General features: G+C 33.7%; 2 protein-coding genes and 1 long non-coding RNA gene across 4 annotated transcripts; 1 reads left to right on the top strand and 2 right to left on the bottom strand.

Moving 5' to 3' along the window:
- Window positions 1–9047: 9047 nt before the first annotated feature.
- LOC146997080 (uncharacterized) lies at window positions 9048–32695 on the bottom strand. Its single transcript, XR_015041102.1, has 5 exons — window positions 32546–32695; window positions 25535–25632; window positions 10308–10352; window positions 9883–9921; window positions 9048–9198 (listed from the first exon to the last, which is right to left on the bottom strand). It is a non-coding gene; the product is annotated as an uncharacterized LOC146997080 (long non-coding RNA).
- A 27562-nt stretch (window positions 32696–60257) lies between these two features.
- Window positions 60258–187868, bottom strand: LOC118182583 (uncharacterized). Of its 2 annotated transcripts, XM_035351959.2 has the most exons (3): window positions 187619–187868; window positions 117130–117185; window positions 60258–63650 (listed from the first exon to the last, which is right to left on the bottom strand). In XM_035351959.2, exons 2-3 carry the CDS (start codon window positions 117164–117166, stop codon window positions 62575–62577), a joined length of 1113 nt encoding a protein of 370 aa, XP_035207850.1. In that variant the 5' UTR covers window positions 117167–117185; window positions 187619–187868; the 3' UTR covers window positions 60258–62574. The 2 variants fall into 2 exon arrangements, with proteins under 2 accessions (XP_035207850.1, XP_035207849.1); XM_035351958.2 differs by lacking the exons at window positions 117130–117185; window positions 187619–187868 and adding an exon at window positions 96065–96275.
- Window positions 187869–266803: 78935 nt separating this feature from the next.
- Window positions 266804–278750, top strand: LOC146997079 (uncharacterized). The gene is made up of 5 exons (XM_085816589.1): window positions 266804–266947; window positions 271307–271359; window positions 271466–271510; window positions 275428–275472; window positions 278556–278750. Exons 1-5 carry the CDS (start codon window positions 266884–266886, stop codon window positions 278622–278624), a joined length of 276 nt encoding a protein of 91 aa, XP_085672715.1. The 5' UTR covers window positions 266804–266883; the 3' UTR covers window positions 278625–278750.
- Window positions 278751–288358: the final 9608 nt, after the last annotated feature.

The raw sequence follows: 288358 nt of genomic DNA, 5'->3' as shown, positions 1-288358 counted from the left end.
GATAGGGTACCGGTGTTCGAATACTTTTGTGACCGACTGTAGCGCTGGCTGTTTAAAGTACCTCTTGCCGGTACTTTAAACAGCCAGCGCTACATCTCCGAGGTGTTGGAGCCAGTTGTCCTTCCTTACCTGCAGGGCTTGCCGACAGCCATATTTCAACAGGATAATGCGCGACCACACGTGGCACGCATTGCCCTTCATCAATCGCCAGATTGAATTGTTTCCCTGGCCGGCTCGCTCTCCGGATCTTTTGCCGATGGAAAACATGTGGTCCATGGTTGCTGAACGATTGAATAAGATTACATCCCAAGCTGCCACACCAGGTCAACTTTGGCAACGCGTGGAAGCTGCTTGGTCTGCTGTACCCAAAGAACACATCCAAAGTCTCTTTGAATCAATGCCGAGGCGTGTGGCAGCGGTGATCTCCAACAATGGCGGCTACTCTGGTTACTGATTCTGGAAGGAACTACACTTCACAAAAGTCTATAAATTTAATCATTTGATACTTGGTCAATATGTTATCTACTAAATAAATCTTGTTGTGATATCTCTTGTCTTTATTGGTGTTGCAATTTGGGTGGCCAGCAGTGTATTTTTGGATTGTGACTCTGTAACTCGATTATGTTAAATTAATGCCTGTCTGATCTGCCTTGGCCAACTGAGGCTGTGGCGGAGCTTGTAGTAGACTTCCATTGATCAGGCACTATTCTGCTTGGTAATCTTTTAGATAATCTTAGGTCGGAAGCCTGCTCAGTGGTGCTATATGCTATATATGAAGGAACTGACAGTTACAACTATGCCTTCTCCGAGATTCAAACCCGGGTCCTTTAGTATCGCAGTTGGCTACCCTAACCAGTATACCGTCTGGGCGGCGTGTATGTAAAATCCACACAATGTTTAAAGGAGTGAACAGTCTGTAGGATGACTGCTAAACGCTGCCTCTCGAGATGATTAAAATTTTGAGTTACCTTCAAACTTTTTGGTACTTGATAGTTGTACCTAATTGAAAAGATAAATTTTTCTTCTTAATTGATTCAGTGTTCTTAATTATTGTTTTCATCTTAATTAAACTATGTTCCCTTTAACATTTTGGCTCTCCTTTCAAAGCTATCGTCTTAAAAAGAATCTCTTCCCCATTGCTTGCACGTGATCCCCTCAAACAATCAACTTATATCTGGAATACCAGACTCCAGTTTCGTCAAAGGATTTGAATTCCTTCGCGTTCTTTGCTTTCATCTCCCGCTCCTCACCAGCGGCCGAGTGGTAAAATCGCTGAACACCGAGTTTAAACGGCCAAGTTTAAATATGAGTTCTATTCCAGATGAATGGACCGGCTGCATAGGCGTTTTCTGGGTTTTTCCCATGTGTGACGTGTGTTACAAGCCAATTTCTCTCAGCAAGTCTGCCGTATTTTCCTCTTCAGATTGCATCTCCATGCTAACGAAATCTATGTAATATCGCTCTTGATCTAGCCGTTGCTCTTGAAGCTTCTCTTTTCCACGAGATCTCTTTGGCTACACGAATGCTATCGTAATTGAATATTGCTACTTCTACTCTGACTGCTCAAGTATTTGAATTTGGATCCAAACTGTGCTTCGCGGATTTCCAAGTGGTTGGTGGCCACTCCATGAAAACAGGGTAAATAAAAATTTAAAAAAAAAGAAAAGAAAAAGAAAGAAAGAAAGAAGAAACAAAAAATTGAATCAACTTAAAAGAAAACTAGAAGTTGCATTGTGAACAAAAATTTGCTAAGTTCAATTTCGTATATCGTTTAGCAGACAACGTATCGTTAGCTAGAGGGCGCATATATAATAACGTTTTTTAGAACACAACTTGTATGAAAACTAATATTTTTGTTCCCATAACACGTTATCCTTCCCCACTCCTTAGGAAGGGCCAGTAATGTTATTGTTGCCTGTTACTGCTGCATTGTTTGGTATAAGGGTTAATGATGCTGGTTTCCATATTATTGGATTTGGCTTTGAATCCGAGAGACAATGTTTGTAAGCATATAGTGTCTGTGCGACTTGTGGGCGTTTAAAATATGAGTGAGCCGAAAGTGCTTTCGGGCGATATGGGATAGGAAGAGAAGGGTGAGAAACGTTTGAACCCGTCTTCCGGTGTGCTGTCCATCAGTATTGAGGTGTAACTGCACAGCTAATGCAGTGGGATTATACATGCACGACAAATGGTGAAATTCTGGTGTTCCACCCACTTGCGTTGGACGAAAATTTTAAACTTTCATAGGATGATATTTGATTTGATTTATAATTCTCTTATTTTGATGTATTTGACTGTTCCACATAGATCGTACGGAATATATGTTTTAATATATAGATATTAACATTTTGTACACAGTAACAAAACTTTTGAAACATAATGGTGAAAATTTCTAGTTTTAAATTTTTCTTCATAAGTAATGTGAACAAAGAAAAAAGAAATTTTTTAGTTTAGTCTCTAGGTCAGATCGCGCATGATGATAATAAATATTTATCACAGAAATGGGATGTTTTAATTTTTTCGTCATACTGCTCAACGTTTTATTATTGTGCAAGAAAGTGTCGTAACTTCTCTTAGCCAAGAACAATTGGAAAAGCATTTTTAAGTACAAAGGGAGGGTTCGATGTCTCTTGAGGAGCTATAAGATATCTATTGTACCTCCTCGTTTAGTGTGAGGCCGTGATAGCAGTAATTGTAATATAATTTGGTACAAGGGACTGTTGGTTTTTAATAATAGAATTCTGTGGAATTTCTGCGAAAGGAAAATATAGAATAAGTAAAGAAAGAAACATCTGCGTAACAGTACTTTACAATGGCAGATCTGCTTTCATATCGCGCATGGGTGGTTGAGTTATATATTCTCATTCATTCATCTATACTAGGTTTTTCAAGCACTTCAATGTATGCTAATACAGTACAAAAACCTATGTTACGATATTTCACTCTTACTAAAAAATCATCAGTTAAAATGTTCCGCAAACGGTAAAAATTTTCAAGGAATTGAAAGGTAAAAAGTTTGAATATTTAAAATAATGTAAAGTTCTCTCTGCTATGCCTAATAGGAAAGTACGCTACAAAGGGCGTAATTGAGATAATATAATTGCATTACGAAACAAAATTAATTACGAGGAAGCGAACTTCAGAGTAACATTTCCAGAATTACGTCTAAATTCCCTTGTGAAATTTAGAGAAGCGTCATCATTATCTTAGAAAAATTATCTTTAATTAATGTAGTTTAATCCTCGTAACATACTATCCGTTTTAATTTGATTTCTCTTAAAGTTGATTAAAAGTTAGTAGATTTTATTTAGAATTCTTCTATTTAAAGCGGTGATTCAACTTGAATTTCAAATTATGATTTTAATTATTACATATATTAAATATTATTAATTAATCCTAAGAAGCATTTTATGATTGCAATTGCTCTTTTGTTCATATTTATTTCTGTGCATTGTTTTATGGAGGCTGCATAAAAATTTTAAATTGTAAATATAAAATTATGTAAATGATATTAAAATTATTTAACAAAAATACATTTTAGTGATTTTAGTGAGCATTTTCGACAGAGTTTCAGGAAATTTATAGCTACTCCAAAGTATAATTTAAATTTCCTTTTATTTAGAAGAGGTTTCAAAAATTTTGCTTATTAAAAGGGAACGCGAAAATTAAAGAAATTGCTTTATTTCATTCGACTGAAGTTAAATTTGTGCAGACTTAGGCAGTAAAGTGTTTAGAATGGAGCTATTTGATACAGATGAATCGCAAGCTGCATTTTTTTTTTTTTTTTTTTTTTTTTTTTTTTTAAGTATTCCGGGTAATTCAAAATTCCTTACACAAATTGTTAAGGCGAATAAGGCATACACTCGAAATCATATTTACACAGAAACATTTGTCTGAAAATTCCACCTGAAAATGAATGATAAAGGGCTCTGCTCAACAAAAGTTCTTTGGACAGTTCGAACCACTGGATGTGAACTTGACTGGATCCTCTCCCTGGGATCCTGGATCCTCAAGGATCTCCGTTAGTCGCGAACTGAAATTTATCTTTTCACTGCAACTTATGCAAGCTCAATCTTCAATTAATATTATTCCTAATTGCTATCCTCAACATCTACAACTACAAGTAATTGCTAATTTCAAATAATTTAAAGTATTACCACTGATTCTTCATGAATGCTTCGCATTTAAAATTTTCTCGCTGTAGACTATGCTAGCACACAAAAAGATATGCTTAAAAATATTTCACTTCAGCTATACAGAAGGTAGGGCGACGTTCAGGAACTTGATACTGTTACTTCGTCACCTGATCTAACCTCACGGACATCACGGCAAATTCCTGTTAAAACTGATGCTGATTTCTTCATTAACAGTCGTTAAAACAATGAAATGTGTCCGCAACATGCCTGGCCTTGTTCACATATTCTCCAACATGATAGAGATGCCATGAAACTGCTAGTGTAAGAAGCTTTGAACATCTCCTTTGAACTTGTAAGTGTACCTTTATTATCATATGATAAACAAATAACTAGTAAATGTATTACACCCTCTTTAACTTCTGACTCAACTCTGGTGTTTCTATGTTTACCTTCTTGTACGTATATTCGTGTATGCAGGACCTACTTTTAAGGTTCGCATAGGGACTTTTGAATCTCTGTGCATCAATGTAGCACACATTTAAAACAAAAATTACATACTTCAATATTATTTTGAGTTGAGTCTATCTTTGTAGGTATTAAACATATTGATGTGTTCAGAAATTGTGATAAGTAAACTTAGATGAGATTTAAGCTAACTGAGTACTTTGCTTTACCTATTCGAACCTGTAAGAATTTTTATCGGTGTAATGAAATGTGGGAAAAATAGCTTACACATTACCTCGGAAAATTTATCTAAATGTACTCCAACGAACCACTTGACAATTGCAGGTACATGTTTTATTTTCCATATGAATTATTTTCTCAAGACCATATTATGAAAGGTGCAGCCTATTCAACAATACTTTCTGGCCGATAATGATTTCTCAATAATCTCTGGAATACTGTTGTTACTTAAAATATAAATTACGCTGAGTTGGTTGCAAATATTGACTGCTCAAGAACAGATACAGCTGGCCCTAGGTTTTTATATGCCATTCAAAAATAAAGCCTTTGAGAAATTTTTAATTTTCCCTTTCTTTTTACTTCTAGATTTTGGGGAATAAGGCAATAAAATTATATTTAAAAGCAAACTCTTATTAAAATTGGGGGGGGGGGATTTTTTCTTTTGAATATCTGATTTGGTATATGTGTATTATCATTGTTAAACGAAAGACTTGTAAGCGTTTTTGGTGATATCGTCATTAGTGTAAGTTAATCGTTATTTTAGCCGCCCAGCTGGTATAGTGGTTAGCGTAACTGACAGTCGTGCCGAAAATCCCGTGTTCGAATTCTGGAGAAGGCATGGATATTTGTAAATGTATAGTGTCGGCGTGGCATGGCGGCACATGCAGCGAGCCGAAAGTCCTCTCGTGTGGTTTGGTGGAAGAGAAGAGGGTTGGGAGAGACTCGGACCCATATCCCCCTGGGGTTTCATAGGGAGCAGCCCTATCAAAATTGGTGGCGGAACTGAACCAAATCGCACTATCACCTATTCGACAAAGAATCTCTAAGGAAGACATTCTTTGTATTCCTTAGTATTTCCTTAGAGATTCTTTGTATTCGGTGCTCAAGGTTGCTGCCAGGCACGACAACGATAGGTGTAATATCCTGGGGTAGGGCTGACTAAGTCTCACAAATGAGCATAAAAACAACAATTGTTGTTATTAGGTTTGGTTTGATACTTTGGTTACAGTAACAAAAGATGAATCGAAAAATATTCTAAAGAAAGAAGTTAAAAATTATTTAATTATTAGATAAGTAAAATAAACTATAGTGTCTTATTTATCCTTCCTGTAAGTACTTCTTTAAACACTTGTATCAATGTAGACTTTAGTACCATGCATTTCTCTTTTTTTTACCATTTTTAAATGCTTCTAAAATCTTAAAAATATTTTATTAAATTTTCATCTTTAGTTTTTTGACAATATACAGACATTATGAATGTCCACTTTTTTGTTACGCCTGAATTTCAGTTTAGTGCATGAAATAGCCAAAAGGATATAAAATACGTTAATTCTAAATTTATCCATGGTGGTAATTCGTTATTATGTTTTCATTGAGATTGTCAAGTCTTACGTCGTCTCCGAATTTCAAATGCAGACTTAAATTTTGGTTCTTCATCTGTTATCATCATTAATTTTTTCCTCTCACTTTCAAGCACGTTTTGTAGCATGAATCTGTTTTCTATTCTAATAAAATGCTTTCAATTAATTATAAAATTAGTTTAATATTAATACTTTTTTGGAGTTATTTGCTGACGATATTTATAATGATAAGAATATGAGTAAAATTATAAGATATGTCAAAAAGTTCTATTTTAATGCAAATATTCTGATCCTTGTGTTGCACTTTTTAATTAAAATTGTCCTAATTCACAATTTTATACAACACGTTATCTGCTACATGAGAAATTTATAGATGATATGATAAGGCCTTGAACTCCTTCAGTCCTGCGAGGTTCTTCTCTCTCAGATGAAGAGAAGGGTTTTCTTTAACTTTCGAAATTATAAGCCTGCAAATTTGCTCACGTTATGCCGATTTCTGTTGTGTATTCTTATACTATTTATTATACTATTAAGAAGTACAAAAAGCACATTTCATTTCCATTTTATATACACGTTCATTTGTAAAGAAAAAAAGGCCGTTCAGGTGATATAGTGGTTAGTGACTCTGACTGCCATAAATATGGGTCGACTTCGAATCCTGGAGAAGGCATGAATGTTTCTATGTGTATAGCGTCTGTGCGGCACGGGGGGTCGAGAGTCCTCTCGATAGATTGATGGTGGGGGAATGTGGGAGACCGTCGCATTGAAACCCGGGGTATTCTCTTTCAAAAATGCAAGGAACTAAACTGTCCAGCTGCATTAACTGGGCGCAGTTAATGCAGCGAGAATGCGGGTACGACCAATGGTGAACTTCTGGTGTCCCGCCCATCTCTACATCTACCGTGTCTGTAAAGTAGAGGCTCCCCAGCAGGCGTGCTCGAGTATTCTAGGGGGTGAGATAATAATTTCATTTTCTGCTTAAAATAAATTAAATAATTGTTTAAAAATTACACGCATGACATTGTGAATATGCAAAACATATCATTCCTGCTTCTGCATTGATAGTAAATTTATCGCGCATATTGTTAACATCAATGGCATTTTCCAACGCAATGCACGCTAGTTAATTCTGAGCGCGTTCTGTAGTGATTTCTGTGTTCGTGTCTTGTTCATTTCTCTTTTTGCCTCTAATAATTAGTGCGTTTACTTATGCTATATTACTTACCTATAGTTATTTTTCCTCTAATCAATTTGATCTATATTTTTAATCTATAATTTTATTTAATTAATAATATTTTTATCTCTTAAATTATTATTAACTTCCATGATGTCAAAGAAAAGAATATAGAGTAATGTGAAGTTTTGTTTCACTTGCACTGGAAAAACTGCTAATGTGCGAAAACCCCAGTGCATACTCTGTAAGCGCTATCTTTTCAAATGCAAATATGAAGCCGTCTAAATTACTGGAACATTTAAACAATCGAGATGGTGGTGCAGATTTTGCAGGCTATTGTTGAATCATTGAAAGCTAAAAGAGTCTGATTTGACTGTCTAGCAACTGCCATGACATGTTAACCACGCACGCGCAGTTTAGCCGAACGGCCTGCAACTCCTTTCTCTCACGTGATTTAAGTTAGAGAAGAGAAGAGACTGATAGTAGCGAAGTAACGAAGGGAACCCGCTGTATGCCAGCGTAATGATAAACGTGGTTTCTAATTTTGTGTTAACTATTTGTTCTTGTTTTGTTCGTGTGTCAACAAAGTATTCGTCTGTTAAACGTCTGTTTTATGCAATGCCCGCATTGCGAGCACGTCTACGTTAAGAAGTAAATATTGTTACGAAATGTACAGGCGCGGTGAAATGGCTTCCCCACAAAGCAGTTTTAGGGTTGCCCCATTTGGCGACGTTTGGCGACAAAATTGGCGATATAACATGGACGGTTGGAGAAAATTCTGGAACGAATTCTTACCGGTTTACCCCTGAATGTTCCCGAACACAAGCCAAAAGCTATATAAACCCTGCTGGTCCGCAGTCAGTGAGTGTGTGTCTCTCATCGAGTGTGTGTACCTCGTAGAGTGTCTCATCTAGTGAGTCCGTGCGGAGACGATCGAGTTGACAGCCGGCCAGCGAGTACCGAGTGGGTTGTCGAGTGCTCCGAAGGAGTCTGTTAGTGTATCGCGGTTAGTGCATCGTCGAAAGAGCGTGTTGAGCTCCGGGAACGACTGAACCGAAGAGTCGGGAGCTGTGCTCGTGTGTCGTCGAGTGCATCGCGAGTTGTAGCGTGGAGAGTCTGAAGAGTACGTGGAGTTCCGAGAACGACCAAGCAGAGTCGGGAGCTGTACTCCGGAAAGCAGAGGCGGGTGCTTTGCAGGAAGCTGTCTCCACTGTGATAGCCTGATAACCTGAGGGCTGTGTCGCTGATTGTTCCAGTATGTTTATAGTAGATCTTCGACGACTGTAAAAAGTGTTATTGGAGCTGTCCTGATTAATATTGGCTAAATAAAGTGTGTTTCGATACTTCATCAAGTGTCGTCGTTATTCACTCCAAATCTACAAACCCCGTACGAACATGAAGGAAGAAAATAACGCAACAACTGGTGTCAGAAGAAAAGAAAAACGGTAACAATATATATCCAGAACCCACACGCCCACGCAGAAGAACATATGACAGCAACCGTTACGAGAGAACGAAACATTAAAACATTTTAGGTGTGCGGAATATAAAAAAGGTTGAGAACCAGTACTGTAAGGAATAAAACCTAAATTTAAAAATTCTTTAATTGCTACAAAATAAGCAAATAACTGTTTGTTTTTGAAAATTTTAGACCCATCCTATTTTTTTTTTTTTAATTAAAAGAGAGAACAGTTTAGGTTTTCATCTTTTATTAACGTTTCTTACAAATGCAACATTTTCTAATAGAAAATTATTGTTTTCATTGCAGATATATCCTCAGTTCGATTGTTTATAGAGCTGGTATATCCTCGTGATGCTGGTGGCCGTTCACATTGTGGTAGCACTGAAAAAGAGTAAATAATTTTAGAAAATCAAACAAATTTCGTGCAAAGCTGACAAAATTTTTCTTTTGAACCTTTCTTTACATTTGTAATTATGGATTGATATATTCCAAAATTTTGTTTTAACAAGTTATTTATTACTCATGTGTAAATTTTTAGTCTCTCTCCCCTTACGCTTTGTTCTAAAAACAATGTTGTCTTACTTAACATTAAAGTTAAAAATCAAAAAATGAAAATGCGACTAAAATGACATTTATTACTTCACTCTGAGTTATCATTTTTAATCAGAGTGGCAATGAAGAGCTTTCTTCAGTTAAGCAACGTAAGCAGAAATGAGGAATTATTTCATGAAACAGAATTGAAGTATTTGAGGTTCATAATTACATCACGCTCCCATCATTTAATGCGTTAATTAATTTTTCTATACTTTCTTTACTTTTCTTTATTTAGAAGGATAAATAATACTCAGTTTATTCAGTTGGTAGCTCAGACAGCTTCAGTTTTATGACTTTCTACCTGAATCAGCGTTCTTTAAAATAAAATTAGAATGTTCTCCTGCTCGCACTGAGATATGAATGTATTTCGATGAAATACTTCTCATTTCAAAAAGCAAGTATCAATTTGTGAATCTAATAAAGACAAATTTAGTTAGAGAGCTGATTAAGAAATGAGAATTTGTTTCTTACCTCACACATTACATCAATGGCTGCATGCTGTAACTCTTCCTATAAAAAATACATACAATTAAAATAAAATAAATCTTAATTTTAATATTCGTTTTATAGATATTGATTGCTCCAAACTTTAACGCGGAGCGAATAAACTTGGGTGAAATTTACTTAGCCTAAATTTTAATCTGCACTTTCAGTTACAACAGTGAAGATCTTTAAATACGGAAAGAACTTCATAAAAAATCTAGTCTTTATGTAAATATACCATTTGGCGTCAATATTTTTAGTACTATATTAAAGTTAAATATACAAGTGAAACATAAAGTTACTAACAAGTGAAAAAACACTTAACATTCAGTTTGACCACTATGCATAAACAAGAGAAATCAATGAAAAAGTTACTAAGAATAAAAATATTTTATGCCCTTTTCTTAACTTACATCATTGCCGGCCGCTTGGAAATCGATGTGGTAGTTATGTTGACACTGAAATGAAGAAAAAATTTAGCATTAGTAAAATCTAATAATTTATCTCTTCCGTCAACACAGTGATGCCACTAAATAAATGCCATTTTATAAATAATTTACGTAAGTGCTAAATAACATCAATCGCAAAAGATGACAGATAAATGTTTTTAAGCAGAATTGCAAATTTTATCTTAAAATGCAAAAGTAGGATATTTTAGTCAGGAAAAAAAAACACTCTTTTTCAAAAAAAATCGAAGCACCAAGAAAGACTTTTGCGATCATGTCCAAATTTGGTATGCAAAAACATCTTGATCTAATATGCAAGTGATCAAAGTTTCAAGGCAAATGAACAGGAATTGCGATCATAGCGCGCATTTCTAGTGCGCAATTCGCAAAGTATAAAACCAGTAACGGGGGGGGAATTTTTTTTTTTTTTTTTTTTTTTTTTTTTTTTTTTTTTTTTGCTGCCATTGTAATTCCGTAAAGAAGCAAACTAAAGATGCCATTACAACGATGTCGAAGACCTTAAGGGCCGTTCTCACTGGGGTTTATCTGAGCTAACGAACACAACTGACGTAGCCCACCCAGCTCCAAAACCAGTTTTTTCTCATAGGGCAGCAAGTTGAAAATCTGAACTGAATCTGAAATAAACCCCAGTGGGAACGGCCCTTTAAGTCCCAATCACATTATGTTTCGGCTACGCGGGACTTGACGTCGAAAGGGACAATTCTTAGAACCCGCACAATTCCAGGAAACACTCGTAGCTAGGTTACCATTCTCACTTACTACAAAGACTTGAACGCCAAATAGTAATCGATTATCGCTCAAATTGGGATCACGTGATCCTTCAGAAGCAGAACTTTCGTCTGATTGGTTAGCTCTACCCGGGACCCGAGAAATTTTCGGTTAGGTTTAAGAGAATCCCTCGTAGCCGCAACACAGCTTCCGTAGCTAGGCGGGACTTCGCTTCAGGCACGGTTCTTTTTTCTAGGAATCCTCCCGGTTAAATCAGTGCCTCCAGAATCTCGTTTCTCAGAAAAATCCCGTCTAGCCGGAACTGTAACCAAGTGTGATAAGGGTTTTACAAACAACTAAACGACTTCGAAGGTGGTCGCATTGTAGGGTTGCGTGAAGCTGGGTGGTCATATCGAGCAATAGGGAGCCACCTGCAGCGTACAGACACTACTATGCAAGGAAGTTGGCAGCAATGGTTGCTACAAAGGAATTGCCGACGAAATGAAGGCTCTGGAACGCCAAGGATCACAAATGCCAGGCAAGATAGGATGATTGTTCGCTAGGCCTGAACATCCCCAACTGTATCATTGTCGACTATTCAACGCACTACAGCCACGCCTATATCTCCCATGGTACCGTCCACCACCTCACGGCTCTTGTCTGAAGCGGAGTTACGCTCACAGAGGCCTTTAAGACGTTTGCCTTTGACCCCACAACATCGGCGGAGTCGTCTGGAGTGATGTCGCAGCCAATCATCATGGCTGCCATCGTATAGTGTTCACCCATGAATCGCGCTTCGCTCTTGAAGCAGATGACCACCGTGTTCGTGTGTGGAGAGGACGGAGCCAGCGGTCCCAATCAGTATTTGTTTTACAAAGGCATACAGCCATAACCCCTGGTGTGATAGTCTGGGGCGCTATTTCTTATGACAGCAGATTATCTTTAGTCATCCTCCGTACATTTTTAACAGCTCAACGATATGTTGATACCATCCTGCGGCCGGTTTCATTACCCTTCATGGCACGTCATACTGGGGCCATTTCCTTACAAGATAATGCCAGGCCACATACCGCTCGCATATCTCTGGACTGTCTCCGTGCGGTTGATACTCTTCTATAGCCAGCAAGTTCACTAGACCTTTCACCAATCGAGCATGTCTGGGACATAGTAGGCTGCCAGATTCGGGCACCATAAAATATCGCAGATCTGGAGCGACAACTGATGAACGCCTGGCAGAATGTGTCACAGGATGGCATTAGGAACCTCTTGCCTCGATGAATTCAAGCATGGCAGTTAGACCAACTACTAATTTGAACATTTAATGGGTGAACAGGTACTATGACCTTGATTTTTTAATCATTTTATTATATGTGTATGAGCTAGCATATTTCAATTTCATCAAAAACAACCACTTCCTTTATGGTGCTTCGATTTTTTTTTTTTTTTTTTCTTTTTTTTTTGCAAAAGAGTGTATTTCAAGCATTGTTCTATAACTTTGATACTAACATGTCAAAATGTCCATTATCTATTTTTGCTTATGTAATTTATACATATAAGATTGTTCGAAAATTCACGAAGATATGAAACATCTGTAATATCCCATTTACTAGCGGCAGATTAAACAGACCTCGTTTCAGATAAACCAGACCTTGTTTTAAAAAAAGTTGAATTTATGCGTTGCGGAAGGACAGAAAAATTACTATCACAAAACACTGTTATGTAACGAAAAGAAAACCCACCGGCGATGGAAGCTAAAACCGCTGAACTCTGGTGGTTCGAATATAGTTCGAATACGGGAGTTTTTGCAGTGTTGTTTAGGCTTCCCAACAGCGGCCGAGCTGTGAAGTCGCTAAACACTGGTAGTTAGACAGGGGTTCGAGTCCCAGCGAAAGTGCTGATTGCATGGACGTTTTTCCCATGTGTAACGTGGCTACCAGTCAATTTTTCTTAGGAAGTCCTGCATTGAAGCATCCCTCCTCTTAGACAGAAAACCCTCTTGTGGTTTGCGATATTTAAATAAGCCAAACTTTATAAAGTTGTCTACGAAGACATCCCTTTCCTTACACAAATAGCCATTTTTCCCTTTGCCATAATTTAAATAATACAATCCAGTCCTTAACAAATGAATGGACGAAGGCCAATCGCCAACTCCTGGTGGTGACGAAATATCCTCCTAGTTCGGGAGCCACTTGAAGAGTCATTAGGCTTCTTGATGCACGAAACATGAAAAATGTGCAATGCCCTCACCGGGATTCGAATTCCGGACCTCCCGATCACGCGTCGGATGCTTCCAGTTACACTATAAAGGCATTCGGAAAGGAGTGATAAAATACCTTACAAGTTGTTTCAATCTTTTATTAAAGCATATTATTAAAGCATGTTTATCTTATTAAATCAGCGTTTCTCAAGCTGTGGCCAGCAGACCACAAGTGTCCGTAGAAGTTTGCCACTGTGATCCTTCTAGAATTGCAAAAGTATCCTGTTATTTGCAAACGAAATTAACAAGGTTTTTGGATCATTACTAGCTGATATGTAGCTAAGTACACCTGGCATGTCTATCAGTTGTGTTCTCAAAACAAGATAAACTAAGTCTGTTTACAACCTAATTCTTTGATTTTTCTCATTGCCCATGAGAAAGTAAAACAGTTTGACAGGAAACTTGGTTTTGATTATTTCTGTAAAATAGAAAAATATTTAATTATTTCTAACTTTAGAATCTTTTTAACAGATAATTATACCGAATAAATAATATATAATGTAATGACATAACTTCCCATCTCGAAACTCTCAATTTGGAACTCATTTTTCAAGTAAGCCTAACTACTTTTGACTGGTTCTTGTTTGAAAATAACAACTGCCATTGAATAAAAAAAAATTAATTAACCTGCCTAATGATACTGGACCTCAAATGAAACTCCAGGCAGAGGGTACGGTTAATTTCTGAACCTCATAATCAGTGAAAAACGGAATATTATGAACTTGTAAACTTTATCCTAAATTTTTAACAGTTAAGTTAAAGCTACTTTCCTGTACATTCTATTTTCAGCTTACAATTTCCTACCAGAATGTGCTTTTAGAATCGCGTTTAATGCAAATGAGTAAGAGCAGTAATTTAAGGCGCAGTTAGCCAGAGAGCCTCAGAGTTTCTTGACTAGGGCGCCTTTGCCTTTTGGCTACGACTCTCTAAGCTGTTACTACGCTCGGCCGTATTACAGGCTCTTTGATAGCTTCGCTAGCTCGTTCGATGTTTAGGGACCAACTACTTGGAATTTTGATAGCTTCGGCTATATCTCTTTAGTTAAGTCTTATTTCTTATTATTTTGAGTTCAAGCCCAAATGGAGGCTTTGCTGTACGCCGTTAGAAAGGGGCCAACTGTTCACTCTTATTTTGAACAATAAAGGGTAATTAACCCTTCTCAGGTTTACGTCTCTGTTCCTGAACTAAAGCGATTATTGTCTTAGCTGTTCATTAGGTTTCTCCGCATTTAATTGTTAGATAAAAGCGTGGAACCCCACAAACTATACACTGACACTTTATAATTCAATTTTCTTCTGTGTACCTGTATAAGAAAGGATTCTCATCAAACAGAGGAAAGAAATAGAACTGAGATATATGCCGATCTCAGATTTAAGCTTGTCAGCATATATCCAAACACAAAAACAGCTGTGCAAGAATCGGCAGGCTCATTCATGTCATTAATGAGAGCGCAAACAGTTACTGGATTTTCAGTTAATAAGATAATAATTATCCAAATTCAAACAGCCTTGAATTATTAAAAGCAAACATAACTTTTCTTCTATTAATTTAATTTATTAATCTCTACATATAATGAAAGAAAAGAGTCTGTCTGTGTGTTTCGTTCGCGCTGTGCGTAAGCTAATAGACCCACGGCTGTGAAATTTGGTACATAGGTGCATCTAGGCAAGAGCCAGTGCACCTCGAAGCGATTTTTTCATTCGAATTCGAATTTTTTTTAATTTTATATTTTGTGACGAAATCGCGTCATTTTGAGACATAATGGGCTATAGGAAAGCGAGATTTTACTCTACACCCTCCATTTTCACATCGTCATGAAACGTAGGCACTTAGCTATTTTACGAACTTAAAATAAATTTCGTGCTTCAATAAATCGATTCAATACCAATTTATGTAACAAAGGGAGTTTAACACCTTTCAATGGGATTTTTCAATGGGATCAAATGGATTCAAGTTTATTTTTAAAAATGTACAGTTTATTTTTCTTTGATTTTTGGACACGTTAAACTTTTATCCTTGCGACTGCTTTTACAAAAAGAATTTTGGAAAAATGATGCTATTTTGTATTTTTTTAAGTTTTTTTAAATGATGCTTCCGAGTACACTTCTTACATCTCACATCTTTAAAAATGTTATTTTGGCAACAATTTTCCTGTCTTATTGTTGTTGATAGGTTTTTGATGAAATCCCATCATTTTGAATAGTTTCATTCTTTTAGAAATATGGGTTTGGCAACAATTTTCCATCGTATTTCTTATGTCACTGTTTTTAAGAGATTGGCATATTTCATTGTCATTTTTATATATATAAAATACATTTTTTTTTTTTTTTTTTTTTTTTTTTTTTTTTTGATAAAGTTGTTCTGTAGAGTAAAATTCTGCGCGGAATTTTATGTTTTTTGATACTTTTTGCTTTCATGTTGTAAGGATCTTAAGTTTTACTAACGTTTATTTTATTTTAAATCTTTACTATCACTTCTTATTTTCTACTTCCGGCCAGAATTAAAAGCTTTAACTTATTTATGCAAATTTGTTGGCGAAGGCCAAGTACTTAAGTTGTGGCTTTTTGCCAAGCAAGAGAGAGGAAGGAGTTAGTAGAAGCAGGCCGCTTGCCTTAGCAGTTTTACTCGGTTGCTGGTTGCCTTCCAGGCCAGAGGTTTAATCCTCTTGATAATTTTAAACGTATCGTAGTGTTAACAGTTCTCTGTACTACATACGGCCTTTCTGTTAATATACGGCCAATCTTCACGTAGGCCTTTGTTTATTATTCCAAAGTTAAGTTAGAGTTTAGTTAATATTTTTATATTCTTACGTTCAGACCACAAGTGGTTGGTCTCTGTATTCCGAAGTTCGGAAATTATTGTAAAGAGTGAAAAATAAAGGGTTTCGTATACCCTTCCTGTGTATCTTGTCTACTTCCCACATTTATTGAACATAGCTTTAGTAAGCTCCCTGTTCCGAGTCAGGCCTTTGCATGTTCCCAAAGCAAGTAAGGCGGAACGCTGAACCTGATAGTGGCGCCCGACGAAGAAGAATAACCATGGCCGAGTTTCAAGAAGAACCTGTGCTGCCTGCAGGAGCGGCTCAGAATCCAGAAGTGCCAGCTGCCGCCCTGGAAGGATTTGGTTACATCGTCCAGACCATGCGCGCATCGATGAAACCAGAAGCAACATTTAATGGAAACTCACTGGTAATCAGTTTTTTGGAAAAACTAGATGACCACTTCATGCTCTATCCCGTGCATGAGTTCCAGAAAGTCACCTTAGCTACCAGCGCTTTGAGGGGCCAAGCGCTTAATTGGTTCAAATGCATAGGCAGAAGTCTCTTGGGTCAAGCGGGAAGTCCCACCTATACTTACGAAAATTTCAAGACTGCCTTAGTAAAAGCCTTCCCTGTCGTAAAGGATCGTGCGAAATTAGAAACGGAACTTTTCAGCATATATCAGCAACGAATCGAAAATCTTTCCACCTTTATTTTAAGAAAAATTCACGTCTTCAATCTCTTGTATGGAAACCGTCCGGATCCTGAGATAATTCAAGTGATTTTGCCGAGGTTACTTCCCCAAGTACAAGACTTTATTGAATTAAGGAATCCGACTACACTGGAAAGGTTATTTGAGCTAGCAATCCAGTTTGAAAGTAGAAGAACGGCGGACATTGAAAGAAGACGCCAGTATGAAAAACGAAACCAATTTGGTGCGCCAAGACCACAGCAAAGTCAAGAACACGGCTACGGAAGCAAAGCGAATCAGTGGAAAAGGAAACCCGAGAATCAAAAAACAACCGGCGAACGTCGACAGTTCAATAGTAATCCAGGAAAAAAGTCTGAAGGCCAGTGGAAAAAGAAAGAAAGCACGGAAAGGAAAAAACAAGATTTAAACTAAAACGGATTTCTGCTGACGGGAGGGTGCGGAAATCCGAAGGCCAAGAAAACCCTCTTCCTTCAAGTTAAATACAGTGATGGTGAAAAATTTGACTCTTCCAAAGATTGAAGTGTTGGTGAATAACATCCCAGCCACCGCACTCCTGGATACAGGCGCGCAGTGTTCCTGTGTGGCAGAAGATTTTTTTAGGAAGTATTTTCGTAAATATCGCATATATAATTCGGATAATACGACAGTGTTAGCTGCGCAAGGAGAAAGATGCAAGTGCATAGGTAAATTACCGCTATACGTCCGTATCAAGGACGAACAAGTTAATGTTATGTTTTTTATAGTAAAGAATCTGCAAGCACATATTATCTTAGGGATAGATTTTCTTTCAGAGGCAGAAGCAACGTTGGATTTTAACGAAGCGTCCCTTAAGCTGACGATGAAACCAGTTCGAGAAGAGAAACCAGAACCGCCAATGTTAAACCTTGACCACCTGCCTGAGGAAGCGCAACGAAAAATTCGACAAGTGGTAAGTGAATTTGCTTCGTTATTTAGTGATATTCCAGGATTTACTCAAGTTACTAACCACAGTATCGACACCGGAGATTCACTGCCAGTTCGCCACAAAGCATACCGGTATGATAAGAATAAAGAAAAAAATTATAGAATGGCACATTAGCGATATGTTACGTAAAAAGAACATAACGCCCATCTCAAGTAGTTATGCTAGCCCGGTGGTTTTATGTAAGAAAAACAATGACTATCCAGTAACACATCCAAAACCAAAAAGGTGGCGTTTCGCGATTGACTATCGTAAATTAAACTCCATGACTAAATATCCGGTATATCCGTTACCTATTATTGAAGAAATTCTAAGGAACATAACCTCTACCAAATACATGACGACTTTAGACTTAACGACTGGTTATTTTCAAATAGGGGTTAGACCGGAGGACGTGCCTAAGACTGCTTTTATAACCAAGTCTGGCACTTATGCATTCCTGCGTATGCCGTTTGGCCTTTCAGGGGCACCGGCAACATTTCAGCGATATATGGACATTGTGCTAAGGCCTGTTCTTGGAAAGTCCACATTTATCTACTTAGACGATATCATTATTACTAGTGATAATCTGGACCAACATGTACAGGATTTAAGACAGGTGTTTTCATTATTAAATGAGGCCGGTCTAAAAGTTAATGTCGAAAAGTGCACATTTACAGCCCCTGAATTAAAATACTTAGGTTACAAAATATCTCAGAAAGGAATCGAGACAGACGAATCAAAAATAATCGCTGTGCAAAAGTATCCGCCGCCAAATACGGTGAAGTAGCTCTCTTCTTTTCTAGGACTTTGTTCATATTATAGGTCCTTTATAAAAGATTTTGCAGCTATTGCTGAACCATTGTTAAAATTAAAAAGGAAAAAGGCAGGATTCTCGTGGACGGCCGAAGCCAATAGTGCTTTCGAAAAATTAAAGCAAGCATTAACGCAAGCCCCTGTGTTGAAATTTCCTGAAAAGGATGAGAATTTAGAAATTTCAGCGGTTGCTTCGGATTATGCGGTAGGAGCGGTACTTTCGCAAAATCAGCAGCCCGTGGCATTTTTTAGTCGAACTTTAAATCAAACACAAAGAAATTATTCCGCGACCGAGAGAGAGGCACTTGCAGTTCTGTTAGCAGTGCAAAAGTTCCGAGTCTATTTTGGAAGGGCGCCAATAACAGTGTATTCTGATCATGCGGCGGTAACTAGATTGTACTCAGGGAAAAACTTATCCCCAAGGTTAATAAGATGGGCACTCAAGCTACAAGAATATAATCTGGTAATCAAGCACACCCCCGGAAAGGAAAATATCGTAGCAGATGCCCTATTCAGAATAAAAATAGATGAAGAAGGTAATACTGTAAAGGTGGCAATGCTCACAGCATGTACAATAAATTCCCGAGAAACTGTAATAACCGAACTGGGTAAGGATCCTGAATTTAGAAACATTTATGAAAATTTAAAGGATCCTGAAAATTTTAGCCACCAAGATATTGTGGCGATAAGAAATAGGGCGGCCCATTACGAACTAATAGATGGTCTATTAATTTATACAAAAACTACGAATTCCAACAACGAATTTCGACCTGTTATCCCAGCTAGTCTTAGATTAAATATCCTGTAGGAGCTCCATGACAGCCCTTTAGCTTCTCATGCTGGTATTCGAAAACCTATCCAACGCGTACGCGAGGCAGTCTATTTTCCTGAACTGCAAAAGTTAACAAGGGCGTATGTCCAGTCCTGCCCAACATGTCAAGCAGTTAATTATATTAATTTCCGCCCGGCCGGGTTTCTAAATAGTATTAAATCCGATTTTCCAAATGAAATAATTGGCATCGATTTATTGGGCCCTTTCCCAAAAAGTCAGTTAAATAAAAGTCGGTATCTCCTTGTTATGGTTGATCATTTTAGTAAGTGGACCGAAATTGTTCCCTTAAAACGAGCCTCCGCGAAATTAGTTACTGATTCTATTTTAAATAAATATATTTTAAAATACGGGGATATATCTAAAAGTTATATCGGATAATGGTCCTCAATTTGTAAGTAATATATTTGAAGACATGTGCCAAAAACTGGGCATACGTCATTTAAAAATGGTCCCGTATCGGCCGCAATCAAATGTAGCGGAACGGGTCAATAGAAATATAGTGAAAATTATCCGTAGTTATGTTAAAAAGTTTCATAAAAGCTGGAATAACTATGTCAATGAATTAGCTTTCGCCCTTAGGATCGCAAAACATGATAGAACGGGCAAAACTCCTGCTGAGTTATTTTTAGGCAGAAAGATTATAACGCCGTTAGATAAATTATTTTATGTTCAACAAAAAGCCCCAGAATTTAAAATGGGTGATATAGAAAAATTAATTAAAGAAGCAAAAAAGAACACTGAAGTAGCACAGAGAAAACAGAAACTTTATTACGATATGAAACGACGGGGAGTAACTTATAAAGTAGGAGATGAAGTATTAAAAATTAAGCATTCACTTTCTTCAGCACCAGAAGATAAAACCGTCAAATTTTTTCCACGATTTGAAGGACCGTATGTCATAGAAAAAATAACTCAGGCTGTAGTGGTGTTAAAAGCCAGGAATGGTGAAACATGCTCCGCAAACATTGACCAGATAAAACCATACTATGACCGTAATAAAATGCAAATATTTAAAGATTTTTTGCAGGATCCGGCACGGCAGGCACAAGCTCCAGAGGTGGAACAACGACAAGCACAAGGGCAAGCCATTAGGAGGCAGGAGCAATTGAAAAGAAAGTTTCCCCGTTGGAAAATTGAAGGTAACAAGAAAAAGAAGCCGTTCCACCGACCAGAAAAGAGAGCGCACGACCACCCCCAGAATGAAAAAGGGAGAAGTACGACGAATGCAAAGAGAGCCAGGAGAAATAACGGCAACTATAACCCGGCTCCCAAACGGAAGATCTACTCATCGGACAGGACTCTACGTAGCAAATGTCGACGATTTGTTGAAGGAACACCAGCGGCGGAGGGGAAGATACAAGGAAAATTTGAACGGCCAGCAACGAGATCCAAGCAGGAACGAGAGAGAAGTGTCCCCGTTCCGCCAAGACCAGCTGCCATCAAACGCCCAAGACCACAGGCAGAGGCGAAAAACAAGGTCTTCAAGCGTGACCGAACTGGAAGGAAAAGAAAGCTCATAGAGGAAGGAACTGAAGGGCGAGCCCGCACAAGAAGGAAGATAAATCAAACGCGAATCTTCGCTACCTTCCAGGACTGGGCAGAAAAAAGAATGTCCGAATATCACAAAGATAAGTAAAACTTTATGTTACTTTGCAAACTTAAGTTAATCTTTCATTCTTACTGCAAGTGGCAGATTTCAAGACGTTTTACCTTATGTGAGGTCTACCTTTATCGCCAAAAAGGCGAGAAATGAGTTGTTACCTATTTTGGTATTATGTTTTTCAATTACTCGCGAGTAAAACTAAAAATTAATGTATAATAGGATTGTGTAAATACTTGAATATTGTAAAAGTTATTGTATAAATTTTATTTAAAACATTCTAGCAAGAAAGAAGTTTTAGTCTGAAAGACTTTTGAAATGTAGTATTTCAATGTAGAAGAATTGGCACTTGCTTGGAAAAGAATAGAAGTTAACAATGTACTACTAATGTATGTTTTAAAATGCGTAAAATTAACGGCATGTTAATATGTTCTTATATACAATGTGAACTGTTATTTTAAGCATTAAGAAATACTGTGATATGTTAAAAGTGAAAGTAATGCCAGAAAATTTTAACTTATTTGTGTGACTGTAAAAAGAGAAAATTATTGTGAATATGTGTTAAAGGTTGAATGAATGTAGTTAGGCTCTCTGACGCTACACTTCAGAGTTAGCCACTTTCAGAATAGTACCTCAGGGTTTAGAGATGAAGATAAGGTGTGTTATGAGGTCTTGTAATGTTGAATTTTAACACGTTAGTGTTTTGATTGCAGGCGGTAGTGTTGAACACTTGTACATAAACACATTCGTGTTTGGTGTTTTCTTTTACAACACATGTCAGAGAGCACGGGGAGAGATAATTAAATAAAGTCATGAATGAAATAAGAATATTAGGAGAAATATAAATATTCATGTTACTTGCCATTTAATTGTGTAACATTTCATTAAACTAGTTTTCCTTCCAGATCTCTGGAAGGAACCAGATTTCAACTAGAAACTCCTGTTTAGATGCAGTACAGATGAAAAGTAATTGTCCATGGAATTGATAATGTAAAAACAAATTTTTTTTAATTTCTAGTTTCTAGTGAGAAATGTTTGTAAAAGATTGGCCTCGCGTTAGATTCTAGAGCTAAAAGTTTTCAACAAGGTCGTTTTAGACCTCAGTTTCAAACTAATTAACTCTGGCGGGAAGTATTTAAGGATCTTAAGTTTTACTAACGCTTATTTTATTTTAAATCTTTACTATCACTTCTTATTTTCTACTTCCGGCCAGAATTATAAGCGTGAAGGTTTTTATGCAAAGTTTGTCTGGCGAACGCCAAGTACTTAAGTTGTGGCTTTTTGCCAAGCAAGAGAGAGGAAGGTGGTGGTGGTGTGGTGTATTTAATTATGGCAAAGCACACTAGGGCTATCTGCCTAAGAGGAGGGATGCCTTTCGTGGAGGACTTTCTAAGGGAAACTGGCTCGTATACACGTTACACATGGGGAAAACCACGAAAACACCCATGCAGCCAGCCCGTTCGCAGGATTCGAACCTCGGACCGATCTACCAGTGTTCAGCGACTTTACCGCTCGGCCGCTGGTGGGCCAGAGAGAGGAAGGAGTTAGTAGAAGCAGGCCGCTTGCCTTAGCAGTTTTACTCGGTTGCTGGTTGCCTTCCAGGCCAGAGGTTTAATCCTCTTGATAATTTTAAACGTATCGTAGTGTTAACAGATCTCTGTACTACATACGGCCTTTCTGTTAATATACGGCCAATCTTCACGTAGGCCCTTGTTTATTATTCCAAAGTTAAGTTAGAGTTTAGTTAATATTTTTATATTCTTACGTTCAGACCACAAGTGGTTGGTCTCTGTATTCCGAAGTCCGGAAATCATCGTAAAGAGTGAAAAATAAAGGGTTTCGTATACCCTTCCTGTGTATCTTGTCTACTTCCCACATTTATTGAACATAGCTTTAGTAAGCTCCCTGTTCCGAGTCAGGTTATTGAATGTTCCCAAAGCAAGTAAGGCGGAACGCTGAACCTGATAATGTTATTTTTTGCTTATTTCACTGTTTCTAAGATATTGAAAAGTTTTGCATGATTTTTTTTCTTCAACGGAAAGTTGGTTAATTTTTTTTAGGATAATTAATATTTGTATTAAAGGATATAGCTTATTTCATTGTAATTTTTTTCTCTTGAAAATATTAGATAAAATATCATTAATTATACTTTTCTTTTCAGAATTTTTTGTTTTTTGTATTCTTTTATATTATTTATTGCTCATTTCACTGTTTTTAAGATACTGAAAAGTTTTGAGTGATTTTTTTAGAAAACAAAGTTCTTAACCTCCTTTATACCATTTGAGTTCTTAAGATTTTGCAAAGAGAAGTTGGTTAGTTTATTTATTAGGATAATTAATATTTGTATTAAGGGATATTGCTTATTTCATTGTAATTTTGTTATACGTAATAACTTTTTTTATGAAGTTCTTCTGCAGAGTAAAATTCTACGCAGTTTTTAAATTTAACGTTTGGTGTTTGCTTCAGCCATTTTTCCGGTACATTTAAAAGCCAGACTAAGGCGCTGCTAGTGCCAATATAAAAGTGAATGAATTTTTTAATTAGCTGTATTTTAGAAATAAGTGTATAACGTCTAGTACTCTTTGGTAACATAAACTGTACGAAACGTCTTAAGCTTTAGAAGTGAATTATCACTATGTCTTGTAAATCACCACAGCGACAGGGAAAAGGTATAAAGGCATTTTTATTTAACGCAAATAAAAATTAACAGAAGGCAACTCTCGAGCTTACAGAAGCCAGAATTTATGGCTTAAATCAAAGATAATGAATTAATTAAGTAAATTAGCCTAACGGATGCACAAATACAGTAACCTCGCAAGTTGACCTAAAGTCAGCGTGACAAGCTTAATGACGAGAATAACGCAAAGTCGCAAAATACTAATCCCTAGAAAATCAAATTAGCAGCATAACCTTCAGCAGGCAGAACTCGTTCTGATTCCAACCTCTAAAACCTTTCTTTAAATACTGATTCGTTTCTGCCTCATTTAAATACACGCGAGCTACAAGTTTACATTCTGGCAAGAAAATAGGAAACGGGGTTGACAGGATGGCAGTTTAACATAAAATAGCTGATTAATAGACTAAACGAGACTTTGCATGTGAACTAGTAAAGCTTCAGCAATTCCCGCTGAGCTACCCTCATCTATACTGATGGGAGTCTCGCTCCGGTAGTGGTGTTGTCATTAAATGCACAAATGGAAATATTGTTAAAATAAAGAAAAGAAATTCTGACTTCAGTTCGGTTTTTAAGAGTGAGCTTATAGCCATGGAAGAGGGACTAAATGCTGTCTTGTACTTTACAGATCTTAAGGCAGTATGGATTTTATCTGACAGTTGTAGCGCTATCAAATATCTTTCAAACTGGCAAAGAGTTGGTGATAGGGCCGGGGCCGCAATTCTTAGCCAACTTAGGCAGGTTTCGTCACTCTGTGAAGTGCATCTTCAGTGGATTCCTTCCCATGTTGATATATGGGGGAATAAAATGGCAGACATTCTGGCGAAGGAGGCTTCTGAAGAACCTTTGCCAATTATCAATTCACTGACATATCTTGAACTGCATTCCATTAGAAGACATGCTGACAGGCAAATTTGGCTCGTTCCCCCGAGTCATCCCTGGTATCAAGCTGATTGTCCTGGAAGATCCCTTACTATGCATTGCGTGTTCAGACAACACTTTCCCCATTCTTCAGTGGGCACCTGAGGGGACTTACTTTTGAGAGTGGTATCAAGATACACCCAATTTGTTCTAAGTATCACAATGCACCCGCATCACCGGCACATATCCTTGAGTGCCTGGAGTTGTCTCTTGTGGACCTTTACAGGTCTCCTAGGCTTTTTTTCGATTTTTTAAAGGTGAATGGACTCGTGGACCTCGTCTAGTATATTCCTAGGCATGGAGATTAGTAACAACAACAACACTAGTAAAAGCATATGCTAAAATATTGCTTTCGATGGGGAGATAATATAGAAAGTGATCGGCAAAACATTTTAATTTATGAACGTGGTCCCTACTTAAAAAAGTTTCAGAAACGCTCTCTTAAAAGATTTTAGTTGTACTATTTTGCCTTGCTGGTAAGGGGTATAAGATTATCGTTCAAATTGCCAATGTGTAAATACGCTTTTTCCTCTTTAAATCCAATATAGAATCATCACTTAAAACGTGTCTGAGTTAAAAATTACATTGCTGGCCTTCCTTCTGACTTGATTCAGATATCGACCAAGTGAAACTTCTGTAATACCTAAACAGCTCGCATTGCGAACTCTGGAAACGTCTGTTACATGGGAAAGTTCCCCTACACATGGCTTCTGTTCTATGATTCTTTTTGATATGAAGAAACTTCGATTTCAATGCGCTTATATTAATTTTCCAGCTTTAACTCCAGGTTTCATTCCTGTGGATTTTTCCTGCAGAATCTTTTGTGACATGACTGATTCTTTGGGATTTGAGTACAAGAACTGAATCATCAGAATAACAAACAAATATACATTCGGTACCCTCACTGAAATTATACATTGTTTTTGCATTTAATTTCGAAAATAAATTAACTTACGCAATGGTGGCAATGTTTCATATCACTACCACACATTCGAGGATCACATCTTTCCTTCATGATGCCGCTGTCATCCGGTCCTTCGGCAGCTAGAGCAACTGGATAAAAAGAGCAGAAAGTAACTTATACTAAAAGAGATAAATATACATAAAGGTTTAAAAAATGTTCTGCAAATCATAAAAAGTTTTAAAATTACTACGCATTTTCAATACGCAGCCTATTGCTAAAATAACAGATAATAAGCAATAGGAATCAGAGCAACAGGAGTAAATTTGAAGAACTGGTAGTTTACCGAGGTTATGCAGAATTTTCTTCCTCAACTGTGGGAGCGAAAATGACAAAATGAAACATGTGCCTGCGGGAGAGTAACAAAGAAATTTCGAAACTATTCTATATAAATTACAGATAACGAAGCTACTAATACCTTGTATTGAATAAAAGGTGTAGAGTCATTAGGTTTTTTTTATGCTGAGAGACGTGAAAAATATACAATGCCCTCGCCGAAACTCGAGTTGTGGACCTCTCGAATATGCATCGAGATGCTTCCAGTTACACCTCGAAGGCATGCGGAAAGAAGGAAGAAGATATCTTATGTGCTCCATGGGTGCCCCTTTAAGATCATAAGATCACTTCGTGATCAGGTGGGTGGGGAGCACTCCAGCAATCTTATCTTACGTACTCCCCCTTTCAAAGGGATACTGAGGATGAGGGGACACAATCATCAAATCCTGCTGGTGACGAAACATTGTCCACCATCTTCTTATTTCGGACCTCATTTGTATACATTGAGATTTTTGAAGCAGGAAACTTGAAAAATAAGCAATGCCCTCACGGAGACTCGAACCTTTTGAACCAGCGTCGAATATGCTTCTAATTACACCACGAAGGCATGTGGAACAAAGGGGAAAATACCTTAAAAAGATAAAAGAAAAGCAAGGAAAAAAGTAAGTTTTCGAAAAGTCAGCAGTAAATAGTAATCAGAATTAGAGTTATTGGTCAGAATTGAAATACTTTATTAAATGTGAAATGTCTCCAACGATAAAGTTGCCCGTGTATTAAATAAGTTTAAATTTCGCATCCTCTCCCTCTTCTTACTAGCAAAATTCGCAATTCAACACTTAAAAACCCATTCCAGATATGAATTTTGTTGCCATTTGTTGAATTTTAGCAGTGTGCGTTTACAATATACTTTAATATACTTCGTTCAAACAATGAGAAGCTCCAAATTTTGTATAAAAGAGCATGAGATTTATAATCGGAAAAGAAATTAATAAATTCTTTTCTTTCATTACAGTTGATTAAAAGAATAGATCCTTCACAGTCGAAATTACTCGGAAAGCATCTTCCGATGAAGTAAGATAAGATTGCTGGAGATTGCTGGCGTTTTATTAACCATAAACTTTCTTTCAGTTCTGGTTAATGATCTCAGCTCTAATCTTTCTTTAGCGTCAGCTTTTAAGGAATTGCTTGTTAACTGCATTTCATTCACCTTTCAGGTTGTAGAGACATTAGGGGACCTCTGAAATACCGGCCCAGCGTGCAGAACCACTACACCATGAAGGCATGCTAGAAAGGTGGGAGAAATACCTTACAAGGTAGCTGACACCACTATAGGTTTGTTTTACTAAACTTTACCTAGAATATATCGAAATTTTTCCTGTTATTCTCCCATACACCCATTTCATATTCGTCATTTACATTCCCATATCTGAGGAGGAATGATCTGTTTAAGCTTCAAAAATAGGACAATGCAAATTTATTCATGTTACATCGATTCGTGTTGCTTTAGCATTTGTTCTTCGGTGAATTCTATTATTATATGCAGAGCATAATATTTCCATTTTCAAAGAAGAATTCATTAAAGCATACAGAGTGTTGTAATTATTTATGACATTTTATAGTAATACAACTCAGTTCTATAACATCTAAATAACCACAATATTTCCCGACTTATCGTATACACTGGCTACACAACTAGTCAGAAGGAATTTCACAGATTATTTCAGAGGTTACAAACTTTATTTAAAAAGTGAAACTTTTATGAGCAGATAATTGTTTAATATGATGCTATAAAAACAAAATAGGTCGGGAAAAAATAGGATCGTCAAGCAACTGGTCCAATAAATTAAGTTAATCTGATGTCGACACTAAATGACTTCATTGTACGCATGTTAAATTATGCACATGTTTTTTGCTGCAGGTCATTTAAAACATATTTCCTCGAATTATTTTTACTTAATTAACCGATCCCTCGAAGTTAGTTGAAATGACATCAAAAATTGCAAATTTTGAAATTAAGTATCTCAGTCAATTTTCGTCATGCGGTAGTCAAGGCTTATAATTTTATTTTGTCATAAAGAGTATAAAATTTTCCCAGACGTAAGTATAGGAATCGTGAGAAGAAGGAAAAGTTAGATTTCGTTATTTGTCCCGAATTGCTATTTTTTTTAGCTTTACATACATATATTTACATTATATCTTGTGTTTTTCACTTCTACTTTTGTGGTTAATTTTAATTTTAAAGCTTACATTATCGTTCTGATTACTTTAATATTCTCTCACTAAAAGTTTAAATTCATTTTTTTTAACTTTTAAATTTTTAGCAACTGTATTTTTTACCCTACGCCTTTTCCTCAGATAGGATAATCAGGATTTCTTTTACCCAATCTACTCTAACTATATATATATGTAATAATAAAATTCCATAGTCAAGAATACACTTAAATTTCTAACTGCATGTTCTTTTCATTTTTAATGGCGACGTTCTCTTATTTGAAAGTACGTGGAATTAAATCCACAGCCCCGTAGTCAAGTTGTTTTTCCCGCCTTTTCTACACGTACAGTTTTAGAATGTTCTGGAAATATTTCAAGCGAACTGGATTGGCTGACGAGGCTGACGTCATTTCTCGGAAGCTCCGCCTTTCCAGAGGTTATAAAAAGACTCGCAAAAGGAATATCGGGGCTTTTTTCTTAAATGCCACGATGCAGTAAACTTCATACAAAAAGTTATTAGTAATTCTTTTTATTTACTCAGGATATCTGATTTTTGTAACTGATATTTCTCCTGAATAATAATAAATGGATCCTGTTTTTTAAACTTATCGTCTGATTATTTAAGCTACGACTACATTTATGATTCTTCAACAATCTATTTATTCCTGACAAAAGCTGGTACATCACATATATCTATACACTTTAGTACTGCTGATTTCAATAGAAAAAAGAGGTGCACAACTAGGCGTTTTAGCAGTCCCATATACAAAATATCAATGTTCTACAGATAATCGTTTTGAGTTATGCGAGATACATATGTACATTACGTACAGACGTCACAAAAAAGTCCATTTTAAATTCGTTTTGGATTAAAGACTACTTTATTCTGTCCGTAAGTACAGACGTCAAAGAAAAAAATAGCCAAAATAGACTCGGGAAAGGTCATAACGGATATTTCCTTTGAAGTCTGAAATCCAAACTTTTTCGCAATTACAGTCTTTTTTTTACTTCTTACAAAGAAGTAAAAATCGTCATAGATCCGAAATAAACTATTGCAGTATTAGGAAACATGTGAATTATTTACTCGCTTTACATTCCCTTGATGGATTGTATAATATCCATAAATTCACTAACAAAATCTATAGAGTTATCGTAAAGATTTTACTTTAAATGCATTGCAGAAATTATAAGATGACTTGCGGAAATTATAAGATGTTTTGCAGAAATTTGAAGAACCTAATAAGAAAATGCATATTATTTTATCATTTTCAATGCATGTTACATAATAATAAATTTTTAATGTGGGTTATATAATAACGCGATATTCCCCATCTATATTATACATGGGACACCGGAATTGCCGAATGCCCAGTTAGAGAAACGTAATTAACGTAGAAATTTACTACCTTTATCTAAAATTGAAAACATTTGTCAAAAGAATACTTCGAAAATGAAATAAAGGAGGATTATTAAAAATACTGATATGTCGTTCACAAACTCAGAATGCAAACAATAAACTAATAATCGGACTTAGACTATAAATTATTATATCTAAAGTGATAAGACCTATCCTTTTATCTTTTCTACCTTTAAAGAAAGAGATAATATTATCTTTAAGATCAAACAAAAAACATTTTTTATAAAGAAAAACAGAATTTTGATAACGAAAATAAATATTTTGCAAATGTCACTGTAACAAATTTGCAGATTTTCTGACTGAATTTAAACAAACCTTACTCTAGTGAATAAATGTTTGTGTTAATAACATATTTTCTGCTCATATATCATTATTTTAAAACTTCAGCTGGAAAAACCTGTGCTAAACTATTCCTGTGCTATTTTTAAAAATTATTTATAACTGTTAACAAATTTTCTGCACAAGTTTTCTTCGGGTAAAATGCTTAATAGAATTCGTTCTAAAATTTTGTTGCAACATTTATAATAAAACATTACTTTGATAAATTTTCTAGGATAAGATAATAAAACGAGGCATTGCATTTGAAATGTATTGACGGAAGGGAAGTTATAGTTAGAAGGAAACAAACTAACAATGAATTTAGGCAAAATAGACTTCATAATTTTATCTAAAAGTTGCCTGTAGGGAGAATAATTTTGCTCCTTGAAGAAGAATGACCTATTGAGGTTGTATAGGTTGTAAGGATTATGTTAATTTTATTAACAGTTAAATTTTAAGTTCCTTTCCTGTCAAATTCTTAACTTCAACTTACTACTTCCGGCCAGAACGTAGTTTTGGAATCTTGCTGAATATTTAATGAGGAGGAGCGGTATTTAAACCCCGAAGTTACTTACGAAGGCAGAGAGAATCAGAGTTTCTGATTTACGCGCGTCTGCCTTTTTGGCCACTCTCTCTCTCTCAAAGCTGTTATTACGCTCGGCCGTACTCAGACCCTTGCTAAGCTTCGTAGTCAAATAAGTTAAGGGGCCGACTCAAATTGAACCTTGATAGCTTCGGCTATACTTCTTTAGTTAATCTTAGTTTCAGTTTAATTCTTAGTCTTATAAGTTCAAGTCCAAGTGCGGGCTTTGCTTATACACTCCCAGGCTGAGTTTTGTTAAATCTTATTGGAATAATAAAGGGTCAGTTACCCTTCTATCTTGTTGTTTCTTGTCACCGAACTAAAGCTATTATTCGCTTATCAAGTCTTAGATTCTTCACTTCCAACATTAACTTAGAATTCCAAAGTGAGGAACTCTACAAGGTTATTTTAAATTTATGGAATATGAAATGTGAAAAGTCAACTGCTCCATCGCCAGGATTCGAACCTCAACTTTTCCACTTGCCAGAAAGATATGCTAACACTTATATAGTAAGGAACACATGGAGACATGCGATAATTCCAGCAAGATTACTCGAGATACATGGTACTGTAGATAAAACTAATTTCAAACTACCAATGAAATTACTTTTTGCTAATTTAAATATACTTTAGACAAAACAAAACAAAATCTGAAAGCCTTCAGATTTTATATTACGCCCAAAGGGGCGTTTTTTAACGTTTTGTGGGTTACCTTTATTTGTTAAGTATCATGCTCATCGCACTTAAACCATAAAATTCAATTCAACAACAATATCGCAAAATAATTTGAAAAGCACATATCTTTAGAATTTCCGATACACAGTCACGCACGGTGGAGATGAATTTTTAGTCCAAAGGGACTTTGTACCTGAAGCACTATTGTTTTCGTTTTGCGATTTAGCGTTGAATCACTATAAATGTCCGTTTCACTTTTCAAACTGTTGCCACCAAATGTCCTGCATTATCTTTGAAGAAATTAAATAATGAAAAATCTGCATAAATGTATGTATATTTCTCGCATTGTGTTAAAACAACGGTACATAGAGCCATCGAATTTTCAATGAGGTAATCCTCCTACGAATATGGGCATGCGGAAAACCAAATTTCAAATTTGGAATTTGTTTTATTATCGATTTCCTATTTTGTAAAACTTTAACGAATTTTTGATTAAAAAACTCGAGGATTTCAAAGCGAGCAATGGCAACGTTGTACAGGAAAAAAAATTTTATCTCCAGCGCGTGAGTCTCTGTATAGGAAATTCTAAAGGCAGGAAATCTGTTTTGCGATATTGCTGTTGAACTGAATTTTATGGTTTAAATGCGAAGAACGTGATATTTAATAAATAAATGTAACACACAAAATGCTTAAAAAACGCCCCTTTGGACGTAATTTAAAATCTGAAGCATTTCATATTTAAAAATTTTTTTCCTTGTGATTTCTTGAGTTTCTTAATCAAAAACTCATAAATGTTTTACAAAATATGTAATAGATAAAAAAAAACAAATTTAAAATTTGGACTTCCGGATGCCCAAGAGGAGACGTATTCTTGGGTATCTAAACGTTGTACTATTAAAATTTGATGGCTCTAGGTACCGTTGTTTTATAACAATGCGAGAAACATACATACATTTATGGAGATACGTCATTATTTAATTTCTTTAAATATAACACAGGGAAATTGGTTGAAACAATTTGAAAAGGGCTAAAAACCTCTGATGGAACATTATTGTAGCTACATTGTAGCTTTATTTCTGACGTTTCACTGTAATACAGGTCACCTCTAGAGCATCTAAGATAACCATCCTCCTTTCACGGCTCATCGTGTAAAATTGGCTACCCAACTCGTTAAAATTATTCCATACCTGCTAGGAATGTTACAGATTATGAAAACAACGGCTTTGCTATAAATCATTCTTCGCTGAATAAGATGGACAACATTGTTTAAAGAATTCATATTTTTGCGAAATCTAATAAATAAATAAAATAAAAACTGCTTAGTATTAAATATATATTACAATGCAATACCCATTTTGTTTGCAACTAAGATAATACGGTTTGAGGCAGTTGTGTGGATCGTTTTACAGATCCTTACAACAGATTTGCATTTTTTAGTTCTGCAGCAAAATTGCCTTTTTCGGTCATTGCAATAGATAAGAAATCTATTCCAAGCTTCATCACTGTGCAAGTTGAGTAAACTTACCTTCTGCTGCAACCACCAAAAGAGCAAAGAACAGGATAACGCAAATTTTGTGCATCTTGATGAGTATACGGAACTGACCGTTATGGCAGAGTTTAAATCCTTTTAGAACATGTGCAGCTTAAGGTGAAGACTCAAGCTGTAATCCATCGAATACAATGGTACACCCACTGAGAATTTCGATTACAGAAAAATGGCGCTTTGTTTGCGTGTCAGAGGAAGAGTGATAGGAAAAAAAAGGTGTTTGCACCTGCAATTTCGTTTCCAAATAAGAGTCTGTCAATTATTATTCCCCAATGAAAAATAACATCTGTTTCAGTATTTTTCAAATAAAAGTAAGAGTAATATTTGATTTTGCATTTGAAGAACTTTGGTGGTAATCTTTCTTGCCAAAGTGCTTTGAAGAAATATTAGTGAACTGCTTATTTTGCATAATAGAAAAACCGGCCCTGCTATCGTGAAATTAAATTTGTTTTACTGTAATTATTCGCGTAATAAGAATTTGTGTTAAATTAAGAGATTTAATGCATTAAGAGATTTAATGCAAGTCAGTTTGCACTTAACATAGAAGTATTTTCGCTGTCAAATAACGATTCAGTTGTTCGTTGAATGCTGTCTACAGCAGGCTAGAAAATTATTGCATTAAATTTCCTCTGAGGCAATTGAATTTGGCAATATTATAAAGAATTTATATCTAGAATTCTGAAATTTAATAGAGGTACATTAAGTCAGAGTTTAATAAAATGGTGGCCATATAATCCACCAAATCGTAAAGTTCAATCGTGCTGGCAGTAATGAAGACCTTCTTTAAAAAGCATTATTAAATGCATTAGATCTAAAATATGCGACGAAGAACATTCTTTTTGTTTCTTTTCTCAGGTATGACAATAGGCAGTCTATATAATAAAACATTATACAGTAGATGACCAACAATAAATGTTCTTTAACTTAATATGTCTCACAAACACTAATCAATCAACAAATGGACTGTATTCCTTCACTTTTATTTCATTACACTAATTATAAATAAAATGTCAGCGATGCGAAATAATTGATACAAAATAAGCGAGCCATTCTACATGGCTGTCACAAACACAATTCTATCAATCAATTATCTTGTTGCCACACATAAAGTTCAAAACTAAAGGAAGAAAAAACAAAAGAAATTTACGCTGTTTGCAACAATAAAATGAAGCAAACGATACTCACATAAACAGTAGATAATTTTATATTTTTGAGATATAGGCTTGAATTTGATAATTGAAAAAGATGGAAGGAAAAGTGTCATAAACACACAATAGGGAGCAGGGAACAGTTGTTAAAGGTCTTAATTCAAAACCTTTTAGGGTTTGAAATGTGTAGATTAGGAATAAAAAACGAAGAATTTTTCTCCGTAAAATTATAAGAAGTGACACAATGGGTATAAAACTCTTTCAAAGACAACCATACTAAGAATACAAATGTACCTGATGAAAATGCATTTGCTAAGCCATGGCTACTTCGGTTATAGTTTACAACGAAACAAAATTATTGCAACTGTTAAAAGAAATGCTCGTTTACAAAGGAGCTTCCCACGTTTTCATTTTTTGGAATTTCTTAGTGTATTGATACTAAACTAACGTTACGAGCAAATTCATTTAATGTAAGTAACGTCTATTTGTGGCATGACAGTATGTTTTAGAAATATAACAAGATGTCCTTACTCTATTAAGAACACAGGATTTTGCACATTTAGATACTGAACATTTTTCTTACTATTAATACCTCTACAAATACTTTCAATTATTACCTATGTATTAAGCCTCAAAAATACCTATAATTATAGCCTCTGCATTGAGCAATAAGGTAATAACTGTAAGAAAGACAATAACTAGTATTAAAGTAATGTAATTTCAACGAAGAACTTAGGGTAATAATAGAACATTGTAAGTATTGTACTAAGCACTAAGGATGTTATGCATTAAAATAATTACAGCTTACTAAATTTTCAATAACATTCATATTGTGAATGTTATTGAACAAAGTGAAATTATATAACAAAGTGAAATTTTTTCATAAAATGCTCAACAAAATAGCCTAGCAGTAAAGAAAAATTACATTTGAGAAATTTTGATTCATAACTCAAGTGAATGAAATTTTTCATTTAAAATAATTACAGTTTGATTAAGTATGAGGATAATAAGCTAACTAGCACAATCTATTAAAAGAAGCTCTGACAAAGGTACACTGACTACCAATAAGTATTTGGACACCCATGCGAATGACGATATCTGCGGTCCTAAGGTATGTCACGGACTCCGCCGGTATATATCGTGTAGGAAACAGCATCGGCTTTAGTCGCATGCAAGATGCCTCGCAGTTCGGAGCTCTCTGATTTCGAGAAAGGTATAATTATCGGGTATCACAAATGTGGCCGATCCTTAAGGGACATATCTAGTCGTCTGAAGTACCCAAAATCGACAGTGGCCTATGTGATTAAGAAGTGGAAGGTGAGCGGTGATTGTCGGAATGTGGTAGAAGTCGGTAGACCAACGAAACTGGGAGATAGAGGCCGACGAGTGCTGTCTAGAGAAATTCGGAAGAACCACACCCAACCGATGGCCCTCATCCGCGAGGAGTTTCAACAGGCATCCGGGAGTATTGTTTCAATGAATACCATTCGTAAGGAAGCACATCTGCTTGGTTTTCATGGTCGTGCTGCTGCCCATAAGCCTTTGATCACAAAGTCCAACCGCGCTGCTCGGTTAATGTGGTGCAAAGCACATCGAAATTGGACCGTAGATCAGTGGAAACGGGTTCTTTGGAGTGACGAATCAAAGTTCACCCTTTACTGTTCGGATGGCAGGGTCTGGGTCTGGCGTCTACCTGGAGAACGTCTCCTGCCAGAATGCATTGTGCCAACAGTCAAGTTCGGCGGAGGTGGAATTATGATCTGGGGGTGTTTCTCCTGGTATGGGATGGGACCCTTGGTCCCCATTCATGGTAAGCTCAACTCCGATGCCTACTGCACTATTTTGGATGACAATGTGCTTCCTACATTGTGGCAGTTTTACGGGTTGGACCCCTGTTACTTTCAGGACGAAAATGCCAATTGTCATGTTTGGACGTTAACCAAGGCTTGGTATGGTGCCAATGGAGTTCATCGAATGGACTGGCCTGCCCAGAGTCCAGACCTTAACCCTATCGGGAACCTCTGGGACGAGTTGCATCGCCGAGTTCAGGGGTGCACTACCCGTGCAAAATCGGTGAAGGAACTTCTATGTCTTCTCCAAGCCGAGTGGAAGAAAATACCACTAGCTGTCATACGAAGACTTGTGGAAAGTATGCCCCGGAGGGTCTACCCTGTAATTACCTCTCGTGGAGGCTCTACCAACTATTGATTTTGAATAAAGTTAGTTTTTCTTTTCGATCACAGGTGTACAAATACTTATTGGTAGTCAGTGTATTTTCTAGATAAATTCAAGGTAGTCGAAATTTGAGAGCCAAAGTGCCACCTGTGGGATTATTTCACTTTTACGAGTAGCTTTGACATGACGTCATTTCAAATAATTGGGAAAAATGAATAATCGGAAAATTCAGTAATTTTTACAGTGCTTCTTTTATTGAGAAAGTGGCTTTTTTGGGGAGGAAAGGAAATTAATATGGATTATTACAATTTGGCAGCTGCCGGATGGCGAACAGTCGAAATTAAATTCGTTTAAGAAGAAGGACCATCGATACTGAGAGACTTCGATAAATCATAAAAATGAATTAAAATGCATTTTACTTACGCCTAGGTACAGAAATGGCGATGCAATAAAAGATCTGTGTTAAAAAACAAAAAACGTTTTCAGAGCGGAAGCTGGTTTTTAATTTCGCGTATTATTTTTTCCTGACATCTGTTCGGTTTATTTACTTTTGGTGCAAAGAGCTTGCGTCATAGCATTCTTTCAAGTGTTATATTTACAAATTTTAGTCCTCGTCTCTTTTTAGTGCAAAGGGGCAATTTGCTCTGAAGGACTATTATTTTCGTTTTGGTATTTTGCGTCGGTACACTATAAATGTCTGATTCACTTTCAAATTGTTGCCACCAAATATTATCGCCCTGTATTACATTTAAAGAAATTAAATAATAAAGAATCTGCATGAATGTATGCATGTTTCTCGCATTGTGATAAAACAACGGTACCTAGAGTCATCCAATTTTGAATAACGTACGTTTCCACCCGAATATGGGCATGTGGAAGCCCAAATTTGAAATTTGGAATTTGTTTGTTAAAAGTTTACAATTGGGTGCCCTTTGTTTATTGGCGATTCTTTTTCGACGCCAAGATCGGCGCCAGGAAGGCACAATTTCAAAATGGCCGCTACGCAAAACCAAAATAAGAAGTCAAAGAATTGCACAAAATCTGTGTCCATGTACACATCGATCTGTTTTTACTTAAAAAAACATCCTAGAATTGCACAAACTAGGCATTGCGCACTGCTTTAAATATGTACATGTACACATCAATCTATTTTCATTTAAATAAAATCAGGAAGCTAAAACAAAGTTAAAACTATCAAGGAAACCAGAAGTGAGGTCTCATCGCCAAAATTTAAAAAAAAAAAAAAAAAAAAAAATTGTCGCCAATCGAAGGGGCACTCAATTCTACACTAGAGCCGTTTGTTTTATTATCTATTTCATGTTTTCTAAAATTTTAACGAATTTTTCATTAACAAACTCAACGATTTAAAAGCGAGCAATGGCAACACTGTACGGGAAAAAAAAAAAACTTTTTATCTCCAGCGCAAGGAACTGTGTATCGGAAATTCTAAAGATAGGCTCATTTTAAAACTATTTTGCGATATTGCTTTTGAACCGAATTTTATGATTTAAGTGCGAAGAACGTGATATTTAATTAATAAAGGTAACACACAAACTTTAAAAAAACGCCCCTTTGGACGTAATTTAAAATCTAAAACCTTTCAGATTTTTTTATTTGTTTTTAGTAAAATATTTTCCATGATGTTGTATATATCGTTTAAGTATTTTATTATTTGTCAAGCAAAAAAGATGGCTGCACCAGCTGGAAATGGAATGTGGAACAATTTGAAACCGAAGATGAGCTCTGTTAATCGCGGAGCTTCAGCTGTAAGGAACATCTGTAACCTAATCCCATTCTCAGGCTGTTTTTTAGAGAAACCTAGTGCTTATCTGAAATAGCTGATAGAGATCAGTGCTTAACGGAGAAAACACACTTACAGGAAACGACAACCAACATAGAGATCAGTGCTTAACGGAGAAAACACATATACAGGAAACGACAACCAACATAGAGATCAGTGCTTAATGGAGAAAACACATATACAGGAAACGACAACCAACATAGAGATCAGTGCTTAACGGAAAAAGCACACTTACAGGAAACAACAACCAACATAGAGATCAATGCTTAACGGAGAAAACACATTTACAGGAAACAACCAAAATATGTCACCTATAAGAAAGTGTTATTTAGTACTTATATATTACTAAGTATAGAGAATAGTGTATAGTGTGTCCATAAAAGTTCTTCCATGGCCCTTAATTTACGCACCTGTTAGTTATAGACATATGCTTCCAGTTACAAAAATATTTTGAATGACGCAAGTACTCATGTTTTGACATTTTAAAATTTTAAAAATCAATTTTGTAAAAATTACAAAAATCTAGCATTTTGCATTCTTCAGTACCTCTAATTTTCTGTATTGTAGCTCTCTAGTCTGTCTAGTCTCCTTTTTAGTAAAAGTTTACATTTCTTATAAAAAATGAAACACAGAAAGTTTCATTCTCATACAATGAAACTTGATAAAGGCTAATATAAACATTTGGTATTTAATGGTATCATTTACCGGCTTACTTGAATGATCGGTTAAAATATAAATTAAAATAATTTTCATTTTTTTTTTTCACCTTTAATGTGGTTCAGGGATATTCTTTTAGGATTTACTGGTCTGTAACATTCTTTGAGAATTTCGTTACATTATGGCATTAATTAGCCCAAAAGAACTACAGTGGTGGCCAAAATTGTGAACACTTTTAGAAATTTTTATGTTTTTGAACTTTGTATGCTTATAGAAAACGTTTTTCACAAAATGCAAACTTGTATATATAATTTTAAACAGAATTCATTACTGAATTCAATACAAAACACAAAATTCAATTACTTGCAATACAAAAAAAGTTAAACGATAAGAGTTATCGATATACATTAGATAGTGATGATTGCAAGGAGTTATCAGAACTTAGTAGGGTACCCTTTATTTTTGATTACAGCTTCACATCGACGTTTCATTGAGCTGACAAGAGTGTTAAGCTCTTCTTTCGTTATTAAATGATGCCAGGAAACAATTATAGCCTCAATTAGTTCCCTTTTATTTGATGGGCGCCTCATTCGGACAAGAGTTTTCAAACGGTGCCACAAATTTTCGATAGGATTGAGGTCAGGACTGTTTCCTGGCCATGCTCTTTTTTGTTTATTTTTAACAATTTAATGCTCTTTGTACGAAACCATTCTTTCGATATTTTGGCCGTGTGGCAAGGAGCAAAATCCTGCTGAAAAATAAACGAAGCATTGTTGGGAAAGAGATCTCTGATGGAAGGTAGAAGTTTTGGTTCTAGAATAGTGTCAATGTATTTTCTGGCATTCAGTGCCCCATCGATAACATGAAGGCGGCCAATACCATCTGCTGACATGCATGACCAAATCATAACACTAACTGGGTTCTTCGCAGTTGCTTGAATGCAGTCGGGATGTAGCTCTTCTCCTATTCTACGTCTTACATATTTTCGCCCATCACTACCCAATAACGATATCTTAGTTTCATCACTCCATGTAACTTGTGACCACTGATCATCTGTCCAATTAATGGGTTCCTTTGCCCACTGTAGTCTTTTTTTCATTGCTGAAAATTAAGATAAGGCTTTTTTCGTGGAATTCTACCTCTCAGTCCAACATCTGTTAATCTTCTCCTGATTGTTCTTGAACTGACAGAAACACCAGCATCATTCAGATCACTTCTGATGGCCGCTGATGACATTTTTCTATCTTAGAGACATAGTCTTTTTATTCTTCTGTCATCAATAGATGTGGTGCACCTTTTTTGGCCTTTTCCTTCCTTGTTTATTATTGAATTTGTCTCCTGATATCGTAAGCAAAACTTTCGGACTCCAGATGTAGTCACTGAACCACCCACCTGTCTTGCAATTTCAGCATAGGAAAGACCACTTTCTCGTAACACAATAATATTACATCTCTTTCTAGTGTCCAATCTACTCTTTTATTTGATGTCATTGCTTCTTGACTAAATATTAAAAATTTTTACAAAAATTCCTACTTGTAATTGCAGTGTATAAGAAACAGGTCCTCCTTCTACAGAACAAAGCAAAATAATGAATTGTTTCAAGTGTAAACATGATGTCAGCTTCTACTGGCAGTTACTAACATTTGATTGGTTCTCAGAACAAGAACAGTGATTGGCCAGGAAAGCTAGACATTACAAACCACTTCATAACTGTGTTTTTTATTTATATTAAAGTACATATAACTTTTTTTCTATTGCAAATAATTGAATTTGTGTTTTGTATTGAATTCAGTAATAAATTCTCTTTAAAATGATATATACAAGTTTGCATTTTGTGAAACGCAACATTTTCTATAAGGATACAAAGTTCAAAAACATAAAAATTTCCAAAAGTGTCCACAATTTTGGCCACCACTGTATAAGTCTCGAAACATGGTTTTGTACTGTTTCACTTTAATGCGCCGTTTCATTTTTCATTTGAGTTTGTTGCCATTCGGCAAAATGTAAGATATTTATCTTTCAAACTGGAGCGGTCCGTTATGGATTAAGCTATTTAAAAGCAAATGACGTCGTTCTTAAGAACGATAATGTATCAAGCTATTTAAAAGCAAAATGACGCCCTTTATAAGAATATCTTTACCCCAAAAGGAGTTATTAGTACCCAAACAGGATTTTGCTTTGGTTCACTATAAATAGCGTATCATTTTTCAAACTGCTGCCACCAAATATTTTCACCCTGTATTGTATTTAAATAAATTAAATAACAAAGAATCTGCATGTATGTGTATATGTTCCTCGCATTGTGAAAAACACGACAGCAGCTAAAGTCGTCAGATTATGAATAACATAGGCCTCCAACCGAATTTATGCACATGGAAGACCGAATTTTGAATTTATTTTATTTTTTAATTCATATTTTGTAAAACTTTAACGAATTTTTGATTAACAAACTCAACGATTTCAAAGTGAACAATGGCAACACTGCACCGGGGGGGGAGAATTTATCTCCAACGCGCGAGACTATCTTTTGAAAATTCTAAAGATGGCTTTTTAAATACTTAGATACTTAGCTTTTAAATAGCCCAGAGGGCATTAGCTCAAACGGTCTCGAAATGTGTATGTGTGTGTAAATGTGCGCTATGTAAAATCTGAAAGGTTTCCGATTTTTTTTATTTTATTAACTTTTAATTGATGTTTTGTAAAACTTTAATAAAATTTTGATTAACAAACTCACCGATTTGAAATCGAGCAGTTGCAACACCGTTGAAAATAAAATATTTTTATCTCCAGGGCGCGAGACTGTTGCTATTTGGAAAACTGTAAGATATTTATCTTTCAATTTTAATTAACAAGCACGGCTCTATGAAAGCAATGTGTTGCCGTGGCTGGATATAAAATGCTTTTATCTCCCATGGTTCCAGCGTGTTACTATTCAGTAAAGCCTAATATACTTTGTAAGAACCATTTGCTTATCTTACAGGAGAACGGTTAAAAGTACCCTTTACTAAACTGTTTAAAATTCGCAATGCGTCAACTTGACGCTAACATACTACGCCTCACTTGGACAATAGCTAAAATAACAAGAACTAAACTAAAAATTCGAAGATATTAACTAGTAGAAATTCTCTGCAGAGTTCAGAAAACTCCGGTTACTTAAATCCGCGTCGAAAACTAGTGGCAGCAAAGTAAAAGCTGTTATGCCACATAAACCAGCAATAAATGCAGAGCTTAAGCTCACGGTACAGAGATGACGGCGAATGCCCAAAACTCTTTCATTTCCCTTGTAGAACTCAGTATTTAAACTTTTTCTTCTCAAGGTAGAATTTGCATTACGTCACGCGAGCTACCAAATTTAAATATTCTGGTAAATTAAATTGGTTATTTTAAATAAATATAAATCCCTACAATTTTCAGATTTAAATTGGAAATTTACTGAGTAATAAGCTAAGCGATTTAAAAGCAATAAACAGAGTTCTTAAGAAAATATTTTTCTACTTTTTAATGTTATTTATTTAAATAGAAATGTGCATTGATTGAAACAAAGGAAACATTTGACTGAAATTGAACTAGTTAAATTAAAAGGACTCTAGACAGGTGTTACAACAAATGTTGCGTATATGGCAGCCGACAGAATTTTCACACAATTAATATGTAAAATTTTCAAATGCTAAAAATATGTTACTAATATACTGGTGTGCAAAAATTAAGGACGAGATGGTTTTTTCAATATAACTTTGTACAAAAGCTTTCCAAATCAACACATTTAATACCGTAAGATCCCCAAAACGTAAGGACATGAGTAATGTAAGCAACACTTACTAAAAGAGAAATCAGAGGGATAAAAAGAAGCTTTATTGAAAAAGTAGCATGGTGCGCAATGCGACTGAAGGCCGAAACATCCCAGTGATGGGTGTCCAGCAAGAAACATCCGGTCTTTAATAGGGGATATGATCTCCCCTGACTGCTAGGCAGGTTTCACAGCGTCTGCCCATGCTGAGAATGAGGGTGTCAATGAGTTGTTGAGGCACTGCTGCCCATTCGTCTTGCAGCGCCAATCGAAGATCCGGAATCGTTACTGGTGGTAAGGTACGAGCTGCCAAGCGTCTGCCTAGAAAATCCCATACATGCTCGATGGGATTGAGATCCGGAGATCGTGCCGGCCAATCCATACGTTCAATATCCTCCCTCTCTAAGAGCTGTTCGGCAGCTACTATGCGATGACATGGTGAATTGTCGTCCATGAAAAGGAACTGCGAACCCATAGCGCCTCTAAAAAGACGCACACATGGAAGAAGAATCTCGTTGCAATAACGGGTCCCGTTGACTGAACCTGCGTCGAAAATGTGAAGGTCTGTACGACTACCAAGCATGATGCCTCCCCAAACGAGAACACCGCCACCTCCATACCTGTCCCTTTCAATGATGTTCGAGGGATAATTGCGGCTTCCCCGCTCTCTCCAGATCAGTATGCGATGAGACTCGCTACTCAGACTGAATCTGCTCTCATCTGTAAAGAGTACTCGTCCCCATTCATTGTCTCTACAATTCCGGTGTTCCCGGCACCACAGAGAACGCTTTCTCCGATGGGCAGGCGTTAGAGGTACACACCGTACAGGGCGTCGTGCAAACAGACCACCACCGTGCAGTCTTCTGACCACGGTAAAACGCGATATCGGTCGTCTAGTCGCCTGTGTCGTGTGTCTAGCGATTTCTCCCGCTGTCTGCCGCCTGTTTCTTCTGGCCTGTAAGGCAATATACCAGTCATCTGCGGGTGTGGTTCCTCGTGGACGACCACTCTAAACCCCCGGATAGCTGTTCCTGTAGTTTGAAATTGTCTCCAAAGTCGTGAAACGATGCTGTGAGCAATTCCGAACTCTGCAGCCACACTTGTCACATTGCGGCCTTCCTCCAACTTCCCAATGATTCGACCTCGGGTAAAAGCATCCAGATGTCGTCTAACAGATTGATTATTCGCCATTTCTCGCTGAGGCAGCAACTCGGTGTGATTTTAACTGCTATACGGCGTGCAATCGCTTTGCCAGAAATACTGATCTTACACCGACAACATGCTTTATACTACTCAGACCCTCCCCCATTACGTCTACCTGCATATCTGCGCATGTGCTACCGTACATCACCTTACTTAATCTCCTGATTGGTCTTTCTGTCCGCGCTGCCTCTTCGTTCAGCTGATATGCTAATTTTTCGACTTCGTCCTTAATTTTTACACACCAGTGTATTTTTGTGAAGTTTATTACTTTGGAACCGTAATTTAATAATCATACAAAAAATTCAATGCATTAAAAATATTATTTTATATTATTAATTTATGCAAATAATGTTACTAGTTGGTTATGCGCCAGTACTGATGTCTACTATTGTTTTCTAGAGTACGAATTCTATAAGATTGTGTGAATAAGATCTTTTTTTAAAAAAAAATATTTTATTGAACAGTACTTTTCAGGGCAATCTGGATAGTAATGCTGGTCACTTATTCCATTAACATCAGAAAATTTCCCCTAAACTAGTATCTCATTTTTAGTCACGCTTTTCCATTTCTACATGATCCTTTAATATATTACGAATTTTAAAATTGAATATGTTGCTGTTTTCGTCAGTTTTCATCATACGGAAGTTAAACATTTTGATTTGAAAAGGATTTCATCCTTTCGACCAACTTAAAACAGTCGCTTATCCCATCTGTTGCGCATTGTGCCAGATTATATGCTCTTCTCAAAATTCATAAAAGTGGTGGTATTCTTTTCGTCTTACTGTATCAAATTTAAGCACCGCCTCGTACCTGTTACCTTAATATTTAGTTCCTAGATTTTTCAACTCAAACTAGACAATAATATTTACACTATAAGAAATTCACTAGAGTTTGTAAAAAAAGTTAAAAGCATTTCTCCTAGAAGTTATCTCATGGTTTCTTTTGATGTAAAATCATTTTTCACCAGTGTTCCAGTGGAGGGTGCATTAAGATATCTAGAAACCAGACTTCGTGAATTTCATTTCTTCTGCGTCGAAATTGATGAGCTAATTTCCCATACCCAACTCTGTTTCAAACAAACGCATTCTGTTTCCTAAAATAAGTATTAAAAGCAAACTGAGGGATTAGCCATGGGAAGCCCTCTTAGTCCTATCCTGGCTGATATCTACGTACATGCATTATTTATTATGAATCAAAATTATTTGAAACTTCAGTACTACTGTTTACCGTAAACCTTCATCGGTTTTCCTTCCACCACGCTTCACATCATGTCATCCGACTAAACGAAAGTTAGCTTTATTTTATTCTTTGTTTTCTATGCACTTCAAGTTTGCTCCTCCAAATTGGTTCTTGATCAAGAACTAAATTATTTCAAAACAGTAGCTATTCAGAAGGGCTTTTCACTCAACATTATTAACTAAGCAATTAAAAAAATTCTCATCTCAACACACCAAAAGGCACACTCTTGCTTTAGGAGATTATAAGAATTCTGTTGTCATTCCTTTCTTTCCACCAATTAGCTATAAATAAAATTGCCCGTATTTTACAGAAATTTGACTTTCCGGTTGTTTATTTTCCTGTTAATAAAATTCCGAGTTCCATACTCAAAGATCTCATTCCAGATATGAATTCCTGGAGTATTTACAGGACTTCTTGCCAGTGTGGTTTAATTTATACTAATCAAACAGCCTCAAAATTTCACGTTAAAGAACGTGAGGCATATGTTAGGAAAAAGTAAAAACAGAAGCCCTCTGTTGTTCAGCATTGTTGGTCCGAAAATCACACTTTCCATCTTTCTGAAGCCAAAATTATTCAAAAAGCCATTGGTGAATTAGATTTTCTAGAGGCGTTTCACATTCAAAAAAATCTTTCTGTTCTAGTTGACGATCATAATTTCAATCCATCTTTACATTCAGCCTTTAAGGAAATTATGTTTTAGTTTTCTTGTTCCATCAATAGATGGCGCCAGTAGCATAACTCCTGTTCAGCCATTCTTTTTTAATTTTTTTCACTATATCTTAACTCGTTCATTGACACTTCTTTTTTTTTTTTTTTTTTTTTTTTTTTTTTATTTGCAGCTGAGGGTGATAGTTCGGTAAAACCATTGAAACTAGTCCTGTGAAAATTTGCAAATATAACGCTGATTTTTGTCGTTTGACTTCTAAATTAATATGACTTATCATGTAACTTGTGGAACTTTAGCTTAACGTAATTTGTCGTGTCAGTGTGGTTTGATATATCTAGACCAGTCTGAAAGAGCGTTGAAACTTTTTGTCAGGAACATGAATATGTAAGTAAAGGAGAAATAAACAAAATTCTGTTAGCTAATCACAATTGGACGCTTAATCATGATTTTGACTTTCGATCTACAAAAATTATCCGTAATACTTCTTCAGTTAGTAAATTAGATTTATTTGAACCTTTCGACTTAACGAAAATTTTTCTTTTTTAGTTATTGACATTAAATTTTCAGTGTTTTCGAATTTCTAATATCTTAGTTTTTCACGTTCCGTTACTATTTTCTCTCGTCAGATGGGAAAGCCGCCCAGATGGTAAAATGGTTGAAAACTGAGAAACATTTAGCCTCTATGGTTGATTGCAAATTTCCCTGCACATCTTAGGTGGACTACTTCATTACTACCTCAACAATATTACTAAATTTGTCGCATACTGTATTGCTCATTTTTGCTGCAGACTGGTATCTTACAGAAGTGTGAACTTATTTTTCTGCTTTTGTATAAGGTATTTGTATTAGAAATTTGTAGAAGCAGTGTTTATGTATTTGTGTATCTTGAATATTTTTATATACCTATTTAGTATTTGTATTCCATAGTAACCTATGCATATTCTGCTTAACCTATACATCCTGCATTTATATTTAGTATTCGCACGTTTCATCATGATCATTTACGTTTTATTCAGGTTTTAATCTGAGTATATGTAATCTGTGTATATGGTTTAATTTGTGTTTATTTTATTTAATAAATGTCGCCTGAGCTGTCAGCCTGGTCTCGTGGCTGTGGCTTGGCAGATAGTGGTTTATATCCGCTGGTAACCAGTTCCACACGGTTATAGGAAATACACCTGGGTCGAGAGACATCTCAAATGTGACAAGGAAGGGAACACCTGGTGACCGATAGAGGTACAAAGATATTTGTTCCGTGCCCTCCTTTTATCTAGAGGCATAAACTCCCTGGAACCGAGGAAGACTGCCACAGGAGTTAATTGCAAACCAATTCGAATTAGTGCATTCTGAGTCATTTAATAAACCTATGTTATAGTACAAAAATATGACACAAAATTCTTACTATAAGTATACTACATAGGAATATTGCGCCATCGAAGAACAATTTCACTGAGATAAATTTACATAGATATCCGCTATATGACACAAAATTCTAGGTAGATTATTATTGCTACGAAATGCACAGCCGCGGATAGACAGCTTCCCCGCAAAGCGGTTTTAGGGTTGCCAGAAATTAGCAATGGAAGGCATGATTGCCATGTTTGGCGCTAAATCTCCTACTTGGCGATATTTGGCGATAAAATTGGTGATATGGCCATAGACGGATGGAGAACCTTATGGAACGAATTCTTACCGGTTTGGCCCAGAATGTTCTCGAACGTAGCCCAAAAGCTATATAAAACTCTGCCTGCAGGCGGAGTAGCAGTCAGTCAGTCAGTGCATAGTCTAGCGAATTCATCGTCAGTCTAGTGTGTCTCGTCAGAGTCCCTTAGTCGATCGCGAGTCTGTCGAGTGTCTCGTTGTTTATCCAGTTTTATTGTCAGTCTGTTATCGAGTTGGTGCATCGAGAAGTGTGCATCTTTGAGGCTATCGTCGAATGCATCGCCGGTTGTAGCGTGGAGTCTCGAGAGTATGTTGAGTTCCGAGAATGACCGAACCGAGTCGGAAGCTGTACTCTGATGCTTTGTAGTGATGAGTCGGTACTACCGAACCGGGTATTTTGTAACGGGTACTGAAAATTGGTACATCCATGTACCCGTTACTTCAGTACCGAAATCGATACTTTTCGGTATTCGTTACTTCTGTACCGAAACGGGTACTTTTCGGTATTCGTTACTTCTGTACCGAAACAGGTACTTTTCGGTATTCGTTTCTTCTGTACCGAAACGGGTACTTTTCGGTATTCGCTACTTTGTAACGAAAATATGCGTCTCTTCTCGGTATTTCGGTATTCGTTACTGGAGGATCGATGACGGTTCAGCTCACTTCGGTTTTGGTACGAGGGCAGTAGTATCTGGTTGTATTTGCAAAATGGTGGTATGCGCTCCTTGTGTCCATGAATGACCTTGAAATAGGGCATGGAATGGCAAACGTGATAGGGGGAACTTCCTTTCCGTTCGTCACGGAGACTAGTAGTATAATTAATTGCCTTTGTGTGCGCGGGAGGACGAGTGTGAAATAGTGGAAATTTTTCGAAAGGCCGTTCGTTGTGTGTGTGTGGGGGGAGAATAGTAGCAGTTGGAGTCACTGTCGCCGGCATTGCTCGCTTGTAATTGGAGTCGGTATAGTCAGGAGGGAAAGGGAGGGGAGCGCTAGATGATTTGCAATCGGAATTGTGCATGTTTTGATTTTTCATCGTTTGTTGGAGAAAAACTGCGTGGATCTGAAATGATTGATTTGGTAAGTTGCTATTGTTGGTTGGTGAATGGAATCAACTACCAACTAGATTACTTCTTTTTCCTCAACATATTTTTAGCATAAATCATGAAAAATATTTTTCGTTTGCTTGCTTAATAGGGCAACGTAAATCATATGATCCTTTTTAAATAAATATGATCCTTTTTTATCCCGCTGTACCTACTTCAGAAAATGTCACAGCATCTAGTGGATCACTAAGCCAATCAACATAAAATACAGATGCAATTTTAAACTTTTCTAATGAAAGAACAAAGATAACTGACCCACTTATGATAATTCTCCCCCTTCCAAAAACAGATTTTCATCTCTCCAAAAGCTAAACCCAGGTCACGTGCCTAACGCAGGATTGTCAACGCCTGCTTTACCCCCCAGGACGTGACCACGCTCCTCCAATAGGAAGAGAGGTGAACTTTAACCTGGCAGTCCGAATCTTTTTTTTTTTTTTTTTTTACTCCCTCTGGAGCTTATTTGAGGGGGGGAAAACTATCGAATGGAAACCCGGAAATTATCGGGACATGTTTATGTAAACATACATGTCCCTCCCTTTTTTTCCTTTGCATTTTTTGCTCTTTCATGCCTGATTAATAGAACCATTAGGCGATTTTGCGCTTAGTTCCTTCAGTGCGCAAAATCGTTAGCTGCGTATTTCGGTACTCCAAATCGTTACTAGGGTACTTCAGTACTCCAAATCGTTACTAGGGTACTCCGGTACAGCAAACCGTTACTCCGGTATTTCGTTACTTCGGTACTCCAAATCGTTACTTGGGTACTCGGTACTTGAAATCAATTTTCGGTACTTTTCAAAGTAACGGTTACTTGAGTAACGGGTATTTTGAACCGGGAACTTTTCTGTACCCGTTACTCTCGTACCGAGTACAAGAAAGTAACGAAGTTGCCCATCACTAGTGCTTTGTCGTGAAGCTATCTTCACCGTTATAGCCCGATGCCTGTGTTGCTGATTATTTCAGCGTGTTTGTCGTAGTTTTCGACAACTCTAAACTGTTTTTGGAGGTCTCTTGAGTAATACCGGCTACTAAATTGTCTTCATTTTTCATCAAGTGTTGTCGTGAATCACTCCAAATCCACGAACCCGTAAGTAAGAGAAACGTAACATTATACTATGTAGATATGTGATACATGCTTTCCTTAATACACTAAATATGAACGTTGTACTAAATAAAATTCGCAATGCAGAAACACAATATTAAATTATGATGCACGTAAAAGTCTATGTGCAAACTACATAATGCACATGCTACGAAATAGGTGCAATTATATATCATAGAACTATCTATATAAAAGATAGTTCTATGATATATAATTGTACCGATATACTATACTATATCATAGAACTATCTATATAAAATACATTAAAGAGGCATTAAACTAGTTTAAATGCACAATGCTTCTTAGGTAAAGTATTTCTGTAGGGGGCACATAAGCGGCCGAGCGGTAAAGTCGCTGAACACTGGTAGTTCGGTCCAAGATTCGAATCCCGCGAACGGGCTGGCTGCATGGGTGTTTTCGTGGTTTTCCCCATGTGTAACGTGTATACGAGCCAGTTTTCCTTAGAAGGTCCTCCACGAAGGCATCCCTTCCCTTATGCAGATAGCGCTCGAGCCTTTGCCGTAATCACACACACACAATTCCTGTAGGTTTATTTTACGTCCCCAACGTGCTCCTTTCAGTTGTCTCATCTTATCTATTAGACGGGTACGTTTTCTGGGATCTGAGCGAAAATGTACTGACAAATGATCGACATAATCAAGATTCTGTTGACTATAAAATATTTATTAAGAAATTAATTGTTAATTGATCAAAGTTTATATCATAAGGAGAAAATCGAATAAAATAAATATAAGGAAAAAATACCCTAACGTTATTTGTATAATTTAAAATCTATAATACTTTTCAAAAAAATATATAAATTTTTTATGCAATAAGTGCAATGCAGAAAGGTAAAATGCATAGAACCACTGAGTTGCGATATTATGCTGCAAGAAAAATTGATTGCATTGGAGGAGAATGTTTACGAATAATGTATTATTCAAAACATATGTGTGACTAAATTTTGAAATTTAAGAGTCATCTGAAAGAAAACAAAAGTTGTTACTAAATCAAAATTACTGAATTTTCTCTCTTCTTACATAATGGAGGTAAGTTTTAATGAAATCAATAATTTATTGCGGACAACAAAGAACAGGTTAAATATTTTTTAACAAAGGGATTTTAGAATTAAATTAATAAATTTTATGGCAAATATATTTTTAAAAATGTGTCTGCACACACACACACACACACACACAAACAAACAAACACACACACACACACACACACACAAAACAAAACAACAAAAAGAGAAAGACAAAAAAAAAAAAAAAGAGAGAGAGAGAGACCAAAAAAAAAAGAGACCCCCCCCCAAAAAAAGAAACAAAAAAAAAAAAAAAAAAAAACCCACGACTGTCATATTAATTAAAATCAAACTTTTGTGCAATTAGAATCTGTGATTTTGTTTCTTAAAACATGTTTATATTTGTAAAGTTATTAATACAAAAATTAATTAAATCTAATAAACTGTTTTTTCCAAAACTTTTGTCCATATTCTTAGTCTAATTGTTATCTTTCAGTTATTTATGTTTAGGTACTTGTATTATGATTACGTTGTGGTGGAAACCCCTGCTTTAAAGCGAAGCTTTGAACAGAACTGAAAATTAAACTCTGATAAAAATTTAATTAATGAATAATTTCCTTTTCTTATTTCGTTACAAAATTTCAAGAAATACTGCGACGAGTCAAGATATCACAAAATTTCAAGGAAATATAAGTAGTAACTTTATTTGCCTTTCTCATTCTGCTTATATTAATGCACAGTTTTAAAAGGCGTTAAAGAATGTTTAGAAGTAATTAATTTCTTTTAACACATTATTACAAATATTGGAGCAAGAATAAATTATTTTGGTATTTTTTATTTCACTTATTCACGTATAGATGGCAGCACGACAAAAGTAACTAAGTGAAATGAGAAATTTAAATCCTAGGAAAGCAAGCAAAGAACTAAAAATGCCATAATTTGAAAATTCGTATAATCTAAATACAGACTAACACCGCAAAGTAGAAATTCATCATTTAATTTGAGAAATATAATGCATAAAACATTATTAATCATTATTATCCCAAAAGGGAATTAGCCCGAATAGGCTATTAGTTTCGAAACGGGATTTGGCGACGTATTACTCTAAATGTCTGAATCACTTTTCAAATCGTTGCCATGAAATATTATCGCTCTGTATTACGTTCAAAGAAATTAAATAATGAAGAATCTGCATGAATGTATGTATGTTTCTCGCACTGCGAAAAAACAACGGTACCTAGGGCATTCAAATTTTCAATAATGTACTCCAACCGAACATGTGCATCCTGAGGCCTGAATATTGAACTTCGAATTTTATATTTCATAATTTGTAAAACTTTAATGCATTTACAAACTCGACGATTTGAAAGTGAGCAGTGGCAACATTATACAGATTAAAACATTGGTATCTCTAGCGCGCGAGACAGCATATCGAAAATTCTAAAGATATGCTGTTTTTAAATATTTTGTACTTTTGTTATTCAACTGAATTTTATGTGACGTAAGAACATGATATTTAATTAATAAATTTAACGCATAAAAGTTAATAATAAAAGGGGAAAAAAGTTTTGCAAGCCATTTCACTAAAAAAACTGTTCATTGACATGATAAATTTAAACACAGAAAAGACAATAAAATAGAAAAATGTATACCAACACTTAACACCTCACTGGGTATTCTAAACACATGCAGCTTTTAAAATTTTTGTAATTTTGCTTTTGAATAGTATATGGCGTAAGTGCGAAGAAAAGTGATGCATAGTAAAGCTAAAAAGACAAAAAGAAATGGAGTGAGTGCAACAGCAGACTGGTAGATTCCGAATTCCGAGCTCAGCGAGAGCGTGGAAAAACCTTAAGAAACCCTTTTGGGCGACCGTTAAAATCTGAAATCTTTCACTTTTTTTTTTTTTTTTTTTAAGATATTAAGTCTCAAAACAGGATTTTGCTTTGAAACTATAAAAGTACACATGTATGTTCTTCGCATTATGAAAAAACAACGGTACCTAGAGCCATCAATTTCTGAATAACATAGCCCTCCACTCGAATATGAGCACCTGGAAGGCAGAATTTTGAATTTGTTTTATTGTCGATTTCATATTTTGTGAAACTTTAAAGACTTTTTGATTAAAAAACTCAAAGATTTCAAAGCGAGCACTGGCAATATTGTAGGGAATAAAATAATTTTATCTCCATCGTGCGAGACTGTCCTTCTTAATGCATAATTTGAAGCATAAAAACGAATTTTGAAAAAAAAATTCAGCAATTTATTTAAGAAAAGGTTCGATTTTGTATCAAAATACATATGCTAGAAACAATTTTATATACTATAAATCCAATATATGTCGTAAATCGCGCTTTCGAGACAAAAAAAAAAAAAAAAAAAGAGAGAGAGAGAGAGAGAAAGAAAAAATAAATAAAAAAATAAATAAAATAAAATAAAAAAATAAATAAATAAATAAATAAAGACCCCCCCCCCAAAAAAAAAAAAAAAACCTGAAATTTTTCAGATTTTATGTTACACCCAAAGGGGCGTTTTTTTAACATTTTGTGTGTTACCTTTATTTATTAAATATCATGCTCATCGCACTTGAACCATAAAATTCAATTCAACAGCAATATCGCAAAATAATTTTAAAAACGCTGTTCAAAAGTTCTCACCAAATTTGTTACCTCAAGAACTATTTATTACTCGGAAATAACTATCTATATTTCTTTAGTTATTTATGACTCTACAATAATTAAATAATTTCTTTACTCATACTCTCAAATGAGGAAAACAAAAGTTAATTACACTAAGTCTCTAAAAAGAACAACATCATAGCGTGTTGCCATTCTCTGAAACATAAACTGTTACAAAACATAGATAATAATAATATGAATAGATAATGAATTAAAAAAAAAACCTATAGAGTAAAGAAAACGATTACATCTTCTTGAAGCTCGTGCAATATTACTCAGAAGCTGCAGTTAGAAAAAAATATAAACAAAAATATTAGAGTCAAAATATTGTTCAAACGCATATCTTTACAATTTCCGATATACAGTCACTCGCGCTAGAGATAAAAAGTTTTTTTTTTTTTTTTTTTTTTTTTTTTTTCCCCCCGTACAGTGTTGCCGTTTCTCGCTTTGAAATCGTTGAGTTCCTTAATCAAAAACTCATAAATGCTTTACAAAATATGAAATAGATAATAAAACAAATTCCAAATGCCCATATTTCGGGTGGAGATGTACGTTATTCAAACTTTGATGGCTCTAGGTACCGTTGTTTCATCACAGTGCGAGAAACATGCATACTTATACGCAGATTCTTTATTATTTAATTTCTTTAAATATAATACAGGGCGATAATGTTTGGTGGCAACAATTTGAATAGTGAAATGCCACAAAATGCCAAAATGAAATTAACCCTTCTGAGCTAACACCCTTTGTGCTGGGGGAGCGGGAAATCAGAAAGGTTTCAGATTTTAAATTACGTCCAAAGGGGCGTTTTTTAACATTTTGTGTGTTACCTTTATTTATTAAATATCATGTTCTTCGCACTTAAATCATAAAATTCAGTTCAAGAGCAATACCACAAAATAATTTTAAAATGGGCATATCGTTAGAATTTCCGATACACAGTTTCGCGCGCTGGAGATAAAAATGGTTTTTCTGTACAACGTTGCCATTGCTCGTTTTGAAATCCTTGAGTTTGTTAATCAAAAATTAGTTAAAGTTTTACAAAATATGAAATTGATAATAAAACAAATTCCAAATTTCAAATTCGGATTCCCAGATGCCTATAGTCACAGGAGTATTACGTTATTCAAAATTGGATGGCTCTAGGTACCGTTGTTTTATCACAGTGCGAGAAACATACATACATTTATGCAGTTTTTCATTATTTAATTTCTTTAAATATAATACAGAGCTCTAATATTTGGTGGCAACAACTTGAAAAGTGAAACGACGCTTGTAGTGAATCAACGCAAAATGCCAAAACGAAATTAATAGTCCTTCTGAGCGAAAAAAGAAAAAAGTTGAATTTCGTCAATCGGCCAAATAGAACGGGAGAAAGCGAACTGTGTCTCCCTGTTTCTGATTCACAGTAGATTGTTGTTTGCATCCAGAATAAAACTTAATGATTATGATGAAATTCTACAGTGACATATAGAGTATAAGTTTCCCTCAGCATATTTCTAGTTTAATATTGTTTAAATGAGAATATACTTTTTTAATATTTTGATATTTTTTGTTTATGTTATTTTACAGACAAATAGTATTAAATTAGTTTCAAGAGTTGGCATGCTTATTCAAGAAGGGGATATTTTTATTGTTGTTCTTGCATTTTACATATTTTAAAAATTTTCAGCTTTATAGACTATCCGAGTTTTATTCATTCGTTTAGTTAACATACTTATTCAATTACCCTTTCTCCCTCCTCCTTGAAACGATAAAAATTTTGCGTATTTTTTTACATATTTATTCTACGTATTTTCGAAAGGTTCTAATGCGCGTTAACGGGCGTACACCGTTTGCAGTAAAGAACATGTGGGAATGTCAGTAAAGCTACCTAATTACTACAAACGTCACACGCTATGATGAACAAGCTGCAGACGATCGAGTGAACGAAAACAGGAAGGCAGCTGCGCCCTCCCGTACAGATAGATAGATAGATGCAAGCAAAAGCTTCTAAACGCCTATTGCCACATTCTTAGTAAGGTACGGATGTCGAAATTATGTTTTACGAAGCAGAAGATCACTACCACAACATCTGAAGTTAATTTTCTTCAGGGGAAAAAATGCATTCGATATCACCTGCAATGTACGAAACGCCGGAATTCTATAGAATATCTAGATATTTTATAGAATGCCTGGCGTTTTTAGGCAAAGTATGAAATATGAGAATTATTATATACTTTACCTAGGCATTAGGCATTGTATATAATATCTAGGCATTTTATAGAATTACAAATGCGCTTTAGTCAAAGTATGAAAAAATGTCATGATATGCTATTATTTAAAAGACGTTCATTCCTAAAAAATACAAATGTTATTTTGAAAAAATAATGAAAGACTGCTATTAAAAAACTTTTATTCTAAATGCGTAATAAAAATTAGTGAGATGATCTTGGTACACTATAATAAATTTGTATTCTTTATATGACTGGAAATCAATAAGTTCTACCTGACAATGGGAATTAAATTCAGAAAAATCATAGGTTTCATAATGCCCTTTTTAATATTTGTTGTTTTTATCTGGCGGGGCTCACAAAGGTGGATGTACAGTTGAATATCATTCCCTGGTATTTGGTTCAAAGTTCCTTCAATAATGTGTCCTGTCCTCCGTGCCCAATAGCCAAATGAATTTCAGTAAGTACGTAAAATAACTGAATAACAGAATAAATGAGTTCACTTTTGTTTTCCACAAATATCACATCATAGCGATTCAGCAACCAATAGCCCCATGGTTCCTTCTTAGCAGTTATTTTATCGTTTTTTACATCCTTTCGTAACTTCTGGTAAGTAGTTTCGGTTATTCGAAGAGTCGCAGATGTATTTAATACTTTGGCGGTTTATCATTTGGTGTTCTACAAAATGCCTAGGCAATGTGTGAAATGTTTATTCATTTCATACATTCCCGGCCAGTTTTCGGCTTTGTATAGGTTATAGAATGCTGGTTATACTAGAATAGATTATAAAATGCCGGCGGCTATAGAATGCCGGATTTCATACTTTGCCAGTAAGAGATATATAATTTTGGTAGAGCGAATTTTATTCTTTTAGAAGTGTTATTATATGCCTTCCGCAAGGGAAAAAAAAATCAAATTATGCTTTTCGTTCTCGAAAATAAAATATCTTGAGAAAGCATCAGCTTCGGTTAAAAAATGACATAGATACCCTATGAAATGACTTTTAATCGAAATAATAATAATAATTACATATGTATAAAATAAACTTTTGTGATTAAATCGAAAATTAAATGCAAAGAAAAATATTTTATTTACTACCGTATTACTTCTACTCACATAAAATTCTGTTGCATCATGTTATAACGCTATGCGATCAGGACTGCCTGTATTGAAGATATGCAATAGTGTGTGGTCGTCAAACAAGATGCTTCTTCGCACAAGGATTTCAATTCTACAAACAGGTCGGTTTTCCTTATACTGGAAAGACGAAAAGTCTCCAACAAAATCGGAGCCTCCAACTTATGTTCCATCTGGAGAGTCTACAGACTCTCTCCAGATGCATACTCATTCAGAATCATCCTATGTACTGAATCTCAATTCATCAAATAAGAGAAAACGGCTCCAAGCTCGTTGCGCCCAAGAATGTATCCTCCAGGAAAAAAAGGACTCTCTTCCACGATCGTTTGAAAGGCATACATGCCACTGATTGCTGGTGTAAAGGGCTTTTCTGCAAGGCATCTGTATACACTTTTCCCAGAAATTTTTGTTCTAGATGCGTGAACGAGGTATTGAGAGAACTCTTTAGCCCTCTCTGCATGATGTCGTGCTTTTAATGACATGTATTCATTTTCCGCGAATGTCATATACTTGGGCAGCCTTCGCTGGACCTCTTGATGATGGTACTTCTGGCTTGGAATTGGTGCCATAACTTGGGTATCATCTTTTAAAAAACGCATAACCATTGAGCGACTTCCGCTTGCTATGCTCCAGCCTCTAGACTACAGACGTTTCTCAATCTCGATCCACCGTCTGAATGATTGCGAGAAATCATTTTAACTGAAATGAATGAGGATTATGATTTTTTTTCTGAATCCCAGTTATGTTTTTGTCGATGAAACACAGTTCTATAGACGAACTTCAAGGATTCGGAAACTAGTCACTTTCATGTTTTCTTTAAAAAATATAACCTTTTAATCTTTTGACAATTAAATGCTTATATGATATTTACCATTTACCATTCCTCGAATTATATGACATCAATATTTTAAGATTATTAATGCGATCTATACTGAATTGCTGTAAAAAATGTGTCTGTAGTTTTGAACACTAGTGTATGAGTAATTCAGATATTTTCAGAATTAAAAAAGTGATGCAATATTGTTTGTTGTCGAGTCCACATTTCATTGAAGATTGTTTGCCAGACATCAAGGAGGTTTGACTTCTATTTCCACACCAATTTTAAAGGACCCGGCTACTACCAAACCACCCGAAAGGATTTTCGACTCGTCCTATATTTAGAGTGCTCCCGTGCCGCACAGACACTATACATTTACAAGCATCCATGCCATCTCCGGGATTCGAGCCTCCGCCCTTCGGATACAGTATCAGAGTTCATTAACCATTGTCACGTCTGGGCGGCAGTGATGTATTATTTAACGAATTAAATGTGTTCGAATATGTTTCACTTTTTTAATGATGCACTTAATTTGATATAAATTCAAAACACTTTTAATTTATAATCATTTGCAACTTTATATTCATTAAAAAATGGTGTTTCTAACGTCATAAGTTATATAACTAGAATACAATCATATATTTTCTTAGTTTTTATATTTTCTTGATTTCTAATTTTTAATTGTCAACTTATCTTTCTGTTTGACTGTAACGTTAAATTTTTAAACTACAATTTTCTAATAAACATTCTTTAAAATACATATCAGAATGATTTTTCCACAACTGAATTTGGTCTCGAACATATGGTCGACAGGTAAGACGACAAAATAAATATTTTCTTAACTGCCCTTTCAGTAGAGAATTTTGTTTTCTTAAAATGTTTATGAAATTAAAATTGTTTTACGTACACAACCTGACATTTAAAAAGTAAGTAAAGATAATTTATCATTTACTGTGCACAAATGTGTCACATAGTATTCGTATCTTCTCAAAAATTCTTTCTCAAGAAAAATCAAAATACTTCTTGATTGCATCATACTTATTTTAAATGCTATTCATATTTCAATATAATTAGCATTTTTTTAAAACATAATTCGATGCCTCAAACATCTTTTTCACAGGTGTGCAAAAATTTGGAGTGGCTCACCATTAACAGTAAAAGCGTTTAACTGGATATTTACTGTACTTGACCAAAATATACAGTTAACAGGAGGAAAATATTCAAATTTTTAGGTGCGTAAAAACTTTCTTTCACTATATTCGATGACTTCTGAAAGAAATGCAAAATTTAGCACCGATAAGTTTAATTGAAGTTTTATTTAGAAATGTCAGACATATTTTGAAATATTAGATGCTATGAGTTTCAGCATATATAAACACTCTCAGGAGACTCTCTCTTCCACAGAAGATCAGTCATATGAAACCGTTTGAATAGTTTTAGAGAGGGTTCATTATGAATGCCACAGAGATTCGGCCACATGACTCGCAGTGTGACAGACCGACAATTTCTGCACAAGACCGAAATCAGTTGGAAGTGGTCATCTTAAAGAAAGTCGACTATACTTGATGGCTTGGGTTATTTGATCATGCAAAGCACTCGAGGGCTTTCTGCCTAAAAGGTGAATTGCTTTCGGGATGACTTTCTAAGGGAAACTGGCTTGTATACACGTTACACATGAAAAAAAAAAAAAAAAAAATACATGAAAAAGCTCATACAGCCACACCTTTTGCTCGGATTCGAACTCCGCACCGAACTACCAGTATTTAGCAGCTTTGCCGCTCACCAGCTACTGGGCCCTATACTTAACGGAGTGTTTGGTATTCTGTGACACTGTAAATGAGAACTAATGTTTGAACAATATCATAACCAACTAGTACCTCAGAGACCTCAAGGCCCGTAGAATGGCAAATGTCTATGATGACCACCTTCTGTGAGGTACTAGATACCTCAAGGCCCGTAGAATGGCAAGTGTCTATGATGACCACCTTCACACCTTCTGTGAGGTACTAGAGACCGTGGTCACACCTTCTGTGAAGGTGGTCATCATAGACACTTGCTATTCTATGGGCCTTGAGGTCTCTGAGGTACTAGTTGGTTATGATATTGTCAAACATTAGTTCTCATTTTCAGTGTCACAGAATGTGTGAAATTTGCGATATGATAACTGAATAAGACGACCACCTCCACAGAAGGTGTGATCAGTGTGTGCAGTAAAAAGCTCTCATTACCTGATCAGTATCACCAAAATCTCATGACTCGTTGTGTGACAAGTTTTAGATTCATCTCTCAGGATTATGATCAATGTCTCAGCACTCATACTGTGATCAGTGCTACAAAGATTTCGGATGCTGTGACTGATGTCGTACCATATTGTATTCCTGGTACACTGTCAGTTAATTTATTACGTTACGGAGGAGAAATAAACTATACTTGTAACAAAATATTTTTATAAAAGTTACTAGCGATGACGATGGAAGGTTGTTAAGGAAGAATTGTGTATTTGTCATATAAGATTTGAACAGCGGCGTGTTAAGGGGACTCATACACCTTAAAATCCATAAGATGTTCGAATAGGTGACTGTTGCAAGAATTCGGATAACTTATTTATTTTAAAAGCAATTACTACCAACTTTTTACAGATGACTATATAATACAACTGCTTTCTGAAACAGTAATCAGAACGTTTGTGTTGCCAAATGTTTCCAACTTGCGCGCACAGTTTAAAACATTCTGTTTCATCATTTAATTCTATATTTAATATATAGCTTTTATAATATCTGGAAACTACTGTGAACCTAAAATTCTAAAAATTTCATGTTAAATTTTTATTTTATTTTGTGATGAGTTTATAAAATGTATTTTATTAAAAAAATGTGTAATATTTTCGTCCATAAAATTTTTTAAAATTAAAATATTCATCAGATTGCTGGTACAGTTAGAAAATAGTGCCCATATAAAGAATTCCATCCAATTTCAAGTATGTACCATTAGCCATTTTTAAAATATCACGCGCGCAAGGTGGAAATATGGCGAAATATTTTGCCACAAAGAGGATTAAATTACAAAACTATTTGTGGCAACACAAACTTTCTGGTTACTAGTTTCCAAAGCAGCTATATCATGAAGTAATTGCTTTTAAAATAAATAAAATATCCCAATTCTTGCAATAGTCACATATTCGAAGATCATGAGGGGTTTAAGGTGTATGAGTCCCCTTAAGGAAGATTCTACCGCATAAACAGTAAGAAAGACTACGAAGAAAAAAGAAAAGAAAAATCATATTTTTGTATAATACCTTTTATTTAACAGTAAATAATGTATTTCAATACAGAAGGAGCTCATCTAAGAGAGCACTATGATACAAGGCCGCAATTGGTCCGTCTCTATGCATACAAGAATAGAAGACATCTGTACATTTTGTTTTAGTTATCCTTACTATCTGTACAAAACAACCCTTAAATGAGCAAAATTCGCCGAAACCAACAGTATTTATTGCATTTATATTTGGTATTATTTTCATATGCAATTATAATTACATCCATAACAAATTACGGTACGCTGTACACCTACGGATAATACGAAAAAGAGGAAAATAGTTAAGCGATATAAGTAGATATTTATTTTAAGTATGAAAATAATACTAATGTATAGGTAACTGCTATTAAACGTGCAAAAGATATCTATTTTTAGGTTAATGTCCAGAATAATAGAAAAATTGCTGATTTTTTAAATAATTAATAGTCTCTGAATAACTCGTTTTATAAAATTATATTCCTATGGTATTAAAAAAGAACTGTACTTAAAACTTCATTTAGAATGAAGACTTTACTTGTGCTAGTTTGCAGTCAATAGCATGCTTACCTTCCTTCCTTAAGCATGAAACTCATGTTTAAAGAAGCTCATTTTCAAACAAAAACATATTTAAGAATCATTTGAAAAAATTATAAATTATAACTTATATTTTTAGGAAATTCTCAAATATTCAACACTGTCACATACACTTTTCTTTTTGTTAAATCCATATTAACTGATCAATTTAATACAGAATTACTTATAGTAACTCGTCAAAAAATATTTCTTCTATGCTGAAACAGCTAAGTACCTACAACTTACAGAGAAGGAACGTGGTATACTAGTTCTTGCGAAATAATACACAATATAAAAATTTAATCTGCTGGTTTCTAATTTCTTATCCGATATAAACTTCAATATTTCTTTAAAAAATATCTTTAAGAATCATTCAAAATAGAGAAAGTAACTTATTGCACAAACAGAAGAGTTCAACTGAATACAGTACAGACAGCGAGAAGTTAAGACACTGATGCACTTAATTCAACTCAATGCAACAGTCTGAGATGACACCCACAGAAGATGCAACAGTCTTAGATGACGCCTACAGAATTTAAAACACACTTTCAATGAAAACAGCACTAGTCCACGAATCCTCCAGCTAACAAGAAGAGGCAAAAACGGGCTTATTCTGTGATGAAGATACTCAAGTATGAAAGTCCCTTGATAAAAAACAAGTTCATCTGTAGGAAATAAAATCTGTAACGGGATACAACGGCGAAAATACACATTTTAAAATCTTTTCCAGGCACTTCTTGGTTATAAGGATTCTGGATCGATTCTTTTGAGCAGAGATGATACGAGGCCTCTCGTACTTTGAGGTAGATGACGTCATCCAGGCTCAGCCACTCACAGTCCAGTCAGGCTCAACCCAAAAAGTGATGAAATCATCCTAAGCGCTGGATGCACCAATTATTTTCGAAAATACATGTTGAATATATCGGGCCAAAATAACTATAATACAAAAACATACTTAGCTAATAAATGTCATCATTCTTTAGAATAAACAGAATACAGAAAAGTTCATTCACAGAAATCACCTGGCATGATAAGGATGATTCTTACGTTCGAAGCTCTGAGAAATTCTACTGACATTCGACTAGCATTAGAACAAACTACTGAAGGTAAGTTTTTGTGTTCAATCTGTTGATTTCTGCGCAGCTTTTGGTCTCTACAGGTCAAGCAATGGTAAACGTAAAATGTTCCGATTCCATTTCTAGACGTTTTATCACAGAGCAGAATTTCTTGAATTATGTTTTCAAAACTGAAGCATTGTCCATATAACTAATTTCACTAAATTCATCATAAATTTACATTTGGGTTACACTAAAGTTCAATTTTTATGCATTCAATTTATTTTCAATTAAAACATAGATATTTTTCCAAACAAATGAATATTTCAGTTGCTTCGAACTGAGATTGATTGTCCATGTAGAATAGGATAAATTTTGAGGATAAATGGACAGTTCTGATCAAACTAATTGCCGCCTTAGAAAACATCACATGCAGTTGAAATAGCTATTCGATAGCCTCTACTGTACTTGTAGATTAATCTGTTAGCTACCTACTGAGAAAGAGGCTCGGAGATCAGTTTTCAGAAACATCTTGAGGGCACTTGAGAGACAGGAAGAAACAGCATCCAAACGAGTTCTCTTTGAAGATGCTGGAACAAGAGTCGAGTAACAGGTTAAGCGAGTGTGCCAATAACCACATCATACACTATTATGAAAGCATAAGGACTTGTAAATCTCACTGAAGCACTGGGATGGATTTTGCAGGTGAAAGCAGCAGTTGTGGATCGAAAGGTGAATACGGATGTCCCAGGAATGGACTGAGCGGAGGAAAGGAGGCCAGGCCCACATGTGTGCTAGGGAATTGGAAATGAGTGCCGCCACTACCAGAAGTGGAGTAGCCCCTAGGGCTAGGAAGAGCGAATGGGCTCCAAAAAGGTAAAGTCACCAGTGGAGTTTTACTCTGAGGCAAGAAGGGGCTAGCGAATGTTACAATGGGTGTCTGCAGTGAACCCAAAGCAGCGGCAGCTGATGTTGATATGGGACCTATCGGCGGAGGCTTTGGCTTTGGTCTTGGTATTGATACTACCGTGCCGGAACCTGTGCTTCCACCTCCTAGGGAAGGAGCTGGACTTCCGCTACCAGATGAGCCTGAAGGCGAATGACAAGAATCACTTGTTTCAGGTTCAGACTTGATGCGTTTGGATGATCCAGTGGTTGATAGGTCTCGAGGAAGTTCACACGAACCATCGTCATGGTCCTGTGAGGGAGCGATGTCATCGTCGTCATCGCTGAATGATCTTTTGCTTTCTCTCCTCAAATCAGATGGTACATGACGAGGTGACAACAACCAAAGCCCGTTGGGTCGTCCTTCGTACAGTTCTTGATGTCTCTTCGGAGAAAGCGGTTCAGGTTTAGGCAAGCCATAAGGTGGACTCTTATGAGCATGTTGAGGAGAAGGTGATGATTGTCTGAAAGGCTGCTGAGCTTTATTGATTGTCTCCATTTTGACATGGAAAGGTATCTTGTTCTCCGTTTTGACAATTTCTGGGAACGAGACGAAGCGATACACAAATTTCTGACCAAGAACTTTTCTAATGATATTCTTGTCATAGTAATACCGCAACGCTCGAGATAGTTTGTCATAGTTCATATTGTGCTTATTCTTGCGCAGGCCCCATAGTCGAGCTACTTCTTCAGCGTTCAGCAATTTGAACTCACCATCGTTATTGGTCCAAGTAATGATGTGCGTATACTGGTTGCTAAGTAGCAACTCTAACAGGAATTGCCACAGTGTGATATTTGTCTCCATGCCTGAAAATGAGAAAAAGAAATAAATTAGAAAAGCTATTAAAAAAAGAAAAGTTGACAGAAAATGTAACAGAATTTAAAACCATTCGATCAACAGTCATTTGTAGGAAGAAATCTGTAAGTATATTTATTCAACCTAATTATATAACAAAAGTTACACCAAAACGATTGATGCAATTTATAGGGCAAATGAACAGATGTTTGAATTCAGTTCAGATAACTTAAAAAGGATTGGATCACATTATAATTCTTTGAGAGTTCATGATTTTGTGGAATCAAACTGAGTTGATTAGAGACCATGTATATTCGTGAGCTACAAAAATCACACAAACCTCCTTTTCACCAAAGGCGCAATGTGAAGGAAGAAGAAGTCGTAGGATAGTGGGGATGGGCTGACGAATAAAAAATTCGGGGAAGTTTCTGTTTATTATCCCTCAACAGAAGCCATGAAGTTTCTGTTTATTATCTCTCATCAGCTGAACGAGAGAACTGTGCGCATTTGCGGTCGAAGCCCATTTTTCCGAACTATGTGGCGGTGCAACGTGCATACAGTATTTCGGAATCATCCGGTTCTCAACCGAAAATCAGTTGTTTTGTAGGTAAAGATTTTCAGGACAACTGCAATGAAAGGGAATGTAACGAAAAAATTCCGAGAATAACGATGGACCGTTATGATGACAAGAAAATGTGAAAGCAATTTGACAGTCGATTTCAAGATCTCGAAGACGCTCCACTCGCAAACATACAGTCGCCTTAGGAATATCCAATCTTCAACGCGTCAAATTCTTCACGAACATTTTCCTTCCGATCCCTACAAAATGTTTGTTGCGCAAGAATTATCACTGCGTGATTTACACAGCTGAATAACAGCGGGCGAAACTATTTCTTGACGCAGTTGCTTTCTTTTCAGGGGCATTTTCATCTATCGGTTGTGTCAACAAGCCGAATATACACTAGCGGAGTGGTAGCAATCTTAGAGAGCTCCATGATAGCTACTTAACTGTAATGAATGTAGAGTGCTAATTCAAAAGTTGGAATTATTGTATCTTATGTATACTATACTTGTCATATTCCTTCTTGTAAAGGATATGAGAAGTTTTCACTTATTACCATTCTATCTCTATACCCCGTACTAAATTTTAATCAACAATTCGATGTAGTGCACGTGAAATAAGCATTTAAAAATTTCAATGCTTTTTATTCAGCGTCTCCAGATTACATTTAAAGAATATCTACTATATCATTGTTAAAAGAGCAGAGGAGGCGATAAACAAATATGAAAAAGCGGCCGAGCAAAATAATTATCGAAACAGAGGTGGCAACCCCCGCCCCCCCCCCAAAAATGGGGAAGTATGTTTTAAGCAATGACAGCTTATAATGTTATTTATAAAACATCACAACTAAAGAATTCATTTGAATTTCTTCTAGACTACTCAATGAATTCAAAACACCCTCCATAAAAGCTATTTCACATATCATTACTTTAGTAGCTTCTATTCTTCCTTTTCCTTTCACAAAGTGGGCCTACATCGGACCTAAGGAGAAGTATGGGATGGTGCCGAGAGCCTTCTCCCGTCCCACGACTAACGACAATAACCTCGCAGGCGATGACGTGTCACTATGTTTTTGAAATAGTGCCGTTAATACAGGCAAAGTGCAGCAGTTCCTCTAGGGTTAAAGCTGTAAAAATCAGGGCCGCCGGTGACAAGAGGAAGCGACAGAGTTGGTAATGAAATGCGTTTCCTGGAGCCAGAGGAAATTCGGACGGGAAAGGAAGAGACCTATTACCAGCTGGGGATGCGGGCAATTGGAGCATCCTTCCACCACCACCGCCGAGTCGGAGCTGACAATTACAAATCCAGTCGCATTTACGACATACATATACAGCCGTGACATGTGATTTTTTGGCGAATGAGCAGGACCCTGCAGATTATGTAATCTTTTGCAAATGGGGATGATGCGATTAAGCATGGACAAACTTCCTTCTTAGGAAAGAAGCGCAGGAAGCGACGCAGGGGTGACCCACGTGGCCTAGCAGATTTGCGCCACTTCCCTCCACCCTTCCAATCTCCAATTAAATCATTTCGTACTTTCGACAACAATGATGAATAAGACATGCAGCTAAGCGGGAAATATCATGATGAACGTTAACTTCCGAAGCAGTTATCGACGAAGACTACAGAAGGATGTCATAATAAATCATACGTCGCTGCCATGTTACGGAACCTTCGCAGCAGGATATTTTAACTATAGTCTGTTTTTCAGCGCTGAAAATAGCAGAACACTGCAGCTAATTTCTTTCCCTGTTCCATATGTAAATGAAAAATTACTAATTGTCGCGTATTACATTCTACAGCTATATAAATATGGTTATAAAACTCGAAGATATGCACCTATGGCTAGAAAACTTGAGAATATGTACTCCTCTAGTGTCTAAAGGACCATATCCTCCAAGTATATAAAAGTTTCTATCTTCTAGGAGGACAGCATATCTTCCAGTAATATAAATGGAAGATTTCATTACATCCAAAGAAATAACCAATGACCTATAATTAAAGGAAATTTTACAAATGGTTATTTATATGCAAAGGACGCGAGGAATTTGCCTTACTTGTCAGAAAGAAATTAACTAATCTTCATATCACGCACTAAAAGAATCTTTCAAGGTATTAAACAGAGCCGTGCCTAAATTATTTTTTCACTTGAGGTAAATGCGCGGTAGTATATACAATCAAATTAAATGTATCTATATACGTACATATTCAACAAGGGTAATTACATAAACCCTTTAACTCTTATAATAGTTTAATCATAATTTTATCCATTCAAAAAATTAGTATATATAATAATTTAGTATTTAAAAAAACCGTTAAAAGTGTATTTTTGATAAAAAGAAAGTAGCACTGAAAAAATATGAATAGTATAGCAATTAACATAAAAATTATTTCTTTAATATTCAAGCATTTTTAAAATTTTTCTTGCTCTTGATGAAATAAAATCAAAAAAAAAATTTTTTTTTTCAGAATCTACTTGATCATTTAATTTATATTCTATATACAAAATAATATGATATTTAAAAGTTATTTTGACTCAAAACACGATTTTGTATAATTTATTTATTAATACTTTATTTACTTTTTTATTTATTATTATTTTATTTTTATTTATTTATTTGTTTGTTTGTGTTACTTTTTTAAGCTTTTTTTCACCCTAATATAGTAACTGGCAACATTCAAAATTTTCCAAATTGAGATGCGATCGAATAATATTCCATTCCCGAAAGATCTGATTTTGTTTAGCACCAGAATTATTGGCTTAGCGTGGTTTTAATACTAGATATTCCTGGAAGAATATCCGAAGCATATACTATACCATTTGGATATTTAAGTGTTACGCAAAAGTTGCTCCTTTTTAAAATATTTAAATCCAGTGACATTAATTTTTCATCAAATTAGAAACAGGTAATCGGAAAAAGGTTATCAATTTCAATCCAATACAATCACTCTTTGTTTGATGTTTTATATTTTTTTAACTTTGAATAAATTTAAAGTAATAATAACGAAATGAAAATAATATAAAATACATGGTAATGGTTTTTGTGCCCTATTTTAAATATTTAATCATTAACAGTTAATTAAATTCTTGATTTGTTGTTGTAAAAAAATTCTTTTTATTACTTTTTTTAACTGCGCAGAAATATCAACACGTTTTAACATTCTAGTCAATAACTATAATAACAGGGGAGGAACATTTGGTTCAAATATTCCTGACTGTGGTAGTGCTGCCATCTGTTGGATCATGTTTGAAACAATTTTCTCCAAAAAAAAGGTAATTCTTTCTTACGCATAATTAAGGTAAATTTCATACTGATACATTACTCCTATCATATAGATAAAATTATATCAGAATTATTCAGAATGAATATGCATAGACTTGAATATTTTTACCATTCGGAAACGGCTTTAATTCGGAAATATGGCACGATTTTTATCCACACGTAAAGTACCTTATCGATGACGTGCAATTGTATACACTGGGGACAAGTTTTATGAAAAACAAAAAAACAGCAAAGTGAGTTAATTTTTCTCCCATACATTTTTTTCCCGCTCTTCATCCTTCCGGTGTAGGCTGGAATAATTTCCGGAGAGCACATTACGAAAAAAAAAAAGACAGTCGTGGATTACGTAACGGCAATCGCATCAACAAACGTATCCCATTGTTCTGCGTTCCGGATGTAGCGGTGTTTTGAAATTATGGCATAAAATCAAATTGTGTGGGAAAATTCATGCATTCAGTTTCACAAATATATTCAATATCGAAATCCATATCAAACATCAGAAATACAGATGCTGGAATCCGTACGAGTTTTACTTCCACAAAATTTATATTTTGATACAATATTTCAGACCAGCCAAAAATTCTTAAGACCTGTTTATCTGTTAGTAGTTTTTTTTTTTTTTTTTTTTTTTTTTTTTTTTTTTTTTCCCTCTCCCCGCTGCTCGCTTTGAAATCGTTGTGTTTTTTAATCAAAAATTCGTTAAAATTTTACAAAATAAGAAATAGGCAAAAAATAAAATTTAAAAAAATAAAAATTCCAAATACTGGTTTCCAGGTGCTCATATTCGGATGGACGGCTACGTTATTCAAAATTTGATGGCTCTAGATGACGTTGTTCTTTTCACTATGCGAGAAACATACATACGTTCGTTCATGCAGATTCTTTATTATTTAATTTCTTTAAATTTAATATAATACAGAACAATAATGTTTGGTGGCAACGATTTGAAAAGTGATGCACTTCATGATGCAGAATCCTGTTTTGAGACTAACAGCCCTTCTTGGCTAACGTCATTTCATAATAAAAGTGCATAATATAAATAAACTTAAATATTCTGCATAAATTGATTGTTAATCAGTTGCTACTAAATCTTAATCAATTGCTACACTTAATCGCTAATCTTTTTTAAAAGAGATATTTAATATATCCTTAAATATATTCTTTAAATATCTTTTAAAAAATTTTTCTTTGAATTAGAGAATGCTGTTATACTGATATTTATATACTTTACTGTTGAATCAAGCCGGTAATACAAGAAGCTTTTTGATCTCCTTTTTAAAAAATTCTTTAATTTTTATTCAGTATGTTATTTTTCTTGTTTAAATCACACACCATTCTACTCGAATTACTGTAAAAAAAAAACCCAAAAATTACGCTATCAAATTTGTACTCGGGGTCGATAGTCAGTATGGCCAGTTATGGGTTAAGCCAGTTAGCCTCGAGAAAGAAAACAGAAGAAAAGGCTGACTTACTTTCTTAAGATTAAGATGCTGTCTCCCTTCATTTTAGAAAAAAAAAGTGATTTTAAAAATTAGTATAAAACACTTTTGCCCAAAGCAAAAACTAGCAATCCTGAAAACTGAAAAGTAACCTCTATAGCCTCTCTAATAAAAACCAAGGTTATTAAACTGTGTACCATAAAAATTTTGATGTCTCAAATAAAGCAATCTCGCAGCTTAAATCTTTATTTAGAAAGTTATTTTGCAGTTGGTTATAAAACTATAATATTTACTATTTGTTTTTAAAAATTGAATAATTTTGTAATTAACATATTTTCGCTGTTCACCTCTTAAAAAATAACCTACCGCTCCTTCAAAAAATAACCTGCGTGACATAAGATTTTGAGTAAAATTCTATCAATTTCGAGGGTGACTATACACAGTTCCCTCTCCTTCAGGAGCAAAAGTAAGTATAAACCTTCCTAAAATATTTTAATAATTAATAGTTTCATCGAAATTAATAGTTTTAATCATAATCTATGACAGCCTTTGCTTTCATTTTTTATAGCTTTAAATTTTACATTGGTGCTTTCTCAACCAGTCTAAAAGCATATGATCTTTATCTTTCAAATTTAATCAACTGTTAATTGATCGTTAATCAGTTGTTACTAAATCGCTGAATCTGTTTAAGAATGCGCGATTTAAAAGCAATAAGCGCACTTCGAGAAATATGTTATAATTTTTAATCGTTATATTGATTTGTTAATAATGCAACCAGTTCATCAAAATTATACTTTAATTAAAAATATATCTAATTGATACATTTTGTTAACATTAGCAGAAAAATTGCATTTAATGAAAAATGCTTCAAATGCTGTTTATCATGTACCTAAACACAGTTTTGTTTGTTTGTTTGTTTGTTTAAATAAAATAATGCAACATAATCAGCTGATATGTGGACCAGCAGCATAATTTTCAAAAATCATTTGGAGTATTTCAACGGAAATTGTCTAAAAAGTGTAACTAAATGGAATACTTTACACTAAAAATTCATTCGATTGCTGATTAAGCACGAATTAGCGGCATCAGAGCAGTATTGAAATGGTTTATGCGCAATAGTGACAGCTTTGCCATAGAAACGATCACAAACGTCCGGCAAAATGAGATCTCACACAATCGAACGCTGCACCGAAGGCGCTAGTGAGAGGCCTTCCAACCATCCTGGGCAAGGTCACGCGCCCCAGGACTCCTCAGCGAGTTCCGGCTCCGAGCCCAGGACAAGAAGTAATGGGGGGGGGTGTGAGCACAGCGTGAGCTTCTTCGCATCGCCTGCCGATTCCTCGCAGAAGATGGAACGGAATCCCGGGGCCCGACCCATAAAAGCACAATAAGACGTGATTGGGACGCACTGCACCTTCGAATCGAATGCAGTTCAGCACGCTTTTATATTCATAATCTATAAATCTTCTGCTCGCTGAAAAAAGAAAACGGCGCCACGATGTGCAAAAAATGATGAATCTTGGCAAAGATAAATTTGTCACGTGATATAATCGCAAATAACGGTCGCTAAATTAACACGTTGTCTATCGTGTGAACACTGCCCGACTACTGCATTTTACGAAAGTTGCCTACACTAAAGCTTTTGAAACTGAAGTGCCCACAAAGAGTTAAAGGAATTTAAATAATGTTTGTTTCATGTAATTTACACAAAATGGAAGAAAGAAAGTAAAAGGTGTTCATACAGTTTAGTTTTGTATATGTTATACGAAATACAAATAATGATTATCTGAAAATAGACCTTTTTTCATTTTATTTAGCCTGCACGTGGTGCAATTCACCAACGCTCTTTGCACAAAGTTTTATATTTTCATTTAGGACACATGTCACATATGCATTTACATTCTTTTTTTTATGTGAAACATTTTGTGTTCCTTCCACTGCTGTCGTGAAATAAATAAATAGCACTGTATTTTATTCCAGTCAGCGCATCGTTACGCTAAGTGTTGCGTTAATTGGTTAGTTATTTGACTGCTTGGTTGGTTAATTGTTATCTTTTCCATTATAGGAAAAACGCGTCGAATAATTTTCTACAGAATATTAGATACTCAACATTGTCTTTTATAATAATGTTCTTATTTTCAAAATAAGTATATTCAATAAAAAGTTTTCAGTGTAAGTCACTTTATTCCATTTTTTATTTATTAAAATAACTAATCTATTTTTATGTTTAGGATCCGCCAATTGATTAGGTAAAACACATTACCCGATTAGGTAAAACACGCGAAGTGATGTCTTCATGAAACATCTTATGAGAGAAACTGCGCCGTATCTACGTTATTCTACTCTTAAAAAAAAAAAAAAAAAAAAAAAAAAAAAAAAAAAGGTAGAAGCACCAAGGCAGGCAGCCCATCCGCCATTGATTCGAATGGGTTCGAACTACCAGTGTTCGGTACTCTTATCCACTTAATAACTGATGAGCATTATTAATCGTTAAATCTTCATAATTAAACATAATCGAAAAACTAAACTAAATTAACAAATGATTTTTCAGAATTTTTGCATTGAAAATTCAGAATTTTATTTCAACCCCTGAAACAATTTTAAGCTAAATAATTACGCTAGTTCTACTAATTAAAAACTTTAATGCAGACTTTTGCACTTCTAAAATTAATGTAAAAAATCATAATTAAAAGAAAAGATTTCCTTTTAATGAAAAGAAATTTAATTAAGAAGAAAATATTTAAGGAGCAGCTCTTTACTTTGTTACCGAATCGTCTGCGCACCAAGTTTGCATCAATTACTTCCCGCAGTTGCAGTGGCAAAAATTTATGTTTTGCCAAGACAGAAAATCCAAGCTTTGAAAACATTAATATCTGAATTTAGTGCTAAAAATTAAGTTTATAAGGTCTCTGTACATTTTCCATATTCCTAGCGAAAATGGCACTTTCCACACGTAATTTTGAATAAAATATTAGTGAAATAAAGACGTTTCAACAGAAGTATTTAAATAGAAGACTTCAGTTTCAAGATGATACAAATGAAAGCTAAATAAAGGATAAAAGTAAAACCGAACTGACCCCGTTCCAATTTTGCCTTAGTGATTTCTAGCATCATCATCATCTTAAATTTACGTAATTTTGTTATTTTCAGGAAAACTTTAATATAATTACTTGTTGTTCATTTTCAGAAAAATGATATAATAGTTCGAGTCCCGATTAACCACGCCGTATTTAATTATATATAAAAAAGTTTCTCATTAGCGGAACAATAGAAAAATAATTATCGAAAACATTCAATAACACTGTTCAAGATCTCTCGTAAATATTGTTCTTTAATATTATTCATAACTTGATTTTTTCATTTTTAATGATGTTTATCTTCTGTTCATTCACAGTGTGTTTGTTCTCTTTGCCTCAATGCTGATTTAATTTATGTTAATAAATGCATATATGCTCCAGCTTTGTAAAATATAAATAAATTAAGAGCATTTTTGTGTTTATTATAAAATGGATTATTTTTATTGGCTGTGTTCTTTTAACTAAATTTGGATTAATCATGGTTATTATTCTAATCCTTTTCAAAAAAGGCATTTATTTTATTTGAAACATCTTTCGAACTCCATTTAGCTCAAAGAGCGTAAACAAAGATAAGAATTTGGAAAACAAAAACTTTGCGAGACGCATTTAATTTTAATGCGTGCTCGTATTTCTTTCGGGCTTCGCAGGCATTCCCAGAACGCAGGCGCACAAAATAAACATTTGCACAATTAACGGGATCTGTTTGCACAGACGCCATATTCGCGAAGACAGAAGTGTAGGCTAAAAAATCTTTACGTATAATACCTAGATTTCGCAAATATGCGTCTGAAAAACTTCGAGCATGCAAACTTGAGTCACGTCCCTATCAAAGACGAGTTGAAATGAAATGGCGATGCGTCGCCAAGATTGGCAAGCCCCACGGCGGTGCTGCCCGGACGAACCGGAACCAGGCCTTTTCCCCCTCGCAACTATTTCCGTTACTTCCGCCTCTTTGGCCACCACAATTACAGCCTCCAGCCATCAACATGCTCATTTCATTAGCGATAAGGCCGCGGTTGCGACTGTGATGAGCTTTGAAAGCTAGCTCCCTGCGCTGCACCTGAAAAAGGAGCTAATTTGAGTCTGCTGAGATGCGGATAAGCACTGCAACATTTCATAACTTCTCTCTCTTCTTTTTAATCTCAGACTTGAAATAAAATAACTTCTTAGAGGTACAAAAAAGTACTTTACGAGGCTTTGCACTATATAACAAATTAACTAATAATTAGTAAATTATTAGCTGTATGATGCTATATTCTTTTGAATAACAGTCTTCCATCTTCCATGAATCTCCCAATCAGAGGCATGATTTTCTATATGTGTATGTTCATAAATATCTAAAATTTACAGTGAATTAAGAGAGTTAAAAGTTAAAAGAGAGATAATTAAGAGAGTACACGATGTAATTAATAATAAAAATTAACTAATTTTGGTTGTTAATGAAATATTACGTAAATACTTCCGAACACTCGTTAAATTCAGTTAATAAACGTACCAGTTTTTTTAAACAAAACATTCAGCTTTTCAGTGCGTTTAAAAGCATTTTAGAACCAACAAGTACGCGTTCGAATAATCATTTAAAAGGACAATTAGCATCCCTTTCCTATATTCGGTCTTTTACCTAAAATATTTTTTTAGCTCACTACCTACAGACAGTAGATTTTTCAGAGCAGAAGATCTTGAAAAATCAATTGGAACCCGTAATAGCCAGATACGCTGATTTTTACGCAACAGCACAAGGTAAGAATGCATGTAATTCCTTACAACAATACAAATATTACAAACGCAGATTTACAATATTATGCTTGAAGAATAGTGGCTTGCATTTTTAGATAAAGCGTTAACAAGTAAATGTCTTGTGTAAAGCATTAACAAAGTGTCTAATATGTATTAGCCGGTACTTTTCCGTTTTGCCGGCGCAAGCGATAAAGTCGCCAATAATGGTACAATCGATGCCAAACGGAATATTCTCGCTGGTAACCTTTTACGCCTCATTTTCAAAACAAGTCGCAGCTTTTTTTTTTTTTATCAGATTGATTGTTTCTTTCAATACTGGCATATAATTACATAAAATTTTTATCAGATAGTACAGTTTTATGTCTAAGGCCATTTTCGGTAATTAAGTCAATTAGGATGCAATCACAGCGCTTACCCTAAGCCGAAAATATAGAAAAGGTAAAGTCAAGGGTTAAATTCATCAATTCTAATGAGAATGCATTAGCAACATAAAGCACTGCAGTTTTACATAATTTGAGTAAGCTATTTGTACGAATTGAAATATTTCTTGCATTTAAACTTGTGTTCCAAATTAAGATTTCACTTGAAATTAATGTAGATAATTACTGAGAGCATTAGATTTTTGTAGAGTAGTTTATGTGAGATGAGATCGCTTGAAGTCACGTGATATGAACCGGCGAATCAGGATGTTGAACCATTAAAGCATAGTAAACTCTTAATGTCTTTTTACAAATTTATTTTCTTTATTTATTGGCTTTTTATAAAATTTTAAGCGATATTAAAATGTTTATGCCTTCAAAATAAAAAATTCTTAGAACTAACATTTTTTAAATATTTTTTATGTGTATACTGTATGTTGTCGCCAATAAAGTCTGCTTGGCGAGATTTGCGCCGGCGACACGGAAAAGCACCTATTAGCCTATAATACTGCTAGTCAATTATTTTATAATACTGTCCCCATTGAGATCATTTATTAGGTTCCCTACGATCTGTATTTAGAGGATTTCGAATCTACATGGTTGGGACTGACAGCGATACTTTCCTCTTTATCTGTGTTAATTACGTTGAACCAATTTTTGTTTACTCGAAATAATATTCATGGCTCAAGGAACTATTAGATAAAGCTTATCCTAATCACTATATCTGCAATGTAATTCAACCCTGCCCTAACCGATTTCTCGCGCAATTGTAGAGCAAAATGCTTGAATATATACTATGGAACTTTCGAAGTAATATCCATGCTTCCAGGAACTTTAAGATTAAATTTATGCAATTGTAATTAGCTAATAAACGTCCCAATTTATTAGCAAATTCATTACTAGTTTCTGCAGAGTCTTTAATTATTTTTTGCAGACTATCACGCTTCTTGGGACATTAGTTCAGAATCGCTGTTTGGACGATACTAAGATAGCAGAGAAGCAAGATAACAAAAGCTTTTTTTTTTTCTTACAAAGTAATGAGGTAATTAAATTTTTAGATATTAAAATGTTTAAAAGCTGCATGGTTGAAGTTAGAAAATTCTCTCGATATGTTGAATACCGCGTTCTAATACAATAATACTAAAGATAGAAGACATAAATACGGAATCGTGAGAATTCCATGCATCACTCGAATATTGGGTTTGTAGGTAAGGACAATGAAATTTGGAAGCTCGAGCCAAATTCGAGAGTTCTAAGGTAAAACATGATAGCTGTCCTGTACCGCAATTATAAAAAACTAAACATTCCAGAAATAAATCCTCTTCTGCACCATTTGATATCACTTTAAAACGGCACAGTTAAAACTACAAAATAAACCTACTGCATTCTAATGAATTATAAAATACAGATTTTCTTTAATTAGAATTCCAAGAATTTTCGGTTATCGAACATTGTCACATTAAATGGGTGAAAGTTTTTTACCTGTACTTTTTGTTTAAGGTGAGATTTCAGTTACCTGAATTAGTGTCGATCCACATGTTTCCATTCATAGTATCAACAACGCATAGAATCGACAATGCACAAGACCATAACACCGCGTTCTATCGACAAAGTGTAAAACTGACACCGGCACAAGCTCCGCACAGCAAAGGTGTATGATCAACACAATAAATGAAATTTTGATAGTATAACAGTAAGTAAGACGACCGATGCACATCTGACACGTACAACAAATTATCACAGACATGGTTCGACATCTGCATTAAAATCAACTCCTACATAGCATAAAAATCGGTTTTTGAAGTTACGACGATCGTGTCGATCATTTGCGGTAGAATAGCTATCGATCGTATGCAGCACCGATTCTATACCGCATATACGAGCCATAACACCTTAGACATTTAACAGCTCAGAATGTTTCCTTATATGTTTGTGAAACTTTGATGACACATTTAGTTCTGGGTGATTCTTAGGAAAAATGGGGCAAATATGTCAGGGTTGAATGAATTTCACTACATCTCTAGAATTATTTCCCTTTCTTAATTTTTTTTTTTTATTTAAGACAAGATACATAAGTTGAATATAGAGATTAAGCTCATTCTAAGCAATAATTAAATTGAATGATTTACTGAAAAAACTGAAATTGAAATTTCAGGGCATATACTAGCTAACCCTGCTTTAATACATTTTACAACTGCAAAGAAATAATACAGCTAATAATCTGTAGAATCATAAGTTAACATACAAAACATCAATTGTGATTTAAAAACTGCTCTTCGCAGACAAGAGAAAAATTACAGAAATCAATACTTGTCATATTTCTTTGTTCTGTTTAACTATTTGGTGCAGTTTATCTTCCTTTCCCGCCCCCACACACACATACTAAAAATACTTAAAACTGACTTTCATTTTATATTCTGCAATGTTGATGAAAAACAATATACATTATTTGAATTATCATCAGTGTTTAATATAGTGATAAGAGTATTAAAATTAAAGACCTTGATTTAGCGATTTCTCAAAAATTATTCAAATATAATATATATTTCATTCACATTAAAAATTATCAATAAAAATATAATTTTTGAGAATCCGTTAGATAGACATCTTAATAGTTGTACAAAATTTCATGATAATATGCCATATAAAGGCTCCTCATAATATATCACTTATTTCTCAAAATTAAAATTTTAATTCATAGAAAATAATAAAATAATGACGAATACTTCTAATCGAATAATGAAGCAAAATATTAACACAGATGTTACTGTTTCCTGCCGAACTACTGCAAAAACTTTGGCAATACCTGACTGCAGATCTGTATCTAACTGACTTTATTATTAATTAGTATTATTAAATTACAGAGAAATATAAATTGTTCAATGTTATGCCCAAGATTTGAAGTTTCATTAAAACTATTTTTCAGATTAAGTGTACTTCAGTTTGCATAAACATATTAAAATAAATATGTACGGTTTAGTTGATATTTTTTCCCCCTTAACCTTGAATTTCTTCTAAATATTTTTTTATCGAATTGCTCATTTATCTGCATTTAATCTGCAAGGTCATTAAAAAGGGAACCATTTTGTTCAAGCTTGATATTTTTCTAAGAAAACAGCTGATTGCCGCTTAGAAAAATTAAGTGTTTTTTGCTAACGCTACTACAGAATGTAAATGGTACTTTGGAAGTGTTTACACATTATTGCTACACATTTTTAATTCCTGTCCTTATAAAGTATTGAAATTTGGAAATATCACAAAAAGTAGAAAACATTTGAAAATATATGTCACTTCAATTTTTAAATTTAAGTTCGTCTTTTTTTAACTTAAAAATAAAAATTAATTTTCTGGAAATTTTTTTAAAATACTTTCCCCAAAACGTTTTGCGCTTGGAATATAAACTTATAAGCTAATAAATATAAAAAAATGAATTAAAATAATGTCTAAACAATCGTTTAGTATCAAAAATTAAACTGGAATCATATGAATTTCAGTTTAACTTTATCCCACCCACCTCCTTTAAAATCAGAAATAAAAAGTCAATTTTATAACGAAATATAAAATATTTTTATTATAATTTCTTAGAATAAAAAATTTAAATGAAATTTAAATTTAAAAAACAATAATAAATAAAAGATAAAAAAATAAAATAAAAATTTTGCAACTTGCCATCTTAAACGATAACCTATTTGTACATTTAAACGAATAAAAACTACTTTTCCTTTAAACGGACAAGTTACTCGGCCACGGTATTCCACAACAGAAGACGCCAGCCACTATTCTATGTCACGTTAATAAGCAACCAATGAATTCCAGTAAAACGACCACATTCTCTTTTTCTCTTCTCACGAAGTTTACGACACTGAGGTGCCTCCGCTGCCACACAGGAAAAAAAAAAAAAAAAAAAAAAAAAAAAAAAAAACTGTGCAACAGTCTTTTGAAAGCGCAGTTTCATGAAGCGGCCAATAATTCCAAATCGCCCCGGATTGTCGGCAGGAAGGTAAGGAAAAAAAGAACGCTACTTCATCCTTCACAGCAACTGTCACACGCGTGCTTCCACAGCGTCCGGGAGCACTTGAAGCCAGAGCACCCACAAAGAACTATTCACGAATCAACGAATGCATTCATTGTTCATGAGCCTCAAAATTAAATAATACTAAAAACATCAAAATCCTTCAACCTCAACAATAACTATCTTAAAACTTTTCGCCACTCGATTAACAGGAGCATGCCCCCCAAAAAATGCATTTAGAACTTTACACACACATTTAAACGAACGAGCCAAAATAAACAAATGGTTGATTATGTGGTTTCTTAGAAGAGATACCGATCCTCCATACCAAAAATGTAATAGTCTGATCACCCACGCCTGTGTGATTTATTTGAGATAAACGTCAAGCCAACAAGTTTCTAACATCGCCAATCTCTCTTATGTATGAAATCATCGCTGCCTTTGCTTTTTCTACAAAGATATTCCATTATCATCGTGAAAGTATACGAAATTATTTCCCATCGATGTACTTACCAATGCAAGCAGAATTTCACGCACAAGACGCCATAATGCGAAATTGAATTTTCCGCCCATTCATAACCAAAATGCAAGTAATAAATCAATTAATAAATCAAAATGCAAGTAAGAGTTTCCCACGAAGCCTCGCCACGAATGCAAGTTCAATTTCCACAATTTTATACAGTGCAGTGCAAGTATGCAAGTACTATTTTCATTTGCTTTGCCATTTAATTCATTTGCCACTAATGCAAAGTATTACTTTCATTTGCATTGCTAATCAAGAGAAGCAAGCTGAAATCCTACTTATGACTAATTAAGGGTACCAGCACCTTTACGAGGATTGTTTTTTACAAATTACAAACTATTCATCACAAGGGGGTTGTTTTTTTACAAATTACAAACTATTCATCACAAGGGGGTTGTTTTTTGTTTTTTACAAATTACAAACTATTCATCACAAGGGGGGTTGTTTTTTACAAATTACAAACTATTCATCACAAGGGGGGTTGTTTTTTACAAATTACAAACTATTCATCACAAGGGGGGTTGTTTTTTACAAATTACAAACTATTCATCACAAGGGGGTTGTTTTTTACAAATTACAAACTATTCATCACAAGGGGTTGTTTTTTACAAATTACAAACTATTCATCACAAGGGGGTTGTTTTTTACAAATTACAAACTATACATCACAAGAGGGTACAGACACCTTTACGTTGAAGCACTCTTATGAAATTTCCTGCCTTTCCGAACATTAGCGGACTTGGATAAATGTGCCAGCACCCTAATAACGAAGTACCATAAAGCAGTTCCTTTTCACTTTCCGTATTTGTGGAAGCGATGTAAATAAAATGAAAGCGGCATGTTTCACAACATCCTTTGCAGCACACAAATCATTAATAACTCATTGTAAAGTAATGATGTCATGACTTTCAATTACAATCTAGTGACAATAAAACCTCTTTCAACAGTTTTTTTTTATGATAAAATGATTTCAGATTTTGAATTAAGCCTTGATATTGACTGTAGTTCAGTGACGGTTATTGGCGGTAAACGTTCAGGACAGATAGCGCTCAGTTTGAAAAGTTTACTGTGACTTTGTCAGGAACTACCGTATACCCTCGTGCGTGATACGTTGGTATAAATGTTTAGCATATCCAATTAGCAAGTGGAAGATCCGTGGTTTCAGTTTAGGCAAAAGCACAATCGATTTTCACATTTCTTGGATCCTGAAAATCTAATTACCTATAGAATGGTATTCGAAGTGGGTCGACTGGATCTCGTGACTGTAACTGTTTATATAAGGGATAATGCAAGGAATTAGCGCATTTCTCTGAGCATGCTCTCACAGTGTTAACAGGTAGCACGTCCAGTTAGCAGCTAGTAGATACGCGGTTCAAGTCCTGTGAAGGCACAGTTGACTTTCCATGTTTCCTGCTTCGGAAAAACTAATGGTCTCCAGTAAAGGTGACACCAAAAAAAATTTTTGGTAAAATGTTGTGACATGCAAAACACGCAAATCTTTTTTAAATGAGTTACAAAGGTTTATTGATTTAAAAAGCGTTTAAATCAATGCACTTCATTTGTACAAGTCTACGTTTATTTTGTGTCCAATTAAACGTACAGTCAAGGTCGGTGGTCCATGCATCTTCGCTGGGGGTTCCGTAAGTGTAAATTTAAATTCGAAAGAATTTCAATATTATGTGGGCCACAAAGCTAAACATCTAAAATAATTATTTAAATATATTAGCATTTCTATGGTATTAGTAAAATTACTAATCAACTTATTTATATACCTACACTTATGAAACTTGAGTTAAGATTGACCTGTAAAATATCATTATGAAATACCAATGCCGTCCCCCCCCCATTTTCCATATGAAGTGTACGCAACATTGATATAATTTTAATGCCTTTTTAACGCTTACTTTATAAGGTATTTTCGCCCACATTTCCGCATTCCTTTTATGGTGTAACTGGAATGGGGAAGCCTGCAGTTCCCGACGAGGCACTGCATATTTTGCGGATTAACCAGACTCTGTCTAAAAGTTACTCCTGTTTATTGTATAATGATGGAAAAATTATCATCACAAATCATTAGCATAAAACAAAAACAGTCTACGAAAAGAAAACTGCGTGGGAAAATGGTGGCAGTGATAACAGATGATCCCATTGTACTTTGGAATCGTTTTTATTCAAAATAGTCTATAACCCGAAATGTACAAACACTGCGTAACAGAAAATAGATAATTCTAACCGACTCGAACTCAGACGCATTTTTGAAGTTCTCTATTAAATATTGTTGTTTGATGTCATATCATAATAACTTCACTTCTAATGATCTTTCTTCTCCGTTAATTATAAATGTGTTCGTTTAGTTCTGAATACTGATTTAATTTACCGAATCAAATAAACTTGCTCTCTGGGTTAAAGTGCTTGAAAATACATTTAAATGGCAATTACTACTTTATTGTTAATTATAATACGAGTTAACACCTCTTTCCTACATCGTTAACCTTGAACGCACTATTATTCCGTAAATTGGGTTTAGTCTGGTTTATTTGATAGTTGCACAGCCCTGTGCTATCTGCCTAAGCGGAGGGATGTCTTCGTGGAGAACTTTCTAAGGAAACTGGCTTGTATACACGTTACACTCGGGGAAAAACACCACAACGCCCATACAACCATCATGTTCGCCACGGTTCGAATCCCGGACCGAACTACCAGTATTCAGTGACTTTATTGATCGGCCGCTGGTGGGCCCGGTTAATGGGAGTTCACTGTATTTTTTTTAGACGCTTCTGCCCTCAGTTTTCAAGCCTGTTAATCGATATTACCAATTCGTTTTCAGACAATTATCTTCTAATTGAAATGACTAAAGATCTTAAAAATGCGTATAATTAAATTTCCCTTTCCTTAAATTTTCTTTCTGCCTCTTAAAAACTCTGTTCTTATTTAAAGAACAGACAGACAGGCACGATTTATCTGTTCCTTAAATAAGTCCAGTAATTTGCTAGCCTGTAATTTCTCAAAGTGGAAAATATCATGGTGAAGGGATGTCTTCACACGTTTTCGTACTTCCTGCAAACAATGTTTACATTTCGTGTTTTTTCCTAGCAGGGTTTTTCCCACTAGACGTCTGCTGTCGACAATTCCACGCCCACCTCATTTGCTACTTGACGGAACCTCTGTCGCAGTTTTGTTTCTTAGTTTATAGCCTTTTTCTGAATATTGAATACGTTGCATATTCATGTTTGACAGTCAATGCTTCAAAAGTATACTTTTGTTGAGTATTATAATTTGCAGAGAGTTAATTTTCGATAAGAATTACTACTCGCCAATATATGAAATTTAAAAGCACGAAACATTTAACTTCAAGGCATTAATTTACAAAGAAGAGTATTTCGAGAGAACGTTTAAAAATGTATTTTGCCAGACAATCTAATGAGGTCTCTCTTTATCAGGAATAAGTTACTTCCCACGGAATGACCTGTTGCTGATGAATTCAACTTGGTTGTCTTAAAGCTAGTCATTTAAAAGGGTGAAATCACACCTTTCTAATTTAACATTAGAAACACAATCGATCTTTTGATCTGAAATTAACTTAAAATCAAGCTGAATTTTACTTAAAAGCTTTTATTGCATTGCAAATTAAGCAAAGAATTCTTAAATAAATGCCATTTCTTAATTCTTCTTGGTGTTTTTTTAATAAAAATAATTATAAAAAAATTCATAGCATTTCAAGGTTATTTGCGTTAGTAAAAGCGATGCTCAATGGAAATTTTTTTTTTTAAACGACGCTCAATAAAATGAATATTTTTTTTTTTTTTAATGCAGTAAGCTTTTTATGTATTTACTCATTTTTTTTAATGCTAAAATTTCTTGATAGTAGGACACACCTTTTTTTCTGTTATATTGAATATATATGCACACGCTTACTCAAGCTCTTCAGAGACTCAAACTCTTTTTAGTATATGTGTGTGTGTGTTATAAGTTTTGATTATTAAATTCAATATGATTATCTCCTATAAACTGAAAATGAAAGATTAATTTTTTAATTGAAAAACTGCTGAAATGGGAGATTTTGAAAAGTATAGAATTAATTAAGTAGGGCATATAATACTGAAAAGCAAAAATTGTAATATGTAATAAAATTAATGATAAAATTTTAAACATAAAAATATTACACTATTTTTTCAAAGATAAACTGCTGCCAATTCCAGAGAAAGATGCCGACTTTTCAAGGGAAATTAGTGCCTTTCCATAAAATCACTAACAATTAATTTTTACTTAATATGTATACTTACAAAACAAATTTTTTTAACAAAATATAATCATGCCTAGTATTTTTTCGCACTTTAAGCTGCTGAAAAATTATCACTAAAGACATAAATTAAGAAATTTAGAACTAATTTGTCACAAAGATCAGAAATTGAAATTCATAAATAATAAATTTCAAATAATCCTATATATTATATGCATCGGTAACATTCCAGCCCCTTCCTAAAATAAACAAGATCAGTTGTCTCAGCAAGGAATATTTAACTTTTAACATTTCTGATACAGCCTACTTCAAAGTTACTTTTTTGTTCCCCTTTAATGACAAGGTATTATCCTTCAGTTTTTGTAATTTGAATGGCCTATGATAAATAATGATTCATTTGTTAGCATATTCTGTTTCATTTAACACACCTTCTGATAAAATATAGTTATATTTGGTGGGGGGGCAGGATGTTTTGTGCTACCACCTCATATATAATCGCAGAAATGTATTTACGAAAATTTCTCATTTCAAATAAACTTGACTATTACTTGGTACCCAACTTTAATTTTAAAATATTTAATGAAGAATTTTTTTTAATTAAATGCTTTTAAAACTGGAGGGGGGGGAATCTCTCGATGCTGCTCTCGTACGCGGTGCGCAATGGTACGTAAATCGTTTGATCGTACGTATTTCTCTGCAAGTTTTTAAAAGCCGTTCAAAGCATCGTTATCACCTTGCAGTACTTTAATTTTGAATAATTTTCAATCATTTTTAATTTTGCATCAATTTAAACATCGCTACAATTTTACAAAACAGAAACACTTAGTTGAAATGATCATAATCTTTAAATAACACACTTTTCTCAAAGATATTCTGAAATAGCTGCACCTATACTCTCGCTTTCATATCAATTAAAGCCGAACAAAAAAAAAAGAAACACAGAAGGAAAAGAAAAGAAGACGAAAAAAACTAGAGCGATGGGGCGGGGGGGGAGGGGAATGAAACAGATCCTATTGGATCATTAAGCGAGCAAAGACGGCATCTTGGATTACTTCATCTACTGATGAAGTCAGGCCGAATTTGCGTTCCAAAGCGAAGATATTTCACGATCACGTGCGTTTTTCGAAGGGGGGGGAAGGTCAATAACCTTCGAAAATATGGGATGCTAATTTTCTTCAGCAGCATCACTAAACCGCAAGCGACAACCCCTGCTGGATCCCTGAACGAAATGAAAAGACATTGTCAACCAAGCAACGGATAGCCCCCGAGGAATTGAAGTACGGGGGCAAAGCACACAAAAGGGGCGGGGGGAGGTCGGACAAAGAATTCGGCACGAGTAAAAAATATGCGGCAACCCCGAAAGCAGTGGGGGGGGGGTTGGCGTGCAATTCGTGTCGCTCGCTTTGACCCGAAAAGTGACCCGGATGTTGCAGCTTGGCGCCTACCCAAAAGAAGCCCGGGCACAAGCTATGAGGACCCGTTCTCAGTTTAAAAAAAAAAAAAATTGTACCTCCCCCCACTTCTGTATCTTTATATATTTTTTCTTTAATTCTTCTTTCACGTTTTTCAACCCACCTCAAAGCGAGAGCCCACCGGTCCAAGAATTCCACTTTTTTCTCCCCCCGCTACCCAACGTTCAATGTTTACATGTTTTGCTACACTTGCGATATTTGATGTCGATTCTATTATATATTATTGTAGTATGTCGCCTGCTTTAGCATATTTTGGGAAAAGTAATTGGTCAAATTAAAGAGTAATGGTTGCTACAGTGATGCTTTGGGATTCCGATAACTTAGGGCAACGTCACTGAAAAAAATCGTCAACTTTATTGTACTCACAATAATCGTGTACCCGGCTTATATTCACAGGATCGAGACAGTGGGTTGGCACATGAGCGAAGCTTTGCATCTGACAGGAACTAATCACCAACATAAGATCGTGACAATAAAGTGTCTAATAATGAAATAATAATCAGTACACTTGTACACAATTATCACAGGCATACGATCGATATTCCACAGTTTCGATACTGCGTCGAATCGATATCAGCATACGAAGGACGCTAATAATACCGTTGACATGATTATTGATAATGAATTAAGGCAATTAATAATGCATATTTGTCAAGTGCGCAAAATCATCGCAGGTATGCTATCTATTCTAGATTGACAGCAGCAAAGGATCAATACGTTATAAGATCGATATTGGCATAGTGTAGATAAGGTTTATAACTGGAAGAAGAATATGATAATAAAAGGGAAAGAACAATCAAGAGAGAAAGACTTTGGTTTTAATAGCATTAACACCGCCATCGAATCAATACTTCTATAAGCTATCAAGTCGATCGTATACCTACTGACAGGATATGAATTCTACAAAGTGCCAGTCCTGCACTGTTGTCGGATTCTACAAAATGCCCGTCCTGCACTGTTGTTGGACTTTAAAAAGTGCCGATCCTGCACTGTTATCTTTTTTTTTTTTTTTTTTTTCCCTCTCTCTCTCCTTTCTAAGCTACAGGTAAATCGAATGACATATATATATATATATATATATATATATAGATAGATAGATAGATAGATAGATAGATAATTTATTTCCTAAACAGTATTGATTAATTGATTATATTATCTCCTAAGTTTAATTAAAGTAGAATTATTTTAAAAGTGTGCATCCATACTGGTAAGTTATATTTTGAAAGATGTTTTGAAGTAATTTGAAAGCAAAATGTTATTTCCTAAACAGTATTGATTAATTGATTATATTATCTCCTAAGTTTAATTAAAGTAGAATCCATACTGGTAAGTTATATTTTGAAAGATGTTTTGAAGTAATTTGAAAGCAAAATGTTAATAATGTTTTAACGGGGACTGGAGTTAAATCATCACGAAGAATAATATTTCAATTGTAAAAGGAAAAATTAAAACATGTAATTATTGTCATTGATCGGAAATTAGTTGACTTTTCAAGGGGAACAAACCAACTCCCGTTCAATGAACAATAATTGATAAAAATACGTAAATATGAAAGTGTTTCGTCTTTACTCGAGTTATAAGTTAAAGCCAAACCGGCAATTCTAGTCAGGCCAAATATTTCCGCGAATAGTTGCTACTCAAAGTACTTATTCTCATGAAGCATTTTAGTCAATTCAATTTGGAGTAAAAATCAATTACTGTAGAGAAATCCTGTAAAACTCCAGTAACCGTCCCCGACACTATCATCTTTATGTATTTGAGTACTATATTATTTGTAGAAATTAAACATTGGAAATTGTCATTATGAAATCGAATTCAAAGTAAAGTTGAAATAAACATAGAAGATTATAAAAAAGATAAATAATGCAAACTTTGTAAAAACAAATCAAAGAAACCATAAAAATAATATAAAAATAATATAGAAAATAATATAAATAAGATCAGTGAATGTACATGAAGATATAAAGGCCAGAAAGGTATTAAGTAACTTACATTCTTTCTAGTGGGGGAGTTGGCAAAGTGTTCTCTTCGTGTCTGACTCAGAAGTATCATTTTCTGGGGCAAATCCTGCATTACTTTTCCCTTTTTTGCAAGCTATTGATCAAGCAGTTGCACGTAGAGTCGATCTTGGGCTACCTTCCCATTTACATGAGGATTTCGCAAATCCTGCATTGCTTTTCCCTTTTTTGCAAGCTACTGATCAAGCAGTTGCACGTAGAGTCGATCTTGGGCTACCTTCCCATTTACATGAGGATTTCTTTGACGAAATCCTCATGTAATGATCTTTTAAAGAGGTCAAAACCGGTGCATTGCGGGAATTTGAATTATCAACGTTAGGTATTAGGCATCCAGTGAGTTTTAAAGGAGGAAGCAGTAATATTATTATTATCACTATAATGAGTTTAGGCATAATTTATCTAACAACTTGAATATGTTACATGTGAAATAGCACTGCTTTCCTCAAAGGATTATTATTAAGAACAATAAGCGGAACAACTTTGGACAAAGGGGGAAAAAATTATCGAAGATTCACGATTTCCATTGACAAATCTTAATTTTAATACTAATAAGCTACTTACTCTCCAACAAACTCAACCATTTCAATGATTAAAAGATATATTTTTGTCACAAGTATAAAACTAGCATTTATTATTTTAATAGTATAACTAAAGACTAATTATAGGTAATTTTTGCAACAAAAAATGTAAACGTCTACCTTTAACAATTATTAGTAATTTAATTTTATATTAACTAAGCATAATTATATGAACATTCATTAAAGTATATCACATAAAAGCATATATTAAAAAAGGGAGAGAGGAATTATATAAAAATAGTTTAAACCAAACCAAGATGAACTGCTCTGTAACAGTAGTTCCAAGGTGTAATTCACCAAAAATTTTAAAATATTCTTATTGTATAATTATGTATATCCGCTTATATTACAGTTTAGTTCATGATTAATTAATTGTTATTGGTCACTTATGTTTCTTTACTTCTATTTTATTATTATATTATTTTTCCACCCAGAACAATTGCTACAGGCATGTGAGTCAAAAGTGAAATGTTAAGAAGTTTAGGAACCTTGATTACATTACATTGCATTATATTGCCGACAATCTTTTGAGCAGTATAACATAACATAACATAATCTTTTTTTGGTTACATAACATAATAACATAGCACTTATGGTTATCAACAAACTTTTTAAATAGTATAGCATATATCCATTGGGGAACAGAGTATAAACACGTGGTTTGAGAGAGTTTTAGTCCTTATTTTCTTACATATTAGCTCCTGATGCATATTTTTAACTATAAAATTTATCAAAATAAGAATAGCCATACTGAATCCTTTTTCACTATTCATTACAGAAACTGTGTACGGAAGCGAGCCTACGGAGGAGGACCGTAGCCAAACATTTCGATAAAATGTTTATATTCCTCTCTTCTACTACTACCCACAAAATACGGGAAAGTTGTAAAGAATCCATGATTCAAAGTTTTTTTAATATGGAAGATTATTTTGCAGTTTTCGCATAAATTCCAATGCAGAAGCCATCACATTGGAATCAACTGGAAGCAGTTTTCATCGCAATTGAAAACAGTTTATTTAGATATGAAAAACAATTCTAATAATTGTAAGAAAAATAATAGGAAATTCGTAGAATTATATGCTGTACCAGGGATAGTTTAATTTTCCTCACAACTAAGGTAACCTATTAAAGTTTCCACAGCGATGAAATTATTATCCTACTAGATACTGATGCAACGAGTAATGGTTAAAAACCAGGAAATTTTGTTCGTTGTATGGCGTTCGCTATAAGTATTTTGCTGTCAGAGGTGACAGCGCAAAACGTTTACAGTATTTACAGTTTTATTCAAAATTCACCATCTGCGTTACTTCTTTTGTGTACACTCTGTCTAATCGGAGTGCCGTTACATACTTGACAGACACCTCCTCATGCGAGTGTGCCTCGTGTTGCAAGAAGAAATGTTCCGCCGAAAATGCATCCGATTTGAAACACTGACCCAAAGAGAAAAAAAAAAATACCTCCCAAAGCGCGAAGAGAGCGATAGGAACAATAGAGACAATCACGAGACAATTGGGGAATAAATTCCCACTCCTCCCTTCCTACTCCGAGGTAGGTAAATTCGCGTTTTTCCTCTAAAATGCAGGAAAACGGCGATTCATCATGTGAACAATGCGGCGGCGGACGCCGTAAATCACGGCGTGCGCAATTAGACGGATACCGCTACGGTAGGCAAACATCTTTTGGCAAAGAAGAATATAAATAAATAAAACACGCATTTTCACTGCCAGGGGAATAATTTAGCTTTCTCGCAGTGACCGTCGAACAACCAAGGGGCAAGAAAAACACTTTTACGTTTTTAGTGTACCTACATACCCCAACAACGCTCAGCTTTTAGTGTATAGTAGGCAGCCACCTGAACTCCTTTTATGACAATAGTTAGTTGTAAATTCCAATTTAGAAAATGAGTTTGAAATTACTTCCAGTGTAACAGCCCCACACGTAGATTTAGGAAGAATAAAAAATTTCCTGAAAGACATTGCCCAAATGGCATATGTGTGTATGCTTGGGGCTTTCATGACTTTTCCCAAATGTAACATCAGCATGATCTAATTTCTTTTAAATCGTCTTGGCTGTCATCAAAACATTAATACCATTTGCAACTCCACTGAATACCAACTTAGCTTAATCAACTATGGAAAAGCTTTCGTCTACCTGATCAACGATATGGATCCCTTCACGAAGGGAAAATGGCTTGCATTCTCGTTGTGCATAGGAATGCAAGCTTTTCAATTAAGCACCCTCGCTGAAATTCGAAACCGGCTGGAAATACTAGTACTCAAAGATCTTATCCACTCCAGGACTGGTCAACCACTCAGTTGCAGAATCCTGGGTAAACTACCAAGGGTTTCACAATAAATTTACACATTTCTATCCGAGACACATAAATAAACGCATTATTTTTCGTCAAATAAGGCCTCATCAGTCATCAAGTGTTGCTGAATACTGGTACTCCGACCCAGGGTTCGAACTCAGTCGAAACTGTTAGTTAGTGTCGGATAAGAAAGAGGGAAGGGGACTTGATCACGTTTTTATGATTCAGACATTAAAATAAAAGCTGCCATCCAATACAAAAAGAGCTTATAAGTTTTTGAAACCTTCAATTCTGAATTATTCTGTGATTTCTAGATGTGTTACAACTATCTCTAGCAAAATGCCTTGGAAAAGTTGAGAGAGAATCCCTCTATGTTTTGGGAAATCTTGGTCTTGGATATGTATCCAAACAATCATTCACCTCCGGAAGAGGAGGGATAAGTTCTGAAAAGAAATCCATCCTAATTATTTTATTAATTTCAGTTTTAAATAAAATGAGCAGATTTATATGTGTTTTTACACGGAATAAATGGTCATGGATGTTCAATTTACATAACTGAATTGTGCAAGATGAAAGATTCCACAGCATCTACCAATGACCGAACTATTGAACAACGCTAGTTTGTTCCGAGCTCGATACATAGCGATCAAGTAACAGAACAGGTTTTCTCGCTTTCCACATATGAACCTTCTCTCAGTAAAAGACGTCAAACGAAGTTATCCATCTAAAGCAGTGGTCTTCAAATTTTGTCGACTCACTAAACACTTAGAAATATAAAGTTTTTTCGGGAACACTTTTAGAAAACTATACCTTAAAATAATATTTAAAGTAAATCAATATATTATAGGTGCTTTATGTAAAAACAAATTAAAGAAATGGATTTTGATAATTTTTTTTTAATTAACGTAATTCACTCATTAATAGCATTAACTTGAGCTCCAGATGTCACTGCCCTTGCATTGTATTTACCATTTGGGGCACGCTTGCATTTCATGACAACTAAATATCTATGTTGTTTAGTTAATAAACACTAGTCAATTAGAGTGAGTGATTTATAATTTCCTTTTCGAATTTTTGACTCTCGAAACCTCGTTCTGCGGAACACAGTTTGAGGACCTACAGCTTTAAAAGTATATATATCCCTTGCATGTGGTGTCTTAATCAACCAACTAACGAACGATTCCATAACTTCCTGATTTTAAGTTTTAAAATACAAAACAAAAGCAACAGCTTTTACTAGGGGAGATCTGATGCGTCTGAGGGAGACACACCTGAACACCAAACAACTCCTTCGATTCCTTGGTGATGGTGCACTTCTTGCATATCATGTACATCGACTTCATCGTTAGCTCCCGCACACGCAAAGAGTCGTCACTGAGGATATGCACAAGCCATACGAGAATCTCAAAGGCAAAATTTTAATCAATACTCATAGTAAGAAATCTGGACATCTAGTTGGCATCGCAACAAAACTACCCATAAAAATTTACCTTGGGGTGTCCCAGAAACGTTCATATTTAATGTTTCCTAAAGTTTATTATGAATTGGAGATGTCCTTGAAAATGCGCATGAGATTCCATGGGAGTTTTTCACTTGAACACTATCTTTCGTGGTTCAGGGAGTTTTTCACTTGAACGCTATCTATCGTGGTTCAAACACAAAGAACACTCCAGTCTTAGCCAATTTTAATCTGCGACCTGTTACGGCGGAGACCAGGCAGTGAAATACTATATTTCTGCATGGTAAAGTATAAGGAAGAATGTTTCGAAGATTTATAAATGCGACTTCTGCACTTTGCAATAAGCATAAAATTCAAGTCAAGTAATATGAAATGAATAAATTTTGCATCTACGATATACTCACTACCCACTGTTTCCAGAAGGTGGCACATCAAGTCTCCTGTAAAACAGCAATATTAATTAAGGAAGAAAAAGAAACGATAGAAGTGTGCCAGGCTAGTGCAAAAGCTGTTTTATATGTTTAAATGTGCATGCCTAAATAATTTTTACCAGGACACCACATGCGCTGATATGATGGTGTTAGCATCAAACATGACCATTCTACAATCTGTTCGATAACATCAGCGAACTGATACTTTGAAAAGAACATAGTTCTGCGTACATCAAATACGATTTGGCAACCTCTGCAAAGCTGGTACATATCCCTTTTGCAAGGTATGTCGTAATTTACAAGACGTAGTAATAGGAGACACGAAAGTTTATTCGTAAGATCTATGTCGCAATCAAACCAGCTACTAAATTTGAACTGAAATTTGTATAGAGGAATTGCAAATTTGTTTAGTGTGGGGGGGAGGAGATCTTGGATATTTATTGTATGACTTCTTAAGCAATTGTTTACGTTTTATACTTCATCGCAATCGGTTGAAAACGTAAAATTTACATTTATTTACCAAACTCATAAGCAATTCATACAGCGCTCGTACTATTCTTAAAGTTTTTCTTTCCTTATCTATTTATTTTCATTTTAAATGATTCTTTAATTTCCACTGGAGGTCCTTCAAACTTTTCTTTTTTAAAGTATGTATTTGCTGAGTAATACACATTTTAGAAACGCAAAAAAGGCCTAATTATTGCTTAGGCTTAACATTTCGTATCTTAGACACCAACTCAATCATTCTAATAACTCTTAATAATTCTGTTTTTCCTTTATGGAAACTTGGTAAACAGCCATCAGGGGTCCCTAAAAGAAGACTTGTTTAGACCCTTGGACTATCTTATCGGACACTGAACACATAATCGATTGAGGACTTTTTAAAGATGACAAAAATGTAATTTAATTTCTACTGAAGATCCTGAGTTTTTATTTTTTTTGGGGGGGGAGGAAGGAGAATGCTAGTCTTCGAAACACAAGAAAAATTTACTTAAAAGAATTTTACCATTTTTACGGAATTTAATTCATTAAAAAAGGTGCTGTTAACAATTTCTATTTAGTAAGATTGTTCAGTGATTAACAGATTAAACTAGTAGTAACAGTTTAGCATCTCCCTCTGCTGTAGAAATTGAAACACAAATAACAACAGATGATATAGCATCATCATATGACACGTAAGGAAGGTTTTTTTTTTTTTTTTTAAATTAATTATCTGATAAATAAATTAAACAATACTGCGAATAACAATTTTCAAAAATTCTTTCTTGCGCTTTTCAATATGCTGCACAACCATCCCATCAAATAACAAATGCTTCGAATCTGCGCCAGAGAATGTAGCAGATAACATAAATGGTTGTCATTTGATTCGTCTTGCGGTATCAGAAATCGAAGATCCTGGCAATAAATTACCGTGGATACGAAGGAGGAAGTATGTTTTTCTCGGGAAAATGCCACTTGTTGCGGCGGCCAAGGATATTTCTGCCCCCCCCCTTCGTGAAGACAGCAGCAGCGCTTGTATTGTTTTCGGTGGGCGTAATTAAAGAAGATTCAAGGAAACAATTTCCTCAAAAAAGTCAGGACTCAAGGTGAAAATCGGGTTAGGTGGATATGGATGCACAGGTAGGAAGTCGAATGCAATGCTGCTTCGGAATTCATTGTCCAAATTTTATTGAACATCAATATTTCTATTGCTATCAACTAACTAACCGTCAGAAGAATTTCGTTGACAGCAAGTTATTGAGATGTTATAAATAGTAACGAATCACAAGCACACTGATTACTTACTAATGTGCCTGTGATCCGTTACTGTTACAACATTATATTATCAGTTTACAAAAAAAATTGTTACTGTATTTTTTCAGGCTTTTGGTTATGATTCATACCAATTATCCCCTTCCAAAAATAGCCGAAAATTTACAGTCAAGCCTTGAGCGGGAGTCGAACCTGTATCCTTGGCTTTGGGATAGCATTCAGCCTCTGCTAACCACTACATCTGCCCACGTGACTGAGTTACAGAGCAAAACAGACGATTCAAATTGCTTGTTTGAAGATAAAAATAACATTATTATTATTCAATACTTGCTGCATATTTATGAAATAAAACTTTTCCGATTTCTTTTAAAATTCCTTTAAATGGATGCAGAGACATTAGGATTTTTTGGAAGCCGAAGAGATGAAAAATGTGCAACCGCCTTCGCCGGGAATCGAACCACGGACCTCTGGAATACCGGCCCAGCGTGCTACCGTTACACCACGAAGGCACGCTAGGGAAGTGGGAGAAATACCTTATATGGAAATCGAGGAGATAATAATAAAATTACTTAATAACTAATTAACTGTACACATTTCATTTATGAGTGCACAGTATTAGTTAGTTAAGTACAATGTACAGTTGCTGATTTTCAAAAACGTGACACAAAATAATAATAATGATAACAAAACTGTACAGAATTTCTTCTTCCCCATAGTAGCTATTAACCAAAATGTTTGGCACTAAAACAGAAAATAATAAAAAAATAAATTTTGCAAAATTTTTAACTTAACTGTGTGTTTATTTTAATGAACTTATCAGTTCTTAAACTGAATATTTCCCGCACTTCTACTTTTTTATCTTAGCCTTATCACTGACCGAGTAAATATATGTATGTAATGAAAGGAATATTTTCAGCTAGGAATAAAATAGCTAAATCCTAAAATGGTAGTAAAACTGTCAACACCGAATTAAGAACAGGGTGCTAAATCCATCGAAGGTGCTTAGTACGTGTGATGCAAACACGATTTAATGAAGTTCTCTATGAAGGCGTCTCGTATAAGGAAGGCAGTTAATCATGGAAAGTTTTGTGATAATAAAATAGGGACACGCACAGCAATCAAATCAAAACGTATATGAAAAATGCCTTTAAAAGTCAACAGGATTTTTATCATTCTGTAATTTATAAAAATGATCACACATATTTTTAAAAAAAACAAGCTCTTCCCCTCACCCCCCCCAAAAAAATACCAAAAAGTGTAATTTTGTGCGTATTATGTTACACTGCCATCCATTAAACAGATTTTATGCTAGCCTCATTAAATAGGTTAAATTATATTTTGAAAAAACAAAATTTGTGAGAAATCACCCTCCCCAAGATTAAACGAAACCTGAGAACCAATAGCAGAGCATTCGCCAAGCATTCCTAATCGAAATTGATCCGGGTAGATATGAAAGCTGGGGAAACGCAGCTGGAGACTGAAGGTAAAGAAAGGCAATGGATGAGCCATCCAGCAAATGTCCTCCGTAAGTGGTTTTATGACGTAATGAAACGAGTGTTGCACGGTCGCAGCGACATAGGGAGTTTTCTCCGAAGAAAAACATGTAAAAAATCGGCGCAGCGGTGTTGCGCTTTCTAATTGACATCCAGCAATTAAATGGCAGACGAAAACCTAGAGCCACTCGACGGCGATTCGTTTTTCAACCCGTTTTTTTTACTTGATACTGCTAACCCGTCTCCTTTTTTCTTTTTTCCTTCCAGGGAGGGAGAAGGGAATCTCAAGCGTACATCATTTTTTCCATAAATCCTGATTGTTAAGTCCTAACATGAATTAAGCTTACAATATTCTTAAAATATCTGAAATCCCATCTCGGACCTTATTATCAGCAGTGTGCTTATCGTTAGAAGATTCGGAATCTCATTGGAACACCACCAGGAAAGATAGATAAAAATAAATTAATAAAACATAAAGAAATTAATAAAATTTTAAATTAAATACTTTGAATACTTAAAAAGTATTTAAATTTGTTAATTTTAATTAGTTTATTTATTTACTCATATACTAAATATTTTTTTTAAATAGTATGAGAATACTTGTATGCATTATCAAATATAACTAACATTAAATAAAATTGCCTTAACTAGATGTGCATTTTAGAAGAAAATTTAATTAATGAATTACAGCATGGCCGTATTTAGGGGGAGGATGAAGGGTTATAGCCTCCCTTAAAAAAAACTGGAGTATTTGAAGACCGGACTTAAATTCAGTTTCTCTTGTTTCAGATAAAAGTCACCCCCCCCCCAATTAAATCACGGCTACAGTACTGCCTTATAGGCTAGTGCAGAAGGGTTAGTATGACTGCAGCCTTCGTGAAGAATCTTCATGCAGAAACTGGCTCATATTTACGTTAAAAATGTCACGAAAACCCCAAAGAATAGCAATAATAAAAAAATGTCACGAAACCCCAAAAGAATAATAGATATATGCAAATTAAAATCTCAATCAAAATAGTGCACATTTATAGGTTCCAGAGTACTGTCTCACAGTAATGTACATTTATATCTCTACCGCTAAGCCAAATTACAAAAATACCAAGGCAAACATTAGGTACACTAAACCAGTAAATTAAAATTTTTGAAGGACGATAATGAAAAAATATCATCCTCTTTATTTGCAAAAGTACATTTAAATCCCCCCTCCGAAAAAAAAATTATAAAAATATGCAAAAGAAAATTATGTAATTAATTAAGTAAATCAAAAGATGGAGGACGATGATGGAAGAAATACCGTACTCTCTATTTTTCACATTTTTGGATGGCAACATCTAACATACCCATTGCCCAAAACAATTTAAAATAACTGGAACTTGGCGTCAACTATGACGCGAAATCCTTTTCATCATTGCCACCTTCAGTAAATAACGAGTCGTTTTTCTTTTCCCGATTGACGTCAATTCACCATGACCTTGCTGCCGCTTGGCGAGCTTACTCGCCAAGGCCGTCGCCAGCTTGGCGATCCATGCAGCTGATTCAACAACAACCCTTCGTCTCTGCATGCGTTCTATCAATAATAATAATGCAAATAAACCGAAAATATGAAGCTGATTCTTACCTTCGGCCCTCAAATCGAGAGCCGTTGACTCCGGACGGTGCATTCTAGCTCTTTGTGTGTAGTTTTCAATAATCCAATAAAGGTAGGAACCAACCGTAACCGAACATGTTGCGAGGAAAGAACATGGAACACCACCCTATCACCGTACAGACATGGACAGAGCGAGTAAACTAACTGCACGGCCGCCGGTTGCTACTCTGGTAAACGAGCCCAGGGAACTGGGAGCAGACGTCATGGGAGAAGCCTGTGGCGCCCCCTATCGGCAAAATCTGTCTCTCCTACCCTGCTTGCTCAATCATTAGCAGCGAAACGAAGATGACTGCTGAAGAAGGATAAGCAATCATGCTCCTCAGCCTCCCCGCCCTCCCTAGAATGAATTTCCCATTGGTCTAAAGAGGTTTAGTGCAACAGTTGGGAATTTAATTAATGTCATACGAGTACGTTGAAACTAACGGCAAAATATCGTACACAGTGTAAACGGATTTTGCAAAGCATGTACACATACAATTTTTCTATAATTTTCTGCGCATACACATGATCATTTTATTTATAGGATGTTGTAATGGCATTGTCGCACATGAGATAAGATTGCATGCACGAACAAATGGAGTGAAGTTTCTTATCTCAGAATTTTTGCACTTGATTCAACTAATTTATAAAACAGTTAGCTGCACTGATCACAATTTCAAATATTCAGATAAAAGTAATGTAATATAAATTCTGTAAATTCTTGATGATTCTTTACTGCAGAAAAAGAATAACAGAGATTCACTGATTCCTAAAATGTACAACGGAGAAGTAAAACTCGCAAACATGGCATAAATAACAAAACACAATTTTATTCTTTGATAACTAATTTTCAAAATACATATTCTTGTTTACACATCATGATGGTACGGGTGCGATAAGTACCCCCACAATTTAATGTAACGGATCACGTCTGGAGACCATGGATAAAGAAGAGAAATAGGCAATTACATGAGGAAAGCAGGAAAGTAAGTGCACATTTCAGCAAAAGGGTATTTATAGAGTTGATTCTTTTGTTTAAATTTTGGACTGCGAATGGATAAAAAATACTCGTAGTGCTATATAATGGCGCAATGCAGATTAATTTTGAGATCACGCTGTTTAGATTCCAGGAAGGGGATTCAGCCAAGCTAAAATGGAGGCATTGAAAGGACTGCTGCTAAATTAAAGTTAGTAGTTTTCTTTCATATTTTATATCTCATACACACATACACAGAATTTAATTATTACCTCCTGGGAACACTATTTCAATATTATTGCAGTATAGTAAATTAAATTAAATTAATATGCAACTCGACTCATTTAGAAGTGTGAAATATAAAAGTCAAACTGGACTGCAGAATCGTAACCATTAAAAATGCTATTAAAGTTTATCTGAATCTATGTACGCTAAATTATGAAATTATAAAAATAAAACAGCAGTGATGAATAAAATTTGAATTAAATTAAAATTAAAAAATTAAAATTAAATTACTATTTATTTGTCAAAAGGAGAACTGACTTTTCTAGGGGAAATAATTTTCTTTTAGCAGATGCACAATAATTTGGGAACTATCGCGTGTTTCGTCATAATTGATCCTAGAATGCAAACTAATAAATTACTTTTAAAATACACAGAAACAAAAAGTAAGTTAATTTAAAGTTTAAACATGTATTCAATAATGAGTGATTTATCCTTATATATATATATGTGTGTGTGTGTGTAATAATAAAATTCCATAGTCAAGGACACACTTAAAATTCTAACTGTATGTTCTTTTCATTTTTAATGGCGACGGTCTCTTATTTGAAAGTACGTGGAATTAAATCTACAGCCCCGTAGTCAAGTCGTTTTTCCCGCTGTTTCTACACGTACAGTTATAGAATGTTCTGGAGATATTAAAAGCGAACTGGAATGGCTGACGAGGCTGACGTCATTTATTGGAAGCTCCGCCTTTCCAGAGGCTATAAAAGGACTCGCAAAGGAATATCGGGGTCTTTTCTTTAATGTAACGATGCAGTAAGCTTCATAAAATGTTATTAGTAATTCTTTTTTATTTACTCCGGAAATATGATTTTTGTAACTGCTATTTCTCCTGACGAATAATAAATGGATCCTGTTTTTTAACCTTATCGTCTGATAATTTAAGCTACGAGTACATCTATGATTTTTCACCAATCTATTTATTCCGGACAAAATCTGGTACATCACATACTTATATAATTCCTCTGCGCAGAGGAGGCGTTCAGGTTTTTCGGGTGAACTGTTGTAATAAAATAATTTAGAATGGGTTCAGCAGCTTAATTTCGATGAACAGAAACGCAGTGGTTTTCCTGAAGGGAGGGGAATTCAGTTGAATCTGATTTACCTCCTCATGATAATGTTGAATCAGAATTTGATTGCATTTCTCTTCCTGTATATTTCTTGTAATTTTAGTATTTTACATATCTGTAGTTTATGACAATTCTTCTGATTTGGGGACAATAGGTTGCCTTCTGCCCCCCCCCCTCATTTATGGTAATTTTGGATTTTACTGCTATTTAATTTCTTTCGCGTATTTGTGAATATTTTTCTTTAAAAAAATTCGAAACATATTAATCAACTTTTATGAAGCTTTAATTCATTTCCCCCTGATGAGTTCTGAATTGGATTTCAGTAAAAGGAGATTAATTTTTATATTTATAAATTTATATATTTTAACCTTTCGCATTTATATTTTTCGAGTTTGTTCTACTATGAATTCTTATCTTCATTTTGATTTGTTTAGATATTGTGTTAAACCTCTTATGCACGGTTGCAGTTATTAATATCGTTGAGGAATTGCCTTACTTTGACTCCAATTCAATATTCACTTTAGATGCTTTAAGTTTACTCTACCTCAATCCTGCAGCTATAGCGCAAGACGAGTTAAAAAATTGTTCTTTAATTTTTAGCATATTATTATGTTTCTTTTTGTATATACATTTGTATAATTAAATGTGTATTAATTTCGATTTCAGCATTGGATTGGATAATTAATAATGTTGTACAATTATTATTGGCTGTTTGAGTTTTAGTTCCGTCACCAGCGTTATGTAAAACTCATATGACATCCATTAGTCTCGATATGACGCAGTTCAGAAAAACGTTATTACTATTTTTAGAATAGAGAGAGAAATAACGAAATTAAAATTAAGCCTTAAGGGGCTATTACTAATTTAAATTATAATTCATTATTTATATATTATTTATCTTACACACAAACACACACACACATATATACCTGTATATATATATATATGTGTAAGATATAACAAAATACGATAGATGCTTTAAATATAATCGGCGACCTCAAAATTAACTATTCTAGATTTGGTGCTCTCCCCCTAAATTCATCTGTTCTCCCAAATTCGAGATCTTTCTATGTTATGTAACAACCTAAAATTAACCAATTACAGATTAGCTGTACTTCTACATTGCATTTAGTATAAATACTCTTGTCATAATAAACTACGTCATTCCATTACTTTCCCTAAGTGCTGCTCTGCTAACCCCGCGCCGCTTCGCTTCTCAGATGCCTACGTCATTTCTTAAAAAAAAAAAAAAAAAAAAAAAAAAAACAATGTACATAGAATTTTATCATATTTAATATGATTGAATAAGTGTCTGCCAAACCAATTGGATATGTGTGACAATAAAGATTGGTGATTTATTGAAGTCCAATTGCGTCATCTTCGTCTCTACGCTTTCAATGACGACTGCAAGTTGATTCCTCCTACTCATTAAAATATCATATATATATATATGATAAATAAAAAAATAAAATTATATATATAAATTTATGCGTCAACTCTCTTGAAGTGCTGTAGTATTTTTTTCTACATATGTACTCTCCGCATTGAAAAAATACGCTATCAAAAAATTCAGGTTATAGTATAATACCACAAAGTAGAGGTTATAATAACATTCTTTAAAAATTAAAATACATAAAAAATATAAAAATATAAAACAATTCTTTAAAATGTTTCGCTTTTCTCTTTAAATAAAAATAATATCTAATACTGGCAGCACATAAAGTTAAATCTTTAATGCTGTATAGAATTAAAATTCAATACCAAAAAATTTCGCGTTATAAACTCCTGCTTTTAAACTTGAAATTAAAATTAATTTTCTGCATCTTTTCTGTGGGCGTAAAATGATATTAAAAATATTTCAAAATATTAATATATATATATTTGTAATAATAAAATTCCATAATCAAGAATACACTTAAAGTTCTAAAAGTATGTTCTTTTCATTTTTAATGGCGACGTTCTCTTATTTGAAAGTACGTGGAATTAAATTCACAGCCCCGTAGTCAAGTTGTTTTTCCCACCTTTTCTACACGTACAGTTATAGAATGTTCTGGAAGTATTTTAAAGCGAACTGGATTGGCTGACGAGGCTGACATCATTTCTTGGAAGCTCCGCCTTTCCAGAGGCTATAAAAAGACTCGCAAAAGGAATATCGGGGCTTTTTCTTAAATGTCACGATGCAGTCAGTAAACTTCATACAAAAAGTTATTAGTAATTCTTTTTACTTACTTCGGATATCTGATTTTTGTAACTGCTATTTCTCCTGAATAATAATAAATGGATCCTGTTTTTTAAACTTATCGTCTGATTATTTAAGCTACGACTGATACATCACAAGGAGTGTAAAGCTGATACATCACATATATATATATATATATTCACTTTAACAAAATTGATATATGTGAATAAACGTAATAATAGGCTTTCAAATCTTATAAAAAGGGAACAAACAGTCTTTATAAAAAGAAAGCAGAATTTCAAAGGCTCATATAAAAAGGTTTGCTTCAACTACAAAACTGCCTCATATTAGATTTCGTTTTAACGTAGACAGTTGTGCGTATAAAAAGAAGAACTATAACTTTTGCAATCGATTTACTGTAGGTTACCTATTTTGTTTAAGATATTCATGGTATAAAATAGCAGTTATTGCAAAATGTTAAGAAGTTCGAAAAAAATAATTGTTAACTTATTGACGTTGTTGTATACAGCAACACATTTTTGTAGCATAGAAGTCAAATGAATGATTTTATTCACGGTCGACTGGCAACAACGTATGTTTATGTGAGACGCGATTTCATCGGATAAACAACATTGCTTCAAGATGTGAATATAATAGAGTTGAGACATTCACTGTAACTCTCATTTAAGTATCTTCCATTATACCGACCAGTGGAAAAGATCTCTAGCATAGATGAGGGTATATTAAGTCAATTTTCGTTATAGCAATCATTCGTTATAATGAATTTCCGTTATAGCGATCATTCGTCTTTCTGCTTTAGGACGCTAGAAAGCTTTATGAAGAACATTAAGTATAATAATAGCATGAAGCTTTGGCAGAAGGTCCGCCAAACTAAAAATATTTTAGGGCGATAAATAAACAGGATAAATACCATATAGCTTAACATTATAACAAAGTTTAGAAAATGTACAATAACAGTATAAATACCATAAAGTTCAGTTTAATATTAATAGTATAAATACAAAAACATTTAGCCTAATTATGTATTTAGTTTGATAATAATCATCCTATGCTTCTAATTAGTTCTTTTCAGTACTTTCTAGCAGCAGTTTTAAGTAACACAATAACGCTCCAATATACTTGGTTAACAAATTTAGCATAATAATAAAATGACATAAAAACAATACCATTTATCTTAATGTTGAATTTAATTCAATTGTAAAATAGCAGCATATATACATGTTTATGTGAGTATCGTTTGCTTCATTTTATTTTTGCAAACAGCGTAAATTTCTTTTGCTTTTCTTCCTTTAGTTTTGAACTTTATGTGTGGCAACAAGATAATTGACTGATAGAATTGTGTTTGTGACAGCCATGTAGAATGGCTCGCTTATTTTGTATCAATTATTTCGAATCGCTGACATCTTATTTATAGTGTAATGAAATAAAAGTGAAGGAATACAATCCATGTGTTAAGTGATTATTGTTTGTGAAACATATTAAATAAAGATCAATACAAGTCGATATACATAATAAATGGTCTACATGATGATCCCAATAAATTCAGTAATGCACAAGATCAACAACATATAAGTTTACACATTAATAAAAATAAATATAAAATTAAATTATAAACATCATTATATAAATATATAATAATACATTAATTATCATACTATATCATTTATAGAACTGTGTTTTTAGTTCATTACTTTAATGACAATAAACGTATCTTCGAGCCTCAAATTACGAACTATTTGGAATTTTGCCTAAAGATGTCAGCCAGTTCTAGTCTAAAATATCTTGACTTGTAAAAAACGATCAAAGAACGTTCTTAGTTTTAACTCCTTACAATTTTCATAAAGAATTGGTTTAAGAGAGATGGAATTAGCTTTTCTACCTTGAATTTTCACCATGCTGCCATTTTTCCTAAGCTTAATTTTTAATAATTTTTTTTTTTCATAATTCATCAGGAAATCTCATTACAGGCTTGAAGAAAAGCATTCAAGAGATGTGTAACAGCTTTAGTTTCAATAATTTACAAAATTCAGTCTTCCTTTGGTGTTAACTTGAACAAAAGAAACATAATTCCTTTTGAAAGTTAAAAATAAATTACGTCTCAGTTTCTACAAATCTGTCGAAAATAAAATGTCTAAAAAAAAAGATGTCCCAGCAATATCGTTTCTGAATTCTCTCTGTGCTTTCTCAATAGTTATTGAAACTAAATTTCAATTCGGCTTTAATTTCAAACAAAAATGCTCATTACATTTTGAGATAATACACCGAGAATTTATGTTTGAAATTAAAGCCAAAATAAAATATAATTTTATTAATTACTGAAAACGGCTAGAAGGATTTCAGAAACGATACTGACATTTAGTTTCTCCGAGCAAAAGACATGAGAAATCAGTTATACTTCGCCGGGATTCGAACTACAAATCTTCCAGTTGCTAGCTGGACGTACTAACCACTTACACTAAGACAGCACGCACGAGTGAATGCAGTAATTACTTACAACAAATAACACGAACAGTAAATAAGTGTTAAATTTAATGCAGAATTCCATAAAGTGAATTTAATTTTTCTTTAAAATATTCTGATTTGTAGCATGAATAGAAGACTTGTATATTTTCTTACTAAAAAATATAGGTTAAAATATTCAAAATATTTTTGATTATATAGTTAGAAATAGAATATTTAGTTAGCAAGGGTGTAAGCACCATTGGGTTTTTGAAGCTGGGAAACATGAAAAATCAACCCTGGTATTCGAATCATGAATTTTCCAACAGCATCTGGATGTTCTAAACACTTACACCATAAAAGCACGCGAGGGAAGGTGCAAAAATTCTTCACAAATATTAATTCAAAAATAAATCAGTAGGAATAATTTCTAAGTAAATTCCATTTTATAAGAATTTAGGGATTAAATTTAAGAAGGTAAAACAAGAGTAAACCTAAAAGAAAAGTCTAAATTCCTACATAAATAAATTTAATAAGAAAATTCATAAAAGGAAAAAGAAAACTCGACAACATCATATTGATGGCAGAAGATGAATTTACTGAAGAGGAAAGTTAAAAGTTGCTTTAGTATAACTGACCTAATTATTGAAACTTTCCTTTGGAAATAGTCAGTGTTTGTGATATTTTATTTTGAGTGTGCCACACAAATACGTTTATATTCAAAGATTTTATTTTAGAGCTTTTACTTTAAAAGTTAAGAACACAAAAGTTATCTAGATTTACTAGACCTAAAAAATGCATATCATATTTTCATTAGTAACAGATAAAAATTTAACATTTGTTTGGGTTTGGTTTCAACATAAGACAAACAACGTTTTGCAAATAGGAAACAAAGTTCCTATTTGCAAAACCTTAGTTCCTTTAAATAAACGCTCTTTGCGCTCGCACTGGTGCTTTAAACCGCATTCATAGTATAATTTGCTTTAGAAGAAGGAAAAAGCGTTGTTCTATTGTCGAAAATGTTCGAATATTTTCTCTTTAGAATGAAATCAATTAAGGTTTCATTCCTCCAATTGTTTAAACAGAGCTGTTTCTTAAAATATTCATATAGCTTGGCTACGTATCCCGATATTTTATAAATATATTCATTTTTACAAATGTGACTATCTGTTTATCTTTTTATCTTAGATGAGCAAATTTGCCAATAAAATAGACCTTTCTTCCACTAGAGCTTGTAATTAATACTCTGTGCGCTTTGCGCGGTCTTTCATTGATTCCTTTGAAGTTTCACAGGGGATTTTACTTCCCCCGCGCAAAGCCTACTTTAGGAAATCTACATGCAAGCTATTAGAATTTTTTTCGAACCAGGAGAGCAGTTAGCTGTGCCCTTACCGGGATTTGAACCACGGATCTTCGAACTGCCAGCTGGCCGTGCTAACCACTTACAGTACGAGAACACCTGCGGTGGAATGCGGTAGTTCCTTATATCGATAATATATTTTAAACTTGCTTGAAATGCTTTCCACGAATTCATTTCGACCCAGATAAAAGAAAAATTAGAGGGGAATACTACTTGTTATTTCTGATCGGTAAAGGGACCAACGTGGGACCATTTTAGAATCACGACCTGCGACCATCTTTTTATTTCCTTGTTTAGCAAAGAGACAGACCAAAGAGAAAGGTCGTTTCTGGATCAGGCCCCTTGCGCAGATCCAGCTTTTGGTGGTGGACATTTATCCAATTTCTTCAGTGCCTTTTCAGGTGCGAAGGTTGGTAATCTCTCCTTCAACAACGGGACTTCGTATCTACGATGTTTCTGTTCTGAAGGTTCGACAAGAACTATTTTATAGCCAATGAACAAACGAAACGATTCGATGCAAATATTCCTTCATTCTTCTCGAACATTGTTGGGGTTCTCGCAGGTGCCGTCGAGATTCTTGGGGATGAAAAATACTTCTCGGCATTCCACCCCGGCACCTGAACAAACCTCTTTCGTCTGTCTCCCCCCGCACAACAGCGGCCGCTCGTAAAAATGCCCTTCCCCTCGTATGCCCACCTGAGACGGGGGGCGGGGGATGTTGCGGATCCTCCTGCACGTAATGCGTGAGCTAGATACTTTTATTGCTACATTCGGAGGGGAAAAAAAAAAATTTCTCGTTTTTATTTTTTTAGAATGTCAGGCACGCAACGCAAGGAAAGTGTGTGTGTGGAGGGGGGGTGCTGCATATCGCATAGATTGCAATTAAGGAATTATAGCGGAATTTTACTGCAACTATTTCATGAAATGTTGAATATTTCTAAGCAAAACTTGCAAGCACTTTTTTTTTTTTTTAATTACTAAGCTTTTTGTTTAAAAAATAATGCACTTTCACTCACGAAAGATTAAACTAAAGGTCAGATGTGCATGTGCTATTCAAAACTTCCAAACTGAAGCGGAGAAAATAAATCAGTTTGTTCGAATATAAGTTAATTTTTTAAGGTTATTTCAACTAAATCATTTACGCTCAAGTGTTATATTACATTGAAGTGACAAAAGTCATGGGATAGCAATATGCAAATATACAGATGGCAGCAGTATCGCGTAGAAAATGTATAAATGCAAAGTGCTTTGACAGGGCTTTCATTTGTGTTCAGGTTATTCATGTGAAGAGGCTTTGACGTGATTATGGCCGCACGACCAGAATTAACAGACTTTGAACGCGGAATGGTAGTTGGAGCTAGACGCATGGGTCATTCCATTTCGGATATCGTTAGGGAATTCAACATTCCGAGATCCACAGTGTCAAGAGTGTGCCGAGAGTATCTAATTTCAGGCATAACATCCCACCATGGACAGCGCAGTGGCCGACCACCTGCACTTAACGACCGAGACCAGCGACGTCTGCGTAGAGTTGTCAATGTTCACAGACAAGCAACACTGCGTCAAATAACCGCAGAAATCAATGTGGGACGTACGAGGGACGTGTCCGATAGGACAGTGCGGCGAAATTTGTCTTCCTTGGGCTATGCCAGCAGAAGACCGACTCGAGTGCCTTTACTGACAGCACGACATCGCCTGCAGCGACTCTCGTGGGCTCGAGAGCATATCGGTTGGTCCCTAAACGACTGGAAAACCGTGGCTTGGTCAGATGAGTCACGATTTCAGTTGGTAAGATTCAGATGGTAGGGTTCCAGTGTGGCGCAGACCCCACGAAGCCATGGACCCAAGTTGTCAACAAGGCACTGTTCAAGCTGGTCTGGGCTGTTTTTACATGGCATGGACTCGGTCCTCTGGTGCAACTGAACCGATCATTGACTGGAAATGGATACCTTCAGCTACTTGGAGATCACTTACAGCCATTCATGGACTTCACGTACTCAAACAACGATGGGATTTTTATGGATGACAATGCGCCATGTCACCGGGCCACAATTGTTCGCGATTAGTTAGAAGAACATTCTGGACAATTCCAGCGAATGATCTGGCGACCTAGATCGCCAGACATGAATCCCATTGAACATTTGTGGGACATCATCGAGAGGTCAGTTCGTGCCCAAAACCATGCTCCGTCAACACTTTCACAATTATGCACGTCTATAGAGGCAGCATGGCTCAATATTCCTGCAGGGGACTTCCAACGACTTGTTGAGTCCATGCCACGTCGAGTTGCTGCACTTAGCCGGGCAAAAGGAGGACCGACAAAATATTAGAAGGTATCCCATGACTTTTGTCACTTCAGTGTATATAGTTTAAGCAGAAAGAACTTTATTATTATGTTTGATATCTCATTTTGATACTAAATTATATATATGTTACCGTGAAAGACCGAAATTGGAGAATGTCGACTTTCACCGACTTTTTCAAATATTCGATCTTTTACCGACGTATTTGGTGAATTGTCAAAATTCACTAAATACGTCGGTGAAAGATCGAATATTTCTTTACATTCTTGTACATTCGGACCCTCACCGGTGTATGTCGACAATCACAGATATGCTCTGGTGTAGGTCGAAAAGAGAGGAGTCTATGTACACGCTGCCATTCCAAAAGGAAGTGTTCCACAAATAAATGCAGTTGTAAAAGCAAGGGCGTCTTGTGCAATTCAAAGTGTCATAATAGTTTAAGTTGTTGCAATAAATAAGATTTGGATCATATAATTTGATAAGTTTATAACTTCTATTATTTTCCTTTCTCATTTTGAATGTACTGTGTGTTTTAAGTTTTTATTCTGATTCTCAAGTGCGTTTTTTCGCGAATGAATTACGGAGAAGGAAATATAATATTCTCATATGTTCAACATTCCCCATTAGTACATGGTGAATGTCAACATTCACCGGTGTAAGTCAGAAATAAGGGTGTTTGGAAAATATTTCGGACATACACCAAGCGACTATGTGAATGTTGACATTCACCGGTGAAAATCGACATTCTCCATATTTCGGTGTTTCACCGTAACATATATATATATATATATATATATATGTAATGGGATGGGATGACTTGGAGAAAGCTGTAACGGACTGGCGGTCGCTCTGTGCCTTATAATAGTATGGAGAGGCATTATAGCGTAGTTTGACATTAGAAACAAGACGTAGCTGTAAATTCCACACATAATTTTATTCCTGGATAATGAATTCTGAGGACACATATTCGTTTTTTATTTCACATCATCATTGCGGGTGCGCTATGCACCCCACAATTTTATACAGATTATATTTTTAGAACAATGGACAATAACTGGCAGAAGTCAAGCGAGCAAACTAGAGTCTTAAAGGGTGTGTGTAGGTGTGTGTTGGTGTATTTAATTATGGCAAAGCACACTAGGGCTATCTGCCTAAGGGGAGGGATGCCTTCGTGGAGGACTTTCTAAGGGAAACTGGCTCGTATACACGTTACACATGGGGAAAACCACGAAAACACCCATGCAGCCAGCCCGTTCGCGGGATTCGAACCTCGAACCGAACTACCAGTGTTCAGCGACTTTACCGCTCGGCCGCTGGTGGGCCAGAGTCTTAAAGGGAGAAAAGCTGAAGGAAAAGTGCGCAGTTAAATCCATTATGGAGGTTCAGCAAGAAAAGGTTTTGGATTAGGTCGCTTAATAAGAGAAAGGTGTCAGTTCTCGAAATTTTGACTTCACATTCTGAATTTAGCTACGTCATCAACGTTACGCAAGCCACGTGACATAGTCTGATCTAGAAATGACTCAGTCTAGAAAATTTATAACTATTTTTAGAATAAAGTTGGGGAATAAAGAGGCTATTGCTAGTTTAAATCATAATTAAATTATAATTTTGATTTACCTATATTTTATCTTATACATATATCAAATACTTGAAAATAATACATATATATATATATAAGTTTATTTACTAAAGAAATATTGATTATATTATCTCCTAATATTAATTTTAGACTGAACCCAGAGGTAGGAAGTTTCATTCCGAAAATAGTTTTAAAGTAACTTGAATATAAATTGTTAAAAATGTTTTACTGGGACTTGAATTAAATCATGACTAACAAATTTTCAAACTTTGGAAAAGAAATTAAATTAAAAGCAAGTAATTATTGCTAAGTATTTTATCAGTTGTACTACATAAATTGCTTTTCACTCAAAATTTGTATTAGCGAAAATGCTTAATTCAGAATGAGCTCTTTGGTACTCTACTTTGGTACTAAATACCTTCACTTCACGGAACTATTTGGCCTAACTTAATTTGCCAGTTTGGCATCACCTTATACTTGAGTAAAAGACGAAACACCTTCGTAATAATTAATTATTGTTCATTGAACGAGAGTTGGTTTGTTCTCCTTGAAAAGTCAGCTAATTTCCGATCAATAGCAATAATTACTTGCTTTTAATTTAATTTCTTTTTCAAAGTTTGAAATTTTGTTATTCATGATTTAATTCAAGTCCCAGTAAAACATTTTTACATTTTTAACAATTTACATTCAAGTTACTTTAAAACAATTTTCGGAATTAAACTTCCTACCTCTGGGTTCACTCCAAAATTAATATTAGGAGATAATATAATCAATATTTCTTTAGTAAATAAATTATTATTATCTTACTTTGCAGCGGATGCGCAAGTATTAGAATAACTTGTTTTCGAACTAAGTGAATTTTAAGATTATATATATATATATCAAATACTTGAAAATAATATATATATATATAATTTGTTGTAAGATCTTAAATTCACTTAGTGCGAAATCAAGTTATTCTACTACTTGCGCAATAGCTGCAAAGTAAGTTAATAATAATTTATTTACTAAAGAAATATTAATTATAAATTAATCTTAGGAGATAATATAATCAACATTTCTTTAGTAAATAATATATATATATATATAACGTATCGAAAACAAGTGCAATATCTGTTTGATTTTTCTCAACTACAAGCTTCAGTTTATAATATACTTGTTAGCTCAATATTTTCGTGAAAACAATAATAATAGTAACGATAATCGTTAACCTGTCTTTGATTGAAATCTCAATTCTTTTGCGTTTAAATACCATGAGCATCGTATACTTTTATAAAATTGGCAAAGTAGTAAATAAGAATGCCGTCTGCTTCAAATTTCCGATTTTATGCATACTGTAATATCTTGTTATTTAATAAATAAATATAATTATTGTTGAAGTGGCAACTCCATATTTGTATTAAACCATTACTCAGCAACGTGAGATATTGTTTTAAAAAGAGGATTCTGAAGATTTTAACAGCTAGCAGTAGTATGAAAATTTTGCCACTTAAGAATTGTATAAAATTTGTCTATCACCGAGAACTAGAAATAAAATTTATGTTCTACTAAGAAGATTGTCTGTTTTGTAAATTACTGCAAAATACATTACAATACTTAGCGGAGAAAATTAAACCATTGCGTAGGTTTCTTTGATATAACTTAATACACTTTTCCTGTATATTCTTTCAGATGTTTTTCAATTTGAATATTTTATTAGCTTAGCATTCACATTAATTAATAACTCCCGCCTAGATTTTAAAGCAGTAGCATTTTCCAAATTCGCAACTCTTGCTTTGAAAAATATCTTCCGTTAAGACACATAAAATTCATCAACTACGCACTTTCCTCCCATCTGTGAAGATTTAGTTCCTGCAGTCCTTCCATCTATCATCTCATCTATATTTACGCCTGTTGCCATCGCAGCGGTAAAATTAAAGGAACAACGAAGTCTGTTGCTTAAAAGTTCCAGTTTCCGATGCCAGATTTTGTGAAATGATAGAAGATTGTGCCAAACTGAGAATGCTGTTGTGACCATATTAATTTATTGGTTTTGGTAACCTTGATCTATTTAATAAGTACCTAGGCTGTGTTAGTAGATAGAATTCTCTAAAATCAAATGCATAAGGTCTTGATTTCTAGATATGATCAGTGTTTTTTGAAATTTTAGAAAACTACTCCACGCAAATTTCTGAAGAACTCCACGCACTGTCAAATGTATGAACTGTTATCTTTTAACATTTTCTACTAATTTAATTTCATTGTCAATTGTATAAGCCGATATCTTTTTTAATTCATCATAGGCTCCCCATGCATTTTTTAAATTTTATTTTATTCTTTTTATTTATTTTCGACATAAAATTATGTAATAATTCTAAATCGAATTTTGAAAAATCGCTTTACCACATTGCATCGTTATCGACCAACAGTGTATGTACAAAATTCGAACTTGATAGCTTATCAGAAAATAAGTTAAAAGTCGATGGCAAAATTCATCATGGTTAATGATGAATTTTAATCATGGTATTAGAACTTCAAATGAGTTTGCTTTGTTATAATAAAAATTATCTCCGTAAATATGTCGGCACCTTTATGCCGTAGCAGCTTTATGAAAGTTTCTATCATGGCGAACATTAACTGACATGAGGATTACGCGGCATTCTTTTGAACCAATCTCCTAGCTTTTTTGACAAATTTTTCTCCAGAAAACTGGAATTTCGTTTGTAAGACTGCTTGTCTACTTTGCTCTCTATATGGATTCCATTTCAGCCATTTATAATTCATTGCTACATTTGGGTTCGGCGATTGAGTCGTGGCAACATTTCCAAAATTAGAGAAGAAGGAGAGAAAGAAAGAGTGACAGGAGAGAGAAGAAGCGGGGGCGGAGCTGTGGTCGGCTGGCGAAGAAGGCCGATCGTCTTGCGCTTCGATCCACTCGAGGGATTCGCACCGGATGCGACACCCGTTTCCCACCGACACGTTCCAAGAACTCTCTTTCCCGAACCCCGCGGAAAAGGATTCGTGCACCCTTGCCTTTCGTTCGCTCTTCATGCCCACTTGCGCGGATGGACATCTTCATCAAGCACAATGTCGAGGGAATTGTCATCTTGCGCAAGAAAAAAAGTAAAAGTCCTATTGCTCCTAAATTAATTCAATCTCTGCGAACCCGGGGCAGAAGAATGGTGCGTGTGTTTTCGGTTTCTTCGAATTTAAACTTATATAATTTATTATTAGAAAAGTTTTTTTTTATATATCATCTCCAAGGAACATAAACTTGATTAGTGCGATGAATTATTGGAATAAATTTGAGCCAGTATTTTAAGTATAAGTTATTTAGGTTTCTACTGAAGTAAAAACATTTTAAAAAATTGTACAGAAATATTATTTTAAAACGAAAAATTATAAATAATAAAATTTATAGTACTGAAAAGGTAGCTATTGTTACTAACCGTAGATTAAGGGGACTCATACACCTTAAAACCCATAAGATCTTCGAATATGTGACTGTTGCAATGATTGGGATAACTTATTTATTTTAAAAACAATTACTTCCAACTTTTTACAGCTGACTACATAATATAACTGCTTTCTGAAATTGTTATCAGAAAGTTTGTGTTGCCACAAATATTTTTATAATTTAATCCGCTTTGTGACAACATTTTCCGTCAAGTTTCCACCTTGCGCGCATAGTTTAAAACATTCTGTTGCATAGTTTAATTCCATATTTAATATATAGCTTTTATAACATTTGGAAACTACTGTGAACCTAAAATTCTAAGCATTTCATGTTAAATTTTTATTTTATTTGGAGTTGAGTTTAGAAAATGTATTTTATTAAAAAATCTGTAATGGTTTCGCCCATAAATTTTTTTAATACTAAAATATTCATCAAATTTTTGGTTCAGTAAGAAAATAGTGCCCATATAAAGAATTCCATCAAATTTCAAGTATGTATACCGTTAGCCATTTTTACAATATCATGCGCGCAAGGTGGAAACTTGATGAAAACTTTTGTCACAAAGCGGATTAAATTACAAAAATATTTGTGGCAACACACACGTTTTGGTTACTAGTTTCTAAAGCAGCTATATTATGTAGTCCGCTGTAAAAGGTTGTAAGTAATTGCTTTTAAAATAAATAAAATATCCCAAGTCTTGCAACAGTCACATATTCAAAGATCATAAGGGGTTTAAGGTGTATGAGCCCCCTTAATTGACGTGTCAAGAGGAGCAAACCCACCCACATCGTTAGGGACTACTATTAATGTTTCCTGCTAGACTTGCTGACATCGAACAATTATTAGTATTTTTTTAACTAGTTTTTTTCCGAATTTTGAGCGATAATTTTCTTATTTCAATAACAACTTCAACGGATTTGACTTCTAAACCAATTTCAGAAAAAAAAAAAAAAAAATGTTATATTGTTACAATTAAAAACATATATATTTGAGTTTTCCCGATTTTCTCTTAAATTTCTTGACGTGGAAGCCACCGAAATGAAAAGTAAATTTGATTAAAATGTGTATTTTAACTTTATCTTTATAGTTTGTGAGTGACAATGTAATATGTTTAAGTTTTATTTTTGTAGTTTGTGAATGACAGTCTAGAAATTACATTTCTGAATCTGCATGCCTTTCGTGGCATAATTGGAAGCATGTTCGACGTGTATTTGGGAGGTCCGGAGTTCGACTCCCAGCGAAAGCACTGCGGTTTTCTCTAGTTTCCTGATATCGATGTAATCTAATGACTCAATAACATCAGTAAAAAATTATGAGTTTATTAATTAAGTAGTTTTTCTAAGTTAAAATCCCCTTTCCCCCGAAAAAACATACAGAAAATTTTCTTTCAAGTTATACCTAGTATTACAAAAAAAAAGTTTACCATCAAAATCTCAAAAAGTTAAAAAAAAAGAAAAGAAAAATCATAAAAGCTTTAAAGAAATTGTAATTGTGAACTAACTATGCAGGTGTAATTCAAAAAGGAATTTATTGATAACGATTTAAAAAATTTCTCAAACATTCTAAGAACTATGCAGTATACACATATATTTCAAAATGCAGTTCAAACGAGAAACATACATACATTCATGCAGATTCTTCATTATTTAATTTCTTTAAATATAATGCAGGACTGTAATATTTAGTGGCAACAATTTAAAAAGTGAAATGCCGTTTTATGGTGTACGACGCAAAATGCCAAAACGAAATGAATAGCTCTTCTGGGCAAATTGCCGCTTTGGGATAATAAATGGATAAGTAATGGAATATATAAAAAGGATATATGTAATATATAAAATGTAATATATGGATATATGTAATATATGAAATATATAAAAAGGATATATGTAATATATGGAATATATAAAAACGATATATGTAATATATAAAATCTAATATATGGATATATGTAATATATGGAATATATAAAAAGGATATACTTTGAAAGTAATGTAATATATATAAAAAAAAAAAAGACGAACGATAACTCTTTCTTTAATTATTATAGCAACAATTTAAAGCAAATATAAAGAATTACAGTTGTAGTCATTTACAGTAAGGAGTTGTCTTAAAGCTAACAATTATTCTAAAGATTTCTCTACAGTAAAAAATGGTTTAGATATTTTCGACTAAAGACAAGATGATTACAGAAATCACAAAAATGTCCCTCGTATAACACCAGGAAAGGGGTATTATCACGGGTTTTGAAAGGATGAGATCATTGGGTTTTAGAAAAGAAAAGACATTTTTGACATCTTCCGAGTGCTCGAAGGAGTGTTTGACGCGTCTTTCGTTGCGTTTTCCCTGCACGCACTGGGCACGCGCAGGTAAGCCCCAGGCAATCGGCCATACGCATATAAAGGGAACATTTCTTCCAAGAGCCCTCGGGCTGTTCGAAGGAGGGTATAGAAATCATCGTCAGCAACAGAAAGTGAAGCTTGTAGCATTCCTGTCGATCAGAGGGGGGTGACCGCCGTGCGCAGGAGAGTGTGCCTAATCGGGGAGGAAAGGCGCGTTTCCGATCGTCTTTTTCCCAAACCATCGTCTGCGGCGGCACTCATGCATCCACCGAATCGTCATTTTTGGCCCAAAAGTACTTCCGCCGACAACGACCCAAGCCAAGGACTCCTCTTTTTTCGAGCAAAAGAAAGGAAAAAGAAAATTAAGAAGATAAAAATAAAAAATGTATTCCCTCCTTCAAGAGAGAGTTAACCAGTCCAGCGTGACGTCATTTGAAAGCGGGGGTGAGGATGGCAGCACTCATATCGCACTCCGCGATCAACCATTTTTAAGTGAAATTAGGTGGACAAGGCTGGTTTTGGGCACTGATTGGGGGAGGATGAGCGGAAAATTACGACAGAAGAAAAAATTGTAGCATCCTTTCTATGTGACATCTTTGAACACTTTAAGGTGATGGGATAGCAGAAAGAGGAAAGGGGTCCGAGTCCTCCCCCCCATATCCGAAATAGTGACATTGTACTCTTAACGAAATCATTTTGAAAATGAAAACAGCGGGAATGATGATTTAGGATGCAATTTTCGGAGATATACATACTAAATACAACTGACACAGTTAATAGAAACTTTTACTTGTTTTAAATATTTTAAAATATTTTTAAGCATTTTAGTACTTTTTATATACATAGTCTCACGCTGTTATTATGTACTTTTAGGTATTTTATTACTTTTTTAAAGTATATCTTTAAGAAGTTTTAGTATTTATATACAGCGGCTTTTTGCTTTCCATAAAGTCGCGTCTAACAATAGACTTTTCTTGCCAGTCGACAAAGAATAAGATCTTTCCTTTGACTTTGATATTAAAGAGCTGCGCTACTGAGTAGACTGTCAAGATACTTATTTAGAAAACTATTTTGTCTAATGCTTGTTAAATGTTTCATTTTTTTTTCCTTATATCATTTTATTTTCAAAAAAGAAATGCAGAAAAAAAATCGGATTCAAATTCTTTTGATTTAAGTTTAATGCAACAGCAAAGATTTAGTTGTTTGATTCGGACCAGTAGCTATGACTTCCATTTTAGAGAAGTAGCGAAATATTTGGAAGATGTTTTTTTAAATGTTTTTAATTTTTATTTTTTTTTCTAAAATTGTAATGCTATATTATTTTTTAGTATATCCTAACGAAACTTGAAATTTTCAGATTAAAATCCCTCTTGTTTCCATTTCAGATAATTTGTTTCTGGAGGATGTAAATACTAATACACTGAACTAGGCTATTAAAATAATTTTTCATTAATATATGTCCGCTTTACAGGGAGAAACGTGCTATGGCAGAAACATGGTAATGTACTCGAAATAAATTTAAGGAGCATATGATTATGCTAATATTTCTCAACGCTTCCTGTACAAAAATTATGTATTAAACCTTTGTATAATTTACATACACACACAGTGTTTAATTTAGTACACTATAGGGACATAGCTGAGCATATATATCTTTTTAGGGATAGAAATTGTTGTATTGCATTTAAGTAATTGAATTTGCTAATTCATTGAGATAGGTTAAAAAAAGTTATGGAACAGTAATTATTACACTAATTCTAAATGTATTTACATAAAGTTAATTGCATTCAAATAATTGAATTAACTAAATCATCGAGGTAAAAAACTGGAAATTATTGGACACTAATTATTACACTAATTCTAAATCTACATACATTAATTTCATTTAAGTAACTGAATTTGCTAAATCATTGAGAAAGATAAAAAGAAAAAAAAAAAAAAAAAAAAGAAAGAAAGAAAGAAAGAAAAAAAAAAAAATATTTAACAGTAATTATTACACTAATTCTAAAACTACGTACGTAAAGTTAATTATTTCTTGTATAGAAAAAAGTTACTTATTTAATTACTAACGTTATTTAAGAGATATCTCTTTTTTTTTTTTTTTTTAACGTGATTCGGCACTGTACGGAAAGGGAAGGATGCCTTGTGGAAGTCCTTTTAAGGGAAACTTGGCTCGTATCCACGTTACACATGGAGGAAATCACGCATGCAGTCCGCCCGTTGTTCTCCAAGACTCGAGCTCCGGGCCCAACTACCAGTGTTCAGTGGCTTTTACCGCTCGGCTGCTGATGGGCCACCACATCAAATAATTAATTCTTTTTTTAAATCTGCTTAAACCTTCTTTAAATCTTCTGTTTTTAATTCTTTTTAAAATATTTTGCCAGGCAAGGACTAATATAGCTTCCCCTCAAATACACTTGGCTGAAAACACATATATATTTATAGACATTAAAAGCATAATTTTAAAGGATTAGAAAATGGAAGTCCTTTTCTTCAGAAAAGGAATTCCATCTCTTCAGAAATTACCTTCATAATACTATACAATTCTTTTTCGAGTAATTAAAAATTGTAAACATTTTGATAAACTGTTTGATCAAAACCAACTAATTTTTTTAAAAAATTTAATTAATTTCATAATAAATTACTTACAATCTGGTATTCCACGAATTTTGCAACTTGTAATTAGAAATACAATCTATCATCCTCTAACGATACTCTATTTTTTCATGATAAATGATACTGTGTTAACTTAGTGAATACATATACTTATGATATACTTACTGAAGTACAAATGATAAAATTAAAGAGCTGCAAAGGGAGAAAAAAAATAGAAAAAGAATCTCGCAACAGATGGAGGAAGAACTTTTCATTTAATTGTCAAATAAAAAAAAAAAAAAAAAAATGGCAGCTGTTTCTCATCCGGAATCTTAACGCGGATGCAAACGATTTCTTTTTTATTTCGCATTAACAAAGTTACTGCTTTTTCCTAGAAATTAGTGACAACATTTTAGCGCGCAGTTTAGAATTGAAAGGCTGATAATGAATGAGGATATTAAGAATGATATTTACCTGAATGTTCCATGGATCTGAAATAGTCGAATTTCATCGGAAATCAGCAGCAAGATCTGTAAGAAACGAATAATACATTAGTCATGCAAAATATAATACCAAAATAAAAAGAAATATTAAATATCAGCTCCTCGAAGAGGTGTTATTATTTTGCATAAAATTGTCTCCAATATAAACAATTGCTGTTCCCAATATGGCAATGAATAACATCTTTATTTCATCTTCCATATTAGGAAAGTGCATTGCCGAATGCAAATTGATCGTTTAAAAATGTCATTGTATTTGGACTTCTTAAAATTTTGCAACAGCTGTCATTAATCCAAATTATAATTTAACATTATCTGTTATTAATGTAAATAGTTTAAATGAGATGTTAAAATAAATAGTTTAAATGAGACTTTAAAAAATTCCCAAATGGTAAGAAAAGAAAAAAGAAATTATTCCATCATAAAATATCTTGTGATATTACTCATCATAAATTAACGACATAAATAAATTTAATAAAAGCTTCATTATTCAAGATCGAGCTCTGAGCCTTTTTCATTGGTCGCTTGAGCACAAGCAGTAAACAGATATTTCTACAGGAAACAAGCGGTAGCAATTTCTATTAAGCCCATCAATGTCAAGCGGATAAGACCCTCGAATAACTGGTAGTGCGATTCGGATTGAAATCCCGGTGAAGGAGCTGTTTATATTGATGTTTTAGTACTTTCCCCCACTTTTCCCATAAATCCGACCCAGTTTCCCTCAGAAAGTCTTCCTCAAAGCATTCCTGTCTGTAGGTCGATAGCCGTACTGTGCTTGCCTTAATCTAACAAAACTCAAAGTCAATTTGTACTTTGTTAGGACAGAAAACTCAAGATCCTCTTCGAGATATTAATTAAGAGGCAGAAGTTAGTAATGGCTATAGAAATAAAATTCTCGAGGCTTTCTTGGTTCCCATTATAACTGGCTCTCGTTGGTTTTTTGTGCTCGATGCAACCAGAAGTTCGATTGCATTTATATAACTATTCATTTAAAATATAAATAAATTCTGGTCATGATTTGTCTGAAATTCCGTGTACTGGCTCATGCTTTCCTTTTTTAAGACCGAATTCAATCTCTCAAAGAATAAGATGCCATCCCAAATCACTATCGAGGGAGAATCATGACAGAAATGAATCGATCAATGCATCGCTATTCTCATCATGGCTGCCATCTAATTGGAGAATTTATTGAAGGCAAACACCTGCAGACGGATTTTCGTTTCTAATTGGTTTGATGAACAACCAGAAGACAATGAAGTTTCAACCCCCAGGCGTCGGAAGGGCAGTCCTTTGGCCCCAGACATCAGGGCAGGTGTGAGCCCCGCGGCAGGCCTCTATAGCACTTGTCTCATATACTATCGGCTGCAGAGAGAAGAAACTATTACCTGCCTTCGTGAACGATATTCTATTCGCTCGTTTGAGCCGACAGAGGAAATAATTTAGATGTCCTAAAACCTAGCGTCGAAGAAGATGTTTAAAAATCTAAGAATTTAACTAGTTTTGAAGGAGAAAACTTCTTAAACTAGGAAGCAGAATGTCAATATAATTTTATGTTTAAAAATTCACAAATATGAGAAATTTTGTCTTTGGACAGAGAGAAAAAAAGACTGACATTAGAAGGCGCTATGCGTTTCACATTTGATTTTTTTAATTTAAAATGTTTTGACGGGGTAGACACTAAAAAGCGTAATCCCAAGATAATTTAATGTTTAAAACTTTTATGGGTACTTTTCCGTTTCGCCGGCGCAAATCTCGCCAAGCAGACTGCATTGGCGACAACATACAGTATACACATAAAAATATTAAAAAATGTTAGTTCTAAGAATTTTTTATTTTGAAGGCATAAACATTTCAATATCGTTTAAAATTTTGTAAAAAACCAATAAATAAAGACAATAAATTTGTAAAATGACATTAATCCAAGAATTTACTATGCTTTCAGGATTCAACATCCTGATTCGCCGATTCATATCACGTGACCTTAAGTAATCTCATCTCATGTAAACTACGCTACAAAAATCTAATTCTCTCAGTAATTATCTGCATTAATTTCAAGTTAAATCTCAATTTGGAATACAAGTTTAACTGCAAGAATTATTTCAATTCGTACGAATAGCTTACGCAGCAGTTATGTAAAACCGCAGTGCTTTACTTCGCTAGGGCATTCTCATTAGAATGGATGAATTTAACCCTTGACTTTGCCTTTTCTATATTTTCGCCTTCAGGTGAACGGTGTGATTATATCCTAATTGACTTAATTATTGCGAATGGCCTTGAGGCATAAAATTAAACTATCTGGTAAAAATTATGCGTAACTGTATGCCAGTATTGAAAGAAACACTCAATCTGATAAGAAATGACTGCGACTTGTTTTGAAAATGAGGCGTAAAAGGTTACCAGCGAGGATATTCCGTTTGGCATCGGTTGTACCATTATTGGCGACTTTATCGCCTGCGCCGGCAAAACGGAAAAGTACCCTTTTATGAATTTAATTAATTTTGTCTGAGAAAAATTTTATAAAGCGCTATGTAAAGATAATTTATTAGATATCGAAGCATTAATTCAAATTAGTTTATGCTCATTTTAAAATTATTTTGCGATATTGCTGCTGAATTGAATTTTATGGTTTAAGGGCGAAGAACATGATATTTAATAAATAAAGGTAACACAAAAAACGTTAAAAAAAAAGTCCCTTTGGGCGTAATGTAAAATCTGAAAGCTTTCGGATTTTATTTTTTGCTATCTTGCACCTTCTTTTAAAAAATTTTATTGCGAATACAAATCCCCAGTGAGATAAAAAATTATTGCATTGCTTCTGTGTTTGCTGCTGTGGTTCAACTGGTAGGCGCATCCAACTAGCACTGAACGATTCAAAGGCAGAGTTTGTTTAAGACAAACTAAACTGATAATATATTTCAGACCAGAAGCGATGCCCCGACTTTCCCCTCTTCTTAAACTTTCTTGATTTTAAAAATAGACAAAACAAAAGCGAGGCCAAATACACACTTTTCAGTTTATTTCTGCTTTTGTCTTGCCTTGGAATTCAGCAAGCATGTGTTCACAATACTAAAAAATTATCTAAAACCTAACTAAAATCATCATTATACGGAAATAGTCTTCACTTTTTACCTCCTTTCTTAGTGTGTTGCAAATCATGGTGTATATTGAAAGTCCAGAATTTTCTTTTTTCGTTAGTAGCCAGTGGGTGGATTTAGGGATATAAGAGTTCTAGTTACGCCCTGGTTACTGCCACTTTCAGATTCTTTAAACATGTCGAGAACGGAATTCCTTCCTGTTATCACCTAAGTATTTCCTGGTGCACTTGATAATATTCACATTTCATGACGCAGTTTTCAAAATACCACTTAGAAGAAATAATGGAATTATATTCTCCGGCAGACGATACGTTTTCTAATAAATCCAGTGTTCTCAAATAAATTTGCAGTAAACATAGAATTTAGATCTCTTTATCACAGGCAGATTTTACAAGTGTATTAGCATGTATGCTGTATCTACGAGTAAGATGTTTTTTATGCAAAATACTTTTATAATACATGAACTGGCTTCCCAACGCTTACAATCGAATATCATTCTTAAGTGGACGTATGAATGAATATCTTTATTCATCATGAATTTCTGGTCCACGAAGTTTTTGTCTGCGTAATGTTTTGTTGAATGTAGATTGCGTCCGTGTTATCAGTCAAAGCGTAAAGAGAAAGTATAAAATGAATCTGCTGACGAAAACATCACGAGAGGATAGCAAATTAAATAAATGTGGAAAAAAAAAAACGCAAGGTGATAGTATGATTGTGAGTAAACAATGCAGTGAAACGTTGAATAAAGCGAATAAAACTACGGCAAAAATTTTTCAATATTAAAGAACAAAAAGAGCAAACGATATTTCAGTACAACTTGTAACTAACTGTAATACGATTTATTGGGTTTCATTCATTCATTAACGAAAACATCCATTTAATCAAAATATAAAAATACTCGTAAAATAAAAATGTAAATACGAAGAAAACAGATGAAAGAAAAAAAGCAACTTCAGATTTAAATGTACACTTATTATATAAAATATATTATATAAGTGCTTACACTTCTTTTACTTTTTTGTACGAAGTAAAAGAAATATTGTAAAAGCAAAAAATTTCGGGTATAATATTTGGAAGAAGATATCCATTTTGACCGCTCTCCGAATCTATTTGAACCATGTTTTTGCGTGATATCTGTACGGATGGACAGAATAAAGGACTCTTTTTCCCAAAACCGATTGTAAAAAAGATTTAAAACGCATTTAAAAGGGATTTTTTTTTTCGTGGCGTCTATACGTACACATGTATGAATTTTTTTAATTTTGAAATGTTTCAAAATTTACAATCATCTAGATGTAATTAAAACACGTGGCTTTGTTGAAAATTCTTCCGTTGCTCCTTGAAAAAGACCAAGGAATTTTCAACAATTTTATATAATCTTATTAAATTTTATTGTTTTGTTTAGTTTTTGTTTCAGTTTTGAATTGTTTTTCCATTATTTTGATTTGAGTACTTCGTATTAGAAATTCCCCCCCGCCTTTCATGACATAATTTTGATTCAGTTATTATTTTTCAATTATTCAATTAATTTTGTGGCATATTGCGCGACTTTAACTATGTATATTATCTTAATTTGAAATTTCTCAGTTTTTGTTTATATGTATATAATTCTATAAAAGTATTTTTAAAATTTCAGATATTTCAAAAAGAGAAAAATCGTAGGTCAAAAAGTTAGAAAATAGTGAATAAAAACGTAAAATATTTAAATGCAATTTAATTTTAAAAAACAATTGCAAGGACCAAAAATGTATGTTGAATAAACATAAATAAAGCTACTGAGCTGAAATCGTGCAAGCTGATAAGTTAAATCTTTCTGAGTTTGATTTTTATTCTTATTTAAAAATTTAATTTTACGAAATGGCAACAGTAAACAGCAATTTTTAGCTCTTTTCTTGGGAGGGGGGAGGGAGAAAAAAGCGAAATATTTGCATTTTGTATTTTTTAATATTTAAATATTCGTAAAAATTTTATACATTTTTATTTTATTTAATTTTTTAATTTTTTTTCTAATTAAAAAAATTAACTGTAGGAACACTGAATATATATATTATTCAAATCTCTACATTTGGTTGTAAAATTTATACTTCAAATATCTAAAATTTCATATGAAATTTAATCTGTATTGTATATTGTAAGAAATTAGTAAGAATTTAATAATAAACAATAATTATAACTTCCAAAACTGAAAATTCTCAAACTTTTGGAAACGACAGATGAAGTTTAATCTTCTGAGCACAGAGTGAGTTAAGCCAAGACTGCCAGTCTGTATATATATGACTTCGTCAGATCTATTTATTTAGTCGTGATAAAACGACATGAGTATTCCCATCTAATAATTTAAGACAGCATATGTGTGACGATATTTTTTTGGCCGGAAGGTTAACTGTAATTCAAAGGGATGTATGTGTTTGTGTGGGCGGGGGTGAATACGCGAGAACTTCCCAGTGGCATGCCAGATACCTGTTCAGACATTGCGATAATTTACTTGCAATCATCGTTCCAGGTTATTTAATTAGGAATTTAACCTTTATGTTTGTTATTGAGATACCGTTGCCACTGCCTCATGTGTAAAATTCAAACAGAAAAAAGACAGTAGTTGCGTTAAGATCAAACACAACTGGAGGCATACCGTAACGGAGGTCGAGCGTTCCTAATGTTATTTACACGGCAGAGAACAGATGGATGTTCCGATGGAATATTGTTTTTCTTTTTTTCTTTTGTTCTCTTTTCACTCTCAGCTACTGAAGCCGTCGCTGCCACAGCTTTATGAGGAAATGAAAGATGCTTATCCGTCCTAACGGAAGGACAAACCGTCCTTAATTCGCCCCTAATGTCCGGAAGTGGACAATTTCTAACCCGGCCAATCACGGGAAAGGCGTTAACGACGCTCCCGGCCACCGTTGCTACCCTCCCCTCTCCACCCCGAGAACCAAAAAGCAATTTGTACCTCGACGATGAAATGGAAATTAATAGAACGTCCACCCCCGCTCGGGCGCCTTGCGAGTAATTGGAGCCGAGGCAGCATGATTCGGCACTTTTGTTGCAATTCCTTTATTTTGCGCTCATTTCCGGAGGTCGTTTGGTCATCGGTTGTCACAATTTAGTTGGTGGCGCGAGTCCAGATGATAATCAGACCCGCTGGAGGGTTGCCACGAATGAAATATAAAAATATGTTACGCCGAGGATCAAGGTCATGTGGCTTGCTGCACACTCTCTGTGATCTGTTGTCATACTTTCCGTGGTACTCCTGCAGACAAACATTGTTTAATAAATCATTAAGATCGATGTTAATTTCAACAGCTAGAATGCTACAGACACTTTGCCCTATTCTCTGTAGTCTTATATTACCTCTAATATTCTTCCATGCAAGCATTGTTCAATAAATCATTAAAATCAACATTAACAGACAGAATGCTGTAGACATTCTATGATCTCTTTTCATATTTGTGGCATTCTTGCTGTCAAACACTATTCATTAAAATCAATGATAATTTCAGTAGCAAGAATGCTGTACATTTTATTTAATATATTATACTATTTTCTGTGGCACTCTTCAACAAAAATATTATGCGACGAATCGCAAAAATTAAAAGGAAAACATCCACAAAGCTGTACACTTTCTGTGATCGTTTGTCGTATTCTTTGCATCATTCTTGCAGATAAACATTATTCAATAATCCACCAAACTCCATTTGGGTTTCAACAATAAGCATGCTGTATATTCATCAGGATCTATAATACATTCTCTGTGCCACTCTTGCAGACAATCAGTATTCAGCACATCATTAAAATAAAAGTTAATTTAAATAACAAGAAGAAATGTAAATTTTTCCTTAAGTTATCGGAAGACCTAAAACGATCAAAAATTATAGACGGTTCGATTTCTACTACGATGGTTCGAAGACAATATGCATTCAATTTGTATTCTAGTATAGTTCCTTGACTATGCAAGTTCCGTAAGTTATATTCTATTCACAACAGCATAGATGGTGGCAATCAAATACTGAATGAAAACGAATGTTGTTTGTGGAACTGTGCCTTTAAAACTTCTCTTATCATCTTGAAAATTTCTATGCCGAAGTCGCAATAAATTTCAGAGTACCTCTGTGGCTTCCACGAGCCATTCTTGAGCCTTACAAGAAGAAAGACAAGTGTCTGATCTTGTTTCTGTACAGCGTTTTCTTAATGATGCCCATTATAAAGTTGCCGGCACCTTTGCGCAAGTCTCCCACTATTCAAAAAGAGAGAAACCTTATAAAGATGCCCATACTCACACACGGATAGATTTCTAACTTTTGCTTTATTAAGCACAACAAAAGCCTAAAACTCTACTTGATAGCGGTGATCCAACATAAAGATGACCGCTCCTTTATGAAAGTTACTTTTTTAAAGTCAGAAACTAATCTGGTAAAAAATGTATGCAAGCATTCTCACGAAGATTTTTGACTTTGATCTTGCTAAAATGTGTATCTTTAAGTCGTGGCACGATTATGAAGCACAGCCGTGTCCGCAACTTTTCCGCCATTCAGGGAAGAAGTTAAATTCAGTGCTTCGGATCAATCTGTTTGTAGATGTACTGAAAACTTAGAAATAGTTAATAATCGTTCACTCAATTCAGTTTTTCACGTCCAAAATAGCAGTCAAACTTTTGCGAAGTATTTTCTGCATTTATACATTCAGCGAGTTTGTCTTACATGGATCTCTGGCACAAAGTGGATGAGAAGCGAGGTGAGCCAATCAAACGGAATAGGTTAACGCTGAGCAATCATAAACAGCCTTGAATTCAAAAAAGCTGAAATTTACCTGATAGCATTTAGGTACAAGAATTCGGAACCAGACATACAGACTGTCCAAATATTTCAGCAAATTTGCTCGTTTAAAATGAGTGCGTAAGTAATATTTTGATTCGAAAAGTGATGAGGAAATTATTAATGTAAAAAAAAGTTTACCAGTGCATATAAAAGTCTAAATCTTATTTATTTTGTGTTCTTATTTATTTGTGTCAAAGTAACTAAAACGTTTAAAAGTAACTAAAAGTCTAAAAATTCAAGGTAAGCTATTTAATAACTATTAATTATTGAACTTACCACCAAACACAGGTACTTGGCCCGAGTTAAAATCCCGGCACGAGGTAGTTGCTTTGGCATTTTTATGGTTTTCCCCATACGTAAAGGGCCGTTCCCACTGGGGCTAACGAACACAATTGACGTAGGCGACCCATCTCCAAAACCCATGTTTTTTCCCATAGGGCAGCAAGTTGAGAAATCTGTACTACAGGCATAGCGGAGCTAGTCGACACATGGAACTGACTCCGTTAGCTCAGACAGAGCCCAGTGAGAACGGCCCTTAAAGTGGATGCGAGCCAGTTTCGCTCAGAAAGTCTTCCATGAACGTATCCCTCCACGTAGGTAAACAGCCTTCATGTGTTGTGTAATATTCAATAAATCTAATCCAATTTCAAAGCTGAGAACTGAAGTTTTGTGCAAATTAATCATTCTGGAGCATAGTTAAAGCTTATCTTTACTCTTGTTATCATTCTTTGTGCGAATTGGATGCTTCGATATTAAAAAGGAGCTTTGACCGCTTTTTAAGATCTTTCTTTTTTATGTTATTTTAATTTTTATGTTACGTAATTTTTTTATGTTAACTCTCCATCCGAAAAAATCGAAATCTGTTTATAGCATATTTGGAATTTCATTTAATTCCCCCTTTTTACCGTTTTGTGCAATTAGGTAAATTGCCTCGGAATTTAATCGTCCATGAGCTAATGACGTCATTGACATTCATGGGAAAGTACTGATCAAGGTGATACAGGAAGAAAAGCATCATTGGAAACGATATCTACCGTGTCCCTTCAGTTGAAACTACATTACTGTTAGAGAGAGAGATCTCGACATCAACTGACGAAGAAAGTATGTCTACGGCCCACAGATCTCAGCAGAACCCACTTTAGAAGATCCCAAAGCGCACAAATAATAATTAAAAATCGGGGGGTGGGCATCGTTTTTATGTTTATTCTTTTTTAATTGGATTAAAATAATTCATATTAAATTATAATTTTGAACCCTAATTCTCTTAATTTTAATTTTAATAAATTAGCTCAGAATTTCGATAATTAATCCTGCATTTATCCTGCATTTTTTTCCTGCATTCCTGATAATTAATCCTTCACTTTTTTTACAAAGTTTTCTCTGAATATTAACGTTTCTTGTGCATTATTAAGTATATTCCTTAATTAAAATTGTTTTTTATTAAGTAAAATATTATATTAATTAATTTTGTAAAAAAAAATTTTAAGTGTCAAAAAGTACGATACTTTTTAAAAGAAATAGAATATGTGGACTTCTTTTCTACACCACATATTGTGTAAAAAAAGGTGAAAGAAAATGGACCGAAACTTATCGACCTTTCTTTCTACCTCAAATGACTTATTCGCCTAGGGATATTGCTAACCATTATGATGATAGCGAGTAATATGCCGTCGGTTGAGCTCAGCACTAAAAACAAGCTAGGTGACTTCCGTTACAGAACAAATTAAAAAAAAAAAAAAAAAAAAAAAAAAAAAAACGCATTCAATAAGAACTTTTCTAAAAAAAAAAAAAAAAAAAATTTTTTTTGTAGGGGAGACACCTTACGACTTGCTTCTACGGCCTATTAAATTATACACATTGTTTGCCGCATTTCATTTAAGCTTATTTCATTAGAGATACATTTCTCATTCAATTTATTCAATTCTCACTTAGCGGCAAGGCAAAAATAAATAAAAATTCAAAAGATCTTCATTAAAAATCGTAAAATATAGAAAAACCATAAAACAGCAAATACAGCTAGGAAAACAATTTTACAATTAAAACGTTATTCTATTACGTTATTATATATACGTTTATTCTCACGTTGTTATCGAATCGTATTCAGGGAAAATTTCTGCTTGACAGCTAGAATTTTATCGATAGGGCATCGCGATCAGAAAGTCTTGAACTCTTCCCTCTTAATTTCCTTCCATATTCTCATACTACTTCTAGAATTCTCCCTATTCTCCTTCGTAGAGCTTTAATCGTTTTATCTCCTTTCCTTGGTGTACTGCAAAAAAAGAGTGCTACCTATCATCACTTGGAATAGTGCATTATACGTATTATCAGGGATTAAACTCAGAAGGAGATCGGTTGAGCAGTTTCTTAGCTTCTAAGTGGAATTATAATTCTAGCCAATGCCCCAAAAAGACAAGGTCCGATATTTTTTTTCTATTTAATTATTCAAAATTAAATTTAATAATTTATTAGATTTCTCAATCTCTTTACATTTCTTTTAATTTAAGGGAACTCATACACCTTAAACCCCCTCATGATCTTCGAATATGTGACTGTTGCAGGAATTGAGATATTTTATTTATTTTAAAAGCAATTACTTCCAACTTTTTACAGCTGACTACATAATATAGCTGCTTTAGAAACTAGTAACCAGAAAGTTTGTGTTGCCACAAATATTTTTGTAATTTTATCCTCTTTGTGACAAAATATTTCGCCATGTTTCCATTTTGCGCGCATGTTATTTTTAAAATGGCTAATGGTACATACTTGAAATTGGATGAAATTCTTTATATGGGCACTATTTTCTACCTGAACCAACAATCTGATGAATATTTTAGTATTGAAAAATTTTATGGACGGAAACATTACAAATTTTTTTTAATAAAATACATTTTATAAACTCAACTCCAAATAAAATAAAAATTTAACATGAAATTTTTAGAATTTTAAGTTCACAGTAGTTTTCAAATGTTATAAAAGCTATATATTAAATATGGAATTAAATTATGAAACAGAATGTTTTAAACTGTGCGCGCAAGTTGGAAACATGACGAAAAATGTTGTCACAAAGCGGATTAAATTATAAAAATATTTGTGGCAACACAAACTTTCTTATTACTATTTCAGAAAGCAGCTATATTATGTAGTCAGCTGTAAAAAGTTGGTAGTAATTGCTTTTAAAATAAATAAGTTATCCCAATTCTTGCGACAGTCACCTATTCGAACATCTTATGGGTTTTAAGGTGTATGAGTCCTCTTAAATTTAATTATATACTTTTTTAATATTTAGCTATTTTATTCATTTATTTCTTTCGTTCCTCACAGTCTTCCATAGAGCTCCGGCACTTCTAATTTTAAAAATTAAGTCCTGAGAACCAACTCCATCAGAAATGCGTATTAAGTGAGAAAAATCGAGGAGGAATGTAAGAGAAAGATTATTGTTAGAGCAGCAACTCTCACATTTCATCTGCTGTAGTAGCTGTGCTAGTTTTCCCTCGTTCTAATTTTCGAAAGACTTTATATCAAATACATGCATGTTTTCTATTACATACTTCATTCGCAGTTGAGTTATTAGTCTGTAATAACATTTTACTTTGTCAATATTTAAAGTAATATCGTATTTTCAGCCATCAAGAAGCGACTGTCAAGTTTTTTAATATTTTAATTTCACAACTTCGGATCGTAACTTTAGTTTCAAACCTGAGGCAAAAATAAATTTCTTTAATAAACTTTAGATTTTAATATTACGGAATTCATATAAGTGTTCTTGGATTCTAAACTAGGCCGATAATTCGTCCGTAGTGTAGCAGGGTTTTAAACGGGCGTTTTTATTAAGTGAAACTACGTTTAATTGTAAAAGTGTGCCGGTATTCTCATACGAATATGATTTTCGTTTGCCATATTTATCAAGGCAGCAAATGTGGAAATTTCTCGCATTAGGGTACCCAGCATAAGGGTGCCGGTACTTTTATGTTACTTACCACTTTCGGAAAATCGGTTCCGTCACTTACAAGTTTGCTAAAAGTTCGACTAAAACCTGTTTGCATTAGAGTGCCTATGCATAAGGATTTTGACGCTTTTAAGGTACTTTCCTTTTACACACATAAGTGCGAGTACATTGTTTAGGGCGAAATGCGGTGTGAATGTGCTGCCACTTTTATGGTGCTTTCCACTTGCTCATGAATGAACTGTCACTTGCCTGCTACGGTACCGGTACTTTCTAAAATTAGCCTTCAATAAATATGTTAGCATCTTTATAGCAGCGCACCCTTCTGAAGGATTCCAAATATGTGAAACGTTGGCCGACTTGCATAAAGATGCCGGCACCTTTATGAAGGTGTTTCAAATAAAGGCCTACATGGTATTGATGATAGGCATTGACACATGGATGCTGATTAAACACGATCTACGTTCGTTGTTATTACATTCAAAATTTTGAAAAAAAAAACATTCCTTTTATTGCAATATTAATCGCATACTTTCACACAATTATTTCCGTCTCACTCATTTATCAGAATCGAAAACCGCGGAGCACCTCAAGCGTTCACTTCGATATCAATCATTCGTTTTTCGGATCTACCAAAAAATTCGTAATATGATGATCAAACGTCATAAATTCTCCCGGATAATACGTCCGAAGAGATAATTTCCTTTTTGACGACTGGAGAATCACTCAGGAAGCAGTACGTCCCGAAAACATCCTGTTAGGAAGTGTGATTTGTGGAGGAATGATATCTGGCTGCTGCTTCCTTTTTTTCATTATATATATATATTTTTTTTTTTTTCCGTTGCTCTCCTTTCGAATGGGACATCCTTTTTTTACTGAAGCGGGAAGCACCACTTTTGAGCAATCTAATTTTTTAATTAAAACGTTTTCGGCAATTTTTTTTTTTTTTTTTTGGTATCTCGCAGCTGCGAGCTATTTATATGCTTGATGAAGTGGAGGAAAATTACAATATATGAACAATCTGGTGCTCGCATTAAAATGAGTGGAGCTCGTAGGGGGAATATTAATATGTACTACTAGGTTATACATTATTCCAGTTATTACAGCTAGTGAAATGTAACAGGAGGCTATCAAATAATCAGGATTTAGAAGGGTCCCCCCCCGCACAGAAAGCACGTGTTTCGTTCATTGAATATGATCTTTAAAAGTTGTGAAAACTCAGTCCTAGATTGGCCCTTGGTATTATAGAACGCCTCTATGAATTTCGAGATACTGGGATATGGATCTCTCTTCTTTAAGCAGCAACTGCACCATTTCGTTAAAATTGTGTCACTTAAAGGAATAAAAATAAATGAATAATAACTGAGGGAAATAAAAATATAGTGCCATCTCGCGAACAAAGTAAAAGACTAAAAGGTAATCTTTTTTAAAAATGTCTTTAAACCAAATGATGCATAAGAAACTGAATAAGATATTTAAACTGTGAGATTTGTGTTTCTGGAAACAAATTTATGTTGGTCGAAAGTAAAATAGCCACCTGAATATGTAAGGGAATTTGTTGCAAAACTTAAAAAATGCAAGAGTGAGACACACAATTAGCTTTTACCAGTCACGTTTCTTTTTGTACAGCTTTATATAATTTAGGAAATTTAAACATAATCAGTTAATAATGCCAACAAAATATTAATGATGAAGCAGTGTGTATCTTTGTGCTCTTTCATTAGCATTTTTCAAATTATTCGTCGGATTCAAATCCCAGCGAATGGAATAGCTACATGGAAATTTTCATGGTTTACCAGTTTACCATAATACGAGAGAGTTACTCGTAGAAAGTCTTCCACGAAGACATTCCTTCCCTTAGGCTAATAGTCCTAGTACGCTCTGACATAATTTTATAAATCCAACCCAATTTGAAATGTGGAAAAGAACTCATGACATGGTTTCACCAATGATTCTGCATGAGTTATACGTACAAGCACGTCGTTTAGCATATTATAATTAAGACAAATTACTAGCGTTCAACGATTTCATCCATTTGAGAGAACAAAGATTTTCGAAGGATATATGTATTCTTAAAATATTTACTGTTTGAATGAAATATCTCCGTAGCATCAAGTTTTTTCATCTACTTTATTAAAGATCGCATTCTTTTTGGGAAACTTCTACTACTCGTCCATGTACACTATGCATTTTTTATTTCAGATTTCGCACTCATTTGCAAGAGTTTATTACGTAATAAAAAGAATTGCGAAGGCGTCTTCTGTGACAGTTGCGTCGCATAAAATCCAACAGACACGTCTACATTTCCAGTCACAGTTACGGCAAAACTCTGGATTCATTCAAATATAAAAATAATAAAAAAAAAAATATGGTTGGAAAAAAAAAAGAATCCTTTTCTTTAGGCGCGTGTTGCGAGATGAGCAGAACAATATGCTAGCGAATGGTTTCGCCACCGGAAACTGACTTCCGCCCCCTAACAAAAGTACGTTTAAGGATGAGTGCGCATGCGCAGGAAGAGCCCACACTGTATTAATTAGATGCCCTTCGTTTTACCTGCTATATGGGTCACGCGCTAAAACTATCTCGTCTACTGAAGATGAGGGACAAGTAGATCAGCAGACGATTTGACATCATAAACTTAATACGTACAAATAAGGCATGGAAGAAAATCACTCAGTGATAGCTCCGGATCCTCGCGTAATACAATCCTTGAAAATCGTGGATAACATGGAATACCCTATACTGTATACAACAAAATACTCGAAGTAAACTATAAGCATAATAAAGATAATTCAAAGCATCAAATGAAGTAAAAAGAAAATATAAAGAAAGAAAACTTGCATTCTGAAAATTTCAGTTTAGAGACTTTCTCTTCTACAATATCCTGGTGTCCCCATGCAAGTCAAAATCGAATTCTAAAGTATTTCGAATACTGGATCATACAACTACAAACGTTTAAAATAATCAATTAAATATATTTTTATTTTAATTGTTTCATAAACAAAACAATACAACTAAAATTATAATGAAATAATGATTTTCTTTTCGCTTTTTTGTATGAATTGAAGAAAAGAATGAGAAAGGAGCGGACTATCTAGACATTAAAGTTATAAAGTTTGGTCTTCTTTTGCTATCATAAAATAAAGCCAGAACTTCTAACAGACTAAGGTGTATACAAGCCAGTTTCTCTTAGAATGTCTTCCACAAAGGTATCCCACAGATTAATTAGATAGCTGTCATGTGCTTTGCCGTGATTAACTAAATCAAACCAAAAAGAAGCCTTAAGCTTTTAAAACAAACCTTTTTATTAAATTAGAATTGGAACATAGAGACATGTTAAGCGATGAAATTTAACTAACAGTCAAATTCAAGTTTAATACTGAGACTAGTAACCAAACACAATTAATTTAAAGCAAAGTTGGTTCATATTTCTTACCGGCATAACAATTTAAATATCGACAACTATAAATCAAGCCGAAAACTACAATCTTAACAGAGCTAGCTGAAATCTAGTAACTTGGCCTCGAGAGGCAGAAACAGGTTCTGTCTTACAAACGGGAAATCTCACGTTATATACTCTCGAAATAATTTACAACGTGGTTGGGAAACAGAACATGGAAGTGATAGTACAGATCTAAATCATAAAATAACTAGTTATTTAAAATAATAAGAACCTTATAACGTCTACAGTGTAAACCAGTTAAATGTTTTTGGAAAATTAAAAAAAACTTTTAATTTTAAAATTATTAATCTCCATGTCACACTCCAACCTTTAAAAAAATAACTGAATTTACAAATCAAACAATTAGAATTAAAAATATTTGGGCAGATTATCATGAATTTCTCAACATCACGATCAATAATGAATTATGAATACGGATAATTCAGAGTGGAGAGTCTTTTGTTCGCAAATGATTTGATAGTATGCTCCACTGATAAGAATATAGAAAATATCCAATAGTTCTTGGCATCTTTTTATTATGGCCAAAAGAGAGCAAAATTATTATAAATAGACAAACTGTCAAGTTTTTAACCTCGGACATAAAATGTAAACATGTTTTAATTTTATGTGAGCCATTATCAGCTAAATAAAACTGAAAATGCTACATACTTGAGAATCACTTCGGATACTCGTAGATTGAGTTGGAGCACGCATTCTTGTAAGACTGCAGAGACTGATATCTTCAAAAATAAATGACTTAAAAAATAGATTAATATGCGAGAAATGTGTGCTTCACAAGACCTGCTTTGCACCACCTTCAAGATTGGCATTAAATCTGTTATTAAGTTTGGAACTATCTGAAAAACTTCAGAGACATAGCCGAGATGACCGGCTTGCATGACTTAGATTAAATATTCAAGAAACGTTTTTGATTTGATAATTAATCAGTAATAAAATTTCACATGACTATCTTTCACAGATGTCGTTTATTTAAATCAACCATTTATCGTAGGCACATCATCACAGTCGATTGCAATATGGACCTGAATCGCCCATAAATAAGCTAATTTCCACAGATATAAAGCTCAAGATGGCTGGTTTTGCTACAGTAGATGACAAGTCGGCTTCTACAAGTCGGCTGTATGACTACACGGATATTTTCGATCTGCATATCATGAAAACCTTTGAGACAATCAAGTATTTTACTCTCATATCAGCTCTTGGTTAATTTTTCAAAAACGTTGACGATGAAGTGGTTGCTGTTTCCTCAACTCTTGGGGAGATTGTCAGGAGAATGATATCAAATGTTTTTACTTTTATTGATTCCTAAGTTACCATCAAAGCATTTTCTTCTCTATTCATTAGTGGTAAAATTAATGGTTATGATTTTCACATTGTTCTGGACTCTATTTACAATTCCCTAGCCACTGAGACATTATCGGAAATGACCTGGCGCATGCCTTGGCGAAAGCTAGTTCTGATTTAACCTCAATCACATTCTTTTGTTGACTTTTCTACTGTTAAGACACTTACTAAGCTCGATATCAATGTACATCAACGAAATATCTTTGCAGAATTGTCTGGGAAGAAGTCTAGTTGTTCCCGATTGAAGATTACTGTTTCTTTTAACTTACCCAGGGCTACCGGCATAGCTCATTTTCGCCCCAGAATTGGCCGTGACTGTTTATAAAAAAAACATATATGGGTCTGGTTTATAAACCATCATGTGGGTCTGGTGAATTCACCCGTTACGCAGTCCGGCTGAAACAACTTGCGACCACCTTTATATTTGCCGTGATCCTAACAACGTTGCAGATATTATAATACTGTAGAAAGAACATGTTAAGTTTTTTATTGTTTCAAGACATTACTAAAGTGTTCAACTGCGATTAATGGCTGAAAAGCTGAAATTCGCCATAGTATTTATAAAATTTAAATTCTTTATGGCACATAGATCATGTAATTGTAATACATGGAGTGACAAACAACTATTTTGTATATTAAAGCCTTTTTCAAAATAAATGATTTTGCAGAAAGGAAAGCAATAGCAGAATATTTTTCTCTGAAGAGAGACAGAAAAAAGTACGTGGATTAATAATTGATATACTTCGGCGTTTTTGAAAAAAAAAAGGGGGGGGAGTAATATCCAGGTGAAGCCTAAAAGACGCCTGATTGTATACATACAATTCTCGACCTTTGTATTTCTAATGGTCGATTACTTCAAATAGGCTCATTTAAATTCCTTTTCACACAATCCGGCGGATAAAAGTATCACGCAAGAAAATCATTTTCCATTCTGATTTTCAACCACCTGCACTGGATATTCGATTGGAAAGGTTTGGAATGCATTTCCCGGCGCGTTTTCAGGGGGCGAGTGTTGGGCAAACCTAAACGAAGGATAGCCAAGAATGCTGTGATCAGAGAAGTATAAAAAATGCCTTGCCGATTCACCTGCTGCGTCGATAGCAGCAGGTGCGCCCACAAACATTCAGAAATCGCGTTGCTAGGAGAACAACGGCCGCGCGAGGTTCTTTTCGGCTACGATAGCAGTTTTATTTGAATGTCGCATTGTGAAATGAGCCTTTTAAAAACTTAAAAGAAGTCGTATACTACGTCACTTGCATCTTACGTTTCCGTCTCTGATTAAGTCCACGTTCTAATTTAATCATTCTTATCAAATTTGAAGGTTGAGCTTTAGGGGCATTATTCCAATGCATTGATCGATAAAAGATTTTTAAATTTCAACGCTAGGCAGACTGCGATTCATTTCTTATTATTTGGCGAAATACAAAATATATCAATAGTAAAAAGAAAAACTTCTCTCTAATGAGTTGTTTAATACGTTCCGTACTGTTTGAACTAAGTTGTTAAGAACTTAAATAATTTAAAGCACTTGACTATAAGACCTGAATTATGCAAAGATAAATGAGACTTGTTCTGAGGTCTCCACTTTCAATAGGGACCTCCAAATCCTTCTATTTAAAATATGTGAACTTTTAAATAACGTTTTTTTAAAATATAAGCTTAGATGCAGAAAAAAAAAATTAATTTTTTAATTTTAGTTTTTTATGACTTTCTTCCGAAATCATAGGCCGCCATCTTGCATTCTCATTTTCGCATGATATAGTTTAAGGAAGCCTCGATTTGTAAACTAACGCAAATTGCACGACCAATCTCTACTATTCTGTTACCACTACATTTGAGCTTATGATGCACGTGAATACGAGAATATTTTGGTTATCGTACGCGTTTTTATGTACATGTTTATCAAACTCACGGTTTAATTAATTATTTTGTTCTTAACTTTATAATTTAATTTATTAAGATTTGTTATAAAATCAGTAAAAATTGAGTTTTTCCTTTAGCCCATCATTCAATCCAGGTTCAAATCTTCGTGACTGGGTTGGCTGCAAGGGCATTTTTATGTTTCTTTTTCCTTGTGCAACATGAATACGAACCAATTTCCCATAAAATGTCCTCCAAGAAGGCATACATGTCCTTAGGCGCATAACCCTAATATAGCCATAATATAAATAATCCAATAAATTCTTGAGTTTCTTGTTTTCATCCAAGCTATACCCCTCCCCCTCACGGGAAAAAAAATTGGTTAAAAATGTATCAGCTTATAATTTATGCAGCACATAATAAAGTGAAAACCCGGGAAAGGTATTTTTGTTTAAAAACTCAAAAGGAAATATATATATATATATTAATAGATGCTTTTAAAAGAAATGTTGCATATAATTAGTCCAATGATAACTATTGCATTGAAAACAATCAAAAATGATATCACAATGAAAAATGTACTGATCAAAGTCACTCCTTTCGCCACATACGCAGAGATCCGTGGGGCACATGCCTGTTTCATGGAAGTAGGTGGGAAAAGAGCTATGCCCTGTGATATATCAATTTAGAACGTGGTCACAGTGAAGTGCCTCATTGTCAGCTCTAGAGAAAAATTCGTGAAATCTTCTGCCTTGCAATGCAGAATCCCATTCTTCTTGCCTATCAGCGATGACATTTAGGGTAAATTTTATATGGGACTTGGACCACGGGATTTGGATCACCTTGCTACTGATGTTAGTCGTAGCATCCTTTACAAGAAGGTCAGCCGCCTCGTTGTGGTCGTTCCCACTGTGGGTATGCTCTTGGACAGTCTTGATTGTAACTGACGATGCGTCTGTATTCATTAAGTTCCAGTACTTTGCGGGATAGCATGTAAGCAGAATGTCTGTAGACTCATATTTTGACTCATGAAAGGTGACTGTTCAGGTAAGCGTCTTCTTTCAGCTGTAGTTTGCTTCCTTCGTCGCAATTAAAAATAGGAAGCGGGGGTATTCCAGTAAGAATGCTTAAAGTGTATAAGCTGTTGTGCTATAGGCTTTTCAGATATTCAGGAGAAAGGCCTCTGTATGGCGAGTTTTCTTTTCTTCCTTTTTGTCATATTCTCCGCCCAGATTGCAGTCCTATAATTAACTATACTCGATAACTCGATATTACCACTGAATATAATTTTTTTAATACAAGAACTAAATCTGCAATTGTTGCCCTGCATGTTTTTAAAAGTTATTAGCAATTTGAATTGTTTTTTTCTGCGTTTCCATGAGATGATAAATGAAGCTATGTTGATCAGCTGCGTGGATACTTAGAAACTTCAGGACTTGGGTCTGAATCTTTATTTTATTTCCGTTCAGAATGAAGGTGGGCCTCCTTAAAAAGCTTTTACCCTAGTTTGTTAAAAGTATAGCTTTGGACTAGTTTCAGCAAACTAAGTTGCTTGAGGGATCAGCTGGCATTCCTTTAAAGGATATCTCTAGTTCTGTCACTAACAATCAATATAGTGTCGTCCGCAAAAGCGAAAAACTTTGTATGATCTGGGAACACTAAGTTGCTTGAGGGATCAGTTGGCATTCCTTTAGAGGATATCTCTAGTTCTGTCACTAACAATCAATATAGTGTCGTCCGCAAAAGCGAAAAACTTTGTATGATCTGGGAACACTAAGTTGCTTGAGGGATCAGTTGGCCTTCCTTTAGAGGATATCTCTAGTTCTGTCACTAACAATCAATATAGTGTCGTCCGCAAAAGCGAAAAACTTTGTATGATCTGGGAACACTAAGTTGCTTGAGGGATCAGTTGGCATTCCTTTAGAGGATATCTCTAGTTCTGTCACTAACAATCAATATAGTGTCGTCCGCAAAAGCGAAAAACTTTGTATGATCTGGGAACAGTTTTTATTTTTAACTTCCAGCTTTATCCACTGGTGCAAGCAGTTGTTGTTGGCCTATGACATTCATCGTGGCAAGAAACCAAATGTGCCTGTCATTGGCAAGCGCTTTGAGCACCATATGGGTGACAGACCTATATTAGCTTAGTTCCCCTCCCGCCAGTTTTGAGAGAGAGCACCCCGCGGCGACGGATCCGAGAGTCTCCAAACCCTCTTCTCTTATCATCCTCCTCTGGAGAGGATTCTCGGCTCACCGCATATTTAGAGTACCCCCATGCCGCACAGATATTATACACTTACAACTGTCCATTCCTTCTCCGGGATTAGAACCCAGGCCCTTCGGTACAGCAATCAGAGTAACTAACCACTATTCCGGTTAGGCGCCAAAACAGAAAACTGTCGAGCAGCCAGCCTGTTCGCCTAAAATCGAACCCATAATCGAATTGCCAATGTTCAGCGACTTTCACACTCAGCCGTTGGCTTGCCGGTGCAAGCAGTAAAACAGTTAATCTAAAGTGGTTAGTTTGTTCGTTGACTGTGGGTGGAAAAACTGGGAGGAAGGAGGGTCAGCATTAAATTAAAAAATAACGTCTAACCCGAAGGGGGGCAGTCGGTGCGAGGTGCACATCCTCCTCGTCCGAATAATTTACATTCCAAATTTCATTGTTCTCACCTTATCCTGCCCAGTGTTATGAACTTACATCCTCGCAGATCCTTTTAATTCTTGATGCATTTAAATACGGTATACATTATATTTTCATAATATGTACTTTAAGCAATGTTTTTCTGACTTATTCAAAATGGAAATCCATTCCAGCGAATCATCGGTCGCAATAAAAATAAAGGTTGCAGTAGCAAGACCTGTTTGTAGCGAGTCATTTGCTTTTGGCTACCTAAAGAGTTAAATAAATAAAAATGATTGCCAAATTAAAATAGAGATATTTTGCTCGCAGGGCAGAAAGCAAAATGAACGAAACACGAAACTTCCGACAGTGTAGTTAAACGTAAAAAAATGCGCGGGAAATTTAAAAACAAATTCGAATAAATTATCACCCGATATACTTCGGAACCCGTTCCTTATCTCCTACTCTCATCGTTCAGAGCGAGTGAACGCAAAATGCTGCAAACATTTACATTTCTAGCAGACATCGTCCGCTGAACGCTTCATGGCAAACAATAATTCGACGAAAATCATGACCATTACGTACAACGAAAGGAAGTTCGTGTTAGATTTTACCCGAAAACATCTCTTTTTGGAGGAAACGGACAGAATGCATTACACAAAATGAATACTTACAGAGTCGGCAAGTCTTGTGAAATCTATTTTGTTCTAATACTGGTTAGGGATGCTCCTTACGCATCCTCCGGTGAAAGAAACAAGCACGGTATAAACAGAGCTATCGAAATGTAACGTTAAAAAATACTTTATAACTTATTTTACCCAACATATTTCGCATTATGGTACGTCATGCTAACCAGTGTTTAAAAGAAACGGTTGTTTATTGGGCAGAATGATCGGAAATTTATTATTGCAAACCATCAGCATTAAACAAAACTGTCTGCGGAAAATTCAATCAGGAAAAAAATAATTTGGGGATAACCGCAGTGATAGTATTTCATATCATGGTATTCAGAGCTGTTTTTATCTACAGCAGTGTGGAACTGAAAATCCGGTATATTCAGGGACTGTATACTAGAAAACAAACCGTTCTAATCAACTTTTGTAAGTGAGTATATGCTCAATGGTATTGTGAAAATTCTCTTGTAACTATTGTTCTTTAACACCATTTACAATTCAGTTTCTTCCTTTCAGTTCATGTTTAGGTTTACGTTATTTACAGTGTAATAATAATAATAATAATAATAATAATAATAATAATAATTACTATTATTAAACTCTGATTCAATTTACGCAACCAAATGAACATATTTTCCAGATCAGGTTCCTTGAAAGTACAGATTTAAAAATAAATTGTTTGTAACATTTTCTGTTAATTATTATACGGGTTTTTCTTCTTTCCTCTTTCACCCCCCCCGAAATTTCTCCGATTAACCCTCCTTGGATTTTGCCCTTCAATTAACTGGGATTTTGAATTAACTACGAATGTCATTTCCCATATTACCCCAGTAAATCGGGAATTGACTGGGCTCTCACGACATAAGATTTTTAATTTATCATTTAAGCCCTCCATTTAACTGGGATTTTGAATTAACTAAGAATGTCATTTCCCGCACTACCCCAGTAAATCGGGAATTGACTGGGCTCCCACGACATAAGATTTTTAATTTATCATTTAAGCCCTCCATTTAACTGGGATTTTGAATTAACTAGGAATGTCATTTCCTGCACTACCCCAGTAAATCGGGAATTGACTGAGCTCCCACGACATAAAATTTTTAATTTATCATTTAAGGACTCCATTTAACTGGGATTTTGAATTAACTAGGAATGTCATTTCCCGCACTACCCCAGTAAATCGGGAATTGACTGAGCTTCCCCGACATAAGATTTTTAATTTATCATTTAAGCATCCATGTAAATTACCATTTCTCAGAAGTACTGCCATTTCAAGCTGCTTAAGATTTTTTATTTACGATCTTTATCAAATTAAATTTACATTGCGTAATGAATTAAATTGCTTAAAAATCATGTGCACATTTTTAATAATTAATAATTTTATTTTATTTGTAAAAACAATATCTCTAATTGTTGCAATAATTTGTAAGCAAATATACGAGTATTTGTTTGAGAGTTCTTATAAATTTTTGTTACAATGTTGTAATTCATATAATGAATAATTTTCCTTAAATTAATGCTCAGCATTAATTTAAGGAAAATTACGGAAAATGATTGAAAGAATATATATATTTATATAGAGTCTATAGGCGAAATGACTATGGGAGTCAGCTTCTGAATAACGCACAGGATGTTCTTAAAGTTTTATTTTGGTATTGAGTATTGTAAAAGTTTCAGGCAGCATATTTCAACGAAAATATCCATTTTGACCGCTTTCGAATGCAATTTAACGATGTTTTTGCGTGATATCTGTACGTAAGGATAGAATAAAAGACTCTTTTCCTCCAAAAAAATTATAAAACTGCTTTAAAATGAATTCTGAAGAGAATTTTTCGTGGCCTCTGTACGAACGTATGTACGTACGTACGTACCTCGCATAACTCAAAAACGAGTAGCCTCAGAACGTTGAAATTTTGTATATAGGACTGCTATAACATGTAGATGTGCACCTCGTATTTTGGTTGCAATCGGCCGCACCAAACGTATATAACTATATTTATATATAGTATATAACTATATTTATATATCCACTCTGTTACCCGGCTCAGTGATCTCAGTTTCTTTACTCTTATATGTTTGTAAATTGTACATTTCTTGCTTTAAAAATGATTGAATTATATTGTTTTTATATTCCGGTTAAGGATTTTATGCCTTTAGTAAATCTGTATGCAATGTTTTTAGAATTATCAACAATTTTAAAATTGTTTAAGTGCCGCTAAGCCTAATTTGATGGCGGCCATTGCTCTTGTTTACATTTGAAACAGCTGAGTAGCGGATTTGTTGCCAATCTAGAGAAACTTAGCTTCGCAAAACAACAAAGATAACGCCTTCATTTATTATTTAAATCATGCTTAATCCTTTCTGGAATTTTTTCGAGGAAATAAGCGTTTAAGATTACTAATTGAATAAATAATAGAACTATAATAAATAGATGGCCCGTGTGCTACCATTTGGCCATCATTATTATATGTGAAAAATACGTTACAATTTTATTTTATTTATTTATTTATTTATTTATTTATTATTATTATTTTGCATAAAAATGCATTTTAATATTTTAAAAAAGGAGTAAGTATTTTATTCTTTTGATGTTTCCCATATTTTTTTTTTTCGAGTTTTCCGACACATAAGCATGCAAGCAGATTTTCGAAATTCGCATTATCGCATTTCCGGAAAACAGTGTCATTTGTTGAGGAATTTAAGTGTGATCCGTAAGGTGGAAAACGTCGTACAGTTATAAAATCCTGACTAGGATGCATTCAAAAAAAATTCCCAACCTTATTTTCATGATTACCGAAATACTACTCGCACATTTTTGCTGCAAAAAGGAGTATCTGCAGGATAAATATAAAAACACAGACTATAACAGAGATGTTTTACAATCCAGTTACGATCTTTTGTTTATGAGAGACGAGCGAGAATGATTCGTTCGATAAAACGATTGAGTGAATCCGAATGATATTCGGTCACGGTTTTCATTTGTTCTTCGCCGCGAAGCAAAAAAGTGCGCAGCGGCCCAACATGGTATTGCCGCCGCAGCCGCTCCAGTCCGGAGCTGCTGCCGTGACGTCATACGCAAACATCCGTGTCAAGGCCCGGTTGAGGTTCCGGGATGTTCGAGCGCATCATCGAGTGGGGACCCGATCTTAACTTTTTTCTCTCTTCATTTTCTACTCCTCACAACCTAATACTGTTTCTTTATTTCTTTTTAATTCTTTCCTCAAGAAAAAAGAATAACGGGGAAAGCTGTTGCCAGACCAGTTGTCGCAAAGTGGTCTCGTTAACTGGAGGGGGGGGTGAATCAGACGGGAATTCTGACTTTGCCATGGTAACCTCTCGCAATAATTATTATTATCGCAAAAATTAGTTACATTTAAAAGTAAATATTAGTTACATTTAAAAGTAACTGATGTACAGGTTACTCGTTGCACTTGATACTGAAAAGCGACTAATAACACATTTTTCTTGACATTTTTCCATTTTCTTTCATAAGCGAACTTTGTGGCAGCACTAATAACAAGAATAGTATTTACTCGTGGCGAAGAGGGACTACGTTCTGGTTTGAAATGAACTGCAACTCTTTTCTAATATTCTTTATAGTCTTGCATTTCGTTCAGAAGGGTCCGAGCAATTAAATAAACAACCAAGACAAGTATCTGGCTCGATGCCAGAAAGATGCAGGTTTCCAGTCCACGCAATGTAAGATCGTCTATTTATCTTCCATAATTATAACCGTACGCCGCTTAGAATGTTATTAAGTTACCGGTGAGCTGAAATCTGTGAAAAATGAACTGTGTATTCACGGGGAGGCCAGCCTCAGACTTTTCAGTAGTTAGAGGCAGCCTTTTTAGTGCTATCGTAGCATAGAAGCCGACTTCCGTAGGTTTGCTCCCGGATTCGAATCGCGGAGAAGGTATGGATTTTGCAAGTGTACAGCGCTTGTACGATATAAAAGTACTATTGATCTGAAAATCTGCCTGGGAGGTTGGTGAATGGAGACTCTTGGATTCGTATCTTGGGAGATTAACCAACAAAGTTGGGACGTAGCAGTTCCAAAGGGTCCCAACAGCTGATACGCTAAATTCTCAGTTGACCGGTCTTCTTTGTCAAATGAAGTGCAAAATTGTTAGGCGGTTATGTCGATCACTATAAAACAGAAACTTATGGAAGGAAAACCTTTAACTCCTTATCAGTGTAATAAAGGGAGTTATTTAAAAATAATCTGCACTTTTTAATAATTTTTAAAAATACGTATTTTAAACGCTCATGTTAGTATAACCAATGAAATTTTTTTTTGTAGCGTCCCGTATTTTTTAATTCAATCTTCAGAATTTCTCTGCAACTCTTCTCTTTACCTTCTCTCTGTACTCTACCTTCGGCATAAAAAAAATTAACAATGTGAGCAATAAAATGCTGAGGAAATACATAACTTATAATCTTCTGCATGTTTCTTACGTGCGAAATTAATACTTATGTATAAATTTATAATAATTTTGAATATAAAATAAACTGTAATTTCATCTATATGATATCACAAATCTGTTGAAGTAATAATAATTACAAAGCAAATCAAGAAGTTTTATTTTTATTCAAAAATTTCTGTACGTATTAAACATTCTGCAGCGTATAATGAAATGTATGAATTTAATTGATTAATTAAACTGTGCGTGAAGGAAATATATACAAAGAGACTAAATATGAAACGCGTATCTTTCAGTAAAAGAAAAAAAAAAAAAATACGTAATCCAAGAAGAGGACTGTAAGTAAACATTAGTAACATGCATACTTTATATTTCATTCCTGAAGTCATGTAACGGATTTGCGATTTAAATGCATTTAACATTAGTAACCCTATTTGCAGCTGTACCAAGTAATACCAAGTTACAGCGTACTAAATAGTACTAAGTAGTACCTATATTTTTTGTATAAATTTTAAGATCGTGTAACAAATTCATAATTTAAATTCGTTCATTATAAAAGAAAACAGAATCTTCACATTTTGATTTATTTCATAGAATAAAGCGCTGGCATAATGCTTGTATGCTGAATTAAATCAATAAATATTTAAATATTCTGAACTTTTTTTTTGGTAACGAAGTGGTTTTTTTTTTTTTTTTTTTTTTTTTTTAAGAATTCTGTCTGTATCAGTATTGATTATACGTGACAATATATTTCCATTAAAAGTGATGATGTCAACAGACGATAAGTTTTATCAACGAATGGCAGTTGCCAGATATCGCAGTCGAAGGGTGTCATTAATCGGGCTGTTGAGTCACGTGTCAAGTCAGTCATACGCCCGGAAGTGGGGACCGCCCTAAACCACAGGCTCTCATGCCAAATATGAGAAAAGTTCTTGCCGTTGCGGTTACAGAACCATACGTTTAGATTAACATTGTTTTCTGAGCTTGGGACACTGAGCCTAGAATTTGTAAAGCAACAAATTTATTGATAATAATTTAATTTAATTAATTATATTTTCGAAATAAGTTAAAAAAAATTTAATTCTATAAATACTTAAGCATTCTATCCCTCCAAAACAGTTATTAAAATTTACTATTTAAAAATTTTATTATTTCAATGGGCTGAATTTATGACTCGAATAATAGAAGAAATTTTATGTGCTTGCATTTTCATGATGATAAAAAATTTATGAAATATTAGCAAACTAGTCTTAAAAGGATGTTATTATATTGTTATTATTATATTGTATACGTTGACAACAGCATTGCCACCTCTGCGCACAGAGGAGGGGAGGTTTTTTTTTTAAAGCACAAATAATTGTACATGCGTTACTGACCATACAATACATGTAGAGCATTGTAAAGCATTTGATAAGACATAGTTCATATATAGATTGGAGAGGACACAGTTGAATTATTAGAATTTTTAATCAAGTTTTTTAGTTTCAGAATTGTATGATGCCTTAAATAAAATGTATTCCAATTTTCAAGTTTGTGCGAGGACCTTTTTCGAGTTCGGTTTTGTATATGAAATTGCATGCATCATTTTCCACTCCATTACATAATTTTTGACGCTGGACTTTCCTACTTACATTCTAGAACAGTTTCCATTTTAATACGTTATTTTCTTTTGTACAACGGATGAAAAGAACAAGAGAAATAAATGGTGGCGCCATCTATTGAGTTACTTGATAAATGGGAGTTGGCTGAATATGGAATCATCCGTGACCTCGTTGCAAATTTACAACTTACTATCGATGGGCAGGGGGATTAATGGTGCTTTGCAGTATATGCAATTTATTGCAATCGTATGTGCAGTTTATTGCAATCGATTTGCAATGCATCTAAGAAACAGGTTTTTCGACTGCCCTTTTTATCATTTCCAGGGCGAGTTTTATTCTGTTACGTAGCATCGATAATATTCCTTCTTTCGGCAGACAGTTACAGAGCAAGGTTAGCCAGATGTAGCGCTTCGCTGTCGATCTTTGATAGGCTTATCTTCGTCCGGTTGTCGAGTGTTATCACGCTCGGAATTTACTAACCGGAAGTTATTTTATCTTCTATGTACTCTTGAACAAGCCGCACCTGACACAGACTCGGAAAGCGATTTTTTCTCTCAAATCTAAACATTACTATAAATTGATGAAATAGTATTCTTTTTTCATTTGGCAGCAATTATTTGTTTTCTAATTTTGGTAACAATTATGTCAAATGACCTTTAAAAGTGTTAAAATTTATTATTCCACAGTTATGATGTTTGCTTTTTAATAATAACTCGATCCAAGGGGGGGGAAATTGAAAACTGATCTACAAAATTAACAAAGGACATTTCTGTTTTCCTACTTTATTGATTAATACTATGATACGACGGTATTTCTTTTCCTTTTCCCCAATAAAATTGCCTCCAGTACAAATAGAAACCAACTGACAACAAGTTCGATTTAACTGCAATAGTATGAATGTACATTGTGGTGTATATAGCATTACATTAGTGATTAAAAAAAATCATTTTAATACTGGGCTTTCTGACAACATTTTGAAACAAGTGTTACTTTTTGAGGATCATAAATAAAACTGGTTTCTACTTCATAACAGGTCGACTGAAAAATTTCTGACTTTACTTCTAGATGGAGTTTGCTTTAAAAATAAAATCTAATGATTTTTATGAAATAATGTACATATTGAAAATCTGTTTGTATGTACGCATTTAATTTTATTTCATGTGTAATACATTTTTTAATACTTTTTCCGTTTTACGATTAAAAAATTCAGGAACAAGGAAATTTTTTTTAATTGAAATTATTTTTTTTTAACTGAGTTTAAATGTTATACAATGGTAAAGACAGGAATTGCTACAGTAGGCAATATTTTTACTTAAAAAAGAAACGAAATAAGTCTTTTTTTTTTTTTTTTTTTTTTTTTTTTTACATTTTTAATTTATATACATTTTAACTAAAAGAATAATCTAAACTTTTCTTCAAACTCTTCTTCAGGTGTTGCACTACAATTTGAAATTGCGATTTTTAATTTAATTTAATGCAGCTTTTATTTATTTACTTATCTTTGGTTCAGAGATACGTACGCACTTCTATATTACGACTTAAGCTTCCGCGTAATTTATTTAACTCGGGAATTTCAACGTTTCTAATCTTATAGACTAACTACAATTTTAGGATAAATGCGTCTTACTTATAATATTTTTAAATAAGCTTTAATTATTCTTTAATTAAAAATAAAACTATTATTCTTTAGTTAATAATAATAGATTAAACCTACAATCTAAATTTGTAATCACTGTGTCAAAAATATTAAATAAATATAAGACTAAACTATTCAAATCATGATCTTCGGAAAATTTTTTTGAGTTCCAAGCAATTTCTCTTAAGTGGTTCCGCCGATCGAATTTAAAATTCAGAAGAATTCTTGAATACCATGCAGATCACAAAATTAACCCTCTAAAGTAATTAAATAACTTTTTAAATTTCCTTTATTAATGCTATCTAAAATAATATGAAGTAAATTTGTTTTTATGAGTGAACTTTCAACGAAATAATGGTGTTATTTTCCTTTTAAAGTGTCTGCAACATTGATATGTTTTTCATTGCCTTTTTAACATTCATTTTATTGAGGATTTTAGGGATGTCACCCCAAAATATTGCAGTTTTAGGGGTTTCAAGAAAAATTATAATTTTAGGGATTTCTAAGAGAAAAATTCGGTTTTAGTGGTTCCACAAAAATCTAGTTTTAGGGGTTCCATCACAGAAATTAGGATTTCAGACATTCACAAAAGTTAAAACTTAAGGATTTCTCAAAAATGATGATTTTTAGAAGTTAAGCCAAAAATTACAGTTTGGAGGTCTCTATAAAAATTGTAGTTTAAGAGTTTCTTAGAAAAACTGTAAATTTAATGGTTCCACAAAAATTATAGTTTGACTAGATCCGCAAAAAAATATAGTTTTATGTGTTCCACAAATGAAAATTATACTTTTTGGCTTCTTCGAACGCACAAAACTGAAGAACACAGGCACAGACGAGCAAAGACAAAACGAGAAAGCAGAATTGTGAACTAAAATCAAATTCTTAAAATTTTTTTAATGATAAACGGAACATGCAAGAACAGAATGCACAAACTCTTTTTTTCCCTTTTAGAATACATTTTTCATTGCATTCGTTAACAACAAAACACAGATTGTAACACATCAGTTACAAAGTACTCAAAGGCTTGAACGACGGTTTTTAACCCGCGGGTCGCGAACCAAAACTAGGTCGCCATGCTAGTTTGCAGCTCATTTGCCGTGATCTTTCTTTAGTAATTGAAAGTTCATCCACAAAATGATATTTAACATGTGATGCGGTAAAGAATAATTTCTAGCAAAAAGTAAATCTTACAGTAAAATGTCTATTCATTTGATTCTAATTATTAAACTGTCGATAGGATCGCTGCTTATGTAGGTTATCGTCTGGTTGTAAAATCGAATGAGTATTATAGAATTTTGTAGTAACATATAGATTGCAGTTCTCATTAGCTCTTTCTCTGTTATATATACAGATAGATCTCTCTCTTTTCTTTCTTTTCTATATATATATGTGTGATGTACCAGCTTTTGTCCGAAATAAATAGATTGCTGAAGAAATATAAATGTAGTCGTAGCTTAAATTATCAGACGATAAGTTTAGAAATCAGGATCCATTTATTATTATTCAGAAGAAATAGCAGTTACAAAATCAGATATCCGGAGTAAATAAAAAAGAATTACTAATAACTTTTTGTATGAAGTTTACTGCATTGTTACATTAAATAAAAAGCCCCGATATTCATTTTGAGAGTCTTTTTATAGCCTCTGGAAAGGCGGAGCTTCCAAGAAATGACGTCAGCTTCGTCAGCCAATCCAGTTCGCTTTAAATACTTCCAGAACATTCTATAACTGCACATGTACAAAAGGCGGGAAAAACAACTTGACTACGGGGCTGTGGATTTAATTCCACGTACTTTCAAATAAGAGAACGTCGCAATTAAAAATGAAAAAGAACATACAGTTAGAACTTTAAGTGTATTCTTGACTATGGAATTTTATTACTACATATATATATATACATCTATATCTATAGCTATTTTTCTATCTCATATATATGGAGAACATATGATCTATTAATTTGAAAGAAAACAAAAATCAGCGTAATGTAAATAAAACAATAATTCTTTTTGCAAATTTTCTTCATTTTTTCTAATGAAATTGATTTGGTGTTCCCAGTTATAACATAACAGTCATTAATTACGGCCTTCGTATGGAGATATATGGTTACGTTAATTCGTAAAGCACATGAGAGTTAGTTATCCAAAAGAAGTGATGCCTTCGTGGACGACTTTCTAAATGAACCAGCCCGTATTAACGTTACATATGAGGAAAACTACGAAAATTCTCGCGCATCCATCCCGCCGCTGTGATTTGGGCCTGGGTAAAACTACCAGGGTTCAACGACATTATCCGCTAGGATAATTGTGGCTAAAATAATGGACAGTTTTACCAAAAAGCGAAGTGGCACTAAAAAAGAGGTAATGATAAGAAGAAAACTATGTGATCTACAACAGTCGATTTTCTACATATTATTTCTAAAACAACTACATGAACGATAAAGATAATACATACTCGTATAATTATTTAGATTATAATATCCAAAATTAGAATGTAAATAGAAGCATAATTATTTTGTTGAACAGAAGCTAAACTACCTCAGTAAATAAATTGTAAAGTAAAATAAAATGCATTTTATTAAATGCATCAATGGTAGCTTGAACCACCTTTATTGTTGAACAATTAAGCTTCTGTTTCGTGCAATAGAAGTTGAATTACCTGGGAAAAGTCAATTCAAATATTTTTCAGCGAAAAGACTTATTTTATTTTACTGCATCATTTACGAATTCAATTAAAAAGATTATAAAATTTAAGCTCCTTATAAGATTTTAATTCATAAACATTTGTTTAGACGTGTTTAACGAGTTTAGAAACCAGTTTTCCAATACATATTTGAGACTCTGAGAAGGTCAATGTTCTTTTGCAGGAAAGAAACCCGGGAGTTTATTTATTTGTACCACTGGCACGATGACTTTCCCGTCTACAAAACTGCTCGTTTTTGTTTTAAAGTTAATAACTAGTTCGAAAATAATGCGCATTAAACATATTCATGACAGGCATCGTTATCATTGCCATTTTTCGTTTTTCATTGGAAAGAAGCGCAAGATTTGTTGCAAGGATTGTTTTTTTCGATTGGAGAGCCATATTAATGAAATACTCCCGAAGTAAGACTAATGAAGGGTTTATGCAGAAGCACTATTTAAGCGTTTCTCATTTAACATTTTTCATGTCGTCTCATCTCTGTCTCGACTCGTTCCTATTCATGTGAAGAATAAAATATTCCGTTTTTACGATACACGATATTTCCGTTATATCCCGGTTCCCCTTTTCACATCTGAAATAAACTATTTTAAATTTTTCTAAACTATAGGTAATATCTTAAACAAAATTAAAGCAGGATGATAAAATATCTTTGATAGCAGTAATAGTATAATAGTCGTCTTAAAATTCATTTTATTCTAAATTAAATATTCGTTTATAAATCTTTCAAATTTATATGTTTTATTTCTTATTTATTTATCTTTATATTTTATTTATTTATTCATATATATATATATATATATATATATATATGTAATAATAAAATTCCATAGTCAAGAATACACTTAAATTTCTAACTGTATGTTCTTTTTATTTTTTAATGGCGACGTTCTCTTATTTGAAAGTACGTGGAATTAAATCCACAGCCCCGTAGTCAAGTTGTTTTTCCCGCCTTTTCTACACGTACAGTTCTGGAAATATTTCAAGCGAACTGGATTGGCTGACGTCATTTCTTGGAAGCTCCGCCTTTCCAGAGGCTATAAAAGGACTCGCCAAGGAATATCGGGGGCTTTTTCTTAAATGTCATGATGCAGTAAACTTCATACAAAAAGTTATTAGTAATTCTTTTTACTTACTCCGGATATCTGATTTTGTAACTGCTATTTCTCCTGAATAATAATAAATGGATCCTGTTTTTTTTTTTTTTTTTAAACTTATCGTCTGATAATTTAAGCTACGACTAAAGTTGGTACATCACATATATATTTGTTTATTTACATTTACATTTTATTTATTTGTTTATTTACATTTACATTTTATTTATTTGTTTATTTACATTTACATTTTATTTATTTGTTTATTTACATTTGTATTTTATTTATTTATACACATTAATATTTTATTTATTTACTTATAATTTATTACTTACTTTTACTGTAGAGTGTATATATACATATACATACATACACACATTTAATATGTATATATATATATAGTTTTCTCCTGGAGGGGGGATCGGTCTTTTGAAAGACATGTAAACTGTGCTTTACTAGTGAAGTTTCTTATTTACATGACTTTTACATTTACACTAATTTTCATCTCTGTTACGGCTATTGTTTGTAATAATACTCTTTCGTTTTTACAACGCATAACTTCGTTTATATGTCTCTCTTGACATGTCATCGTATTTCGTTTCGCAGCTCAAATATATTTAGCAAAACTCAATTCTTTCTTTTGGCAACATTTGGAAAGAGAACGCTAAAACACGAAGGCGAGAAAGGAAGATGTGTAGTATTTCACACTAAATAGGTGTTCCAAATGGTGCATGGAAGGGGAATCAATTGGAAGAGTAGAATACAGAAGGGAATCTGCTGACCAGACAGGTTTGCCGATGGAAGACGCACTATCGTTGAGAAATTCAGTGAGCATATTTTAATTGGATTGGCATTCATTCTTCACATTTTTAACACTTTGCTCAAGGCTCAAAATTAAACGGCTCATCAGAACACATCTGGAGAATTTTTCCTTCAGGAAAAATTAAAATCTACATCTATGTTAAAATCTTCCTGAAAAAGTGGGTTATTTATTCAAGCAGAGCAATTAAAAAAAGCTACGGTTGTTCTCATATTTTTATCAATTGTTACACAGTTTGAAAGCGTACGGTTTTTAAAAATGAAGTACATTAACATTTTCTTAAAATATAGATAGTATTTGAAACAAACTTAAAGCTGGACGATAAAATTGAATTTGTATACCAGTAGAAATATAGCAGTAGCATTAAAATTCTATGCTGAGGTATACATATTACATTCTTTAACTGAAATTTCTACTGCGTGCCATTTTTATTTATACATAATGCAGTACGTCTACAAAGTTTTACGATTGAAATTATAAAAACCGCTGTTTGAAGAAAATAACTTTTTTCACTGTTTGGCATTTTGCATTTTGCATACAATTACTAATTGCTTCTAACGCTAGCTATATATATGTGGGTTTGTTCGTAAAGTTTTCGGAAGTTTCTATAAAATATAACTTGTAAGTTTATTTCAATTAAAATTATTTGTAAGTTCATTCTGATCTGCACTTCTATTTCTTCTGTCAGATCCACTAGAAACGTAAATTTGGTAGGTTTTAATAATGAGCAAAAGTGTAAGTTAAGAAGATAGACTTTAATAACTCTACCATCAGTGCAGTTGTCGCATTTTCGCCCACTTGTAATAATCCACGCTGGTAGTTGTAAGCTATATGATATTACTGATAAATAACTTCGTTTTACTTTTTCAGTTGGTTTTGTGAGATGCAGAGACGATGGAGGACATAATCCAATATTCCGCCAAAGTCACGTGTAACAATTAAGAAATGAAGAAATTAACGCAAAACATAGAATTGAACGCAAAAAAAAAAAAAAAAAAAAAAAAAAAAGAAGAGTTATTTCCTAAAGAAATTAAAAAATTATTTCCTAAAGATGCTTTCGTCGAGGTCTGTCTGTAAGAAACTGTTTCACATTCATGTAAACATGCGAAAAACCACGAAAACAGTCATGCAGCCAGCCCGTTCGCCAGCATTTGAAGCATTGTCGAACTATTAGTGTTCATTAGCAGTATTATCCACTCAAGCAGTGGCATATTGCTTATGTATTTCATGTAAGGCAGATATGTTTTACTGTATAGTTACTTGGAAGAACCTTATGTAAATTACCTGCAACTTTTACACGTATATCCTCTGATATTTCATATACAAAATATACGTGTTCTGCTTACACTTGCAATAACCTTGCAAGCAGAACGTCAGTAAGCTACAAATACTCTCTTTTGTAATCCATTTACAAAAAATATGTTATGCTTACACTATTATTTACTGTAACGTTACAGATCAAATACCTGCAGTATAATCCCTGTAAAGTTACTAAGAATGCTCCTGTTATTGATTATTCAAATAGTCCATGGCATCCTAGTTTCTATGAATTTTCTTAGTAACCATACGGATTTTTTTTACAATATAGGTGCTGTTTTCCAAGGATTAGACAGAAGACAGACTATTTTTCTAAAGGTACAAATTGCCAAAACGGCAGATCTCGAAAAGCTAGGATGTCAGTAAGATGAAGCAACATCACATGTGCCCCGTCTATCTAGATTTAATGCTGTCTAGTCGTCTGCCTTATCATGCTGTGCTTCAGCAAATATTGTTTACTCGCGTTCCTTGTTTTCTTGTGCTTCAACGAATGTCTTCTGATTGTGTGATTTTTTAAGGAGACGTTATTCATGGTTGACACATTTCCAGAATTTACAGAGTAGCATGACTAATTTCTGTGGTGCTCTTTCAAGTCTCAAGTGTATATTAATAAACCTATTGATATGAATAATAGTATAGGAAGCAACTACAGGAATACCAGTTAATAACATGATCCTAAAAGCGATGCAAAATTTGCATGACAGCGTGAAGAAAAAGCACAAATGGCAAAGAACGACAGAAAAATGTGTTGCTCGAAAAATAAAAGGCATACCAAAGTTACGGCAGAGATGTAAATATAATCATTATCCCATTGATCTCCAAACTATGTTTTACCAATCTTAGCGTTCTGTGCAGCTGCTCTGCAGGGGGGGGGGGGAGGGACGGGAGGATTCCGAGCTATGAGCCAAATTCAGACTTCGAATAAAAATAATTTTTAATACAGGATTCACTGAAAATAAACTTTTAATTCGCCTGACTTTCCTCTGATTTCCATGGAATGGAACAATTTTCTTAATCAAACGCTATCAAATTAAGTATGAATAACTAAATAATTTTATAGATACATTGCGAAATACAGTGCAATAACAAAGAGTATTATGAATATTTATATTACTTATTACCATGAAACAAATAAGAAAAAAAATATCTACGAAATGTACATCTAAACCATTCCATAAAGACGGAAGGCTTTTAGACAGAAATACCAACTCTTCAAAAAAGTATTTATTCTGCAAAGAAATGTATTGCTGTAGCTCATTCATAATAAATACTTTTTTATCACATGTTTGAAAATAAAAATGAGGAGTTCAGATAATGATGAGATTGCTAGAAATGTTTCAGTTGATAGAATTATTTATTATAATATATTATCGTAAGGTGTTCTGCCTTCTTAACTAATTCCTTATTTTTTAATAGGAATTCTAAAGAGAACAACGAAAAGAGGCGAGATAAAAAGGGGAGAAGAAAACTATGGTCTTACTAAAATTATTTCAGATAAGACGTGGGTGAAATAAATTTTACCCTCCCCACCCAAAAAAAGATTACTACTACTTTTTTGTTATGTCCTAATTTAAAGTGTGAATTTAAATTTAATTCACTGAAACCGTTAATTATTTAAACGTATTACTTTAATTTTTTTATGGTTCATGGGAAAAGTTCAGATTTTTCCTAAACTTTTAGAAATTTTTTTTTCCAAAAATCTTGCAGGTGAGAATAAACTTCATGATGCCATTGGAATCACTAAAGCTAATAATCTAAAACAGTTAGTTAAATGATATATTTTGTCCTATTATTATAATTACCTAACATATTACGAAATTTCTTTTTATGAGTGAAATTTCAATAAAATAATGAATTTGTTGTCATCTCTCACATAAAGTGTACTCAGTGCTGATTAACTTTCAGTACTTTTTAAATACTTATATTTCTGAGACTGTTACGAAAATATAAGAGGGGGGAAAGTTATAATTTAAGAGGTTCTGCAAAAGAAAATTGCAGTTTTATGTATTCCACCAAAGAAAATTACAGTTTTACGGGTTCCACAAAATATTAGAGTTTAAAAGCATAAACAAAAAAATCATAGTTTACGGGATTCCACAAATTAACATTATAGTTTCTCGGTTTCCAGGGTAAGTTTAAAGAGCCCTGTTATATCCTATTGTTCTGTAAAATAAATAAATATTTAGATTATTTTTTACGGTGACAATTTCAATTTTAAAATTACCAGATCCCTGCTTACTTTATCTTTGCACTGTGCAAAGATTATCTTACTTTATCTTTGCACAAACTTTTAAATTATAATAATATGATAAAAAAAAATAATAAAACAATGAAATAAAGAAGTGGGAGAAACACAGCCAAACGTGTTTAAAATTTCAAATGATTTTTTACCCCAGTTTTATTTTTCCTTCTTCCTTCGAAAGAAGCAATCCTTAGCGAAGGTATGGTGTGATTTTATGCGTACGAAGTGAAAACGACAAATCCTTTACAGGTAAAAGGATCTTTGCCTGTCTTGCGGGCATTTGCATATGCGAAATGACCCCGCGGAGAGAACTGTGATTAACAGACAATCGTCTCTCATCAGTATGCTCACCTCGACTTGACGAGTGCTGCGGGCTGAAGATCTTGAAAAGGGAAACTCTCCAAAATAGAAAAGGATTCGAGGCCGGGTCGATGATTCGGAGCGTTCGTTCGCCTCGAATACGCACGCGTTCGCTCCTCCTCCTCCCCTTTTGTCAATCTGTTCCATTCGTCCACAAGCTGTCGTGACTGCTTTTATTTCACACAGCAATGAATGAATCCCATATGTGTAGCGTGTTACCGGCCTTTTCCTTGCACCGTTAGCAAACGTTTGTTAGGAATTTCTCCCAATGTGTCACGAGTAGCAAGAAAACAGAAATAAGAAACATGTTTCCTTCGTGAAATTCGTGAATACATATACGCAGTCAGCAAAATCTAATCAAAAGTTCTAGATCATTTTAAAATGCAATTAGATTTATAATACTAATTAATTTACATTTTATATCCTTTACCACCTTGTAAGATTCTCACTGGTGTATTTCTCAGTTACTGTAGAAAGTGAAGAATCTTAAGAACTAGTTAGCGAATAATCGCTTAAGTTCGTGTAACAAGAAACAACAAGAAGGAAGGGTAACTAACTCTTTATTATTTCAATAAGATTTAACAAAACTCCATCTTGGAGTGTACAATCAAAGCCGACACTTGTGCTTGAACTTAAGAGGCTAAGAAATAAACTAAAACTAAGATTAACTAGAGAGATATAGCCGAAGCTATCAAGATTCTAATCGAGTTGGCCCCTTAACTCCATTTGACTACGAAGCTTATCAAGGGCTCGAGTACGGCCGAGCGTAATAACAGCTTTGAGAGAGAGAGTAACCAAAAGGCAGACGCGCGCAGATCAGAAACTCTGATTATCTCTAACTCTGCAAGTAGACTTCGACGTTTAAATACCGCTCCTTCTCATTAAGTATTCAGAATGATTCCAAAACTACGTTCTGGCCGGAAGTAGTAAGTTGAAGTTAAGAATTTAACAGGAAAGGAACTTAAAATTTAACTGTTAATAAAATTAACATAATCCTTACAACCTAATTACTGATAAAATTAACAATTATGGGGTAAAATAATTGTACCCAGACATCAAGCATCTTCCTGTTTGGAAATACCCACAACTATAGTTCATAAATGCTGTTTATTAATTAATAAAGAGCATTTATGAAATTTATATGCCCATTGAGGTAGTTAATTAATTAATTAATTCCGTTAAAAATCTAACCTTTAGAATGCCGTTAAGTAATTACCAAATAATTATATTGAGTTTTAAAGTCTTCTTTTCACGTACCCTCGTAAGGTTTTTTTTTCCGATGTGTTTTTATTGTCAAAAAACTTTAAAGAATTCGAAAACTCTTCTAAAATCTATTTAACATAATTTTGTTTTTTATAAATAAAATAAGATATTGGCACAATACAAACATTTCTTTTGAACTAATAATTAATAGAACTATTTCCGCTACAAATGCATATTAAAATGGCTTGCTGCAAATGTATTTTGAAATGGCGGAAAATGATGATACTACTTACATTGAAATGACATGTAGTAACGTCTGACAGTATGGTGATTGAATAAATGCAACTCATGTACAAAGAATTAACACACAGTCTCGTACACTCTCCAGTGGTGTAATTGGTAATCGAGTCCGCCTAGCAACCGAAAGATCGAGGTTTGAATCCCGGTGAGGGTAGAAATGAGTTTTCATGCTTGCTGCTCCGAAAACTAATAATCCCTACATCCGATGGGAACAGTGGCAAATATTTTCGCAGTTGCCATTTTGTCTTTCTTAATATTTTCGTTATTTTAATGTGAAAGGTTTAGAATTGGTCGTTATTTACCTATACTTCAGAAATAAGAGATTTCATTAAGCTGATTCGTATTCAATGATAAAAATCTTACTCGCTGTCACTTTTTCCCATTGAGCTTAACGATATATTTTGAGGGACTACGCGATAATCCCGGGATAGGACCCTAAACTTTTCTGTGTAGAAGAGGGCATTGGACCTTCGACGCGCGCTATGAGGAAGCGTCAGGCCAAACGATCGTTCACCTTGAGCCGAGGGCGATTCCCTCCTGACACAGATTCTAGGCTCGCAATTGTTTGTTTACTTGCAGCTTCCGAAGGGGTTGCCTCGGTTGTATGGACTTGGAAACCGCTAGCAAAACCTGTGGGATTCAATTCTGCTCGCAAGAGGTGTCACAACCTTTTCCTTAGGTGGCAAATATCCATGGAACAACGTTCTCTTTCGAACTTCCTCCAAGTTAAGCGTGAAAAGATGAGTTTCCTAGACGTAAACGATGAACATTCACTGACCTGTGACGTCATTAGATTGTAAATTAATATGCATTTTCAAGAAGTGTATTCCATTCAAGCAGTAGGTAGGAATATATTATAGGAATTTAATTACTAATTATAACCATTTAAAACAGAAATTCCCAGTTTAATGTTTAAACTTCAAAGGTTTCGTGCAGCCTTTCCTCGCTAAACAGATTAAAGTTTAGCGAGGAATGGTTTTAAGTTTATTTGATTGTGGCAAAGCACTCGAGGGTTATATGCCTAGGGAAAGGGATGCCCTCAGGGAAGACTTTCTAAGGCAAACCAGCTCGTATACACGTTACACATGGGAAAAACCACGAAAACGCCCATGCAGCCAGCCCGTTCGCGGGATTCGAACCTCGGACCGAACTACCAGTGTTCAGCGATTTTACCGCTCGGCCACTGGTGGGCTCGATTTTAAAATATCACCGGGCTGTAAATTAGTATCCGTTCTCATGCACTGTACTCCATGCGAACAGAATGTAGGAATAAATAATAGAAAAGTCCCCCCCTCTTTTTTTTTTTTTTTTTTTTTTTTTTTTTTGTGTGTGTGACCCGGTTTTTTTAATATTTTACCTTCGTAACCCAGTAAACATGTTTATGGCTTATTTGTCATTTAGATAAATTTTAATGTTAAGCTATTTTTCCTTTCTTGCGAAAGTAACAAAAATGCATACAAAATGTAAAAAATAAATAAATAAATAAATAAATGAGAAGTGGGATGCTATTTGTTATTAATTAGAACTTTCTTTACGGAAGAAAATGACAACTTTATTCTTGAATCTGGTTCACCATCTAATAGGTTTCCGCATTTATTTTTGAGAGAAACAAGTGTCGAAAAGGCTATCTCACATTTAAATAGTTATTAGAAACTTGATTGCTTTTTGTACCCCTCCTCCCCAAAAAAAAGGATTATCTTGACGAGAGGATAGCGAAAAATCTCTTAGTGGTATTTTGACGAAGCTGCCTTTAAATTTTGTATCACAAGAAATTTCAATTGTGCATTCAATACCTGAATCCAATGATTCCGTCTCTGATCCTATATTAATTATGCAAGAATTTCTTATCCATGCTTTGTTACTATGAATTGGAATAAAATATTATTTTAAATGCGTCTGCTATCCAATCTGATATTGCTTGTTAGCAACTGAAATTTCATCAGCCATGGAAATAATACTGTATTTTTTTCACTTGAGTTATGTTCATAAAAGCCTTCTAATTTCCTACTTCCAGACGAAAAGTCCACAAACTTTTTCATTGTAATTTCCATCTCTTCTACTCAAATGTAATTGTTGCTTTGTAACAAAAGATTTAATTTCTTTAAAAAATAAAAAAATGTCGCGAGGATAAGATAACTTTATCAACGAATATACATCACTAAAACTTTCTTAAATTCAAATATTGCCTCTTTAGCCGTTGGGGAATTTTGATAAAAACCTTAAAACAATTTCTGTCTCAAAAGTCTCAAAGAGTCGAGGTTCTGAAATTAATTTTTTTCGCCATTTGGAGACTTGTTTAATACTCAAAACTACATCACACTAATACTCAGTCTCCACATCGCAACTAATAAGATGTTCCTATAAACGATTCCATTAAATGATTGTCTATTAAAGATGTTCTATTAAATTATTGTCCTCAACAAACAAGAACACACACCGGATATAACAATGTTCCAGCGAGGACTGAACCTGTCTATTCTATGACTGTTAATGCCGGTGACTTACCGTCCTTGGCTGCAGTCATCTTGCGCAGATTAAACCTCAACAAACTTTATTTGACTACTCCTGGTGGGTCACAAGTAAAGCGGGAATTAACGAAATAATTCATAAATAATTAAATATTCATTATAGTATTTTCAATTAAGAAAATGAAGAAAAATCCGTAACACGTGCTGTTACATCATCCTTCCCAAAGTGCAAGGTTCAAAATGGCGAGTAGTTGAAGCAATGAAAGAACAAAACTGAAAAATGTAATACTTCGTTCAATATGGGGACGCTGACGTTACAAGCCAATACTCTTCTCTATAACGCCACTTCCGCCGCCTGGGGATGAATACTTACCATTTATACGGCAATATAAAATTAATTCATTAATCTTTGAATATTTTATGAATTCTAAAGCTGTTAATCCATCAGCGTAAGTAATACTATCATGATAAAACTATTTCTGAATTCCCTAAATTGCAAACTATACAACCTCTTTCCTTCGAAAAAGGTATTAATTATTACCACCGTAATCCAATTTTAGATCAGATGATGGACCAAATAAAATTTTCAAGATGTATTGTGTTATTATAATTATATGGAAAGCTGTATTTATTATGTATATTTATTTTAAATTTGTATTATTTAAAATACTTCTGAACACAAAACATGAATATTTACGTTATTTAAAATACTTCTGTAATTGGAAGTATCAGCTTACGACCAACAGTTCCGAAATGGCAACGATGTCGCAAAAGGACCTTTTGTGGACAAAGGGTATAAAGACTATAATGGAACTTGTAGGTACAAAGTCACAGTTATTTCATTGCAAGATGTTTATATCATTACTTTAGAATCCTTAAGCATGAGGTATTTTTTGGGGATGGTTAACCAGTTAGTTAGCAGGTCATACAAATTCTCAAAAAATAATTTTGTTGAAATCTTCTTGAAATAACAGTCCAGATATTGTTTGCATTTCGACCCCCCCCCCAAAAAAAAAGATCACGCCCTTCCTGGCAAACCAATCCTCAGTTCAAAATCAAAACTATTAAAATTAATAAAAAGGAACATAAGCTAGAGTTCAATGATTTCAATTTCGAAAAGCTCAAGTGAGGACAATGTCCCCAAAACTATAACCACTTCTTTCCAATGAATGCATGGAAAATTAGAAAGGAAATCGCTTTCTTAAGTCTGCTCGAAAAGAAGAAGCTATAGCAAGATAATCGAAAAATGGATAATTAAGCAGCGATAATCTTTTCACCCTCTGGGTCTTGGAGATTAAAAAAAAAATTCCCCTTCAGCAAAGAAAGGGCTTGTTCCCATTTATTTACACCGTCTTGTGGTGAGTGACCGACCCAAATACGTTGGACACGCTATGAGGAGTTTGTGTGTCGAAACGCCAGGAGGAGATTTCAATGCCAATTGCTGCCTCAGGGGTGAACGCCCAAGTAAGCTACTTTCCTCGCTAGCCGGACAGGGATTAGATTCCATCCTGGCGGCACCCTTGGGTTCGCATGAATCGAATTAACTTTTTCATTCTGTTTATTATTCCATAGTTTACACATAGACACACACACACAGACATACAAATATATATATACGCCACAATTCCAAATTTCTATAAACAGTTTTAACGGAAAGTTTACCCTCGAAGTGTCCGGATACACTTAAACAGGTAGACCAAAATCTGCAACTCAGGAATCTCCACAAAGATGTCTGCACCTTTAATTATGGGGCACTCTTATGCAAAATAGGAATTAGGTTTCCTATATTTACTAAAAAGCAAGTGAAGATTCTCCTTGCACAAGGGTACCCAGCACAAGTATGCCAGCAGGGTCATAAAGGTTGTACTGTTCAAGCCAAAAAGTGATCTTCATAAAAATGCCAGAATCTTATGCCAGGGCATCTTTGTAGAGGTTTCTGTTTCGGCGAAAATTGGTAGACATACAGGAGGAAGTCAGCACCCCTTGCACAAGGGGTCTAGCACAAGTCCTCCAACGGCTTTTAGGCCACTGGCTGCCCGCATACTTTCCTAAGATTGCCACCCCAAATTAATAAAAAATGCTCAATGATTAATAAAATTTTTATTTCATACTAAGTACTTACATATGACAATTTGTAAAAAACGTACTTACATATGACAAATACTTACAACGAATTTAAAATATTTAGGCGTGGTATCGCGAGAGTCCGGCCGCCCGCGTTCTTTTATGCGCTGTACCTCCGCCAGGAACGGCCCTGGTTTGTAGTTTTCGAGCTAAAATCTAGTGTTTATAAAACTATCAGAACCTTTGTGGAGTTTTGTTTAATGTTAGTTGTGGAGTTTTTTGCTTCGGCGAACTTTGGCTGACATACAGAACGAGGTCGGCACCCTTATGCAGAGGCCCCACAATTTAAAGTTGTTTAAATTGTGTTAAGTCTAACGAGGCCGCCATTTGTTTACGTTTGAAACTCTTAGTAGAACAGTGAATTAAGTTAGTTTGCGCACAAAATTCAGTAGTCTTTTTTGCGGTGAGACTAAAAAGTAAACTTTAAATTTTGTGCACCAAAAAATTCGTCTTCTTCCCGCTGGCCGAATTGTTTGTTTTTGCGTAGAAACTCTAATATTAATTATGATTTTTTTAAAACTGTTTTTAACTCTATTTGGTGTTTTATGTTTTTCTGTATTTTGCAATTTTTAATGAAGATTTTTTTAGTTTTTATATATTTATGCCTTGCCGCGAGTTGAGAACTGAGTTAATTGAATGAGAAATATATCTCTAATGAAATTCTAGGAAATAAGTTTACATGAAATGCAGGAAAAAATGCATATAATTTAATAGGCCATAGAAGGAAGTCATGTGGTGTTCGCATCAGATTTTTTATAATTGGTGATATTAAATTGTAGATGAATTTCTTAAAGATAATTTTTTAATCTCTTCTTTCCATAAAACTGTATGATAAATTACTTTTCTGTTTTTAGTTCTTTAATTATCGTATCCATTTTAAATAAAAGCTTATTAAGCAGTTTTTAACTGTATTTTGCTTTATGCTTTTTAACATGAATTACATTTATCAATAAAAATTGAAATAAGAAATCATTTTTCAAATTTGTGTAATGATTCTTTTTCCTCCAACAAATCATGTAAACGTTTGAAAATTTCAAATCGTTTCAGCAGACACATTTTTAGGTGTTAGAATTCGAAAGCCCCATAATCAATATAATATCACATACTGCAATAAAATTTTTAGAATGAAATGTTCAGAAAAACTTATGAAATGGGAAAAAATAAAAAAACAATAGAGTAAATTTCATTGCAAATAATTTTAAAGTCTACTCTATCCTTAAACTATTTTGTTTTCGAGATAGTAAATGCAAAGTTATCTGTATAAAAGCGATATAAATCACGTGACGTCATAACCTTGAAAGTTATATGTCAGCAAGCGATACGATGGCCAGAAGAATCCATTTCCCTCCCCTTCTGCTTGATGCTGCGATATATTTTTTTTTTTTTTTTTTTTCAATAAATGTAGAAAACAGCTCAGTTAATACTTTTAAATTGTTTTTTTAAAAGGTGAAGTGTTTGTTTTACAGTCTGTGAAATTTTCAAATCTTTGCAATCTATACATTTTAAATTATGGATGTCAAATAGTCAAAAAAAAAAAAAAAAAAAAAAAAAAAAAAATCACCGATTTTCGAAAATTCGCAGAAAATTCAGAAATTAAATTACAGTGTTCATATAAGTTTCGTGTAAAAGATTGTTTTTTCACTTTATTCGAAACCTAAAATTTTTAGTTTGTTGGTTAAAAATGGTATATGCGAAAAATCACTTAAACATTAAATATTCGTTTTACCACATTTCATTGTCATCGACAAACAATGCATGTACAAAATCTGAACTTAATAGCTTATCAGGAAACAAGTTAAACTCAATTACAAAATTTGGACCAGAGTGAAACACTGTGAGTGAACTAAATAAAAGCGTATGAAAAGGCTAGTCATAAGAACGCTGAAGAAGCATTGCTGAAATGACTCACTCTTTAACGAAGACAAAATCTGTCATTATCTAAATAAATGCTAAGCAAAAGTTTGTATTTTAGATGGAGATATAAATCGGTGGGATGGGTCTAAAAACGTGACTTTTATGCTCAGTAATTTATTGTGTAAAATTTTTAACATATATTGACGCTGAAAAACAACGAAAAAGAAATTTAGTAGTTGCGTACAATAATAACTGTAACTAACCCTTAATACAACTTTTCTAAATTAGTGTTATTATTAATTTCTTTAGGTGACATGTTCTTTAGGTGAGATGTGACAATGCTAGTCAGCCCCCCCCTTTTGTCAGCGTGTGTGATGCATCCATCAGTTTTGCATATTTTTACTTCCTTGTAAAAAGTAAAGGAAGTACTGAAATCGCGAAAAATTTCCAACATCATATTTCAAAGAAAATATCCATTTTGACCGCTCTCGAATCCATTAGAACGATGTTCTTCCGTGACATCTATACGTATGAACAAAATAAAAGACTCTTTCCCCCTAAAACGATTGTAAAATGGATTTAGAAGAGATTTTTTTTTTCGTAACGTCTGTACGTACGTATGTATGTATCCCGCATAACTCAAAAAATGAGTAGCCAAAATTTTGAGATTTTGTATACGGGATTACTATAATATGTAGCTGCCCACCTCTCTTTTTGGTTACAATCAGAAGCGCCAAAAAGTATGTATATATATTCTCACCTTATTACCTGGCTAGATGAGTTCTGTTTTCTTATTATTATACGTTGCTAAATTGTGCATTTTTTTTTTTTTTTGCTTTAAAAGTGGTTAAAATTGTTAACTTATGTTATAGTCAAGGTTTTTATGCCTTTAGTTAATTTGCATGCAATAGTTGTAAAATTATCAAGAATTTAAAAGTGTGTAAGTTTTGCTAGCCTTAACGTGTCTGCTATTTGTCTACATTTGAAACTCTTAAAAGTATAATGAATTAAGTTAGTTAGTGAACCAACTTCAGTGCTAGCTTTTCACGCGGAAGGGTAAAAGTTAACATTAGATTTTTCCGTACCGAATATTTTGTCTTTCTGCCCGTTGTTCGAATTGCTTGTTTTTGCGTACAAACTCTATTTTTAATTGCAAAAATTCTCTTTTCAACTGATTTTAACTGTAGTCAGTGTTTTATATTTTTCTGTATTTTATAATATTTAATGAAGAAGTTTTGGGTTTTTATGTATTTTTGCAGTTTGTTGTACCGAATGAGAAGTGAATTGATTGAAAGAGAAATATATCTCTAATGAAATTGGAAGAAATAAATTTAAATGAAGTGCAACAAAAACTATGCATAACTTAGCCCGTACAAGGAAGTCATGTGGTGCGCAGATCAGACTTTTTTCCTTATCAGAATGGATATAGCGAATTAAACTTTTGATTCCTTACAGTTCGCTAAAAATGATCTGGTAAGGTACCAGATTGTACGGCACTGACCATACACAAACAATATCTAAAAGAGTATTTCTAATATATGAGTATTCCGTATGCTGATTAATAATCTCTCTAAGCAAAGAATTCCAAAGCATTAATTTCGGAAGACGTATTATTTCAATAAACGAAATATTCAGCAATCAAATCAACGAGCTGACTTTTGATTTCAATGATTTAAATACTTTTTACTTAATTTCAGGAAACCAATTAATTTATTAACGTCATGGGACTTTTAATATTCTATGAAATTGTATTAGGGCATAAGATAATGTAATGAGCCAAAGTTAACAGAGATTAAAAGGATGCATGTAGATTTCAGATTTAAACATTTCATTTGCGTATCCATGAAATTCATGTGATTCATTTATACTGATGCATTGCGAAATAATCAGATTCCCATATAATTGTTTTTACATACACACGTATCTATATGTAGAGAGAAAGCAATAGATTTTCTACGGTACAAGATGACCGTTGTCCATATGTCTGGCACCAACCTAGGGCATAAAAAGCGGAGACAAAAGTGGGTAATTCTTTTTTTTACTAACGGCAGGGTAATTGGCATAACAATGTGGCTGATGTAACAACAACAAGAAACAAAAGCTGTTTTAACGCGAAGTTACCATCGTTTTCTTTTACGCTGAGTGGTTCCGGTATCATCTCATCGCATCATCATCATTACTGCGATTAACCGGTCTGCTTTGCGACCTATTGTCCCGAAGAACAATGAGGTCCATTTGCGGTTAAAGTCAAGGTGGCATTTAAAATCGAAATCCAGCGTCCAGGACCCAGAAACCGAGTTTCGAGTGCTTCGACCTTCGCTGATGCGAGAGCCGCAGGATCCGACCCATTTCCGGATAACGTTCTTTTTCATTCCTACTCGTGGGGTCAGTTTCCTCTTCGCAATTTTAAATAAATCTTCGAATCAAAATGGCGGAACAGTGGGAAACAACTGAGAAACACTTTATTATTTTTGCCACCTCTTCTGCAGGCGATGTCAGTGCCTTCGTTTGGAATCCTGTTGCACACTCTCGGGTCCGGAGGTGATTCGAATTATGCCTACCATTTCTACGCGCAGGGCAATTTGCCCTCAGAAATACTCATATGTTAAGGAAAGTTGTAGTATATGTGAAAGAAGAATATCATATTAAGCGGCTTTTTTGCAAGCTGTGACTAAGCCTTTTCCTTTTTTTTTTTTCTTAATACTCTGCTTTGGAGATTAGCAGATTTTCTGCAAGATTTCACACTTTTTAGGCGTTGTTTCCTTTCGGTAAAGAGAAAATTATATTATCTAGAAAGGAAAGTTTCGCTGAATTTGCATGTTTGGGGATATTATTGACTTAACCACTGCTTGTTTACATCTCTGGATAATTGCAACGATGCGAGGATTATGAACGTTTATTAATATGTTTAAATGAACTTTCAAAGAATATCCTGAAGATGATGTGGATAATAAAGCTAGCCAAAGAACTCTATGAAATAGTTCATTGTATAAAGAAGAAGAATAAAATATGCTAGATATCATATTGGCAAAAAATACTAGACACTTTCTGATGACATCTAATCATTTGGATGGCATTTTTCATATACCTTTAAAAGATATTCATCTGCAGTATTCAGTAGATAAAGAGTCTTATTATCATCATCATTATTTTTATTACTTTCAGACTAGCTAGTATATTTATACTTTATTTTGGACTACTGGCGCGCAGTTTCTGAAAAGATTCGTCGGCTGCGTTAGATTTATTTGTTGAAGAAACACCCTACCCTCCTGATCATCGTTTGCCATATTTCGTAACTGCCCAAAACCAACTTTTATTTTTTATTGCTTAAATTGGATTGATTAGAAAGTAATGCAAACAAAAGTTAAAATTTATCAATTACTAAAGCTAAAAATATATATATTCTTTGGTTTATTTTTTGACTATTTAAGAATCTTGCAGTAGGCTACAAACTCGTGGGAAAATTCTTGTATATATTAGTATATAGGGCTTGATTATTGCCTTGGATTGCAAAGCCCAGGAGCAGAACTATGGGATCCCAAAATTAGCTTTTCATTCTTGGTAACCTTTCCTTTTCCTCATGAAAACGAGGAGAGTAGACTCAGGAATCTCTAGAAAGATTACTGCACCTACGGCCTAGATTATTTTAATTAATTTTTCCTTATATAGCTAGACTTGCCAAAAACATCAGGACAATACATTTTCTTTTACGTTATTTTAATGGTCTTTCAGGGCTCTATATTTTGAGTAACTTATATTTTTTACATTAAATTAAACATAAACTGGTTAACTTTGAAATTAGGTAATGTTCAGCCACCAAATTAAAAAGAAACTCGTAACAGGCACCTTTGAGACATATGAAGCGTTTCTATAAATATAATATCGATCTAAGATAGAATTTTGGCCACATTTTGAAATTCTTTGTTCTCAAGATGTTCTAAAAACACACAGATGTCTTTAATTGCTTCTAATTAATTAAGAAATTTAATTCAAAGTGTTACATTTACTATTATTAATACGAAAAGGCAGTCATTTTCGACTGCAGCTTCGTTGCAAACTTCATTAAAAGCTTTCATTCGTCAAAGAAATTTCTCTTATTCAATCTGAGATGATGCAATTTTTTTTACCGATTTTAATAAATAAAGAATTTGTAGTATATGAATTTTCTTTATAATAGTTGTTTAAGACTACTGAAGATGACGAATTGAACTGAACATCGGAAAATAGGCAGAATAATCTTATACTTTAAACTTACTGGATCAAAGCTAAAATACTTACATATTTTTAACGTTACTGGATCAAAGCTACAGATTCACAGTATTATTTTAGTCATGCATGACCACAAATGATGTGATAGATAAAGAAATTTTTTTAAAAACTTTTTAGAGTATATTTAAGCCCAAACTGCGGAGTTTGCAATTTTAAGCCCGAATGAGATATTAGTCTCGGAACGGCATTTTGTGCGAAACACTTAAATCCGTTGCACTACTTTTCAGATTGTTGCCACCAAATATTATCTCCCTTTTAAAGAAATTAAATAATGGAGAATCGGTATGAATGTACGCACGTTTTTCACATTGTGAAAAAACAGCGTACCTAGAGCCATCCAATTTTGAACAACGTAATCCTCCACTCGAACACGCGCACCTGCGAGCCCGAATTTTGAATTTCGAATTTGTTTTATTATTTATTTCATATTTTGTGAAACTTTAACGAATTTTTATTTAACAAACTCAACGATTCCAAAGCAAGTACTGTACGGAATAAAACATTTATATCTCCAGCGCGAGACTGTCTGTCGGAAATTCTGAAGATATACTGTTTTTAAATAGTTTGTGATTTTGCTGTTGAATCGAATTTTATGTAGCGGAAGCACCAAAAGAGTGATATTTAATAAATAAAGTAAGTACACAGAGCATTAATGATAAAAAAACAAAAATAAGTTTTGCAAAGCCATTTTAGTAAGAAAACTGAACATTGATAGAATAAACTGAGGGAAAAAATAAATAAATAAATAAATAAAATGTATGCCAACACTTAACGCTGCATAGGGAATTCTAAACGCATACTGTTATACTGCACCTAAAATTTTTATAATTTTGCTCCTTTACGGCGTATATGCCGTAGATGCGAAGAAAATTATGCTTAATAATAAAACTAAAAAGATGAAAAAAAAAAGTTAATAGGAGTGAGTATAACAGCAGACTTGTAGGTTGGGAACTCAGCGAGAGCATTAAAACCTTAACAAATCCTTTTGGGCAACCGTAAAAACCTGAAACATTTCAAATTTTTTTTATACTTAATTTATTATTGTTTATAATTTTATTTTGAGATATATTAAAAGTATCAATCTAAGATAAATGATTAAGGAATTAAAAAATGCAACTAACCTTTTCGAGCTCTCTACTACAGACATTAGAAAGCAAAACTAGGCATTAACTGACATCAATTGAAAGAAATGCGTAAGAATTAGCATTACAACTCCCCAAAAGCCAATAGTTCTATTTAAGAATAGAAAAAGGAGTTTAATGATCATTTTCAATGATCGATAGGTGTAGGGGAAAAAAATTATGATCCAAAAGAAAGCGTCTATCCCAGAATAGCATAAAGGCTGTGTCTATCAGAAGATAAGCCGTGAAACGGATCCGGTCATCCAAGTGAGAAGGCGGAACGTTCCATCACGCAATCGTCCCTCTTCCAGGCAGTGGGCCAGTGGAACAAACGATCTCTCTTTTCTTCCACTTTTTTTATTGTCGAAAATGATGTTCCACAAAGCTGACGATGAAGTTCGAAATGTTTCTTCCATATATAAACATCTGCTTCCCCTTAAATTTAAATAATATGCGTTTTATTATTTATATATGTTAACACCTGCTATCAGGCGTTATTGTTTTTAGACAGGTAACTCTTGAGTGCTTAGCCATAATCAGTTAACATAAGTGAACTTCAAGGCTTGAAATAATATAAATGATTGCCATTTCGCATGTGGGAAACATTTGTTCCAAGTTACTCGCCCAAGCCATACGATAAAAAAAGCGTCCAACTGTCTTGAAGAATTAAATTTTAATAACTAATTAATTTTTTAATAACTAATTGCAAAATCGCGTCTATTTGCAATCGAATAATATCATATTAAGGGGTTTTTTTATTTCCATCTTTTAATTTTGTTATTTAGAACATCTTGTTTAAGTTTATGATTTTATGCTTTGTAGCTTGAGTTTTTAGGCTTAATTATTGAGCTAATACAAGTCAATAAAATGTTTAGAACTATTTTGAGCATAATTCGTAAATATAAAACGCTGGTTAGAAACTAACAATAGTCACTGAAAATACATAAAACATACTGTGTCTCACATAAGTGATGGGACACTTGTGCTTTACGAAAGGAAACTGTTGTAAAATAAATTTAAAAAACATGTAAAAATTTTTTGTGGGTGTGTTTCATACTTAAATTTAGTAACAATTATTACATAACATACATTTTCTCAAAATATTAAAATATTAATTTAATAAAAATGCAATTGTTTAGAACGGAGCAAAAAATGGCTCACATAAGTGATGGGACACTTACTTTTCCATCAAATATTTATCCAAAAATTTTACTTTTTAAAAGGTTTTAATATTTTGTTGGATTTCCTTTTACTTTTAAAACATGATTTAATCTTCTTCGGATGGATTCGACTAATTTTTTTGTGATTTCTGGAGTGATTTTACCCCATTCTTCTTGAAGCACCGATTTTAATTGTTGTTTTGAAGAAATGGTGTGTTTGCGAATTCTTGATTCCAATTCTTGCCAAATATTCTCTATGGGATTTAAGTCTGGGGATTGTGGTGGTGTTTTTATTATTTCAGGACAGTTATACAGCAGCCAGAGTCTAACGTTCAGAGCAGTGTGCTTGGAGTCATTGTACTGGTTTAATTTAAAATCATTATGAAGGTTCAATTTTCGTGCTGAAGATTTCAAATTTTGATTTAAAATGTCTATATACTTGTACTGATCCATTATACTGTCAATAAAAACAAGATTACCAACTCCAGAGGACGACATACACTCCAATACCATGACTCCTCCTCCACCATGTTTTACTGTTGGCACCAAATTCTGTTTGCGAAATTCTTCCCTGGGTTTTCTTCACATGAAGATTCTACCGTCAGAACCAAATATATTAAATTTACTCTCATCAGCAAATATAACTTCATTCCAGTAATCAGAATTCTTATTTATGTTGGATTTTGCGAAAGCCAGTCTGAGTTTTCTATTCTTTTCACTTACGAAAAATTTTTTTTCTGGCTGCTCTACCGTGATATCCAGCAGATCGAATTAATCTTCTAATAGTCTCAGGATTAACAATTACTCCATATAATGCTTGCAAATCAGCAGCAACTTTAGAAGCACTCATTCTTGGATTTTTTTTAATATTTCGAACGATAATTCGCTCTATTCCATTGGATAGCTTTGATGGTCGGCCAAATCTTCTTTTATCCTGAATCATAGGATTCTTTTTATATCGTTTAATGATATTAAAAACTGTTGAATGACTCAAGTTAACTGTTTCAGCAGTTTCTCTAATAGATTTTCCATGTTCAATATGCAAATTAATAACTAATTTTCGAATTGCAGGCAAAGTGTCTTTTCGTTTAGCATTCATGGCTGCACAGAGCTAAAAAACACAAAAATTCCAAAACAAACTGGAGAGAAAAACTGCAGACAATTTTATAAATTATTGCCAATTGCTTTTGAGTAAAAATAAAACACCCAAAAAATAATTTTATTGTAGTACGTAGTAGTATCTAATGGTGTCCCATCACTTATGTGAGTCATTTTTTGCTCCGTTTTAAACAATTGTATTTTTGTTAAATTCATATTTTAATATTTTGAGAAAATGTATGTTATGTAATAATTGTTACTAAATTTAAGTATGAAACACACCCACAAAAAATTTTTACATGTTTTTTTAATTTATTTTATTACAGTTTCCTTTTGTAAAACACAAGTGTCCCATCACTTTTGTGAGACACTGTACTAGGCATACTGCGTATTATTCGTTACATACATTGAAACATACTAGGCATACTTCGCATTATTCACAAGGAATCAGGAGTTGAATTTTAGTTTAGTCTTCATAATGATGAAATAAGTCTAATGCGAGAATCTACTAAATACCCATTGAATTTCGTTTATTAGAAAGAGTTTAATGAAAATGAGAATTTGGGGGTAATTTGCAGTTAGGCTAGTATAAAAAGAATAATAACCGTAACTTGAAATCTTTCAAACAGCATAAAATAATTATTAAGCCTACTATTAATATTAGTCTATAAATCTTACGCAAATTACTGTATTAATTTAATAGATGCAGAATTTCGATCAAGGACGAATAATAAATTCGTTCTTGATGAGTTCAGTTGCATTTTTCACAATAATACATTTGATCCACTTTCTACATCAGCACACTTCTCATGAACTCACACTTTACAAAATAAACACTAAATCCTATCTTCCTCGAAGGCATCACAACAGATAACACAGAACCATGAATCCTCGTTGGAATTGATAGGCCTCTTTACTGAAAGCAATGAAAGTTCAGCCTTTACCTTTCTTCTCCAGTCCAGAAGTTTGGAGTTGTCTTTTCACAGATGTGGCCCCGATTTTATAAGGTTAACTAACATCAAAATCAGAGATGGTTGACAAAAAGGCACAAAGTTACTCTTAGATGGCAAAAATATGTAGCGTATATCATAAATTTAATGTCTGGCTTCTGTTAGCTAAAATCTTTTAAAGTCACTAACAAATGTGTATTGTTGAAAGTTCTTGCTGAGAACAACATTTAGAATTATGCTGCCCTACCACTGAAGTTGTTAATTTTTTGATTTAATTCCTACACTATGCATGTTCCTTATTCTATTTGTTGTGCAGATAGAATTTTAAAACTACTAATAGCCATAGATTACGCAAGAAATAATGAAAATCATTACGATCATTTCAATAAAATATTCATTATACACACGAATTAGAGATACTCCAGTTTAGATTAAAATTAGATTAATGACTTTTAATTATTTTTATAACAAAGAACATGAGATCATTATATAATTACAGATTTAATTACTCCCCCAGAGCTTTTTACTAAATCAGATATAGTGACATTTTATTGTTCATCTGGATAAAGTTACAAAATATTAGCCTAGATATGGTTTCCATGGTTGGACCAGCAGCTCACTCATAGCACCACAGGCTGGCTCATTGAAGGCAACCTGTAGTCGGTTCCTCCGTAATACCTCAGTGATTTCGGTTATAACAAAGCACACAGCCATTGTTAATGCAAGAAAATAAGCTGACTGAACACAGTTTTAAATGTTATCAGTAACAACTAAAACAAGATTAACGTCTTAGTGATATCTATATTTTCTTTACATTGATAAATTAGAATAAAAATACAAAAATCTTATTTTCTTGTAAAGCAACCTTGTTTGAGCATGGATCAATTCCCAATCAACAAGGCTGTTTTCAAGCTTCATGTAGTATACTAAACAGTCAACAGGTGGCGCCTACTGTCAATAATTAGAAAATAATGGAGGTGGCTCAATGAAGGAGCCGGTCCATCGATAGAAGCCTTACCCTACTATTATCTACATACAAAACAAAATCTAATAGTTGTGAGGAATTTTTGTAGTCAGATAGAACCTATAAGAGCATCTATACATTTCTGTTTTTAATTTTGTTGAAATGGAAATATACATTTTTTATATTTTGATACCTTCTGTATGTACCATTTTACATTTACATTCCAAAAGGAAATGAAGGAACAAATGCAATTGTTTTAAATTTTAAGTTGTGAAATCGCATTTTATTATTATTTGGCACTAAAAACTTATGAATCTCTAATCGTAAATTATAATTTTATTTAAGAACAAATGAGAAGTTTTTGTAAGATTTTTCATATTTTTAATTTTTTTAAAATTTGAATTTTAAACTATTCTTAGACTATAATCTTAAGTTTTCAGACTGCAGACAATTTTTATATAGTTTTATTATTTTTATTTACTTAGAAAATTACGAGTTTTTTTTATTTACTCGTAAATAAATGTAGAAGCTACATTTATTTAATTTTTATAAGGCCAATTCTACGACACTGTATAGTTTGCGAATATTTTATTAAATGAAAATCGCTGAAATCTAATAACTTAGTTAACATAAAAATATCGATTAGCAATATCAAGCATCATCAGTTGCTTATTAAATATCTATTTCCCTGATACTGATACATTAATCAACTATAACGAGCATATATCTCTTCAAAAACAGAAGCAATCATTCACATATTTTGCATTTAAGATTTTTTACATTTAAAAATATTTAATATTTATGATTTAAAAAAAATTAAATGATATTATTTGAGGTAATAGAAATAATCTGAAGTTTCTCAGATCACAGGTAATTTCTACTTAATTTTATCATTCTCATTTGCCTTATTTTATCCTTATTTATTTTAACAGGAAACTCCTATGGAGCTCAATTACGTCGAAATTTTAACAATTTTTTTCCTCAGATTACATTTTTAAACTGAAAATATTTAACTGAAATTAAATAATTCTGTTTATTTAGTAATTAAGATTTCGAACACTATCGATCATTTACTAAATATCAATTATCCTGGTTCTGATTTAGTAAGTAACTGGCATGACAACATCTTCAATCAAACAACATTTGAAAACAAAAACAGCGGCGCCAGTCACAACCAAGAAGATATTTTCTAATGCCAGTACATTCAATGACAGAGATGCTCAATTTCTGGAACGAATTTGACCCTTTTCGAACGAGGATTTCCATCATAGTAGACAATCTCTTTTCTAAACACTGCCAAAACCACAAATGTTTATTAATAGCAGTTTTCCTTCAAGTGGAACAGATAATTTTTGCAGACCCCAAGAGCGACACCTGTTGCACATTAACACATTTACGGGAATCCCGAGAAGAATTTTTCGGAAGCGTTTAGAAGAGGGGTTCTAGTTTTCCCGGTGGAAACCTTGATAATGAGAGCGACTGGCGTCAACAACCTCTGCGGGAGAAGTCGTCGACCTCCACCGAGTAACGGTTCGCAGTTAATTGCCAGTTCTTTTAATTACCGAAGAGCTAGCTGGATGGCCGTGGAGCATTTTCCGGTGCAAAGATTTTAGTAGCTCTACCGGGTGTCTGTTCATTCAAAGACCAGAGATATCAAATAAGCAAAATTCATTTCCATTAATTGATATTAGGAACGAATATGCACCAATTCTGTATATTACACTTCCGCGCTATTACATCTCAGCTGTTTTTAGTTAGACATAGCATCATCTACGTCATAAATAGTTATGTAATCGATGGTACATAAAATCTTTAAGTTATCTTCCATATTAATGAAATGCTTGTTCATAATCACAAAAAGTAATTTTACCCAGACATAAAACAATCTATTATCCAGACATGAAACACTTTTGCAATAATCTATTTTATACCATGTATGTCAGAAATAAAATAAATTCTTAATAATTTACTACAAGGTCAAGTGCAAAATTTTTAATTGTAATTCTACGTACTATCGTCTGCTCTTGAAAAATAATTTTTATGGCTGTGATGAAGTTTTGTAAGGACATGTAGATTTCAAACATATTTTAATTTATTTTTTCAAACGATCTTTTTTTTTTTTTATTTATTTGTCCAAACGAGGATTTGCTTATTATAATACTGCGATTTTCCTTTTTACACCATTTTATAAAGACAGGAATGCAAAATCAAAAGACAGAGCTTTTAAAACTGAAATTTCTTTTCTTTTATTAGTTAGAAACAGTAGCTATTATTTAATCTCATGATTTCTTCTTCTGGTATTTAAGTTCCTTTTGATGTTTCTAAAGGATATTCTGTTGTTGAGAAGCTAAAGAATTATATTCAGTTCAAGTGACTTCTGTCACTTGCCTGACAGTAACATCAGATAAAGCCCACAAATTCATCGCGGCCAAGAAAATTAATTGCGCCTGTCGTTACAGGCCTTGGCACTGTAGTGAAGCGTTTAAAGAAATTTCACCATTTGGTACAGAACCAAACTTTTTTTTTTACAAAAAACTAAAATAGTTTCAGCACGAGGAAAAACGAGGACTTTATATTTCTTTCTGGGTACCTATATGGTAGCGTAGCACTACAAAGACGTTACAGCACTTTATAAGCCAAAGTACGAATTTGTCCAACTCCATCTCACTTTTGAAAGGGGAACGGATCTAAGGGTGTGCCACCCCTCTTTCCCTTCCACAGCTACTCGAGAGGACTTTCGACTCAACATTATTTTAAATACTTCCATGTTGCAAAGTCACCAAAGCATCCAGACATCTCCGGGATTAGAATCCGAGCCCAAAGCAATGGCAATCAACTCCCCTATCACCCTGTTAGTATGGCTGCAAAGAATTATTTGCTTTCTTAAAATGATGAAAAAAAATTAAAATGATACCATTAGTAAAGTTATCCGACGTAAATATATTTTTCATTTTTAGTTTAGTAGTATTTTTCTGAAAGTCAAATAGTTTATTTAATTCAATTTTAGTCCGAACATTTAAGCGTTGATTTTCTTTCCATACTGTTTCTTATTGTAATAAAATATTTCTAAATGAATAATAAAATGATTGAAATGATAACCTTTCGAGATGTGATGAGAATAATTATAGGGGCAAAAAATAATAACAATTATTTTAAGAACTATAGAATATTGTAACTTTAATACTCTTTTCATCTCTGAATATATATAACTTATTGCGAATAATTTCATCTATGTATCAGACGTAAAATAATATAATAAAGAAATGAAACTTGCACTCTGAAGCTTCCTGTTCCGCCACAAGTTTCCCATGCCTTCTCTGGTATTTAAGTACAGCCCTTGCATGTGGGAAAAAAACCTATCCGGATACTTACAACAATCGAATGTCAAAATCATATGTGAAAGTCATAATGAGATTTTTCTCAAAATGTTAAACTTTTAAAGGTTTTCCTTCCATGAAACTGCGATTTGACAGATTTGTACATATGACGCGGCACCAACGTCTAATAAAACATTTACATAAAGAATTTCTTGCCGATTAAGAAATGATTCTTTGACGCTGCCAATGTCTTATACTTGAACAAGAGTTACGTCGAAACAGTATGCACTCTTAAAAAAAAGACAATTCAAAAATTCATTTTAAACGGAGCTTAGTAAATAAATTAAAGGCCCAGAAAACAGCAAAATAATAAATGCGTATGTAGGAGATACACATCCATGTAAAATATGAACTTAGGCGAAATAATAACCTTAGATTTACCTACATGTTCTATAAAACTCTATCAGTTTCGAAAGTGACTGATGCAAGTCTGTTTTCTTCAGAAGGAAAAAAAAAAGAAGAGAAAATTAATTCTAGTACTTGGTCTCGCGTTGTAACAAGAAAGAAGTTTATAATTAATGCCTCAAATTTGTCTAGTACATGAAACACATACTGCAAAACGAGAAAGAGTTCGCAGCGTTGATAGAAAGACTAGAATCTCTGAAATATGATCCTTCGGTCATTTTTCTGTACCAGAGTAGGTTGGTTGCGTTAAAAATATGCAAGCAAGCCACCAGAAAAGGAAGAATATTGATTGCATTTTTAGATATAACTGAAGAAGAAAGAATGCTGAATTTCTGCATATGATCGAAAAGCAATGGCACTTCCATATATAACCAGGAAAAGGACAAATGTTGCACTTGTACACGAGAGCAAAAAAAGATGAATGTTACACTTCTGCATGTTACCAAAAAAGACGAATGTTGAGCTATTTCACGCAAACGAAAAAAGACGAATGTTGAGCTATTTCATGCAATTGAAAAAAGACGAATGTTGAGTTTTTGTGTACAACCGGGAAAATAACAAATATTGTATTTGTATATGTTACGGTGAAACACCGAAATCTGGAGAATGTCGACTTTCTCCGGTGAATGTCAACATTCACATAGTCGCTTGGTGTATGTCCGAAATATTTTCCAAATACTCTTATTTCTGACTTACACAGGTGAATGTCGACATTCACCATGTACTAATGGTGAATGTTGAACATATAAGAATATTATATTTCCTTCTCCGTAATTCATTCGCGAAAAAACGCACTTGAAACTCAGAATAAGAACTTGAGAACATAAGAACTTAAAACACACAGTACATTCAAAATGAGAAAGGAAAATAATAGAAGTTATAAACTTACCAAATTATGTGATTCAAATCTTATTTATTGCAACAACTTAAACTATTATGACACTTTGAATTGCACAAGAGGCCCTTGCTTTTACAACTGCACTTAATTGTGGAACACTTCCTTCTGGAATGGCAGCGTGTACATAAACTCCTCTCTTTTCGACCTACACCAGAGCATATCTGTGATTGTCGACATACACCGGTGAGGGTCCGAATGTACAAGAATGTAAAGAAATATTCGATCTTTCACCGACGTATTTGGTGAATTTTGACATTCTCCGGTGAAAGTCGACATTCTCCAATTTCGGTCTTTCAGAGTAACATATACATAAACGAAAAGGATGAATATTGCATTTCTACGTGTAGCCGAAAAAAGACGAATGTTACATTTCTGCATATAACAGGAAAAGGACAAAAGTTGCATTTCTAGGTGTAACAGGGGGGAAAAAGTGCATTTCTTTACGTAAATTTCTTTTAAACAGACATCTCTCTCCTCAAATAGATAGATCTCTCATGCTTTGCCATATTTAAATAATTCACGTTGCTATAAAAATTTTTGAAGAACGCTCCATTTTAAACACTTCTATTGCAGTTCATTTTAAAGCCGTTTTCGCTTAGCACACGTCCACTTCATTTCAATGACGGTTAGCCGCTGACATTAATTTCGACATTTTGTATGCTGTTTACTTGGATTAGGCTCTTATGTTTATGACTGAAAAATAGAAGCTGTTAGGAAGCTTAAGATATAGGCGTCTAATAACTAACGGTAGTTGATTCTTCAAAATCAGATTGATCTTGCCATGGCAGCGAATGAAAACATGTTGTTTTCATTTAGAAATAATTTTGTTTTTCTTTCGTGATATGATGAAGACAAATTCATTGATTGATTGTATTGATTAAGTTTAGCAGAAGAATGGCAACCCAATAAGAAATATATCAGCAGTTTACTTTTTATTTAATTAAATTAAAATTTTCAAGCGAAAACTTTAATTGAAAGTAAGTGCTTGTATAAAAGCTGACATAAAGCAAGTGCTTAGACAAAAAGAAAATTAACTTTTTAAGTTCTTTGTCTTTTCTAAACACCTGATTTAAGTGCTTGAAAGCTTTGAATTAAACAAACAATACAGTGATTAGTTGGTTAATTGATTAAAGCAAAGCACTCTAGGACTACTTGCACAGGAAAGTCAGCCAACGAGGAAGATGTTTTTAAGGAACTAATTCATATTTACGAAATAAATGGGGAAATGAAAACAAACAGTCGCCCAGACGGGAAAGTGGTTAGTGAATTTGACTGCCGTACCGAAGAGCCTGGGTTCGAATTCCGGAGAAGACATGGATGTAAATTGTCTGTCCCTTTATACGAGGCAATGGTGGCCCACCTGTTTAGGTGCTTCCGTAATAAAATTACCATCGCTTCCGGCCTTAGTAGTGATCAAGAATTATTACGGTTCGTGCCCGCCATTTGGGGGAATAAATAGTGTTTCCTACAGCCAGAAAATGGTTAGGTTAGGTTATTTAATTAGGGCAAAGCCTCGAGGGATATCTGCCTAAGGGAAGGGATGCCTTGGTGGAGGACTTTCTAAGGGAAACTGGCTCGTATACACGTTACACATGGGAAAAACCACGAAAACACCCATGCAGCCAGCCCGTTCGCGGAATTCGAACCTCAGACCGAACTACCAGTGTTCAGCGACTTTATCGCTCGGCCGCTGGTGGGCCCGCCAGAAAATGAAAGACGAACGAAACTAAAAGTATTTCTCAGCACTGCGCCCATATTTCAAGTTCTCTTTTAAATTGTTCAGATGTTTTAAATGATCTGTTCGCGCCTGCGCATCTGTAATGTAATCCACGCATGCGCATCTGTAATGTGATGATCAGACGAGTTTGAGAATCGCCATCGACGGTATAAGAGGGCTGGTCACAGCTATGAGTTAATTGTAATTAATTATGAGAATTAATAAAGAATCGAACCAGCGAATTTATTTAGTGTGTGTTATTTGGGACGAGACCCAAACATATCTGGTCGTAGTCGACCGGAGCGTGAGTAAATAGTGTTTCGTTTTTGAGAACACAGGAGTGTTTGCCAGTATTCGCAAATTGTTCTTTTCAACGAATATCGCTGATTTTGGATACGGATATTCATCAAAAGTGAATCACTGCAGAGGTAAGTGATTCCTCTCTTGTTAATTCTGTACTTTCTGTGCTTGTTCTGTTATAAATAACAATGTTATTTAAGGGTGCTAAAAAAGAAGATTTAAGGCTTATTGCCTTAGAAATAAATCTAAATGTTGACGAAAAAATAACTATAGCAGATTTGACTGATATTATTGAGAATAGTGAAATTTTCAAAACTAAACAAGATTTAGTAAAAGAGATAGCAAACTCTATTATCGAAAATAGAAAACAGGAAGAGCAAAAAGAGCAAAAACTTGTCGAGTTAGAAAAAATAAAACTTGAGAGATCAAAGAATGAGTTAGAGTTGGCTAAGCTTAAAGCAGAAACTAAACTTAATGGTGTAAGCGAAACCGAAACAAAATCAGAGTCACTAGATCAATTAATAAAAAGTATCAGAACCTTAACTGTAAAAATTCCTATACGGCCTGAGAGTTGGGGATTTTTCTTTTCGTCATTAGAACGAGCGTTTATTACAAAAAATGTTTCGGAGGACTATAAAGCAGAAATTCTGTTAAATCTGTTAGGAGACAAAGCTTCGAATATAATAACCTATTTACATGATAAGGATATCGCGAATTATGAAAAAGTAAAAGAAGTAGTTCTGAAGGAGTTTCAGCCAACACCATATTCGTGTTTAGAAAACTTCAGAAAAACTGTTAAACAACCACATGAAACTCATGTGCAGTTTGCTTCACGCTTAGTAACTGCATGGGATTATTATTTAAAATTAAGGAAGGTAACTGACTTTGAGACCCTCAAACAACTAATAGTTTCAGATAGGTTATACCAATCTTTAGATACGGGAACAGCTTCTCACATTGCAGTGAGGCAAGGTGATTCATGGTTTTCACCTAGTGAGTTAGGTAAAGAAATAGATTTATATTTCACGTCACGAGGAAAACCTCTTACTGAGAATTCTCATGTTAATCGTAAGTATAATAGCTCAAAAAGTGTAGCTAAAGTGTTTTTATCAGATGTTAAAACTGAGAACTGTATTTTATGCCACGAGAATCACGGATTGGCAAAATGCCCATCGTATTTAAAATTACCAGTACAAGAAAGAGTACAGGTTGTGAAATCTAATAAATTATGTTTTAACTGTCTACATATGCATTCAGTATCAAATTGCCCATCGAAATATTCTTGTTTTTGTCAAAAACGGCACCACAAAACTATTCACTTTCCGAAAGCAAATAATATCGTAAAGGAATCGGAACAAAATAAAAACAAAACAAATGTATCTGACTGCAACATTCCCAAATGAGATGACTCTTCGACCTTGAATGTTAATGCGCAGGAGTTCGTTCAAAAGGCATTTATTAGCAATTATTCGAATAAACAGAGTACAGTTCTGCTTTCAACAGTCGTATGTTTTCTAATTGATAACGAGGGGAAAAAACACAGAGTGAAGTGTCTGCTGGACGGGGGCAGTATGTCGAACTTTTTGACACGGAATTTTATTGAGCATTTGCAGTTAGAGAAAGAAAAAACAAACATTTCCGTTTCGGGAATAAATGATGCTACTTTAACAATAAAGCATAAAATTAATGCTTCGATATGCAATAAAGAAGGAACTTTTATAAAGAATTTGGACTTTTTAGTAATTCCAAAAATAACTGCTGATTTAACACCTTCGCGCAAAATTAAAATTTCAGTGCAAGATCTTCCTAATTTAAAATTAGCAGATGAAGGATTTAATGTTCCAGAAAGGGTAGATATGTTGTTGGGAGCGGGAGTTTTTTATGAACTTTTGAAACCGAGTCAAATTCGAATGAATAATCCTGATCTTATTTTTCAAGATACAGTTTTTGGTTTTATCGTGTCTGGAAGTATTCCAAAAGAGACTGAAAACAGGGTTCATTGTGGGTTGATAAAGGAAGAAGACAACTTAGATAAAACTCTTAGAAAATTTTGGGAATTAGAAAATATTGAAACTGATAAACCCAAAAACAAAGAATTTTTAATTTGTGAGAAACATTTCGTAGAAAATTATACACGAGATAAAACCGGTAGGTACGTTGTTAAAATGCCATTAAAGGAGGATCCGGACACTTTAGGAAGTTCTAAACAAATTGCAACGAGTAAATTAAATTCCTTATGGAAACGTTTAGTAAAGAATCCCGAATATTTAAAATTATTATTGAATTGCAGTAATAAGTATTTAAAATTAATTCGTATTATAAGTTTTTGTTTTAGGTTTTACAAGAATTGTAAGCAAGAACAAAAGCAGGTAGGTAATTTACAAGTGGGAGAATTGAGAGCAGCTGAAGAAACTTTAATAAAATTAGTACAGGGTGAGTATTTTATAAATGAGATAAATGATCTTAAAAAATCAGGTATTGTTCCAAGAAATAGTTCTATTAAAAGTCTTAACCCTTTCATTGACAGTAATGGACTGTTGAGAGTTGGAGGTAGATTAAAAAATAGCAATTTAACTTATGAGAAAAAATTTCCTATTATTTTGCCTTCTAAACATAAATTAACAGAGTTAATAGTTAATTACTATCATTTAAAATATTTGCATGTGGGTCCTCAATCTTTGTTATATCATATAAGACAAAAATTTTGGATTGTAAGTGGTAGAAATGTTTGTAGAAAAATTGTAAAAAATTGTATAATATGTTTTAAAGCCAATCCCATTGTAGCTCAGCAAATCATGGGTGATTTACCCAAGGAAAGAATCACAGCTAATCTTACATTCAATTGTACTGGAATTGACCTCTGTGGCCCATTCTTAATTAAGTACAAAAACCAAAGAAAAGGTATATATCAGAAAGTTTATGTGTGTATATTCATTTGTATGGTTACTAAGGCTATTCATTTAGAGCTGATAACAGACCTAACATCTGAAGCATTAATAGCTACCTTGAAACGTTTCTTTGCACGAAGAGGTAAAAGTTTAACACTATTTAGTGATAACGCTACGAATTTTGTAGGTGCAAATGCAGAATTAAAGAGGTTAAACAAACTAGTGAACAAACAGGATGAACTTTTAGCTGGTTATTTGAGTTCTGAGAATATCGAATGGAAATTTCTCCCTCCCAGAGCACCCAATTTTGGAGGCCTTTGGGAGGCTGGAGTTAAATCTTTTAAGTACCATTTCAAACGTGTCGTAGGTAATGCAAAATTGACATTTGAACAATTTTTAACAGTTATGATTCAGATTGAAGGAATTTTAAATTCCCGACCATTGACACCCTTGTCTTCGGACATTGATGATTTAGAGGTTCTAACACCTGGGCATTTTTTAATTGGTAGAGCAATTAATTCGATCCCTGAGCCAGATATCACGGAAGTTAACATTAACAGGTTAAAATTGTGGCAACAGATCACAAAATTAGTACAAATTATCTGGAAAAAATGGAACTTCAATTATTTAAGTCATTTACAAAATCGATCTAAATGGCAATGTTCTAAAACCAATATACAAGTTGGAGACATGGTCTTAATTAAAGATAATTTGCCTTGTTGTAATTGGGCGGTTGGTCGTATAATAGAAGTATTTTATGGTAAAGATGGAAAGGTTCGCGTGTGTAATGTAAAAACTCAAACTGGAACTTTCAAACGACCAATTACCAAATTATGTGTCTTACCAATACAAAAATGAGTATTGTCTTTATAGTTATTGTACAGTATTGAATGTGCTTCACATAAAATGTCATTATGTAACTGAAATGTTATATTGTATTGCTTTGAGTTGTACGCTTATGTATATGGTAAATGTCTAATTATAATAATGATTTTTATGTAATAGTACTTATTCAAAATTGTTTATGATATACTTGTTTAATTTTTTTTATGCTATATCTTAGTTACAATAGTTGAATGCTAAGCATTGCAACGCGGGGCGGCATGTTCGCGCCTGCGCATCTGTAATGTAATCCACGCATGCGCATCTGTAATGTGATGATCAGACGAGTTTGAGAATCGCCATCGACGGTATAAGAGGGCTGGTCACAGCTATGAGTTAATTGTAATTAATTATGAGAATTAATAAAGAATCGAACCAGCGAATTTATTTAGTGTGTGTTATTTGGGACGAGACCCAAACATGATCCATTATGATTTAAATAAAGACCAGTTTGCCTAATCCTGAACTAACAGTTTTTTTAAACTGAGATGAAATTTTCAAGTTTCTTTTTAAAATTTTTAGTTATTTAAAATTATTTGTTATGGTTTTGCTAAAGATTAGTCCATCTGATTCTAAACTAACAGTGTTTTCCATACAAGGCTGATGTTTTTGAGTAATCTTTTAAAAAATATAAATATGTTAAATGATCCATTATAGTTTTCAGTAAAGACTGGTTTATATAATTCTGAGCCAACTGTATTTCTCCTGCCGTGGGCTGAAGGTTTCCAGTTACCATTTAAGGTATTCAAACGCTTAAAATGATCTATTATGCTTTCAATAAATACAACTTTATTTAATCCTGAACCAATAGCAGTTTTTGACACTAGACTGTTGTTTTTAAGCTTTCTTCTGAAATGTGCAGCTATGTTAAATATTTTGTTACGGAATTTTTGTTATCAGAAAAGACCATTCTACATTATCCTGAAAAAGTGCTTCCATGCTTAAAGTTCATGCTTTCAAGTTCTCTTAAAAAAAAAATTATATTTTAAATTATACGTTACGATTTCAATAAAGAACAGTTTATCTAATCCTAAACGATTAGTTTTTCGTTAACGAGCTTATGGCTTCAAGGTCTTTTTAAAATATTCAGATATTTTAAACGATCTGTTATGTTTTCAATAAACTTCAGCTCCTTAGTTCTAATCCGCAGAAGCATACCTTCTTCGCTATGTTTCACTACAAGCCAATTTCTTTGGATTTAACTTTACGTTCTATCTTCGCTAGACAACAATAGCATTATCTGAACCAAAAATATTACATTTGTTTTCGTCGACAAATACGCCCTAATCCCTACATGATAAAAGTCAGCTCGACCTCCATTTTATGGAAAAGAAATTGAGTTTTTTTGTTTTCCTTGATTATGAAAACTTTTCATCTAAAGAAATGACTATAGTATCCAGAACGCTTTTTTTTTTTTTTTTTTTTTTTTTTTTTTTTTTTTTTTTTTAATTTCAGAAGAAATGATGCATCAAAACTCTCATTAATGCTTTATAAAGTTTTGTAGCACTTAACCGTGCATTAATTTTTTTTTTTCTAAGCGCATTAATTTTAGTGAGCGATCGCTTCTACTATAATTCCGAACTCTGTTTTCTCCTTTAAACTGGTGCATAAAGAGTAGAACATGAAAAACTAACTTTTTAGCAATTACCTTGTAGGGTTTATATTTATTTTAACTAATATTTATTTTAAGCTATCTTTCCTGTCAAGCCTTTATTTTCCCCTAGAATTGCCAATGCCAGAGTATGTAAATCGTAGTAAAACGCGCAGAGTATTCAAATTTTCGCAGAAGTAAATTGAGTTAAATAGAAGGGAAACGAGATTGTAAGTGTGCTTCTTGAATCACGAGCGTGAAGGTTGCTTGGTAGAAAGTTTAAGAACCGCGCGTTTCGGCCAGTGTGCCTATTTCGACAGTTAGTTGAATCTTTCAAATTCTTAATCAGAAAGTTTGCTGAATCTCAGCTGTATCTTAGAACGCGGTTAAGTTAGTTACGATTATAGAGCCTCGTAGGTAGTGACTTCGTTATTTATTCATCCTGTAATTTATTTTTAGTTGCATTTTTGTCTATTTTGTTCAACCGCCGGGTCGGCGTAGTTTGTGAGCGTCAAGTGAACGCAACTGTGATTTCTAAAGTGAAATAAAAAGGGAGTTAAACCCTTCTTAAGAGTTTGTGTAATTTCCAGTTCATAGCAGTCACTACTACTGTTGCTGACAAGTTGGGGCCTCCTAACATCACAACCTGATAGAATAACAGACGATTTTATTATTCAGGATACGGAAAAGTAAACAATCTATAAATAATAAATAAAGTAATCTTTCTATGCAAAGTGGAAAACTTTCTAAGAGAAATTAGCACATATTTATGTTACACATGGAACACATGAGAATAATCTGGGAACAAATGCGTTGCACATGGTAATAACGTAATATCTAGGAAAACAAAATAAATTCAATTAAAGATTCTTTATGATACTTTTAAGCATTTCGAGCTGCCCAATCGGGATAATGGTTAGCGTCACTGACTACCGTGTCGAAAGGCCCGGGTTCGAATCCCAGAGAAGGCATGGATATTTGTAAATGTATAGTGTCGGTGCGGCATGGCGGCACTCTAAATTTACGGCGAGCCATAAGACCTCTTATGTGATTTGCTGGAAGGAGAGAGGGGTGGGAGACCCTCGGATCCATCCCCCGGGGTGCTATCCATGAAAAATGGGGGTGGAACTGAGCTAAATCGCACTGCCATCTGTATGGTGTTCAAGCTAGCGACAGGCGTAAATGTGCGCTCCTTGCCACCAGGAATCTCGTGGGCTGATGCTAATGTCAGACAAATGAGCATAAGTAACAATAATAATACGTTTTTTTTAATCAGCTTTTGAGTTACTTTATAATAACATATTATGATTCTGCTCAAATAACACTTAAATTGTTGCCATATCAAAACAAAAAAGAATACAGTAAAAGAATTTAAGGTTTCATTTCGCTTAAAAAGTAAGCAAATTTGCTCCTCCAAACTTCTGTAAGCATTATTATCTTGGAACAGGATAAATAATAGCATTTGCTTTCTAAAATCTCAAAATACAGAACGTCTGAGATGATTTGTCTCGGTTTAAACCTTTGGCGAACTGTTCTGGTTTCATTGAACTCGCCCTTTACTTTCCCCGTATGTAAAGTAAACATGGGCTAATTTCCTTTAGAAAGTCTTCGACAAAGGCATCGCTTAGCTTAGGCAAATAAAATCAGTGGTGTGGTTGCCTGTTTGATTAAACAACTAACATACAGGCTCGCAATATTTTGTTTATAATCCTTATGGTATAAAATAATAACTGCTGTAATATTGCTAAGAAATCAAGGTAAAATGGCGTTTTAAATAATTAAACTTTTCCCCTGCAGATTAAAATAAGTAAATCCTTTTACAAAGCCGAAGATAAATGAAAATCTTATTGCATTCTCGATTAAAAACAATGGCTGTTTATAACGAACATGATTTTGTTGCTAACTAAAAGCACTAACATGTCTTCGAAATTATTATTTGTTAAAAAAAAAAAAAAAAAAAAAAAAAAAAGTTCTTTTCAAATGCTTCAAATTTTTGATAAATGCAGAATATGTGCAAAATGTTAACTTTTAACCAATATGGTGACAATTTTATGCATATTATAATTGCATAATAATAATATGTAATTATAGTATGCATAAAATTGTCACCATATTGGTTAAATGTAATAATATGCAATAATATAATTAATGGTTATATGCAATAATATAATTATATCATAATAATAATGCATAATTATTTTATGCATTGTGTTCTATAGACGCTTAAGTAAAATAACATTATCAGAAGACACTTCCTAAACATGCAATCAGTTAATAATGGAAATAAATTTAATTCTAAGATAAAATACGCTAAATATACTGAAAATTTTTAATTTACCAAAATGCATACTCTTCAAGTTAAAGAATGAAGTCATTAACAGAAAAATGACATTATTTAGTCATAGATTAAATTGACAGAAAGTAGAATTCAAAAATCGTTTGACGTTAATATTGATAAAAAATAAAAGAGAGTTTCATTTAGGAATATATATTTTTATCAGCAGCAAAACTATTCCGCCGAAGACAAATTATAATACAGAAGAATTTAAAAATAATTAAAACTATATAATATATTGCATTTAAACATCATACATGATAAACCAATTATATAGAAAAATAATATATTAATATTGCTGTCTGTTTATGAAAAGGTACCACGTATAACTTTAAAACGTAACTAGCTTTTCTATTTATTAAATATTGTTATTATTATCATTGAAGTTAGTGCCAGACTAAGATTGAAGTTTGATTCTGATTAAAATTATATAAAAATATTACACGAATAATTTAATGAATTACGTAGTTCTTTGATTAATTTGATCATCAGAAAATTACGTCACTAACTCAGAAATACTTGATTAGAATAATTTGTGCAATAGTAATAAATCACATACCGTTTAAGGTTGTTTTCAGCGTTGAACTTCGCAGAGCATCATGTTGCTTCTTGAAATTCCAAAACAGAATGTTTTAAAAACAATCCTCCCCGGGTGGTGATGTTCAAAGTTCCGGAGGAAACCACAATAACAAGACAGCGAACACCCACAAATATTGATGGTGATTTTGTTTCGTTTTAAGAAAGCGCGTCTGGCACGGCTTGTTTCAAAATCGCGTCCGCTCGCGGGCGATATTAGCGAAAGAGTGAAACTTTCGCGGCTAAAGAGCGACATGCGAGAAACACAAAGATACACCCTCTGATCCTCTTTTCCTGACGTCATTTCGGAGGTTGCCATATTTGGTGATTGATCGCCTTTTGGTGAATATTTTTTTTCTAGGTGGAACTTTAAAACGTAAGAAAAGAACAATTTTTGTTACTCTTAATTCCATATAAAAAACATTTTAAATCTTTACAGTTTATAAATATGCCTAATTTCTTCTGGCTTTTTCAGAAAAAAACTTTTTCTTGAAATCGTGAGTTTCGTCGAATTTAAAGTATAATCGAATCCAACCATTAAAACATTACATTTGAATATACGCTTCAAAAATTGGATGAAGAAAAAAAAAAAAAAAAAAAAATCTGAAATGTTTCAGATTTTAAATTACGTCCAAAGGGGCGTTTTTTAACATTTTGTGTGTTACCTTTCTTTATTAAATATCATGTTCCTCGCACTTAAACCATAAGATCCAGTGCAACAGCAATATCGCAAAATAGTTTTAAAACGAGCATATCTTTAGAATTTCCGATACAGAGACTCACGCGCTGGAGATAAAAATGTTTTTTCTGCACAACGTTGCCATTGCTCGCTTTGAAATCCTTGAGTTTGTTAATCAAAAATTCGTCAAAGTTTTAAAAAATAGGAAATCGATCATAAAACAAATTTCAAATTTCAAATTTGGTCTTCCACATGCTCATATTCGTTGGAGGATTACGTTATTCAAAATTCGATGACTCTATGTACCGTTATTTTATGACAATGTGAGAAATATACATACATTTACGCAGATTTTCATTATTTAATTTCTTGAAATATAATGCAGGACTCTAACATTTTATGACAACAGTTTGAAAAGTGAACCGACATTTATAGGAGTCCGACGCAAAATGCCAAAACGAAAGCAATAGTCCTTCGGGACTCAAGTCCCTTTGGACTAAAAAAAAAGATGGAAACTTCTTTAGCGCAGTCTGTTCAAAATTTTTCGTCTAATTTATATTACATTAAATGAAAAATGACGGTTTGTTATATTACCATGCATTTATCACTTACACGACTTGGTTCTTATTACTCTAGGCCCACCAGCGGCCGAGCGGTAAAGTCCCTGAATACTGGTAGTTCGGTCCGAGATTCGAATCCCGCGAACGGGCTGGCTGCATGGGCGTTTTCGTGGTTTTCCCCATGTGTAACGTGTATACGAGCCGGTTTCCCTTAGAAAGTCCTTCACGAAGACATCCCTCCCCTTAGGCAGATAGCCCTAGTGTGCTTTGCCGTAATTAAATAAACCAAACCAAAGCTATTGCTCTAAATCAGTGGTCTTCAAACTTTGTGACTGGGAAACACGCAAAACTATTTTGTGGACTGAGAAAAACAAATAAAGCATTTTCTGTTTGTTTTTGTGAACTTTCTACTATCCGTAGAAAAGCAAATGTTTTAAAAGCATCGTAAATATGCCACTTTCATGTGGGAAATAAAAATGAAATCATCTCTTCATCATAAATTTATACTTGAAAATTGAGCTTTTGCGTATCACTTTCGGTACGTTTAATAGAAAAATGAAAAAAAAAAAAAAAAAAAAAAAAAAAAGAGATTTTAGATATTTAGTTTTGCGTTTTATTTGATAAGTCGCGCGGAGCCCCCGGTTCCGGGGAACACAGTTTGAACACAGTTTGAACTAGAATATAGGGACATCTTCATTCTCGCATAAGATCCGGCCACTGTCTCAGAGTTAAGCCAGGTCGATTTTAAAGGAGAAACATCCCTTTAAAAAAAATATTGTTATTATTTATTGGTGCTCCGCCATTAGGCATTAAGCGGGAACGGAGGGATGCCCATGGAGGTCTTTTTAAGGAAAAATGAATCGTATCCATGTTACATTTCAGGACACCATGAAAACGCCCATGAATCTGGCCCGTTTGCCAGGATCCGAACCCGAAACTACCAGTGTTTAACGGCTTTTACCGTTCGCCGCTGATGGGCCAAGAAACATCTTTATTAAAGTCTTCCTAAAATTTGTGGCCTTCAGTTACGAAACCATGTATTTATCATCCCCGATACTCGGCAATCGTAGCCACTGTGAGAAGAATATGTTCTTTAATTCATCTTGCGCTCTTTCTCATGAATAGCCAGTTTTCAAAGTGTTGCTATTTGGCAGAGATTTCTAGTTGTTTAACAAACTGAAATATTAAAAAGCAATAGAGATTTAAATCTTTATTTTTTTAATAATGTAACTGGCAATTTAAATTACAATTACTTTATGATGTTCAATACAAGACAAATAATAACTTTTACGAACATTTAGAGCAAAATTATAGGAACAGAATCAAATTGTTAATATATTTAATATTTTATTTTCTTGAAATGTAATTAATAATTTCTAATAATTTTGGTACGGATGTATTTTAAAACACATTTAATTTATGATGCATAATGTATAACAATTTTTAATTTTCGTTAACATTTGCAGCATTATTTTGATTAACAAAAGTCATGGGAATAGAATTCTTTCATGAATGAGAAGACATTTTTGGCCACATGCCTACCTCTTTGATATTTCCAACTCACTAATTTAATTTTTTTAATTAAAATATCTTCTTTCTCTTGTTTCTAAATTTTGATTTACGTTCTTCTTCTTCGTATATTATATGCCTATTTTCAAGTTATTCTTATCGGAACAGGTAATATCTCAAAGATTGCCTTTTAATTTTGCATTTGTATATTCTTATTTCATTTAAAGAATTTCTTTGGTTACTTTATTTTGCGACACATCCAGATATAATTCAGAAATATGACTCTGTTGATAATTCTTTCAGCTGCCTTTTAACAAGGACTAAGGAATTATCAACTGCTATTTAATATTTATCATTCATTTTTTTAATATTTAATTATGATTGCTTTATTTTTGTATTAATTTACTTTTATTTCAGTTTTTCTTTCCAAGTTAATGTTTCAACTGTTTTTAATTTGCGTCTTTCTCTCAGATAGCTTGCCACTGTTGGTTAATATTAATTCTATAATTTTATTTCTTTCTTAATTAACAAATATTGTGCGACATTAATAGTATTTTTAATTAAATATTCTTCAGTTTCTGGTTTCCCCATGTGTAATTTGTATATGAGCCAGTTTCTCTTAGAAAGTCCTCCACGAAGGCATCCCTCCCCTTAGGCAGATAGCCCTCGAGGCTTTGTCATAATGACACACACACACATTGTTCTTCAGTTTCTGATCTATTTCTCTCTATATAATTTTATTGCATTTTCTAACTTTGTTGTTCTAACTTAAATCCGATTAGTTCTAATCTCGATTCTAATCTTAAACTCTAATTGTGATTAATATTCCTTAAATTTAAGCTAAAGTCGAAAAGACAGGCATTTTCTAATTGCGATTAAATCTGACTGCGATTTGAATTGTGCTAGTATAATTTAATTGCAGTTATATCTGTTCTAATCGCGAATTCTAATTGCGGTTCATATTAAATAATGTTTTAATAAAAAATTCGGGAAAATACTCATTTCTAATTGAGATTAATTCTCATCGCGACGCTAATGGCGATATTCTAACTTATCGTTAATTATTAGTTTCTAATTGCACTATTCTAATTTTATTTTAATCGCGAAATCTAACTGCGATATATATTAAATAATTTTTAATGTGAAAGTCGAGAAAACAATCATTTTTTAAAGTGAATTATTAAATTGCTATTTTAACTGCGCTGTTATAATTTAATTACAATAAATTATATTCTAATCGAGAATTCTAACCGCTATTGAAATTAAAAATTTTTAATAAGGTCAAAAGCTACATATTTGCTAACTGCGATTTATTCTGCTTGCGATAGATATATTTACGCTGTTTTAATCTGATTGCGATTAATTCTGTAAATGCGAATTATTATTGCAAATAATATTATTAAATCATTTTGATAGAAAAGTTGAGAAAACGCACATTTTCTAATTGCGATTAATTTTAATTGCGTTATTAAAATTTAATTGCGATTTCAGTCACCGATTAATATTAAATAATTTTTAATTCCAAGGTCGAGAATGTGTAGCCATTTTCTTACTAGCATTCTTTTCTCTCGAACTTGGCGAGTTTGGCGAGCAAGGCTTGTTTGCAAATGCGTGTCATAGGTTTCGATGCGGAACGTTATGGGTAAAAGACGTGGCCCATTTTCACACTTTCCCCTCCATCCCAACCTCCTCCCTCGGTTCATCTCTCCTTTCTCTCGAACATCTCCTCTTCCCACTCCCGCTTGAAGCTACAAACGATCAATTCGACCACTGCTGGAATGTTCCGATTTCAGAAAGAACGCAAACGGGAGTGATGCTGAAAAATTGCACGTGTGATGTTTCGTTGCTTTTGCTTCTCCCTTGCGCATTTGCTCGTTCGATTTTCGCTAATATTTCCTTTTCCATACATGAAAAAATTCCAAATTCCTTCAAAGTTCAGCTTTCTTTTGATTTTCATTTTTGTTGAGATTCTCACCTAAGACGGATGAATTTTGGAAATTATTTTGTTTTCGGACTTCTAATGAATAATAAATAAATTAGAGAAATAATAAATAAAATAAAAGATAAGTAATTGAAAAAACTGTGTTGCAGACTGAAAATTTCAGATTACAAGCTAACATATATATATAAAAAAAATTGCTTACCATTAAATTTTTAAAATATTTACATTTAAAAAAACATAAAAATTTTTAAAAATGTGTTTTATTTATGGAACAAATGAAGTTATTAATATCTTTCATTAAGTATAACAAAGCTACAAAAATTTATAAGAGTTATCGGTAAGCTATATATTATTAAATAATTATATTTTAATTTACATCGATTAGATATAATATTAAAAATAAAGTAAGAATTAAAACTATTAAAAGGTGCGTTTATTACTTTTAAATCATTCAGTTTGTTAATCCATAGCATACTGATTCAGTTTAAAAGAAAAATGATAGAATGAATTCTTTGCCGAATTAAAAAACTCCGAGAATCGGGTATGCGTTAAGTCGCGTAGAAGACAAATCAAAGATTTTATGTTTCGTGTAGTGCAATGTTTTCAAAGACTACTTCTAGATTCCTTCTATTAGTTTTTGAGGCGTGAGTGTCTGCGGCTTTTAATTTTACAAGATGTCAATTTGCGTAACAATTAAAAACCAGTTACGGCCAACGTTTGCTCTCTCGACAGCCCATTTAAGTTTTATCGTGGATTTAAGGCTCGCAAAATATGCTTTCACTCCATCAGAATTTTAGAAAATAAAAGTAAATCTGTGCAGTTGAACTAATTAGAATGCTATAAGAGTACTAAAATATTTTTATAAACTTTATCTGCTGAAATTTAAATTAAAAATGTAATTCACGAAGTATCCTTTGAATCAGGGACTCCCAGAGGGGTCGTTGTGGACCCCCGGGTGTCGATGAAGCTTTAAAAGGGTTCGACTGGGGATCGATGGCCAAATATGCACTTGTAAAATTGAGAATCAATTATTTGTTGATGTAAGTTATATCATGCATTGAGAAAGAAATCATATAAAATAAATGTAAGAGAGACAATACACATTTTTTAATATAAATATCTTTATGCGAAAAGTGCAATTTAAAAAACTAAACCACTGGAACACAGGAACACACAACCCAAAACATACGAAGAACGCAAAACTGCCTCAAGAGATAAATTGTTATATAGAAACCACTCGCAAAATTCAAAAGATTTTAATATTCTCTAAACACTGAAAATTTGAATGTACGAGCATAGCTCATAGAGCCACTGAACTGCGATAAATTTGATTACGATATTATCGAAGAACAGTTCACTGCACTGAAAAGGGAACTCTAATTCAAAACACATGAATACGCAAGTTTAAAAAAAATAAAAGATAAAATACACCGAAGTAAAAGTTGTTACCGAACAACTGTATAGACTTTTCCCTCTTCTTACGTAGCAGATGCCCGCTTTAGTGAAATAAAGTAATTTAACACGGAAAATGAGAAGCAGGTTAAATATTTTTGAATGAGATGATTTAAGAATTAAGCAATTTTATACCACAACCATAAATTAAGTGAAATCCACTTTCTATGCAGTTAGAATCTGAAACTTTTCTGGAAACTTGTTTATATTTCTAAAATTAATAATAATAATAATAATACAAAAAATTATAAACCAAAAATCTAATAATTTTTTTGGGACACTCTCGAATCCATTTAACTTTTTTTTCTACGTGACATTTGTACGTACGGATAGAATAAAGAATTATTTTTTCAAAATGATTTGTAAAATGGATTTAAAATGGATTCAGAAGATATTTTTTCGTGGCATCTGTAAGTCTCGCATAACTTAAAAATTCATCGTGGAACGAGGAAATTTTGTGTGTGGGACTGCAGTAATATCTAGTTGTGCACCGTTCGTTTTTGTTGCAATCCCACCGCACCAAACGCATATATATACTGTCTTCTCCAGCCTGGGGAACTCTGTTTTCACTTCCTTCTACGAAGTAAAACGGAAGTATTGTAATCGCGAAAAGTTTCAGGCAGCATATTTCAACGAAAATATCCATTTTGACCGCTATCGAATGCAATTTAACGATGTTTTTGCGTGACATATGTACGTAAAGACAGAATAAAAGACTCTTTTCCTCTACAAAAATTATAAAACTGCTTTAAAATGAATTCTGAAGAGAATTTTTTGTGGCGTCTGTACGAAAGTATGTGCGTACGTATCTCGCATAACTCAAAAACGAGTAGCCTCAGAACGTTGAAATTTTGTATATAGGACTGCTATAACATGTAGATGTGCACCTCGTATTTTGGTTGCAATCGGCCACACTAAACGTATATAAAAATATTTATATATACATCTACTTTGCTACCCGACTCAGTGACCTCAGTTTCTTTACTCTTATATGTTTCTAAATTGCAAATTTTTTGCTTTAAAAATGATTGAATTATGTTGTTCTTATCTTCCGGTTAAGGTTTTTATGCCTTTAGTAAATCTGTATGCAATATTTTTAGAATTATCAATAATTTTAAAGTTGTTTATGTCCCACTAAGCCTAATAATGTTTTGATGGCGGCCATTGCTTGTTTACATTTGAAACATCAGAGTAGTGGATTTTTTGCCAATCTAGACAAACGTAGCTTCGCAGCACCAAAGATAACGCCTTCATTTATTATTGCGAATTAAATCATGCTTAATCCTTTATGGAGTTTTTTCGACGGAATAAGTGTTTAAGATTTACTTCGTAATTTTTAATACAGATATTTTGTGTTTTTATGTATTTTTGCCTTCTCGCGAAGTCAGAACTGAATTAATTGAATGAGAAATACTCATTCTTCTGTGAAAAACTGTTTCTTTTTTGTTTTGTTTGCTTAATTTCTTTTATACATCATCGTTCTAAATATATTACAGTATTTGAATAGAACATGTGGCAAAGATTAGATAATTCTTCAAATGATATGAATTTTGAGCATTCTGAGTTATAATATGAACGAAATATAACGCTGTTAATTGAACCTAGCGACAGAGTGTCGCTATGGTAAACAAATATAGTGAATTTTAAAGAGTGCATTTATTCTATTGTGGTTTATGCGCTATCGACAAAGTAGATTTAATTCAATCCAATAAGTTTAAATAAAATGCAAGAAAAAATGCGTATAATTTAATATTCTGTACAAGGAAATCATGTGGTGTACACATCAGATTTTTTTTATTCTTAAGTGTTGGTAAATTGTGCATTTTTAACTTTAAAAGTGATTGAATAATGTTGTTCTTATGTTCCGGTTAAGGTTTTTGTGACTTTAGTTAAATCTGCGTGCAAGAGTTGTAGAATTATCAACAGTTTAAAAGTGAGGCTAAACTTAATGAGGCCGCCATTTATTTACATTTGAAACTCTTAGGAGAATAGTGAATTAAGTCAATTGGTGCATCCACTTCAGTGTTGTTTTGCCTGTGGGAACAAAAGATAACTTTCAATTTTGTGCACCGAAAATTTTTTCTTCAGCTGTTTTTAACTGCATTTGGTGTTTTATGTTTTTCTGCATTTTGCAATTTTTAATGAAGATGTTTTGAGTTTTTATGTATTTTCGACTTGCCGCGAAGAGAGAACTAAATTGATTGAATGAGAAATATATCTCTAATGAAATCCGAGGAAGTAATTTTAAATGAAGTGCAGAAAAAAATGTGCATAATTTATTAGGCCGCACAAAGAAGTCGTGTGGTGTCCACATCAGATATTTTTTTAATCTTTTGTTTATATTCTCGATTTAATTGCTGGCTCTAAAGGTTGTTCAATAAGTTCGCGGAGCGCCATCTATTCATCAATATTAGACCTAAAACTTCGACGCCATTTTCATAGTTGTTCTTTCTTAGGAACACGTCAAAAGTTTCATTTCGATCTGTCAATTTATTAATTGTTTAACCGCCCTTTATATCTAACGTGTTGTGGCTTTTCTCAGATATGTATAAAATTGAGCAACGTGCAGTTATCAAATTCTTTGTAAAGAACTTAAAGGCAATGGAAATTCATACCGAAATGGTGAATGTGTTGGGTGAATCTGCTCCTTCAAAAACAATGGTTTGCACGTGGGCTAGTTTTTTCAAAAGTGGTCGTACCAGTCTTGAAGACGATCCGCGAGAGGGACGTCCAAAAACTGCATCAACACCGGAAATCATCGGAAAAATACAAGATATGGTATTGGAAGACGGTTGATTGACTGAAAGAGATTTAACAGAGGCTTTAGGCATTTCATTGGGCACAGTGAGCAATATTTTGAGTGTTAATTTGGGTTTCAAAAACTCTGTGCAAAATGGGTGCCGCATTCTGTAACGATGGAGCAAAAACACATTCGGATGCGACTTTGCCAGCAACATTTGGAGCGTTTTAAGAAGAATAAAAGCGACTTTATCCATCGATTTATCACAATGGATGAGACTTCGGTCTACCATCATGATCCTGAATGAAAACAGGAGCTAAGGAGTGCTGTGAACCCGATTCTTCGGCGCCGAAGCGAGTTCGTGTGCAAAAATCAGCCAAGAAGGTGTTAGCATCAGTTTTTTGGGATGCGAAAGGAATTTTCTTTATAGATTACCTTCAAACTGGCAAAACAATTAATTCGGATAATTATTGTAACCTTTTGAATCAATTAGACGAAAAAATTCGTGAAAGAAGACCCGGATTACAGAAGCAGAAAATCATTTTCCACCAAGATAACACACCTGCGCACACAGCTCATAAAACCATTGCTAAAATAACTGAATTGAAGTACGAATTGTTGCAAGATCCAGCCTATTCGCCAGATTTAGCTCCCTCCGACTTCTGGCTCTTCCCACACCTCCAATATCTCCGTGGAAAACGATTTTCTTCAAACGAAGAGGTAATAGCTGCCGTGGAGGTATATTTTGCAGAGCTGCCGAAAAACCACTACAGTCAAGGGACCATAAATTAGAGGACTGTTGGAATAAGTGTATTGAAGTTGAGGGAAACTACGTTGAAAAATAAAGTTATTTTTACAAATAAAAATTGGTTTCTTCATTTCCGTTCCGCGAACTTATTGAACAACCTAAGTTATTTATGTATAATTATTTGCATCATGATTATGAGTGGAGAATAATGTAGAAGGAATCGATGAAGGGGGAAAAAATTATTTTTATAGAGGTCGATGCAAGAAATGTTCGAAATTTCTGCTTTAGAGAAACGAAAATGTTAAATTTGTTTTCAAAAATCCGAATTCCCGCTGTTTATCTCATTCTTTTTTCTGAACTCATGTTGCTTTTAACTATTACTGTTTTTAAGATTTGTGTCTTCTGTGAAAAGGAAAATCCTTTTCGCATCAACGTTACTTGGGGAAAAGGAACAAGGCAAATGTTGCCCCCCGGGAAAGAAAATTTCCAGACAATCCGATTTCTCAGTCAACCGGATGATTTACCCCGAAATAACTCCTTTTCGTCAATCGAGTCTTTCAAACTTTCATCTTGGATTTCAGTTCTCTTCTGTAAGTGATATTTTTTAACTACATAACGGTTGCTTTGCCTAAGGGGCACGTTGCTCATATTTTCATGAATACGTGTAATGAAAGAAAGCGAATCAAATTCAAAAAGAGTATTCCCCCTCTCCTCTAACTAATTTTTTGTGTTAGAAAACATATATCATCCGGTACAGTGACTCTAAAATTTTGTCGAGTTCTTTTCTCAGGGTGTGACAAACCGAAGACTTAAAAATTAAGCATAAAAACAATTTTAGATTGGTGTAGACCTTTTTAATAAATCACTAGTGATTTTGAGAATTATCAGTTATAGGTCATAAATTTCACAAAAAATACGACTTTTATCCGATTATTTTAGCAAAATGTATGACTAATGCTTGATTTGTTGAAAGTTTCGTAAGAAAGTGAAATAATTGCACAGCTAAGTCTTGAATAATTAAGATTTTGCTTTATTAAATAAACGGAACAAATATCCACTTGGAGTTAGTTTACGATCAAGTAACATCATAAAAGAATTTGATTTGACATTCTACCTTACCAGTTTGAACAGCTCATTTTAACTTTTTAATATTTTTATGTACTGCGCCTTTAATACCTATAGCTTTAGTTTACTTTTAGTAAATATGAAAAAAATAAAGCACACTACATTATCTGCCTAGAAGGAGAGATGCTTTCATAGAAAACTTTCTAAGAGAAATGGGTTTGTATTTATGTTATACATGAGAAAATCACGAAAGCGCTTATATAGGTTCAAGGTCAATTCGTTCTCCAGAATTGAACGTGGGTTATATTACGCTGAAGGTCAACCTAACTTTTGGAGAACCAAAATAGACCACAATTCCTTTTTCGATTTATGATTTTTATATTTATGATTTATGATAATAAAATTTTTTATTTGTTTTTTGAAATATTATAAGTAAATTCTTCGAGGAATTAAATTAAGATCTGAAGTTTTAGGATTGTAATTCTTTTCTAACTGTTTTTTCAAATTCAGGTAAGTTTGTTTTTAGATGAACCAAAGGTCACCTACGAATAGTTACATTGCACTAAATTCAATGTCTTCCTTTGTTAATATGCTTTAGATAATGTTAGCATAAATACCTATCGTAAAATGGAAACTTCCCCATGTACTCTTGACCGAGATAGAAGAGTCTGAAAGAGATAGCGACGCACTTCAAATTATCAAGCTCATGATAAAGGAACAGGAAGTAATTTGCGAACTGCTGTTAGCTCACGCAATGTCAGTGTAAGCTTCCTCTTCGTAAAATTCCTTAGCTATAAAACAACGGCGAATAAAACTGTTAAAATTAAATAAAAGGTGGAATTTTATCACATGCAAATAATTAAAATGTTGTTTGGAGTATATGAACATGCAGTAAAATTCCGAATTAACTGGAAACGGATAAACCCTCCTAGTCCATTAAAAAATCTGATGTGTACACCACATGACTTCCTTACATGGAATATTAAATTATACGCATTCTTTTCTTGAATTTCATTTAAATTGATTGGATTGAATTAAATCTACTTCGTCGACAGCGCATAAACCACAATAGAATAAATGCACTCTTTTAAAATTCACTATATTTGTTTACTATAACGACTCTCATTCAATGAATTCAGTTCTCACTTCGCGACAAGGCAAAAATACATAAAAACTCAAAATATCTGCATTAAAAATTACGAAGTAAATCTTAAACACTTATTTCTCGAAAAAATTCCAGAAAGGATTAAGCATGATTTAATTCGCAATAATAAATGAAGGCGTTATTTTTGTGTTCCGAAGCTTAGTCTCTCTAGATTGGCAACAAATCTACGATTCTGCTGTTTCAAATGTAAACAAATATGTCCGCCATGTTATTTAAAACTTAACCGCACTTAAACAGCTTTTAAATGGCTGATAATTGTACAAATATTGCTTCCAAAATTACGAAAGGCATAAAAACCTTAACCGGAAGATAAAAACAACATAATTCAATCATTTTTAAAGCAAAAAATGTACAATTTACAAACATATAAGAGTAAAGAAACTGAGATCACTGAGCCGGGTAACAGAGTGGATATATATATAAATATATTTATATACGTTTGGTGCGGCCGATTGCAACCAAAATACGAGGTGCACATCTACATGTTATAGCAGTCCTATATACAAAATTTCAACGTTCTGAGGCTACTCGTTTTTGAGTTATGGCGTCTGTACGAACGCCGTGTCGTGGCGTCTGTACGAACGTATGTACGTACGTACGCACGTACGTACATACGTTCGTACAGACGCCACGAAAAATTCTCTTCAGAATTAATTTTAAAGCAGTTTTATAATTTTTTTGGAGGAAACGAGTATTTTATTCTGCCCTTACGTACAGATATCACGCAAAAACATCGTTAAATTGCATTCGATAGCGGTCAAAATGGATATTTTCGTTGAAATATGCTGCCTGAAACTTTTCGCGATTACAATACTTCCTTTTTACTTCGTACAAGGAAGTAAAAAAAGGTATTTATTATTGGAAAAACTACTATCAGCGTAAAACAGAACTGTATAAGAAAATTTAAAATTCCTGAAGCTGCAGTAGTTAATAGTAGCAGGGCTTAAGTTTTTAAATTAGAAGTGCCGGAGCCCTATGGAAGAATGTCAGGAAAGAAGAAAATAAATAAATAAATTACCTGAAAGGTTTCAGATTTTAAATTACGTCCAAAGGGGGCTTTCTTTTTAACATTTTGTGTGTTACCTTTATTTATTAAATATCATGTTCAATAATATCAAAAATATCAATCAATATCGCAAAATAATTTTAAATTGAGCCTATCTTTAGAATTTCCGATACACAGTCTCACGCGCTGGAGATAAAAATGTTTTTTCTGTACAACGTTGCCACTGCTCGCTTTGAAATCTTTGAGGGTGTTAATGAAAAATTCGTTACAAAATATGAAATCGATAAAATAAAACAAATTCCAAATTCTGGCTTCCAGGTGCTCATATTCGGAGGGACGGTTACGTTATTCAAAATTTGATGGCTTTAGGTGCCCCCCTTTTTTTTTCACATTTCGAGAAACATACATATGTTCACGCAGATTCTTTATTATTTAATTTCTTTAAATATAATAGAAATAGTTAAAAAGAATATAAAATGCAAGCAGAGTTTTTCTTTACCGGTTTTTCTTTTTTTAACGCTCGAAACAATTTTAATACATGAATTAATTATAATGTATTTCCTAAAACACTTATATTAAGAATATTAATTTACGTTTTATTCATTTTTTTCGGAAAGCAAAATTTGAAAATTTCAACAGTCATAAAACATTTTTTTTTATAACCACTCAACAGCACATGTGATTTTTCTTTTCTTCTTTTAGCCGTGTGTTCTCATATATAAATTGCATTTTAAATTAATTTATATTTATTTTAATTAATTAAAGGGTTTAATGTTTGCTCCAGCACTATTTCAATAATGCTACACTCAGGAACTTGATCACTTTCGTTATGCCACCTCTTTCTGTTCGTGCCTTCTCACAAAGAATTAAAATTTTTTAATAAGTATAGGAAAGTTGCCTGATAATACACATAGAGATATTTGCTGAGCTGAATATATATGAATATAAACCTGCCAGTTTCAAGATGAATAAAAATTTGTTTTACAGCTTCACTCTGAATAACAGAGTTTGCTAATAATTGGAATCATATTTAATTACATTCCTCTTCTACACTGATTTTTAATAGGTTACTGAAACACTTAAGGAGTAAAAAAATAAAAATTCTGATTGGGTGTGGCATTTAAAGGGTTGTCAAAATCTTAAAATTCTTTTTGTATTATTTATTACCGTAAGATTTCAAAATTTCTCTTCAGTGTAGTAAGGGTATTACGGTATTTTTTTTAGCAAAAAAATTGGATGTACCAATTTTTCTTAGTTTCACAGTTCCTGAGAGTTCTTCGCTTGCAACTTTTATTTGCAGTGAAATAAAAACGAAACTCATTCGGTAACTATATCAGTGAAGCGATATATTCTTAATCGCCAGTTAATACCGCGTTCGACCTTGAGACGAGCGGGCCCACAGTTGGAAACTCTTGTTTACGCCAAAAAATATGTTTTTTTTACGATTCTTAATGGGCTTATAAAAAAATAGCGAAGGTGTCCGACTCAGCACAATAGCCCAATAAATATGTTTGGCGGCCAATTAGAGCAGCTTCCACAATAAATCACGGCCGCAGAACAATTCGAGGTATTTGGCGGAAAATTCGGGCCCCGCTTCCTCGATTTGTTGCCACGCAAAAAGCAACAAATGACAGAAAAATAATACTGGAATAAATAAAGTGGAGACGGCATAAAAAGCAGCAGCTGCAAGAATGCCACGCGGAGGAAAATACAGTTTTTTTTCTTTCTCGTCTGCATTTGATTGAAAAGAAGCGGGAATCTGGCAATAATGAAAAATAAAATTGCACTGTTATGTCTATGCACAGCATAACCGATTGCACTTAGTTGAGAATTTTTTCTCTTATAATTCTTCTTTTACGGGAAAATATTTTGATTCTTAAAAAAGAGTGATGTATGCATGTGATCTTGGAATACCGTTGTCTGAATTGTGCGCGTCCAATCCATGCTACTTTCCCCTTTCCCCAATAAATATAATGAAATATTTTGAACATTTAAGAGGCACTGGAAAATTAGGAAGCAGACTACTCAATCCAAAAAACGACGCAGAAAGTTCTTATGTACGTTCTTCTTCACGAGTATAAAAAATATATTAAAAAACTAGTGTAATTTATCCTTTTTTTTACTCCCTTCCCAAGGAACAAAAGTTCACAAATCTGTTAGAACTCTTCATTTTTTTTAATGTCTAACGAAAGTTACTCGCAAAACACGAATTTTAAGCTATAGGGAATGCGAGTGCTATATCCCACTGTTCAAATTTATTTGAATATTAAAAAGTAAGTAAACAAAAATAATATTTACTGTATTTTATCTGTCTTTTTAAATAACTGATAGAACTAAATCGGTATTGTTGGACATTAACAGTAACATTAATATTCAATTCAAAAGGAATTTCATTTTTACTTCCTTGTACGAAGTAAAAAGGAAGTATTGTAATCGCGAAAAGTTTCAGGCAGCATATTTCAACGAAAATATCCATTTTGACCACTATCGAATGCAAGTTAACGATGTTTTTGCATGATATCTGTACGTAAGGACAGAATAAAATACTCTTTTCCTTCAAAAAAATTATAAAACTGCTTTAAAATTAATTCTGAAGAGAATTTTTCGTGGCGTCTGTACGAACGTATGTACGTACGTGCGTACGTACGTATCTCGCATAACTCAAAAACGAGTAGCCTCAAAACGTTGAAATTTTGTATATAGGACTGCTATAACATGTAGATGTGCACCTCATATTTTGGTTGCAATCGGCCGCACCAAACGTATATAAATATGTTTATATATAGTATATCCACTCTGTTACCCGGCTCAGTGATCTAAGTTTCTTTACTTTTATATGTTTGTAAATTGTACATTTTTTGCTTTAAAAATGATTGAATTATGTTGTTTTTATCTTCCGGTTAAGGATTTTATGCCTTTAGTAAATCTGTGTGTAATATTTTTAGAATTATCAGCAATTTTAAAGTTGTTTAATAGCCGCTAAGCCTGTTTTTAATGGCGGCCATTGATATTTACGTTTGAAACAGGAGACTAGTGGATTTGTTGCCAATCTACAGAAACTTAGCTTCGCAACAACAAAGATAACGCATTCATTTATTATTGCCAATTAAATCATGCTTAATTCTTTCTGGAATTTTTTCGAGGAAATAAGTGTTTGAGATTTACTTCGTAATTTTTAGTATAGATATTTTGAGCTTTTATGTATTTTTGCCTTCTCGCGAAGTGAGAACTGAATTAATTAAATGAGAAATACTCAATCGTCTGTGAAAAACTGTTTCTTTTTGTTTTGTTTGCTTAATTTCTTTTATACATGATTCTAGCTTTATTATATTTGAATAGAACATGTGGCAACGATTAGATAATTCTATTCTTTAAATGATATAAATTTTGTGCATTATGAGTTATAATATGAACGAAATATATACGTTAATTGTTATATAATTATTGGATTATATAACAGTTAACTTAGTTTCCGTTATATAATTATTATATAAGTTAACTGTTATATAATTATTAATACTGTTAAGTGAATCTAGCGCCAGAGTGTCGCTATGGTAAACAAATACTAGAGTGAATTTTAAAGAATGCATTTATTCTATTGTGGTTTATGCGCTGTCGGCGAAGTAGATTTAATTCAATCCAATAAGTTTAAATGAAATGCAAGAAAAAATGCGTATAATTTAATATTCCAATTTTATATTCCAATACAAGGAAGTCATGTGGTGTACACATCAGATTTTTTTTTCTTCGTTTGCTACTGCATTTCATCGCTTGTTAGAGTATTTTTTTGTAACTTAGACGGTTATAAAGATAAGAAATATCAAACTTTTTACTGTGCGCCCAAAATTAAAAAAATGGACTATACAAAGAGGCCTCTAAATTTATGTTGCTGAAAAACTTTGTTATATTCCCATGAATTTATTTTGGATGTAAATGATGTTATGCTGAAGAATAAGAATTAAAAATTCTGCAGCCGACGTATTACAGTAGAGTGTTAGAAACCTATTTTTATTTATGACACTCATGTCGTAACAAATAATAACAGTGAAAAATGTTAAAAAGTCCAGATAAAATGTCTTTTTAGATGAATAATTTAACGCTGAATATTTGTCAATAACGCTGAATATATACTCTTCCACTTTACAGCTTTTGATTAATATGAAATGCTGAGAGAATATCGAGAATGTCGAAGTGTTCCAGTGGTCCTTTCCAGAGCATTCCACATGTCTATAACATTGAAGTTCAGAGATCTAGCTGGGCGTTCTATTTGGCAAGTACCTTCTTTTTCTAGAAATATTTGGAGCACAGAAACACATAGAGTTCGTAGCGTAACTGTCCACAAAAGATATCACCCTCGAGAAAGTCTCGTACAAATCCATTTCTAGAATCGTATCCTCATAATAATCCAATTGCCAGAAGGCTCACTTTAACTTAAGCACACTCACTTTGACGAAGACGTACAACTATGCATGGGTGTTTAACATGTCACTTACTAAGAGGCCTTTTCTATAAAAGCCGTTATTGTCCCTTATTCTATAGCGAAGACACCGCATTGGATGCCGTCTCCATGCCACTTCAGACAGAAACACATCAACATTAAGTCTGGACGTAGCATGCTTTGACTCGTCAAACAACAAAAATGAGATTGATTACTGGATATGTTCAAAGATATTGTTCATGGCTTTTCAAAAGGTGGTCTTCTTTTGGGTATACTCAATAGCAAAAGAGCATAGCTGTCTTGTCTAATAATCATCTACACACAGTTGTCTGTGTATCGTTTGTTTTAGCTTTGGCAGAAAACACTGCAATTTTCTTAGATGCTTAAATAGAAATCTTAGAAGTCAACTTCTCTAAGACGACAGAGCACTATTCGTTTGGACGCAGGCTCGAATCCCAGCAGATAGCATGTCTGCATGAGTATATTCGTGCTTTTCACCATGTGTATTGCAAATACTAGCCAGTTTCCGTTAGAAAGCCCTTCAAAATGCATCACTATCTTGAGAAGGATAATCTTTGTATAACATAACCTAATTAGAAGTTAGCTTCGATAGCTTAGTATTCAAAGTGCTATTTTAATAGTGCTAGTCATCTACATTCGAAGAATATTCAACAGATGTTCTCTTGAGATTTCAGAATTCACAGAATGCTTACTAATGTTTTGTAAAAGACTTCTAATGTCAGGATTTCGATTGGCAATTGAAGCGGAACCCTTGAATTGGGGGCACAAATGAAGAACAATTAGAAATTTTTAGAGCTCGAGCGATGGTCTTTTCTGTAGAACGTGCATAGGGAACCTCGCTTCAGAAATGAAAGCCAGCATCCTTTTGTAAATGAAAATTCTCAGTAAAAGTAAGAGTTAGGAAAACAGCTTTCGCAGCTCGTATTTTGTAAAAGTCCTCAAATAAACTAACAGCTAGACGCTAACTGGTTCAAATTTGAATCAAATCTGAATTTTGTAGCTTTATCATCTGTACCAATTGAGTTACGTTTGGTTTGGTTTATTCAGTTATGGTAAAGCAGGCGAGGACTAATTCCCTAGGAGGAGAAATGCCTTCGTGGAGGACGTTTTAGGCGAAACTGGCTCGTATACACGTTACACATGGGGAAAACTACGAAAACAATATTTGTATATAACTTTTTGGAAGTTATTCGGATGACGAACTATCTTCAGGGATGAAACGAGTTTGTGAACAAAGTTTTACTGTAATTTGAAAATTGTTATTGTAAAAATGCAGCCGCCAGCCCATTCACCTAGAATCAAACTCAAGTCAGAACTACCAGTGTTCAGTGACTTTACCGCTCGGACGCTAATGGGCCACCAGTTGAGTTAAGGCGGCATACGCAGGGTGAGTTTAAGGAATTTCGCTCCCTCCTCAAGTTGGATGCACTCTAACCTGATTCTTTTTAAAATTATACTTTCTGTGGCATGGCCAGACTGTTGTATAATTTATTATTACTAATAGTTTTATTTAAACTAAAAACTATAAATACTTATATAACGTGTTTCTTACAGTACCAATTTTTAAATTACAGTAAAACTTTGTTCATAAACTCGTTTCATTCCTGAAGATAGTTCGTCACGCGAATAACTTCCAAAAAATTATATACAAATATTGTTTCACAGAATGTGGTGTGTTATCAGGTATAGTATGTTATTGTTATGCATTTTTTGATATAAACGTTATTCTATTTTTGTTTTCTGATACTATATATTTTTATGGTTGTAAGTATTATTCCAAATACTATTACATTCAGTATAATAAAAGACACCATGGACGAATTTTGTCTCATTTCTTCTTGGCCAACTATCTTTTTCTTTTAGTTTTTGTAAGTACACATCCTAATTTTTCTTAATTAGTTAGTTATTACTTTTAGTGTGTTAAATTTGGAATTTACCAAAGATTGTTATATAGTAATGTTTTCTGCCTTCACTCAGAACGAGTTAAAAGTACAGGCATAGCTCGATCTTACTCTAATGAGATGAGGGTTACAAATCCAAACGGCTGACGCTTTTTAAGGTCACGGTGGAATACAATGTCGGTACGTAATATGCGGTGGAACGTTACACCAATTAACGAAAGCCGCTGTTAAGGCTTGACAGATCCGATCTAGTTATGGCAGAGCGATGCGTTTTGTCTGTCTCGATTATGGGCTTCCAGGCAGATCACGTGTCAACTTAATAATTTCAGACTACCACGAGAGGAAGATGATGAAGGGAGATATCATATGCCTAGCGAAGCGAGTCTGGCAGAAAATCGGTCGGGAGTGACAGTGGCTCGGACATCTGGGTCGGGAAAGGGTTTCTCGAACCCTTCGGTCCCTAATCGATAGAGCAAGACGTCGATTAATCGAAGATACGATTGGCGAAAATAAACGCCCTTCGGAGGTGACACACATTCCATCTAATTGTTCCTTCGCCTGGATTTCGCTCTCGCGCTGTTTTAGAACTCTCGTAAATCCATGTAATTAACTTAAGAATAAGTATTAAATCCCTGACAGCGATTGTGAAGGTATGTAACTGTACAATCATGACACTGATTCTACAAGGAATCGTACAATTACGTAATATCGCTGCGTAATAGTGCTCTTTGAACAGACAGAGCTCGCACTATTTTTTATATTGCGCGACGCATACTTATCGTTATGATTTAAATGGTAAATACAATATTTTATGCTGAGTTTGTTCTTTTTCTCTTTAAGGCTACACACATTTTACGATATAAAAATTCGCCTGGAAGTAAAGAACGAAAATTGTTTAACTTTGCTTTGAAAATCAATATTCTATTATTTAAAAGCAATGAGCCCATCGCAATTTCTTTAACGTTTTCTAATGCACTTTACTGCTTAAATTGTTAACTGACTGGTTCCATGTTTTTAGCAACAAACAATGACTCTCTGAAGAGAAAATTTTGGCAATCACACCATTTTCCGATTTTTTAATTTTAAATAGCCATGGCGATTGCCATACCTTTTGGTCTATAGTGCTTTTGATGAGGTCAGATGTTCTTGTTCCAAATACAGGTAGCATTATTTGTATAAATCACTTCCAATGAGAAACTGGAACACGGAGACTTAAATAAATGTGGCGTTTCGTAGCTAGCTTTGCTAGAGCATCAGCTCTCTCATTTCAAACATTTCCAACGTGTCCACGAACGTAAATGTCGATATTAAAGTCTTAATAATAACCTGAATTTCAACTGCAAGTTTCTCTGGAACACTAATTTTCTACAATGGTTGTAGTGAAGAAAGCGAATCATTCATATAAAAATACGCATTGAACCACTTCAAGAATTTTGAAACCATCTCACAGCAAGGTTTAAATATAGCAACTCAGCCTGACGAACAGAACACTTATCATTAATTCTGTACTGTTTGAAATCTCTTTCTTGTTTATCTTCATAAGCAACAAAAGCAAGACCAACCTTATCATTCATCTTACTTCCGTCTGTAAAACAAATTAATTTGTACTCTTCAAGAGCAGCATCGGTATAGCCAACAACTGGTATAGGATTCCTATTAAAAGAATGCGGCAAAGAAGAAACGGAACTGCCGTCAAGAAAATTTGATGAGGATTGCCTGTAAATGCTTTTCTTCATCGCAATATTGCTCAAAAGCTCAATATCTATGGGTGTAATACTAGCTGCAATAAGAAGTGCCTCGTAACAAATAGTCCTGTAGCCATGAACAATTCTTAAAAGAAATCCTCTTTGAATTTTCCCAAGAAGCTTACATTTTACGTTTTTTTCAGTAAAGAACTGCCCCAAACGCTTGAAGCATAGGAACACAGGCACTATTCTTTAGCTATAGATTCCTTGGCTAAATTTAAGAACATTTGTTTTGACCGCATATGCGTTTTAAAAAATTTTAAATAATGCTGAGAATACCTTGTAAAGTCTAGTGTTCTTAGGGAGCATAAACTCTAAAGAGATTATGGAAGAATTTTCTTCAAGTCTTGGGATTACAAAAACAAAAGTCAGAAGTAGGATGTATAAGACCCTTATATTTGAACACAAAGAAGGTAACAATGACCCAACTTGGGTTTACACAAGCCAGCACGTCTGGCTTAATTTAAATACGTAATGTTGAACTAAAATCAAATGTAATAGATTAGCCGAACGGCTCACAGGATAAAGTCCCGCGCAGAAAAGGCTCTGGTTTGTTAAAAAAATGGCAAGACAAGCCTAATGGCTAGAAGCATTCAACGTCACAGAATTAAATCGCTAATAATTAAATCACGATACAACGCGGCCTGAAATAGGCAGAACACGCTCTAAAATTAACTTGCGAAGCCTTCTCTTCAATACCATTTCTTTCTCCCTCAATCGGAATACACGCTCGCTATCTCATTTACATTCTAGCATTAAAAGTGTGGGTGAAATGAGAGTGACAGAAAAGTACTAAAATTTTAAATTAACTGTTAAAGTTAGTTAAAAACAAATAGATAATTCCTCAGGACCTTTACCTGAGACGTCTAGTATTTGACATGCATTTTTCAAAGTTTCATTATTTTTATTTCTTGATTTAAAATGGCAGATGTACAACTATTCTCTTCAGTTACGCATTTTGTGGTGTTATAGAGCTTTAGCTACCCAGGCTATTTGAGACTGACCATTCGATTAACTCAGTTGTCACTTTTCTACTGGCCAAAAATGTATTTAATGTAAGAACTGCGTATATGAAGGAATAATCTTTTTTCGTGTATCCTGTTTTATTTCAGAAAAGAATGTACAGTTAAAAGGAATAAAATGCTTTTGTTTCCTTTAAGCAAAGTGCGAAACATACTTATTTCTACAAAAGCAGGAAACCAAGTTTTGTTTTAAGCAACATAAAGAACGAAATTAATTTTTATTTACGCAGGCAGCAAAACTGCGCATTTAATCTGGTTTTTCTTCCTTGGAAACAGAAAATGGCATAACATTACTAGCGATGAGTAACCTATGTAGCTTTGATATTGCTGATCACCGATGACATGCGTATTGTCATCGGTAAAACTATACGTCAATTAGCGGTAATTAGCGGTAAAACTATACGTCACCATTCTGGGACTGTGCAATAAATTTAAATAGAACTAAACCAAAGAATAGTATGAGCTTAAAACTATCGGTCACTGTTGAGTAGCAAATATGTTAGTTATCTAACAGTGTTGTATAAGTTGTACTACACAGGATGATTCTAAAATATTTGGAAAAAAATGTAAGTGCTGGTAGAGGGATAAAAATCAGCAGATTTTGTGATGAAATATGTGTGCGAAATGTAAGTATTCATACCTTAAACAAGGTATAAACAAAAAAATAAATAATAAATGCGAGTAAATCTTCTCTACATATAATAAAAGAAATAGTCTGTCTGTGTGTTTGTCTTTTGTTCGCGGTGCGCGTAAGCTAATAGACCCACGGCTACGAAATTTGGTACATAGGTGCATCTAGACAAGAGCCAGTGCACCTCGAAGCGATTTTTTCGAAATTCGAATTCGAATTTTTTTTATGTTTTGTGACGAAATCGCGTCATTTTGAGACATAATGGGCTATAGGAAAGTGAGATTTTACTCTACACACTTCATTTTCACATCGTCCTGAAACGTAAGCACTTAGCTATTTTACGAATTTAAAATAAATTTCGTGTTTCATTAAATCGATTCAATACGAATTTATTTAACAAAGGGAGCTAAACACCTTTTCAACGGGATTTTTTCTAAAAAAGTTTATTTTTAAATATGTACGGTTTATTTTTCTTTGATTTTTGGACACGTTAAACTTTCATCCTTGCGACTGCTTTTACAAAAAGCATTTTGGAAAAATGATAATATTTTGTATTTTTAAAAAAAATTTTAAATGAAGCTTCCGAGTACACTTCTCACATCTTTAAAAATGTGATTTTGGCAACAATTTTCCCGTCTTATTTTGTTGATAGATTTTTGATGAAATCGCATCATTTTGAATAGTTTCATTCTTTTAGAAATACGGGTTTGGCAACAATTTTTCATCGTATTTCTTATGTCACTGTTTTTAAGAGATTGGCATATTTCATTGTCATTTATATATATATATATATATATAATACATTTTCATTGATTTTTTTTTTTTTTTTTTATAAAGTTGTTCTGCAGAGTAAATTCTGCGCGGAATTTTATGTTTTTTCAGTTGCTTTCATGTTATTTTTTGCTTATTTCACTCTTTGTAAGATATTGAAAAGTTTTGCATGATTTTTTTCTTCAACGGAAAGTTGGTTACTTTTTTAACTAGGATCATTAATATTTGTATTAAGGGATATAGCTTATTTCATTGTAATTTTTTTCTCTTGAAAATATAAGATAAAATAGCATTAATTATACTTTGCTTTTCAGAATTTTTGGTTTTTTGTATTCTTTTATCTTTATTGCTCATTTCACTGTTTTTAAGATATTGAAAAGTTGACTAATTTTTTAAGGAAACAAAGTTCTTAACCTCCTTTATACCATTTGAGTTCTTAAGATTTTGCAAAGAGAAGTTGGTTAATTTATTTATTAGGATAATTAATATTTGTATTAAGGGATATTGCTTATTTCATTGTAATTTTGTTATACGTAATAACTTTTTTTATGAAGTTCTTCTGCAGAGTAAAATTCTACGCAGTTTTTAAATTTAACGTTTGGTATTTCCTTCAGCCTTTTTTCCGGTACATTTAAAAGCCAGACGAAGGCTGGCAGCGAAGCTGCTAGTAAAAAAAATATTTTAAAAATTCAGCTTTTTACAACAGAGACTAGTAAAAGGTTTGATTTATTTAATTACGGCAGAAGGCAATCTGCCTAAGGGGAAGGATGCCTTCTTGGAGGACTTTCTAAGGTAAACTGGCTCATATACACGTTACGCACGGAGAAAACCACGAAAATACCTATGCAGTCAGCCCGTTCGTTGGGGTTCAAACTCCGAACGAACCACCAGTGTTCAGCGAATTTACCGCTCGGCATTTTAAAAGCCGCTCGAAAATGTGACCACCAACAGTAATAAAGAACTGACTGTCGCATGGCACTCGGTTAATATACTGAAGTGTTTGGAGATTTGGGAGCTGCTTACTCAAGAACTCTGTTTTCTGCATCCTTTGGACAGCTTCCGCCGCCCTATAGATAAAATGCATATCGCAGAGCTCTGCCTTAGTGTAGATGCACACTCTGCTCAAAGCTGCCCTGGGAATGATAACTTACGCCAGCGGACCTCTTTCACCTATCGATCTGTACAGAGCCCTCTGCGATCTCAACAGGCAATTTTCGCACATGCATTCCATTACAAAATCTATCTTTAGGTTCCTTCTACCTTCTTTCGCAATTTTGTCAGATATTTCAGAATCACCCTGTTTAGTTGGTATTAGTCATTTTCACTAATTACTAATATTTTTTATTTTATATAAACAATATAACACGTTATTTAAAATTCGTCGAGTATATTGTTTATACAACTTTCGGTATTTTAGTACTTATAGTAACTATAAATAAAGCTGTAGAGACGTTTTGGAGCCGCAAACAGGAAACATTAACTATAACCTCGTGAGGATTCGAACCTTCGATCTTTCAGTACCAGCTTCATGTGCTACAACTGACATATACTGGGATGCGAAAAATCCATATAAAACTACTTTATTATATGTAGAATTAGACCCATCATTAATAACTACTTCCTGATAGATATGAGAGATTTGAATCTTCGAATCCCAGAATTCTTGAAAAATACTCGAGATTTTAAAACTTTAAAATTTCGTGCATTGAAATCTTTTAAAATCTAGTCTAGAAAACCGCTAACTATTTTAAATCACAATTTTGGAAAGTACCACATTCTTAAGTTTCTAAAGAGTATTTAGTATTTCATGTTGAGTATTTATTTCCATTAACTGTTGAAATAATCCTCTCCTATTTACATCTGCTTTTATTTAACAAGATTCTGAACAAATGCAAAATATTAAAACTAGATATGTTTTTGTCAAATTATCTTGAGAAAATTAGCTCCAAAATGCAAGAGCAATTATGCATTTAATTTGCTACTTTTTTCCATTGTCTTAATAAATATGTAGGGGTTTTTGTTAATTAACTAGTTAACTCATTATTTTTTCTCGATTTCCACTTTTGCTTTCTTTGTCTCCTTCTAGGTTATAAATTAATAGATTTACTTCAGTACAGATCTCTCAGGCTTAAGACAGATCCTTTAGCAAATAGCCGTGGCCGTCAAGCTATTACGTTTCCCTGAGACTGAATTATTTAATTCGGATTTAATTTTACTAACGGTAAGTATAATTCGTAAGTGCAGATCGGCATCGTAACCGAAGAAGGGACTTCTAGAACGGACCAACGAGCCTGCAGTATTATTTTCTGTTGAGTGACATGACCTTTTGCAGCACACAGATGGCTAACTTTTGCCGCCCATGTTTTTCTGCAATATAACTAAACAGCGTGGATTTTTTGTGAAGATTTTCAATGCAAAATTTGCTCAAATATAAGTAATTGTGAAGATTTCGGTATCCAGATCAAAGATAACAAAGCAATGGCACTAGGTGTCACGCCACAGGTACTGTAACAGATTTAAATAATATTAAAATCTTGTAGTTTAAATAATTTAAATAGATGAACATTAAGGTATTTGTGAATGGCAATATTTGAAACCAGACTCGAGTGCCTCGTGCGACTCTCGCACGAAGAATGTAATTTATTTTTAAAATGTTTAAAATGTTAGAATATGTTTTCTCTTCTTGTTTGTATGTCGCCATTTTTTTGAGTGTTAAATAAAAGTTATTGCTGTGTTCCATCATTGGAATTGCTTCATTTCGCCAAAGAAGCATCACAGTCATAATTATTTTGGAGGCACCAACGAGATCGAATAATCGTGCGTATTTTTATTTCATTAGTTCATCACTGAACATAATATTAGTGATACCAGATTATTACTTCGTGTTAATATTGAATTGCTTTATTATATTAGTTCATCACTGAACGTAACTTCCTGTTGATATTGAATTTCTTTATTTTATTAGTTCATCACTGAACATAACTTCCTGTTAATATTGAATTGCCTTATTTTATTAGTTCATCACTTGAACGTAAACTTAGCGATACTATTTTAATGCCGATTTTACTAGAGCTGAAAGGAAAAGAAAAATACCTGAAGAGTAGATCTTGAAACCGATGAAGGAAGAAAATAAAGCATCCAGAGATATCTTTGAAGAAGAAGTTAAATCACCGGAATTAAACGTGGAAGATTTTCACGAAAATTTGAAAAACGATAAAGAAATTAATATTGAGAATCATTTTGCAACGCAGCGTTATCATCATCTTTCGTCTTTCGATTTAATATCAAAGCCGCTACTAATAGACGAATAAAACAATTGCCGAAAGCAAATGGCAATTGAATATTATCGGAAAGGCACAGAGGAACTGAGGAAAGGCTTTGCTGTGAATTATATCCGAGGAACTCGTCCAACATGGAAGAAAGAGATCTAGAACATCAACTTGGAAGAGATCGGGCGCCGTCCAAAAAAAAAAAAAAAAAAAAAAAGGGAAGACTAATTTGAACACTGTCCATTTTCTTCCTATTTAAATGTGGTGTAAAAATATTTGTTTAAAACTTAAAATTTTCGGCCTGAAAATTTGGAAACTTATGAGAGAAGTTATCTTTTCTCTTTAAGCATTTGAGCAAGCTGAGCTTATAAACTTTCGAAATTTACAGAACTTTTCCCATCGGTAAAAGTCTCTCCGTTGGGGGAGAGGTTGTAACAGATTTAAATAATATTAAAATCTTGTAGTTTAAATAATTTAAATAGATGAACATTAAGGTATTTGTGAATATTTGAAACCAGATTCGAGTGCCTCGTGCGACTCTCGCACGAAGAATGTAATTTATTTTTAAAATGTTTAAAATGTTAGAATATGTTTTCTCTTCTTGTTTGTATGTCGCCATTTTTTTGAGTGTTAAATAAAAGTCATTGCTGTGTTCCATCATTGGAGTTGCTTCATTTCGCCAAAGAAGCATCACAGTACATATTAATTACTTTTATTCACGTTATTTACTAAAAACAACATCATTAAAAAAAACTGAAAGGTTTTCAGATTTTAAATCACGTCCAAAGGGGCGTTTTTTTTAACATTTTGTGTGTTACCTTTATTTATTAAATACTATGTTCTTCCCACTTAAACCATAAATTTAAGTTTGATAGCAATGTCGCAAAATCATTTTAAAATGAGCCTATCTTTAGAATTTCCGATACACCTGGAGATAAAAAAATTCCCCCCCCCTCCCCCGTAGAGTGTGGACATTGCTCGCTTTCAAACTGTTGACTTGTTAATCAAAAATTCGTTGAAATTTTACAAAATATGAAAGAGATAATAAAGCAAATTCCAAATTCCGAATTTGGGCTTCCAGATGTCCATATTCAGGTGGAAACGTACGATATTCAAAATTGGATGGCTCTAGGTACTATTGTTTTATCACAGTGCGAGAAACATACATATATTTATGCAGATTTTTCATTATTTAATTTCTCTAAATGTAATACAGAGTGATAATATCTGGTGGTAACAATTTGAAAACAGAAACGGACATTTATAGTGAACCGACGCAAAATGCCAAAATGAAATTAATAGCCCTTCTAGTCAAACGGCATTTTGCATCGTTTCACTTTCTGCGTTGGTTCACTTTTCAAACTATTGGCACGAAATATTACCAACATGTATTATATTTAAAGAAACCAAATAATGAAGAATCTGCGTGAATGCATGGACATTTCTAGCACTGTAAAAAAAAAGTTATTCAAAATTTGATGTCTCTAGGTACCACAGTGCCTTCAAATTGTTGGCACTGTGGTACCTAGAGGCATCCAATTTTGAATAACGCAGTCCTTCAACCGAACATGGGCACATGAAAGCTCGAATTTTGAATTTCGAATTGGTAAAACTTTAACGAATTTTTGGTTAATAAACTCAACGACAAGCGAACAATAGCAAAACTGTACGGAAAAAAAAAAAAAAAAAAAAAAAAAAAAAATCTCCAGCGAGCGAGATCAGAAATTCTAAAGATGCTGTTTTGCTGTTTTTAAATTTTTAAATATCTTGTGATATTGCGGTTGAATTCAACTTTATGTGGTTAAGAACATGATATTTAATAAAGAAAAGTAACACACAAAACGTTTAAAAAAGGCACTTTTGAGGCACAATATAAAATCTGAAAGCTTTCAGATTTTCTCTCTTTCGTTCTTTCCTTTTAGTCTATAGGAGCAATTCCGCCAGAAGGTCTATTAATTTCGTTTTGGCATTATGCGTTGATTCACTATAAATGGCGAATCACTTTTTAAATTGTTGCCACCAAATATTAGATCCTGTATTATATTTAAAGAATTAAATAATGAAAATGTATAATAAATAAATGTATGTATGCTTCTCGCATTTTGATAAAACAACGGTAGAGTCATCAAATTTTGAATAACGTGCGTCACCACCCGGATGTGGGCATCTGGAAGACCCAAAATTTGGAATTTGTTTTCTTATCTATTTCATATTTTGTAAAGTATTTACGAGTTTTCGATTAAGAAACTCAACGATTTCAAAGCGAGCAATGGCAATACTTTACGGAAAAAAATAGACATTTTTATCTCCTGCTCGCGAGACTGTGTATCAGAAATTCTAAAGATATGCTCTTTTAAAAATTTTGTGCTATTGCTGTTGAATTGAATTTTATTGTTTAAATGCGAAGAACATGATAGTTAATAAATAAAGATAACACACAAAACTTAAAAAAAAAAAAAAAAAAAAAAAAAAACGCTCCCTTGGGCATATATTTTAATATAAAATCTGAAAGCTTTAAGATTATTTATTTATTTATTTTGAGAAACCTATTTCTTGTTAATGCTTTGCATGGAGCAGGCATGCAGCAAGCCGATTCAGACAACTGAATCGAAGTAGATTAAAATACTTTTCGTAGATTTTAAAAGGCTATAAATTTCATATTGGCATGATTTAACGTTATTTTTATGTCTGTAAATTGACATAATTAGAGTGACGTTTTTTGACGATATAAGTTTTTGACAATAAACTAAGAATTTTTCTGAGATTGAAAACAACAGTGGCGTAATTCGTGGCATAACTTGTCACATAATTCTTTAAACTACAGCTATAAAAATCTAAATCTTTCTAACATTTTTACTTTTTGCTCGAATATAATGATAAAATATTATGAAAATGCAACGATGCGTAACATTGCTTCAAATCCACCTAAATATTCATTTGCAGCATTGTGCCATTTATGTCAAATCAACATTCATTGCTACTCAAATGTTTTTAATAACAACCACAGAGACGTTTTTGATTTTATCAGTGTTACATTTATCATCCAGTATTACATTTGTTCAAGTGGTAACAGTCTTCGAGATGTAAGTGATACAATAATAATGCATTTTTCTTAATCTCATTTTTCTCAAATGACAAACGAATTAGAATGTTTTCAGTATTTTCCCTTCTCTAGAATATTTTGAGCCTAGCGTTTCCTTGTTTTCTTTCAACGATGTAATTTTTTTTTTTTTTTCCTTTCTTTCTCTTTTTGTTTTGCTTCGTTCTTAACGACCGATATCGAATGGCAAATATATAGGGCGATGATGAGAAGAAGGTGCCTAATAAAAAACAAACAGAGGGAGGAAAAAAAAAAAAGAAAAAAAAAAAAAAAAAAAGAAAAGAAAAGGTATATTCGAATCTGGGCCACGAAGATGAAGTGTTACGGAAACCCACTTGTTGCGGCCCCATTCCTCAAGCCATTCTGCTTTCAATGTCAACCTCCGGCACCACCCTCCCTTAGAACGATGAAAATCGTCTGCATCGTTATCCATCGCGGAGACCGGCACAGCTAGCTCGCGCTTTGGAAATCACGCGAAAAATAAATAAATGATAATAAAATAAAATAAGATAAAATAAATAAAAAATACACGAAGAAGCATTAATATTCCAGGACGAACTTGTTGCCATTGGTATTTACTGTTACTTCTTCCACGCGATATATTCTTTTGACCGAGAAAAAGCTCATAAAGGAGGAGCGATTTAAGCCTTTCGAAACGTAGTTCCTCAGATGACCAAGTTTGAAAGGAAAGACGAGCCCCAAAATTCGAACGATTAAGCTTCGAGTTCACTCAAAACGAATTTCGTGAAGCATAAATCGAGAACATCGCTTTCTGTTTGAATGCTTTCATTTCATGCCACATATGAAGAAAAATATTGAATATTTCCTCTTGTGCAAAAACACGAGAGATTTATGCCACTTTTTGTGATCCCAAGCAATCTAAAAACAAATCTGTAATTCTGTGAAGAACTATCAAAAACTTCAGTGAAGAACAACGAAATATTAAAAAATAGGAAGCTGAAATCTGTTTCCCTAACACTTCCAAACTTAATGTCATAACTTGTACCTTATTTTTTCTTCACAATAAAATGGTCAAAATTTCATTTTAATAGGATGGCAACATACTATTTTTCTGCATTCAAATAAGCTTTTCTTTTCTCTGTTTTTTTCCCCCTCTGTCTTCTTTTTTAATCCAAATGGGCAATTTGCCAGAAGGACTATTAATTTCGATTTATCATTTTGCGCTGATTCACTGTAAATGTCGGTTCACTTTTCAAATTGTTGCCACAACAATATTAGAGCCCTGCATTATAGTTAAAGAAATTAAGTAGTGAAGAAGCTGCATAAATGTAGGTATGTTTCTCGCATTGTGATAAAACAATGGTACCTAGAGCCATCCAATTTTGAATAACGTACGTTTGCACCTGAATATGGACATCTGGCAACGCAAATTTGGAATTTGTTTTATTATCTCTTTTATGTTTTGTAAAATTTTATCGAATTTTTGATTAACAAACTCAACGATTTAAAAGCGAGCAATAGCAACACTCTACGGAAGCAAAACATTTTGCGATATTTCTGTTGAACTGAATTTTATGGTTTAAGTGCGAATAACACGATATTTAATAAATAACGGTAACACACAAAATGTCCAAAAGAAAAAAACCCCGCTTTTTAACACAGTAATAAACATTTCAAAGTAAAACCTCTTCGAGACGTTTATTTTTTTCAGATCACGGATCTAGTCTCTTCAAAAGAGAAAGTCCTGCTATGCTGTTATTTAAATATTTGTAGCAGGCCTCGTGGGCAAGTAATCCAGACGAATAAATGTATAGTTACATCTTGAATAACGGTATTTTTACTTCCTTGTACGAAGTAAAAAGGAAGTATTGTAATCGCGAAAAATCTCAGGCAGCATATTTCAACGAAAATATCCATTTTGACCGCTATCGAATGCAATTTAACGATGTTTTTGCGTGATATTTGTACGTAAGGACAGAATAAAATACTCTTTTCCTTCAAAAAAATTATAAAACTGCTTTAAAATTAATTCTGAAGAGAATTTTTTGTGGCGTCTGTACGAACGTATGTGCGTATGTATCTCGCATAACTCAAAAACGAGTAGCCTCAGAACGTTAAAATTTTGTATATAGGACTGCTATAACATGTCGATGTGCGCCTCGTATTTTGGTTGCAATCGGCCGCACCAAACGTATATAAATATATTTATATATATATCCACTCTCTTACCCGGCTCAGTGATCTCAGTTTCTTTACTCTTATATGTTTGTAAATTGTACATTTTTTGCTTTAAAAATGATTGAATTATGTTGTCCTTATCTTCCGGTTAAGGTTTTTATGCCTTTAGTAAATCTGTGTGCAATATTTTTAGAATTATCAGCAATTTTAAAGTTGTTTAATTGCCGCTAAGCCTGTTTTTAATGGCGATTGATGTTTACATTTGAAACAGGAGACTAGTGGATTTGTTGCCAATTTAGAGAAACAGCTTCGCAACAACAAAGATAACGCATTCATTTATTATTGCCAATTAAATCATGCTTAATTCTTTCTGGAATTTTTTCGAGGAAATAAGCGTTTGAAATTTACTTCGTAATTTTTAATATAGATATTTTGAGTTTTTATGTATTTTTGCCTTCTCGCGAAGTGAGAACTGAATTGAATGAGAAATACTCAATCGTCTGTGAAAAACTGTTTCGTTTTTGTTTTGTTTGCTTAATTTCTTTTACACATCATTCTAGCTTTATTATAGTATTTGAATAGAACACGTGGCAACGATTAGATAATTCTTTAAATGATATACATTTTGTGCATTCTGAGTTATAATATGAACGAAATATAATACTGTTAAGTAAACCTAGTGCCAAAGTGTCGCTATGGTAAACAAAGTGAATTTTAAAGAATGCATTTATTCTATTGTGGTTTATGCGCTGTCGGCGAAGTAGGTTTAATTGAACCTAATAAGTGTAAATAAAATGCGAGAAAAAATGCGTATAATTTAATATTCCGTGCAAGGAAGTCATGTGATGTACACATCAGATTTTTTATTTATTAAATAAATACCTAAGTAGCCAAATAGTATTAATTTACGATGAAATAATATCATAACCATTTAGCTTTGCCAATTAGAACAGCTAATTTCCAATGCATTATTTTATATTCTATACCTTTAATTTCTGGGACACTAATTCTTAAACAAGTAGGCCAGTCGTATGTGGCAGCTTAGCTAAAGCTTCTTTAGGTGCTTAACTAATATCCGTATAAGAGGTTTCTTTTTAATTTTACGATTTTTACATTTAAAAAATTTTTAAATATGAAATTAAAAAATATTGTAAACTCTTCGTGTTCGACTATAAGTTTTCAGATTGCAATTTTTATCTTAGAAATATGACTCAGTTGCTATTAATAGTAGAAAAGAGTATAAATTTTTAAATTGTTATTTTTAAAGTTTATATAAATAAATCTTCATGATTTTAAAGGATAAATAAAGAGAGGTACACTGTTGCCGTTTTTAAAGCATAAAGACTCTGAATCTAAGAGGTGAATTTCGAATGCTCAGTTGAAAATATAGAATGGGCATTTTTGTTAAAAAATTATATTTTAAAAAATTCTTACTCAGACAAATTTTACGAATATTTATTGAAATAAGTATTGTTATGGTTTTTGTGTTTATTTAGCTACTAGGCGCTATGCGCCCATGAGGCCGGAAATAAATTAATATATCTTAAAAATGCCTGGAAATGCCAAACATTAAATTAAAAAACTTCTCAAAATTTTACTCTGCAGAACAAATTTATCGGAAAAAAAAAGACACAAATTTCAATAAAAATGTATTACATATAAAAAAATTACAGTTAAATAAGCAATATCCCTTAATACAAATATTAATTATCGTAATAAATAAATTAACCAACTTTCCGTTGCCTTCTCTCAGCAAACGTCCAGTATTCAAGAGAAACATTAAATTTAAAAACTGCGCAGAATTATCGCCCTCAGTTTTTCCAAGTGGCAGCAGTGCTGATTTTCAACAGTCAGCAGTCCAGTATACAAAGCATTCAATGAAAAACTATTCCTCAAACCACATTTCTAAAAAAATGAAACTATTTAAAATGATGCGATTTCATCAAAAATAAATAAACAAATAAATAAAAAAAAGAAAAATCTGAAATGTTTCAGATTTTAAATTACGTCCAAAGGGGCGTTTTTTAACATTTTGTGTGTTACCTTTCTTTATTAAATATCATGTTCCTCGCACTTAAACCATAAGATCCAGTGCAACAGCAATATCGCAAAATAGTTTTAAAACGAGCATATCTTTAGAATTTCCGATACAGAGACTCACGCGCTGGAGATAAAAATGTTTTTTCTGCACAACGTTGCCATTGCTCGCTTTGAAATCCTTGAGTTTGTTAATCAAAAGTTCGTCAAAGTTTTAAAAAATAGGAAATCGATCATAAAACAAATTCCAAATTTCAAATTTGGTCTTCCACATGCTCATATTCGTTGGAGGATTACGTTATTCAAAATTCGATGACTCTATGTACCGTTGTTTTATCACAATACGAGAAATATACATACATTTATGCAGATTTTTCATTATTTAATTTCTTCAAATATAATGCAGGACTCTAACATTTTGCGGCAACAGTTTGAAAAGTGAACCGACATTTATGAGTCCGACGCAAAATGCCAAAACGAAACTAATAGTCCTTCGGGATTCAAATCCCTTTGGACTAATAAATAAAACAAACAAACAAAAAAAAAAAAAAATCTGATTCGAATTTTGAAAAAATCGCTTCGAGGTGCACTGGCTCTTGTCTAGATGCACTTACACCAAATTTCGTAGCCCTGGATCCATTAGCTTACGCGCAACACGAATGAAAGACACTCACACAGACAGACTATTTCTTTCATTATATGTAGAGATTTTTAGTAGAATTAGTAATTAAAATTGTTTTATATTCGCGTGCAATGCAGCACGAGACTTATTTGAAGAGATAGCTACGCCGGAAAAATTAAAATACAGGAGCACGTACATTTAACATGTTAATAAATATATATTTCGTAATTATACTCTTGCTATCGAGAAAATACGAGAATGTTCTCGTGCATTTAAAAGCTTATAAAAGCTGAAGGAAAACATCTCAATTCGGTTGTGTAAAAAACTGTTGTTGTTTACTGTAGCGAATTCGCGGCGAGTCGGATTAGCTTTCTTTATGTTTCTCTATGTTTTGAATTGACTTCTATTCAACGTTTTAGTAGTTTAGAATATAACTACTGTTAGATATTGAGATATTGTACTAATATCTCTGGCGAAATTTCAGCATTTTGTTTTTATTTTATGCTGTTTATGTTTTAATAAATTTTATTAATTTTTTTATCGGACTTGTGCATTCAGTATATTACGAACCCGTACACACGCTACAATATCTTAAAATGGATCGTAAGCATATATCTGTACAATCAATAGCGGAGTTTATTTTCAAACTCAATTAGTCAATCGTATTTTACCCACAATATCAATAATTCAGGAATAAATTAAAATGTCGATTGCAACTTTTTGTTTACAATATTTATATATTCCGAACTACTCACCGTTGTGGATAAAATCAACTCCAGAATGGTCCGAAATTATCTGATATCAGAGATGAGTGATGTTAACCAGAGAACTTTTTTTCCCTCTTTTTGAATTTTTCGTGGAGAGTTTTATTTTATCCTGATTACTTTTATGGTATAAGGAAATTTTCCATCTATTTGCGACAAAGAAATTTTTTTTTTAACACAGCTTGATTTTTGAAGAATAATCGTTTGGTTTTTTACTTCCTTGTACGAAGTATAAAGGAAGTATAGTAATCGCGAAAAGTTTCAGGCAGCATATTTCAACGAAAATATCCATTTTGACCGCTTTCGAATGCAATTTAACGATGTTTTTGCATGATATCTGTACGTAAGGACAGAATAAAAGACTCGTATCCTCGATTTAAAAAAAATTTTAAAACTACTTTAAAATTAATTCTGAAAAGAATTTTTCGTGGCGTCTGTACGAACGTATGTACGTATGTGCGTACGTACGTATCTCGCATAACTCAAAAACGAGTAGCCTCAGAACGTTGAAATTTTGTATATAGAACTGCTATAACATGTAGATGTGCACCTCGTATTTTGGTTGCAATCGGCCGCACCAAACGTATATAAATATTTATACATATAAATATCCACTCTGTTACCCGGCTCAGTGATCTCAGTTTCTTTACTCTTATATGTTCGTAAATTGTACATTTTTTGCTTTAAAAATGATTGAATTATGTTGTCCTTATCTTCCGGTTAAGGTTTTTATGCCTTTAGTAAATCTGTCTGCAATATTTTTAGAATTATCAACAATTTTAAAGTTGTCTAAGTGCCGCTAAGCCTTTTTTTTTTTTTTTTTTTTTATATATATAGCGGCCATTGATTGTTTACATTTGAAACAGCAGACTAGTGGATTTGTTGCCAATCTACAGAAACTTAGCTTCGCAACAACAAAGATAACGCATTCATTTATTATTGCCAATTAAATCATGCTTAATCCTTTCTGGAATTTTTTCGAGGAAATAAGCGTTTAAGATTTACTTCGTAATTTTTAATATAGATATTTTGAGTTTTTATGTACTTTTGCCTTCTCGCGAAGTGAGAACTGAATTAATTGAATGAGAAATACTCAATCGTCTGTGAAAAACTGTTTCTTTTTTTGTTTTGTTTGCTTAATTTCTTTTACACATCATTCTAGCTTTATTATAGTATTTGAATAGAACATGTGGCAACGATTAGATAATTCTATTCTTTAAATGATATAAATTTTGTGCATTCTGAGTTATAATATGAAAGAAATATAATACTGTTAAGTGAATCAGAGTGTGGCTATGGTAAAGAAATACTAGAGTGAATTTTAAAGAATGCCTTTATTCTATTGTGGTTTATGCGCTGTCAGCGAAGTAGATTTAATTCAATCCAATAAGTTTAAATGAAATGCAAGAAAAAACGCGTCTATTTTAATATTCCGTACAAGGAAGTCATGTAGTGTACACATCAGAATTTTTTTAATACAAAGACAAAAATCTTCCCAGTTTGTATGATAAGAAAAATACCATCAGTTTTTTTGAGAACCTATAAGAACAGAGAGGAAAAGAAGGCGTACTGAGAAAGACTGACAGTGATTTGGAATACTACATTCCGATTTTCAATTCAGTTTAAATTCTACTGTGTTATTTTATTTGCTCAAGCAGCAACACCTAGCGATCATGAATCATGTCTGAACCGCCGATTTCGACGAACGTCAATAAGTTCGTCTCGGTTCGCCAGAGGAACACCTTCTTCGAGAGGCATTCATCAAGAAGAGTTTAAAAAGTGTGGTCAAAGAAGCATCGGAAGAGCGCCGTTCTGGGGCGTGAAACAAGGTCATCTGGCATGTGGGTCGGAGAAAGAAAAAAGGGTTGGAAGGCGAGTAATCCCGACAAAAGGAAAGCATCGAACAACGCAGAAAAAGTTCTCAACTCTTTGACCTTCTTTCCACCTCAATCAACCTAAGCCTTCTTTTTTGTTTCTCTCGCGTTAAAGGGGTGTGTAAAGGCCGCTGCACCCGTTAAAACGCTTTAGCGAATCGATGGCCTATTGCGATTAATCTGAACTACTGGTCACCCGCGGTGCGTGAAACTGATCGGAGGGGGGAGGTGGATGGAAGGCAGGGGGCGGCCTTCACCTTCGTGCTTCTCTTTCCCGCCGTCCGCTGCACTTAAACTTTTTTTGATGACGCTGCTAATCCGCGATAAATTGTCAATGCTTGCTAGCGGAAGAAATCCGTAAAAACTTTAAAAAAAAAAAAAAAAAAAAAAAAAAAAAAAATCAAGAAACAAATAAAATTCTAGAGTTTGCCCTTGAAAAATATTTTTTTAAAACTTATGAAGAATGCAGATTCTTTTAGTAGATTTATTTGTTGGTAAAATGTTTTTGGGGTAGCAGTAAAGCCGGAACTATGAAAGATAAAAAGGAAAAGATTCCATGCATAATATTTAGGGGATATTTATAAATTTAACATTTCTTGGAATATTTAGTTAGGCTCTACCGATCATTAAAGCCAAAAATTAATTGTATGCGAGTCAGCCAAAAATTAATTGTATGTGAGCGAGCCAAAAATTAATTGTATGCGAGTCAGCCAAAAATTAATTGTATGTGAGCGAGCCAAAAATTAATTGTATGTGAGTGAGCCAAAAATTAATTGTATATGAGCGAGCCAAAAATTAATTGTATGTGAGTGAGCCAAAAATTAATTGTATGTGAGCGAGCCAAAAATTAATTGTATGTGAATGAGCCAAAAGTTAATTGTACTTTAAAGTGAAATATGTTTCAGCGTATTTGTAGAAATGTCTTTTTATTTGAAATCAACATCAAATGAACTTAGATATTAGGTTAACGAATTGCACTTTGAGCCCGATGATATCGAGACCAGCATCCGTGGTGAATTCAAAATCGTAATTTTGAATTTGGTTTCGGTTCACCGTCTTTTAAGTAGCCCCATGCTTCACAAACACTATATTTTTACAAACATCCATGTCTTCTCCAGAATTCGAATCCGAGCCCTACGATATAGTGGCCTTGGGTTAAAGACAAGGGCTAGTTCATTCCTTTGACCCAGTCTTACTACAAATTAATTTCGAACGGTTTTATAGTTCGAAATTCAAATCAGTTTTTGCGGAGGTTCCGCTCAGAGTGGGAGTACTCCGGTGATGACACCTTTCTTCCTGGGAAATAAATTCCTTTGATTGACCCTCGCCGCAGCGATTGTCGTAGGGGAAGTAAACAAGAAGTAGACTGACGTAACGATGCTGCATGCATGAACCTTATAAGAAAGGTCTATGGCTTCATGAGCTATAATTTCACATTGCTGTTCCATTGCGCTGCGAAGCAGTGTGGATACACGAAATTAATTTAGTCATGTGTATTTGTTTCCTAGTAATGCAAATATTAAAAAAATACGTATAGTTTTAGTTAAATATTCTTGTAAATCTGTGTACTGAAGTATCGTTTATATAGTGTCTTCTTGCGTTTTGCGAAGTGCCATAACACTTAAAAAAATAAGAAAGGATAGGATATTGTATTTCATGCTTTCTCAAAAGAAACTGTTTTTGACGAAAGGATACATATATAAATGTCAAAGCTAAAATTTGATCATTCTGAAGAACTCGAGAATTGGTAGGGAACAAGTTTTTGGACAGTTATTAGGAGCATTATATGCAAAACCGATTGCTTGAATAGCTCCTAGAAAATATTAAATTCCAATGCTGTACTGAAAGCAAATTTACCATGCTCATATTTGGAAGAAATGGAATGAAAGGGAAGTTAGAAGGAAAAGAAAGCATAATGTTTCAAAAGACTACTTCCGAAGAAAATTAATTTTCCAAGTCGAATACAAAAATGGTGATTACATTAAAAAATCGAATTTATATGATTCTGAAATACTAATAATTTTATTTTCCTAAATATACTGACTCTAAAGATAAATAAAAATACAGTAATAATCTGAAGAAAAAGCTAATAATCCTTATATAATTGTATTAAAATATTGTTACGGAATGTACAGGCACGGTAAGATGGCTTCACCTCAAAGCAGTTTTAGGGTTGCCATAAAATGGCAAGGGAAGACAGGGTTGTCACATTTGGCGAGAAATCGCCCATTTGGCGATTGCCAAATTGGCGAAATGCCATAGACGGATGGTGTACCTTCTGGAACGAATTCTTACCGGTTTCGCCTAGAATGTTCTCGAACGCCAGCCAAAAGCTATATAAACCCTGCTGGTTCGCAGTCAGTGAGTGTGTATCTCGTCGAAAGGGCGAGTCGAGTGCGAGTTATTTAGTATCGAGTTGGTGTCTCGTCTAGCGAGTCAATCCCTACGGAGTCGATCGCGTTGACAGCCGGGCAGCGAGTGCCGAGTGGGTCGGCGAGTGCACCGAAAGAGTCTCGTAGTGTATCGCGGATAGTGCATCGCCGAGAGAGCGTGTTGAGCTCCGGGAACGACTGAACCGAAGAGTCAGGAGCTGTGCTCTGCGTGTCGTCGAGTGCATCGCGAGTTGTAGCGTGGAGAGTCTCGAGAGTACGTTAGTTCCGAGAACGACCAATCAGAGTCGGGAGCTGTACTCTAGTGCTTTGCAGTGAAGCTGTCTACAACGTGATAGCCTGATAACCTGGAGGCTGTGTCGCTGATCGTGTCAGCGTGTTTATAGCAGTTCTTCGGCGACTGTAACGTGATTTTGGAGCTGTCCTGATTAATACTGGCTAAATAAAGTGTGTTTCGATACTTCATCAAGTGTCGTCGTTATTCACTCCAAATCCACACGAACCCCGTACGAACGTGAAGGAAGAAAATAACATAACACCTGGTGTCAGAAAAGTAAAACGCAACAATATTAAAAAATGGAAAATGAAAAAAAGAAAAAAATTAGAACTTTCGCTGAACGACTGAAAAGGTGTAGATGACGTTTATAAAAACATTATGTCAGAAATTCAAATAGCAAAATCTAAAATAATAAAATGAAGAGACATCCAGAAAAATGTGGTAAAAAATTTCAACCACATTTTCACAAATAGGCAGATAAATACTTTATGCAAAAATAAGGTTAGGTTAGGTTATTTAGGTATGGCACATAAGAGTTATCTGCATAAAGGCAGGGACACTTTCGTGGAGAATGGAATGGAAGCAATAAATTTTTTTCCAATTCATTTCAACGGAGGAAAAACTTCTTTTCAGTGATAAAACACAGCCAATCAGATGAAGTGAAAGTAGAGTCAAATTGCTCTAAAAAGAATCTAGTGCTTTGTCATGAAAACTACAGATTTCAATTAACAGCTTTTAGTTTTTATATTCTATTCTAAAATCGCAAAAATTATCTTCCCTCCTCCCCCCCCCCCAGATTTAACGCCTTGTCTAAAATTGCTGAGAAATCATTTTTTGAAATACAGGATTTGTGTAAGAAAATAGAACTATTTTAAATGCTAATATGATTAAGGGTGTTTTAAACAAAGAAGTAGGAAAAATTAAACTATGGCACAGATTTGAATCGAATTATTTAACAGTCTTGATGAAACCGAATATCTAATTATTTAATTGTTAATGAGCATCTTTCTTCCTAACTCCGTTTCTCAAAAATTAAATTTTTCTCTAGATATCGTGAGTAAACCAGCTTTGTCTAAATCAAAACCACAATCATGCAGTTTTCACTTATTTAAATGCATATAATATAGTTATGAATTAGAAAATTATTTTTAAAATTTTTATTATATCTTATTGCTAAAAACATGAAAGTGTAAAATATATAATGAGATTGAACAGCAATCTTAAGCTGGCATAAATTTTGAATAAAACAATCGATTTTGAGGGCTATTAAACATAGGTCCCTCTTCTCTAAAGGGGGGAAAATACTGTACCTAATCAAAATTTCCTCCAACCTAAAGTAATTATTTTTTCCAAATTTTAAAAAGTATTATTTTCATTACCTTAAAAATAGTTAGAGAATTTCCCAGTTAGAATGGAAAAGACGAAAGATAACGAACAAATATGCTAAAAAAAAAAAAAAAAAAAAAATCGAAAACAGAGACAGAATATTATGTTAAAAAGTAGCGTAAGTTATTTTTTGTCATTTCAGAATTAATTAGCAATTCAGCTTTTTAAATGTTTAATGTAAAAATGCATATGGTAATAATATCAGTTTCCAAAGTTCCAAATTACTACTACTTTTTACTCATATTTCATTTTAATATTGTTTCTTCAAATTAAAAAGGTTGATTTCTTTGCTGCAATGAGCCTTCGTGATCAGTTTCAGCATGGCTTCGTCATCAGTCTTCACTTCTTTTTCAAGAGAAAAAGCTCTATGAACTAGCTCTTCTCTTTCAAGTTCTGATGGCAGCTAAAGCATCGTTAAGTCCGTGTCACTATTCCAAATGGGCTTAGACAGTGCAGAAAGGGCCGTAACTTGTTAGAAACTAAGTGTCATTTGTTTTATCAATTTGCAGATTGCTCCTAGCTTTTAGAATCAGTCGACGATGCCTGTCGCGGCTGAATCCCAGCGTTCCTGCCACTGTACAAGAAAATACATGCGGATGGACTGTTTCCAAAATGTGACTGAAGGTGAACTGGAATAATCCAGAAGGGATGGATCATTGGCCGCATTCTTGGTGTCATTCCGCATTCTTCGACTCTTTTTTCCAGAATATCAGTGTCAGCAGATACCTAGCACGGAGTAGACTTCTTATAGGCTGGACACAAGAAGACTTTATGTATTTCGATCCGCCCTGCTGAGATTGCGACAAGACGAGAAGCCAGATCACTGTATATCATCGTTGTTTTATAGGAACTACGCTGCGAATAGGCTATCCCTACTCTTATTGCTATTAATTTTGCTTAGTACGAATTATTGGCTCCCAGTCTCCGCTTCCCAGAAAGTACAATTCGATCTCTGTCCAGATAACAAAAGCCGCAATGTGTACCTGAATCTGTCTTAGAGCCATCTTTATGACAAAAGCCACGGTATGTACTTGATAAGTCTTAGAGCCATCTTTACACAAAGAGATATTTTATTGAAGGTTTGATAGTTGGACAAAGACAACGTTCTACTGTGTTGGATGGCAGATACCTGTGGGATAACGTTTCAGAAGGAAAATAAGTCCTTACGCACAGATCAGTTGCAAAATTAACTCTTGTAGTTCTTAGCCTCTCGTTCAATCACCAGGTCAAATAAAAGAAGACTAGCAAAAACTCGCAGGTTGAAACTCGTAGCTTTTGAAATAAATCGATATGCTCTGCATGTGAGCAACAGCTGCTGTTGTTATATTATAAGCAGTTTTTTCCTGATATGCGATTTCATTTTACCTTCGCAGATAGAAGTTGCATTAAGAATTTTACACTCTATAACTGTCTGATACCATGCCGTCGGCAATATTGATGGAATGCCCCATTTTAATTATGTTGTACATTGCCTGGTATCAGAAAGCCTACTAATTTTATGCTTTGATTAGTTCAAATGTGGCATCCATGATAAGCGATCGCCAGTAATGAGATCAAGTATCTGAGTTCAGCAACTAATTTAATAGGCAAGCTCAACCGTTTTAGAATAGGATTATGTCTTAAAACTCATTTGCGACCGATTTCCGTCCTCTGTGTCTTGAGAATAAGTTACACATGTGAACCGACATGTGTAACTTACGTTCTCTGGCCCTTTGCACAAATTTGTCTAAGCATGTTGGTTCTCTTTTCTGCAAGTGACTTCTTTCCGCAACCACCAACATAAAATCGTCTGTGTAGGCCAGTGGTCGGCAAACTCATTAATCAACAGTTCAAAAATTGAAATCTCTTTTGAGAGTCACATTTTTTTAAACTTAAATTATATAGTGAGGTATATTGTTATTCACTTAATTAGGTTACTCTTACGTTTGCTTTTACTAAGAACGTCCTCAATGTGATCAAAGTACTTTCGCTGAGGTCTACTCTCTTCCAACTCTCCCATCCACACTTGTCTTACATACTCATTTCGTGTACCTTCTTTCGTTCATCCTCTTTATATGTCCAAATCATCTTACCTTTCTCAGTTCTCAACACTACATCTTTTTTCTCTCCTCAGCACTCTCTAAAATTAACTTAAGATTTCAGTTTTTAAGTTTTAGTTAAACTATATATGTATGTCGAATAAAACTTGATATTGCACTTAATAACGATACTATTTATTGATAAAATAAAATTGTAAGTTAATCCAAAAACTTAAATCGCGATAAGACGAACAAACACTAATGTGAACAATGGCCATGCGTCTCCGTGGAAAGTTTGTGTAATTCAGGTTTGTTATGTTATTGCTTTTAATTTTAAGCATGATTCCAGGTTCTCAACAATAAGACGACTTCTCAATTTATTCTTAATAAGGTTCATGCTTGGAAATGATTGTTCTAAGAATATGTAGACCCGAAGAAGGAAACAGCAAATTCTAGCTTTTTCAACTGATTATATGAGTCAGAAATACTATTCCATGTGTTAAAAATCAACATATCTCCTTCTACAGGTTTTCCAAAGCAGACCATTTGTGCTGAAAACTAAGCTCCCATTTGTTTTTTTTTTTCCCAGTGTTTCTATATCAGCGCTAAGACTTTCAAATTTCTCAAGTTCTTGTTGTGTAAAGTTGTTGTCTCAAGTGTTGCTGAGTTGAGTAAAAACAAATCAAAGGCCACTGACGAAGATTATAATGGAATTCAAAATTCTCAAATACTTCATATATACTCTAATTTTCATATTAAACATCTCTGAAATTATACGAGGAAAGGGCAACTGAAGGTAGTTGAATTAAATGCGTTCTACAAGAAGTCATCAATAGTAATAATAGAATACAGTCACTTATACTTAAATATTCAACAATAAACAATAATAAGCAAAACAAAATTCTTCTGTCACAGATAAATTAAAAGAAAGCAAGGAGGAGCAAAACTTTAAATCCATTTTTAGCAGCTACAATTCATAAGTGATATATATTTTTTTAAACTTAAAAACAGGCTGAAGTAATTAATTTCGTTTCTAAACTATACTTAATGGTAGATGATAACTTTCTTCACTAAGTTTCACTTTGAAGAAAGTTTTCTTAGTTAACTTAGAGTAAATGACTTCTTTTCTTAAACTATGTTTTGAATTTAGCAGTAAATGGTTTCCTTTCTAAATGCTTTGCGGTAGAAGATAATTTTCCTTTCTAAATTTGACTTTTCAAATGATTTCCTACTAAGTTAATTTTCGCAGTAAATAAATTTTTTTCCTAATGTATAATCTCATACTTGCAGTAAATGATTTCATTTCATAACCACGTTATAGTCAACTTCCCATTCGCCATTTTAAAACTCGTATGTTTATGAAAACAAATGAGTATATTTTAAATAAGACAAATTTTATTCTCCTATCGATGCTGTTTCGCAGAAAAATTATTATTAAAATTTTTCATAAAATTTAGAGTCATTCTAAGATTAAATTTCAAACTGACTTGTTTTTCATTCATTTATTAGAAAGGATAATTTAGGACATAAATTAAGTTACCTTGTCAACTTTTTAGAAGGATATTAAATATACGCATGCCTTATTATCGAAAAACTAAATGCTGCACCAAGAATGAATCAGATATCTTTTTCCCCCTTCAAAACTTAATTATGTACGTACATATTTATACATACACACAGCCGAAAAATAATTTTAAAATGTTGTCAGTACCGAGTTTTTGTCAGCTTTTCCTTCTTACCTAGAAAATTCCCTAAAAAATTTAATCAAAATTTGTTTACCATAATGTTAACGAAAAAAAAATCTTATGTGGAAATTTATACTGATATTTTTGTCATTCGTGCAGATATATTGCCATTAAATTAAAACGAATTTACAATTACAAATGTAATATCGTTCAAAACTTAATTATGTACGTACATATTTATACATACACACAGCCGAAAAATAATTTTAAAATGCTGTCAGTACCGAGTTTTTGTCAGCTTTTCCTTCTTACCTAGAAAATTCCCTAAAAAATTTAATTAAAAATTGTTTGCCAAAATGTTAACGAAAGAAAAAAAAATCTTATGTGGATATTTATACTGATATTTTTGTCATTCGTGCAGATATATTGCCATTAAATTAAAACGATATTACAATTACAAATGTAATATCGTTCAAAACTTAATTATGTACGTACATATTTATACATACACACAGCCGAAAAATAATTTTAAAATGCTGTCAGTACTGAGTTTTTGTCAGCTTTTCCTTCTTACCTAGAAAATTCCCTAAAAAATTTAATTAAAATTGTTTGCCAAAATGTTAACGAAAGAAAAAAAAATCTTATGTGGATATTTATACTGATATTTTTGTCATTCGTGCAGATATATTGCCATTAAATTAAAACGATATTACAATTACAAATGTAATATCGTTCAAAACTTAATTATGTACGTACATATTTATACATACACACAGCCGAAAAATAATTTTAAAATGCTGTCAGTACCGAGTTTTTGTCTGCTTTTCCTTCTTACCTAGAAAATTCCCTAAAAAATTTAATCAAAAATTGTTTACCATAATGTTAACGAAAAAAAAAAAAAATCTTATGTGGAAATTTATACTGATATTTTTGTCGTTCGTGCAGATATATTGCCATTAAATTAAAACGATATTACAATTACAAATGTCAAATGTTTCTTGTAGATTCAGCAAAATTATGTCAATGGAAAAGGAATCTGGAGCAGATTTATAACAGAATCGAATTAACCAAAACTTTTTAATACATCGCATTGCATACAAAAAGAAATTTCTTTACTGTGTGTTTCTTCTAGAAAGAAAAAAAATAAAAGGAAATTAGGAAATAAAGGCTGCCGATACAAGTGGACCGTCACGAAATTTGCATTTAACTCCGGCATTTAACGACACAACCACTGTCCACCCCCTTCCCCTACCTCTTTGGAATGAATCAAAACATACGATGTTCGGATGATACCTGGCGCGCGACGTTCGAATGAGCATCGCGGTCAAGTTTACCAGCAAATCGAGGTCGACGGAACTCGACAAATTTTTTCTTTTCCTCGTTTCCTTTCTATATATTTTGTTTTAGTTTTTTTTCTTCTACAGACGTATTTCTCTCGAATCAAATATAGAAGAGGAAAAAGAGCAGTGAAAATGCGAACATCTCGCGAATTCTTCGAAAAACATCGTCTTTTCGACACGGCAAAACACATGCACCAATTATTCCAGGGTCCGCAGAATAATGGCAGTCGTCAGCGTCACGTTCCGACGAGTCACGCTTTTGACAAATGAGAGGAGGATACTTCTAAAATATACGCTTTTTCTGCTTGTTGTTTAACTGTCATTTAACACTGGAACATTCATTCATCCATCAGAGTGAGAACTGAAAAACTTGACGTAGTTTCTCACAACGTACGTTAAGGGTACAGAGAAGAAATAGTGAATGACGTCACGGAGTAAAACATCAGGACCTTACACTCAAAATGAAAATATCAAAAATGGAAAGAGATAGATTTATACATAAAATGGAAGTTAATGTTTAGAACTTGGACATGTTCATATATCCCTATCAGTGGTGTATAAAATGTATTTCGTGGAGCCCTGGATCCCTGCAGCTCTTTCAGTGGTTCACTACTCAAAAATCAAATTCCGAAAGAATTTTTGAATATACAAATCAGGCTTTCAGGCAGAGCAAATGATCTCAGGCCAGAAAAGTATATTAAACGCTCCTGAAACTTAAATATTTAATCATCTCTGAAATCTATCTAAAAAATTTAATCAAAATTTGTTTACCATAATGTTAACGAAAAAAAAATCTTATGTGGAAATTTATACTGATATTTTTGTCATTCGTGCAGATATATTGCCATTAAATTAAAACGAAATTACAATTACAAATGTAATATCGTTCAAAACTTAATTATGTACGTACATATTTATACATACACACAGCCGAAAAATAATTTTAAAATGCTGTCAGTACCGAGTTTTTGTCAGCTTTTCCTTCTTACCTAGAAAATTCCCTAAAAAATTTGATTAAAAATTGTTTGCCAAAATGTTAACGAAAGAAAAAAAAATCTTATGTGGATATTTATACTGATATTTTTGTCATTCGTGCAGATATATTGCCATTAAATTAAAACGATATTACAATTACAAATGTAATATCGTTCAAAACTTAATTATGTACGTACATATTTATACATACACACAGCCGAAAAATAATTTTAAAATGCTGTCAGTACCGAGTTTTTGTCAGCTTTTCCTTCTTATCTAGAAAATTCCCTAAAAAATTGTAAACTCCTTTCTAGTGAAATGAATTAAAGTAAATTTAACAAATTTAGTTCAATAACGCATGATATTTTCCTTAAGGGAACTCATACACCTTAAACCCCCCTCATGATCTTCGAATATGTGACTGTTGCAGGAATTGAGATATTTTATTTATTTTAAAAGCAATTACTTCCAACTTTTTACAGCTGACTACATAATATAGCTGCTTTGGAAACTAGTAACCAGAAAGTTTGTGTTGCCACAAATATTTTTGTAATTTTATCCTCTTTGTGACAAAATATTTCGCCATGTTTCCATCTTGCGCGCATGTTATTTTAAAAATGGCTAATGGTACATACTTGAAATTGGATGGAATTCTTTATATGGGCACTATTTTCTACCTGAACCAACAATCTCATGAATATTTTAGTATTGAAAAATTTTATGGACGGAAACATTACAAATTTTTTTAATAAAATACATTTTATAAACTCAACTCAAACTAAAATAAAAATTTAACATGAAATTTTTAGAATTTTAGGTTCACAGTAGTTTTCAAATGTTATAAAAGCTATATATTGAATATGGAATTAAATTATGAAACAGAATGTTTCAACTGTGCGCGCAAGTTGGAAACATGACGAAAAATATTGTCACAAAGCGGATTAAATTATAAAAATATTTGTGGCAACACAAACTTTCTGATTACTATTTCAGAAAGCAGCTATATTATGTAGTCAGCTGTAAAAAGTTGGTAGTAATTGCTTTTAAAATAAATAAGTTATCCCAATTCTTGCGACAGTCACCTATTCGAACATCTTATGGGTTTTAAGGTGTATGAGTCCCCTTAAAAACAATATTATTTTAATCCCTCTGTTACCCATTTTAGTTAGAATGTTTTAAATTATACTTTAGTCCTCAAAATTAAGCTTTTAGGAAACATTGTCTTCTTCTTTATAAGTTCCAAACAATATTTTTTTTTAACTGGATTACTTAGATTGCGGCTTTTTGTCTAAGGGATGCCTTCTTGAAGGGTCGATTCGTTCTCAAATTACATACCGGGAAAACCACGGGAACTCTCATGCATCCAGCCTATTCGACGTAATTTGGACCTGTGTCGACCTACCGATACTTAATCGTTCTAAAGTTAGCTATTTAGTTACAGAGAGAAGAAGAAGGCTGTTTGAGTATCCCTTTAAAAAAAAGAGAGAGAGAGAAGCAATTTTTCACGCTGCTGCAGAAAATACAGAATTTTCTTGGCGAATCGACCATGTTTCTGTAAACAAAATCTTTAAAATTAAATAAATAAATCAATAAAAATATCAAAATTATTGACAATACTTTGTTTCTCTTCTTACATAAAAATAATATGTACTGTTTCCTATTTATACGATTAAACTCTATAGTTGAGTTTGAATGTAATAAACTTTCCACGACCACCAGTGGCCAAAGGTAAGACCAGTAACAAATGGTAGCTGCATATTCGTTTTCGTGGCTTCACTCATGTGTACCATATGTGCCATTTTGTTATGTGAATATGAGCCATCAATTTCCCTTACAACGTCCTCCACAAATTCGTCTCTTTTCTTAGACAGTCTTCAAGTGCTTTTGGTGTTGTCCATGCAATTCAATCCAATCCGGTAGAAAGTAGATGCATTTCCCTTCTTTCTAATGTTTTTAAATGGTGTTTTAAATTTTGTCTGCCAGTGCCGGACGAGCTTCGAGAGAAAATCCAAAATACATGCTCGCGCAACTGACATGATTTACTCAGCGGTATTTCAAAGTAGCAAGGCAATTTCTAATTGGAGCTTTTAAAACAACCCCTTCTCTCAGTTAAGGGAGGTAGTGCAGTTTTATGAAACAGGAGACTCGCCTCATCTGCAGCTTTCGGAATCCCTCATCATAACGCACAAAAATGTTCATATTTGTTTTACACTTTTAGGCTGCACTTTTTTTAAAATTCGCAGTGATTTATGGCCCTATGGAAAGCTGAACTACTAGCGTTTGCAACTCGTGAGACTCCATAAATCCGTTTCTAAACGGAAGAGAATACCAGTGATTTCTTGGAAACTTGTGGCTCTAGTACAGTATCTGGATTTAAATGATTTGAGCAGTAGAAGTAAAATATAATTATACATACGTAAAGGCACTTGCAGTCGCAAAGAAATTGATTGATCCGTGACTATCTTCAGGACTTGTTGAAAATATTCTGATGAACATCTGTAATGTCTTCATAAACTTGATCACATTAAAAATTTTATATTTATATTAAAGAATCACTGTAAAAGCATACATATTTTACTTAAAATTGCATCAAAATGGAAGCAGGAATTTCTTTCAAATATAGTTTGAAATAAACATAATTACTATATTCAGACACTCGGATATACGTATATATATATATATATATATATATAATAATTTATTTCCTAAGCAGTATTGATTAATTGATTATATTATCTCCTAATTTTAATTAAAGTAGAATTATTTTAAAAGTGTGCATCCATACTGGTAAGTTATATTTTGAAAGATGTTTTGAAGTAATTTGAAAGCAAAATGTTAATAATGTTTTAACGGGGACTGGAGTTAAATCATCACGAAGAATAATATTTCAATTGTAAAAGGAAAAATTAAAACAAGTAATTATTGTCATTGATCGGAAATTAGTTGACTTTTCAAGGGGAACAAACCAACTCCCGTTCAATGAACAATAATTGATAAAAATACGTAAATATGAAAGTGTTTCGTCTTTACTCGAGTTATAAGTTAAAGCCAAACCGGCAATTCTAGTTAGGCCAAATATTTCCGCGAATAGTTGCTACTCAAAGAAATAACTTGTATTCGCACTAAATGGATTTAAGTTCATACAACATTATATATATATATATATATATATATATAAGCATAATTAAAGGGGAATACTCCTATTATAATTCCTATATTTCAAATTAAAATTAAGAAAGCCAATAAAGTAAAAAAAATTACAATTTGAAGTCTAAATAAATTCCAATTTACAAATTCGTAATTTTTAATATTTAAAAGCAACAATATTGTTTTATAACAATAACAATTTAATATTTAAAAGCATTTGTAATTTTTAATATGTGAAAGCAATTTTTTTTAAAGTTCAAAAAGTTTTAGAAAACTTTTTTGTAGTAAAAGGAAAAGTGGCAGATGGAAAAGTTGCTTTACAAGTAATGGCAACAGTAGTGGATATGCATAAAATTGTGATGCAAAAATTGCTAATAATAATTATAGCCACATAAAGAAAATTATCTAAAAATGTACAATTGAAAAAATATTGAAATAATACCAACTCTACAGGGGGAATTAGCTTATTTCACGCTTTTTCCAACCGTTCGAACATCGTGTTTCGTTCTTGCTATGCATATGCAAATCGAAAGTAGAAATGAAATTACGCTTAAATATTTAATTCCTCAAATTTAGCAAACTCATATTCATATCAAGAATTCCTGTACACGATGTAAATTAATTAAAAATATTTAGAATCATAAACATTATTTAAACGCTAAAAAAAAACCCGTTATACATGTATATTTAATGTATGTGTTACGGTGAAGCACCGAAATCTGGAGAATGTCGACTTTCACCGGTGAATGTCAACATTCACATAGTCGCTTGGTGTATGCCCGAAATATTTTCCAAATACTCTTATTTCTGACTTACACCGGTGAATGTCGACATTCACCATGTACTAATGGTGAATGTTGAACATATAAGAATATTATATTTCCTTCTCCGTAATTCATTCGCGAAAACACGCACTTGAGACTCAGAATAAGAAATTAAGAATATACGAACTTAAAACACACAATACATTCAAAATGAGAAAGGAAAATAATAGAAGTTATAAACTTACCAAATTATGTGATTCAAATCTGATTTATTACAACAACTTAAACTATTATGACACTTTGAATTGCACAAGAGGCCCTTGCTTTTACAACTGCATTTATTTGTGGAACACTTCTGTTTGGAATGGCAGCGTGTACATAGACTCCTCTCTTTTCGACCTACACCAGAGCATATCTGTGATTATCGACATACACCGGTGAGGGTCCGAATGTACAAAAATGTAAAGAAATATTCGATCTTTCACCGATGTATTTGGTGAATGTTGACATTCTCCGGTGAAAGTCGACATTCTCCAATTTCGGTCTTTCACGGTAACATATGCATTAGATATCATAGATAGTTAACGATAAAAACAAATAATGCACCGTAGATACGCATTCGCTGAAAGGGATGTAAAGAAAACAAGGTTTACGCTGCCTTCACTACCTATTGAGTACTATAATGCAGTCTTGTTCGCTATGTTCATTTTCTTTTCGACTTCGAACCAGTTTCACTATTTGAAAACAGACTTGCTCATATCTACGATAGTTAATAAAGTGAAAGCTCATAAGGTGGGTAACGCATGTAATATAATCAATAGTATTGTTATAAGGTATTTCTCCCACTTTCCTAGGGTGCCTTCGTGGTGTAACGGTAGCACGCTGGGCCGGTATTCCAGAGGTCCTTGGTTCGATTCCCGGCGAAGGCGGTTGCATGTTTTTCATCTTTTTTGCTTCCAATTAACCTAATGACTCTACAAGTGGCACCCGAACTAAAAGGGTTGTGGATGATGATTCTCCGCACCCAGGATTTGGCGACTAGGTCCCCCTAAAACCCTAGTCGCCCTTTAAAAAGGAGGATATAAGGTATTTCTCCCACTTCCCTAGCGTGTCTTCGTGGTGTAACGGTAGCACGCTGGGCCGGTATTCCAGAGGTCCGCGGTTCGATTCCCGGCGAAGGCGGTTGCTAATTTTTCATCTCTCCTGCTTTAAAAAAAATCCTAATGTCTCTACATTATAATCAGTAATCCGAAAGATGAAACCTATCTCAAATTTTCAGGGTTATATTATTATCGAATACTTTCCAGTGATGAAAAGAAACTGCCAAAAATTATACACAGTGCCCACAAAAGTCCTTACCCGACCAACATTTCCCCCCCCCCCATTGACGGGCACTTAGCTGACTTAGGCTTGACCACTACTAAGGCCAGTGGTAGTGGCCACTTTACTGTGGAAGCATCTAATGGATGGGCCCCCGTTACCTCCTACGAAGAGACGGTTAATTACAGCCATGCCTTCTCCGGGATTCGAACCCCGGCACTTCGGTATCGGTTACTTCAGTAGCTTCAGATTCCTTTTCTATTTTTTTCTTTTTCAATCACTGCGAAATATTTAGTGATAAAAAATGCAACACGTAATGGTTAATGAGTACAGTTGTAATGAGAGGAAATACCTGTGCCATACGTCGAAATATTCGAAACTAGTTCCAAATTCATCAAAAAGTACTCAAATCAAAATTAAAGAAATTAAAAAATATTGCTGAGTACGAAACTATCCAATTATTGCAAATCCATCGATACATAGATTATGCGACCACAAGAACGGTATTGAAATTTACTGCAAGTAAATTAATCTGTCAGAGTTTCTGAGTCAGATAATACATACTTCTCAAAGAAACTTACATAGTTAAGAGGTTTTTCAAAGTATCAGTTTGATAAGAATAACGGTACTTTTGTAGAGTGTATTAACAACAAGAAACAAGGGGGAAAAAATGTGATGTGAACAAACACCACACGACTTCATTCTATGGCTTATTAAATTATACAAATTTTTTGCTGCACTTCATTTAAACGTATTTCCTTGAATTTCATTCGAAATATATTTCTGATTCAATCAATTCACTTCGCACTTCGCACCAAGGCAAAAATCCTAACAAACTCAATCTTCGGTGCACTACAGCCGGTATAAGCTCTTCTTCAAACTTTTCGTTCAACTTCAAAACTTCAAACTTTGCAAAAAGGCACTAAAGTTGGTGCACCAACTGACTTAATTCACTATTCTACTAAGAGCTTCAAATGTAAACAAATGGCGGCCTTGTTAGGCTTAGCAGCGCCACTTAAACTTTTTAATTGTTGATAATTCTACAAATCTTGCATACAGATTAAGGCATTGAAACCTTAACCGGAACATAAGAACAACATATTTCAATCACTTTTGAAGCAAATAAATGCACAGTTTACCAACATACAAGAATAAAAAAGTGGACTCACCAAGTCGAGTAACAGAGGGCTATTCGTTTGGTGTGGCCGAATGCAACGAAAAATGGAAATGCACAGCTACATGTTATAGAACTCCCATATAAAAAATTTCAAAGTTCTGAGGCTACTCGTTTTTAAGTTATGCGAGATACATACGTACGTACAGACGTCATGGAAAAAAATCCCTTCTGAATCCATGTTAAGTCCATTTTACAATCCATTTTGGAAAAAGAGTCCTTTTTTTCTGCCCGTACGTATAGATGTCTCTCAAAAACATCGTTCAAATTACAAGGTATTTTCACCCGCCTTTCTGCATGTCTTCGTGGTGTAACGGTAAGCACACTCGGCGCGTCTTCGAGAGGTCCGGGTTCGAGTCCCGGGGAAGGTTTTGCTCATTTTTCATGTCTCCTGCTTTAAAATAAACTAATGACTCTACAAAATAAATTCGAGAACTGTCGAAATGGATATTTTCGTTGAAACATGATAGCATATATTTTTTTTTTCGATTACAATACTTTCTTTACTTTGTAAGGTTTATATAATAAGTTTATAAAAGTTATTTTTAAATGTATGCACCTTTCCGATCTCTCCTGATTTCAGTTTACAATTCCTTACCAGAATGAGTTTTTAGAATCTCATTAAATGCAAATAAAAAGGAGTGGTATTTATATCGAAGTTTCACTGACTTCGTGAGAGAGAATCAGAGTTTCTGAATAGCGCGCGTTAGCCTGTTGGGCTCGCCTGTCTAAGCTGTTACTACGCTCGACCGTATTACGTGCCCTTGATAGCCAACTAGTTTAGATTTGTGTTAGCTTCGGCTAAATCTCTTTAGTTAGTCATTAGTTTTTATTTCTTACATTTTGGAGTTTAAGCCCAAGTGGAGGCTTTGCTGTACGCCCTGAGAAAGGGGCCGACTGTATATCTTTATTTTGAGCAATAAAGGGTAATTAAACCTTCTTGAGTTTACGTTTCTATTTCTGAACCTAAGCGATTATTCGCTTAGCGGTTCATTAGGTTCCTCAACAGTTAGTTAATGGATAAAAGGGAGGAACACTACAACTTCGCACGAGGAAGTAACAAGTACCGCGACAAATCAAGTACGCATTCATCAGTGTCTGAAATACGAATCTTACCAACTGTTGGCTGGGTGTGATGCTATAAACATCGCGAGAATACTTGCTGGGGGAATGAGTTATTACTACAGTCAAAAGTCATTAATCCGAACTCGTCGGGACTTCGGCAATTCCGGATTATCGATTTCTCCGGATTATAGATCATCAGTTTAAGTCTGGTAGGATGGCATGCAGAAATTATAAAATTACAAAATGAAACCGTAATTTATGAAATAAAGAACAATTATGATCTAAAGAGTATCAAAATTTACAAAAAGAAAAATCTTAATATTTATTTGATAACTTTATTAAACATTTCTTTCAATGTAAGTTGTTTAAGTTGCTTCGTTTCAGGCGATAATACTTTCTCTTTAATTCTATTAAACAGACGTAATTTCTTGTTTAGTTACAAAGTTCCGCTGTTCAAGCCCTATAATTTCTGTGTCGAGAATACCGACTAATTTGTCAATCGAAATTTTTTCGTTTTCAATAGCCTCTGTGTCACTTTCTTCGCTATCGGAAGCGAATTATAATGACGAGGAACTTGATTTAAATCATATCAAAGACGGAGTACATCGAGATGAAATACTACATTTAGTAAGGAATTATAAGCCAAATAAAATAAAAACATCTGCACTGAAGATAAGCATAGTGCTGACAAATCAACTTCCAATTCATTGCGCGCCGCGTCGTTTCCCTACCCCCGCAGAGCAGCGTGAAATTGATAAACATATTTCGGAATGATTAGATAATCAAAGGATATGCCTTTATCCATTTTTTTGCAGGAATTCCACTTTCTGTTTAATGGACTTCGAAACATACTTTCGCTTTGTAGATCATTTACATATTAGTAAATATATATCGGAAATTCTATTTGACATAATCGAAAGTTCAAGCTAACTTTTATAAAATTGCTCTAAAAGTCTGCAAAAAATAATAAGCCGGATCCAACCCGAAGATTAAGGAACAACTCAATCTGCAGCATTAACTGAATTAGATAATTTTAGCTTAGCTTATACCGTCCGTTATACATTAAACGCGCATTCGTAAACGTATTATGCACATGCGCACACGCATGTTCGCAGCCGTAAAGGTCTTACGCGCACGCGTAAATGCCTATGCGCATGCGTCAACGCGACGCATGCGCAGAAAGTTTGTAGCTTTGAGGTCCGGATTATAGATCATTCCGGATTATGTCCGAATTAACGACTTTTGACTGTAATATTCTTATGATGATTCTTAAATGATTAATATTGTAAGATGCTATTAGATCTGTTTATCATAATAATGAGGCAATTATTACACAAATTCGTTAATACAGAAACTGATTTTCAGAAAGTATGTGTACGTTTATACCGAAATACTCTTACTAGGTTTCTGTCTTTTAGGACAGCAACCGACATGCATCTTGGAACGTTTATGACAGGGCACGTTATGTTAGCATTCCCTTTTGAGCGACTTGATAGTGAAATAAGAGTTGCTATTGAAATGGTTTGCTCTTTAAGTCTACAAATACAGGATTTGCGAAACATTCTATGAAAACATGACGAGACTTTATCCCACTCGATTCTTTTATGCAAAAGTTAGATGACACTATCATGGCCAAGTCCTCATCGGGGTGTTCAAACTTGATATAGATTTCTTTTTTCATTCAAAGACTGTATCAGGAATTATCGCATTTCTTTGGGTGCTTTTGCAGTGTAAATGGTTAGGACATTGAGCTGGCAAGTGAAAGATCGATTCGTGGTTCGAATCTCATCAAGGGCGCTGCTGATTTCTCACATTTCCAGAAACGAAACAAAGACATATGGCAGTTTTCTCAGGACTTCTTTCGAAGCTCAGCACTGACACGCTTTAAACTACCCGATATATACAAATTTGATTACATTATAAGGTATTTCTCCCGCCTTATTAGCGTGCCTCCGTTGTGTAGTGGTCTGCACGCTGGGCACGTATTCCAGAGGTCTGTGGTTCGATTCCCGGCGAAGGCGTTGCTCATTTTTCAAGTCTCCTGCTTCCAATTAAACTAATGTCTCTACAGTGGCGCCCGAATTAAAAGGGTGGTGGATGATGATGCTCCACATCCAAGATTTGGCCATTGGGTCCCCTAAAACCCAAGTCGCCGTTTAAAAGGGGGAGTATATAAAGTATTTCTCCCGCCTTCTTAGCATGCCTTCGTAGTGTGGTGGTCTGCATGCTAGGCTCGTATTCCAGAAGTCAGTGGTTCGATTCCCGGCGAAGGTGTTGTTCGTGTTTCATCTCTCCTGCTTCAAAAAAATACCTAATGTCTCCACAACATATAATTTCTAAATCATTTTTACTATTTAAAAAAAGGTGTTGTTCGTGTTTCATCTCTCCTGCTTCAAAAAAAAACCTAATGTCTCCACAACATATAATTTCTAAATCATTTTTACTATTTAAAAAAATCAATGAAAAAGTAATTTCGGGAATATACGCTTAAAATAAGTTTCTGATACATTTCTAGTCTTTAAAAGGCCACTATATGAGATATAAAAATCTCACTTCTAGTTCCCTCCCCCCCCCAACTTCATAAAATCTTCAATATCTTTTCTTCTAATTAATGCGAAGATGAAAACGAACTTGTTTTGTAAAGCTAAAGCGTGCTTTGTCAAACAAAGCAATGAATCGAAAACATGATTTTTCATCGAAATTTATCACTTTAATATATTTGAATACCTTCATTAGATTTTTAAAAGTCATAAGTTGGAAAAGACCAGAATGAAAGAATTGAAACTTTATACTTTTTCCTTCATGGCAACAAGCTACAGTTGTCCCAGAAACTGAAAGAGAAAATAAATGAACATTAGAAAAACATCTAAAATCCTTTTTCGAGATTCCTTCTGAAAAAACATGGAGAAAAGAAAACTCTGGTTTGCAAATCCCTTTGAAGAAGAGCATTTCCTGGATTCCGGATTATCAATCAAGACAAAGCAGGAGTTGGTAAAACTTTCCAGTGATATTACTTTAAAAGTCAAATTCAAATAAAAATCCCTCATTATTTTTTGGGCAGATATCATTAGTTTTCCGATAAGACGCTTAAGTTTATGATACCCTTAAAAAAATGCGGAAATAGTGGACAGGATTTGTTTTGTACCTTTATTAAAAATAAATGCTACAACAAGCTGAATTCTGTTCCGGGTTTAAAACTTCATCTTTCATCAAATGAACCTGGTTTAGAGAAAACTATGTTTTTCATATTAATCTAAAAAAGCTCATTGAACATTTTCTGAATGTAAAATATCCGTTGTATCTAGCCAATTCCTGATTTATTGAAGTAAATTAACTGGGCCTACCCAGAAAAAGAAGAAAAAGATTTAAGTTTGTTTGTTAGGAAAGACGAAATAATAATACCTCCCATCCGTTAGCGTTTAAATTCTTTTGTAAATATTGTTCTTTAATGCTATTTATAATTAAACCCTAATAATTATTATTATATCTTTATTACGACTTATTATATTTTTTATTAGTGTTTATTTCCCCGTGTTTTGTTTTCTTTGAATATTGAATTCATTTAAGTAACCGTATGAACTTATTGTTACGATTAAATTGTATGAAAAGTAATTATTCATAGTATTTTTTAGTTAGTTATAATATAGGATTACTTAACTTTTTTTCCTTTACCCTCAGATTAAATTTGATTTTGTAAAAATTGCGAACGTCGTCTCTGGTATTATCTTAGAAAATCGAAAATTGGCTGTATTTTGCAAATATTATTTAAAATTAATTTATCAGTAACTGAGAAACGTTATAAAGCCATTAAAAATTTTCCGTTATTAATAAATAAGAGTAAAAAATACAATGTATGGATTTATACAATACAGTTTTTTTCTAATGCGATCTCTTATGTATTCGCTTGAATTCATCAAATTATCTTTTCAGTTTGAATGTTAGTGTGTATATAGAATGTGTCCCTAAAGCCATTTACGTGCTTTCATTCTCGTCATGTTTGGTTGCAGACACATATTTACAATAATAAAAATGTTTTTAAAAAGGCAAATACAAGGCGTTTCACAGAGTATAGAAAAAGAAAACGTTAAATAATTTTTGAACGGAAAAAATATTTTTATTTCAAATTTTCAGGGTTAACACATGAGAATAAAAAAATGAAAAGATGAGTTTCTCAAAATGTTTGGCGTATGAGGAGGCAACGAAACGAATTCTAGGCTAGAAATTCGCGATAACCTGCTTGAGTTGGTCTGTGGGAATCGACTGTATCACGCATATGTTTTCAGCTCCTCTATGGTTTTTGGTCAATCTCAATTTGTAGACTTAATCTTTAACATAGCTCCTTGAAAAGAAGTCTAGTGGGGATAAGACAGGGCCACGGAGGGGCTCAGAAATGTCTATCACCAAAGCGATTCGGAAAGCCTCTTGCGACGACAGGATTGTCATAGTGACTTATCAACAAGTTTAAGGTGTCTCCTGTTGAATGTGGAGAAGCCCCATGCTGCTGAAACCATGTGTATCTTTGTTACAATACCCGTGAAAAACATCAGGAATAGACCTTGTTTTCAAGAATTCGAGAAGCCTTCAGAACTCACGGTCTGGATATGAAAGTACGGATCCAGAATGACGTTAGTACACAAACCACCTAAAACAGTGACTTTTTGTGGATGAAGAAATTTGACAATGTCAAGTTCTAGCTTCTTCTTGCCCAAATCCGACAATTTTGACGAATGGCATAGCCATCCAACCAAAAGTGTGGCTCGTCGGCAAAAACGATATCTGAACAATTGGAAACCACTGTCGACCATTCTGCATGTGATGTTGGCGAACCGCAGTCTCTTTTCAACAGCATCTGGAGGGCTGCCCTAAATGAACTTTGTAAGGGAAAATGTCCAGATATTGCAGGTTATTATCCATGATGTGGCTGCACTGACGTCAAGTTGTTGAGCCGAATGTCTAGTTGATGTGGATGCCTCTTTCTTCCTCATCGTTTTGACAGCGATGATGTTTTCGGATGTCTTTGCTGTCTTTTGATTAGACTTCATACTAACTTTGCCATCAGCCACTGAGCTTGTTCATTCAGACTTCGCAATTAATGTTTTCCATGTGCTTGGAGATGACTTTGGCCCCTTTTTATAGGCACTAGGCCACCTCCTGAGTATTTCGGATCAAAAAGATAAAACGTTTTAAACACGCTCCTTGATTGAGTATCGGTATAGTTCGACGAAAACAAACTATTCTTATAAAGTCTATAAATACTTTTCTTTTGGATCCCTGCGCATGCGCTCACAATTTCACGTCACTAGTTCCAACGTTGAAGAATTATTCAACTAAAAGTTTCGCTATACTCTGTGAAGCACTCTGTATATATATTTTGGCATTTTTACATTTAAAAAAGGAATTTTGTGAAAATTATGGAATTTTGTTTTCGATATACTTTATTGGTATATATAGTTGAGTTTATACACATTCTGAAAAGACAAACATATAAACGTTCAGGTCTTATACTGAAAAAAATTTAAGTTTAAATTTTGCTGTATGTTTTAATCTAATTTTGAAGATTACGATAACGTTTTCGGAAAATTCACGGTCGTATACAAATTGAAGAACGAAATATTTAAATTTGTAAGCAACTAAAAAAGAAATGTCAGTTAAGGAAGCGAACCTGGTGTTAACAGATTAAATGAGTACCATTGATATGCAGATTGCCTCTGAATTTTTTGATCAACAGATGTTTTTTCAGAGAGGAGATTTTACTCACAGACTCTTACAGAGTTAATGTCAATTGGTTTGGTTTGGATTAGTTGGCAATGGAAAGCATACTATGGCTATCTGCATAAGGGAAGGGATACCATCGTGGAGGCAGCACTTAGAGAGATCTTCTTGACGTTAGGCTCTTCCATACCTTTAAAGATCAACTGGATAAAAGGACATACCGGGCAGAAAGGCAACGAACGAGCGGATGAACTAGCTAAGACTGCAGCTCTCAAACCAAAAATTGACAAGGAAGTTCCGCTTTCCTCAGAAGTTGCAAAAAGGCTCCTCAAGACACCATTTCAAGAGACATGGTCATCACGATGGCAGGAAGAAGAGACAGGAAGATTTACTTACAACATCTTCCCAATACCTTCTCTCAAGAGGCTGAAATGCAACCGACTCTTCCTCCAAGCCTGTACCAACCACGGGAAATTCCTAGCGTATTACAGACGATTCCTCAGACGGAACGTCAACTGTTCTTGCGGCTTTCGCGGGGAAGACGCAGACGCACTTCATTACCTGCTCTCCTGCCCTCTGACAGAGCACCTTCGACAGCAGTTCTTTCCTTCCGACTACATCACATATCCTGTGAATAGACTGTTCACGGACTATTACTGCAACAAGGGCATCTTAGAGATAATGAAGCAAGTGAATGAAAATAATTATATCCAAGAAACTACAGATTAATGTAAAACGTAGAAAGGCGGCCTAACCGTCAGATTGCTAGCAATGATTAGGATGACTTCCTAACCCTGTAGTGCCATTAACTTAGTTTGGCGGAACAGGTTAAGTAAAGTGACCATATTACATATGGGGAAAACCACGAAAACGCTATGCAGCCGGCCCGTTCGCCGGGATTTGAGCCCCGGACCATACTACCAGTGTTCAGCGATTTTACCGCTCCGCCATTGGTAGGCTAGAATTTGAGTTGAAGAAAAATCAAAAGTTTCAAGTATTGGCCCATAGTCAATCGTCACATTATTTGCATAAATTAAAAAGGAAAATATTTTCTACGCCAGTGAATTTTTTTGTATGAGAATTCGATTATAAGTCTGAAGACATATAACTGCATGTGAAGATTATTAATGAATTTATAGCATTTGAACACTTCTAAATTACTTCTTCGAAAATGTTTTCGGCATTCCAAGGGTAACAAAATTAGAAATTAAATAATGTTACAAATGGCTAGGAGTTTTGTATATAAGTAAATAATTTTAGTGAAATTATATGTGAAATTGTAGCATTTTTTCCATACAATTTAACATCGTGTAAATGTCCATCTCGCTAAATTGGCGAGATATTAGGAAGCTGACGATAGATTTGGCGAGTAATCTTTGTTGCCAAAGTTGGCGACCATTTGGCGATATTTTAATCCTGTCCATGTATAACTAATTGTCACTGTAATTGAATTACTGTAATTGATCTCCATATGCAACTGTAACCGTATACGGACCTCATATGCCTTCCAATAATTTCGAGAAGTGGATGGCACTGGAGATTTCTCTGCGACTGTGTGAAAATGACTTGAAAGAGCATCTGCTCTCAGTTTTTGTTAGTTCAAAGTTGAATAAATCACAAACAAATATCAATGAATGATATTAAATGAAAAAAATAATCTTGAATTATCCTAATTTATATCTTAACCGAACCTTAATTCGAGGGGTATAAGGTTTTTTTTTTTTTTTTTTCTGCTACTGAAAAATCCATATAAAAAAAATAATGCACTTTAAAATTAAATATCTTGGTCAATTTTTGCCGCAGTGTTGAATCTTTTTTTTTTTTTTTTTTTGTTTATTTGTTTTGCTTTGTTTTTATTTTTCAGAATGAACGTAAACGTTTATTAAATATAATTATATACGGACTGAGAACTGTATAAAAAATAAGGTTAGTAATTTTTCCCAAAACTAATTTTTTTAGTTAAAAAATACTATTATAACTGGATGCTAGTAAAAGAAGAGTAGTCCATTTTACAGTTATTTAGCACACGCAATATTAGGTAACATTTTTACCGTCATTTTCGCCTTAAAATGCTAACATTTTGTTCAATAAAATTGCGAAAATCTCCGCAGTTTCTTTGCATATTTCTACCACTCGAAAAATGCTTATCAGGTAATCTTTTATTATAAAGCTTCACGCTTATATGTCATATCAGAAGCTGAATTTGAGGAATATTACAAAAGGGGAAAATATTAAATAATGACCAACCATTTTAAATTACAAAAAAAAAAAAAAAAAGTTCAAAGTATTGCTTCAAACAATCTATCAATCACACATTTTTACGTAAAACGGTTAAAGCGTTTAATATATTTGAGAATTCCCCCCCCCCAAATTTAAAAATAAAATTGGAGAAATATATTCGTATTCCAAAGATTTATGCATATAGAAAAGAGTGGAATTTCTGAAGTAAGTGGATATTTGTGCACTGGCTATATTCAAGTAACTTGAAAGCAAAAATTGATTGAATATAATTAAACAATGAATAAATTTACTATTAATTTTAGTTGCAGAATTACTGTATGGACTTTTTTAGTTCTTCAGCATATTCAATAATGCGAAAAAGAAAATGCAGTTTTGCGTCATTGTTCAATTTTTAGCCCAATAAATGGCGTATTTGATGATACGAGATCTCTGAAGTCCCGAACGTGTTGAATTATCAAACTTTTGCTGTATTTGTATTACTTAAATATATATCTAATAATAAAATTCTATAGTCAAAAATACATATTCATGTCAAAAATACATATTTCTATATGCATAAATCTTTCAAATTCTAACTGTATGCTCTTTTCATTTTTAATGGCAACGGTCTCTTATTTAAAAGTACGTGGAATTAAATCCACAGCCCCGTAGTCAAGTTGTTTTTCCCGCCTTTTCTACACGTACAGTTATAGAATGTTCTGGAGATATTTAAAGCGAACTGGAATGGCTGACGTCATTTCTTGGAAGCTCAGCCTTTCTAGAGGCTATAAAAGGACTCGCAAAGGAATATCGGGGTCTTTTTTTTTAATGTAACGATGCAGTAAACTTCATACAAAAAGTTTTAAGTAGTTCTTTTTTATTTACTCCGGAGATATGATTTTTTTATGTGCTATTTCTTCTGACCAATAATAAATGGATCCTGTTTTCTAAACTTATCGTCTGATAATTTAAGCTACGACTACATCTATGATTCTTCACCAATCTATTTATTCGGGACAAAAGCTGGTACATCACACACACACACACACACACACACACACACACACACATATATATATATATATAGTGTTACAAAAGTAAAAATTAATTAACATACATTTGCTTACGTTTTTCTGAAATTAAATTAAAAGAATTTGAAACAAATAAAATTTGCATAACAGACACTTTGCTCCTGCCCCAGGACCAAAATGTTGTGACAACGCATAGAGATTGTTTCCCATTTTGTGGTAACGTTTCCCATATCGTCAGTTATAAAGTTTTATGACGGCTGCAAGTGTTGGTATATTGAGACAGGATGGAAAACGCTACCGCTTATGAATCATGCTTAGGAGATGTACACAGGTTGTTTCACAAGAGACGAGATAAACTTTAAGCGGTTGTCAAAAACAAAGAAATAATCATTTTTTGTCACCGAATGCATTGCCAGAAATAAAATATTAAAATACTAGAGGACGCTTTATGTGAAACCAAAGTGGCTTAAAGAAAGAAAGAAAATCTGAAAAAATTTTGAATTAAATGTTAACCTGAGTGAATTTAATGAATAACTAGAGGATTTGTTAAGGTTTTTTTATGACCATGCTAAATATGACACGTTAGCAACTTGGATTCACTATGCTAACATTTTTTTTTTTTTTAATTCTCTTTTTAGCTTTATTATTGAGCATCGCTTTCTCCGCATACGTAGGCCACTTAAAATTGAGAACAAAATCATAAATCAGTAACAGAAAGACTAAATTTGAAAGTTCAATATCTTACTCATAACTGAGTGGCAATACGTGGTGATAATAGGCATTCTACACTCATGTCCATAAATTAAGGATAATTCGGAGTCACACGGAAATCGAACTCTAAAATAAATATATCACCTATAAAATCACTACACACATCTTCAAGAATCAAATGCAAATTTCAGGAAGTAACCAGATGACACCGATGGCACGTCACAATGACGAGAGGTGATATATAAGGAATACAGGCAACGAAGTAAAATTGTTCGCAGGCGCTTTATAAGCATTTCAGTGCAATAACCGAATAGTTATGACACAAAGGACGCATTTGAATGATTTTTCACGTGGTAGAATTATCGGCCGTCTGGAATGTGGGCGTACCCAACTGGAAGTATCAGACGAACTTGGAATTGCACAGAATGTCATCTCCAGGCTTTGGCAACGATTCCAAGATGATGGTAATGTGAGTAGACACTACAGCACAGTTCGCCCCAGAGTTACAACGCCGAATGAGGACCGATATTTGGCAGTTACTGCCAAAAGAAACAGGCGGAGCACAGCCTCAGACCTGTCTCGTCAACTCTCTTCAGCCAATAATACGGCAATTTCAAGGCAGACCGTGTACAGACGCTTAGGGCAGATTGGTCTATATGCTCGTAGACCTGTCAGATGCGTTCCACTGACTGCAACTCACTGTCGCCTGCAGTTAGCCTGGAGTAAAGAGCATGCATTGTAGACACCGCAACACTGGGCTTGTGTGATGTTTTCCGACGAGTCCCTGTTTAGCTTGCAGTCTGATTCTCGCCGGACATTCATATGGAGAGCTCCAGGTACCCGTCACTACCAAGAAAACATCATTGAACGACACCGTTACGGTGGTGCAGGAGTGCTCGTTTGGGGTGGAATTATTCTGGGTTCCAGAACTGACCTGCATGTTCAAATTGGAACCATGACAAGCCCAATCTATCGGGACGTCATTCTGGAATAACAGATACATTTGTTTCAGGGCGCCATAGGCGCACAATTTGTGTATATGGATGACAACGCCCGTCCTCACCGTGCAAACATCGTAAGTGACTGCCTTCAATCGGAAGATATCACCCGTATGGACTGGCCAGCATTCTCACCGGACTTGAATCCAGTAGAGCACGTGTGGGATATTCTTGGCCGAAGAGTTGCAGCCCGTCAACCTCCTCCTACATGTCTACGGGAACTTCGAAGAGCATTGCTTTTTGAGTGGCGTAATATTCCTCAAGATCAGATCGATAATTTGATACTCAGCATGCCTAGGCGTTGTACGGACTGTATTGTATCGTCTGGGAGGCATACAATTTATTAACAATCATACCAACCATGTAGTATTGGTTTTTTTGTAAATAGGGTTTTTTTTTTTTTTTTTTTTTTTTAATTTGCTCCAGTGAGAAAAAATCGCTATTTTTTTTAATAATATCAAATATATAGCATCTTTTTTTTTTGCTCTTTACCTTTTGTTTAATAAATAAGCTTTACAAATAAGTCAAATTTGTTTTGCTTCTAATTCTTCCTTTGCCTGATTTTGCATCCATAAATTTGTCCATAAATTATCCTTAATTTATGGACATGAGTGTATTTAAGTTAGTGCGTGGAGATAATGGGCATTATATTTAAGTTAGTGCGTGGAGATAATAGGCATTCTATTTAAGTTAGTGGTTAATTGCTTGCATTAATTTCAAATTGCAAGTGGTAGCATGGTAGAGATACCAGATAAATTTTCGAAGCCAGAGAGATGAAAAGTAGCAGAGGCCTTCGCCGAGAATCGAACCACGAAACTCTGGAATACCGGCCCAGCGTGCTACCGTTACACCACGAAGGCACGCTAGGGAAGTAGGAGAAATACCTTATAGCATTGCCTTCAAATAACCGAATTTGTGGATTAAAATTGAAAGATAAATAAATATATTACTCTCTGTTGAATGATTCTGGAGATAAAAATGTTTTATTTCGAACAGTGTTGCCACTTCTTGCTTTCAAATAGCTGCATTTGTTAAACAAAAATTCGTTAATTTGTATAAAATACGAAATAAATCAAAAACAAACTCGAAATTCAGAACCTGGGTTTCGAAATGCCCCTTTTCGAGTGGAGGACTACATGTATTAAAAATTCCATAGCTGTAGGTGTTATCATTTTCCCACAATGAGAGGAACAAACATATACATACAGATTCATCATTGTTTAATTTTTTTAACTAATACATGGCGATAACATTTGGTGGCAATAATTTGAATAATTTTTGGGACATAAAATAAATACGAACAAAAAGAGAGTTTCGAGATCTCTGGTGCTAAAAAATTTTTGTTTCAAAATATAACAATGATTGCTCGAAAGAGCAACCGCCAATACATAGCGGCAACGAAGGAACTGAACGGGTCTTCTTTAGCAGACAAAACACATCGCAATGAACAGTAGCATCGACCGAATTTCTGGTAATGATTTCTTTATTATCTCACAGTGAAATCTATTGAAAATCTCACAGTGAAATCTATTGAAAAGACCCTACGAAAAGAAATCGAGACAAGGCAAATAGGATGACCACGAGAGCCTAGGTATAGAACCACCTTGATTACTCTAATAGCCCGGAAATGTGACATCCGAATAATTCTTTAAGTCTTATCGGAAATGGGTTGATGTTTATCACGTGCTAGAATATATGCTGCTAGATAGCTGCTGGAACATCTTTCAGCAATTCTGACAGAATATCCTGGAGAAAAACTGGATACATTTCCCAGTCGAAAGGGGCTGTCTTGTGTTTGACCATGCATCCGATGACTAAATATTATTTTTACAATGAGCTCTATTAACTCTTAGAAATATTAAATTTAATAATGCATGTTACGAATTTAATTGTCATCTTGATTGGCAGCTAAACAACCTGCCTACGTATCATATAACGCGTGTTCACATAACACACCGCCACTCTGCTTACGCAATGTCTTCATAACGGTGTCCCGTAAAAATGCTGCCCGTACCCTTCATGCACATCAAATACTGTTGTTCGAAAAAGACAAAAAGATACTTTCATACGGGCCTCCCGGCTCGAATGCTAATGAAGATCAGTTTCTATTTTGCAAAAAGCAGTCTTATGTACGAGTGCTGAAGTACCGCTAATGCAAATAGAATTTTCGTGGTAGAAGTGGTAAATGTTTACAGTAATAATATGTGTTTGCCCAGTGGCGTCTTTTTGGTGTTTGTATTAAAAGTGTGTACACTTGAATGAAAATTCTTTTAAAAACTGATCTTCAGAAAGGTCATGTCGAGGCACATTTATAAAATCTTCTTTCTTTTTCAAACAGTAATCGACTTATATAAAGCTGCCGGCACCTTTATGATTTATAATGCCGGCACCTTTATTATTTGTAATGCCGGCACCTTTATAAATACCTTTAATTAGAAAGTGGTCCTCTGCATATGTTACGCTGAATGGGCATAAATGAAAGAGTATGACAGTGCGGGTACATGTTCCATCAAGTACCTTCTCTAGTAATTTGCTAAAAGAGAGAGAAAAGAAATGAACCAAATTTTTAAACGGCCCATTTTCATTTAAAAAAACTTCGTGTGCTCAGTTCTTATTGCCAACTCTTATCATTAATTTTTTTTTTCCTTTTTTTTCTGGGAAGCTCATATACTTTGCGCAAGCTTTAATCCTAATTCTGCACCTCTTTTTTTTTTACAAATAATTAACGAAGTATGCATTTTCCGAAAAGGAAACAAACATCAATAAATGAATAAATAAAACACATTCTTGCTTATCGAAAAAGCCAAAACTAGGTTTCGGAGTAATCATCTGGTAATAGTAGAAGAAAAAACGGACGCTATGAGGCAAGGAACAACCCAGTTTTCACGGATGACGCTTTTTTATTTTGAGAGAGCACTTTTTTTTATTCGCATCTTTTTTAATTTTTATTTTTCGCTTTCCAACCCTTTGGACTCTTCTTTTAGAGGTTGGATGTCCTCTTTCAGCTCTTCAAAATAAGCGAAGCGATTAGAACTGATAAATCGAAAGCATTGCTTGAGCAATCTTATGATCAGGTTTGGTGCTGCCATCTATTATCGACAAACATCAACATTTAAGATTACTGACGAATAAAATAATTATACTTATATTTCAGTTTGTGCAAATCGTTTCATTTAAACAATATGGCTTAATAACATAAATGTTTCAAAATTTAGAACTCTTGGAGGTAGAAACATATGATTTAACAAAAAGTCTAAATTTAGTACTTTTTTAATATTTACTCATTCAAATGTAAAATGTAGATACCAACATTACGTGCTGAACTACTGTAAGATTCTGAACTTTGTTGAGACATATACTAAGATAAAATTGACTAGTTATTTTATTTCTGCTGCGAATAAAAGCAGTATTTATTGTTACCAGAGTCAGATTAAACAAAAACATATAAGACAAATGTCTAATCCTTGTCGTGAACTTTTTTCTTTCCCTTTTTCCTTTTCACCTTTTACTGAAAGCTACGGAAATTGGAAAATTGTTAAAGTAGGAGTTAAACAAGATGTGTAACGATTGAAGCATGACTTACTATTTAATTAATTTCATCCATCCGCCACTCACTCTCATCCTTTACTTTTGCTGTGTGGGCGAGTTAGGGTCTTTGCTTAATTGATTGTGGAAGCAATACATAGCATAGCAATGTAAAACTTGATATAAACTTTATTTACTCACTGCTGGTGTTTTGAACTATGTAATAATACAATGTTGTCTCCTTGGCTGTAGCTACTTGCTGGAAATTTACAGTAAATTATTTGGCTACAACGCCAGAGATTCCACATGAAGCTACAAATACCTGCTGGGTTGGGCAACCTAAACACTTCTAATATTCAACGTTTACACTTGTCGACTGTCAGGCGTTCAGGTTTAATCTTAACAGCGGCTTTCGCTAGGCAAACAGGCGATGGCGACATTTTATAATCCGTTTTGGGAAAAAATAATTTTTTATTCTCTCAGGACGTACAGATGTCAATAAACAAATCGTCCAAATGGATTCGGAAACGCCAAAATAGATATTTCCGTTTAAATATGATACCCGAAATTTTTTCCGATTATAATGCTTCCTTTACTTCCTTACTTCGTACAAGGCTTCCATAACAAACAGAGAAAAATTTATGGCTAATCTTTGGAATATGGTAACAGGTAGTTTGGCGACATTTTGGTAAGACGATAAAGGTTACTAGCTAGGACTTTAGCGGTGTACATGGATAAAGTCAAGAGTGTGCGCAATGCCATTTTTGTGCAATTCTGGGATTTTTTTTTTAAGTGAAAATAGGTGGACGTGCACATGGATACCGTGTATGTGGATTTTTAAAAACGCGGCAAGAAGTTTGCGATTCTGCACTTTCACCCAATTTCGCACCTAATCTTCGTCATGATTAAGCACTTTTGTTCCATAAAAGTTCTAGCATAAGCGCAATTTGGCTATCAGATTGTTGTAAAAAAATGTTGAGTAAAAAAATAAATAAATAAATAAAATAATAATAATAATAATAATAATAATAATAAAACTTGCCTTTACTTCGTTAAAACAAAATGGCGTCCAAACAAAAACTAGCAGGTTGCTGTAGCAGGGCAGGTAGTCCAAATAATGCTTTAGAGAAACTTCAGCTCCAAGTTATTAACATTATTAACAAATTTTGTCAAGACTGGAAAATCAAACTAAATACTGATAAATGCTGCGTAGTTCTGCGCAGATACAGAAAAAATATCCCAGTGAATATAAATATCCGACTCAATACCCAAGATATTCCTGTTGCCAACTCCTATAAATATTTAGGTGTCTATATTGACAAAACCCTAAATTTCAAAGATCATATTCAATATGTTACAAATAAGGCTAACGCTGCTTTCATTGCTCTCTACTCATTAATTGGAAGAAACTCTAAGTTAAACCTCCGTACCGAGAAAAATATCTACATCTCACTTATTCGCCCAATAATCCTCTATGCAGTTCCAGCCTGGGCTACTGCCCGAAAAATAGACAGACAAAAATTAAATGTTCTTCAAAACAAAATCTTACGTAGCATAGTGAACGCACCCTGGTTCGTGCGAAATTCTCAAATTCACAAAGACCTGGATATCAACCCAATTCACGACCAAATCCTAATTTCTGCACACAACTTCTTTGAAGATATGAGAAATTCTCCCTATGAAGCTATTAAATCGCTTACAGACTATGACCCTACTATTGAGCCAGTTACTATTCAAGAAAGATGAACTTTGCAAAGTTAGGACTTTATTTTTCATCGATGAATTCTTCGTTTTACTACTTATTTAACCAAGATTTTTACTTTTACTTTTTATTTTTACTATTTCGTATCGTGTGTTTTAAAATCAAAGTTTGTGGTAACATCAAAGTTCGTGGTAACACCAAGTGCTTACTCTCACTCATTAGCCCTAGTGAGCTGCATGACCTCATTTTTGCCTTTTACAATTTCCTATTCATTTAATGATTATATCGCAAGTTTAGAAGCTTTTCAAGTGTTTCAAAAGCCATAGGACTCTTAAATTCACAGATAGATGCTGCTTTTACTATGCTCGAACTTTATTAATTTCCAAAAACAAGAAAAAACTTCATTTTTCGAACTCTGACTCCTCGACCCATCTAAATGCCGAACGCTGATCACGTGTTTCTGCTCTTCTTGATTCACCCAGAGACTTTCATTTCGCTTCTCGCCACCATTTATATAATCACCCATGCTATGCCATGATATGCAATTTAGCAAAACTTATTTTATGAGTTCTCTCATTTATTGATCTCGCCTTCGGGCGCGGTGTATTTTTAAATACACCTCTTAAATTTTTAACTTTATGGCCTATGGTAAAATGATAATATACTGGTAAGAGCTCCTAGTAGCTAAAGCCAGCAGTAAAGATATGATCCAAGATCCAAGCAGGGTTGGCTGCCAAATTTTCGCCAAAAAATTGCCAAGTTACCGTAATCCAAAGATTAAACAAATTTATTTTAGTTATACCTATTTTTCTTTCGAATATTACTGTTGTAGGCCTTTTCAAGAGAATTCTTTTGAAATTGCGCAAGCATACAGTTTGGTCTTTCGTGGAGCTGAGCGTCTTACAGATCATCAGTATTTAAACTATTATTCAATTACATTCCCAGAAATATGAGTCAATTTCAATACGAGATTTTTCCCTGCATACAATGTAATATCGAAATTTTTTTAAACAATTAAATTTTCACCCTTAGTAAAGTACTCATCCACTTAAAAAACCACTTCGATTAAAAAAAAAAAAAAAAAAAAAAAAAAAAAAAAAATCTCAATTTGCCCCTTCCCGCATAAGCAGCCGTACCTGCAACGCTATTGACTTCAGATATGGAACCCTATCATACCTCATAAACTTCAATTTAATGAGTGTTTTATAAATAATTATACAGTCTGTTATATTAGAAGTGCATATCAATCACCGTGAGAGGTATGATTATATCTAAAACATGTGAAAAGAGCACATTAATATTTTATAAAACTTATGCACAATAGAGTATTCTACCATAGTCGATTATAGATAGAAATTATGCTTGAAGATACCTGGATTTTTCAGTAGGAGCAAAACAAAAATAAGGTCTGAATTTAACATCACGTAGGTATGTTGTACAGATAAAACACTTATATTCTCAAATTCCAAGAATCTTACAGAACATTAGACATTTAATTTTTTTTATTTAATTAGGACATTGTGCTCGAGAGCTATCTATCTAAGGGAAGGGATGCCTTCCTGGTAGACTTATTAAAGGAAATTGGCTGATATACACGTTACACATAGGGAAGACTACGAAATACCTATGCACTCAGCCCATTCTCCGCATTCGAACCCCGAACCGAAGTACAAGTATTCAGTGACTTTATTGCTCTGTCGCTGGTGAGGCATTAGACATTTCAAAACTCGTATCTGCGTGTTTTTTTTCATTTGAATCTTTTCAGTTATAGTCGAAAAAAACTGTTAAACCGCTTACAATCACAAAATTGACTGCTACGTAGAATCGACGTCGCATAGGATTAACGCTACATAGCGTCGGCAAGGTGTAGCGTCGACATGGCATAACGTCGACACTACTTATAATAAACGTCAGCAAACGCCAGACGCCGGACACTAATTATCAACATACAGTCGACTCAATAAAATACGAATTGGGTCAAGGATGCAATAATGAGTTACACTAAGAAGACTAATGTATATTTGTTACATGCATAGTCATACGATCGACACTGGGTCAACTGCCATAGCATGAAAACTCGGCATAAAACCGACACAAGTATAGAACCAATGGCGATATGCATTTGGTAATTATGTAACACAGACGAAATTTATAGTTAGCAAAAGCTTAATTAAACTTATATTATAAATTTGACATTTTTTTTTCGCTTTTATAAGACTAACACTAGTTTATTAGCTGCTGGGTCGATTCTGTACTAAAGAAAGTCTGCGGATTCTTACGCAGTGTCGAGTTTGTGCCTCATTCCTCAATGTTTTAATTCAAAACTCTGGAAAGTTTACGGTATAGAACCGAAGACATTCTACGAAATTTTTTACTGTTGGAATTCGGTGGTTGGTTTAAATAAGAGTTCAAAATGATTTACAAATAACTTGAAGATAAAAATTATATTATCGGTTAAATAATTGGAAAAATATTACTTTTATTTAATCCTAGTATACATGTATCAAATTTCTAAATATCGATATTCGATATGGAATTATCCAGTGACTCTCAAAGGTAAGCATGCGGATTCTGCCGTAGGCAAATCCGGGTGAATATCATTGCTCTCTATTTCACCATTTATATCGTTATCATCCGTCTGGCAGATAATATCACCTTCAATTCCGTCTATAGCAAGGCTTAATTTTTAACAACTCAACTCAATAACTTTTAGTTTAAATTAATAGAATGTGGAGTCCTATTTCTGTTAGGGTATCTTTTAGTACACAGCAAGAATGAAAAATGGTAACTGATGAAAGCGAGAACGCAACTGGGAAAGGGAATATTGTGGTTGCTTCGAAATGGTAATTCGCCGCGCTTTTGCTAAAGTGTTAATGCGCATGTTTAAAAGCTGAGAGAGCTAGAAAAAGTAGCTACTGAGCTACTTCTGTTCTACAATGCTGTCAACCCAGATGGAATCAGAAAGTAAACTGACACTTATCTCCAGCTCGTCTACAATTATTCGTCCTTTTTGCAATACAGTACGCACCGTTTATAAAAATCGCTTCCATTCCAAGTATAATTGAGCTGCTGAATTTAATAAACGGCGATTTATATATTGAAAACCGGGATACAAGTTTTAAACTTTTCAAGAAAAATAATAACTGGCAATTAATTTATTAATTAATAAACAAAATAATATGTAAAAATTAATACTAAAATTAAACTATTTATGCAAATTTTATACTCATGTTAAATTTTTTATAAAAATATTTTTATAATTACATTTTTGACGAAATTTTATCTCTTATAAACAACTATTCTATCTGCGTTTCGTAGATTTCAATAAAAAAAAAATTTCAACTATATTTTCAGTTTCACAAAATTGCCGAACGAGTCATTTTCGTGTTGGCCACAATTTTCAAAACAGCGCCAAGTCCGTACCATATACTAGCATTTCATCGAAATAATGACTTTATTTTCTTCTATTCTTTAATAATTATATATATATATATATATAATAAAATTGTAATATAATTGTAATATAAATAATAATAAAATTGTAAATATGTAATAATAAAATTTTGTTGCTAATTTTTGTTTTCTTTCAAATTAATAGATCATATGTTCTCAATATATAGAGAGAGATAGAAAAATAGATAGATATAGATATATATATAGATGTATATATATTTGTAATAATAAAATTCCATAGTCAAGAATACACTTAAAATTCTAACTGTATGTTCTTTTCATTTTTAATGGCGATGTTCTCTTATTTGAAAGTAAGTGGAATTAAATCCACAGCCCCGTAGTCAAGTTGTTTTTCCCGCCTTTTTTACACGTACAGTTTTAGAATGTTCTGGAAGTATTTAAAGCTAACTGGATTGGCTGACGAGGCTGACGTCATTTCTTGGAAGCTCCGCCTTTCCAGAGGCTATAAAAGGACTCGCAAAAGAATATCGGGGCTTTTTCTTAAATGTCACGATGCATTAAACTTCATACAAAACGTTATTAGTAATTCTTTTTATTTACTCCGGATATCTGATTTTGTAACTGCTATTTCTACTGAATAATAATAAATGGTCCTGTTTTTTTTTAAACTTATCATCTGATAATTTAAGCTACTACTAAAGCTGGTACATCACATATATGTATTATATTTTACTATTTAATTGCTTTCCACTCTCGCTTCTTCTTTTTTTTTTTTTTTTTTTTTTTTTAATATATATATATATATATATATATTTAAAAGTTTTATTTTTCGTATTTTGCATTTTTTGCCTTTTTATTGGAATTTTTAACCACTATTACTTTCTGTTTGCTGTTAAGCGTTCTGCTTAGCATAACTACTATTATTATTATTGCAACTTATTTAAAATAAAAAATAAAATAAAAAAAATAATAAAAAAAAAAACAAGACCTGAATCACGTCATCTGCTTTAGCTACTCTGATTGGCTTAGTAGCTCAGACGAACTCGGAAACAAAACTTCCCAGCGCAGACGAAACACTGTCAGGAGACAGGTCTGCGAAGATCTGTTCGAAGATATGTCTCCTTGTGTAGACGGAGCTTTATCCGGCTTTGCTTCAAGCAAAGATTTCGGAGAAACGTTAAAAAATTATCATTTAACCTACAGTATGTCAAGTAATTTGTAAATTATTTTGATATATGAGCTGACTCTTCAGAAGTCAGTTAAAAAAATTGCTTAAAAATTCTTGTTTTATGCAAAAATATACGATAATATTTCCGCTGGTAAAAGGTAAAGAACTCTTGTCGCCCAAATCAAAGGAAACGTATTAGTATAACTTTCAAGTGGATGCATTCAAATTATCCATCTAAATTATATGATTTCATGCCATTATTCGCTTTTTTCAGACCTTCAGACCTTTCATTCTTTTCACTTTGTTATCACGTCATCAGCGATATTTATGAGGATGAAATTTCCAGATTCATTTTTATCTTAAATGTCCTATGCATCGAATTAATTTTTATCATTAAAACAGACACTAATTTATCTTTTATCTTGTTAAATTTATGTACACTGCGGGGGGGGGGACGAAAGTTCTGTATCTCCCGTTCTACTCGGCAGATTGACAAAATTCAAATTTCGTTTTTCATTTCTCGAAAGCGTGACTTAGGATATATATTAGATTTATATGTAGCATTGTTCTAACATAGGTATTTTGACATAAAATCGGAATTTTTCTGAAATAACATAGTAATTTTTTTCCATATTTCGATACTCAAATTATGCCTAAATATTCAATTTTGTAAAATTCGGTGCGAAATTTCCGAAGGAATTCAAAAATTTATCTTGGCGCATTTTTTTCAGTAATTCACTTGAGGAACTTTTTAATTTATAGCAACCTATTTTCTTTTCCTTTTTTTCACTGTACAAGAGCGGAAAAAATGGTCATCGTTCATACTTTCAAATAATTTTAACAAAGTGCGTAAACTACATTTGGTATTATTATCGCTTATATAACGAATATACTAATTAACACCGGAAATTTACAAAGCAAATTTTCTATCAAGTTTCTAAATTCTCTAGCAAACTCGACTAGCAAGATGCTAACACCAGTGGGCAAGGAGTTATCTGCGTCCCTTCCAAAGCTCTTCCTCTTATTTCAAGAATTCCGTTCTTATATACGCCAGACGGGAAATTTGCTTTCTGGTGAGAGCTGACAAAAGTAGAAGAGATGCTATATATAAAATAAAATAATAAGTTTATTAATATAAAACAGCATACTAGGGGCCAAGCGGTAAAGTTGCTGAACACCGGTAGTTCTGACCTAGGTTCGATTCTAGGAGAGCGGGAATTTTCATGCTTTTAGCGTGTGTAACGTGTATGCGAGCCAGTTTCCCTTAGAAAGTCCTCCACAAAGGCATTCCTTTCCTTAGGTAGATAATCCTTGCGTGCTTTGTCGTAATTAAATAAGCCAAACCAAATAACATAAAACCTTACTTATTGCTTTTAGAAATATATAGAGTTTGACTTGCTTTGGGAGCATAAACTAGTTTCGAACTCCTAACAGTCACAAAGCGAATTATCGCTGTGTCTACAACAACTGCCGGTTTTCAAAAGGTTTAAAACAACCTTTTTATTTAACAGAACTTAGAATATAACTGCACTTCTCGGGCTCACAGAAATCAAGCACCACTTGTGGGGATGCAACTAAAATAACAGTCAAATTCAAATTAAAATGTAGGCTAATAGTCAAAGACTACATAAGTAAATTTAAATCGAAGTTGGCTCAAAACTCTACCAGAGTAGCAGTTTAAATGTCGGCAGCAGTTAACGCAAAGCCGAATGATTACAAATTTATTAGATGGGACAGAACTAAAGTAACGTGGTCTCGAGAGGCAGAAGCATATTCTGTTTTACAAACCAAAATCCTCAACTTACATACTCTCTAAATCATTTACATTTCTGGTGAGGAAACGGAAAGGAGAAATTATACGAGGGCTATCCAGAAAGTAGATTACGTTTTGGAATAAAAAAATAAACAAAGTATAGGAAACAAATTTTATTATATACAGATGAAAGCCACACTCAAATACTACTTTTCTACATAGTCACCATACAAATTAAGGCATTTATCGTAGCGATGTACGAGCTTGGAAATTCCTTCGTCGAAAAATTCGGCCGCCTGCGCCTTCAACCACTTCGTTACCTCTTCTTGCAGCTGTGCGTCGTCATCAAAACGCTGCATAGCCAGCCACTTCTTCATTGCTGGGAATAGGTGGAAGTCGCTCGGTGCCAGGTCGGGACTGTACGGCGGATGAGGAAACAACTCCCACTTAAAAGATTCAAGAACTTTACGAGTGACATTTGCCGTGTGGGGCCGGGCGTTGTTGTGAATCAACAAGATCTTAGAGCTCAACATTCCTCTGCGCTTGTTTTGAATTGCTCTTCTGAGTTTTTGGAGAGTTTGGCAATACCTTTGAGAGTTTATTGTAGTGCCTCTTTCCAGGAAGTCCACCAAAATTACACCTTTTCTGTCCCAAAAAACAGTCGCCATCATCTTCCTTGCCGACATTGTTTGCATGCATTTCTTGGGTTTTTGGGGAGAACTTGTGTGCCCCCACTGCATTGATTGCAATTTCGTTTCACAGTTCACATGTTTCACCCATGTTTCGTCACCAGTAACGATGCGATCGAGTAAAGAGTCACCATCCTTATGGTGAGCGTCCAAAAAGTTCAACGCTGCAGCCATTCGCTGATTTTTGTGGTCCTCTGTCAAGATTTTTGGAATCCATCTTGCACAAAACTTGTGGTAACCAAGCTTTTCGCTGATGATTTCGTGCAACAAACTTCGCGAAATTTGTGGAAAGTTCCGTTATTGTGAAATTTCGATTTTCACGGACTTTAGCATCGACTTTTTCGAGAAGTTCGGCGGTCACTATGCTGGGTCTCCCACTTCGATCTTCGTCGTGAACATTGGTTCGGCCATTTTGAAATCTTATGACCCACTGACGCACTCCACCTTCAGTGATAATGTTGTCCCCATACACTTCACGAAGCTGCCGATAGATTTCTATCGGTTTACAGTTTTTTGCAGTCAGAAACCTTATTACTGAGCGCACCTCGCAGCTCGCGGGATTTTCAATTAACGCAGACATTTCAAACCGTCACAGTATCTGAACGGAGCACAGCACGAACCTCTCACTAGCACGGCTAGATGCAGACTGAGCTGCGCAACGCTCTGACCCCAAGATGGCCGCGCTAGCCCCGCCCCTAGCGGACACAGACGGAAACGTAATCTACTTCCTGGATGGCCCTCGTAGTAAAGGCTGACATTATAAATAACTGGTTACTTCGACTCTCGGGCAGACCCGTTTTTTGCTTTACCAAAGCATATTACTCATTAGTTTATTTCGTTTTCGCATTTCAGAACTTTTTTTCATTCTCAATTCATTTTAATGAAAACGCCGTACATTAGTACACTCAAAGTGAACTATAATCTACATTAAATGTATTGAAAGCATAAAGTTCACATGCCTTGAAGAAACGTTCTAATTCCCCCCAGATGCACACAATGTGCACTACAAATATGTGCTTCACTTCAGTTTCATATAACAAAGTTTTTTACGTTTCAAATGCATAAAAAAACTTTAAGCTTACATAAGTAAGTTTTTTATGTTTTAAGTAGTAATTTAATAATGAAAAAGTCAATTATAATTCATTTTGCTTTGGTGTAATTTGTAATAAAGGTAGGTGAATTTGAATGAAAGGTAGGTATTTATTTGATTGGGAAAATTAGAAAGTATGAAAGTTGGAAATTTAATAATTTCTATAGCACCATTACAATGAAATTCAGTGAAAAAAAGACAATGCGAATTCACTGTTACGAACCATATCATTTGTTACCTGTCTTTATATCCGATACTCTCCAGGCTTTATTACAAGAGTGGTGTCAAACGGATCTGACAGAAATGTCAATTAAAATTGTCACGCTAACGAACTTTTTCCATCAGTGTCAACTCAAAAGGTGTTTCATATGACATTTGAAGCGGAAGAACTTGCTATTGTGGGTAATATATAAGTCCTCGCATGGAAACGAAGATCGTAACGTTTAACATTCGTTTTCGTGTACACTCGCGTATTTGAGAAAGAGTAATACAGAATGATTGCTAAAGCTACTACCATCTTCGTTCTAGTCATCGTTGTCTTATGCTCCCAACTAAGTGGTAAGTATGCATCTTCATTTCATAATTCAAAGCATCTTGAGCTAATATTTTCGAGACTTAGCAACATTTATTCTAGATTACCCGGTTTTTTACTTTCTGGTACAACAATTTTAGAAAATAATGTTCAAAATGCTCCAAATGGAGCTCGAAAAGTCGTAGGTGGGTAAGGAACGTTACAAACCCAACATTTAAATCATGCTTTTAAATACTTTTGTTACAAATTTCGTATTTTAGCTTGCAAGATACTTCACTAATTCGATAAATATTTTAAAATAACTTAGGTGTAGTTATAATAATAAATTATAAAAAAAATATTTAATTTAAGTCAAAATTGCGCATAAATGAAAGAAACAATCAAGAAAAATTTGCCCCATTGAGCAAGTAATACACCCACTTTTTTAATGTAAACGCTGTAAGAAACTTAATTTCCTGAACATGAATTCCGTGCATTATCTTAGTTTCTAGAGTCATTAGGGTTTGGCCATAACTAAAGCCAGAAAGGGTAGTCATTTTTATTATGGATGCACCTAATAGGCGGTCACCGTTGCCCCCTATGATGAGCCTCATATTTCATTACTTAAAAAGGAATTACTACCTTAACTAATGGCCCGCTATTAACATGCCACCAATCTTACAGAACTGAAGTTTCATATTCAAAGGAAGTTCTTAGCTATGGCACAAAGTCTTCTCAAGGCAGAAAAAAGCAACTTGAAAAATGGTTAATCTTTGGATTATGGTAACTTGGCGATTTTTTAGCAAAAATTTCGCGACCAACCCTGCTACAGCAACCTGCTAGTTTTTGTTTGGACGCCATTTTGTTTTCACGAAGTAAAGGCATTTTTTTTTTTTTTAACATTTTTTTTCCAACAATCTGCTAGCCGAATTACGCTTAAGCTAGAACTTTTATGGAACTAAAGTGCTTAATCATGACGAAGATTAGGTGCGAAATTGGGAGAAAGTGCAGAATCGCAAACTGCTTGGCGCGTTTTTAAGAATTGCACATACGCGGTATCCATGTACACGTCGACCTATTTTCACTTGAAAAAATCATCCGAGAATTGCACAAAAATGGCACTGCGCACACTCTTGAATTTATCCATGTACACTGCTAAAGTCCTAGCTAGTAACCTTTATCGCCAAACCAAAATGTCGTCAAACTACCTGTTACCATATTCCAAAGATTAGCCAAAAAATATTTGAACGGTCGAACACTGGTAAGATTTGATTTATTTTGTCGTCTTAAATTTACTTAATTCCAATTTACAGTTACAAGACAATTTCAGTTTTGGAGACCATGTTGAAAAACTACACCAAAATTTTTCAGTCCAAAATTCTAAATTTAGAAAAGGATTTCACTTACCCTATTTTCTTTCAAAGGTTTAAAAATCCGGGACGAGCTTAAAGCAGTACTTGAAGCCTATTTTCTTTTGTAGAAAACACTTTTATTTCTCATAATTTTTACGTGTCGAACACGAAAGCAAACGTAGCTACAAAACGCTACATATCTCTACAAGAGCACAGACGATACAAAAAGAATTACAGCCGTGTCGAATGTCTCTTTTTCTAAACTGAAGTACTGTTGCCAATTGTTAGTAAACAGAAATGTCTATTCTTTTTTTTTCTCCTTTGGAGGCCATTTTCGACAGAGCAAATGCTAATTATAAAGCATAATTTCTCTAGTCTTATAATACACAGTAAAAGGTCTGATAACTCGGCATCTAAAGGTTTGTCTTATTCAATAATGTGGCATGTGTATTTCACCAGTATTCTTTCCTTAAGATAACGCTAATAGCATTTGATTTGGGTATTGAGTAAATTTTAGCCGTTGCTCGTGTTTTTGCAATTTTCAGTTAGCCATTTGTTTAAAATTTCACAGTTATATACGTTTATTTTCCTTTAGTTATTTAAAATTCTTTCAAAAAAGCGTTGATAAAATAATAAAACGAAGACACGTCACTTGAATAATTCACCGAAAGGTGAGTAACAGGAAAAAGATGAGATCAGAAGGCATGTAATCTCCTGTTTAGGGTATCAAAACGTGAACAGGAAGATTGTAAAATTTTCATTCTGAATCTAACACTTTGTTCTTATCTATAATATAGATATTTCCAACTACCGTTGATATGTGGCGAAGTGTTTCTGCTGTCTTGAAGTGTGTTCCACTGTGGGCCTGGAGGTAGACTGATACCTAAACTGAGTCCAAGACGAACTGTCGATAGTGTAGAAGGGAAAGTGACCATGGTCACTTGAGCAGGTGGTGACATGGGATTGGCTGAGTCCTTATCTATTAAAATTAGATGAAAGACACAAAATTTCATGAATAATTAAATAAAATAATTAATCTTGAGTGGAGGTAATCTTCATCTGTCATGTCATGAAACTTCAGAGCTGCTTAACTTTGCGAAATTTAAAATAAACACAAAAATTAAGTATGAAAATCCTGATTGTCTGTAAGGAGGAATGCAGCATAATGTCGCAGATTATGATCTTCATTTAAAATTTCATTAATAGAGTGAGTTGAAATGCATCATGTGGTTGCAATCCAGCACATTCTGGAGGAATATCTTGTTGGTCTTGAGCAGAAACTTTGGCAACGGTTCGATATTTAGATCTTCATGAAGTCTTTTATTTCTGACAAACATGTTAGCATTAGTCATAATTCTGAGGAATTTTGCACAGTTTCTTTATGTCATTTTTTGAAGCCGATGTCCAAGCAGGAGAAGCATATAACATGATAGGTCTTACAGTAGATAGATAAATCAGACGTTTTTTGGCAAGATCTAAGTTCGGATATTTACCAGTGAGTGGGTACAGATACTACATAACTTTAGTAGCTTTACTTGTAATGTGCTGAATATGATGGATTTAAGTCAGTTTGTTACTTAAAATGACACCCAGGTAGCGAGCTTGCTTCATGATGGGAACGGGCTCGTCGAAAAGAGTAAAATTTTTCTTAACAGGGATATTTTTCTTTTTCTTTCTAATAATAATGAGTTGAGACTTGAAAGCATCAATGAGAACCTTCCAGTTGGCACACAAGGTTTCAATAGCAGGAATATGTTTTTGCAGTTTTCGGATGGAAAAATTAATGTTAGCAGATTTCACAGCCAGCGCCATCAGCATAACAGGCAATCATATTATTATTAATGCAACTGAGTTTGGGAAAGTCAGTTACATAAACTATGTACAAAATTGGCACAATTACCGAGCCTAGGGGTATCCTGCATGCATTATTCTAAAACTGGAGAGATCTTCATCAACAAAGACACAGAAAATGCGTTGAGAAATAAACAAGAGATTTTCCTATGCTCTTTGTTGATTGTAAGAATCTGCACCAAAGTTTGCTTCTATACCCTGCTATAGTTATTCTATTTGTTTTTCCTTCTAAATTTCTATTTATTATTCCTTCCTTTAAAATGATTTTATATTATTTTTACACTGCTGATTTCAACAAGGGCAAAGGGGAACATGCCCCAGACCTCCACTTTCATGGGGCTCTTACAGTATTTGAAATGTGCAACATTTTATGTATTTTTATTCTAAGTTTTAAAATTTTTAAATTAAAAGCTAGAAAAATTTTAATTTTATATTTTAATATTTTATGAACTTTGTAAAGTCTATCTTTTAATTGAACGTTTTCTATTGCACCATTTATCTCGCTGAAGTACTTTTTATTTGAATTAATGATTATTTTATTACACAGAAATAAAGTATAAAAAAAACAGCAATCTTTTTTCTTTTAAAATTATATTGTATTATATTATTATTTATAATGTCATGAAATTAATTTTTATAATAGTCAGGACAAAAATACCCCGAAATGACACTTCTGCAGAAATAATTTCTTTCACCTTTGGAAATTGCTTTTCTGTGACGGAAACTCATTTTTCTAAGCTTATAAATTTTTTTATTGATAGACTATGTTACATATGGCTCTACTGGATGTTATCTCATTTTATATTGCCTGAACACTGATTTGTTCATTCCTTAACAAAAGTGACGGAGATCAAAAGATATTTTTCTGTAAAAGTCGCACTATAATTAATTCTGCATAATAATAATAAGTGGGGGGGGGCACTAGAACTTCAGCAATGGTTTTACAGCACAGACAGTACAGTACAGTTTACTTTGTGAATGATTTTGATGATCTGCGATATTCTTCGCGCAAAAGAGAATTTGCCGTATCTTTGTTGTTCTCTTGCCCTTTCTATAGTTATTTACCCAACTGTAGGAGTATTATTTACTTTATAAAGTTTTAGATTACTTCCTGCTGATCTTGTGTAATTATCAATGAAATCTTTGCGAAAGCATAGCTCGCAGCAATTAGTTTGCTTTTAATAACATTTATTACCCATTTAGATGCTCAGACTACAGATGAAAACTGTCCTCCTGAATGGTCTTTTGTTCATCAGGTATGAATGATTTAAAAGAAATAAATATTAGTAATATTGCAATTTGTGGGTTTATGTGTATGCACATATATATGAGATATATTTATTTTTTTTCTCCCTTTAACAGTGCTGGAAATCTTTTGAAGTTGTGTATATGCAGCTAGGAAATGATGTAAGTGTTCATTTCAATACCAGTTTCTTTTTTATTTTTTTTTTCTAGGGGTCTTTTTTATTTAAGAGAAGAAAAACCATTTCGATAAATTATTGCATCAAATAATGGTAATATTGAATGTATGTAGATTATACTAGTGATATCAGAGTTAACTATTTTAAATACATTAACGAATTCCTAGTATTTGTTAAAGCCAGCTCAATTACAATTCCAGGAATACAGAAATCTTCAAGTAGGGCAGTTCTTACTAAATTTTTAAGCAAACAAGTAAATCGAACGATTTCATAATTTAATGAGATTTACCATTAATGAATAAAGAAGAAATTCCCATCATGATAAAAAAAATAATAATCAAAATAGAACATTACTTAGTTTTTGAGAAATGAGAGCACTTTATTATTCGCAGAACAATTTCGGTGTTGGGTCCTGAGCTAGCTTTATCCCAATGTAAAACTGCTTGTTCATTTCGAACGCTGCATAGCATAGTATGAAGCTATTACAGCAATTTTAAACTATTGCAAAAAAGAAATTACGAATGATTAGCAATAATAGTTTTTACGAATGACAGTAGGCTTCACAGTTGAATACAATGCAATGACTTGAAGTCTTAGAGCAAAGTCAGGATTGTTCTTCTATGAAAGCGGGGCCAAGAATTTTTCCTCAGTTCTTAGATCTAGCGTTACAAAGCATACGAGGGCTGTCTTCCTTAAAGAAGAGATGCCTTCGTGCAAGACCTTTTAAGGGAAACTGTTTCTTATTCACGCTATACATGGGGGAAATCATCAAAAGCAAACATGCAGCTTGCCTGTTTGCTTAGGATCGAACTTCCAGTACTCAACGGCCTTAAAACTCGGCCAGTGGTTAGGCCGCGTCGAGAAAGCAAGTAGTTCAGTTTTCTACCTATATCCAAACTGATTGATTAGGTGTGCTCTGAAACTGCATCTTCTGCGTTAAATTAAAAAAAAAAAAAAATTCAAACGGAATAACATGCTATCATTATTTAAAAGTGGGCAGCAAATAACAGATTTTTAAAATCACGCAGGAACAAGCACATATCACTGCCTAAGTAAATTCAGGGAAAAAAAAAAAAAAAAAAAAAAAAAAAAAAAAAGAACTATTATATGTATATTCAAACTGATGTATCTTGATTACGTACACATGATATTTGCAACCCATAAAAAAAAGACCGTGACTACCTTTTGAAGTGCCTATTTAACGGTTGAAGTTTATTAATGAAAACGCAAAGAATGACTTTAATCTGAATTCTATATTTTATACTTCTATATTCGTGAAGCAATATTCTTATATTGTTTGAAGAATAATTTTACTAATTTTTTTTTTAATTAGAACGCAAATAGAATATTCAGTTGTTTCACTTTTGCTAATTTCCTTCCCCTGTCCTTTTATTTCAAGATAAAATATGATTCTACGAGTATATTCTCAGCACAACTATAACTGATGGAATACAACATAATGGTCGAATATAAATCATCAAATAAATAATTAATCAGTGCTTTACAAATAACAAATTAATCAATCATCTATAAAATGGTTACTAATCCATATACAGCTTAATCTTCAGAAATATATTAATCCGAGACTGGTGCATCAGCTGACTAAAGAACTAAACAATGTTTAATAAGATTTATACAGAGCACTCAGTAGCACACGTTTAAACTCATGAATATACTACACAAAGCCCAACGCATCCCGGCTGTTCAACTTTGTGCCTGATAGACGCAGGGGTTCTCAAACTTTTAAAATTTTGTATTACCTTAGTTTGAGAAACGGCTTTAAAGAATTCTGCACCTAGTATTACTCTTTCGAAGAATGAACGTCTTTTTTCATCTTGTGGCGCTATTTGACGGATAGTCAGAAAGTTAAAAGCTTATAATTGTATTAAACAATTGTGATACTATCACAAGGACTACAATTTGAGAGATTCTTTGTTATTTAAAGTCTGATAGTTTCAGATATGCATTGATTTCTTGACACATTAGTAGTATAATTCGACTTCAAAACTTTCATTTTGATTTTTAGGCGAGATTAATATAAGCTAACAGAAAGTAGAAGGTGCATAGTTAAGTTCAATTTTTTTTAAGAATCTAGTTTTGATTTCAAAAGCAGTTTCAGTGGGAGATTTGTAAAGTCCCGCATGTTAAGGGATGAACGTGTTTAACTTTAAAAAAAAATATATTAATTATTTTGGGCTTACTTGAGGCGCAAAGTCTTTCACACACAGGGCCCTGAGTAGGGGAGAAATTAAAAGCAAGCCCAGGATACATATAAAAATACTCTTGCAGACGTTGCTGTAACCGAAATCATTATTTATTCTGAAGAAAAGATGTAAACTTAGGTACATTACATAAATTTTCCTTTTAAAATTTTTATAGTCAATACTTCTAAATAAGCTTTTGAATAATGGCTGTATTTTACCAAACATTTTCCTCTCTCCGATTCGGAAATTCCTGAATTAACTATTAATTTATTTCGTTATATTACAGATTCCCTTTTAGAAAGTCTAGCAAATTTTAAGATATCTTTAATTATAATAAAAGAAAGATAATTTTTTTAAAGAAAACAAAAATGGGGGGGGGGGGAAGAAGTATAGCAAAATGAAAACAGAATAGTACTTTCAGTTGCTTTAGATGTTTTTGCCCATTATTTTACTATGATATTAATTTTTAAATTACCTATTATAGTGTAAATATTATTTTCGATGTTTATTACACTGCAAAATTAATAATATTTTTTCTGCAATTATTGACAGTTTTTTGCCTTTTCATTATTATTATTATTGTTTTAGACATGTATATTTTATACATATTAATTCCAAAAATGGATAACATTCCGTTTTGCATTAACGTAAGTTTCATGTAAAATTATGCAGTTTAAAAATTCTAAGGCTGTATTATATCTTTTATAGAATTTTCTCCCACCTTTCCTACGAGTACCCCAAGTATGAAGTCTTTTTGGCAGGAATGAATCCTGTTTCAGGACAAATACTGCAACATCAATAGATGTATAATTTGACAAATAGAATTTTTATTGACTATTTGAATATGTATGAATATATTGAATAGGTCCATGAAATCAAATTCCATTCCACACTTCAAAGAGTATCTTCTTTATAGTTTTACATGATAAAGGATAGATAAAATACCGGTGGATAAGAAAAAGATGGTGCCATTTACTGTGCAAAGTCTAGGACACCTTAGAGGTGACAGTACGATTTTGTCTAGCTCCGCTGCAAATTTAATCGAGATCACTCTAGCAGATATAATCCAAGCCTGGCATACACCTCTTTGTCTACTGCCAAATTTCTCTTTAAGGGACTTTCAGTTCAACAAATTTGTTAACTTCTCCCATGCCTTCTCATGGCATAACACTGCGACTGCCAACTTTATAATCACCACAGCAAGCATGATGGCAAACAATTATTACTGTTAGCATTTGACGTCACTTCAGAACATCAGTCTTAGTCAAAATGTATTGCATTAAAACTGCTGAGTACAAATATAGTAAACTGAGACTTCATTTCCACATTTGGTCATTATACTTCAGATTCATTTTAATTAAATAAATTTATTTAATCATTCTCATTTTATAAGGCTTTGATTAGCTTGTATAATTTGGTATGGCAAAGTGGACAAAATCTTGACTTGTCAAATATTTTTTTTAGATTTATGCATCCTTTAAAAATTTGCCTGCAGAATTAGACAACTTGTATTATAAAGAACAATAGTTTTAAAAAATTGTGACTTGAGATCACCATGAGCGGATTTGCGAATACATTCACTACTCTTGATTACCCACAAAGCAATTAAACTTTTCATGCTTTTAATAAAACTGAAAAACCTACTGAGATGTATATTTTCAGCTTTTAAATCCTCTTAAAAACAACTTTTTTCTTTTAGACGGAAGTAGCTGTGAAACAACAAGAGGTACAGGATATGTGTTCGGTGAGTAATATCTAAACAAGTTTATTTAATAAGTAATTTACCATGAATTATTTATATAAAGTAAAAGGCCTGTGGCTAAAAATTATGAAACACTGTTAACTTTGTCTCAAATTGAATTTCTAGTAAAGATAGATGAGGTATGGGATTTTTCCTAAGGGTTAATATAAATAAGTATTAATTTCCTTTAAAAAGCAAGACAACAAGACCCTCGAATCCTTTGCTTAAATTAAATAATTTAATATCTTAGAAAATACTATCTTTTAAAAGAATATTTTCCTAGGAAAGTAGTTCTTGAATGCTTTGCCATGCATGTGCATATAATTAGCCAATACGTTTATGTGCCCCATTTGTTCTGAATCATAGCATGGTAGCCATAGGGCCATATCTGTTCTAACCATTTATTTATTATAAACCATAATAAACATATTATTCTTAGTTTATTCAATTAATTTTATTACCAATCATTATAGTGTAAATACAGTCAAAAGTCGTTAATCCGGACTCGTCGGGACTTCGGCGATTCCGGATTATAGATCATTAGTTTAAATCTGGTAAGATGGCATGCAGAAATTATAAAATTAAAAATATGAAACCGTAATTTATGAAATAAAGAACAATTATGATCTAAAGAGTATCAAAATATACAAAAAAAAAAAAAAAAAAGCTTAATATTTATTTGTTTACTTTATTAAACATTTCTTTCAATGTAAGTTGTTTGCTTCGTTTTATGTGATACTTTCTCTTTAATTCTATAAACAGACATAATTTCTTGTTCAGTTACAAACTTCCACTGTTCAAGTCCTGTAATTGCTGCGTCGAGAATACCGACTAACTTCTCAATCGAAATTTTTTCGTTTTCAATAACCTCTCTGTCACTTTCTTCACTATCGGAAGCAAATTATAATGATGAGGAATTTGATTTAAATCATATCAAAGACGAGATGAAATACTACATTTAGTAAGGAATTATAAGCCAAATAAAATGAAAACATCTGCCCTGAAGATAAGGATAGTGCTGACAGATAAATTTCCAATTTATTGCGTGCCGCGGCGTTGAAAACATCTGCCCTGAAGATACGGATAGTGCTGACAGATCAACTTCCAATTCATTGCGCGCCGTTCACCCCCCAATCCCCCGCCGCAGAGCAGTGTGAAATTGATAAACAGATTTCGGAATGGTTAGGTCATTTTTTGCAGCAATTCCACTTTTGTTTAATGGACTTCGAAACATACTTTCGCTTTAGTAGATCCTTTACATATTAGTAAATATATATTGGAAATTCTATTTGACATAATCGAAAGTTCAAGCTTACTTTTATAAAATTGCTCTAACAGTCTGCAAAAAATAATAAGCCGGATCCAATTCAAAGATTAAGGAACAACGCAATCTGCAACATTAACTGAATTAGATAATTTTAGCTTAGCTTATACCGTCCGTTATACATTAAACGTGCATGCGTAAACGTATTTTGCGCACGCACACATTCGCAGCCGTAAAGGTCTTACGCGCATGCGTCAAGCTACGCATGCGCAGAAATTTTGTAGGTTTGAGGTCCGGATTATGGGTGTCTGAATTAACGACTTTTGACTGTATAATTTTCGATGTTTATTACACTGCACAATTAATAATATTTTTTCTACAATTATTGACAGTGTTTTGCCTTTTCATTATTATTATTATTTTAGATATGTAAATTTTATACATATTAATTCCAAAAATGGATAACATTCCGTTTTGCATTAACGTGAGTTTCATGTAAAATTATGAATTTTAAAAATTCTAAGGCTGTATTATATCTTTTATAAAATTTTCTCCCACCTTTCCTACGAGTACCCCAAGTATGAAGTCTTTTTGGCAGGAATGAATCCTGTTTCAGGATAAATACTGCAACATCGATAGATGTATAATTTGACAAATAGAATTTTTATTGACTATTTGAATATGTATGAATATATTGAATAGGTCCATGAAATCAAATTCCATTCCACATTTCAAAGAGTATCTTCTTCATAGTTTTACATGATAAAGGATAGATAAAATACTGGTGGACAAGAAAAAGATGGTGCCATTTACTTAGCAAAGTCTAGGACACCTTAAAGGTGACAGAACGATTTTGTCTAGCTCCGCTGCAAATTTAATCGAGATCACTCTAGCAGATGTAATCCAAGCCTGGCATACACCTCTTTGTCTACCGCCAAATTTCTCTTTAAGGAACTTTCAGTTCAACAAATTTGTTAACTTCTCCCATGCCTTCTCATGGCATAACACTGTGATTGCCAACTTTATAATCACCACAGCAAGCATGATGGCAAACAATTATTACTGTTAGTATTTGACGTCACTTCAGAACATCAGTCTTAGTCAAAATGTATTGCATTAAAACTGCTGAGTACAAATATAGTAAACTGAGACTTCATTTACTGTTTCATATTAACCAGATTTATATGAATTTCAATGAAATCCAATACTCAATATAGAATTGACCCAGAGAAAATATTCTACTAGAAAGTACTCATTTTCTAGCTAAAAAAAAAAAAAAAGGGGGGGGGGAGGAACCCTCAAAGTAATTTAGCATGTTCATTAGATATGTGTTGCTTTAACCTCTGAAGCCACAGCATTTTGAATTGGGTATTTACAAAGCGCTGGATTCGCATCTCAGTTATTGCACCATTGTGTAAATATTTTGCCTTATCACATTATTCATACATAAAATGATGTTTGCAAAGGACACAAAGATCTGAATAAGATAGCCACAAATGTAAAAGCCGTAATAAACAAATTATTTTAATACCTCTTTAAATATTGGCTATGCATGTAAAACATGTACAGCCTTATAGACAGAAAAAGAGAGAGAAAAACATCACCTTATACACAGCATTCTTTTTCATGACAAAAATCATAATGATTTTAAAATTGGAACAGATAATGTGAGAGAGATAAAATATTTCAAGACATAAGAAATTTACAATGAAGTCAGACATCATGGCTGAATAAAAATATGACCTGTTTGTAGTGTTGAAACATAACTTTTGATATTTTATTTTATTTGCAACTAAATCTTCTGAATTTTATTGCTTTACAGTGCATGGCCAAAGCTGTAACTCAAGGCCTAACAAATGCTATTGTGAATGTTGATCTTTTAAGGAAGTAACCGTTGAAAGAAACAGTTATGATCCTGAGCTCTGTTGACGGCATGGCTTTTCTACAAAGCAGTTTCAAGGATCTCTTAAAATGTAACATATTATAAATAGGAAATAAAAAATTGCTTTCAATGGTTTGTTTTTCTCAAATGTTTTTCTAATATGAAAATCACGCTATATAAATGTTTATTTCTTAACAGAAAAATTAAATAATTTTAATATTTTTGATAGTGAGATGCAAAAAATTAATGTAATAAAAGCCTACACTAATAATTCTCAGATGAATGAATAACAAAATTTCTTTTTTACAGAAAGACTCCACTCCACTCTCCTTCAAAATGTAGTAGGAAATTCATATCAGTCCTAGATTTACTTTGTCCAATTTTGAACACATAAAAAAAGGTGATTTCAAGCAAGTAAATTTACTTGATCAATTAAAAAAACACTACATCATTATGTTAACTTTGTTTAATCCTTTATTCATACAACATTTAAATATATAACATTATTTAAAACTTCCATAATTATACATTTTTAAATATTTCAGTATTTTGTAATTCAGGTTCTTTTAATACTGTTTCATATTAAAACCGTAATGTAGTTAACTTGAAATTCTTTCACCTATTAATACACTAAAAAGCCCCCCCCCCAAATTTGCTTCAGAACATTTTCAAATTCTCATCATAGTCATTGTGGGGGATGATGAGGTATTCAGGGTATTTGCAAAATGTGCTTTCAGGGTTTAGGATGAACTTACCTAACGTGACACAAACACATTTACAGGCATGAAGGTAGGTGTATTTTATGTGTTAGTATATATGTTGTCAGTTAATTGAAAAAGCTGACTTATTGCAAACAGCATCATCATTTTGCAACACTAATTGAAAAATTATCTAGCACATTTAAATCAGCCTGATATCTTTTATGTTCATTGTAATGAGTACATAAATCTTTAGGCTAACTAGGAAACATGTGTTTGCTTGAATGGCCCAGTTTCATCCAGGCTTAGTAAGTCAACTTAAACGGCATAACAATTATCTCTGTGTTTCATTAACCAATAATTAATAATTTTTATTGTTCAGGTTGTTAAAATGAAAACAATAATAAAGAAATAGAGTAAAATATTAAACTAAGTTAGATTAACTTTTAGACTTTGAAGATAGTTCTTACAGTTAGTTAGGTGTGAACTCTATTTCGTCTATTTTCACAGGGACTTTCATGGCCATTTCAATGAATATAATTGTCTTTTAATACTTATTTTTTAGGGGGCAGAGGGGGAACTGAGCGGTCTGCTAGCAGCTGAGCAGTATGGCTGCTGAACATTGATTGTTTGATCTGGGTTCGATTCCAGACTGAAGGGATGTTTTTATGATTTTCCCCATACATAACGAAAATACAAGCCAGTTTCCCTTAGAAAGTCCAGGAAGGTATTCCTCCTTCTTAGACATATAGCCTTCTGTTGCATTCAAATAAACCAAATCAAATAAATTTTGACATTGAGCACTTGCAGCTGAAGTAGCCTTGGCCTCCCAAACTTTGATTCCTTCACCACAGCTTCAGGAACAGATATGGATTTTTCTAGAATGTTTTTGAGGATCTGTGCAGCAGAAATCTGAAGACTGCTTCTAATAAACCATGTTTTAATAATATTACATTTTTTAATTTTCTTTGGTAAACATTATTTTATACTCCTATTTGGTAAACATGTTTATTATTATAACAATATGATGAACATTATTATAATTATCTTAAGACTTTTGCCCAATTAAATTTGGGCAGTCTAAAGGGCTACTTTCAAGACATTTAATAAAATACAGTCTCCAGCCAGAACCAGTTTTAATTTCTTTCTAGTAATTTGAATCATTTTCTTCTGCAGCTCTTTTCTAGCATTTGTATGTTTCTTTATAATTTAATAAAAATAGCATAATTATAATTTTTATAACATATTTCAGCTAATCTTTGAAATATGGTAACAGGTAGTTTGGCGACATTTTGGTAAGGCGATAAAGGTTACTAGCTAGGACTTTAGCAGTGTACATGGATAAAGTCAAGAGTGTGCGCAATGCCATTTTTTTGCAACTCTGGGATGTTTTTTTAAGCGAAAATAGGTTGACGTGTACATGGATACTGTGTATGTGCAATTCTTAAAAACGTGGCAAGCAGTGGGCGATTCTGCACTTTCTCCCAATTTCGCACCTAATCTTCGTCATGATTAAGCACTTTTGTTTCATAAAAGTTCTAGCATAAGCATAATTCGGCTAGCAGATTGTTGGAAAAAAATGCTGAGTAAAAACAAAAACATGCCTTTACTTCGTAAAAACAAAATGGCGTAAAAAAAAAAAAAAAAAACTAGCAGGTTGCTGTAGCAGGGTTGGTCGCCAAAAAATCGCCGAGTTACCATAATCTGAAGATTCACCCATATTTCCTCCTTTATCTGCTTTTCTTAACTGTTGTAAATGTTGAAATGATAACTGGCATTATTCTCCTCAGAGGTCGAGGCAGTGCTTTGATAACAAGTTATGAGAATCTTTATAGATGATATTTCGTTCAAATTGCGCTTACAAACAAAACATAAATCATTGTTCAAATTAGTGATTTGGTTTTCTTCTTCTTTTGCAGTGTTTCTTTGCTTCTTACACTCTCTAAATCTTTGCTGCAATTGTTTTCTAATACTTTTGTGGAATATTCCTTGAACTAATCCTAGCTTTGGTTCTGTTCTAAAAGTAGCAGTGTTAGAACTTTGTCCTATGAATTTATGTCCTCAGGAGTTTTGGCCACTGAACAAAATGGTGCTCTCTTAGCAAATCAACATTTACATTGTCCATCAAAGCATATAACATCAAAATCCTACTTGCAGCACTCTATGCCCCCATGGTCTTTCATGTACTATTTACAATTACGCCACATAACAGTAAGTTCTTTGATCATGTTAGCTATGAACTCATTCGCGTTGTCACTGAGCAAAATGTAAAGTTCACCAAGGTCTAAATATACCTCCAACAATTCTAATGCAACATCAACAGCATGCTTTGTTTCAAAAGGACGAAGATGTTAAAATTTTTTACATGACCTTGGTAGTTAATTAACTACATTGGAACTCTCCACAGGAGTTGATGAAAATTGACCAAATCAATTTCACTTCGAAAATTAGAATCTTTTCTACTTTTTCATATTACACATTCTGCATAGCTATATAAAAGCAACCTTTTTCAAGTGAATTACCCTTAAGTGATAGAGAAGAAGCATGTCAAATTATTTTTCATTGGGAATCATTATTATAACGGGACTCTCATTTTTCTCCCCCCTTTTTTTTTTGTAATTTAGAGAAGCACCAAGCAACAAAATTAAGGGATGACAAAATTTTTAGAATTTAGGGAAAGCACTGGCACACAAAATTTAAGGGGCAGCAAAAATTTAGAACTTTGGAAAGTGCTTGGTAGCAGAATTAAGGATCTGCAGAGACTGCATCAGGCAGTAAGATATCTAGCACCTGCCCTCGGCACCACTTAAGTGTATGTGAGAATTTATTTATTCAGGACTCAGATAAGTCTTAAGCATGTGCAAGAAATAGACGTTAGTATAATAAATAACTAAAATAATATGGTTTTGGCTTAATTGTCTCAGTGCATGATAGAAGCAAGACAAAATTTAGTGGACCAAGTTGTCTTTAGACAATTTCATGATACATAGCCAATAATTATAGCAGATGCTGTTTTAAGCTAGGCTAAAATTATACTTTACTGATAAGGAATTTCAGTTAATATAGCTGATTGCGCTGTTGCTTAACTTTCTGATTTGATACAGCTTATTATTTCTTGCAAGCTGTTATTATTACAGCAATTTTATGAAAATTATAGTTTGAACTTTCGATTATGTTGAAAACAGTTTCTAATTCTGGAGCTACAACAGGATCTACATTTACATAAACAAAAGCATGTTTCGATGTCTATGAAACAAAAAGTGGAATTGCTGCGAAAAACAGATAAAGGTACACCTGTGTCGATTACGTGAGGAGTATGGCATTCGAAAGTCAATGTTGATGAGGAAATGATATGACATATGGAAATGCATATGAAGGAACTTTATGAATTTTTTGTGGATGTCAAAACATCCCACCCGCAATGTATAACAGAAAAATTATTCGTTGTGCTAAAAGTGATGACTGAATGGGCCAAACAGCGTCACAGTGAGGATGTGCCATTGATGGGTCCAATGCCAATGTCTCAAGCCAAAATATTTCATGAAGAAATAAACTTAAAAACTGAGTGCACATAATCAACAGGTTGGTTAACCAAATTTAAAAACTGTCATAGTTTACGGCAATTAAAAATTTCAGGTGATAAAGCTTCAGCTGATATTGAAGCTGTTGAACTCTTTGCAGATGAATTCATTGAATGTTTTGAGTGTTACCTTTATTTATAAAATATCATGTTCTTAGCATTTAAACCATAAAATTTTATTCAACAGCAATATCGTAAAATACTTAAAAAGAGCATACCTTTAGAATTTACGATATAGTCTCATGCGCTGAATATAAAAAAAAAAAAAAATCTGTGCAGTGTTGCCATTTCTCGCTTTGAAATCATTAAGTTTAGAAATCAAAATTTCATTAAAACTGTACAAAATATGAAATCGATAATAAAACAAATTCCAAATTCAAATTAGGACTTCCACATGCCCATAGTCTATGGAAGATTACGTTATTCAAATTTTGGCTGAATCTTTCCATTATGGTAACTTGGCGATTTTTTGGTGAAAATTTGGTGACCAACCCTGCTACAGCAACCTGCTAGTTTTGTTTTGGACACCATTTTGTTTTCACGAAGTAAAGGCATGTTTTTTTTTTTTTTTTTTAACTCAACATTTTTTCCAACAATCTGATAGCCAAATTACACTTATACTAGAACTTTTATGGAACAAAAATGCTTAATCATGACGAAGATTAGGTGCGAAATTGGGAGAAAATGCAGAATCGCAAACTGCTTGCTGCGTTTTTAAAAATTCCACATACACGGTATCCATGTACACGTCGACCTATTTTCGCTTAAAAAAACATCCCAGAATTGCACAAAAATGGCATTGCGCAAACTCGACTTTATCTATGTACACATCGACCTATTTTCACTTAAAAAGTCAAAGAAAATTGACAAAAATCCAATTCTTCTTACTCTTGTAAAAAGTGCCAAACAAATAAGTGGGCGATTCTGCACTTTAGCAGCGAAATTGTTTCTAAGTGCTTATTAGCTAAAATCACAATCGGAATTTTCCAGAAAATGTCACATTACATGTCTCGTGATCTCTCATTTCTCTGAGACAAAATAATCTGTGATTTGAACTGTGTACTTCTCAGATTATTGCTAAAGTCCTAGCTAGTAACCTTTATCGCCTTACCAAAATGTCGCCAAACTACCTGTTACCATATTCTAAAGATTAGCCAAATTTTGATAGCTCTAGGTACCGTTGTTTTTTTGCAATGCGAGAAACATGCATACATTCATGCAGATTCTTCATTTTTAAATTTCTTTAAATATAATGCAGGGCTGTAATATTTGGTAACGATAATTTGAAAAGAGAAACACCATTTTAAGTGGACGATGCTAAATGCCAAAACGAAATTAATAAATTAATTCTGTCTTTGTGTAGCGGCAATTTTTAAAAATCGCTACTACACAAAGACAAAATAACAAGTCAAAGAACTGCACAAACTCAGTATCTATTGACCTATTTTCACTTAAAAACAAATCAGAGAATTGCACAAACTTGGCATTGTGCACTCCCTCGACTTTGTCCACGTATACATTGATATATTTTCACTTAAAAAGTCAAAGGGGCGCCCGATTCTAGGCACAAGTATATTACGGAACATTCAACTTCTCAAGTTACCATAAATGAAACAACTTAGTGATAAATGAAGCAACAACTTCGATAATACAAAGGGTACCCTTCATCTAACCAAAATTTTTTTGAATTGAAAACATAAAATAATTATACAATTCATAAATTAAATCATAACGCTGTCAAGTTACGCAAATGGCGTTTCAGCTTTAAGTACACAAATGAAAATGCCAAATGCATAATTCCTATTTTCTTATAAAAGTGCTCAGTGTGCTTTGTAGCCAAAGCTGGCGCTGATCTTTGGAATATGGTAACAGGTAGTTTGGCGTTATTTTGGAGGCGATAAAGGTTACTACCTAGGACTTTGGGAATAATGTGAGAAGTACTCAGTTTCGATTACGCATTATTTTGTGTGAGGGAAATGAGAGATCATGAGATATGTCATGTGACATTAATGGACGAATCACTGTTCTTTAATCGGAAAAGGGGCTATATTTGTAAAAATATCTGCTGTACTTTATAGCAGTAGTTTCATTCTATGTTCTGTGAAACAGTGTTGTTTAATATTTGGATCCCATGGCCGTATATAAAGGAAATCTGAAATTTTTATTGCATTTATGTGTAATTGAAAAGAATTGCTTAATTGCGGATAAGTATGAATGTCCAATATGTGGGAATGAAATGAGATTGTGTGAAAGGAAGGATATTACAGATTAGTTTGAATGGCAGTGCAAGAAATCTGGTGGAAATGGACATTTTGTGATCCGCTATGCACTCAAGATTCTGTAGAAGATTAGGTAAGTTAGTATTTTTAATTATTTGAGGATATTATTTTTATGCATTGTTCTAAATGTAAGGAGTAAATAAATTAATATGGTATTATTGGAAAATTGTTATTAGCAATGATTTAGTTTAAAGCAATTAGGATTGTAATCTAATTTTTATTAATTTAATGTATGTGCTTATTTATATTTTAAGTAGTGTTTTTTAATTTAATTATATTTAAATTTAATGATCGTGATTTTGAGAGTTATATGTTTGAGTAGAAGTAAATGCGCATGAAAAGAATTTAAGTATTTGTAATCATTTTTAATGTTTTGTTATAAATTCGTTGGTGACGTTTATAATACATAATTAAGAGGTAAAATTTTTTGGATATTTTATTTATTTTATACGTGCAAATGTCCATCCTTGGAAAGGGTATATGCTTGCGGTATGAATTCGTTAGTGACGTGTATAATGTAATAGATGATTTAGAGGTAAAAGTTTTTGGATATTTTATTTATTTTATATGTGGAAATGTTCATATTTGGAAAGGGTAAATACTTTTTCGCGGTCAGGTAATTTCATATATGTTCTTTTTACCGAATTTAAAGATTCACAAAATTTTCATGCATTTTCGTGAAATTTTTCTAATTTATGAGAAAAAAGCAGTGTACATGGATATAGTGAAGAGTGTGCACAATGCCATTTTTGTGCAATTCTGGGATGTTTTTTTAAGTAAAAATAAGTCGATGTGTACATGGTTTAATTATATTTTAATTAAATGATAGTTATTTTGTGAATTATATGTTCGTAGCAATTTGGTATACGTTTGAGTGGAAGTAAACGTGCATGGAAATAATTTAAATATTTGACACTAAGTATTTGTAACCATTTTTAATGTTTTGTTATGAATTCGTTGGTGACATTTATAATAGATAATTTAGAGGTAAAAGTTATTAGATATTTTATTTATATTATACGTGGAAATGTTCATCATTGGATAGGGTATATACTTTTTCGCAATTAGGTAATTTCATATATGTGCTTTTTACCGAGTTTAAAGATTCACAAAATTTTCCTGCATTTTCGTGCAAATTTTTGTAATTTATGAGTAAATAGCAGTGTAGATGGATAAAGTCAAGAGTGTGCGCAATGCCATTTTTGTGCAATTCTGGGATTTTTTTTAAGTAAAAATTAGTCGACGTGTACATGGTTACTGTGTATGTGCGATTTTGAAAAACGCGGCAAGGAGTCTGCGATTCTGCACTTTTCCCAATTTTGCAGTTAATATTTGTCATGATTAAGCAGTTTTGTTCCATAAAATTTCTAGCATAAGTGTAATTCGGCTAGCAGATTGTTGGAAAAAGTGTTGAGTAAATAAAAAGAAAAGAAACATGTCTTTACTTCGTGAAGACAAAATGGCAGCGAAAAAAAAATAGGGGGTTGCTGTAGCAGAGTTGGTTGCCAAATTTTCGCGAAGTTACCATAATCCAAAGATCAACCAAACTGGCATTTGAATTACCCAATCTGTAACATGCAAATTTTAAATGTTGTCGAATCTTTCTGCAGTGGCCAGTAAAGTCAAATACTGCATAATGATAATTTGATGGACAGAGGTAACTTAAAAAAGTTTCTAAGAAAATATGAAAAAAAATCTAAATAAAAAAAAACATACAAAGAAATTTACTTAACATGCCAATTTAACTGGTGTGTACTTCATAAACATAGTAGAGCCTTTATTGACAGGCTGATTTGGCAACTTTTGGAACAACACATCAAATCAAGCTTCACTATAATGATAGAACAATACAAAATGTCCTAAAATGATAACAGTATAAATTTTAAATACAAGCAGAGGTTATAATGTTCTTTTCCTGCAGAACATTAATTGTTGCTATAATGAGCATCAACCATATTAGTTTTACCAAGAAACATACTGACAATCCATAATAAATACATAAATGAAATATTATAAATATGCAACTTCTGAATTAAAAAAATTTGACAAAGTGATGTTTGATAATAAATTATTATTTTAATAATAAAAACATAATGATGATAACATATAGATCATTAACTGAATTTAACTCAGCAGAATTGCTTATATTGACTAGCATATCACATAAGAAATCATTTTGTCACCATAAACTTCTTTCTTTATAAAATAATTTTATTTTGATGTTACAATTATGTCGAAACTTGATATAATTAAAAGGCTTGGATGATAGGTTAAAGATTTTAAAATAAACTTGATGCCATTGAATGATAAGATGAATATAATCTTATAATTATTACAAATTATTTTAAAATTATGCAGTTTGATAGAGTTATAAATATTAAATTAGAGAATATGTCTATAAAAATTATTACACACTCCTTAAACTATATATTTTCGCTAAGAATTTTTCATGTAACTTAAAATTATATATTTAAATATGAAACACACTATTACTTCTTAAAAGACACATGATGATGAGCTTGATCTGATACTTAGATTACTTGTTTAAATACAAAAGCAAAAGTTAATTAAAAATTTGGCAATATATTTTCAATAATTTTAATTTTTATAAGCATATATACTACAGGTACAAATATATACATTATTATAACGTGACTTTTTTATCCCCAAAAGCCAAGAATGCATACATGTATATGCATACAAACATACATATATATTTAAAAATTTCAAAGGCTAACATTAATTTTACTTTCTTCGAGAAAATCATATTTACCAGAATTCACAATGCACTGAAAATATCAAACCACGTTTTTAAGGATTTTCCTTCAAATTCAATGCCTATTATAAACTGAGCATTTTGTTCCCACCATTCTGTTAAGCAAGTATCTACTCGATTACAATATGAAAATCCTTCACTAACATTTTCTTCAGTTTCATTCAGATATTTTTGCATGTCATTTAAAATACTCATTACTGCATGATATTTTTCTTTTGTACTAACATATTTATCTTGAGAGGCTATAAATTCATTTAAATCAGTACAAGCCACAGATTGCTTAAATTCAATCCATTTTCCACACAGATTGTGAGTACTCTGAAATGGCAGAATTGTGAAAGCTTCAGATTTAGAAGCTGCAAAATCACTAACAGAAAGAGGATTAATAATAAAAGGTGTAATAAAATCTG

This window comes from Stegodyphus dumicola, chromosome 5 (genome assembly GCF_044657685.1).
Source record: "Stegodyphus dumicola isolate Sdum_Otavi_A_Nest chromosome 5, ASM4465768v1".
Lineage (NCBI taxonomy): Eukaryota > Metazoa > Arthropoda > Arachnida > Araneae > Eresidae > Stegodyphus > Stegodyphus dumicola.
Note: the sequence above shows the minus strand (reverse complement) of the source record. Positions and strands in the feature narration are given on the sequence as shown.

Coding starts and splice junctions, on each gene's coding strand:
- LOC118182583 (XM_035351958.2), bottom strand. CDS start 96,107: ATGCACCGTCCGGAGTCAACGGCTCTCGATTTGAGGGCCGAAG. Junction 63,651..96,064: donor TCTCGATTTGAGGGCCGAAG/GTAAGAATCAGC, acceptor TCTCATTTTCAG/GCATGGAGACAAATATCACA.
- LOC146997079 (XM_085816589.1), top strand. CDS start 266,884: ATGATTGCTAAAGCTACTACCATCTTCGTTCTAGTCATCGTTGTCTTA. Junction 271,360..271,465: donor AATGGTCTTTTGTTCATCAG/GTATGAATGATT, acceptor TCCCTTTAACAG/TGCTGGAAATCTTTTGAAGT. Junction 275,473..278,555: donor AGGTACAGGATATGTGTTCG/GTGAGTAATATC, acceptor ATTGCTTTACAG/TGCATGGCCAAAGCTGTAAC.